Here is a 281,159-nt window from a genome sequence, read left to right as displayed (position 1 = left end):
CAAGCATCGTCCAAATAATCTGCAACATTTTATGACGGCAATTAATTTGATAAAAATTATTTTAGGACGGCGCTTAATGCGCCAAGCCATATTTCCGAAAATTTCACTCAGCCTAGAGTAGATTGTATGCTATAAAACAAATTTACAGTTCCCTCGACTTTATTATTAAATTCTTTACATTCTGGTTTTTAGCTCTTCTAACATTAAAATGCTATTTCTATTTCTCTCAACTTAAAAGTTAATTTCCAGCCTAATTCTATGCTTGGTTTACGTCAAACATATTTATAAGCATCTCTATTTATTTGGCAATTAGAAATATCCTGCATTAAAATAAATTTATGAGCTGGGAGTTTAAATTTTTTATTATTCTAGCCTGGAAATAAATTTATTTGTCATTGGGAGAGCAATCAAAATAAAAATTCAATAAATAGAATTTCAGAGGTCATATATTTTTTATTTGCAGGCCCTAAATTTAATTTCTTGTGTGTTTTAAGATCAAAAGGATTTTGAGAATGGACGTACTTGTAAATTAGATGCGTGTCTAATAACAGTTTGAAGTTCAACACAACCCTATAATCATTAGCATGCAGCAATCTGTGGCCTTGGATAGGAGCACTATAAGAAATAGTATATAATACAGTAAAGACGCTTCAATTGGAAGATTACCTCTTGGCGTAGGTTTTTATGATTTCAATTTTACGATCACAAGGTTTTCCATTTGCAGAAAAGGCTGTTCGTCTTTATTCTGCCAACCACCTTACTTGCCAGTATAAGTGAGCCATATATTTGAATATTAGGAAAATTACATCTTGAAAGTCCCCATTACCAGAATAGATGTTGTGCGAAAAGATTCAGGCGTGGCGATGACAGCATATAACGAGAAATGGCATGCGCGCGAGCTAGAGGAAATATTAAGCGTCGCAATTTTCCATCTCGTTTTATGATGATAAGTCGCTGCATTCATAGGTGAAAGAAAAAAATGCACAAATTGCCCCACAATTCACCAAATAGGCGCAGAGCATTTTAAATTTTCTCTCCTCGATATATACTCTCCCACAATTATTGAATGAGCGTATGTTGGGCGTTTTCAGGAATTCCTCTGCCGCCAGATCTGTGAAAGTGAAAAGCAGATTCACACAGGCTGAGTGAGAGATGAATCACTGTGGGAACAAAGCAAAAATCTCAAGCTGCGGTTTGGTCACACACAAACTGCAGCAGCCTCCCTCACGTATGCTTAAACCAGAAGTTGCTAATTATATGACATTGCACCTGGTGACAAAAATGCCAAACTTCCCTAAATGAGGAAGTGGAACCGCGTCTCTATCGTAACCGCAACGCAGAAAGGTATGCTTTCTTTAGTGTCATTAAAGACGCGTTATATAATTTTCCAGCAAATATTATAATACCGCGTGCGTGTGAGCGAATATGCAGAGTGAAGATGCTCCATACCGCTTTCTTTTGTTCGTGGTAGGATGTGTATCTTGCCGAGGTGCATGCGCCTTGACCTATATCTTGCATGCCAATTCAATAAAACGCGAAGCCATAAATCACTCGCCGCTCACATCAGACCGTAATTGAAAATAATTTCTTGGTGCGGGGCATGAGCAAATAAAGATGCAATCACATTCCAAGTGAGATTTTTCGTGAAATTTTTATTTCGACGCTTTTATGAAAAAACGCTGGTTAGGCTAAAAGTACAAAATATTCGCTTCAAACAATTCACTAAACATGGACTTCTCGCTGTTCCCAACATTTTAGTTAACCATATAGAGCACGCCACGAGAAACTCAAAATACAGATAGCATTTAAATGTCAAACAAGGACAGGTAAATCGGGTGGGATTGTGGTCTGAATAAATAAAATACTAAATTATTTCAGAGGTTGAGAGATGAAACTGTGGTGCAAAAACTTCTTTCAAATATCAGCGGTATAATCTATTTCTTCTTCTTGCGGCCTCCTTCCTGTGAATTAAAATATCGACTTTTATGTCGCGTTCAATTTAAAAATATAGAAACAACCTTAGCTTTCTTCTTTTCTGGGGTAGGTGTGGATTGTTTGTTGGTTTTCTCAGGAGCAGGCTTATCAACAACAGCTTCAGGCACAGGGTCGTTCAAAGTTGAGGCACTTGCAGAGCCGTTTGTGCTAACAGTGACTTCGTCAATACTGTTTTTTCTGCAAAATTGGGCCATAATGATTAATTAAATTGTTAGTGATGTGCTATCTGATAATGGAACTAACGGGAATTTTTCTAAAAACATTTTAGGCAAGTATTTCCCTAAAAAAATGTTTTTTCTAATCGGTTTATCTCTTTCCAAATGGACTAGTGGGAAAAACATGTTGAGCGAATAACATGTGTCCACAAGCCTCAATGGAGGAAACCCAGTCGAGAAAAGAACCAGCTTTTGTAACTGCCTCCTACTGGGGGACACTTTGGTTTCTTATAAGCTTGGTTTCTTATAATAAACTTAAATTCAGAGCGATTTAAACGGATAGAGCATCACTTATTTAGATATGTCATTACGTACTTTTCAGTCTGTTCACTGTCTACAGTTACAGTGTCAATCGCTGCAGCTGTTTCGTTGGAACTATTTTCCGCAGGAGGATCAAAGTTAATTTCTCCATCATCATCAATGATAGGAACTGGATCAATCACAGGCAATGGCATTGGGGCTTTGGGCTGCCTCTCCAGCAAGGCGTCAATTTCCTCCTTCTTCATGATAGCAGGCTGAGATTTACCAGCATCTTCATCATCTGCAAAATAAAAAACAGCATAATTTTGTGTAAAATTTTCAATATGAAACAGACAAATTTGAACAAACAGCATTACTTGTTTTAGGATGAAAATTTATAATAAAATAAAGCCCTTTTCAAAAGATAAATGTGTTATTTGTTGTGATCACTTGTAATTGAGGCAAAGCGCGATAATGCAGCTTAAGAACTCTTCCCACGGGGGCAAGATGCTTGCCAATTTTGCTATTGCCTCAATTACAAGTGATTGTAACATCTTCATTAAAAACAATTATTTCGTTATGCAATAAATTTAGTATGAAAAAGCAAAGAATGTGAGTAAGAAAATTAGAGTTATTATAGTTTCAGTAATTTTGTTGGTTTTAGTACTGTTTCTTTTATCCTGAAATTTGTAAACCATAAAAATAGTTCATATAAAATCACCTGATAGATTGAAACTGTGTTTAACATAAAATAAAATGTTTTGCTTTCAAACAAAATAAATGGATTTCTCAAAATGAAACAAAAATCGATTTGACTGGTAAACCAAGTTTTGTCGAAGAATTATTCCAGCAAGAAACTGGGGAAAGTTGAGAAAACGTTTTTATCAGTACATTGCATTTAATAAAAATTGTTTTTTGCAACCCTGTGAATCGCACATGACTTGATCTTCAATTATAGACCAATTATGTTGATCAATCAACTTACATTCTCTCAATTTGGAGATATGCTTGCTCCGCTCCTCTTGCAAAGTACGGCAGAGTCGCTGCAGCTGAGACACCTGTTTACCAGCAAGCACCAGCTCCTCGTCCCTCTGCTGTTTGTCTGCAATCATGTCGATCAAGGCATTGTGGCTCTTCTCCCAACGCAGCTTCCAAGATGACGTCTCCTTCTCCAGCTTAATTATTTTCTTTGACATCTGAAAGTCCCATCAGTCAGCTTTTATTAAGATTTTTAAAATTAAGTCTTACTTTGTCCATTTCTGCCTTGAAGTTGACGAACACTTCATTACTTTTGGCCAGCGCCTGTTGGAACTCCTCATACTTGTCTGAGTACATTCTGATCTGACCCCGAAGCACGTCTTCATTCTCAGCGGTTTGCTTCAACTGTTGTTGATAGTTGCTAAGCTCCTAAATAAAAATTTATACTTTTAACTTTGATAGGGAGTTTTAAGTTTTGCAGACGTTTGATTGTTTACTTTTATTAATTTTTGCTTACCCTCAAAAGCAGTTCCTTTTCCTGCATCAGTTCAACCTGGACTTTGGCCAATTTGGTTTCTGATAGTTTGGTCTCTAGCTGATTTTGCTTCATCAACTTCTCAACTTGCTAAATTTTCATAAAGCATTACTTTTATTAACAACAACAAAAACATCCATGTGAATATTACCAATTCCCTCATTTCATATTGCTCGCAGATGATTTTAAACTTGTCTGTCAAAGCTTTGTTCTCCTCTCTGAGCTGGTTGTTTTTCTCAGCGTTTGTTTGCATCAAGGAATTGATTTCGTTGAGAGTCACATTGAAACGGGTGGACAGTTCCTTGCGTTTCTCCTCTTCTTCCCGGATGCGAGCCAAACTCTCTTCCTGTAATGATTTTTTTAATTAGAGAGTACTCACAAAACTGAACGCCCTACTTTAATGGTCTTGTTCTGTCTCTGTAGCTCTCTGCAAAGATTCTCCAGGCGGCCTTTGGTCAAAATCACTTTGGAACTTTCATTCTGCGCTTGCTCCTTCTCGGCTTGCAAAACAAGAGCTCTTTTCTCACTTTGCTTCAGTGCTAACTAAAATTAAAAATTGACTTAAATAAATTATTCTAACTAAAATTGTGACTGTACGCACGGCAAGTTTTCTGTTGTCTTCAAGTAGATCTGCGTATTTCTCACAGAGGAGGGTGATTTTCTCCTCTGCTGAAGTCACAGAATTTAACGACCTTTTCAACTCCTCAAGACTTTTATTTTCATCTTCAGGCTTGGCTTTTGACTGCTTCTTGGACACGGATTCCTTGCCATTTCGGTATTTTCCACACTTGCTACGACTGTCCTAGAGACATTGAAACAACTTTGTTCAACATTGAACCCATTTCCATGGCAACCAGCAAAAAGAACACAGCGAATTAAAAGAAAAAATTCGTAAAATAATTTTGGAGTCTCTTACTTTCTTAGCTGCATCTTCTCCGTTTTTCAAGTCACCGTTGACGCCTGCTTCTTCAACATTTTCCATCTCAAAAACGGATCAAAAGCGCTAAATTCTCGGACAGCTGCAATCCCTCAAGCGTGTAGGTTGAGTTTAATCTGCAAAATCGTGAAGGAATTCCAAGATTTATTTTTTACTCCGTGTTTTTAACGATTTAGCTTGCCAGAAATACACTCGAAAACAAAATCCTTACCTAACTTCTGCTTAGAAATTAAAAATATGAACAAAACATTCGAAGCTGCACACCCAGTTGCCTATATTTGTTTACTTTTGAAGCGGGCAGCTGTGCTGAGCGCTGGTTGGTCGACGCAGAATCGTGCCTCCAATCAAACACTCCAGCCCGCGAAACTAATTCCATTCAATGAAGAATTCACCTTGACGTTAAAAATTGTTAGGATACGGTTTCCGTTTACTCATTGTTCGCATGGCAAAATTTAAAATAAATCTAACAAGATCCCCTTAAACACTGATTAAATGAAGTTTTTAGTGAAAAAAATGAGAAATCTTAAAAATACTAAATTTGGCAAAATAATTGAACCGCATTTATTTAATCTTATTTATACCTGCGTCCGTCATAAACGAATGATAGATCATCATCATAATCACGCGTAGCAGGTAAAAAGAAGAGGCCGCCATTACTCTAGTTTGCTCTCACGTGGGACTAATTTTCCCCGTGAGTATACTCCCTCAATGTTTAAACGGACAGTTAATACGCTCAAATTTTAGTTTCCGATATTCCATCATGGATTTCCTCACCTTGGAGCAGGAAACGTCAGAAGATTTGTGGCCAAAAAAGCAAAACGAGACAGATAGTCACAGGAACCAAATGTTGCCGTCGGCTGAACGCACTGCAATGCTTAGAGGCTATTTTAAGTTAACTCTCGTCAGTAAATACGGACGTATATTTTTAGATAGAAAGTGAGCCCCCACGGGCTTTGCACACATGTGAGATAGAGCCTATCCCCTTTGCGACAAAAAACGTCTGACCACCGCAGTCGCGTGGACACTAAAATTTAAAAAGCACTTTTTTACCGTTTAAAAAATGGGTATCGTTCTGATTGTGAATTAGGCGCGTTGCCTCGACTGTTACCTTAAATTTATTGAAAAGTTGAGGCCTGGTTAAGCTAATTCGCACTCACCCAATACTACGACTCAAAATAACGAATGATTCTAACGATGCTTTGGGAATTTAACATTCGAACACAAAATTGTCAAAAATGTATTTAACTGTTGTTAAAGCAAAGGCAAGCTTTGAAATTAATTTAAATTTGTATCACACGATTGGATTAAAAACATTCTTTAATATTTTATAGGACGCCCAATAAATTTTTCATAATTTTCAAGCATCTATTTTTCAGCACAAGATATTCATAAATCACCAAATCACATTGAATCGAGGAAATAAATTTCATTTTAGACAAGTGATTGAAGCTAGGCAACCTGCTTTCCATTCACGTTGTGCTCGTTGCATACATCATGTAAAAAGATTGAATTTTAAAACCTAATTAAATAAAAAAAATGCTTGCAGTTATTTTTGGGAGTTATTAGGAATTATTTGGACCGTATAAACACTTGATTATTCCAAATAATTATTACCTGATCATTTTCCCCATTAAAAACCAAACGTGACTAATTTTAGTGCGTTTTTCACAACCGCACTTACAGCAGCTTATACAACCGGAAAGACAAACGTGTGTCGCTGGTTGCATAGATTCTAGACACTTAATTGCGAAGTTAAAAAAAGCTGGCTTGGATAAGCCAAATTAACATTTTTTTTGAAAAATCATGCTGTGAAATTTTTAAAATAATAATAATCATTCTGTGTTTGATAGTTTCTTTATATTTATTTATTATTTTTTGATCGGTTCTAATAACTTCGCAATGGAGATCTAGAACAATATAAGTGAGAGTGAAATGTATGCGTTGTGTTTAATTTAAATTAAATATTCAAATTTCATATTTTTATTTTATTTATTTATTTTTATTTTTTTATTTTTTGTCCACATATCTGAATTCTTCAACATTTAATCACATAATCATACAATATCAATATTATAGAGATGAATTGAATTTACTGAAAGTTTTCTTGAAACTAACAAACTCTTCATGCTATAGTTTTGGTTTCTGCCCAAAGCTCTTCATGAACAATCAAATTTTTGCTTGCAGTTTACATAATGATGTGATATTTCGAATCATGAAAATTTTAATGTACATGAAATAGGGCTTCAGGCAGAAACCGGAACTAGCAATTCAAGGAAGGTGACATTTTTAGCTTGGAGGAAAATGTCCGGATTCAATTCATCATGTAAAAACGACTTCGTTAGGGTTCAATACCTAAATTCGCCACAAACTAGAACATAAATATTTATTTTTCCGCGGTTAGAAATTACTAATAGGGATCACTACCCAACAATTTGTGTCAATTATAATGCACTTCAGTCATTCCAGGAGATACTAAATGAAATGCTGTGTCTCTTGAGCTATGCAGGTGAAATGAAAACAAGAGAGAAAAGTTTCGAGTATACAGGCGAATTTGTGGAACCTTTGATTAAAGGTTTTGCGTGCCAAATATCAGATAATGAGAAAAGAGGGTCGGCGCACTTTGCCGATCTTGGTCATTATCGATTAGCTGACTGATCACCCGTGAAAGTGTTTTCTGTTTTGCTGAATATGAAATGTGAAAGTACTCGTCGTTGCTCTCGGCGCGCGCGGAGATGCAAATACCCATAATAAACACACGCAGCACAACACACAGTCGGCGTGTATAATAAATACGCGCGGTGAAAGGCGGCACGGAATGATATTTTTATTGCGATGAGCACCGAGACTTTTTGAAAAATTGTGCAGCTAGTTCACAAATTGATTATATAAGCTGCCCTGCATAGAGGCCAGCGTTTGCCTGTAAACACAGATTAGCGGCTCGAAAACTAATTGCAGATGATTTGCAGATTCGCTGCGGCAAGGTCGTTCCAAATTTTCGTGTCCGAGTGCGAGAAGCTTGTAAACAGTTGCACACACACACACGTGGTGGGGAGATTTTTGTAGTCCGCTGCCCACGCAAATTTCTCGAGGATGGTAGCAGCTCGTGCCAAGAAGTGCTGTCTGTGTGTGTGTCCTACAATCCTGTGGGTGCACGAGCAGCAACATTCAGCACATTCCTTTGCTACCCTTGAGAACAATCACTGATAATATTACAACCAGTTCGTTAAGGCATTTCACTTGAGATATTTAGTTTGCCTTGAAATTAAGGTTCCTGGTGCTTGACGCAATCATTAAAAAATATTTGATTCAATATATAAGGTGGAAATTTAAGAACTCGTTTCGACTGATAGAATTTACTCACGTTTCTGTTACTAATCAGAGTGCGACATGAGGACAAATTTAGATTTCAGGAGGAACGCCGTTAATTCTTTTTAATTTCAAAGATCTCAAATGCAAGGATGAATTTTAGGAAACCTTGACCATCCTAAATATTTTAAATAAGACAGTTCCATCTCCTAATTTTACAAGGACTCAGCTCGTTCAATGCGTTTCACCTCTCGAGACAAAAAAAAACGACAACTTACTAAACGGTTGGGCACATAAAAAGATGAAGGAAAAGGCAGCTTGAAATTCCTCTAAAAAACGAAGTTTATTTACATTTATACACGCACAGAGCACACATATCCATTTGCTTAAAAGTATTTATGAAAATGTATTTACACCACTAAAAAGAAGGAGCAGTGTGTGTAATTTTAGTGATACGCCGATGGGGATAAAGGTAAACTTCATTAGCTTCAGAACCGTTACAAGTGAGCTCGATCGCGTGTGTGCGTAGTGTGTCGAAACCGAGTCATCTCTGGTCCTGTGTTGTGAACAGCAGAAAGGAGAGAATAAATAATCGTATTATAAAATTATCAACGTTCTCGTGTATAAAAAATAATATTTTGATGCAAGCTTCTCTTCGTCGTGTCTCCACTTGAGCTTGATTTGGTTTTTGTCAAATTTCAGCAGCCTCGTGAGAATTTTCTGGACAAAAAACACCGCTGCTGTCTGCAAAATATCGTTTTCTAGCCGCATATTCGTTCTCATTATTAATTAAAGTAAAAATCAGTGCATCGTGGGTGCTTCTTCTGACAATGGGACAAAAGTGAGACGAAAAAAAACACAATAATTTTTGGCACTGGGGCTAACGACACCCACGAGATGAACAGGGGCGGGTCAGGGGGCATGGCAGTCGTGGTCCTTAGATGAAACCGGCCTGCTTGAGGATCGAGAAGACCTTCTGGCGGGGGATCTTCTCAGCCTCCCTCTGGTACACCATCTCCTCGCCGTTCAGCTTCCAGCTCTCCTTGGCCAGCGCCTGCGCGATCCTGGGGTTCTTGTAGAACGGGTTCTTGTACTGCTCGGGCAGGAAGGATTCCTCCTCGGCGGCGCTCACCACGGAGTGGTGCGGCGTGCGCTGCACCTCAGGGGCGCGAGCGAACTGGATGGGCCGCGACACGGGGAAGCCGCCGATGGATCTCGACGCCGGGATCGGAGGGGGCACCAGGGCGCCGGGGAAGTAGTAGGTCTGTGCGTGAGCGGCGGCCAAAGCGCCCAGCACCAGCAGCACTGTCGTTTGTTTCATTTTTCTGTCGACAACGAACATTTTTGGATTAGAAATGGTTGAATTGTAATACAAATATTTATAAAAATGTATCAAAATGCCGATATGTGAGGGCTATTTAAATAGAAAATACTCGGCAAACAAATTTTTATACCATCCCGTTGGTCCGCATTGTCCAGGCATTCCTTGGTGTGTCATGACAAGAGATATTTGAGTATTTTGGGGATATATTATATACACTGTCCGAGATGGTAAAAAGGTGGTTAATCAAGTGATTGAAATGCTCAAACAGCTCAACGGGCTGGGAGGCGCACCGGTGCCGACTCGCCACTTGCTTTCAATCAAAGACCTCCGTGCGGGGAGGCGAAAAGAAAGCCACATTGGGCCCAAGCTCCTCTGCGGCCACTCGGGCCGTATTTTATCTGCTCGGCGGTGTTATTGGCACCCGGTGTGCTCATGTGAAGTGCTGAGCAGAGGTTAAAAAATGACTTGAATTATATGGGCTTTCTAATTTCTTAAAAAAATAAAATGTAAAAAAATGAGGAGTATTACAGCATACAAAAAGCAAATGAAATCTGCGGTTGATCCATGATATTCAATGTGTTATTAATTCAATACCGCATTGATTGCGATTCCTTCTCAAATCATGTAACAGTTTTGGTGCTCTAAATGCAAGCACTGGAGACATCAAAGTTAAAAAATTATCAAATTTAATTTTCCCAGTTATCTCAATGCGAAGGTAAGAGTTTCAGGCTTATAGAAATCGACAGCAGATCAAATCTTTTGTACTAGGAATGTTCACATTTCAATCCAGAGTTTCCCGCAATCAATATTCTTGTGGAAAATTATCAAGTTTGCTTGATGCTGATTGTAAATTAATTTCCTTATTTTTAATGAAGTTCGACTTGCTCATTAAAATAAAGAAATGATTTTACTCTTAACGGATTCAACTAACAATGCGAGCTATTTGTAAGATCAAAACAAATCCATCGTAAAATTTACTCCATAAAAACAAAAAAAAAGCACAAAAGCGACACTGGCGCTGCTTTCTTAAAATATAAAAGGTGTTCAGCCTTTAGAATAAGGATATGACTCTCTCATTGATAATTGCGGTCGTAAATTTTCTTAAACAACTATGCATCCTTGCAAATATCGATAATTGCACTATTACTATTAAATCCATCTCCTGCTTTTCGACCTGAAGCAAGGGAAACCCTGAGGGCAACGAAAGTGAAAGGCCGTCTCCGGTGTCCTTTAAGGGTGAATTGAACCCGGAATCGCGTCCATTGACGGATGAGATGGTGCCCTTGAAAGAGAAGGCAGATTGAGTGCCCTGAGGGGAGCGGACCACTCGGCGGCGGCAGCCTTGCCACCGCCCAAGGTCGTGAACGTGACCCAATTCGCATTTACGTGTTTGCGAGCAGATCGATCCGCTTGCACTGGATTTTCCTGCGCGCCGTCATCCGACCTTCTGCATTTTTGACGAAACCGCGGCAGTTCCGTCTACCGGCTTTTTGCCGCGCGCGTGCGACTCCGCGGCGCAGTTATGTCATCGGCTCGTTAAGTCGCGACGCCAGCCGTGATGACGAGCCGCGAGAGATTTTAGGCAACTCTTCTGGCGCTGGGAATGCGTTTATTAAATCGTTACGCTGCAAAAACGCGGGTAATGACGAGACTTGCTGCTACCATTACACACAAAACGTGAAAGGGATCGACTAATTTGAGGATTTCAATTACACCGCTCGTCGAAATCTCCCCAAAATTGATGGTTTGGCACTCGCGTGATTGTACGTTACGTTTGCAATTTCTCTTGTGAATTTGCGTGCTTGTTTCAATTAGTAATTATGAATAAATTTGCAAAAACCACTTAGTTAATTTCTGTTTCAATGCTGCAATGTTATCATTCTAAGGAATGCTGAAGATGTCAAAGAAACCGTAATTTAGCCGAGATGCTAACCTAATTTCCACCTCTAGATTGAATGGCATTGCATAAGTCGCGGATTTTTCGAGCCAAGTTATTCTGCGTAGCGAGGAAGCGGTGCAATATTCATTTTTTTTCTCATTCCGGCCGAGAGAGAATAAAACGTGCAAGTCACGGAGAGCATTATAGCTGCTTTTCTTTCTCCAATTACCACACAATAGGCGGCGCAGGCGAGCTACTTCCTCGCTAATTGAACCGCTTCGCAGCTTCAGCAAATGCTGCACGAAGGGAGCAAACAAACAAACAAATAATAAACAAGCCGAAAAGCGGAAAGTAGAGTGCACACGGCCGATAAAGCAGCAAATTGAAATTGAAAGTGGTATTAAAAGTCCACTCACATACACCCGAAGGTGACGCAAGGCGCGTTTATCAATAGGCGCAATATTAATGAGCCGACACTTTCTTTTTCGCTCCAAACCAGGGTGACAAATAGAGTGTAGTACAAATGTGTGGTCGGCCAACTCTTGCGAATTTGAAGCTGAGCTAATCCAACTGGCATCCGTCCCGCCGCCGACGAGTGACCTTACTCCGAACCTTTTCATAATAATCGATTACTACAAACAGTGGAACACTTTACTTATGCGCGCCGCGCACACGCGTACACGTACCAAGCAACACACTCGCTCGCTCACTCGCCGGGAGAATGTGTGTTAACAATTATTATTACTTGCCCTGCTCTTATCCCATTCAGAGGCGAGCGTCCGCCGTTTTTCGTTCCACTCGGACGAGCTCGAATTTCCCAACTGCAGCAGCTAATAACACACGCCCTGCCTGCCCGACTTGAATATAATATACGGCCCGCTCGAGATTTATCGACGCCGATAACAGCAATTAATATTGCGCAAAAATACGGCACGGTTTTTGATGAGCATGCCCGGTGCTTCAGTTATTACCGAAAAAGGTTTCCCGCGTGCAATGATTTAGTCTCAATTCTCTCTAATAAATCAAATGCTTGGATGAAAGCTTCAAGTGAAATCATTATTAATAATTAAATTCACGATTGTTAAGCTGCCAGGAAATTGACAGTTCTAGATTTATGCAAACAACAAAAAACAATAATAGCTTCCATTGTTTTAAATTTAAAAAAATGTTCAAGTTAAAAAATGTTGTACTTACAGGTTCGAAGGAAAATCAATTAATAGAATGGCAAAACACACGCGAGAGTGAGTGAGAGAGCGAGACTAGACCACCAGAGCACGGCACGAGCGCAGCAACACTGACCAACAAGCAAAGGTATGTATGAATGCTTCGAGGAGCTTGCACCTACCAAGAGGGTTAGGTCCGCGAGTTGCACCTGCAATAAAGGTGATGCCTGCACGAACCTGACTTTATACGCGGGCAGAGGGAGTCCAAGTCGCGGGGCCTTGGAAAACACGGTCATTGCCAGAACAAAAGCCGCGCGCGCCGACCAATTGGCTCGCAATTTGCCTCACTAGTTTTCTGAGAGGACCATCCAGCACAGAGGTCACCCGATCGGCATCCTGACTCACTCGTCGCTTCCACTTCCTCGTCGCTCGCGCCGATTTTGGAGCGCGCCGTTCACCCGCGCGGAGACGCGTTTTTTGTGCGACACCACTTTCGAGAATCTGCGTGGAAGCGAATTTGGAGCTTATGCTTTCTTTCCACTGGCCTTTTCTTAGAAATTAGAGAATATGATTTTGTTTTTACTTTCCTCCTGGAAATCTTATCCATGGCATAACTATTTCAAAACAAATGATGACTAGCTTCTTTGTGGATGATATCTCCGTGCTAAATTATTCTCTTGTACAGAGTATTCCATCTTTTACAATTGTCCCAAATAGATCCTGAATTTTTGTCAAGCCATGCAATCACCTTTTTCACTAAAAGACGCCTGCCATACCTTCCACTTTATTATTTGTAAAAACAATCAGTATCAAACAGGGGAACTTTGACAATCGGCTGGAATTGCATGCCTATGCCTATTGCATTTTAACATTTTTTGAACTTTGATGAACAAAACTAATATTATACGAAGTATTCAATATGAAGTTGTGAACGCCTGTATTTATTATTTATTTTTGGGTAAAATTAATAATTCACGAGTTTAAAGCAAATAATCATGAACAATTAAATTAAATAAGAAAATAACAGCAATTAAAATAGTTTACATAATCCAGTTATTATTTACATGTACATCCTTCTAATGTGCTGTACTTTTTGTTAAAAGTTAAATACAAACTAATAGTATTAGCAGCAAAAAATGTTTTAACATTAAGTAGATTGTAATTGGTAAAAAATTCAAATGTTTTATTTATTTAAATTATATATACAAATTGATATTTTTATAAACATTTTAAAAGCATTAATTTTTATGTAAACGTATTTATTTTGTACATATCATACGTTATTTAATTATGTTGTTTGCTTTTTATTTAAATTTTAGTGACAATATTCCGTTCTTCAAGGAACGTTTAACTAAATGCTTTTCATTGAACATATGTACATTGCTAAATTTTTATCAATCTGCTATAGATACATAGTGGCCGACTATCATTTCGATTAAATTGATAATTATAGTACTATCAAAGGTTGATCATAATCACATGAACATTTTTAGTAATTATATTTTAGCATTGAGTTAGGACCTATCTAATTGATATCTTAAATAACTGCAGCACTTAACTGGTAGATTATGTATGAATCTACTTAGATAGGAATGTTTTCATTCCCTATTAAAGCCCTTGCATTTATAACAAATATTTGAAAAAGCTAAAACGTAAAAATGGATCAACCCACTCAATCAAACCTCTGCTGCTTATAATGCGCAGGACGCACATTCACTTTTCATCAACAAATTGCTGAAATTAAACCTGGCGAGCCGAGTATAAACAAAGAACAATTCACAGCATTATTTATTGCACGGGAGGGCCATTAAAGCAATCGCCATAATGCACCAATTGAAATACAAATAATAATCCGCGAGTTATTGCTTCGGGTAACTGAATCGCGGTGTGGTGCTTGCTTTTATGACTGAATAAGCGTCTGCAGCCGAAATGCAGTGCACACACAATATTATGCACGCGGCAATAAAGAGAGGCGTGTGTGGGAGAAGTCTTTGAATGAGCACTTATCTGCCTCTCGCATCGCGCAGAGCAAAGTACGTGCTGCGGTTCAGGACCGACAGTTGTCAGGCTGGAGGTCGAAAAAATATTAAAACGTAATGATATAATCATCTCCTTGACAGGCAAGTGCACGCATTCCGTCGGCCGTGTGTGCAGACAAAAGGATTATGCCCTGCTAAATGCGGCGAACGCCGTGAGACTCTCAAGAGCTCTGCAAACTGATGCCATGTAATATTGCAGTGTGATTTCGTGACGCGACGCAATGCAAAAAAAGGTGCAGCAGTTGATTCCATTTTTGTTTTTTTAACAGCGGTGCCGTTGACATTGAAAGGCGAGAGTCACTCAACTCAGGGTTGTTTCCTTCCGAGCAGCAAGAGCCGAGCTGGCAGCCGATATTATTTCGTTCGGGAAAGTGTGCGGTCACCTTCAAGATCTGTATCGCTAATATAGATTCGAAACTGGCTTGTATATTTAAACTGACTTGAGGCAACACAAAATAATTGTTCAGTTTGGTATCAATTTTTTATGCGGTTTTACTCGCTCGGATTCAATTTACATTTTCGCTGCATTTTTAACTAATTTAATAAACGTACATAATTAATTTATTTTAATAGCTCCAATAAATGCATGTCTCGTTGCTTTTTATTAGTCAAAACCACTTATAAAAATAATTGTTTTTTTGTTCTTAACCTAATTTTCGGAAAAAGGATTAAATTTTTATCCTTACTGATCATATATACTATTTTAAACATTATTTTTTAAACTCCAGGTGAATGAAAATGTTTGATTAATGTCCCTGCTACTGTAAATTTAATGTTGTATGTAATTTGTATAAATTATAAATATTGGGGTATTTTTATAGTGAAATTTGTTACCTTAATTATTACAGCCACATAGTCACATGTGTTTACATATCACTAAAACAACTTAAAAGAATGAGAATGGGAAATACACGGTAGTTTGGTTACTTCCAGTTAGTCCTTTGTGATATAATAATTGTGGTTTGAAAGGAAAGGTATCGCGCTGATGCTTATTTTATGCCTCGCAGACTTACGTATCATATGAAAATGAATTCGAAATTCAACACTTTTACTCGTAATGAGATCGAGAGGCCAATAAATTAGAAGACAAATGCCTGTTTTTACTCTGCCGGGCTAGTGTGTGTGTGATCTGAAGCGTGTCAAGGAGGCCGCGGGGATTGCGTCACTCGAGATCGAAAATGTAAATCAAAAGCCTCTTAACGTGATCCATTAGAGGAAAGCCTAACAACGAGAATGGACCGCAAGAGGATTAGAGCTAGGTGGCCGCAGAGAATCGCTTGCGGCCACCTTTAAATATATTGTCCCGTTTTTCTGATGCAATAATAGCGGACACCGTTTGTAAACAAAGAAAGATTAGACGTTGGTAATTAATTATGCGTGCGACGTTGCAGTTATAATGTGTTTGCCGGCCACTAGTCAACGTGCGATTATTGTATCAAAACACAAACAAAAACAATGGCTAGGCGTGTTTTTAATCATAGTGCATGTCTCAATCTCTACAAAGCAACTAAATTTATGGAAATTTTGTAGAATATACAGATGTTCATATTTGTAACATTAAAATTACGTTTAGATTTCCAATCTTACAAATATTTACCTTTTCCCTTTCTCTCACAATCAAACTTAATAAGGAGAAGCCGTTTAAAGCAGTGTAATCTTTGATCTCTAACTTAATAAGAAGCAAGTCTGAAGGAATTCCATTTATTTACGGGGCGAATGACAACTCAAGGCAACAGTGGGCAAAATTGAATCGTTAAGCGAGCCTAAAAAGTGTTTCATTATGCTGTGGCGAGCAGATAATAACTTTCCGTTCATACTCGATAATAATCAAGTGCTGAAAAAAGCAATTTTCCTGCTCCCCCACTTGCGTGAAATATTTGCGTTTTCAACTCGCGACGTGCCATTCAAGGCAAAATCCGACGCGCGGTCTGCGGATCAAATTAACTTCGTGATTAGCACCCGTTTTTATCTGGATCAAGAACGCATACAACGCAGCCAACAATGAGAAATTATACATATATTCAACGGTAATTGCGGCGTATATTTCAATATGGTTATCACGTGCGCGCCGCTTGCCAATTATTATTAATTCCCTCTCTGCTGCTGCTGCTCTGTGCGCAGGTGGTCGCCCAAGGGTCGAATTCGCTCAAAGTTATTAGCCGAGCAAAGGAGAGCGGAAAAATTCAGCATTGGACTTTTATTCTTGTGCGTATAGTCGGTTGGTCACCCTCAATTTCACGGACGTCCGTCTGCTCTCGTCTCGTTCGTGGTTGCACACAAAATCTCTCACTCATCCAGTTGTAATTAATCACGTGAGCGGCCTCCAATTTTACAGCAATTGAGTGATTATCGCTATTCATCCTTGCATCTAGTTCAAAGGCTTGTTTGTATTCGAGCTTATTTCCACGATGTTGTGTCGAAATCCATAATTATACTAGTTTGCAAATGACGTGGTTCTAGATAGCAAGGCAATAATCAACATATTTAATTGTAATATGTTTGAATTTCAATTTTAATTCGTAACAAAATGTTCCACAAACATTAACACTCCTTTCATATGAAATATAATTCTCCTAGTAAGACCTTTAATAGGTTTATCTGTGGTTTTTCTTGTTAAAAATAGTTATTTTGAGAGATTAAAATTTTTTTAAATTTATCGTCACTTCTGAGGGAAAGATTCAGCTAACAAAGAATGTTATAAATTTTGTACCGACATTTTTTTCATGCATTGCATATTCTTGCTTTTCAATACATAAATTCATTTTAAGGAGAAAAAAGGAAAATATTCAGCAATATAAAACGTTTTTCAACAATTTTTTAGACTTTCGTGTCAAAATAGAGCGAAAATAACTCTGCGCATTAAGAATTCATTGCATTTTGACTGTTTAATTTGCTAACAACAATATTCGAGTAGAACAAAAATAAGGCTTTTGTTTCCAGTCTGCTTAGCGTGTGTACAATTTATATTTGCAATTCAGCCTAAAAGAGTGTTTGGCACAGTTAAGATGAAAAAAAGGATATCGTTATATATATTAGCACTTTTTGTAGCATTCAGCAGATACAATCTTTTCCCTCTTCCTGCTTGGTGCCCCCGGGTAAATAATTAGCCGAGGTGCCGACCGTGAGCACAGCCCGCAACCGAACTTGACCGAAATTCCGTGCAACACTCTGCAAAGGCGATGAACGACTTTGGCCTTTCACTCGCTCGCGTTCACCCGCTGATCGGCTCAACGATCGCGCACATCCATATCTGCTCGGTATGGCGGAAGAAATTCGCGAGACCCAATATTGTCTGAGTTACGATGCCAATTACGACGCGCTCCCAGCGTCTCGTAGAGAGATGAAACACAGTTTGTTGTTCAAATTTTAACATTTTTTAAAGCAAATCACTAAAATTTTTTTTCATAATTTAGAGAAACAAAATAAGTAATTTATTTGTGATTGTAAAAATTATTTCAAATGAATATTGTTATTAATTTAAAATTACACAAATTTGATTTTAATACTTTCACACATATATCAGGAGCTACTAATATAAAAAGATTATTAACTTTTTTTTCTGTTAATTTTATTTTTATAAATTATTTTAGTGCAGAATATTTTGAAAAAGTTTAGGCCGAAGAGGCTATTGATAGAGGCTGATAAAAAGATTTATTTTAAATTAGCTTATCAAAGTCTTCTGTTAAATTTTGTAATAGCCATCAGACATTATTTAGTGTTAAAATAATGACGACACAAGACGAAAGAAAGGGAACGTTCCTTCCACTGACTGTGTTTCACGTCCCCGCCGCTCGCTTTTAATGAGCAAAAAGGGTATAATCCTAATTGACATTTCGCGCAGCAGGTTTTAAAGCCGGCACTTACGCTAGATTGGATTTTCGCACAGCTCTTCTGTGTACACGGGGTTCATGCAGGAGCATATTGTGCATTGTTGGTTGCTCTTACTGTTAGCTTTTGACTGGAGGATGACGCTCATCTTCGTGGGAAATTTCTATCTCTCGTGATGAGGCATGGTGCTTATTGTTCGTGCCTCTTGCGCAACATCTTTGGCAAACAGTGATAAAAAAAGTGGTTTTGTGCAACTTTGTGATTGAAGTTTGTATTTGCACCCACCAAGCAACATAATTGAATTTCATTCAACGCACGTTTCAATAGAGGAGAAAAATATTTAGAAACTCACAATCAGCCAAATAGTTTCACCCGGGTTTGGGAAGGAATTCAAATTTTGCTATCCGGTGGCCTAGAATTTTTGCACTAGAAAGGAGGTCTACCATAAAACTGATAAGACCAAATCTTTCAATCCAACGTGAAATATGCAGTTCAAGAAATTTAAACTTGTTCTATTTGGCCGGATACTTTATTGGAGAGAAGCACCGCTGAGGGGAATTTTTAATATGCAATGATGGCAGGTGTAGAAATTCAAAGTGTTGAATAATTCCACATTGCACGCGGCGCAAAACGCTAAAGTATGCGTCGCGAGTAGACTTTTTTCACAAAGCTCTACATTATTCTGTTTGCGGTCGGTGTGTCACATACACACGCAGTGTTTCCTTAAGTCATTATTCACACCAGCGGCGACAGACACACGTGCTTATTGGTATGTATTTGTGAAAACGTCGTGGAAAGCGTGGATGCACACACAACCCTGCTCTCGACACACTCAAAAATCAATCGCGCCACAACAGAGCTCTTTCTTTCCTCTCGCAATAAAAACAAAACTTATGGCGAGGAGAGAAGTCAATGCAGCAAAACGACGAGCTGCTGCTGCTGCTGCTGCTTTCTCTCTCAATAAAACAAAACTCATTAGCGTGCTTCTCGGCTTCAACCTGTCTGACGTGTGTGAGAGAGAGAAAGAGCAGACGCGCGAGTGCATTTTATTTTCCTTCCCTGCAGCTGCAGCCGGGGATGCACACACAAGACACACTCATATGAGACAGAAGCGCGAGTCTTCTTCTCGGGGCAGGCGAAGAAATGCCGTCGCCGCCGCCGCCGAGTGGACACGCGGCCGACGGACGGACCTGCTGCACGGGGAGAAAGCAGAGAAAGTAAAATGGCTGCTTTCTCTGCTCATTGCAGCAATGAGATTCGCACCGAGTGCATACACTTTTGTCCAAGTTCAGCCGGACCTTGACTCCGCGCCGAGCTGCGTGTGGCCCCAGGGGCTGCTGCTGCCGAACCTATAAATAATCCGCCGCCGAGCAGCATTGAAAATGCACTAGCTAACCTACTTCGGCCAATAACAAATGCATTTGGTGCAAGGTTTTTCAGATGCATTTGATTGCACCACTCACCGGTGCACGCTAAATCTCCGCTTTGATTGTGATCGGATTTTTTTTCATCAATTTTCTAGATCAAGAGCAAATAGTAACTATCTAATATGGTGTATTTTCTATTATAGATGAAGCCGTTTTGATCTGATTGCGTGCCACTCAAAAGTTGATTAATTGCTAGATATCCATGCTTCGTGGATTTATAGGGGCACTAGGGAAATTTTTGCTTATAGACATTATCATGAAATGCAATCTTTAGAGTGCGTTGCATTTTAATTTCTCGTATCTCATTAAGAACGTCTGCAGGATGCCCGGTGAATCTGAGCAAGTTATAATTGATTGAAAGAAAAAAGGTGCTCTATATAGAGGGCTGTATTCTTTTACCACCCAAAATTCTGGGTTATTTTCCATTCTGCTGAATTGTTATCATTTTCATAGGTATTACATTTATTTTGGATTTTTTTACACGACAAGTTTCACCCACATTTTTCTTAACGTCAAATCTTTAAAAATTAAATGAATTTGGGAAAAGACGAAAAACACTAAAACTTGTGTGGTGGTTATTTTGCTTCAATATCGCGAAAAACTATTGCTTCTGAAAAGATGTAAATAAGCAAATGAAACGACAGTCACATCACGCAAAGCACTTGTCCAATCATTCCGATCCCTGCTCCCTCATTTGTCAAACTCATAAGTGGCGAAATGGTAGATAACTTTCTACTTGTTCCCATCTCACTACTGCAGAACGCGTCTCTGCGGTTTCCGTAATTGATTCAATCCTGATTGATTTTTGCGTCAGAAGACGCGAGAGGTTCAATCAAAATCCCCTTTCGTCTTTCGGTTTCTCCCGGACAATCGTTTTGACCGAAAAAGGAGCGAATCAACAACAGTGTGTCAACAAACACGAGGAGTGCGAAACCGGTGGCTGTTTGATTTTTATAATCGCGATCGCAGCCGAGTCTCGAGAGAGGAACGAGCACGGTTGGTGTCAAACAAAACACACATCCGCCTCGGGCGTGGAAATGATACAATATCTGGGCACGTCAAAATTGTTTACGATCACTATGCGAGAGTGCGGACAGTCATTAGTGTCGCTCAAATGAGATGCATGCACGTATATATATAATAATCATCATCATTTCCCGGCAGAGATTGCATTTCGCAGCGCTAAAGTGTGCACATCTAATAGCTGATCTCGATGCACTCTTCTGAGAAACGAGAATGTGTCTACTTTCTATGCGGCCGAATGGAAATTTCCTCGCTAAGGAATGATGTGCATTTCAACCGGAGACGCTAATTTATTGACCGCGCGTGTGTGCTTGTGTAAATAATTAATTTTACACGTACGCATTTGAAAATAAATTGAGTTTTGTTGGAGCGCAGAGAAATCTATCGTCCTCCGCAGGCGTTTCAAAATTTCAATGTGCGCAATAAAAAGCGAGAACATCTGCCTACCGAAGGCAATCCGGCCGATTCGATGCATCGCACAGATCCACTTTGAATGCATGTGCTGCGCTCGCCTCATTTCACTCAAGGCCGAATGAAGATTTTCAGTTTGGTTAATTTTCTCTATAGGGTAATATAAAGACGCGTTTTTTTATTTTTAGAGATCTTGGCTTCAAAGGTTGCATTGCAGCCTCAAATTATAAAGAACAAATTTTGATATTATTGTTTATTTAAACAAAAGATATAACTGTTCAATCATAAATAAAAAGGGATTGGTCGTCCTAATAATTGTTTAATTTTTCTTGCAAAACAAAGATTCACTTATACGTGTAGACCTGACAACAACTATTTACATACCGATGCTAAATAATACGTATTATGGCCACAAAATGTAAAAAATTTGGAAAAACATGAAGTTTCCTAGAAAAAGTCTCTTCCTGCTTGAAATTTTAGTTGAAATTTAGTAACTAAATATCTAATAACCCTTTCAAAATAATTTTGCGTTCCAAAGAGGATACAATAAATAAATAAATAAATAAATAATTTTCCGTTTGTAGGTAACTTTTTTACACACAAAATATCCTTACAGTCTAACTATTTATTTTTAAAAACGATTGTTTTCGTTCAAAACATAAATTAAATGATTTTTCTAGAAATCAAACTAATGTTTCAATACAATGAAGGAAAAGGACGACCGACCTTTTAATTTTTACCCGTAAATGTGCCAACGAGAGGAGAATGTGCATTGTTGCACCAGTTACAAAACCGACGTGCGTGCGGCGTATGCGAGGTGTGTAAGTGTGAGTGTGGGTGCTGCTCCACATATTGCAGAAAACAGACACATTATATAATAGCATGCAATTGCAATATATCCACATGAAAGTGAAGACGATCCGCATCTGACTCGCAACTCACGCAGACAATAAAACAGATGCACTATATTTTTTTATTATTCACCAGACACGCTAGTGCTGCAGAAAATCGAGCCGCTGCCAAGAAGTATGAAATGACACACTTGGAACGTTGAGGTAGGCTCGTTACAAAAATAAAAATACATCCTGAATTAATAACGGTGTTTTCTTTTGATTATTGTGACCATCGTCGAGCGAGAGTGAAATCCACATTCGAGTTAAGTATACACGTTGAGGGCGAACGTGCGTTTCTTTCTTGGAGCGAAAAGCAAAACATTTTTTAATTTAACTCGTCGGCTCGACTAGACTCACAAGAGACGCGTAGAGCGCGCGCGTTCCGCTCTGAATGCCGCGCCGGAGCTGCAGATGTTGCCTATGATGTAATTAATATTTAAGCGTGCATATCGCTCGATTTCATCGTCGAGCACACGGAGCACGCACCGTGATTAATCCTCTCTGTCTGCGTTGTTGTTGTTACTCTTTCCTGAACACGCGGAGGCAGAGAGGTCCGTGCATGTTGCGAAATTCACTGTGCTGCTTCATTGAAAGGCCGGATCATAAATTTTCAGCTCTGTTGTAATTAAAACGTTATTGGCACAAATTGTAAAGAGGAACCTTGATTTGTTGGTTTCATTGGTGAACTTAATTCGAGTTTCATTCGGTGTTCAACAATGAGGGAAATTATCAAAGGCCTTGAGAGAAGTGCATAAATGCAGGGCACATTATTTGCACATCAGCAGGATTGCGCTGCGAGTGATTGTAAATGTATTATTTATGTATACAATCCACACATGATCATTTTTTACTTGTACTTGATCGAAGAAGACTTTCAAGAAAGAATTAAATTTTTTAACTGCAAAAAAATGTTTCAGCTATTGTTGAAAGAAGTACCCTGGCTTGTTGCCCGCGTTTTCCATAAAAATTACGCAAAAAAATCGGCGTGTGCTGCTTGATGGTGCAGTAATGACGATGATCATTGCTTTTTTATTGTGGATTTTCATAATGTTGCGGCAAACAAGCGCCTTTTATGGCCCCCGTGCTCTCCGCGAGCCGTGTTAAATAAGAAAAAGGGGCTTTCATGTTTTTTGTGTGAGTGAGCGAAAGACGCGTTTATGTAAATATTGGCCATTTTTCAGCAAGGCTCACTCTTGTAGAGAGCGTGTGTGTGTGTGAGTGAGTATATTCCTAAATCAGCTGCCGAGATGCTTCGAACAAAAACAAACAAGAAAGCAAGGTACCGTGTTATTACTTCTTATTTAATAAGACACACTTTACACTTGTGCCTTTCTTTTTTCTTCTCGCCGAGCATTTAGTTTGCTAATACTCTTACTCGTCCAAGCAAACCGCCAGCTTGTCTCCGACGCTTCCTCAAAGAACAAATAGATTTACATGCTTTTGTTACGCTCTTGAAATTAATTGCATTACAGCTTGCAAAACGCAAACACACACTCTTGGAATTTTTCATATTTCACTCTTAGCACGTTATAAAAAAGCGACGCAGTGCATATTATTCTCGAAAATAACCCACTACTTTCTTTGCATAAAACACGTTACAAAATCCCAGCGGCCTCTCACGCACCTGCTGTTTTCGGAGGAGTTAATAGTTGGATGACTCCGGCTCTATAATCACAATGGCGCGCGCACTATTTAATAGTTAGTTGATTAAAACGTGGATTTTGGCACAGCTGCTGCATGGTCCGTGGATAATTTGGCGAAATTGTGACCTCTGCCATACCTACGGCCGCCGCTGCTTCGGCGGGTTGGCCAACCGGCACCAACAGCGTGCATTCAAGTCTCCGTTCATTTCTATATGTATTCGTCACACGCAAATTTCCAAATTAATCTGGTTTCGCCAATTTCTCTGCTCTTCCGACTCAAATTCCTCGCTTCTTTCACTTCTGGTGACAAAAAACGCGTCTTTTCAAAGTGGTTTCTGGGTCAGTGAGTATAAATAATATTTATTTCCGACTCTACCGGTCAATCTCCGCGCAACAGCTAGTTTGTGTCAAACTTTGAGAGCAGCCGGAGAATCGAATTCCATCTCCTGGAGATTACGATTAGTGGCGACGGCGCGGTGACAACTTCATCAACGCCTTGGAAAGAGTTAAATGGTGGGTATCGTGACTTCTCTCAGAGAAAATTTCTATAAGAGGAGATTGAGCAACTGGTGCATTAATATTTTTTTTTAGAAAACCGTAACAAGCGAGGAAAGTCGCTGTTGTGATTTAGAAAATCAGAAAATTGAGTTTTTTCTAGGATATTGAACTCCTTGATTAAAATATTGTAATGGAGAGGTCCAACGATTAATTCTCTTCAAACGACAGTAATGTAAAAGGTTTATCACTTAAATTTGCAATAATTAATTCAGGACCAATTAAAAGTTGAATTCTAGATTTTGACCGATTACTCGAAAAAGACAAACAGTTTGTTGAAGATTTTTTCTCTTAAACTCGATTCCTCTGTTCGCAGTCTATCCGACGGTGAGTCAATTTTGAGTTTAATTCCCTTCTGCTGAAAAAAATCCTGATTTTTGAATAAGGAGACAAGAGCTCACTGATTGATTTAGCATGTCAACTTTGGAGTCGATTCTCTCACACATTTAAACGGCAATCTTGGAAAATTTTAAGTCTTTATCAGTTTTTTAGATTCTTATAAAGTAAAGGTAAATAGGATTTTCACAATTTTTCTGAGCAGCGTTACTTTAAAACGTTTAATCCATTCATATTAGTTCAATAATGTTGTAATTTTCGTAACTTTTATCAATTGTTCGTTTTATGAATCGGGTGAGTTGCTTTAAATAAAGCAAAGGTGTCAAACAACGTGCGTGCGACACGCTGACTCGATTGCCTGGACATCAATTTTGACACCGCAACGCGATTAAAAAATTTGAATACAAAGCCAAGAATGGAATGGAAGCGAGTGATTGGGCAACCGCTTGTCAATTTCGGACTGCTTTGTCGTCACACAATCGACTTTCATTTACATCAACACACAATGCGAAAGGCAGCAGAATGCGTCAGAAAGCAGAAATCATAACGGCGTTGATTGCCATCTCTGAAAGGTAATCAATTAACAGGCACCCAATATAATAATAATAATTATGAGCATGATCTGCGAGCCCGCGGCGGTCCCTCCAGTCGATTTGAATACCGCCGAGGTACGCTGATTCGCGCGCAATTCTAGTTTCCAAGCGGACTCGGTCGAAAAGAAAGCTGACCCTGTTGCCTATTTTTATGAGATTATAAAACAAAATAAAAAAACGTGCACGTTGTCCTTTTCTTTCTTTCCTTTATTTTCCTCCGCTTGTTCTGAACCCTTTCTCCGGTTTCTATTAGCCAAATGCCCGTAATTCACCGATAGATTCGTATGCGCGCGCTCAGCCTTGAACTTTGAGGTCAGCATCTTCGGCATTCCGCGAGCAGCTACCTGAATTTTATGGCGTTACTTTTTTTTACATTCGGCGCCGCGGGCGGCTCACATTCAGCTCTTTAAACGGCCTAGAATTAATTTTATCCGCCCGATTTACGACTCGTTTAACGCTTCGGCGATAATTGAAGATCTCTCGAGGAAAAAGATAAAATCATCAAGATGATGTCTAACAGTGCGCATAAATTGTCTGCCTCCTGCTGATAGCGCCAGCACCGCGGTCTGATTGCCATTTGATGGCACTTTTTGCGACTGTTTTATTCAGCTGAGGAATCATTTTTGCACGTTTGATGAATATTAATTTTATGTTTGGTGCTAATTTTGTTGGCAGGCTATAAGGCAAAATTGTTTCCATTTATCAGCGCGTAATTATTTGACACTTTTAATGCTACAATTCTTGTCTTTTGCAGCAATTTATTTACACGAATTAATTTTTTGAATACATTTATAATCAAGGCAGACATTCTATCAAATGGGTTTAATTTTTTATATACATTTGTGGAAGAGAATGTTTATTTTTATTAAACGAGATAATTTTAAAATTAGGCAGTTGCGCAATAATTAGAATGATTTTCTCATCACATGTCACAGCCCCGAGGATTGAGGATGTGTGCATGACATAATAAGGAAGAGTTTTGTTGATGCTCCTGCGGCTGCCTTCTCATCAGCCCACTTTTCAATATAACTCTACCGCTGATAGACTTTTACAACCGAGATTCAATAAAATATAACGTGTATTTTATATTTTGTCTTTTTAAATAAGGCAAATGAAATGGTGAATGGATAAAACATTTTGCAAAAAAAAATATTAAAATAAGAGCCGAAGAACTAAAAATAAATCAAAATCTTAAAAGAACATATTAAATTAATTTGCAAATTTACTACGACAACAGCAAGGTGTTGTGACTCTTTCGTGGATTCACTCTCTTCTAAAGATAATGACTGCAATTAGCCCGAAATCTCTTCTCGCGATCGTTTTGCATAATACATATGCATTATTAAAATATTAAAACGAGAAAACGATATATTAGCGACAGGGGTAAAATTTCGAGTCAAGGGGTGGGGACGTCGTCCGTTCGGATACTTCGAATACTCACGTGCTTCGAGTGGGTTGATGGACGCAGGTCGTCCCTGGCCGTGGAGATGTGCACTGCTGAGCTGGATGGCTCGGTAGGACGCGCTGCTCGGCGGACTCCCTTCCTTCGTTCACCTGCTCCTCCCTCCCTCGTTGAGTCGTCCCTGGCGAGGACCGCCGCAGACAAGTGTAATTCTTCGAGTGTGGCGCCAGCTGCGAAATGCAACACTCTCACGTGCCCCGCCGAAATCCTCCTGTCTTTTTTTTTACCGCCGTGCACGACCATTGTGCGCGCATCACAAACACACTTAGCTTAATGCGTCCCGCTGAGTGAGCTTTAATAACCTGCCAGAACGATTTTCGCAATCGTCGCCAACGCAGACACGTTTAATTGTGCTCGCATGCCCCAAACAGCCTCTGATGGTGTTGAATTTCACGATTTCTTTTGTTTACTTTACCTGAGGAAAAAGGTCACTCTTTTCAACTGACCAAATTCAACTTTCCAATCTGACCAGCCAACACTAGTTTTAAATTTTAAGATTGTTAGTTTAAATTTATAAATGAATGGTTTTTCTAATAAATATTGTCATCCGTTGCCTTAATTTCCAAGTTGGGGATTTTTTTTTAAATTTATCCCTTTGAAAACATTATGTTGTCAGCTTCTGTAGAATGGAGCGAACATTGTTAGACTTTTGGACAATTTATTTCTATAATAAAAAAATCAAGTAATTAAAAATCAAATTCAAATTTTAAATATGATCAATAAATTGTAAATTTAAAAGTGCAATATGCCTAATTGCCTATATAGCACAATAATTTTGCTGACCTATTTCTTTCTTTGCAAAATATGAATCAACTTGTGAAACTTACAGACACTAAACTATTTTTATTTCTTTCCCAAACCGGAAGGGTGGCTTTTAGTTTTGCAAAGAATAAACGGGAATCCCATTTTTGTCGTTGGCCCCCGCCCGACCATAAATCAGGAAAACCGTCGCGAACGTCCTTGCGAGAGAAATTTCTGCGTGAAAATATTTCCTCGACAAAGCTTTAGAATCGAAGAATGGCCTGCTCCCGGTGTTGTCGCAACACGACTGCCACGACGACGCTCAAAATGTGACACCCTGATTCGCTATGCAACTAGCTACCTTTCTCAGAAAACGAGAATGGCGAATTCAATAACTCAGGTGTCAAAAGTGATGACGTCGACTTTAATTGTTAGCTGCAACATTATATGTGACGGTTGTTTTCCTGTAACTTTCTACGAAGCTTTTAGTAAAAATTTCTTTGCAATTTCAAATTGCACAAGAAATCCATTATCGCGGCATTTCACTTCCGAACTCATTTCACCTCAAATGTGTCGCTAAGAAAAGAAAAGTTAATAACGAACATGGTATGCCTCAACAGTATTCGTTTGCGGAATTTTTAATTTTTATTAAATAAGATTTCCATTCCTCAAAATTTATTATTACAAAATAAAGATATTTTTCAATCGTTGGTTGAATTTTAAATTTTTAAAATGCCAAGAGTTCAGCAACTTTATGGTAGAACATAACCAATTAGTGTCTTCCAAAGATTCAGCCAACACTATTTGTACAAATTTAGCACGTAATAAAGATTGGAAACTGAACAAAGGCTGAGAATAATTAGTCTTGTTGGAATTCCATCGATGAACATTATGATTGATGGGAGGTAATGAAAATTAACGATAATGGCAAAGGTGCACCAGCTCTCACGCGGAAAAGGCAATAAAAGCGGCGTCGTTGGAGGAGCTCGCGTAAACATCGTACCATTAATCGCGAAATGTGCTCTCTCCACTCGCGAATAAGTTGCAACTTCACGAGAAAGGACATGCTGCTAATTTTTTTCCTTCCGCAATAAAGGAGCGGCGCCGCTTGATGGAAAATGTATCAAACAGCAACAGCATGTGGCGCCTTCACCGCGAGAGAAAGAGAGAGAGAGAGAGATCCTCTCTTGACTCCTATTATGTTGTAAAGTTAGCAGACTTATTTGCTTGACTAAGTTGTGTTTTCTTAGCTAATTTGTAGCGACATTTTTTTTTTTTATAGAGTTGCAAGTTTTAAAGGTATAAACTGAAATAAAATGCAGACACATTGAGTTTCTTTGACAAATAAATTATAATAAGATCATTTTATTTTATTTTGAGTAAAGATGGATTCTGCACTCATTCTCTATTTGAACGAAAAAATTCTCTCTTAGCGATCAAATCAAGTTTGACTCCAGTACGGGCCCAAATGTTCAGTTCGAGCGTCGGAGGCATTGAACGGCGCGGTATATCCATTCTGTCGCTTTGGGCGGTGTTTTGATTACCGCGGCAGTAACGCGAACGAGTCTCGAGTGCGCGAACAGGCAAATTTGCTTAACGATCAAGCCGCTCTTTCCGCGCGAACGGCACGCACGACTTTTACGGTTTGCATTTGTATATCCATGTCATTCCTGTTCTTTAAATCAAATTAGAGATGCGAGGTCTGGACGGGTGATGGTTGCCATTTGGCTGTTCCAGCTGGCAGACAAGATTAATCAGACTGTTATTAAAAGAAAAATGGATTTCAAATTTTTGCCTTAATACCTGATTTATTGGTACAAATTATCGAGTCAGATTTCTCTCTAACTATTTAGAAAAAACTGCTTCTTTTAATGAAGATTAGGAGGCTGGCAACCATAGGAGCTATGCTGTCATTCTCGTAAAAGTAAAGAAATTAATGTTGGACAGGCATGAATTTTGCAGCATGTAAGAGAATCGCGCGCGCCGGTGCTGAAGCGTTTGTGGAATAATTCTATTTCAGCGGCGGCGGCGGCGTTATTGTTACGTTTCCTTGTCGTGCAGCTCTCTTGAGGCTTTTAAACCTTTTTCCATAATCACGCTCAGCAAGCTGTCGTGACAGTAGATGATTTCATTAGATTCCTCTCAAAGCCACTTCCCTGGCAGAGGTCGCTTGTTTTCACCGGGGCATTTATCTCAGGCAAAAGTTCAAATACGAGAACAGGCGTCTTCCATTTAGTGAACGTCTCTATAAATGATAACGCTTACTCAAAACCTTTCTCACTGAAAGTTGAATTCGGCTTACAAGAGAGGAGAAACGAGATAACTTCAATTATGTTATGAAAATCAACAATCAATCCATCCGGCGATTTAGAAAAGCCTTTCCATTCATTAATCATGAATTGAGAGAGCATGGACAGTTTAACAACTAAATCTGAACGGAGCAATTCCATTCCAAGTGAGCATACGAACAATGCAATGATCTAATTAAAACTCTTCTTTTCCCCCTTCAATAATATATGAATTGAATTGATAATGCGATGTCGAGCTAGTGAACGCGCTTGACACCATTGTCGCTAGCGCACGCGAACGAGATTTCGCATGCTGCTCGAGAGCTTTTGCAGAAATTCCTTGATTGTATGCAACCACTGACAGCGCGTCAGACGAGCGGGTTGCATAGCTTCAAGATTAAATGATATCCATTCTCAAGCTCATATGTGTTGCTTTTGTGATTTGTTGAGATTGATTTATGAAGCTTATTAATTTCTGCCCTTGATTTGAACATTTATTTTGTATTTTAAAGAGTAAAACAAAACTGATTCATCCAAAAGTGTTATTCACAAATTTGCAGTCCATAGATGACCTTTTATCAACTCAGAATGTAGAGGACAATAATATGGTTCACCTGATCTTTGTGTAACAAATTTTTGGAAAACGTGGTGTATAATAACAAAATATCCCAATTTTTACAGCACGCTTGAAGCAATGACAAATAAGAACTGGGGGCTTCCTAATTGTAAAGATCGCTGTTTTCACTAGACACTCCTTCTATGGTTATCATTTCCTTATGTGTAAAGACAATCGTAATGTTCCTGTGCCAACTGCGTAAATGCCAATTTTTGTGATGACGAATGTATTGATATTATCATTTGCTCTATTGTAAAAATAGTAGTACTACACACGTTATTCCAAGCTGCTAAATATAAAGAGTGTTCTCCAACTCAATCAACTCTGTAATAATATGGTAAATTTTATGTTGTTGTACACTGTAGGTGTCTAATAAGTATTCTAATCTAATGACATTGATCTTGTTGAGCCAAAGAGATGGTAATGCATCTTAATTCCTTTTGTTAGTCGTTTATTGATGAGCATATAGCAATTGGACCCGTGTTCTTGGGTATTAGTTATTACAATACATCCAATACATCAACATTAGCTCTCAGTTAGAATATACGCACTTCTTAATCTCCCGTTTGGAGAACGAGTATAGGCGATACTTTGGTCATGACCAATGCGTGCGGAAGTAAATCGGTCAGTGAAAGGTTGAGAAGTGCTTATCATACATCAGCAAAAGCGACATCTATAAGGGCGAAATTGAAACAAATTTGATTTACGCCAATATTAAAATTCAAACCTATGACTCTCTCCAAGGCCGCCGCATAAAAAAGTTGTAATTCTTTCTTTCTTTCTTTTCATATTATATAGTTGTACGACGTTGGCGTTTAATAAATCAATCAATCATGTTCAATTTACTTTTTACGGCTGCTATATGTAGGCAAATAGTGCATGATGCTAACTGGTATCATGAAGGTATACCTTCTCTTTCGTATTAGTTTCATGGAAATTCAGTTACATTTGTTAGGGTTTGCCTCTTATTACAACATTTTATTCTTAATCCTTATACAAACAAACCAAAATTATCTATTTAATGGCTCTATATATCACAAATTTGGTATTTACTTGTTATTAAGTACACCGTTTGAATAACGTTAAAAAAAGCTTTTTAAGCTATATGCATGCAAAACTACGGAAGATCAATAATGGTGCACAATTTTTGGGATTCTCAATTGATGTAAATGTTTTTATTAATCCAAATAGAAGACTAATGTTTAGCTTAAAACCTACTAAAACTAAGACAACAATTCAGCTCAAAAATATCTGGATGCTGTCCTCGAATTGATGATAGTTTAAGCGTTTGCTCAATCGTTGATGGTCATCGTGTATTATACAGAGCGAATAACATATCAAGGAAATGTAAACTATGCTCTGATATAACAGACGAAAGTTTGGGTTAAAATATCCTGAAGGCGTTCGATCCTTATTAAAATCAAAACAGTTATTTCTATTCGAATAGTTAGAAGCAGTCTTATTTAAATTATTTAAAAACACGTCAATTTTCTATTTTATTAGATCAATCAAAATAAAAGTAACAAACAGGTCAAGATCAAGCGAATGAGTTGATTTTCAAGTGTGGGCAAATCTGCTTACGAAATCCAAATAACTTGAAAGGAGCAGGAAATTTATGATGAATATAGATCGACACTGTCGGCATGGGGTTCAAGAGAAACTCCACGGCGGCGTCCGCAGCATCCAAAAATAGCAAAAATCCAATAAAATGAAAGGCCGCACTTCATCAACTAGGCGTGAGGCCCGCAACTGTGAAATGCACCGTATCCAATAATTTACGATACTTTTGATGGACGTGTGCGGTATAAATTTATAAACCTCGCGAGCGGGCGAGGTTGTGCAACTGGTCGAGATGTTTGTGATGAATGAATATGCCATTTGGCAGGCACTTTGGTGATCGAGACACTTTTGCCTTTAGTCCTCTCACTTTCGGTTGCGTAAGTTGGCCACTGGTACATTGAGCAGATTATATATCGCACCGGCCACTCCCTGAGCGAGTTTATATGTATCATGGTTTTCCCATTCCAGAGCGTACACACACGCGGCCAGATTGTGCGTTAAGCAACGCTTAAGACGCAGAGAAGGAATGAAAGGCCAGTGAGTGAAAAAATTGGATTTAGGGCAGAGGTGGAGCGCCTTGAGAGCGAAAATCAAACGAGCTAGCCAGCACTTTAATGTAAAGGTGATAATTTATTCTCACAAGGAAAAGTCTGTACATGTACAAAGTTGTGGCAAGAACACTTCAGTGGAAAGGAGGATGATAACGAAGAGTTGAAAGGAGACAGGACAGAGACGCATAATTAAAAGGACAATGGTGTAGTGACATGTTTCTCTTGGCCATCGGTGTAAAATTTGGCAACTTTTTAAAACAAAAAGTGGCCAAATTTTAATCTAGACCAGGCGATGAGCATATAATATATACAGTATTATATTCGATCGTGCTGATTAAATCAGCCAAAGGTTGCGTAATTTTATGAGCACGATCTGTTACTTTGCAGCAAGTCTTCGTGAACTGGCGACAAAAGTAAAAACAAACGATCTTGGCGGCGTTCAGGAAGACTTGGCTGCCGCTGCTGAGTTGCTACAAAAAAGGAACTAACAGTTCAAATAATATTAAAAACATTCAGGTGCTGACGAACCGATTGTGGTACTAATTAACTGCGTATAAAAATAAAAAATAGCCAGAATCATAAATAAGCACGATTTGATATCTAGTGATTATTAAAAAATACCAGAATCGGTCGTTGCGGTACGCTTCGATTAAAATTACGTCAAGTTGGTTGCCAGTCGACACATTAAGCATCTAAAAATGTATAAGCAGCACCCTAGGCAGGGGCGCTGCGGTTACTTATTACAAAAGCTTGGGTGAAGCCTTAGTAGTAAGCGATGGGGTGAGCCTGCAGGGACTTGGTGTACACGGGCACGGAGGTGGCGACCCTGGCGACGCCAAGACGGGCGGTCTTGATGTAGGTGGGCTGCTGGTAGGTGACGCGTTGGATCTTGGTGGCGGGCTCGACGACCTCGATCTCCTGCACAGTCTCGATGGGGCGGGAAACGACGATGCGGCGGGTGTTGGTGCGTTCGCCGGTGGAGCGGGCGTTCTCGGGGGCGGGGGTGACGGAGAGGACGCGGGCGCGTACGCTTCCGGCGTCACCGACGGCACCGTTGGTGCGGCCGAAAGCCTCGCCGTAGCCGTGAACCTCGGCGACTCCGTTGCGGGCGGTCAGCAGCTCGATCAGGCGCTGCTGGTTGGCCTGGTTGATCTCAGGGTTGAGGCGGACGGAGGGCACCACGGAGCGGGCCTCGGGCTGCACCTGCTCGCGCAGAAGGGACTCGGTCTGCTGGATCTGGGCCTCCTGAGTGCCGAGGAAGTTGTTGCGAGCCTCGACGGGGAAATTGTTGCGGGCTTCGACGGGGAAGTTGCTGCGGGACTGCACGGCGGGCTCCTCGTTGGAGGGAGCGGCCTCGGTGCTGGCGGGAGCGGCCTCGGTGGCGGCTTCGGTGGTCACGGGGGCGTCAGTTGCGGCAGGGGTGGGCTCGGTGGCGGCGGGGGCGGCGGCCTCGGTGGTGGAGGAGACGGGAGCGTCGGTGATCAGCTGGGAGCGGGCCTGCAGCTGAGCCTGTTCGTACTGCTGGCGCTGAAGGGTGTTCTGCTGCTGCTCAAGGAAGGCGCGCTGCATGGCCTCGGCGTGCTGCTCGGCCTCGAACTGGGCGCGACGGGCTTCGAACATGGAGCGGATCTGGGCCTCGTACAGGTTGCGGTTGTTGTCGCTCTCGGCAGGGGCGGGGGCTGCGGTCGTTGAGGTCACTGGGGTGGACTCGGGGTTGGCGGGCTCGGGGACGGCGGCGGAACGGGCTCCGAACTCAGGGTTCTCGATGGAGATGGATTCGCGGTCCTGCTGGGGAGCGAAGCTGGAGATGCCCTGCTGCTGTTGCGAGAAGCTGTTGGAGCCGTCCTCAACGGGGGCCTCGGGGGCGGAAGGCTGCTGCTGCTCGGCGCTGGGGTAGGTAGGCTGCTGTTGCTCGGCGCTGGGGTATTCAGGCTGTTGCTGCTCGGCGTTGGGGTAGGAAGGCTGCTGCTGCTCGGCGTTGGGGTAGGCAGGCTGCTGCTGCTCGGCGCTGGGGTAGGCAGGGTAAGCGGGGGAGGCGACGGGGGTGTAGGTGGGGTAGCCAGCGACGGGGTAGTGGGCGTAGGTGGGGACGGTGTGCACGGGCACGGTGGCCAGAGGGGAGATCACGGCAGCTCCCTTCTGGGTCTTGGAGATGGGCTCGTCAAGCTCAACAAGGGCGGATCCGGCAGGGCGGACGATGACGCGCTCTTCGATGTCGTAGAACTGCTTCTGGATGGCAGGGCGACGCAACTGCAAAAATCACCGCAAAACTCAGTCGTCTCGCATTTCGTATTTAACACGTTTGATCGGTTTTACCTCGAATTTACGGGTCTGCACGGCGGGCCTGGCGACATCCACGGTCTTTTGGAGCAAGGCGGGGGTGTGGTGGTAAGTCTTGATGGGCACGTTGGTGACAGCGGGCACGTGGTGCACGTGTTGCACGGCCTTAACTGCAAGCAGAAAATAGAAAATTAAATTTCTCGCTTCCTGATCCTATTTCCCTGCAACACTTACGGTACGAAGGAGTGTATTGAGCCACAGGAGCGGCGTATGTTGCGGGAGCTGCGAAGGTGGCATGTGCAGCGTATGCGGCAGGGGCGGCGTAGGCACTAGGGCTGTAGGTGTAGGTAGCGGGGCCGGCGCGCAGGCCAATGGGTGCAGGGCCTGACAGATAGGTGACGGAGGCAGGGCTCACGTGGCTGGTGAGACCAGCAAAGGCCGCCTGTGCGGCGCACACCAAAACTACCAACCGCAACATCGCACGTTCCTGAAAATTAAAAATCCGATTTTTAAAAAAATACCATCACAATTTTTAAAAATAAACGATTCCAAGTTACACAAAAAATAAAATAAAATAATAGACTAATATCCCGTCGCGAAAATCGAAGCAAGAGATCGGCACTCAAGTCGAAAAATCAGGATCGGGCGTCGGCGGCCGAAGCAAGGTAATCCAATTTTAAATATCCACACGCGCACACACACATTGGCTGACCCGCTTACCTAGGTGAGGAGTCAGTTAAAGTGCACAAAAGAGTGAACTGAACGTCTGTTGAAGGCGTAGCCACGCTTTATATAGCGGCCGGGGCTCCAACCTTAGGACCGCTCCCCACCCTGGCGGGCCCTGCGCTCTCTTCCACACCACAACCCTAGCTGAATGCCGATCCAGCTGAATTATTATTTGCTTCTCTCGACACACGACACCCTACGATTGTTCCTTTCTGCGGTGAAAAATGCGATATCACGCGGATGCTGCTTTTCAGCGGAGATGCCCGCAATGTCATTGATCATGAACTTTGTAGCTTTTTTCACTCTCATCGTCGCTGAAGATCTTGCGGTGCAAATTCACTCTCGCGCCAAGTCGTGATGTCGGAGAAATTTCTAGACGAGCGAATTTCATCTCGAGCAAAATTGTAGTGTTTATTGCCGCAGTATAAATTGGGATTGATCGGCACTCAAGCAGAATTGCGACATTTTATCTCACTTTTCTGACGGCGAGGGATAACCTCAGGTCGTGGTACGAAATTCTTGATTTAGTCAAAAGTGTTGCCTTTTCTTGCATCATTTCTAAATAGTCTAACGTCAACTGATGCTCACTCAGTTAATAAAAATACAATAAATTTATAGATGTGCGAGGCGCCAGTTCAAAACCATCTGGAAACGTTCCCATCTGATAAACCAGGTGAATAAAATATCAAAATCTAGAGATTCGTAACTTCAGAGTAACAGATTATTTTCTTTAATATTGAATATCATGATAAAATATCAAATTTTTGTGTTTTTTCGCTATTTCGAAATATCCACAAAACAACAAAGACACTTGATGAATAATAAGCTACTTTCAATAAAACAAAGAAATGTGCAACACCAATGTATAGCAGAAAATCATAACAGGTTTAATTGCGAGGTTACTCGCGAAACACTTTCATGTGCGCGATATATGGCATATTCGAAGAGGAAAACCCCGCCTTGATAAATCCAGTTTGAGGTGATCCCGACGCCCCTAGTTTGCGTTTACTTTCTTCGAGGAAGACTGTTCGGCGACTGCTTCTTTCCAATGCAGGAGGTCCCTTTGCAGAACCCTGCTTGCGCTGAGCAGTCATCTAAATCATATTGAGATTATTAGGTAATCGCGGTGGCGGAGGCTGCAGATGCAGAGCGTGCGTGCGGCAGCGGCTCTCGCAATGATTTCACTTTTGTTCGCGGACTAACTATTTATTTTAACCGCCAAGTATGGTATGAGCTGTTGTTTATTGTAGTTATATGTTGATAAGGTTTCAGTTGTCAAATATATTATCTTAACGGCGTTCCCTTTACATCATACAACGCACTCCGGAAATGTGTTTATTCTAAAACATAAAATGGATGGGTAGAAATAGCGTTCGTAAAAGCTCGATCAACGGGACATTATAAAATAGAAACAAAGTTCCATGCATTTTTTTGCAAATCTCATTACCTAATGTACTTTTAAAATTAGCAACGGAAGGATTATGAGTTGCTAGTTGTTAAATAAATTAAAAGTGAAGTTTATATTTGGTTTGGAATTTGTATAGATGACGCAGCATACAACAGAGAATTGTTTTTTAAATTTAAAGCTCATCGTTTCCAACGCCTAAAACATAAAAACTGCGAATTTTGTCCAATGTGCCTACAGTGAGCAACTTTAATTCCTAAAGCAGAAGTAAAAGTCGTTGAAAGTCAAATGATTCTTTAAAATGTTGAAAATTTGACGCTGCCTGATTGTCTGCTGTGGAAAAAACAATTTATCGCTGGCAATAAAGTGCACGGTAGTGTTTGGCAATACACGCAAGTATGTAGTTTATTTTTGTGTCATGTCTGGTTTTCGCCCGATTTTTACTTTCCATCGCTGACAGCTCGTGCGGTCGCTCCAGAAAGCCAATCGAGCTTTTCATTGGGCCGCGGTGCAGACGAGCTGCCGACTCGAAAAACCCGCTTGCGGACAATGGATGCAATTTTTTATCATTTCGCTGCCTCGTTAATCAACTTCAGCGTAATCAGTTGCAGTGCAGGGGCCGTGCTAGATCACACCTACGAAACGCGCGGCGCTAATTAATGCGCATTCTTTCCAATGCTAAATTGGCGAGCGAGAGGCCTTGGCAGTTGTTGAACCAAAAGCAGCGGACACCCACCCATTCAGTAACGGACTGCGGCACTAATAGCTCTTTCTCAATATTGCACGCAGAGAGCAAAATCTCCGATCTCTGACACATTAATCACCAACCGGCCGATTTGTAGATCGTGACCGGCCACGCGGATCCATTGCATTCGCCGCGCGCCGATAAAACGACGCGTGTGCAGCGCGATGACGCGAGAACTTCACTTTTCTGTGATTTACTCGTTTCGGGGGAACTTTCCGTCGAGAAAAATCAATTGACGAGCACTTGCAAAATCTTCGCGTTTTCCATTGGATAATCACTTGCTGCTAATAATTACTGTTTACAAATCATGCTTAATTTGTATAATTAGTGCGCTTGCGTCAGAAGTTTTTGTTTCGAACAGTATGGGGGAACTTGAAGAACTTTTGGCATTGATAATAAAATTAAGGAAAGCTGTTGAAATGCGTCTAGGATAATAGTAAATTGAATAGTTTTTCGTAATTGTTAATTTTAAGGAACAACTGATTTAAATAAGGGACACTTCAAAGCACGTTTATTAAACATAAATTCATCACAATGAGAAAGGCAACACAGTTAAAAATAAATTATCTTCAGCTAACTGTGGCATGAATTTTGTTTTGGAGGTAAATATTGTTGATGAAGCCTGCGGGGCCGAAACAGTGCCACTGTGTGAAACTTTAATTTTTCCACCAGTAATTTTACTAATAGCTTTCCATCCTCAGTAATTCCGCAATTTCATAAATTGAAATTCACAATTAAAACAATTTAGCTTCTTTTGTTAATTAAAAATAAACACACTTTTAGAGTTATTACAATTTTATTTCGACGTTGAACTGTTGGGAAATTTCTCTGCATTCTCTTGAAAATCCTAATAACCATATTTTTCTTCCATAAACATCCAATTGTTTATTCATTAGTGATTTATATAACACTGACTTTGAAGGGAAAAGCGGGAGGCGAGATACAAATCGATCGGACATTTCAAACAATAGCAAAATGCAAATTACCAGTTCTCTTCAACTCAAACATGCATGATAAAATAAACGGAGTCAAAAATCTCGAGTATCGTTCAATCCAATTAGGATTGTCGTCGTTTCTGGCGTGAATTGCACAAATTCCATCCGCTGCACGCTTCCTGCATGATGAGAAAGTGTTTTGTGACATCACCTGAAATTGTTCGTATTATAAGCCCCAACTCGGCGTTGGATCGGCACGCGAGCTTCTAAGTGATTACAAACGGACAAAGATGCAGTCCGTTTCCTCATTTGCATAGTGCGGAGCGTTTCATTAGGCTCTTTGGAAAGCGTCCAAAGATGAGAACAAAACAAGTGACTCACGCAAACATTGGCTGAACAACGCCGATGAATGCAAAACACAGGTAATAATAATGAGATCTAATAAAATATCTGTTTATCGATCGATTGTCTGGCCGCCGCGCGAACAGCTGCGCCGACAACTCAATTTGAATAATCGGAGAAAGAATGTGTCGCAAGCAATAAAATAAAAGTAACCCTGCTTTGAAGTGGAGCGAAGGACGGCTTCAATTGCTAGATTCGCGGATATTGTGTGTTCTTCGTCCGCCTTTGTCTCATATGGATGCAAGCCGAGCATTGCACTTTCACTGATATGGTAACACACGCCGCGCGGCGAGCGGCCGAGAGGCGATAAAAATTGAAGACCGTGAGTATCACGGTATTGAAACCAAAAGACACTCGTGTGCACTCCTCTAGGATTAGTATGTGTGTGTGCGAGTGCCGTTCAAATGCAAGACTATAGCCAAATGCATCGGCAATTGTACACCAACGAGAATGGCGTGTTACGCTTGTAAATAAATTATATGTGTGCATGCGCTTCGTGGTGAATGCACGAATGCGGGCGTTCAAAGAACTCTTATGGGGCAAGCGTGCTCTTTCTGCTCTTTATCTTACTGCCAGTGAACCACAGATCTGAGTTAAATTTTTTGTTACTTAAAACGGACCAGCTGAGAGAAAGTTGATCTGAGTTTTACCTAAGTGAAAATTTATTTATTAAAGTGTTTAATATTTTTTTAAAAAATAAGACATCAATTTGAAAGATCTTTAATGTTAACAAACTTTCAAAGTACGCAAAACTTAACATAACTTTTTTTGTTTACATCTCTATTTGAAATTTCCCGTGGCCAACCTATCTAATATTTTAAATAAATTTCTGCAAATTTATAAATTATTTTATCGACAAATTTAATTAAATTGTTCACAGCAAATTTCTGGAATAATTTTTTATTGACTTGTTAAGTTGTTTGTGTAATTACCCATAGTTAATTTGATTTTAACAACCTATATATTTAATGAATCTTGAGTCGTAAATCATCCAGCTTATTTTTGTCCGGGAGCAATGGTCTGTATAAATTTAATTGCAGAGACGAAAGTATGGTGTGAACGGTGTGCCGAACAAGGCGGAGTCGTTTTCAATTCTCAGCCAGACGATCAAACGTAGGTGCATGATTGTGATACGTTGACGCGTTCAAATTAGTTTTTTTTCAGCTCGCGGTAGCAGTCAGAAAAAGACAAAGCCACTAACCCCAATTAACCTTTCTTGCTGTTTGTGAGGTGAAGTTGATCTATCCTTGTAATTTGGTGACAGACTAAATGAGTCAAAACGATCCGATTCAGAAAGGAAACGTATTATTTCCAAGTAAAAGTGCTGGACTTTCTGCTGATTTACAGCGCTATTGTTGTTGCTTTTTTAATTCTAAAATTCCGCTCTCAATAGTGCGGGAACAAGTTCCAAACAAGTCAATAAAATTATATCGCCGATTGCGTAGCATTTTATATTCTTAAATTCGTCCGATAGAAGGTCGTTTGTTGATAACATAAAGCAACGTTATGTTAGTTATTAAAACATGCCATAATTTTCCGACTTTCGATTTTTTTTAAGGTTGCTAAACAGCATTTCCAACAGATAATGGACAAAAAACCACGTACTCTGCTCCAGATTTAATTGCACAATAATGCATGCACTACTGTCGAGCGTAAGGCGACAAATATTGACAAAAGCACGACATTTGCATTGAAAATTTCCTCATGTCCGCACGCCTGTGTGCACAGTGACCCAGATTTGGGTCCACGGAGGTGATCCTCGTCGCTCACACGCTCGCGGCGAACGAACACACTCACTCACACATACGTGCCAACAACAGCTTCAGACCGCGTCTGCTGTGGAATTAAATCTCCAGCGTGGTCAGAAGGAGAACTGGACCATCTCTCAATGACAAAATTGCAGCCACGCACTCTCTCCAGAAAAATGACAGCCAACCAAATTTTGAAGATGTTATTGCGAAATATTACTACTACAATTGGACTTGCAAATGCTCTAATAATTTGTAATGAGCAAGCAGAAATTATTTGCTCAATTAGCTCAATTGAATATAGTACTGAGTAATGAATAATGCAAAGAGCCGAAAAATTAACATGTCCAATTGGCACTGCATCCTTGAGCGTGCACAACAAACCATTCTCCGCTGCTCCAGATTTAACCTCTACTTTTTTTAATTCAGCCAGCTATCTCTCGTGGGTGTTCCCCTCTGAAAAATGTCCATTCCGCTGCGCTCGCTGCGATACAAACAATTTATACATACCTTGGGAGCGAATAAAAATGCGTATCCAACTATAAGAACTGGCTCACATACATGTACTTATTGACATCGTAAAATCAAAGCGCTTACACAATCAGACGCGAATTTTTTGCGATCGGTGGTCCGAAAGGCTCCAAGTTGTATAAGGAGACATGAATGAACGAACACAATAAAAGTGTCGCGCGTACCTCGGTGGCCTTTTTACGAGTATAGCAACTGACGTTGACACCTCGCAATACAAGCAAATCGTAACGTTGAAACCGGAATTGATGTGCGTGAAAGGGGTTTGTTATCTTATTGAAATAACAATACTGTCTGGGTTTTCCCTGACGAGATTACGATCGCATTTATAATTGTTGTATACCGATATGTAACGACGTAAATTTTCGGGCGCCCACAAGGGAGAACGTAAGGAGAAACTCTCGGGTAAACCCCTGACAAATAACACAAAATCATACAGTGATCTAAAAAAGTATGAAAATGGGCAACAATTGGACCATGTTGTATCGTTTCTAAAGGTATCCTGATAGTGCTTCTATGTTAAATTATTTCCCGAAATCATTATTAATTTGATATTTTCATCTCTAAACTCTAATGAATAATTAGCTATACAACACTTGACAAAATTTTAAATTAAAAAAATGACAAGCTACATTTTTAGCCTTGTATCTTTGGATAATCGCATAGACATCGAATTCCTTGACATTTTAAAACAATTTATTGAATTGTAAAATATGTCTGTGATGTATTCCCCAACTAAGTTTTGTGTGACTATGGGAATGATCATAGTCATAAAACGACTAGTCTGATCAACCAAGCGTGTATTATTTTTTGGCATTTGGCGCATTAAGAAAAGTGGTAAAGTTTGGGACTCCAATAAGCAGTGAAAAATTCTAGCATATTAATTTAGCACAGAGCATTCGTTGGACACTGAAATAGCTGTAAACTAGTGCAAATTAATTAAACGGCAGTCATTAAGAAGGTTGATTTTTACGAAATTGCTCCTCGTGGCTCCTCACCTGTCAGTTCGTAGACGCAGAGATTGCTGAGCAAACAGATGATATTTTGGCAGAAAATTATGCTTCTCCTAACTTTCCGCGGGCATTTCTATAAATTAATTTGGAAAACAACGCCTCTCTCGTTATGTGGGAGGCAGAGAAGTCGTCAGCAGCAGTTAACGCCTGCGAATTTGGCAACGCACGCGTGAGATAATGGAAGATGCGTGAAAAAGTGAAATCAAAAAGGAACAGAGGCCATTTGAGAAACAACCGAGTTGGCGGCTGATCTCTTGTAGAGAAAATAGCAACGTATATTTCGCCTAGTTAGAAAGTTCAGCGGCCATTAAATTATATCAAATTACCGAATCCACGGACAAAAGTCTAGGATGAAAATTCCGCTCGAACCGGTTTCATAGCGCTGACAAGACACGAATTAGATGACAAACTGTCATTTTTAGAGTGCATTTCGGCTCTCATTCTAGAGATAAATATTTTTAGTTACATCGCAAACCTTGAAATTGACCTCTTTACACACACGCCCAAGGAATACTGCGTGCTTGCGTGAGATGCCACACGAATTTAAGGTACAAAGTTAGCTCATAGAGTGCTTCTCGTCAAACCTGCTGCATCACGGTGGACCGCTTTTGCAGCACTTCCGAAATTACCTAGTCCCATCTGAGTGGTAATTGGAGCAACCTTTGCGGCCACCATATTCATAAAGGAGACAGGTCCGTGGTACATTTTTCAATAGTTTAAGGGAAACCTGTTGCAAGGATAGCAACAAAATGGTCCAATTAATGGGCGTCAATATTCAGCTGCAAAAGGGCGTATAAGGTTCTAACTATTTTAAAGAAATAAATATCGGCGCTACCTTGTTGATAGATCCCGAAGAAGAAGTAGATGATCTTGACTTGTAAAAAATGCGGATTGAAACGATGAAAACAAAAATCTAGAAGTCCTTAACACCCACAAGGGGGCGATTAGTCAATGTTATACATAAATTAAGGTCCATTAGCATTCATTTATGCATAGATTCAATCTAAAATTAGATATCAAATTATGCGACTAATAAAAATGTGCATAAACAATGATGAAAATAAAATTCAGATACGATTTAGGGGTTTAATCTTAGGATTACAAAGCTTGCTCTACAAAAATATTACTTTTTCAATAGGAAAATAGGAATGCGATAAACTGTATTAAATTACTTCGGACATTTCTGTGTTATGAGACTGGGTGACATTGAAACATTGAAGAGAAAATCTGAATCACGTATACTGGATAGCGCCTGAAAACGATTGATTACCCTGAGAAATATCTAGAAGATATATTGACTAAGTCTTTTTCGTTGGCTCTCACCTTCTTGCTCCCTGCGACAATACTCTCTTATAAAAATTCACAAGACCAAAAACAGCTTTTTTATCTTCTCATTTTAGCAGTGCTATATCTGCTCATGCAGCAGAAGTATTGTCAAATTTTAAATTACAGGAAAAGACAACTTAATATTTTTGAATAAAAGCCGACGGTATTATAACCTATAAATTTAGTCAAAACCGTCACTTTGGAAAGTTATATTGAACCTATAAATCAGTGTGATTTTGAGATTCATGAATTCATTAAATTGGCGTAAGAGAGTTCTCACGCTTTCAAAGGTCCAGTAATAAGTTATGCGTCTTGGCGCCGCACATATATGTACATTATAATATGTAGTAATTCCTGCATCTGCAACTAAAGCGTCGGCTTGATTACACGTCAAGTTGCATTGGTTAGCGCCGTCTCTCAAGTACGAGCAGATCACGAGCTTGGGAATTTCGTTCAATGGCGATGAGAAACAAATACATGAAAACCAGTTCACAATATCGCATTTCATTCGAGCACCGACTCGATTAATTCGTCGTCGGCATTTCTGCATAAATGGGAGATGAAATATATGAGCATGATCAGCGTCAGTCGACTTAAAAATTCGCCGTCGGGTACAAATTGAGACTTTGGAAATCGAGACCGCGATAGTTAATCGCGCATATTATTACAAATTGTGAGCACTATACCAGCTGATAGTACATGCATATATGCAGGCAGAGAGAGCAGCTATTTTGATCTTGATGTGTAATAAAATGAGCAAGGACTATGCGTTTCCTTATTACGCAAATTGTGAATTAACATGTGTGAGTGTGCATTTAAGTGCTCTCATTCGAAACTTGTCCAAATGCTTGAGAGGGAGGAGTGGAGCTGCTCCTTTAATTTCCACTTGTTTTCTAACTGAAGACGCAGTCATGCGTGATTCGACTGACACACAACGATCCCTCTCGCCTGATAAATTAGCGTGCATTGTACATTTCAGGTCCAATGCAACACATATAATGCTGCCTTACATAGATCTCTGCAGAGAGAAATACATTTAATTTTCTTTTCTATGACATGACGTCTACTTTTATGAAGGACAGGTATAAATTTAGTTCAGGATATATGCTTGTACGGCTCCTATAGTTTATACTTTAATGCCATTTTAAATTAAGAATGGAAATGAAAATTGCTGGAAAGTTAAAAGTATTTTAATTTTTAGTAGGCTTTTAATATCAGGTTGATATAATTAAATAGAAATCCCAAGGATGAATTGCTGCATGAAAAATATTTTTTTCCTCGCGGTGTGGGACGCCATCAAGATTTTACACTCGGGTGAGCCAACAAATAATACGGCACGGAATAAATCTGATGCATATGACAGGCCAAGTAGGAAATGCAAATAAATCTGATACACTCCTTCGTGGTGCTCTGTGGTTTAGTCCAGTCTCGTTTTCACGCTGGGGGTGCTCTCCTCAAAGCAAATCAAAGAAGTGTTTTCAAACTTTTCTGCTGTGTTTAGACCTGCTTTTTAGGATATCTGATATATAAATTTATAACACGGTACAAGTCTGCGGTTGATGAATTATGCAACCGTGGATCAAATTTGACCTAATGCTTGTTTTCCCCATAAAATGCAAAGGGAAGAGGACGTTGGAAATTAAATTTATGGCATTTGTCTGAAGTACATTTATTTATTTATTTTTACAAAAGTCGCAGTTTAATAGTTTTCTTGGTATTCCAAATATTTTTATTCTTCTTTTGCTATAAAACCTAAGAAATTAATATAATAAGGAGAGGCAAAGAGAAATATCAGAGCTCTACAAACAAGACACTGCAAAATTATTATCTCCCCTTCCAGGCAAGCGATCAATGACACAACTTCGCTTTCTTCTCAGGGCTAAATATTCGGCCTCGCATAATTTTCCCACAACATACACATTTCAATTAATCCCACAGGGCAAAAAAACTTTATCGACCGACTAAATTAGATGACAACGAGCTTGAATTACGTAAAATAATTTACGGCCTATAAAAGTAGTAAAAATAAAGCCACACTGAAGACAAAATTTACTCACTCAGCCGTTTAAATGTGCGTACGCACCGTTCATATTCATGAGATACGCTATAAATAGCTTATTCCCACGTCAAGTTTGCTCGATACTGCCGCCTTGGGGACGATCTATAGAAACCAATTTTAGCGAAGTGAAAACGAACTTCCCTCTTGATGACGGGTGCCCGAATTTTTAGTATCTGAAGCAACATGAGCAATTAGGCAAGCCGTTGCTAAATCCCCATTTCATCTCCAAGTCGATTGGCTGAGATGGTGGTGCTAAGAGAGTATAGACCTGCAATTAGCCGGCGTTGCTACTTTTAATTTATTTAATTACAAGCATGTTGGAAGTGCAAATAAATTATGTTTACGTCCAGCGTGCGCTGCTTAGCACGAGGAGCACGTCAGCGTGAAATTTTTATCCAGTGATTGCACGCACGAAAAATTGATCGTTCTAGATAATTCACATGGTGCATAAAATATGTATTTTTATGGACAGGACTGTAATTTTTTGGTCAGACCAAAACGATGTCTCGTCGTTCGTCTGTATCTTTTTGGCAGAGCAGAGAAGGAAACTTAATTTTTTATGTTATATGTATGCCAAAAATTTAACGTGAATTATTTGATTAATTTAAAAGCAATCCTCCTCTGACAGCTGGTACTGCCATGGTCATTGATTTTTATTCTCATTGTTGGTAAGTGAAATTTTATCGGGAAGCAGCCAATCGGAAGGGTTGTCCATTAAAAAAAGGTTGAGCTAGAATTTTGCTCTTTGCAACCTTAGTGCTTAAACGAAGATTATCACAAATATTTTATGCATCGTATTGATCTTTACACTTTTTTCCCAATCGAAATTTTATATATTTATAGAATTTCTATTCTGGATGCCATGATGTATGGGGCATAGTTGCTCTGCTGATTTGCAATAAAATCACTTTGAATCTTAACATTCGAACATTTAATCTAGAGACGTAAACAGGAAAATTCCCGAACAGAACCGTCTAACTTTACGATTTTATCATCTCGAAAGGAAAATGAAATCTGCATAGTCGCCTGCCTTCAGCAACTTACTCCATTGTGATGCAGACAATAAAATTCATTTCACTCTCCTTCACTTTGCATTGAGAAGTGCTTTTAATGCTCATTTCGCGCTTATTGAATTGCAAATCTGGCGCATTAATGCGTTGTGAAATAATCGCAAACATTTGGCCAAACACAATACGCAAAACAGAGCGGACCGTCACTTGCCGCCTAATTACCCTGGAGGCGCCTTTTACATACACACTCTAATTACACCGTCGCTGCTCTGCGTGCTGAATTTGCTTTTTGCTGCTGGCCCGCCGCGCGCACCTTCCAATTTCAGGTCAGGGTTAGGTCCGAAATTGAGTGTCGAACGCGCCCTCCACGCCCAAAGGAGCGACCAGAAGGCTCTCTCTCTGGTTTTTGCACTGCAGGCCAGTATTGAATTTACTAGTGGACGATGCAGAATGACGATTTCAAGTTTCAGCTCCTTCGTGTCCCTCTGCACGTATGGCTAAAAATTAATACCTGCCTGTTTTCTTTAATTGGACCGAGTAATTGGTCCTCTCATTACGTGGGTCAATGTTGTAGGTAAAGCTGTATCCCACAAATTTTGACATTTTAATACCGGTTCTGAATAAATATACGCTTTTGTCTTGTAATGCTTTTGTTTTGCAAGTGTTTTAAACGAGTGATTTGTTTTTTACATTCTCGTCGATTTTATTTCAACTGTGTTTGCCTTCATTTATAATTTTAACCATTAATGTCTATCAGGCTTTTCATATTTTAGATACTTAAATGAATTTGCAGAAGAATACAGTCATCATTCTGACATTTGTAAAATAATAATCTAAACACCTCACTCACTGTAGTAAGCTCCTATTTTGTTAATTTTTTCTTATAATTGTTTATTGCCAGCAAATTTAGGAATTAACTCACGCATGACATCATTTGAGAGAAAAAGTCTAGAACGAAAGCATGTTTCTCATCAAAATTTCACTCTCATTGCCACCTTTTATTAATCAATCCACGTAGAGTAGTTTTTCTTTCTTTCAATGTGATAAAAACTTTTGAATCGTCAGTTAATGACTTCAATAAAATTTACTCTCCCAATTGTGTACTTGCAAGTCATGTGGGTGTTCCTTGAAATTTAATGGAGCTCTCATTAGAGAGAGTATGCAAATGACTCGTTGAACTATGCGCACCTGGAAGTCGTTAAAATGGTATTAAAACGCCTACCGCCGCGGTTTCACTTGCGCGCTGGGCATCTCTGCTGGGTTACCTTCAAAGAATAATCAGCACAATGCACAATTCGCACCAGCATTCAAACGTCCCTCCGAGATCAATCTTATGTAACAAAGACTGTTATCCTTTTTTTGACATTTAAATGGAGTCATTAAAACCTTCATAAATTATTCAATCAAACTTAATGAGAGTTCTGCAATAATTATGAATGCGTGTCTCCTGCCAAAAAGGTGGCGCATTTATACCCAAGTGTAAATAACAGGCGCTGCAAATTAATTCACCTGGTGTGCCGCAGGTGTAAATTTGCATCGCATGCTACGTGTCAAATTTTGTGATCGATTTCGCTCTGGGGCTGCTATAAACTAGAGCTGCGGCCAGCTGGGAGATCTCGTTTTGCATTCTCACGCAGATGTGAAATGAAAATTCGGCCAAAAGCTGTCCTACGAGACAGCTTTGACCTCCACAGTGCCTTCATTTTAAAATTATTGTGTGCTTTGAGAACAAATTAGATTAATCGGAACCAATTTTAACATTTGATTTTTTATCATCTGCTTCTTTAAAGAATATGAAATTTATAGATTTATTAAACTAAAATGGCGATGGTGCGATTATTTAAATGCATTTTATTCCGTTAATGTTCAGGAGCTGCACTTGTCAATGTCAAATCAATCGTTGGGAATATATAGTTGGTTTAAAATTTTTGGAATTTATTTGAAAACAACAAAGTTGGATGATATTTATACGTATTTTTTCTTGCAAGGAAACTACATAAAATCAAAAGAAAACAATTCAAGGATAAGCAAATAGGTAGCAAAATATTGCAAAAACAATTAATTGCATGTAGAGACGTGCAAACTCTTTTGGAGCAGTTGTTCCAATCCATCAACCTATACAAAAATCATCAGTAGTTAAAAAACCGACTTAAAAATTTGATTTATTAGGTTTCCCCAGCCATAAGGATTTTATAATATTTGGATCATCATCACTCATCGAATAAAAAAATTTCCCTTTTGATCTTACTTAATTTATACAGTATTGTTCAATATTGCTTTAATCCAATAAATTCATCACTGATAAGCAACAATGCAAACACTACCTTACTCCCAGTGATCATAATGGAAAACTGTGGCAGCGACCAATCCCAGCATCTTTTCGGATTGTAACAAAATTTGCGTTTTACAAAAATCGCTCAACAATTTATGCAAAAATCGAAAATCATCCCTTTTGTAAGGGATACTGGGAATGGGCTCTGCCACAAATAATGCTTTCCATAATTCTTACTCCTTGCTGGTTAAAAAAATTACAGCACTATCACAACACAGGGGAAAAGGAATTTATCGCAATTAAAATACGCGGTTGCGAGCAGCCAAAAATAGTGCAATTATGGTTTAAATTTAGACTTCGAGCTATTTACAGTAAAAGGAATCGATTGTGCGTCAAACCACAAGACCACTCGCGGACCATTAAACGCCCTTTGACGTGAAACCGGAAAGAAATCGAGCGCGGCCAAAGAGCACCACGAGCGCGCACCCAACAATGACACAATAAAGAACAGACAATGTGTACGAGCATTATTAGACTATAGAAACGCGCCTCGCGGCAAGTGAGGAGGAGGTTCGGGATGCCAATCCTTTCGAAGAAAGCACGTGTGCCGTCCAAATAGCACCGCTCATTGGAGAGATCGGATTCGAAGATAGAAAATGGTCAGTAACTACGCTATCTCAAATGCACATCATTAAAAATTAATAATCGTAGATGTGTGTGGCTAGCCTCCAGATTAGAAACATAAACTAGCTTTTAATCATGAAGCATTGTTTTGATAAGAATGATATAATGGCCATTTTAAACACATTTTTTCCGAATTTGAGGTTACATTTTTGTGATATATATGAGTTAAAATGTAATGAAGTATAAACTATCCTTCTAAATATAATAGTTGAGCGATAAAATATGATTCACGTACTGTAAGCGATTCATTTCAAATCTAGAGTATTAAAGAAAGCAAATATTTGCTGAACTAAATAAATTGAGTTAAATTCAGTCATAAATCTGCTGAGCTAACATTGCTTTTTCAGATTATGATGTACAAATATTTCAAGTATTGGCTTTCAAGCAGATTAACCAGCTTGACTTTTATGAACAAGAATCTATGCACGACTTTTTACTCGAAAGTGCGATCGTTTCAATTTATAACTTTGATTGGAATTCAAGTTTTGAATGGGATATTTCATTAGAGGTATATAGAAGCTGACCCACCCACAAGGTATATGAACTGCCATAGATGCATGCAATATTTTTCAGTTTTGACACATGCCGCCGGACCTGTTCTACAACTTTCACACGCCGAAATCGATTATCACACAGCAGACGGCGCGCATAATGTGATATGTGAATGTAATTACTGAGCTGTACACAAATACAATCATGATTTGAATGATAACAGATTGGAACTTAGAAGGAAATTTCAGACGAGAGGAGGTTTAAATTCGGCTTTGAGGCTCTGTGATTCGAGCGTTCAACGACGCCAATTTCGGTGGTTAACCGCAAACGAATCCGATTTTCCTATTCAATCTGCTTAAAGGCGGCTGCCGTTCAGTGTTCACTTTATCTGCTGGATCACCAAGTGATCCCATTATGTGCTTGTGAAATAAATTACAACCTGATTGATGCAAGTGTGCGTTTGTCCGAACAGGCAGACATTTAAGCCAGGGCCCAGCATGTGTATAACGCATTCGCGCGCTTATATCACATTAAGTGGCCCGAGGGGCGATTTTTTCACGTGCACCCAGCAATTTACAGTTTTGCGCGTTGGATCTTATGCCGAGATAAAAGCCTGTGAAACGCCATAATATGAGGTAATGTGTATAGAAGAGCTCTCAGTATTGTGAACAACTTTTAGTTTGTTATTTACTAAAATTGCACTGACCTTACGCAAGCGCGTTTGCTTCTAAATTAGGAGGTCTAAAAAGCAGATAACCTAGTTACTTGGTCAATTTAGTCAAGGCCTAGTGATTTCTCCATCATCAAATTGCAATTGAGAAAGGTGTCAAGTTCGATTAAATTCTCATTGATTTGAAAAAATAAATGTATTTTTTTCTATTCATTTTTAACAATTTACCAGGTTTTGGAATAAACAATATAATGTATACATTTTGAGACTGAACTATACATACTGTTAGGAATTTCATCGATCGAATTTTTTAATGTTTGAGCGCTGTTGAAGGAAACTGAAAATAAATTATGAAGTCAAATAAAAAAAATAATAAATCATTTTAATATCGACCTAAATCAACTTTTGCTTTTTAAAACCGACTAAACGCAAAAATGCGGAGATCAAGCATATTATGATTATCTTTTGCTGTAAACAAAAATAATATTTTTTTCGAATCTATCAATTAATAGGTCTGGAATAAATCGATTTAGACACTGAATATACATTCTGACCATTTTAATGGTGCCATTTTCTCACTGTGAACACGAGCATATGGAAAAATTTTCTCACAGCAAAATGCCTTTTTGTCATATTAATGAAATATACAGGTTTTACCATGAATAAAGAAGCCACATAAAATAAAAATAAAAGTTCGCTTTTTGATTCTGAAAAAAAAACTAATATAAGCCGCAAAAATTGACTTAAAACTGGCTAATTGTGTTTGTTAAACCAACTAAAAAGGAGTGTGTTTATGAAGAAAAAACTCCAAGCCAATAAATTTTTAGGTTTATTAAATAATCTCTATAATTTTGGAATCATAGTTCAATTTAAACATATGGTATCCCAATCCATAAACACGCATAAGTTTCTATTCTTTTTCTTGGTCTGTTCAAAACAATTTGAAAATTTTCCTGTTGCGTGATTTCAATATGTCTTCAGCGTCCACGGAATATTTACAAACGTGTAATATTGCTTTATTTATAAGCTTATAATACGATTGCAGACAAATGAGTCGACGTTCATAAAATAAACGAGAGCGAGAGTGATTAGTTTCGGCCTTGGATCCTCATCCCAAGTGGATTAGTTGTAATTTGATCCGAATAAAAACAACTGCAGTGATTGTGCCTGCCGGTGTTGAAGCTTGCACTTAGAGGTCCGAGTGCACTTGAATAGTGATGTGTGAGCGGAAAACGTGTCAGGGCATTCTACAAAGCAATAATAGCAGCTTCAATAAGATCGAATTGCTACAGTCGCGGAATGCAGCTGGAAGAAAAGTCGCCGCTCGTCAAAGAACGGTTATGAAACAAAGCGTAATTTGAGGAGCGATTCCATCTTTTGATTCCGAGGGCTATACATGTATGAGACGTTTGAGGTAAGAGGAAATTCGGCTGATCTGGCGTAGTATTGCCGTGAGGTTTCGGAGATATGCGGAAATAGTTGTTACTGTGCAATTTACACAGTACTTTCTTGTTCACAACTGTTTCATTGTTCCTCGGATATTTGTCTTGCACTCTAGGCAATTGCGTAAAATAATGAAAACATTTTCAAATTTTTGCCTCGTTATTGCAGCTGCAAAGTCTACAGGAAATTGGAGCAGCATTCTATGTAGATAGCAAATTGTTGAATCAAACATTCCGGAAGGCTTTAGTGTGGTATATAGGTGGTGTGAAATGATTGATCAAAATGTATTTTTCTTGAAGCTTTTCAAAGGCTTAAGCCTGTATGTTTGACTGAATAAACTTTCATAAGCAAATAAATGCAAGATATTTTTAAAATAAAATAATTTAACTACGACTGTTGTCTAGCTTGTAATTTTTTGGATACTTCCATGTGCCTGTTAGTTAGCATAGGTTCAAGTGTTCAAGAAAAAGAAGATGCCGAAAATTGGGTTAAAAAAGTGAGATATTTTATATATATGCTCTGTCAAGGTTGCACCTGACAATTCTTAATTAAATATTAGTCATCGTTGACGGATTTTTAACAGCTTTTATATTTGGCGTATTGCGAAAAGTAAATATTTGCTATGAACTGCACGAGCCTATAGATAATTAATTCTGGGAAAATGCACGCAGTATGTTTATGTCTAAATTAATAAGCTGACGAAAACGTGTTGAATTCCACCGAGAGAGAAGATTGGGGCTCTTTTAATTAGGCCACATGGTCAGCCAGAGCGATTAGAGCAGCAACCAAGCGTGACGCATACGAATCTCTCAAGACAATTTGCAGCCAATGCTGAAATTATACGTCTATGCTTTTCATTACGCAGGCGAAACAATTTTACAACGCGGCCCGGCAATATTATTTATCAATGCTTTATACATATACGATTTTGATCTAGAACGCAGCAGGTATGTGTGTTATTTTCATTTTCGCCTGCCAATCTCTATGCCAAGGTGAATGGCCAGGGCGTAGTCGGCGCCGGGCAATATCAACCGTTAAAATGTGTAACGTAATCTAGATCGGTTATGCCGCCAAATTATAAAATCTATTGTTTAGTCGCGTGTGTGTTTCAGCAGTATCAAATCTACGCCAGGCCGCCGACAAGACGAATCAATTATTATTCGAGGCTGCGCGCGATATGCTTTTCAAACGGACATGCAAGAAAGGGGTGGAGTAGATTGGAAACACAGTCTAATTGTTCCATCACAATATTTGTCCGCGTATGAAAGGGAAACTGCCTTGGCAAGGCTGCCGATTTCATTTGATCTCTCACCTCTCGCGAGACCTTGAGCCGCTCCGTCCGATCAACTTTTGTACTGAACCGACACAAAGCCCAGGGCTCCTCCTACAAACCGCGTTGCGTCGACAATTATACCATTAAAATGCATAGTGCGGACAATGCCGATAAATTACTTTGAACTCGCTGCTCGCAGGTCGTGTGGTCTCGAACGTGGGCCGTGCATTAATTTAAGGCTTATTGGAGCGCGTTTTACTGCCAGATCAGTAATTGTTTTTTTTTATCAAGAAAAAGGAATGTTTGAGCCGTTTGAGCCTTTCAATTGGCAAAGTGCTGAACCTTTCAAATGAGAGTCCACTGCTGACTCTCTGTTCCGTGATGACTGCGACACCGCGCTCACGACTCTCACAAACGAACGACAGTATATGCAGCCGGGCGCACACGCGTGTGTCTCGAGTTGCATAGACATTGTTACACAGGCGCTGGGTTGCTTTGACGACACACACTTTCCTCCCATTCTCCCATTGATTGTGATTGATTTGATTTTTTCCCTGGGATTTATTTCTCAGATATAAATATGTATTGGGGCAGGTTGATTTCAATGAAATATGCCAGTTTATAAAAGTTTTGCTCATTTATCTATTCTATCTTACAACAACTAACAAACGCGTCTTCTCTTATTTGTCTTTACATTCGGAGACTCCATGGTTGCACAAGCTCTGTCACATAATGATGTATGGCAAAAAATGTTTTTGATTTCGTCATTTACACGTCATCATCACTTAATCTCAAAATGCAACTCTTTTTTAATATTTTACATTATAAAATACATGCATAAATATTCAATTTGGTTCCTCTCTGCAACTCAATTTAGTCAAAGTGCTTGCAGAAGTCGACTGTTTTGGCATCTTCACTCTTCTGCAACTTCATCTTGCACAGCTCTATCATCACGTGCTCTCCTAGAGTTTGGTTTCTGCGACTGAAATTGCAAAACAAAATGAGTCGAAAGTATTTTATTGCTTTAAGTTAGATATTGAACTCATCAATGTTATTTTTTAATCCAAGAAAAATATTATTTACCCTGTAATGAGCTTGTCTTTCGAGGAATTCAGCCTGCCTCAGGTACTGCTGCTTAATAGGATCAGCATTTTTGGCGGTCGGCTCCTCATCAATGGGAGAAATGTCGTATCCAGCGGCAATAAGAGCCTGCAGTTCCTCCTGCGTGATTTGTTTCGTCTTTGGGATGCGGACCACCTCCACCTTGGGACGTTCAGGTTCGGCTTGCGCCTTCTTCAGCTGCTCAGCAGCCTGCTGCTGCTCTCGCTTGCCCTGCTCAATGAGAGCTTTGATGAGTTCGTCTTCCGAAATTGGGCCAACATCGTCCTTCTGCTTCCTGGCGAGGGCCTCGGCGGCCTGGTACAGAGACCGCAAAAGGTTCAAGTCCAAATTGACGAGTTTTCCGTCGACAGTCTCTGATGTGGGAAGGCCAGCAGGACTCGCAGGGTATTGGACCGGAGCGGCGGGGACCTGCACAGGGGCTGCGGGAATTCGGACGGGGGCAGCCTGTGCTTGGGCGGCGTAGGCTTGAGGAATCTGGACCGGGGCCGGAGCCGCCTGAACGGGGGCGGCGACTCTCGTGGGGGCGGTAGCGACTCTCGTGGGGGCGGCAGCGACAGGCTGAGGAGCGCGAGCAGGTGCAGGCACGCGAGCGGGAGCGGCGACCCTGGTGACCGGGGGTGTGGGAGTTGGTAGGAATGCAGACTTGGTGGGGGCGGCGGGGGTGCGGACGGGCTGCCGAACAGGAGCCACCGGCGCGCTAGGAACAACTTGGACGGGCTGGTAAGTGGGGAAGGCAGCAGGCTCCTGCGTGGTCTGCGGCTGGTACTGCTGAAGGATTTCGTACGGCACCTGGTTGGGCGATTCGTACTGGGCGGGAGCGACCGTGGCGGGTTCAGTCGGGTACACGGTCGGGTTTTCGGCCTGGTAGGTCTGAGTGGTGACAGGCCGGCTCCTAACTGACGAGGGGCGGCGGGGCTTGATCTCCACGGTCAGCTCCTGCTGTGCGGGCTGCTGCTGTTGGAACTTCTTCTGGCCGCGTTGACGGGCGGGCTCGTAATTTGCCGGTCCGTCTCCAATGTTGTAGCCCAGTGAAGGCTCCTCGTATTGCTGGGTCTGCTGGACCTGTTGGACGGTTGGGACGGTGGGGGCAACAGGTCTGGCCTCCTGATCGTGAGAGCGGATATTCTCGGCGGCCTGGCGCTGTTGCTCCTCGATCTGTTGGTAAGCCTGCTGGACGGCAGCCAGATTGTACTGCTCGGAAGTCTGCTCGGGAACAGTGAACGAGTGCTGCTGCTCCAGGATGTACTGCGAGTTTTGAAGGCGCGGCCTCTTCTGGCGACTGCTTCTCTGCTGCAGGGCCTCCTGGAAGGCTTTGGCAGCCTCCTCGGCTAGCTGAGCGTGCGCTTGGTAGCTCTGCGTGTTGGCTGGCAGTCTCTGGACGGCCGGCGAGTTTTGGTACACGGCTTGAAGAGAGGGCTGATAATTCTGCTCCTGAGGCGCAGCCGGAGTGGGGGCGTAGGCCACGTACTGTTGCTGCTGCTGTTGTTGCTGCTGCTGTTGCTGTTGCTGCTGTTGCTGTTGCTGCTGTTGCTGTTGCTGCTGTTGTTGCTGCTGTTGCTGCTGCTGCTGCTGATAATGACGATGCTGCTGCACCTGCTGAACCTGCTGGGCGGGCTCCTGAGTGGCGTATGGATATTGCTGATTCTGGACTCTATTGCGATAGGACTGCTTGAAAGACTCGGCCGCGCTCTTTGCATTGCTGATGGCATCACGCCTCAGCTCTTCATCGAGTTGAGCCTGGACAGCACTGTCTTGCTCTTCACTTTGCGCCAAAGAAGCGGTTAGACGACTTTGGTGCAACTGATAAGCGTCGCCAGACAGGTAACGATTCGCCTGAGGTGAACCAAGATACGTTTGTCTTTTCTGTTGGCTGTCCGATTCCTTGGCAGCCACAAGGCAACCTGAAAAATGAGGTTAATTAGTAGCTTGCAAAAATAGAAAACTTTCATCCTGATTCTAATTTTAAGACTGTAAATGATTTAAATTATTGCTTTTAACTCTCAAGAATGAATTCAACAAGTGCTTCGTTTCATTTCACTGCATCCAAATTTCCTTTTTTTTATTGAGCACGCATTTAAAAAGCGTTAAAGTTTTAATTGACAGCTCATATACGATTTTATATCCGCCGGCGGCATCACGCATATTTTTTATTGATCAATCTCCGCCAGCACTCACATCTATTAGCTGCAACAGGTGCACAGTGAAATTTGAGGTTTTGCGTGTGCAATATGGAGAAACCAAACAAAAAGAAATCCCCTGTGTCATCCGCAAATTATATTTGTTCGCTTATGAACTAACACAGAGCCTATTATATAATAATTATATAGGGACCGGAGCGTGCTGATAAATCGGCTGCGAAAGCGCCAGAGGCGGTGGTACAGATTAACTGCACTTTCCTCTATCGCACTTTCTCTGTGTTACTCTCACTGCTTCATCGGCCGGCTGGTCGGTCGCCTTGACTCTGATTTCGGTAAACGGACGGATGAGCCGTGTGTGCGTCCGAGGGCATTCTTCGAATTATGTATTGGAAGACGGAGAAAGATTCACTTTCACTAGAAAACGGCTAGCTGTCATACGAGTTAGAAGAAGACTCCTCTGTATTACACGCGCTCTAGACGTTTCATCACAATTCTATTCGCGTTATGTAGAGTGAGATTAATGAACCGTTGCCGGGAACGTCATGCATATACACGTAGACCGGAAAGACCTGTCCCTTAATTGAAGACTTGAATTTCCGCGTCTGCTTTTACTGCAGTCTCTTGATCGTGATCGAGATCGCATTGTCACGTCAACAGTGACCAGCCTTTTTAAAAAGGCAGATTAAATTTTGCAAGGGAACTTTCGCTAGGCGTTGCATGGAAATCATCCGCCCCCCTCCCTCCAAATTTAATCCCAAAGAAAATATAATCTGTACTAATGTTGGTTTAATTTTATAAGCTATTGTGGTACGTTGGGTCACTTACCTATCGTAGGTAATTTAGATTGCGTGACAGTCATTTGAACTCCGTGCAAATTAGAAACGGAATTAACTAAGAAGACAAAAATGACGCATTGCTCATAAGGTAGAACCTATTTATGGCGCAATTTACTAAGAGTGAGCGTGAACAGGTCTTGCTATGTCAAAACTCCAAAATAAGGAACCAGTCTAAATTTGCAGCAGTATTTATTTTTAACTTGTTTCTGTTGCAATACGTGCTGCATGTAGGTCAATCAATGCAAAATTCGATTCATTGGCAATCACAAAACGCCGCGCAACCGATCCCTGAGAAAATCACCGTTTCTTCTGGCATCCTTTCCACGGCTCCTTTCGCAAAATAAACTTATTCTCTCATTAGAAGTACATCACGCCAAGGTCTAGCCCTGCCACAAAAGTATCTCCGTTCATATGCAATAAAATCCGCGGCTGCCCCACTTAAAATGCACTCTCGCGTGTGCATCAAATAGAAGCCAGAACATATAAATTCCTCCTTTCTCGTGGCCGGCTGCAAAATTCGCGAATGGAGCTGTCGGTGTTGATTGCAAATCGTCGTGACACGTGACGCTCTCTTATTTGTAAGGTGCAACGTTAAATACGAAAGCTCATGCTTTTGATGGAAAATTGGCAGCGCTATTTGGATTAAAAGTCGTGAGGTGCGCATGCAAAGCAAACAAAGCACTGTTTACCGGCAGCCACCATACAAAGTGTTGAATAATAGGTGAAGTGTGAGCTGCGAGTAGTGCTGGGTAATACTTTCACTGGCTCGCGTCGATTTACTTTACATTTTTCTTGGCGACTCCACCCACTTTTGCACGAAATTTATATTAATATGCGAACGTGCACGCAACACCCACAACAATGGGGGCACTCTAGCCGACTTGTGGAAATTAGATCCAGCTGCTGCTGGGCAAGAAACCGGTGACTTACTTTTTCCCTCATTATGTATTATTTACAGCTGCGTCAAGCGAGATTTATCACGTTACAGCGTGCAGTGCGTTTTGATCTGATTGTGCAATTTTAGCCAGTTGTAGTGACGACGGTTTCCGACAACTTTTGCACTTTCTATTCCATCAGAGTATTCAGGATTCACGACCTTTGGCATCCCAACATAATAGATCTTTGTATGTTTACAAACGCTGTCGGATATATTGATCTTAGCGTATAATTCGTGATCTGCGATCCATTGTGAATACAATCACCCTTTTAATGAATACCGCCAATTATGTGAAGTAATACAGGTTTAAGGTTTCTTGAAGCTTAATTTTGTTTCAAAACCAATTGGCAGGAAAACAAACTCTACAGACCAATTAAAAGCTATAATTGTGAATTTAAAAACTGATGCTTTGACGTTTCTGTGTCAATAGAAATTTTCCAATTTTTACTCCAGGAAATTGCACCATTGATATGAATCTGCAACAATATTGGCAAAGAGGTTTGCCCCAAATGCTATACAAAATAAAACCAAGCAGGCAATTCATTAGAGCGAACTACGCCTTAATATTTCTTTTAAATAAAAGCTGCGCCGCGAATAGAACCAGAACACTTGAAAGTTTCTTAAAGATTAATGCAAATTGTCTACTATAAGTAAATGAGGTCCACGCAGAAGATAAAAAAGAAAGTAGCAAAAAACTTTATAAGTCTAATCATCCCACGATTACTTTCATTGCTGGTTAGTTGGCAAAATTAAAAATCTGGGCAAAAAATCACAAGATCGAAAGTACTAGAGCTGCGTGCCAAAAGAAATTCACTTTTACAAGACAACGCCTCGTCTACCGATAATTTAAACTCGGGCAGTATTTTTAATGGCTGTGCGTCTAGCCAGCTAATTTGCACTCGTGAACCAGTCCAGAGAGTATAATATACCGTGTCAAGCTTACCACAGAGAAGCACGAGTGAGGCAATCTTGAGCACCATCGTGTGAATGTCAGCAGCCCGATTGAGCCGGCTCCGCGATCACCACTTTACTGAAACGCTGCGCTCCACGCCTCGTCTTTTTAAAGGAGAGAGTTTTTAGACTTATCTCTCTCTCGCGTGCACGGCACCCTGAGTAGGGATGGCGGTTGGAGCAGTGGCGGTGAGAGGACCCCGCAATGCAAAATGCCCTAGACGCAAAACCGCATTCAGTCGTAAATACGATCGATTTGCAGAGGTCAGTAATGTTGGAATATTAAAAGGGTCGGCGATTATTATTTCAGTATAGCCTCCATAAAAAGATACTCCCGATTATTCGCATGTCTGAAATGCAGACGTCACTTGCAGATTTTACAGTGCTTCTTAAATAAAATGTCAGTTGAATGATTAGCCATGTTATAGCACTATCACGAAACATATGATTATGAAATTAAATGGCTTTTAAACATCTTTGACTGGTTTTTATTTCACTCAAACGCTTTTACTAATGACTTTTTTCAAAATATGGTGTAAAATTTGAAGAAATTATTTTAGATTAATACACATTCTTATCATATTCAAACACGAAAGCTCTCAATTCTTGAGAAATTTGTTTCGCATGAGCTTTCAAGATAAAAATTGCTTTTCCCGAACCTAGCAAAATTCAGATATTATATTTTTCTACCAGCGCTGAGAAAAAACTAAAGCTTTCTTGTAAGAATGCATAAGAGCAACGCACAATGCGCTAGATTGTCAAATAACCTATGACTTAGAGAGGAAAAAACTATTAAAAAATTCATGGTTCCCATTGCGAGCTTAAGTTTACGAGCCGCGATAATACTGTTATGATTCACATTTTGAAAGTAGGAGGAACTCACATAAACCGCGCGTCTCCTGTTAGAATGTACATACGTAATTGAACGTGGGACGAATTTCTCTAGTTTTATTGGGTGCCGAGTGATTTTGCCTAAAATATTCAGCCGTCGTTCCCACGTAGCTGAATTAGTGCAGAGTTTGCTTGCCTTCTTGTTGCTCGCATTTCCCCTTTCACTAATTGTCTCTGCGTACGAACACTCATCACACACTTATACATGCCGGCTTGTCGACTTTCGCACATCATGGAAACAAACACCGCATTCCACCTCACAGCAACACGCAAATTTCAACTTATTTTAATTTTCTTCGCTTCACCGAGTGCAAAGTTGTGCTCGCCACTTGCCACGGAACTTGCACCTCGCTCTCAAGTGCGCTGAGCAGCCGTTTCACCGCATTTGTAGCATTTTAGATGACGTTAATTCCAGCATGATGAAGCAGTGAGCCTGACACAGCCTGCTGAGATAATGATTGATTAACTATATAAAAGTGAAAATTGATTTGGATGATAGAAGTGTGCTCGAGAAGTTGCACGTTTCAGATGTGCGGGCATGTAGCCGTGCTTCTAGTAATTTAGAAAGTGCAAAGGACTTAAAAATCAGCTTTAAGGAAAAACAACGATCACAACGCATGAGAGCTAAATAAAGTAAGAAATTCCCCTAACACAGCTCCCGCTGACATCCTCTCAAAGTGTAGGTTGTCAACTTGCACAGTTGATCTCTCTGAGTTTGGTTAATTTGTGCTGGACAAAAATAATCTATTCAGGTGTGTTCTTTTTCATTAAATTAGCAAATTATCAACCTTAGAAATTGTAACTATACTCCTAGTGTATAAACATTTGTTTCTCAATTTTCAAAGTCATTAAAATAAAGAGAATTAAAAAATAGATAAATATTGCTCAATATTCTCTCCTTTTTTATTCATGAATTTCGTTTTAAGATCAAAATTTATTTCAACTGTGACATTAATTTTTTTTAAATTATTTTTAGATGTCGAATAGGAAAATAAAATCTCAAGATGGATTTTTAATATTTTCGAAGATTGTATACGGCCATAGTTTATTCAAATAAATTCCAAAAATTAAATGAAAGTGAGAGAGACTATAATAACAAAATTTATACAGCACACTGTTTAGTATTGCAATTTCGGCCAATCCCAGAATTTAGAATCTTCACTGCTTTATTTACCATAACCATAAAAAAACAATTACTTCGTTGAAAGACTTATTCAATTGAACGTGCAATAAAGCAATAGTTGTGTTTGATCCGCCGGGCACAGTCGCGCGCCGACGTGATACCAGATATACCAGGTGTAATGAGCGTGCCCATGGACATACTTTTACCCAGTTTGGACGCTCGATCTCGACTCTCACACCGCAACGCGTGGTCAATCGCGACCCAGCCCTTGTTATCTAACCGCTTCACAACTCAGTGACACGGGTTATTGTTGCAGTAATGCACACGCCCTCACCTCAAAAGCCAAAGGTTGCAGTGATATAAAAAAAACTATGTACTGTACACTGAGAGTATGGCCTTGCTTTTCTTTACGCTCTATTGTCGAGAGATTTGCAGTGTGACCTGTCTTGAAAGTTTAAATTATTCTTGAAGTTAATTTTCGGGGACAAGTGGACGAGACTCAAATGTCAATGACTTCATTTTTCCCGTTGGAAAGTTTAGTTCTGTGCGTGATACCAATCGATATGAAGTACAATGTATTAATTTTCACTCTCGCCGTGATTTATATGACATAATTATACAATAGCTTGTATTGTTGTCACACTGGGAAAGAGAGGAGGAAGCGGAATTTTCCCACGTTAGTTAAATGCATCAATATACACACATAATACACGTTGTGTATGCGAGCTGGATTGATTTGATCACGACCTTTCCATTTAATAAGAAAGAGGAAGTCCCTGCTCAATGGCTGTTGTGGAGCACTTCTTTTGTTGTCCCATCTATATATGGAACTTTAAAGAGTAACGTTCCTTTCTTATATATAAAGAGATTAAAATTTGCAGGTATCGTGCGTGTCTGCATAGACATTTAAAAATTCTAATGATGGAGAAAAATCGGTCTTATCCTCATTGGTAGAGGTTATAGAGATTTTTATTATGCTCGACATGTTTCGGCTCCAACTGACGCCCTTGTCATGAGCCTAACACAAATTTGTACCTGAGAGCCTACGTGTTAGGATCCCCTCATGACTAGGGTGCTAGATGGAGCCGAAAAATGCTGAGAATAATAAAAATCTCAACTTCAGCCAATGAGGACACGTACGTTTTTTCTCCGTCATTAAGAAATGTTTTTCTCTAGTGATAATTTAAAGTCAGTATCTAATTTTTGTTAAAACAATTGAATTTATTGAAATATCACAACTAATATGATCATAAAAAATTTATTTATTTTCGAGGGGAATGTCCTAATCATGGAAAAAATTTGAAGTACATCAGTTACCATGCGAAAATGCATAAATTTTTAGTTATTTCGTCTCTCTAATAAAATTGGACACTAAAAATTAATTCCTTGAGCACCCCGCGGCATGCGAACATTCGCTTGTTTTATAAGTATTTTTGCCTCTTGCACCGCAAAATGTAGATAACAGAAACCACTTTGCGCATATGATACTCACCATCAAGATAATAATATTGGAGAAAATATGCTAGTTTCTTTCCATGGGTCACATGGAGTAAAAAAATGATAAATTCTTGTGTGTGCAGTGAACGGTGGAACTGCGAAGGTGCCTTTTCCTTATGAAAATCAAACATGCGACTGTAGATACACACCCACGTGTGAACTGTCGCACTCAAACACTGAAGATGATTAGTATTATAATAAGATCTTTTTAGCTTGCCCTTTTATACGCAATCAATCTTTATGGTGATTATAAATTTACATATACTTTTTTGGGGATATTGGCGTGCGAAATTAATATAACCTTAATTATTTAAGTGTACAAGTTCCACGACTATACTAAAAATATAGAGCACTATCTATTATTTGTTAATTTTCACCATAAAAATATCACATTTAAATTAAAGTTTTTCATAAAAAAATTAATTTTTTGTAGTTAAGTTTTGCATGTTTGTTTTTAAAATAATTTCTCATTTTTAAGCGTCTTTAAAATATGCAATAATTAAGTCAGCTCTCTTTGAGAGGAAAATTGCAATGTAACAGTTTATTATTTGTTAGCTTAAATGAAACTGGGCAAAAATTTTGTGATGTGCAATATATAAATTCCGTTTGTTTATTTGGACGTGGATGACCATTTAATTTAAATCTGAACGTTCACAAAAGGATCCCTTTACCGAAGTTCGAGTAAAGGGGCGGTGTGCATTGAGCTCCCGTCTGTACTCTCTTTATCTACCATATGACGTGGTGTTGAAGGAAAACAGAAAACACAACGAGCCAAGCACCGAGCAGTAATGTTTTGCTTACAAACTCTTGTTAGTCTTTATCGCAGGAAATGAGGAGTCGGCGTGCTCTGACGATAAAAGTGAGTCCCTCTGGTTAGAACTCAGAACTCACCTGGTCAGTGTGCCTTTTGCGACAAAGTGGACACGACAACACGAGTAACTAGCATGGAAGGCTACTTGGAAAACTTGGCTGCAGACGTGAGTTTTTATTTTGATTAAAATATCCTCCTTTTACTGAATTAATTCAACTAACAGAATGCCGCCTTGAAGAGGAAACTTCAAAGTAAGACGGAGGCGTTGTTTATCTTGACCAAAGAGTTGGACGACAGTCGAAAGCAGAGAGACCAGTTCAAGTTGATGGCTGAGCAACTTCAGCAGAGGTATTCTGCTCTGAAAAAGAAGCCCTACTCGCATCTAGGGCAGGTAATGTGGTGCAACGTAGATAATGTTTTGAATATTTTTAGTTTATATTTGTGATAGAAAAAGCATTAATTTCTCCCATACACATTTCAAATGGAAATAATGAAAACCTATACAAAGCGCAATGACATTTTATCATTTAAAAATGCGGATAGTATGGTATAATTGTGGCATTCTTACTGCTATCTCGCTACAGTTTCTTGGTTTCTTTGTAACCTAGTACCTGTTCAAAGTGTCTCTTGAAATGAAATCATGCATATAAGAATGTACTCAAAACAAGGAATATTATCAAATTTGGAACATTGATTGATTTATATAGTGCTTTAAAATATTGCAAAAAATATATGGATATCTTTTTTAATTTAAAAATTTAATCTCTGGTACAAAATTGTGAAACATAAAAATTTCAGGCCATGCTTTTACTTCCCTCCGGTGATGTTCAAGAGGAGAAAAATAAAAGTTTAAAATTGGAGAATGAAGAGTTAAAGCAACAACTTAGAGATGCTTATGGAGATATGAAGGTGTGTTGATATTTTTTTCACAACATTCATTAAGAATTAACAATAAACAGGCTCTACGAGCACAAATCAGCATTCTAAAAAGCGCGCCTTTGAACAACAAACAAAGTGGAGTGTTTCCTGCCCACCAAAAGGAAGAAATGGTTCAACAAATGGAAGCCATGCATATCAAGGTAATTGTTTAATGTTGCATTTTACCGTGTTGTTTGAAAATTATTAATTCTGATATGGCTAACAGTTTCCATTTATAGTAGGGAAATTTTAGCCAAGAAAAAATTAATCCCACTTTCCTGTATTTAACTAAACTCTTGAAATTTTGATCAACTGATTGTGAGACAACACATAACTCTTTGGTGTGATTCATTTGAAATACTTTCAGAGTGTTCAACTACGTCAAGACCTTCAATCAATGTTAGATGAGAAAGAGGAACTTATTGTCCAACGAGACACACTTCGTGGAAAGGTATGCATGACTTTAAAATTACATTTTTTAACATAATTTTCAACTTCATGTTAATTCAGGTACACAGGCTTAATTACGAATTAAAGCAAGCTTTGCTTAGAAAAGGAAGCAGTAGCAGTTCGAACAATATCATCGACATTGATTCACTGGTTGCTGAAAATTCGTTTTTGCATGACAGACTCCAGCAAATGGAGCAGGAAAAACAGATGGCTGAACATAACTTGAATAAATATAAGGTAAATTACTAAAAAATTTTAAATCCAAAATAATCAGTTCATTTATTTTGTAAAGAGTGTTGTCGAGAAATCTAGAACCAAAGGAGCCATAAAATTAGGAACTGGTGGAAATGGAGGTTTAGTTGTATCTCAAAAGCAAGGTATAAAGCCTGCAGATGAAAAGTAAAAACATAAATAATTTTGTAACTTGCAGTCCAGCAACTCTTTCTCCAAAATGGTGACTTTCCTCAAACGCCAGCAGCCCAGTCTGACCTTCATAGTTTGTATTTAGCTTTGCTTGAGGCCTTAAATGACAAGAATGTAGCTCTTGCCCATCAAAAGAAAACAAACCGGTAATATGATTGCGCCAATCACAATTTGTCTACCAAAAAGGGCTCATTTTGATGGTTGGTCTAGTTTATATCCAGATAGTAACAATGTTTAAATTTATTCAGGATTTTGGCAAAACGAATAGCTGAACTGGAACGCAGACTAGGAGCTCTTGGCGATGATGCATATCCATCCAAGGCCCTGCTAAATGGGTATTCCATTTCTGACATTGACAAAGAGGTGGACCAAATTTTGGCCCAAGCCGAGGAAAAGAATACAAGAGCTGCAGATGGCTCTCCTAGCAACATAAGTGAATCAAGTGAAGGTCAGTGTCCCAACTTAATTTAAACATGAAAACTTGTACTCATCACAAAATTATTTTAGCTTCAAAAATCGCTGAGGTTGACAGCGACGACACTCTGCCACCTAATCTGCAGCAGATGGTTTTGCAAGCGTTAGAGGATATTAGGAAGGAATCAGCAGAAGCATAACTGTTATAAATATAGTGATATATGATATATTTACAAAATTTACAAAGGTGTCGCTGTGGATTATCAGAGGTTTATAGTTAAGCCTGATACCAACTTCTGGTCATTTGAATGCATTTATATTTATGCATTAAGTCAGTTGCGTCGTTTGCAACATCACTTAAAAGAAAGGGAAGAGTAGAACTTTTTGCTAAAAAATCATTTCCTTAAGTCATTTTTATTTTAATTTTGCATTTAATTGTTCCTCCGTTTGTCTTTAAACGAATAATTTGCTACGTTAATGTTTACTTAATTTGTAATTTGTGAATTCAAATTAATTTTATTGTTTGTAACAATCAGGTGAGTTTTTGTTGTGTTTACAGTCAATGTTACATTAAAATAAACATTTGAGCATTAAAGTGAACAAATTAATCCGCATTTTGTATGTAATTATTTACTTATGAAAACTTCTAACATCCTGCCTTAACACGCCGATTTCACATCAGATTCTGTAATAGCTGTGTGTAATGAAATATTAGCTTATTTTGAAAACCATCACATATATGACTGTCTCTAGAAAAACGCAAGGGAAGGTCTTGTCCAATATATTTAAGTCTAGATACAAATAAAAATTGGCTATGATATCCAACTCAACCCAATGATCGAGGTATTTTGAGTCAGCAGGCGCTTATTGTTAGAAACATCAATTGATTAGAAAATAATACATATAATTTCTAATCAAGTTTCTTTAGTTTGAATTTGCAAATTAGTTAAGAATAATGCAAAGATTTTATTCATCCTTCAAAAGAAATGCACAAAATTTAATAATTTTAGAACTATCTTTTTAATTATTTTATAAGCTCTTTATTAATGATATGCTTTACATAATCTAAATCCAACAAATACATACATGGATTAAGTGCAATGAACTGAGAGAATAACAAATATTTCGTATTTTGTTACATAATATTCTTATTTTACATTTCCGTTTTATTTCTTAACAATATTTGAATTTTTTTAGTGATGCGTGTAATTTATTCATGTGATTTATTTAAATGATAACAAATAACAAGGAAAATTTTCAAACATATTTATGTAAATAAAATTGACTTAAGTTTATTAATCAATGATGACCAATTAATATTAAATACATCTATTTATGCTATTTATATACATAGAGCATTAAATATTGAATTGGACTTTAAATTTATCTGATTACGTGCGTACATGCATTAAAATTACAAATAATACATAAATATATTGTTGAAATTTTCGATTATTAAAATACAAGAGCATTGTAACATTTTGGGATTTAACTATGTATTTCATTTTGCCAAGGTTTTGAGATGAATAATTTTAAGTCGCACTCAGTGTGCGATTGATTGTCCAGCTAGTAGTAAAGTTGCAGAGGCAAAAGGGCGCGCACGCAATGCAGTGCAAGGCGATTTGGCGGGCTCGGAGGCAGCGAGATCGTCCGCTGCGCGGCGCGCGCTCTCACCCTGGGCGGGAGAAGAGACGGCTCCGCATGCTCGGTGGCCGCCAATGGGGAGGCATGGTTCCGGGCCGAGCACCACCGGGTGCTGCCACCTCGTGTGCCGGCTACGATCGGGCCAGAAAGAACAAGTCTCTGGACTGGGACGGACCGCCGGTGCACGCACGGTACTCTGCAAAATCGATTGTGCGTTGCGAAGAGAGAAACAGACGAGACGGGGAGTCGAACTCGGGCCACTCTTTGATGGGGGATTTCAAACTGAGTGCGGCGAGCACCAACGGCACCGGCACCACCACCTCCACCTCGTCCTGCAGCAGCTCGAGCGGCGGCGGAGGCGGATCGAACAACTGCCACACCACTCCGTCAGCTGGCGACCAGTTCTACACGTCCTACCTAGCCGGTATTAACGTCGGAGGCGGTTCCGGAGGTGGCATGCCGGCCGACGGCCTACTAATCGAGAAACCCTCCGTGTCCGCAGGTAGCAAAATGTCGCCCAACCCGCCGATGGCCGACGTGCAGCTAGAGAGCAAGGCGGCCAAGGAGGCGGCCGGTCTGCTGGCCGACGTCGACGAGGCGACCACCACCAACGGCGACTGCAAGTCAGACCCATCGGCCGGCGTGTCACAGTCAGCGGCCACGGCCTTCCACGTCGAGGGTCCGTCGGGACAACAGCAGACGCCCTGGTCTGACGACCTGCTGCTCAACATGCCCAACGGCCTGCCCCCGGCCGCCTATTTCGGTGGTCTCCAGCAGCAGCAGCAACCACAACAGCAGCAGCAGCAGCCCAGGCGGCCGATCACGGCCGCTTTCCCCATGTCGGCCCGTCACATGGCGCAGCCCAACATGTTCCTGGCTGCGGCGGCCGCTCAGACCAAGCAGAACTCGGTGTGGTCGGCGGCCAGCCCTCCGCAGGGCGCCACCCCGCCTCACCAGCCGCCCCCGCAGTCGGCCTGGAACACGGCCGGACAGATGGGCGTCAGTCCGTGGAACCCTCGCGGCCGCTCAGTGCCCAATCTGAACCCGATGGCCGCCGGCTCGATGGCCAACCGCAAGCCGAGCCCCACGTTCAACCACCAGCACCAGCATCAGCACCAGAACATGGTGATTTCGCCCTCAAAGTACCGACGCAGTACCTCCTATCCTGGCAAGAACACGCTCTACCCGCCAAACTTCGACATCGCAGCCCTTGACGACAACAGGGACACCTTCGCCTTCCAGGTAGGACTAAAAAGCCTTTATTCAAACTCGCATCCTTCTTTCATTCGTATGGTGGTGATTTGAGCGTATTTTAACTTTCGGTTTGGCGGGACTTTGTACAATTACTTTACAAACTGCATTTTTTGTACACTTAAAGGATTTCCAATTCCATTGCTTTCTTCGAAACTAGGACTTTGTTAACCTCTATCTATGGAATGTAAAATCGGTTTAACAATAATTCCCTTTTCCCGGAAGAAATCATTTTCGTATGTATTTGGTGGTGATCAACAATCCCGTACAATTAGTTTTGCGAAAGTCTAGGTAGGGGCGGTCGCACTCTTCCCCCCTCCACTGACTACATCTGCGTTGGTTTTTGCTATTGCTTTTGGTCACCGCGAAATACATTACACGCAAATACACATGCAGCGGCGGCCGCTGAGCGCCGAGAATTCCCTCCACTTCTGCCAACCGTCCGCCGTGGTTCGGTTTTCCGAGAAATCGGCGCTGCGCTTGAATTCGCGCTAGAATCATTCGCCCGCGTCGGCGGTGTTTGTTTTGCTCGAGCCGCAAATCAATGGCCGCACGCCTGGTCTCGGGCAGCGCGACCCATCCGCGGAGAACGGCCCGAGAGCGCTCACGTTGGCAGGCCTACTTGGACTTGTATTGATAATTTTTCTTTCACGCCGATTTTCGAGCGGCTGGCTGGCCTGCCTGCCTGCCTGCTGCCTGCTCGCTCGCCAGCACGGCGTACACACCACACTAAACTTCTCGGCAGCGGATCGATTTCGAGGCCACAGCCGTTCCAACTAACTCGGCCTGTTTTTGCTGCCAGCCGGCTTGGCTGCGAACGCTGAAAAAATTCGCAGAGGTTGGCACCGCTCTGCGCAAAATGTGCTGAAATTTCAGCGTGGTTTCGTTCGCGGTTCACCCAATTTTTTATGTTAAAATAATCAAAGTTAAAAACAAAGTTTCAAACGTGTATGCAGCTTACATTCGCAAGTAGTGCAACATTTTTGATGGGGAAATTTTGTTTCCAAGTGGACCGGAAAACGGGAAATTTTACTGGAAGTAATAAAACCTCATTGGAACCAAATAGAGTTAAAAAATTGCGCTCTCGCTATTGAGAATATAAGATTTAGAGGATTTCGTCATTATGGTAACATGATTTAAACGAATTAGTTTAGTGGTCACTGTTTTCTGATAAAAATTTATAGTTTTGCTTGCATTTCGGCGAATTTTTATGTTTACAACTAGTAATAATTAGTATTAATTGCGGCAGTATGCTATTGAGTAGTTCGATCTTATCCGCAAACAACCCTTTTTAGTGGAAACCTGCTGGTTCTTTGGGGAAAGGCGGTCAAATTAATGGCTCGAGAAGTAATAAAAATTCGTCATCAGATGAAATCTAAAATTCCGTCATGGAACGGTTTGGTGGTGCGCGAACAACAAAAAGGCAGCAGAATGAAAAATCGTCCACGACGCGTTTGCATGTTCCTGTCGCCGGCCGGAAGAAAAAAATCGTGATTGCGACCGCAACAATGTGTTTCGGGCACATAAACGGCTCTGGGATAAAAGAATAATAGCGAAAGGGGTGCGTTCGTTTGTGTACCTTAATAACGGTCTCGCCGGAGTAAAAATGAGATTTGAGTGGCTCCGTCGACGACAGCACACACGAGAGCGAACGCGAGCAGCCGTAGCTGCTGTGTGTGAATTTATTTATAGCCGGTGGACGCTGGCACGCATAATGATATACATCACTTTAAATTTAGCCCCATTGAGCAGCCAAAGCGACGTAAGCGCGGCTAGCGGGCGGACGGTCGGTCGGTCGGTCGGACGGACATGCCAGCACCGCCAGCAGGCAGCAAAATGAATTTGTCGATTCGATATATAACCCTTTAAGAACACAGCCGAACGAACGAACGAACCGAACCCACCGATCGATTCGCGCGCGGCCTCCTTTTTTGCCTCGGTCGTGCATGCATGCCTATTGATTTTCGCGACACACACCAGCAAGACACAAAATGCGGTCGTCGATCTATTTATATTAAAAATATCGGTGCAGTTGTTTTCCTTCCCCCGGCCCGATGGCTCCAATTTTTATGTGTTTACGGGGTTTAGAATTTTAAACGACTGAAACGGCTGCGTTTGAACTATGACATCAAAGAACCGGCAACACAATGAAAAAAGGGAAACATGATTTAGCCAAATTAGATTTTCCCTCGTAACTCCAGATTTATTTTTCGTCATTTGCAGCGTACGCTAGCCGACAGGAACAACTCGTATAAAATTCACTACCCTTGATCAAATTCATTTTTCCTCTCCACTGCCGCTCTGCTGTTTTTATTTTATTTCGGCCCATCAAATGTGCTAGCCGTGTCGTTTTTGCGCCTATATTGGATTTCGGGCAGGGACTGCCGGCTTGTATTTGCACGCTTTCATCAGAAATACATTTCGGGTGCGGAAGCAGAGGGGTCGCAATGATACAAGCAGCCACACGCCTTATTTGGCACTGCCAGAAGTGCGTTCACTCGCACGCTGATGTCGGACATATAAATGATGTGTCGAGGAAAGGATGATGAATGTGCCGCTCTGATTTGCAATTTTTCGACCCCCATTCGGTTGACGTTTGTAGAACTATGGCCGGTGAACAGCTTGATGGGAAAATTATTTCTCCATCCAAGAGATATGTCAGCCAAGGGGTTGTGAGAGGGTGTATTGGAATTCGCTGAGACATGTGACCTAAATCTGCACAATGAAACACGAGATAAAGATAGATTTTCCAATATGTGGTGAAATATTTGCTAGAAAATATGTTTTGCCTTTTACAACTTAAAAAACAACTATCGCAAGAATCCAGGAAATCAAATGGAGTTACGAATGTCACAGGCTCATTGCGATTTTGTTTGATTTTCATCGGCGAGTAAATCGATGCATTGATTTGCGTGGTCATTTTTTTAAATTTTCTCCCGTTTGATCGGAAAATTAGTTTCCCTTTTATTTTTTCGTCATTCAACATAGGTCACCATACCCGGTTTATCGAACGAATTTTTATTAATGGGAAACGGATCTGCATGTGCGTGACTGTCGTCAATTTGCTTTCACGTAATTTCAGTTTGACGTGGTGTTGGTTGCCGAAAATGAAAGGCCTTTCCTCCTTCTCTCCCACTCAGTATATACAGAGTGCATTTCTAGGTACTTGAGACTTGAGTCTTTCCACAAACTTTACCTCTCTTTTCTGCTGTGCTATGCTGCTCGTTTCCACTAAAAGTAATCGCTATTTATTTGGTCGTTAAGGTGGCGGATTGTGTTTTTCCATTGTGTTGTGTTATTTTTGTTAATTTGTGTCACATATTTTTGCAGGACACTACTTGCTGAACTTGTTTCGGAATTTCTGCGCACTGCGGCTTTTTAAGCTTTTAGCCATGCTAAAATTGCTGTAGGGAAAATGTGATCATGTTTTGTTCTGTGATATTTTTTTCCCAATCTAATGTGAATGTTAAAGAAATTTATATTGAGATGCCCTGCGTGGCTCGCTTGGAAGCTCTCACCTACCATTATTATTTTAGTCTTCTGCACTATTCATAATTTATTCCCAAGACGGCTTGTTCTTATTCTTATTGTCATATTTTTGCCCAGTCTGATTCCAAATGACGAACACGCTCGACTGCACTGCTTATGCATTTTGAAAATTCCCTCGGCAGTGTGCCAGTAATCTTTCCAGTCAGCATTCGCGTGTTTTAACTGCCTAACGCTTTATTATCTTCACGAGCTAGCAAGCAAATCGGTCCGAATGAGGCTATTATTGAATGTCAGCAGCCTTTTTATTAGCAAACGGAAAAATGGTTTAATAACAAGCGCTGGCTTCACCGTGATTGATCTCGTTTGTGCCGCTGACCTCTGGCCTCTGTTACGAGCTTGTTTTACTATTTTTCCGTTTTTTACAGCTGCACTTGAGCGTTTGTGTGTGTTGTTATTTTGGCCAGGGTGCAGCAGCATTTTGTTTTACGGCCCCTGTGGTTGCACAGCGACTGCAGCTGACGTGTGTGTGTGTGTATGTAACTCACTTGCAGAAGAGCAGCATTTATGGGCCGCATGCTTTATATCACATTAGCGCCCTCTCGTCCCCTGCGCTCTTATCTCGGCAACCCGGCCAGAGGCCAAATTAACCCCCCTGGAATCTCAGCGTTGAGTAAGAATTCCGTTAGCTCTGATGGACTGAGTGCTCGCTGACTCTCGTGTTGCAGATTAGAATCTGCTGAAGTGGAAAGATGCTTTGTTTGTCTTAACATTTGTGGTCAGTAGCCGGGGGGAAATAGAGTCTTGTCTGACCGTAATTGAAACAACCAGAATCGGAATGCGATGCAATTTTACATTGCGAGCAAGAATTTTAATTGTTGAGCAAACATCTCTTTAAACTGTCAAACGTTGGATTGCTTGCATTATTAAACTCAAATTTCCTCAGAAAGAAACAATAAAAATATTTTATTTCATCTTATTATATATGTCCATTTTTTCTAGTTATTTATCATGACGTGACGTTTCTAAATATCGATAAGGCTAAGCATGTGTTAGACGTGTGACGGACCAGTGTAAAGGCCCAGTCAGTCAAATGTGCCACCTTTTTGCAATCTCGATCAACATTTCCATGGACACAAAAAGCCATTCATTTAGGTGGCAATCGGCATTCCGAGCTTCAAGTTAACTTTGACACCACCCCTGCTCTACTCTTTGTATGTGTGTGTGTTTGTGTTGTGTGTCACCGTTCCGTTCCGTGCTGTTTTGTGTTGGCGCTGCCTCATCCGCACGCTGATAGTGTATGTGCTTGGTTGTGTTTTGTCCTCGGCCGCCGCTTTTGTGTTGTCCCTTTCGCCTTTTAACATAATAAATTCCCGTGATGACCAAAAGCGAGCGACCATCAGAAGAGCCTCCACTCGACGCGTTTCATCTTTTTCAGTCTGGCACACATTTTGACGCGCCGCCAGCCTTTGTCCGCCCTTTTTGCATTTCTCGGTTGTGTTTGCTTTGCACTTTGCAGATTATTAGACTGACCCTCGGGGAGAGTGAGCGAGGGCCCTTACTGGGCAAAAAGTGACAGCGTCGCTAAATCTAATCACAACAACTGACTGATCTCCGCACAAAAAAGAACCTAAATCAAGATTTAGGGACGGATTAGGAGATGATTTATGCATAAGGATTTTCTGGATAGGAAAGGGTCCGCCCTTAAATATTTCGGTTGAGTGGACATCAAACTTTATGCTCGAGTTTACAGCCGATTTTGCCATAGTTTGTGTGTGAATGTGGAAAATAAAATAAGACTGGAGAATTTAAATTTTTTTATTAATATAAGTAACAAACACTGCGTTTAAAAGGACAGGATTATTTGCCAATCAATCACAGAGGGAATAAAACTTAATTATGAGCTCAATGTGTATATATTTGACCCAAATAACCGTCAATGTTACTTTCTAAATTTTGATTTGTGATGAGATGCTAAATCCTCTTCTGCTCTCACTTCTATTGATACGACCCCTCGACCATCTTTGGTTTCAATTCAACGAGTGGCTCAAGAAATAAACATTTTATATGTCCTCTCATCCATCTTAATTTAAACGAGTCATAAATAATAGTCAATGACTGATGGACGTGCAGGCCCAGATTCATTGCGGCCGCTAATTAAATGCGGATACGGCTCCCCTCGGATCACAAGTGCACATGCAGCAATTTGCCACCTCTGACGTCACGGCACACTTGCTGCGGTTCGGTAGCATCTGCACGCGCGGCGATAAAAATGCATTCTAACAATTGCACTGGCTAGTCGGGGCTAATTCCTGCAGTGCGCGGCTCTCGTCCCGGCCATTAAGAGAGAGATGTCGTCGTTGTATTAAATTGGACGGATGTGACGTTTATGCGGAGAAACGGCGCTCGTATCTCACGCCCTTCATTGTACCGCCGCTGCTGGTAATTATTTTTATGTCCCCACACAAGCCGAGAGCAGCTTTTTATCTGTGTGCATGAATGAGGATGCAGCAGTATAGCAGTACATGACACAAAAGTTGGGGACGGAATCCAATGAAATCAAGCACCTTCGGGAGTGCGATGGAGGTTGTTGCACTTATATTATGCTTTCTCCCTGTTCCGCGGGCGTGAACGAACAGCGTCGAGCTGAAAATAACCTGCACAGTTGGGGAGATAGCATAGGTGCATCTTGGGACGCGAGTGCAGCTTTCAAGATGGGGTTAAAATATATGAGGCAACGCGCACGTTTGATTTAACGCACCCGTTGCGTCTTGTAATTGTGGGAACCCGCGGTAGTACGATAAACTGATGTCGGGATATTTTTCACTCCCGGAGAAACGCTATCTAAGCTGACTTAACTTATAAGGAATTGAAAACTTATCGGTTTTGGTTTCCTTTTTGATAAAAGGCTTCGTGCTATTTTAATAAAGCTGCAGTATTGGCTTTTTTGTGCTTCCTATTGACCAGGCAGTGTTCTCGTAATTTAATTGAAACGTAACATATGTTCGAGTTAAGAGATTAAATGTTCAATTTAAAAGCGCTGAAAGGCCCTAAAAATCTCACTATTTTGTTGAATCAAATGCAAAAAGTAACGTGGAGTTATCAAATAGTACTAATTATTAAAAAATGCTAGGAATATGATTTTTAAAACAGGCTCATCCAATTAAATACACGCATTCTATTTATAAAAAAAACCTAATCAACAAACCAATCAATTATAGTATATCAACACTTCACCGGACCACTTATGCGATCTACATCACTGCTTATACAGATTATATTGGCCTCTTGCCTGAATATTCAGTTTATAGTTTTCAATAGAATTTTAGAACGGACCATATAAATCATGAGGCAGTGCTATCTTTGCGTGGGCGGCGAAATTGTCTAGTCAGCGCGTCTGTCTCCTCACTCTCTCGCCTGCTGATAATTAATTGGCGTACCGGTTTCGTCATTTCTGTTGGGCTCACGCGATAAAAAAGTCGCGCATCAATGTTTGGCCACAAACTCCGTCAGGACTGGGTTAATTGCCCAAAGTCTGATAAAAAGCCCGCCGCGTACATACACGTATTTTTATCTTATCACGCGCACTGTCGACCGGCCGGCGTTCACGCTGCGTTTACAAATGGAAATCAGGCGCAGCGGCCCGATTACACAGCACTCGTTTTATTCCTTCCAAATTCTGCAATTTTGTTTGTTAACAGAGCACGAGGCAATATTTTTTATCGCGGTTCGCGTCGCTCGCCGAAGCAGCAGACACTGAAACTCAATTAGAATATATGCAGTGTTTGTTCTTTAATTTGGTTTGCGGTGATAAATATTATGCAAAGCTCCCCGCTTCGTAAAAATAGAGCACCGCCTGCAGGAGGCGTTATTCGGATTATACACCGCTTTGAATACGCATATTTATGGGTGTGTGGATGAATTTACAGCCCGATAAAAGGCCCTTGCGCTTCTGTGTAACACCACTTTGCTTTGCTCGTGTCACGAGGTTAGCTCCCTTTTCAGCTCAGAACTATTTACTAGCTCCTTCAATCGTAAAACCAATAATTTTCCAGAACCTGCTTCAACGGTTTCAGCGAAACTCTTAACTTTACAAGAAGCTTTGAGCGTAAAAATAAATTAACCGAATGCTTTTTAAAATCTCATTAAACTTCCGACCAATTCGTGATTTTTTTTTTCAACATTTCCCTATAGAATCAGGGAACCATGCATTCTGGCTATAAAATCAAGAATGCACCCCTCCACACGTACCGCACGCCATTAACAGCAATAAAAGTGGGCAGAAAGCAAAATTAAAAGTTTGCTAATTAGCAGGCAGCGGGTATAAAATAATTTTTCGTCAGCTCGCGCTCCGGAGCGTATGTGTATTTGGCCCGACGCTAACGACGCGCCGAATTCATAAAGGCCACCCTGCGTAGCCGTGCTTGCGCACGCGGGGTTGTTTAATTTAAATGTTAATTACTGGAGGTCACAAAGAGTGAAGAAACTGCGACGACGCTAATGACCCGGCGAGCACGCGCATACAAATTATTATCCATCCGAGAAGGAGAAAAACAAAGGGTCTTTTGTTGCGGATAGGGGGCGGGTCGGTCGCCTTTTGTGTCTGCGGGGGTGACACCTGCACCATAAGCAAAATGATGATTACTCGCGCACCCCGTTGCCACCCCACGCCATTCACCACTCGCACACAGGACCTTGCCGAAAAGTATAATGTTTAATTTAGGTGAAAGCCGGGGTGGCGGTGTTGCGGGGGCTTAATTACAAAACGAGCGAGTGCGAGAGATAGAGAGGCGCAGCGACATTGTGCCCAGCAGCCGCCAGTTCCGGGCCCAAAGGCTGATTACACCTTGAATATTTTATCGCCACCGCCAACACTGGTGGCGCCGCGGATTATAGACATGCGCTGCCAAGACCACCTCAAGTATGTGGACCACGTCACCGAGGGAAGGTTGCTCTGTTTGCTTTATACCTCACTAAAACGAAACCTCAAATTCGTAGCACCGATGTGCAAGAAGGTGTTTCTGGAAAATTAGATTCAAATGTCATCTTAAAATTCAAGTTTCCGGCCTCAACACTTTACCGGTCTTTGCCTAAATTGCCGCAACCAATTATTGGTCTTTGTTTAGCAACAATTAATTTATTTGCATTCTGAGCAGTCCTCTTCTTGGTTGAAGCGGTGTACTACTAGACTGACCTATGTTCCCAATACAATGTAAAAATGCCAAGAAGTAATCTAATTATTTTATAGAAAGGTCATGGAAGACTACCAAGTTATGAAACTGCTTCACGACATTTGCCTTCAAGCTCTTATCGATTTTGAACCTCTCTTGGACGTTAAGTCACTTGACATTATGTTTCTTCTCTTAAATCCACCTTCTAATTTTATTTGTAATCAGCATTAAGTTTGGGAATAATATTCGGCAAACAAAGCAATTGTATTTTATTGAAACTCAAAGCTAAATCCACGACGCAAAATTTTATGGTTTGAAGGCTCTACTTATATTCGAAAGGCCCGCATTCCAGATGGTCTTGGTGGTACAGTGGCCGCTTTCTGCCAGGGGTTGAATGGTCCAGAGGCTGTGTGTGGGCGGGTCGGACGGCTTCTCCAAAGGATTTTGCGACACGAACAATAGGCCTTACACACTCTCTCAGATTTCAGCCGTGTGTTTGGCAGTACGTGTGCCAAAGAGTTTGTATGTATGCGAACTCGCCTCTCTCCCGTGCGTGTGCTATATACGCACATATTCATGGGAGAATTACCTTTCTTGAGTGCCTGCTCGCTCTCTCGCGCTGAAAATGTAATTGAAATTTCGCGAGGCAATTCGATAATGCCCTCCCTGGCTGCTGCTCTCTTTGTACAGCCCGTCGCTCGCAAGTTGTTTCAGTCGGCGCGAATCTCGTTAGCAATGCAAGCAATTATGCATATGGCTGCTGGATGTGTGTCGGGCGAGATAATGCAGGCAGAAACACGCGCCACTGCTGTAGCTGCGACTTTTGTAGGGCACTAACGCGCTGCGGAATGTTGAGAGGGAAAAGCTCGCTTTTTCCGCAAATTAAACACGGGAGTGTGTTTTTAATCCGATTGTCTAAATAAGGGTCTAATTTAAGGGTTGAAATTGTAGAATCAACCATCCATAAAGTCAAGTGTTTGGTTAACATTATCGGATTTTGTTTGAAAAGGAACTTATTTGAAAAAGGAGTAGTGTGAGTATTCATAAAACATAACGAAAGAAACATTTCACTGGGATGAACCCGGGAAAACGCCTCTCATTGCCTTGGCAAAAGCCTCCGCTGTTTCGTTCTGCCATTATTTCGTTGCCATCTTCGCGACAAACTTTCCTCCGAAAACAAACTTTATCTCCTACGCATTCGTTCATATATATCTGCTTCCCAGCGTATTTTCTCAAAGCGTCGCTCGCAGCCAGCCTGCTGATAATGACTGCCGCTTTATTATCTTGATAGTTTTCTGCGGTACAGGAGCCGGCTCTTCTTATTATTATAAATCGACTGAAGAAAGGGTTGCCGCGGAGAAAGTGCTCGCGAGCAAAAAGCCTCGCAGGCGTGTTGTGTGTGCGCAAAAATGCTAATGGCTGCTGAGAATTGAACCAAAATTTATACATGGCGCTTGCTAGCGCGCCCTTACAGCTGGAGCAGCGCCAAGCAAAATACATTATGGGAATTATTATTATTTTTTGCGCACGCAATCCTCCACGCGTGAGAGCAGTAGTGGATTTATGCATCGTGCTGTCGGAATTTATGAATGGAGTACGCGTGCGATTTGCATTTGTGGAATAAAACGAATGGAACGAATGTGTGTGCGTACTCGTTGTGCAATTTATCTTCCGGGCCAGCAATGCTTTTTTGCGAACAAGGGATGGGCATTTTAGTTAAAAAAAGATTCTCTTATTATTTTGGGGCGTTGAAACATTGAATTAATGAGGTGAAATCGAATGTTAACTTTTATTGAAAAACGAAACTTCTGTGATAATTTTCCTTGTCTCTTTGTACAAAACATCTGCCAAAAGCGAGAAAGTATTCACTGCCAATCAAATTTAAAAATAAAACTGATCACAAAACTATAATATTTAGAGCTGAAGATATTTTTCATTGTCTTAGCCTTCCGTTTGGGACTAAAATTCCGAACCCTAAGTATATGCAAGCGGGACGGAGCCCAAAATTGAAATTCCTGCTCTTGAGCCGTCCCTCTTGGCGCCCCTTTTGCTGTCACCCCGTCTGCCCGTGATAATAAAACATCATTCGCTTTGCCCGGCTCGCTTTTGCATATGGGATATATTGGTCCAGCCGCTCTTACACAGAAAGGGACATTCAATACACATTATATGGGGGCCTGCCTAAGTGGCCCTTCTTAAAATATGCACCGCAGATTCATCACTCGGCGGACCGCTATTGAAGTGCGAGCGCCCGTATTATGACCACCATCGAATCAAATGAAAAGAGCCTACACACGCACCTCCTTTAATATATATTAAACTGAAGCGTATACATATATAGGCTTCTTTTGCTCTCGTCAGTGTAATAAATCCGGCGGCAAGTGGACATTCGAATGAGGGTGCTACTGTGTGTGCTGCTATAGGTGTTTGCTTTTGGAAGGGCGTTTTTGTGTCCGCAGCAGCCTTTATTTGATGGAAACGACGGAATTCTTTCATCTCACTCACGTCTCTTGCTTTCTCGCTCAAGTGTAATTGATCGTAAAAGCCGATTTTTGGCTCTTGTATTTTACAGCTCGATTCAATATATTAATTATTTATTATGAAGTTAAATTTAACTATTTTAAACATTAAAGTTTATTTGGTAATAGCCAGAAAGTACGTTTCATTGAGTTTTATGTTCATTATTATTTGTTCTAAACAAATGCGTTACATGATGAGAAAACTTTGCGCTTAACCAGTTGCGTCCATCAACATGCCATTCCCAACACCTCGGTGCATAAAGAATGGAAGCTGCACCATACCTCCGCCAACGAAACCCGACGTCTGCATGTTTTTGTCCCGCTTGTGCAAAATAAACGCGGTCCAACCCAAACAAATCAAGAGCGCCCGCTGGCTGACGTGCGATTTTTCGCCGGTCTAGACGAACATGCATGTATATGTAAAAGTACATGGAGCGCTGAGAGACGACGGACGACGAGCTGCTGGCAGAAAACCGCCGCTTCCCTCCTCCGCTTGCCAGCCAGCAGTTGAAAAACCAATTTTCCGCCGCTTCCCAGTCATTATTCTCGTCGTCGGAGATTATTTCGTTCGCTCATCGCGTCTCGCAAAAAGTGCAGAGGCAGAGGCGAGAGAGAGAGAGAGAGAGTGTACGTAATGTACGTCGTCGTGTTTGTTGGTGTAGCCCAGCAGCTAGAAGCTGGAAGGGCCGGCGCCAGTGCACTTTTCGCTATTCACACACCACCACCCACCACGTCAGACGCCAGCCGTTGCGTTTTATTAAGGATCGTCCTGGCCAATATTGAATTTCCTTCTGCTGATGGCTTGCGTTGCCCGAGCGAAGGAGGTTGCGAGTGCGAGACAGACGAGCCAGCACCGGAACTCGGCGATTTTGCCGCAAAATGTGACCGAATGCTTTCTGATAAAGCAGAAAATTCGAGCTGCTGGTTTTTCTGGCTTTAAAAGGAAGGGTGTTGCATTTCCCAGCAAACGTAGCTGAAGCATTTATTTGTGAATTTAATCAAACACGGCGTCCGAAATGGTTTCAGATTTGTTCAGTGTTGGGAATAAAATATCAAGGAGACTTTAGTGCCACGATGAAATTTATTAGTTGATTAGATAAAGGAGCTCGATTAAATAGTTATATATTCCAGAATTAAGTTCTACTGATATTTATGATTCTGTTGACTTGACTCTCATTTATGAATAAATACATAGGCATGAGCTGGGAAGATTCAAATTCATTTCAATAATTTAGACTTTCAATTTCAATCGCTCAATTTGCAGCTCATTCAGCAAGGACGTATATCGCGTCTCAATAAATCTGTACGCATCGTATCACTTTGCGTTCAAAACAATTTCCCCACTCCACATGTAAACTATCGTACGCATATTCTTTTCAAACATATATAGGCACCACCCTCGACCATTCTTCCTCCCACCAGCTTCCTTATCCGTGAGCAGTGGAGCTTTTTTGCATAATTTGACATATAACTTTCATCTACCATCATGTACGTCCTTTTTGCGAATATTTTAATAAATTTCCTCTCCGTCGGCGTGACACATCCAGAGCTGACAAAAAAGGCAGGCAGGCAGGCAAGCAGCTTCTTCGGGGGAGGAACAAAAATTGAACGTGCATTAATACTGGCAGCCGAGTGAGTGACGGTGATGGATCGCGTTCGCTGCACCAGATATATTCGCACAAAGCGAGCAACGGCGGCGGTATTTGCGTGAAAATGCCGGCCAGGATCAATATCCTCATCTATCTTGTATATTTTTGCGACCAACCAACGAAGCGTTCGGCACTCATCTATAATTCATTTCCAATTCGTATATACATGCCTGAAAATATGCCCCGAATGGGAGTTATTTTACCGTCGCTGGCCAACAACAATAATGATTTGAATGAATAAATAAATAAATAACAAAGAGCCGGTGAAATGGCTAATTTATATGCCTCGGCGTTGTTTGTTGCGCACAAAAGCCGGGGTGAAATTAATTAATGCTCCGCCACAAATTGTTAACTATTTTATTTCCAGCTCGAAAGCAGGGTGTCTCCGGCGTGTTTTTCAGGCACTCTGCGGCACACACCGGATTAGTTGCAAAGCGATTTGTGGAAATTTCCTCAGTGTGTGCCTGATTTTAATTACACCGCCTTCTGTAATCCGGATCATGTCTGTCGGAGAATTAATTGACCGGCGATGGTGAATTTCGCGTTGAATAGCACGACCATTAAATATAATAATGGCCGGCGCATACAATAGGAAGTGAGCGCCGGATTAACTTTTAATGAATTAATTTCGGATGCCGAGTTCCTGTGGATTTTGAAATTTCATCTACATCGCATTCACTATTCAATTTCCTCAATTTAGAGTTGGCGCAATGGAAATAGCCATTGAAACAGTTTGTCGGAAATTTAAATTTTCTGTACTACGTCTTTTCCGCCGTGTTGTTTTTTCATTACCTTAAATATTCCAATTCCGTCCGTGAATACCCACCAGAAAGGTAAATATTGTTTTTGCGTTACACCTGATAGCAAAACGATCCCTTTGTAAACAAGATTCGCTTTCATTCTAGCCCATTTTGGAAGAGCACTAATTGCTGGGTGTAAAGGCAGGAGAGGAGAGATCTCTTTCATCTCATGACAGGGTTGATATCGGCAACGCAGCATCCTCGAGTTACAAATTTCCCCAGATAATAATAAGCGACACTCTCCTTTTCCGTGAGAAAATACAAGTTGCATCATCATCTCCTTTTAGTTTGGGAGAAATGCTTTATTATCAGACGGTGTCAGATTTTGCTCTCGGCGTTGTAAAGAAGGCGTTTCGACTACTTTTGTGTTTGTGTCCCACGTGCGTGCGGCACAGAGATACAAATTGGTGCGCCTGTTGGGTGGGTGGGTGGGTGGGTGGGTGGGTAGGTGGATGTTTACATTGAGCAAGGAAGAGTGGAAAAGTTTATCAGCGAACTGCTGTGTGCCACCGCCTTCTCTCGCTAATATCAAATTTCGTCATATCGCACTACTGCCGCCTGAATTCCGCTTTTGCCTGTTCTTCATTACAATTGCCAGCTGGAGGAGCTCAGATTTCCCTGTTGTCTAGTCTGCAGACACCACACCAGTGATTATTAATATGTGGTAGTACTTTCAAACTTTTACTAACTCGCAGCAAATTTAAACAATCCAAAAAAAAAGGAATAATTTTAAATGTCATATTGAGTAATGTCGCAATTTTGAAGACCACTGAAACTAAAACGCTAAAGAATAATTGGTTGAATTTTTTACTAGATCTGATTAAATTGTTTTGGCCACTAAAAATTGTAAATTTTAAAGCTGTTTTGCATGCAACCGGTGCACGTTGCGCAAGCAGCCGAAACGAACCGAGGGGCCGAGATAGTGAAATCCACCGCTTGCATTTACTTCGCTGGTTGGCACTCTGCAGTATTTTTGCTTTGCTTGCTCGCATGTTACGTACACGGCACGCGGTCGGTCGTGGCCGAGAGCGCTCGGGCGAACTCGAAGGAGTGATTCTGAAAATAGCCCTAGGCTGCTGGCCGGCACTAGAAAACGCCTCTCGCCCGCCAGTGTCCCATTGTGGCCCCGGGGCGGACCGGCCACGGACCCCCGCTTTCCCGCACTTGATGTCTCCAAAAAGTACTGCTTGTTTTTACGACCACCCCACAGAGACTTGGGGGGAAACAAAAGTATGTGCGGTGGAGTTCGGAACCGCCGCCGGATCTTATCTCTGGAACGCGTTCTCCATGCCGAAACCACGGAATTTTCATGGGCGCCGGGCAAGTTATAATCTCGGGTGGAAGTTTTTTATGCGCTCTCTGCTGACGTTTGTGTCCAACAAGCTAGGGAACATCAAAAAGCGGCAAAAGCGTCCGACTGGCTATCTACTTGCATTACCTTCTGCAGTTGTTGCAGGAATGGTCGCAAATTTACTCAAAATACCGATTAAAATGCAGAACAATATATTGTAATTAAATTAATTTTCTAGTTCCGGCATTTATTTGTTTACAATAAAACCCATATCGCAGGAATGGCTATTTTTAATTTACTGAAATACAATAATGACCCTCTCGGCTGCGATTACAACCTTCTTTGAAATGAGGACACGAGGCTTGCCCTTGGAATTGTTCGACAGTGGAGCTGCCGCTATTTAATAGTTATTACGAGCACCGCCGCAATGACATTCCATGAGGCCACCGATGATGATGTGTCGTCATGCAGCGACAACTTCCTCTTCAGCCGGCGGTCCATCCGCCCAACGAAGCGTGGCCAATGGTGCAAAACATGCCGCCCAGAGCATGCGGGACGCGCGACATGCACAAAATCGCACCTCTTGTTCTCAACTTGCTCGTTACACACTTGAACGTACGTGTGTGTGCAAAACACACGCTGGCTCACTAAACACGCTTGTGTGCAGATAAAATTCGCAACGCGAGAGTGTGTGAGCGAGACACCGACGCGCTGGCAAATGATGATAAATTCAACTTTGGTTCACTGCACGCCTAGACCGCAATTTCGTTGGGAGTGTTATGGGTGCTGTTTTTGACAGGCGGGATTTCGCTCTATGGCCTTCCCGATTCCTATAAGTTTGCGCTATTTTAGGAAAGGGAGCGGTTGAGTTATGAATATTTACACTCGCAGTGAGTTAAATAAATTAACGTACAGGCTTGATTATGCTGATACAATTGATATTTTTAACTCTAAATTTGTTAGTTTTCTCCCATTATTTTTGGGTTTTAATCTAATTGTATAAACTCAGAAGTTTAATAATTTTGGCATGCATGGCATTGGACAAAGCGTGTCGAGAGGCTCTGAGGCCCACAACGGTCAATTTCAGCTGCCAAACGTGTCAATTCGCGTTTGAAACGTCGACCTGACGTTGCCCCTCGGCCTAAAATGTGGCATGACGGCCGAAACCGACGCGTATGCATGCAGACAGCGAGGCGAAATCGGCAGCCATAAAATCACAGCCGGCGCAGCAACCCGCCCCACAGGCTAGAGAAAAGCAGGATGGAAAATAGATGCGAGCGCAACGGAGGCAGCTAGCGGCACCGAGACCATTATTTTATAGCTGCCGGTGACCTTTCTGCGACACATAGAAAAGCGTAAAAGTAAACTTTGTGTGTGTCCGTATTGGTTGGGTGGCTGGTTGCTTGGGCTGGCTGCAGAAAGAGCGAAGGGCCCATTTAAAATTTAAATCCCGCTCTCTGTAAATCACGACGGCGGCGCGCGGAATTAAGGAAGCGGGCCGAAAGGGTTGCTTGCACGCTCGGTCGGTCGGTCGGTTGGTTGCAGAAAGTACCCCGACGGCGGTTTTTGGATTAGCTTTATTGCTGCGGCTGGAAGGCGGCTGGGTGGTACAGGCGGCGAGAGTTGTAATAAGTATTGCCACCGGCACCCTGGTGGCGAAAAGTTATCTCCAAGGTGCGAGAGCCTGCTAAGGGCATTGCCACACCACGATCAGCTTGATTGATCGGGAAAGGGCGACGTGCTGTTATTTGCGAGAAATGGAACTGAATTCCCATGTGCCTCTCGCCAAAGTGGGACTGGAAAATGGATTCGATTCGTTCGAAGAGCTTTGAAGTTGCTTATTATGTTATTAGTATAATAAGAATCCAGTTCAAATCTAAGCAATGTAGTATAATTGAAAACTGGAAGCGAAATTACTTCATGAAAGAGCAAATCGCCATCATAAAGGGAATTGATTGAAAATTTCTAATTTATATAAATGTCTGATTGCAGGCAAGTACATCTTTTGCTATACACACTGTCCAAACGGAAAATCTTGTAACGGTAAGATTTATTGCCTACTCTGTAAGCAACGTTTCTCGATTCAACGTACAAATCCTCAAAAATACAGATTAATAAGTATTTGCTTTAAGGCGTTTGAAAATAAATATCTGCAAATCCGTGACTGCAGCGTAGAGCCGCTTGCGATTTGAGGCGCAATAAAAGTAGGCGTCGGCGGTGGAAAGTCTTTGGGTCGAATGTTTGTTCGTTCACCAGCCCAAGCAACAGACTCCAGCGCGCGCTTTCGGCGCAGTCGCCGGCGCAGACCGTGTTATACGGCGGACGTATTTTGCGTCGGCCTGCTGCCGCTGCTGCTGGAAAGCGGAGCGGCAGGTGCAAATAAATAAGTCGGAATCGAAATGAAGAGCAGAAGAAACTGAATGGAAATGAGGCGCAGAGTGATGGATGCCGGACGGTCCGCGGGTCACGTGACGCGGCCGCTCACGTGTGTCGCTGCTATGTATGTGCTACTGTTTAGCGGGGCTTCTCGAAGCGCAAGGCAAACACGGCGTGACACACGATAAACAAGAAGACCGCCGTGGCGCTAATTCCTTCGATTCAAGCAACCCTTTGCTTTCGCGCCCACGGTAGCCGCGCTGTGCCGATCAATGGGCGCGCCGAAATAGGCCGCGGCCCGCGCATTCCTTCAGCACGCGACCTCGTTGAGCTTGGGCATGCTAAACTTTTGAATTTCTCATTCAAGAAAAATGAAATTTACATTTCCAGACTTATTTTTAACTTGCGCAGCAAATGAATTCCAATTTTAGATTCTTGAGAACATATAATCCCCGTTGTAAGACAATTGAGGCCCAGTTTTTAGCTTCCAGCCCAGTTTCACTTGGTGTAAGAATTTCGCTTTCACACCCCTCACTTTCTTCTTCGATCGAGCGTGTTTATTCGTCCGGAGTTGATGATTTCGCGTGCAAATATAAGTCGGAGCGAGCTAGCAGGGAAGCTTTGCTCAGAGAAAATATGGAGGCGTGGGCGTCTGGCCGGGCTCGACTGCTGCAAAATGTTGCTTGCTGCCGGCCTGGCGCTCTTTTGCCGCGCGAGTGTGAGCAAAGAGATAAAATCTCACAGGGAAATAAACGGTGTTTATTCGGCTGAAAATAAAAAGGAGCGAGCAAATGTGTTGGAATTTCGTTTTGCGATCATACAAATAGCAACCTGCTTCGCGCCTCTGAGCACAACAGGATGATGAGGAGTGGATTTATTTTTATTTATAGGTGATCTGGCACGTCAATATAATTTTCTAATGCAAACTCGTGTTTTTTTTGTATATTTGGTTTTGCGGAGATAGCATGAAGATAAGTTATTAAACAAGCCATCTAATTTTATTTTCTGCCGACTTTCCATCTCTGAACCTGTAGAAAATCTCAAGTAAATCTTTCCCTCTGGCGTAGGTGGGCAAAAACGTTCGGAATATTAGATGCAGCAGTTAAGCTGCTTTTGCGCTCTGCATACTGTAGCAGCTCGGGAGTTTCTTGCGGCGAAGAATTACTACGTTATGCAAATCGCATGCACCAAAGTTGCTTGGCACGTTTTCAGGTGCAAATGTATAAACACACAAAGTCAACCGAGCGTCGACAGTAGCTCGTCGCTCATATTCAAACTTCAACTTTTTACTTAAGCCTCGCATATAAAAGCATAGGACCTATCAGAATGTTACTCGCAGAATAGGTACTATAGTTAATTAGCATTGTTTCAAACGACTGATGGCGTCTCGAAAGGTGTGCGATCGTAAAATTTTATCGCTGCTCTCGGGCTTTACGACCGTCGACGTTGGGTCGATTTTCGGTAAAAAAGCCGGGGCAAAAGAGTACTTATTTTGCAAACAGATGATTTTTCATGCCCCTCTCTTTTTAGAGAGTGTTTCGAAACATCATAATTACGTAAAGAAAAAAAACTGCCCATTACGTGGTTGCCATAAGCAGGAAAGCTGCTTAAAAAAGGAGTACCGTGCATGCGCGAGTAACCCTTTTGAACCCCACCAAAAAGGTCAACAGTACCATAAATCATCTCCCTTTTGAACTGCAGCTGTCGATTTTCAAACGTGTCGCTTACACGTATGAATAATGAAAAAATAACGGCAGGAAGGGGGCGACGATCGGCAGCAAGCAGGCATCCTTTCTCTTATTCTTCGCGCGCAGATAAATTCGAACCCTGACCTGAGACAATGTCGAGTTCGCAACACACATTGGCGAAAAGTCGCAAACGCGATTCGGGTCACGTCCCACGTGAGAGAAAGGATGAGCCGACTCGGGGCAGGGGTGTTTCGTTCATCTCTCTCTATATCAGGAGACGCCGGCTGCAGATCGATGGACTGCTAGCCTATTCGTCACCAATTAATGCCGCGCCAAACGCCTGCAGTCGAGACATATGAAGTGATTCTATGGGTGATTCCACTATTCAGCCAGCAGCAGCAGCGGCACCGAGTTTAACCGCCGATGGCTCTCAATATCGCGGTTGCAACTGTGCCGGAGCGGATGCCAACCGCTCGGGCCAATTGGGGCGCATTTTCCACAACTGTTCGAAACGGAATGGAAGCTGAGAGAGCCTGCTTTTCCAAATCCACTGCTACCTGGCTCAAAGCTACTCCGTCTGCATAAACCTTTATCGGTCTGAAGTAAGACATGCAGATATCTATACTATCCTTTCTCTAAAGTAACTTGAGTTCAAGCGTTTAAATATTATGTACGAACTAACTTTTTCAGAAATTATCTTAAGTAACTGAAGTAGCTAAACAGTAAGGTGATTTTATCATGTGATAAGAGATACCCATCTCATAGAATTGATTTGTTTCACGTTGACAATGTAATTTAAAGGACTAGTGGGATAACGTATAAACTTTTAATATAAATATTTTTCTTAATTACTTTTATAAATTAAATTACTATAATTGCATGCATGATATTTCTGACGCGCATTAAAGTTAGAAATAAGAACCAAGAGTTAGGCAACAACTTGGCCTTTTATGTCGCGATGGTTGCATAACTTTCTCTTTGCCAGTTTACTATGATGCAGTGGTAATGCTGTAGGCTTGATAGGCTTCGTTGGCTACTTTCAGTATATTTATCTTTTAGAGCGCCGTCAAAGGCCGATTAAGAACAAAAGCCCAATGAAAAGAGCGAGACCATCCTCAGAGAGCCGTCTCCGTTTTTGCTGATTATTATTATTGCTACATGTGAACAACTCAGCAACTAGGAATTTTTATGTCATTTGTCTGGAGCTGGGTCGCGATGTAGGAATCTACTTGACCCGCGCTCGTTCGCTCGCGCCGGCGGAACAGTCAAGTTGGCTCGTGTCTGTATGTGCATGACACTGAGAATGTGGCACACACTCATTTATATTATTTGTCAGCAGCAGCAGACATCGGTTTGGCCAGCGAAAGGCACTAATTTCCTTACTGTGTGCCTGCGAGGCTAAAATTCGTTGCGCCATTAAGCGATTCGCAATTAAAAGCACGCCCGCTAATTTCCACGCTGCTTTTTGTCGGATGAACAAAATACACGGGGTGGAAATACGCAGGCAGAGAGGGCCCATTACCAAAAAACAAAGCCGGCTGCTCGTCGATCCGCGAGTCAGCTCGCTATTGCAGCAAACAAGCCGAGAGACTCGTCCGCCAGCCCGGTTTTTGATGCGAAAGTGATGGCTTTTTGATGAACAGCGGCCATTGTTGGTGCGGAAAAGCTGGAAAGTGCTGATTAAAGCTTTTATTTATTTACTGGTGCGTTAAAACAAACAAACGTGATTGGGGATGAAAATGCCGTGTGCGGATTGCGGCCGCTAATTGCGTGGAAGGGAGATTTTAGCAAAAATGCATTTTGGTTCGTGCTTGCCAACAGATTTTCGGTCTGGCGTGTTTATAGAAATTCGATTTTGGTTTGGTATGCGTGTTAAATGGGAGAAGCATTTCAATGGTGGTGATTTCAAAACGTTCGAGTGTGTTGATTTTATTAAAGTTGTTTGTTTTCAAGTCATCCCTACAGTTCGTGTTTGGCATGAACATAAAGTACTTCCGAAGAGTGTGTTCTATTGATTGATTCCAATAACAACATAATAAATAATTATTTGAATAAAAATTTAGTGAGTTTTACAAAGTTTTATCTGAAAAAGTACCGGGGGCGGGGGGGGGGGGGAATGCGCGTTGAATGTGGGCACTTGGCGCTCTCTTTTTTCTGTACGAGTTTCGCAAATGTGTGTTTCTGATCCGACCGGCTAAATTTATTCATGTAATGCAAATTTAGTTTCAAAATTTATATCCTAATTTTGTATAAATCTCGCTACTTAAACTACATTTTTATCTACCCGTTTGTAATGACATTCAACGATCTGACCTCTACCATTATTTGTATAATATTTGTTCCAATTTAATTTACGGAGGTAAATTTATTTAATTATTGTGTACAAAATAAAAAAGTTTAAACAATCAGAGTTAATCACAATGCAAAGCGCATGCAGGTTCTTCGTGTATATATTAGAATCTGAAAGACCCTCTTTGCTTTCGTGCCACCAGCACAAGACGTACGGTTCCTTTGTTGCTCTCACCCGATTCCGTCTGGCATTGAGGAGACCTGATTTGTCCAGTTGCTCGTCAGCCGCGGCCATCAATTTGGCCCGGCCACCTCTTTCCATCCTCCATCCTGTAACAAAATCGGTCAGCCCTTCTTGTGTACTCAGAGTTACTCTTGAACCCATTTACCCCTAGACGTTGCGTTCACATTTCAAAGCGTTGTACCCCAACTAAAACCATGCCTGCGCGTCGCGAAAATATAGCCCGCGTTGCAAAAAAAAGAGCATTGTATTTAAAAATCCCACCTATTACAAATCTCGACGGAAAGACCCTAATGCTAACTTAAATATTATAATATTCATGAAAAAATTAGTTCAGCAATTAGCGAGGCGGCAGTTTTGCCAGTAGGTCCGCTTTGAAAAAAAATACTACGCCTGGCGGCCATTTGCGGGCGTTGGAGAACAAATTTTCACCAGCTAGCACGGGTTGTTTATCAAATAAACAGCAGGACGATATAGGAAGGGCACCGCTTTTTCGATTTACCTGCCGCCAGCAGTTTGTTTCGGGTGCAGGTTGTTTGCGGTGTTTACCTTTGCGAGCAGCAGCTGCTGATGGTGGTAAAAAAGAGAAAAGTCGCAGTCAGGAAAGGAGCTTTAGCATCCCGGTTTGGTAATCAAGAGCACACACTCGCATAGCTATGTACCACGTGTATGTACGCGCTGAGAGCAGACTGGTTGGTTGGCTCATACCTGCGGGCCACGCTAAAACGCATCACATGCCTCATCGAGCGCAAATCCCTCTCTCTCGCCCGCCACCAAATTCTAGCCGGCTGGCGTGCATGCGTTTAATTTACTTTCGGCGAGTGCACTTGATTTTTTTTTTCACACAGCACACGGATTTCTTTGAAAGCGGTGACTGATGGACTGGTACTAATTTGCCTCGGCGCGGAAATGGAAATCGCGCGGGCCAATTTTCCCCTAGTTGCATACTGGAATGGGGGACGCCCCCCCGAATTCCATTATTGCGCCTGTCGACTTTAATATGCTTTATTGAAAAAAAGCGTAATGACGAAAAAACAGTCGTAAAAAACTAGCTCTGCTGAAACACAGTTGGCAAAATTCGTCGCGAAGAAAGTTTAGACTGGCACATGACGTGATTCATGGAGTTTTTATTGGATGTTAAAAAGAAACGCGCTCTCGCAACTTTTTCTTTTTGATCTCGGCCAGAAGCAATTCAACTCTGTTGAGTATAGGGAGGCATTACTTCATAAAGACCAGGCAATCATTATTTCATTTGTGGTCGTGCCAGCTGCGAAAAAGAACTGAAAATTGTATATTTTGCCGCTGAATAAAAGCAATTTACTTTGCTTGCTGAACGGAGGGAGGAATTAATTTGTATTATTAAATCATTAATAGTTCTTTTGAATTTGAGCTTGTCGATCATTAAATTTCAATTTTTGTTTTCTAAGCACAAAAGAATTCACTCTGAATTTTAGAAGGCGTAATGCGAAGCAAAAGCTAATTCTGTTCCTAGTGAACACTTCGTTTCTGCAGAGGAGATTTTGCAGCAAAATATATGGATTGCACACGCCAGTACCAACGGGTAGCGAAACTCAATCGACGAACCCTTCTTTAGAGAGGAAGGAAGTTTGAGCCAAAACTCGCTTTTCGACACAAAAAGCGTCAGTGGAGCGAGCGAGAGCACAAAACACAAATAATATATATTTTGGTTGGGGCGACGGGTGCTCCGCCACGGACGTGACGGTGCTCTCTCTCTCTCTCTCTCTCTCTCTCTCGTTCTCCCTCCCCCTCTCTCTCTCTCTCAGTGGTGGCGCGAGAACAAGTAAAAGTATCAAAGCGCCGTCGCTGCAGTATTTATTGTAATAAGTCTGCGAGTCTCGGCATCTCATAAACATACAACAAACACATGCTTTGGAAATTCCAAGAAGAAAAAAAATCACAAAGAGACGAAATAAAGGAAAGTCTCAGCAGCTAGCTCCCTCAGCCCGCGTACTTTCAAAGCAAGCTCACTCACACATAGACTCTTTTGACTGCAGAGCCTTTGACATTTCACCAAGCAAAATGGTGAACACGCGGCGCGCGGAGAGACGCCCTTTCCCCTGGGGAACCCCACTCGCCTCTCATTTGGTTAATAACGATTTGGACTTTTTGATCTTTTGTATGAGCGGCGTGGAGCTGCCGCACACCTAGAAATTTGTTTGGCAACTCTCGAGAAAGTGAATATTGTGATGCGACAAAGGAAATTCCACACAATGGCTAAATGCACTTCTGAGCTGCGGATATTTGACTGCATGCACGCGTCCTGAAGGAATTGGGATCAAAGCATAGTGCAGAGTTTTGTTTGCCATGGTATTTCTTAATGCCTGAGATACTTCGCCAAGGGAATTCATACACATTTTCCCATGCTAGTGATCATGTCTGGATGGAGGCCATTAATTTTGTACATCACTGCATTCAAAATCTTTTCTATCTTTTATTCCGAATTTAGATTTGAGAATCTTTGGAAATTGATTTTTGGAAGTGTCATACACCAAAGGCGATGTTTGCCCTATGCATTTGAAATTAATCCGCAAAGCAAACATCTCTAAAATAATTTCAATTGCCGCCTTGCCAAACAAAAGGACCACGTGGGGTTCCCCCTCGGCGCTCAAAAGCAAGCAAAGGGACCGGTCGGAAAAGAAGCAAGCGAGCAAGTAGCAGTGGAACACACACACATACACACGAATGGCACGAGGAGTACATGGCAGCGGGGCAGAGACAGTAGAGTAATGCGCCCTAATAGAGTGCTCCTCCCTAGTCTGTCCGCCGTTGTAGTGTAAGGTCGGGTGGTGCAGTTGGGCGTGCTGCATTGCAGTTCGATATAAAATATTCCGACGCTGCCAAAACGCTAATTCGCTCCACTTTGAGCACCAAAATTGTTTCAAAGCCCTCCAGGCAGCCGCAGCTCGAACTCACGTAGCAATTCTAATGTAACGCACCGAGGAAAGTTTCAAAGAGGCAAATTTTTGACAACACACGCTAACGCTCGCACAATTACTTTTGACATCAGCTAATTTTGATGTGAGTAGGCTAAGCTAGTTGAACATTTGTTTGTTTGTTTGTTTATTCTCACCGTAAAAAAATTACATACATGTTAAAAAACAGTTTGTCAAAAAATTAAAAAAAGCACAATTTCTCAATAGATACTACGCCTCGACTCGAGTTTCAAGCGGCTGTTGAGTACAGTGGTTGTTTAGAATTTGTAAATTAATATAATGTTGTAAGTTTAACTAACTTTGAAAATTGTTACTAAATTTGACGCAGATAGAAGGAGAAGGCATCACACACGTACCTATTTCACGATTTTCTGAAAAGCTCAATTTCGAAAATAAATGTCTAAGCACTTTTAATTCATGGATGTTCTCCCAAGCACTTACCAAACTTTCCAATTTGCCAATAAAATGGTTTTGTTTTTCACTTGACTGCGGCACTAATTTTCACGCACTCGAGTAATATTCCCAAAAGCGCGCAATCCGCCTTACTACGGCCTGCGCGCATACACGTTCATAAGGTGGTGCGAAAATTAATTGATGGGGCAAACGCAATTCGGCGCGGAAAAACGAAAGAAAAAGTGCTGGTTAATAATTCACGCCAAACATTATTTCAGCGCCACAAACACGACCGCACGCGGCGTCGGTGGCGGGTCGCTGCCTCACGCAGCGAAACTTTAATTTCAACTTTCATTATCCGCAATTTCCTATTGGCTGCGAGCGTAGAGGCTCTCTTCGTTGAGGGCGAGATAAATTACATAGCCCCGAACAGCGTTTGTTACTTTTGCACATTATGTGCAGTGCACAAACACATATCGCCCTGGAGAAATGTGTGTATAAATATTCCCCGTCGCGAGGACGGCTTTGAAGGCGCGCAAAACTGTGTGCGCACACAAACTTGTTAATTTTAATTAAAAACCTTTTTAACGCCAGCTCGCGAAGCACTTATTATTAAACTCATTTATTATGGATTGTGTCGCAGTGGAGTGTTTACGAGTTAGAGTAAAATGCCAGGCACACATTACACAAAGAAACACATCAAACGGAGGATATGTACGCCGCCTTACCGGATATGCAACACGCGCGTCCTCCGTGTGCCGCGGCACAGCATTATCATGTTACTACCGAGAAGTGAAACCTGGCTTGAACGTATTACACAATTGTGGCTGCTACGTGGAATGAGAATATTAAACTTAAACTCGCGGAAAATTTTGCAAATATGACCTTGTTCTCTTTCAGCCTCTAATATTTACTGTTGACAAAACTTTCCCTTGAGAAAGACACATTGGGATGAGATAGTTTGACAAACTTTTCCTCGTTTTTGGCGTTTAGATTTATTCATTCTCGACCAGGTTCCAGCCACTACTGCAGCCGTAATCATGTGAATGAATAATAGGGACCATTTTAACTTTTAATAGCTCATTTTCATCGAGACAAAGGCTGCAGGAGTGGCCGAAACCTGGTCGAGAATGAAATAATTCAACTTCTTGCTTACATGGAAAAGTCCGTTTGATTCTCACTTAACGTTTGGAGTTTCTTTATTTTTGATATTATAAAGACAGATTTCAACTACGGGAAATAATCACGTTCATGAATTTCAGTGCCAAGGTTTACTGATTGTTGTGACAGATTTCAATTATTTCTTTTTATCACTACAAATTTGTAAATATCTGTGCTGATGTAAATATCGCTTGTTGTGTGTAACGCTCTGCACACAATCATGCGCGCGTGTCAATTAATATTACACCTCTCAATGCGTACAACCCCTGGAGCTAGGATTGTGCGTACTTCCGAATTTATATTCGAATTTTATGCTTGGTTGTTAAGAATTTACAGCCTTAGGAGTTTGAGAAGTATACGCTTCGCTTTTGGAGAAATTTTACTGCATTAATTTTGAGAGGAGCTGTGCGGTGGCGAGTAAACTAAACTTTGCGGCTGTTTGTTTAATTTCCTTTCTGCGCTTTTCCAGGGAGGTTTGCATTTCTTATGAGGCATGCGGCCCCGACGTGCCTGCTTCTAAATTTACGCGGATTAGTTTATTAATCCACCCATCAAGATAGCAAGCGGTCGGAGGGGAATTTATAATATACACGCACTTCAATCAAAAAGTTCGACGCAATCCTTTTTCTTATTATTGCCGACGTTTTGGATAACACTGCTGCTTTAATTAAATGTGTCTGAATGCTTTCATTGAGCCTCTGAGTCAATATTAAAATGTTGCTCTCTTTGCAATTTTATGTGCAGCTTTGTTCGGCCTAACAGTTAAGTAAATTTATGTATGCAAACACAGTGCAAGAAAGCAATTAATATCCTTTTTTAAAAATAAGTTTTGCCAACTCTCTTTTATCTCTGTTATTTTTTCTGGGGGAAATTCAACTGTACATCTTTTCTCACGGTTAAAAACAAAATTAATAAGGCGTTTAGCTTTGTCTGTCGTCAAAATGGGGAAATTTTGATATTCAATCGAACAACAAGCAAGCCAGAGGCGAAACACAAACATTTTTCAGCTGCTAGGTCTGTGCAATGAAGCGCACCACTTATTCAGTGGCGGAAAACTAACTCATCGATCCGTCTGGCTACGCCATTAACAATTGGCTCTCTCATTTTAAAACACACCGGGCCAAATAAATAACGAGCCAGCCAGTCAGAGAGCGACCGAGTTGGACGGAAAAACAGAGCTTTAACAGCTAGCACAGAGAGGAATTTTGTTATTACTGCTGATAATTTCAAATCGACCGCAAAAACACTGCCTGTCAGAGCAAAATGAGTGAGCTGAGCGGGTTTTAATCATAAACAAGGCCGGCATGTCGATTTTGCAACGCGCCTGCTGATAATGATGCATGAAAAATGTCAGCAAATGAAAATATGGCTGTTTAGGGTGTTTTCTGTGCATTTGAACAGCGGGCGAAATGGATATTTCACTTTTCATATTCGTTAGGCCGCTTGAATTTGTTATGTTTTGTCGGCGTCATGTTCGCTTGGTCGACATATATATGCACGCAGAATGTGTGCTCAGTCTATCTAGCCTGGTGCATGAAGGGTGCCAATATTGATTATCATACATCGGAAATTTGTCCATCAATACGTCAAATATTTGCTGAGGCCACATCATGCGTTGGTGAAACTTGAAAGCGGATGCCAAGTTGAACATTTAATAATTACTGCATTATAAATTAAAATATTAACTATCAATGGAAATATTTTCTCGCAAATTTAAGTTTTTCAAGAACAAATTATTTTATTTGTTTAAAGCTCACATTTAATCGAAATTATCAGGACTGTTCCATCGTAACCAAGCAAAATATGTATGACGTAGTTCACACTCGCTAGATAATTTCAAGTTTCGAGTATGCCCTCATACTGCGTAAATTATTCCTGGCAAAATTCAAACTCTTTTGTAGTAGCTGTATTAAAAGCAAAAGCTCCATTTCCAAATCCATCAGAGGAGCTCGGTCAGGCCAGGACTAAAGCCGAAAATGCAAATCCATTATTCCGCAGCAGCACGCTCCAATCTGCAGCAAGCGTGGTACAAAACAAAGCGTGGAAAAACACGAGAACACCGCAGCCATGGGTGTCAGGCAAGTCAGCCGTGTGTGCGAAAACACCCTCTCTAGTCGTGTTGGTTCGTTCGTTGTTGGCCCGCACAAAAGCGGCAGATATGTGTAATTATAAATGCAGAGGCTGACTGACTGGCAGACACTGCAAACACGGTAATGCCATTAAACTCGGCACAATGAAAGTGAATTACACAATGCGAGCGAGCGAACTGCGGCGGCCGACGAGCCAAATTAAAAATAGGCGGCGGCCGCTTGCGTTTTGTTATTTTATTACATCAGCCTCTCTCTCGCGCGCGACTTTTTGCCCGCCGCCCTTTGTTGTGCTAGAAATGGTTAATTATCAAGTTGCCAGAGACCTGCAATCAACGCTCGCTGCGTCAGATTATTTTTTGCTGCCTAAAATAAATAAGTAAATAAATAAAAACGACCGTCAGAGCTCCTTTCGTGGAGGCACGTTCCGCAGCTACCGTCTGTTTGCTTCTGTTTTGTGGATCTTTAATTAAAAGTTGTTGCGAGCTCCATGGTGCGGGCTTGTGAAGTGGGAAAGGTGGGAAATAGCAGCACGAGATTGATTAGTTTTCATCTCGGGGGGAAACTAGGCTTGATCGCGTCGTTTTTGTCTGAGATACGTTTCTCAAGATGAAAGAAATTTTCCCTTGGTAATTTCGAGTTGACCGAATCCGCGATTAAAAACCATAAAAAAGTCTTGCAAAATGAATTTTCCACATACGAGTCAACAGCAGAAGAGTTTGTTGTAGGCTCCAAGTTGAAACTGAACACATTCTTCCCGGTTCCAGTGCTGCTGCATCTTGGAGATAAAAGAATTACAAAAATTCTTCCATCCCGCAGACAAAAATAACGCGCTTTTAATAACAACAACGCGTCGGCAAGCTTTCGCCGGGGGTGTAATCCAATTAAACGGCTGCAGCATCCATTGAAACGACCGCAAATTGCTTTGTGCTGTTTAGTTAAACAATTTGTACGGCTGCATAAACAGCGGCTAGGCTGGCCGTGAGCAATTAAATCCTCTGCTCCACATTCGGCCTCGCTCCACGACGGCGAAAAATAATAAAGGAGCATGTTCGGACATGCATGCACGTCATATTTCACATGCTTGCCTTCTGTACTATTATTATTATTTTTAGCTAGTGTACATAACTACGGGCAGGGGTCATCGCACCCGGGGCCGACTTGTTAGAGAGCGTAATTGCATTTTTATCAACCCCCGAATCGCCTGGCGTCCGGCCGAACTGGCTCATATTTCACTCCCTCATCTCGGTCGCTCCCCTCCGCCCCCGAAATTCGCTCTCATAGGGGTCAAATTAATAAATTCTGTGTGAATTTATGCACGATTTGTTATTTTTATGCGCCGCCTTTGCTCATTGTTCGCGGAAAAAGTGCATTCGCATGAAAAATATTGGCCGGAAAACCCGGTTCTGGTAGCTGGGGGATCAAAGATTTACGGCCGTGGAGATAAAAAGGCGTTGCCGTTTTCATTTTCGCTGTGGAATGTAGTTTTGCCGACAGTCCTACTAATGTGGCGACTTACTTAAATGTTGAACGAAAGAGAATATCTCCGCGCCATTTTAGCAAATTTAAAGTAAGTACCATTTTCGCCATGGAATGAAAATTAAATCAATATTAATTGAAGTATGAGCTCTAAGCTTGAAGTAATGTGAATCATTAATTTGCAGAATAAGTTTTCCTCGGATTCAACCAATAATCACGATGTTGCATTCTATCAGAATGTGTGATACGAGAGCAACTCGCTGCGCGAAACAATTTTCAACTTGAACCTCGCGCTTAATGAGAGATCGTGACGTGACATGAAATAGCAATTTAAACTGCGGAATTGATTGAGCAGTTTCAAATGTGTTGCGATGCAGTATTTAAGCGTCATTCCACTAGGCACCGCGAGCGGCAAACAGCAATTACGCAGTCATTAAAATGCACCTCGCAACAAAACAGCAAGTTGAACTCGTCGCGTGTTTGACAGAAATTCGCATTGGCCGAACCGAAATGTTGCCAGAGCGCGCGGACTTCTATTATTCTGCGAGGGCATTGTCGGCCGCGGCTGAAAAGTGGCCGTAAATTACTCGGCTACTAGTGTTTGCCCGCGGAGCGAAAGCCGCGCGGTCGCCATGCAAAATTAAATCGTTTTGTTTTATTAAACAATAATTTGGCGCGAAAGGCCAGGCCGCAGAGCGATGTGTGTTTGTAATTAAATTGCAAACAAAGCACTCGCCCGCGTACCCACCCCGTGCTGTGTTGGCATTCTCGGAGAACAGAATGGGCGTTTTTTCATGCGCTGCACTTTTTCGGCTCGTAAATTATTTCGGCCCTTGCCGAGCGAGCTCGCGGGTGAAGCTCTCGCATCACGCGATATGCCTGCACATGGTGCACTCGCTGGGGGCGGATCTGTTTCCACCCCCTGATGGATGGACGGACGTCGGACGGAAAACTCCCACTTTTGACTTGCTCTCGCGGTCGAAGCACAGAGAAATATGAGGTGGATCTCGTGATTATGCGCTGCGCGGTTAATATTTCATGCGAAATGATGTAAATTCTCTCTCTGTTTGTTCTGTCTCTTCAAAAAGCTAGGGGAGAGCACGCGTTTTGTGCGCTAATTACTAGCTCTTTTGTTTCAAGGGCTGACTTGGTCGAGAGCTAGGGTGCATTCTGTACGCACGCAACGCACTGCATCTGTGCAGGTGTTCTGTCGCGGTGTTGTTTGGATTATAATAATATGTGTTGCTGGGAAGTTGTACAAAGTGTTGTTTTGAAATAACAGCATATATGTGGAAGGTTTTTACTGATATGAATTTCATTTTAGTTGTTTCTGTGGTTCAATACCCGCCGTCAGCTTCCAGCATTATTTAACATTGCCATCATTTGCAGCGAAACAAATGAGCAAGCACGCCACTTTTTAACCGCAACCACCACACACACATTTTCATAAATCCGGTCTGCGCCTGACCCCTTTCGCATTTGCATATTATATGACGCTGGCGCGCGTTAGTTAGTTTTACGAGAGAGTTGGTTGGTTGCTTGTTGTTTGCAGGCAGAGAAATGCATCATCACGAGAGTGCGAGAGAGAGAGAGAGAGAGAGAGAGAGTCTGTTCGCCGCAGTAGTTGTCGCTCTCCTCGGAAGGGGTGTGTCCAGGCACGATGTACCTACGAGCATAATATCGTATGCACAGGCCATTATCGCCGGTGGGTCGGCCGACACACGCGGTGCTTCGTGTCGGGCGCAGATAGCAGTAAAGGAAAGAGACCGCAGCCGCGCAGTTTCAATCGAATGAAACACAGGGCAGAGAACACGCGCGTATAACAAGCAAAAGCTCTCCGTGGTGGTCCAGCTTGCTCTCTGCGGGTGTCTACGTTTGATGTGGCCGGGCGGAAATTGTGAAAAAGCAGTAGAAGCAGCTTGCTTTTTCATCCGCGAAACGCGCAAAATCAGTGCGAGTGACAAGAAAGTATGCAGGGTGCACCAAAGAACGCGCTTCGTTAATGGCTGCTCTTTTGTAACGGCTTCAAAGAGTTGAGGGCCTTTTTTGAAATCTCAACTGGTTTTTTGGTTTTTGCTTTGTAAAACACTGACATTGTGGAGCCATGTTTCACTCTGAAAAATTGGTCAAAATGAAAAAAAAAATAAAACTGAGAAATGTACATCTCTGCTGACACAGTATGGAAGACAAAGGAAAGAGTATTGATGCAAAAGCCTTATGATTTTAAAGAAACCTACATCCACTTATATATTTACTTTGTGATCTGTGCCTACGCACCTCTCTCACAAAGCTACCTTTCATTGTATACATACTGTAATTAAAAACAACTCGCGACGCACTTCCATGCGGCTACTGGTATAATTGGCAATTTTTTGCGCGTGCCGGCGCTCTGCTCGTGTCGCGCATTTTAATTGCCCTATAGTCATCGGGCGTACATTCAGCGTCCACTCGAAATTAAAAACGTATCAATTCTGCATTAGCCGGCTGATGTTGCTCGCACTGTGTCGTTGTTGTGTTGATGACACTGAGCATTGTTATGCAAAACGCATAAAAATGCCATTTGCATGGGGAGAGACACCCTCAGCGCGGCAAAAGAGAGATTATCCGCTGCGAAGAGCTCCTTAAAAAATGTGTTGCCAGGCGACCGTCCAACTTTTTCCCTTTTTATCTCTTATTTTTGGGTTGGAAATGTACAGATATTCTGCTGCAGCTAATCTGCGCGTCGGTTGGAGCCGCTTTTATTCGGTTTTTAATGCCCGTCCAGATCTCTTCATTTGGGAGTAATAATAATTCAGGAGAGTTGTCATGGGATTTGGCTGGTCAGCCGAGTTTTTCGCCAAATGGCTGCTGCTGCTGCTTTTTAATGAATGAAATATTAATATGGAAAGGGACGCTAGCGAGAGCCGAATTTGATATTGCCTTTCCCCTCTTTTATTTTTGCCATCCGTTGGTAAATAATGAGTTCTGATGTTCTGCTTGTGTTTAATAACACGGCTGCTAATGATGAAAGATCGGAAATTGTGTATTTTTTTAGTTTTAAATATTTTTCGCCACTGATTTGTAGGAGGTTTGTTTTTGAAATTGGCAGTGAAGTGGAAAGTTCGGCTCTGTAGCTCTCCACTTAGAATTGAGTTAACTGATTGTCAATTATCCGTGCACTTATGAGGAGTATACATGACATCAAACACGTTTCAATCAAGCTAATCCTGAAAACAGAGATGAACTAACAAAAATGCTTCGCGATATACACAAAATACTTGTCCAATCCCGACGTATCGGGTCAGATTCAACCACAGCATAGCAGCATGTTCTAATGATTTTCTTCTTTTGTGATTTCAGGTAAGCCCAGTTACTTCCTTCTCTCTACCGCGGTACTACACTAGTACGTGGAAACCGTAAGTACTCATTACAAAAGCCGAGAGATGTTGCAAGAGCTAGTTCTGTGAGATGGGGGTTTTCCACTTCCATGCGGTGCGGGGACGGCCAGAAAAATGAACTTTGCGCCGCAACCGCACTTTATTATTTCGCGCAAAGGTAATAATTTCACTGTTTTTTGCGGCCGCGCTTATCTGCGCAGTCTTTTTGAAGTTTTTGTCTCCGAGCCTGCGCGAGCGAGTACGCTTTCTGTATGAAATATCGTACTTGGCCGTATGAATAAGTTTTTACTGCGACTGCTGCGGGAAAATAATTCCACACACAGGCAGTTGGACGGAGAGAGGCTGCTTTTTCTTCTTTTTGCTCGTCCGCTCATTCCAGACCTATAAAGAGCGAGAGAGCGGGCGAGCAGTGGCCTGTATCTTTATTTATGGCCACTACTTAATGTGTATTAACATTTGTGGTGCGCGCTCTTAGAATGCTGATTTAACTCCATAAAACGTTTTTCCTTCGTCTTTATGATACTCCCCGCCTTTATTATATTAAACGAAAGGACCGACCGAAAAATAAAACCGACACTCGGCTTGAGGACAATATTCTTGAAACGACAGACTTTTCTTTCCCAAGTACGTGTCTGAACTTAACTTTACTATTCTTAACTTCACTTTCCAAAAGGCAGCACGAAATCCAGAGACATTTGTTGAAAGCGGCAACAGGATTGAGACAATCTTTCAATTTCTACTTGACCTTTTTCTCTGGTTTTTGTAAATAGTTCCAACCCTTCAAGTATTTCTATAGATGTACTGTTTTTCCCCGACTGCCACTTACATTGACTATTTTCCGCGACCCAAGCTGATACTGCTCTTCCTCCCTTCTTTCTAGCCACGCGCGCAACAAACGAATCGTGTTTGTGTATATACGTGTTGGACGGGACGCAGAAACGATGCTGCAGCAGATTTACGTCATCCGGAACCGAAGGAAAGTACTAGAGTACTGCAAATCCACTCGGTTATGCTGAATGCGTGCGTTTATTTTTGCACACACGCGATAAGTCTTGCGCGCTGGGCTTTTATTTTTGCACTAAATTGCGCTTGCTGTTTATTATTGGGACATGTTTATGTGCGCGCATGCAACAGTGTTTTAGAGCGCAGCCAGCGATAATCCCTTACGCGCGCTCCGGGAAGACGCTGGCTGCTACGCGAATTTACTGTTGCAAACACTACATTTTTATTTGCGACTGCTCTTTGAAAAAAGATGCTCGAGATTCAGACATCAAATATCAACTGTTACGTTCAGAGGAAAATTCAATATTTTACTAACTCTAAACCTACAGATTTTGCAAACGTGATAATAGCTGCTGTTATCATGGAGTACCCCTGGGTTAAATAGGGCAGAACCTTTTTTCTGTTCTAAAGAGCGTGGTGCCTTCGACTCCTGAATTTAAACCGTACTTTTTCGTCTTGTGCTATACCGGAACCGGTCAATACAGGTAGAAGCATCAAAGGGATCTCATCAGTCTTAACGCCGATTGAGCTAATTTTCAGCGCGAGCACCTGATTGCGAATTCTGATCAAACCTTTGCGCACATCCGTATTCGCTCACTCTGCTGCGCACACACTCATTAATCTACCCTTTGGCTGCTACGAGAACACCCGAGAGAGAATTCAGTCCAGTGACGAGACGCTCGGCGCACAAACAAAGCAGGCAATCGCACTCGATCAACCGAGTTTGCCTTAATTGCATCTTAACCCGGCCTGTTGGCGATAAATTGCGAAGTGCACCGCACACGCGGCCAACTTTACCTCTCTCCTCGGATGCAATTAGGAACCTGCTGCTGCTGCGGTAATGCAAACTCGTGCACTCAGCGTGATATATAAATTTGCTGAAGCGTTTAGTTCGTTTTTTGCCGCCGCCGACAAACAACTAGAGGCAGCAACCAGTGCGGAGAGTCATCGTTATTGCACTCGATGCCGCGTTCTGCTCGCCTCAGGGACGTGAAAAAGTGATTACCTTAGCTAGTTTACTCCTGCAGACATTTATATGCCGGCTTAAATCGGCATATCTGGCTACATTTATGAAATTTATATATTTTATGAGATATTTTCATTTAAAAATGATTGTCTTAATATGGCAAAATTTTGCACTTTATTCCCCTTTTTGCGGTATCAAACCTCTTAGTGACAAACATTCAAATAATGTTTATTATATCCAATCCTTATGGCTTGTGTTTACTTAGTTAGACAACTCAGTTTCAAACCTTGTATAAACCAGATTTCACTTGCAAGTTCATCATCTGTCTGATGGGTTTGGGGAATTAATTTTGTCATGTATTTTACACGCCCCCAGACGTCAGTGATGAATTGCATCTACTCTCTACACACACTCCTTGAGGAGGACGCAGGTTGTGTATGTGCATTTGTTGCTAACTGCAAATGGAGAGAAGTTTGCCTGCATGTAGTACCAGGAGAGAAGGATAATGCGAAAAGTGTTTGTTTGTGTTCACGTAGATGCAGTCTCATGCAAGTTTGTTTATATTTTCCCCTTAATGGTTCTTTGCCGGCAAAGTGACACTAAACTTCTGAAGACACAAAGCACTTTCTAGTGCACAATAAATCGAACTTTGGCAAGAGAGCTTGTTTACGGACCTTTGATTTAAATTTAAATCAATTAGGATAAAAATAGTTTAGTTTAATTAGAAGGAGGATAGCCAGGACAAATAAATACATAAAAATTAACACACTCACAAAACCGTTTAAACCAGGATTATTCACTACATTGGTTATTATTTATGATTCCCTTCATGTCAAACGCAAAACCACAGCTAAACTATAACTGTAACTGCAACACATCAAATTATGAAACCATAAAAATAAAATGAAATTGTGCATTCTCCCCTAATTTCAGAATGCGTCTTGGCCATCCAGAAAATCCAATTTCCCATTTTCAATTTTACGGCTTTATAAGTAGGCCCAGTAATAACAGTCAATTCGGCACAACGACTTTTTCATCTCTCCATTTAGCGCGGCCGGCACATAAAATCGCAACTGAAGTACTCGAAAACGGCAATTTTCGCACTGCAGCCAGCCAACTAGCTGCGCTTGGAGTAATAATAACGATGATGATCACTCCCCTCGGCAACAAAAACACATAAATCCGGGAGCGGTGCTAGCGCATCCCCCGGTGATGATGAAGGGAGCTGGCTCGCGGAAATTAAAGATAAATAATGACCAAAGTTTGGCTGTAAAGGCGAACTGAATGTAAAAATTATTGCACCCGGGGAAACGCCCGACTGGAAGTAATACGCTGGGAAGAGGAAAAAAGAGACCCAAATCGAAGAAAAATAATAAAAGATGTATCGACTGGAGACGCACTAGAGACCTTGAAAGGAGATATGCAAAGTTAAAAAAAATATTAAGGAAAAATGAGATAAGGTTATTATAATTATAGCTTTAAATAATTTTTTTCTGTCATAGTTATGTCTCTTTTTTATGTTTCTAACATGAAAACCTCGAGCTGGGTTAATCTTTGTGTTCTTTTGAGTTTGTGAATTTAAAGTATGGGGAACAGGTTTGATTGCAACACCGGTACTCAGATTGTATCAACTGTTCTTAGAGTAAATTGTAGTTTCATCTCTCTTGATAACAAAGAAAAGATTCACGGACCCTTGGGGAGGCGCATCTCCATTGGAGGTGTGCGGTTCGGACGGGAAGAAGGGCCGATTGCGGCGGAGTTGCCGCAGACGCTGATGTATTTCAAATTCAATTGGGCGAATATAAAATATATCAACAAGCAGCCGCGTGCTGGAGATAGAGAGGGCAAAAAAGGAGAGAGAGAAAGCACAAAAGAAAACCGCACACGCCGTTCTGCGGGCGGATCGGATCTCCACTTACTCTGTTCCACCCCGCCAAAGGCTCTATGCTCGGTGGTTGAATATAACGTCCTTATTGATTTATAATAAGAAGCAGAAAAGTAGACTTCTCTCTTTCTGCCGCCGCTGCCGCCGCCACCGCCGTTCGTATAAAGACCTTTTAAACAACACGCCGCTCTAGCTCTTTGAAAACGGCTGCTTGCTTTTTATCAAAGTTGACGAGCGAGACTCCTCAAATACCATGATGCCTTTTCGTCTAAGTCGTCTCGTCGGTTGCGGCGGTGCGTGCTGAGCGGTGAGCGACTCTCGTTATCTCATTTTTCCCTCGGCTTTTCCTTTTTTGTTGCTCCACACACACTATTTTTCGATAGAGGCCGAAAATTTGAAAGAGCTGGATTGAAAGGAAAATATGCACGCGAGGGAGTCTTTGCCAATAGACTTCTCAAAAGGATGGCATTTCCTAAGGGCAAATTGCCTAATACACAAAAATCTGGAATATTGCGCCGTAAAAATCTCGAGACCAAAAGTGACATTCAGACATCAAATTATAATTGGGTTTAACAGACAGATCTGCCAAGAATCGAGGTAAAAAATCAGCTTTTTCATTCTTGGATTGCTAATAGTCAGAAATAAAAAAATTCTCCGCTTGGCATCAATATCCGATGCATACAATCGATTTAAAACGCAAATTGGGATGCCAGATTAGTTGCCTTTTACCATTTCGTATTGCGAAGCTTTTCACTCATGGAATTTTCTTGCAAAATTCTTCCGCCAAATGCTCCTCCGGGCCTCTAGAAAACGCGCTATTTCTGCGAACACTGTAAGGCTCAGTATCTTTGAAAAGCAGTTTCGTTCGCGAAGCAACGCTTCATGGTCCGTGGCTGATAGGGTTAGAAGGAGGAGCATTGCGGAGAATGAATGTGTGCAGGTATATCATTTTCCTTAATACCGCTCCGTGCGAATCGCACACAATCAGACTAGGAAATTAGCAGTGAGAGTAGTGCATTATCTGGGAACGAAAGAGCACTCCTCCGTCGGTAATGGTGGGCCGACGTCGACGCAAAGCCAATCCTCAAAAGCTTAAATAAGAATTACAAAATGTAAGCAGCTTTGGCAGCAGAGAGACAGCAAAGCGAGCAGAGGCTGCTGTTGGCATTTATTTTTCATACGCCCACTGGTAAAAGCGGAGGAAAGAAAGGCAAACGACACATACACGTGAAATTTATAAATCTCTTTGCGCCAAGCAAATTTATAATCGCATCTAGAGAGAAATAATGCGCCCTTTGTGCGTGTATGTGGCGTTAAATTAAAAGTTGCTTGCCGCCACGACTTGTGGCAGGAAAAGGGAGGAGTTGGGCGCCGAGCTAGCAATTACGTTCAAGAGCTGAAAGTAGATACGCGTGGAATCTAATTTAAATTATGAAATAACACGTAAAATAAAGTAGATGCAAATTTTTTGATTGAGCTTTTCATTTTTCACTGTGCCAACAAATTTAATAGGATTTTTCAACCTTAATTAAATATTTAGATTTTTCAAACTCTCACTGATCCGTCAAAGCAGTTTTCAGTGTTTCTCCTCGCGGATACTGTCGCATCAAATGAAATCCAGCAATGCACAGTCGCATCACGCCAGCAGTGATGTTGGCAAAACATGCAAAAAAAATGCTGAAAGTGGCGGCTGTGGCGTTAAAATGGCACGCAGCAGCAGGAACGCGCGCTGCATTTTTCGTGCGTCCATCCGGACGCGTTTTGAAATTAAATTGTTAACACGCGCGCTCGTGCATGGGAACACACTGTTCGTCTGGCAATAGGAGATAAAAATTGGAATTTATACGGCGCATGGAAATTTCGGTCCATCCAGAAAAAGCAGTCTGGCGTTTTTCACCTATGCGTGAATTAAAACAGCACTCTGCTCAGCAGCGGATAATATTTTCGGGCGCAATTGACGCGCGTGAACTCTTGATTTGAGAGCAGCGCGGCCTCAAAGCGAGAGTGCAAGCCCGGAAAATTGGACCAAATAACCGCGGGCCGTTTTTTCCCTCTATTCGCCCTCTTCCACTCTCGCTTTGCCTGCTCTGCCTCTCTCACGGTGCACACGCGAAATGCTGCGGGAATTCTAAGCAGTGCTGTGTTGTGGGTGTGTGCACATGATTTTGTTCCGTGTTTAATTCGGAACCGCCCCAGGGCCACGAGATCCGGCTGATTTTGAATGGGACGCAAGGCTTGCTCGCTCAATTTGTGAGGCGTTATGCGTGGCAAGGGAGAAAGTTTTGCGGAGACTTGTTGGTCACCAGAGAAAAACCTAATGTAGAGACCAAATATCCGATTATGTTTTGGGCGTTAAAAAATATCAGCCCTAAATGAACCGCAAAGATTTTTTATAGTTATATTTTTTCGGCCACAAACGAATATAATATATTTTATTTTGCTTTCATCTCCTACTTTTACTTAAGATACAAAAGCTCTCACTCTCAACAAGTATACACTTATTTTTCTGGTTGGCAAAAAATAGGAGAAAACATATATATTCTAGAAAAAAAGAAACGGGCGTGAACTCGTTGCCTCCTCCACTGTATACAACACAAATTCATGCTCGCTGTGCTCAATATTGCCATCTGGCTGGGGCCACTACACTTTCTCCTGCTTTTGGCAATAACTTACCGCCGGCCAGGCCATAAAAATAAAAATTTTTCTCTCTCTCTCTCTCTCTCTTGCGTGGCAGCAATTTTTGTGCCACTAAATCCCCGAAAAACTTTTTGTCTATCCTGCACGAAGAGCTCTTTGCGGCGTAGTTTTTGGCTCGCTGCTGCTCTGTGACCTTTTCGAGCCGTTTTCACCCCACAAAGTAGTTGATAATCGATGTTGGATTCGCCTGGAAAGGTGAAAAATCTCGATTCAATAGAGGTACAGCACATTCGAATGCAAATTTGACGACCTCGGTTGAAACGTCGAAATGTAATTAACGTTAATTAAGCAGCTTGCGGAATTCCGAAAGATGCGTCGCTATTCCTCATATACAGCAATGGCCTTTTGCCCGTGCAGATTTTTCGAATTCTCTTTATGTCCGTGTCTGCTCTCTCGCCATTCTAATTGCTCTGCGCCGGGATGAAATGGAAAAGTGGAGGAGCGGTTAACGAAATATCATTTTCTGCTCGTGTTCATTTTAATCAGCGCGCCGCGGCTAACGAGAGAGCGAGAGCAAGGGAGCTGGCTGGGCTGGCGAAAAGCAGCTGGAATGGAGCCGGCCGGGGCATAATCAAAACGACCGCATTGGTTTCATACTACAATAACGCCGAGCAATATTAATCAAGCGAGGCCGGCCTCAGACCCGACCGGAGAACCGTTTTCGCACGACCGTGTTAATTAAAGAGCTGTAGGGAAAATTTTGAACACCACGGTAAAAACTGAAAAATTAGTATTGACGTTTCGACGAACCGGAGTGAAGGGACGTTGAGAATTCGGGCCTACTCCAATCGTAGCCTGAGAGATTTGTTGTCCCGAAATTTCCCAATCACGTTTCATCGGCTGGTATACACGGCTTCACCAATCAGTGGCAATTGAATGATATTCCCCCTTCTTATTCCACACCATATGTGGCAGGCACACTGGGTGTTGTTTGCTTGAAGTGACAAATGACAATTATTCTGTTTTTTTTGTACCAGTAGAGCAAAGCCGGGCAAAAGTCGAGGAGGGAAAGGCTTTTGTAAGGATTCCCCGCAGGTTCGCAGCCCTGTGTGGCCACGATTACAACGCATGTACATATGCTCGGTTCGTTTGCTTGCTCGTGGCGAAAAATGAAGAAAAAAAAATCAGCAAGCCGCAGCAGTCGGTTTAATCGACTCGGAGCGATAAGAGCGGTTGGCCAACCTGTGAAAAGAGCTGGCTGGCGAGATTTGATCTGGGCCATTTTCCGACACTGCACCGTTGGCATTTTATTATAAGCTTAATAACGGACGGCGCTATGGCTTCTTTTGCACTCGCCGCCGCAGATAATGCCGGCCTTATTACGCGCACCGCCCAGTTTCCGTCCTCCTGCTGCCTCATCATCGTCGTCGTTTCGTGATCACCCACCAGAAATACTGATATAGACGACGACTTGTTTTCAACCTCGAGTAACGAGAGGAGAAACTCTCTTCGTCATTCTTGCTGCTTGGAAATATCCAACCGCCGGGAAAAGTTATCATTGAAATGGATCGATTTTTATTGGGGCACTTAAGAGAAAAACGAGGAGTGGAAAGGACGTAAAAATTTGAATGAAAATGCCTGGATATTCGAAGGCAGGCAACCTGCGTGCCACACACGCTGCGAGCGTTGCATACCTTTTCATTTTAAACAGCCAGCTGCGTGCAATCAATGAAATGGCCTAAAGAGACAATAAAAATTGGTAGTCAGGGGAGGAAAGGAATGCGGCGTATCGTTTTTATGGTCTTGAATTTTGATAAACAAATTGTTACATAAAGACTCGAAGGTAAAAAGATCGACAAAAAATTAAATATCATGTCAATAAAGATGCGAAAAAGAAAACATCGTTAGTATTTTACATAATCACATTATGAACACATCCTACGATTTAATCAGGAAGTAAATATATTATTTTTATTACTCTTACTATTATAGGTAAAAATTAAGAGAAGTTGTCTAGCATGCTTTTCTAGGGAAACACATGTTTTAAAATTCTGGAAAGATCTCGATCGCAACTCACAAAAAATTGGCTTAAATTATTCTGGCGTGGCAAAACGAGAGCTACGCAACTGTCTGAAAAGTGTGGCGTGCTGCTAGTTGCTGGCTGTTGCGAGGCAGATTGCATGTTCAAGTAGAAGGTGTACGTATACATATTTGGTGAAGAGCCGCTCTCGTTGGCTCGTCGGCTGGCGGGTGAGCCAGACAGACAGCTCGGCGCCAGCAGGCGTCGCTGGCAAATATTTACACGCGGATGCAAAAGAGGCGCTGCAAAATCTCGGCAATTTTCTATCCGCGCGCCGTTAAGGGAGCAGAACGGGGGTTGCAGCCACCGGCCTGCATGTATGCCCACCTGCATATTACATTATGTACAGCTCTATGTGCAGTGCACAAGTAGTGAATATCCTCCTTTGAGCTTGACGCCCACCAGCAGTCTCGTCAGCAGCAGCCGCCGACGCCGCCCTTCGGGACTTTGCTGTCGGGCGCAGGGTTGCCAGGTGTCTGACGTGGAAAATTTAATTTAAGTTTGCCAAGAACTTGGGCCATAAGGTGGAGGACATGATTTTAACGCCTTAGCTGCTCATCAGCCATTCGGATGATATATTCGAGTTATAATTAGTTAAACATTGCTTACCTTCTAGAGATGCAATACCTTTTTATGATTAAATTTGCCGGCTCGTGGTTTTTCGGGGCTTACAACATTCCGTAGTTTCCATCAAATGGTGATTTCCCAAGTATCACAGGAATCTGGAGTTTTTGCCTCGACTTGTGCATTATTCAGATATTGAAATTATTCCATTTGATGAAAGCGTCTCGCTGCCTTTGGCAACCCTGCCGTAAAGTCATCCCCCCATTTTCCGCCGCGATTATCTTGGCCAGATTCGAGGATAAAATCGAAAGCCCAGCCAGCCCTGGCTTTTGATATCATATCGCATCCGTTTGATCTGCGGCGGCCGAAATTGCATTCGGATCGGCGTACAAACTCTCACACAGGTAGACTTACGCTCCATCTCCTGATTAAACGCGCACAGAGTCGAGAAGCAGGCAGAGTTATTCCTTCCTCCTGCCCTTTTCATGATTTAATGCCGACCAAGTATGAATTTATCGCCGGCATCTGGACAATTTTTTGCCGCGGGAAACAGATGGACGAGGAATTCAGGCCCGCTGGCCACGGAGGAAGTGGTGCCTGCGTGTGCGAGAGGGAATTCAGCTGCGGTTTCTCAACCGACGAGTTTTTATTCGCATTTTTCCGCTGCGGCTTGGCCGTGAAAAGTATCCCAATGGTATTTCAGCCTAAAATATGGAAAAATATATTTTAATATTGCATAATCTCTGTCAAAAATATTATTTTTAATAATTGCCTGCAAATGAGTTAAATTATTGATACTGGCTTTGGGCGACGAGTGATCTTCCTGTTAGTATGAGAAGTATGAAATTATTGCTAATTTTTCCCAATTTGCATATATGTTGAAGTTGGGGTTTTCCTATTAAAAAAAATAATTGCATTTCGGGAGGCCGCAAATTGCGGTTGCAAATTGAACGCGCTTCTCTCGTTTTCCTCTTGAACGAAGCCGACTGCGATATTTCACGTCAGCGGCGTCGCGAAGAGCAGTGCCAAGCTCCTGGAGCGGCTGCTGCGGTCGCGGGCAACTTTGGAAATTTATTGAACGCGCGCGCGTCTCAGGCCCAAAGGTGGAATTACGCGGCAAAAGTGATTCGGTTTTATGGCTGCGGGGATAGCAGAGAGCAGCCTCCGCGCGTCATTACGTAGTCATGGGAATAGTTTTCGATCTGCCGAATCACTCTCTCTGTCTCTCGGTGATTTTGACTCCGATATGCGGGACACGATTGAATCGGCGGTGCGAATTCCTGATCGATCGCCGCTGGCCCGGTCGCCGGGTTAATTGAAACCCGATTACGTTGTGCAGCAGGGAGAGCGTCGTCCGCCGATCGATTTTCTTCCTCTTTCCCATTACGAAAGCATCTTTTTGATGTCTGCTCGTCTCGTCGCCTGGCAGTGGTCAACTCGCCAGTCAAGAGGGCCGGACGGCGACACTCTTGTGACCGGCGAACGCCTCGTGAGCCCTCAAGAGAGCCGTTCCGAAAGGAACTGCTGCAGGCTTTTGACTGATTGTGAGAGAAGTTTTTAAGTGGCAAAAATGGAAAAAAGTAACTCTTGCCTCCAATAAAATGTGCATTAAAATACATCCAGTAAAAACGTCATTTTCCATTTATGAGTTGACTCCAATAGTAATGAGAGTTACGGGTTAAATTTCTGAATAAATCATTGTCTAAGAAGTAAGAAATTTGCTTCTCGAATTATATTTTTAGTTTTGAAAATGAGACTGTTAGACATAGTAACATTGATTGATAGAAGTCTATCATGTGTGCCGTATGCGACATTTCATATTTATCTAAAAATGTCTAGAACACTTTGCTCACGTCTCAAAGCCATATTTTACTAACAAAAGTGATTTTGGTGGCACTGATGCGAGAAATCGAAATAATGCAGTTTGTTTTTGCGTACCACAGAGTCCATAAATCAAATTCTTGCTGCTAAAACCCGTGACGGTCAACATTTCATACACAATCTCGATCAAAACAAGTCCAGGGAGAAAAAATATGAAAAGTGCGGCCGGATGCACATATAAAGCCCTTTCCTTTCATGCGCCAGCGGATTCGAGTCTGCAAAAAATCAGCATTTCGGTTTTGAAGCCTGTGGGTCGGCTGAAGAAGATATCTTTCAGGCCAAATGAAGCGAGCGAAAGGCAACACAGGCATCCATCACCCCCAGTATATTTATCCAGCCAGTTAATTCAACCCTTTAAACGTGTGGTCAGCGTCTGGTTGGCCGTTGGGCCGAAAAAGATTCGATCGTGCGTGCGATTGGCGAGATATCGGTAAACCGATCAAAAGCCGCCGCCTTTGTACCGAGCTGCCTGCCTGCACACACTCGCTCGGTCGCTCACCCTCTCAAATTCGTCCTTATCTACGTACACTGTCTGGAAATGCGAGACCAATAAGTCGTCCAAAAGCCACAAACAAACATTGCGTTAGCCCTCCTCCGCGTGCTTGAAGCGCGTCTAATTTTTCGCTTTGAAGTTCGCCTTACGACACGACTAATTGACCAAGTTGCCGCTCGGTTGGACCTGAAATCAGTTTGCGGAAATTAATCTGGACTAATTTCGTTCGCCGGCACAGATGAAATTATCTTGCACCAGGAAGAGCTTTGATTTTGCGGTTTTAAATTAGGGGGCGAGCGCCGAGAATTCTGGTGTACCATTGACGGTTTCTAAAGAGCTCTGTGCACGGTGCAACGTAAAAACGAAGTGAAAAATTGCAGTGGCCGGCAGAAATATTGAAATGGGAGAACTGGGCCGTGTCGCTCTCAAATCAGCAGAAAAACAGGCAGTGAGTGATTCTTGTCTCAAGTTGATCTGACTGAGTGGCGGGCGCTAGCCAAGTGGGCGCACTAGTTGAATTATTACTGAAGCGTTCCTAATCATTCGCCGCCGCCGCCGCCGTTGTGAATGAGCACTACAAGAGGCAGGTTCGTTATTGAAGGCGTCGTCGCGGATAAATTAAACCATTAGCTCGTATCCACGGCGTGGTAGCGATGGTCGAGATGAGGAAAAACGACGGCACCCGATAATAATTATTATGTGCATGCACACAACTGCTGTCGCGGTTAATTAAAAAGTTTGTTTGCCGCGCGCCTGGCAACGCCGCGCTTGTTATGAATTCGTAATGAAAATGGCTGCTCTGTTTTTCTTATCGGCCTGATCGCCGCCGTCGCCGCCGTTTTCCCGACTTGCAGGAAATTGGAAAAGAGGCGCCGGCGATTAATTAAAACGCGTGGCTCGGCATTGAACACTGCGAAAAACTTTGGGCCCTGCCTACAGAATCATTCCATTGGAGCGCTCTGATGTTCGCATTGCTGTAGGGAATTGTGAATTGTATAAAATCATTGCGGAATTCGCCCTGCGGCTGCCGATGCAAAGTTTATAACAATTTTTGGCATAATATCAAAGCCGATCAGATTTTTTCTGTACGCCAAATATGAAGAGCGCACAAAATCAACTCGATTTTCCATTTTCCACTCCATTGGAAACTCAATGTGTCCGAATCCTATTTCTCTCAGCAGCCAATATTAAAAATTCTCGCCTGTGGAAATTGCATTCCGGCAATGGAAGCGAACGCGGCAGCGGGCAAATTCCCCGCCGACACCTCCAGTAATGGCGAAATTGGTTTCGCGACGTGCGACATATAAAAATGCCTGGCGTGTGTGTTAAGTGAAACTACTGGAGCATATGCACGCCTTGGTGCTGAGTAAACCGAGCGCCGGTGGTTTCTTTTAAGCTAGAAAAAGAGGAGCGACAGCGCACGCCGCACAGTCGGGCCTTTGAAGATGCTCGCAGAGAGAGACAGAGAGGAAAGTAATTCCGACGAGCTGCACAAAAAGTTGTAGTTTTAGTTTCACTGAAGCCGAGCGCTGAGCTCTCGAGGGCCGCTCTTACCACTTGCACTTTACTATTTTCCCGCCAGAATCAAAGCGCGTTTTTCACTGTGAAACATGCTCAAGGAAATTAAAAGAAGCGATCTTATCTGCGCAAACCGAGCCGCTGGCTTTATTCAGATTAATGGGATGAGATTAGAAAACAGCCGTCTCTGACGGTGAGAATTTTCTTAAAAGTCATTACCTGCAACTGAAAGCGCCTATTTAAATTGCAATCTTGGGCAAAATAACGTATGGGAGTATCTTTTGTGGCACTTTTACTGCCTGCCGGTGTTCATTAAGTTTAAAATGTTGGCTGTTGCAAACGTACAAGTTGCGCTTTGCAATTAAAAATATTGATTAGATGTGATTGAGCGTGTAAAGATCGAAAATTTAAAATTTGTAAATGACATGATTATTATTATTATTATTTTAAAGATATATTTTACATCATCAATGGGATATATTAAATATGCCATTTTCAGCCTTCCAAGGAATTTAAAATTTCCACCAACCTAAAATTATTGCGTGTGAAATGAGAATGACTTTTTTAGCTGTGTCATGAGTCAATTATCAGATGTTATTAATTTGTTTTCATTTACACCTTGTTAACCTTTTTAAATATTTTGGAGGGAGTTTGACTTTTCAGCTTTGCAAGTAAGAAATTAGGCCACCTCTCGCACTGGCTTTGGGTTGGTATCGGATTGCCGCAGTGAACTGATCGTAAAAAGCGACTGTTTGCTTTGCGCCCCTCGCTCGCGCTCGACGCGTCTCCACTTTCATTTTTCGCCGTCCGGGTCGTATAAAGAGCGCACACACTGCATCGAATAGATTGGCACGGTCTAGAAAAAGCGCCTCCTCGGCTCGGTGCAAATATGATTTATCCGTCCATCCTGGTTTTGGGCTGTTTTGCCGGCTCTGGATGCGTGCCAGGATCGATAAATAATGCTCAAATGACGTCACCCGCAAAGCCAACACACACCCCCAGAGTTAGTTAGCGGCTGTGTCGCGCGCGTACGTGTCTCACCGCTGCTACATGGCGTGGGACGGGCTGCGAGCGCCCAAAAAGTGGAAACCGAACGCTTTTTGTCCGAACGGCCGTCACTGCTCGCCCGCCCTCAAGGCTGTTCCTGCCGTTCAGGCAAAAAAGCATGGGACCCAGCAAAAGAAAGTGAAAAATGATCGGGTCGCTTCTGGCAGTTTCGAACTTGAGGATTTGCGACGTTTCCAATGCTGAATGTTGTAAAAACGGAATGCCTTGCAGGGTTCTTGCTTGGCAAAGTATATTGTGATGAAACAGGGGAAGGAATCCGACTTTGACATTATCTAAAACACGCCCCGAGAGATGCTCTGCAATCTGATTACTTTTTGAATACCATTGGATATAAACTAACCAAAAGCTATTTATTGACCTGTTTATGTTATTAAAATCAAGTTTATTATTTGTGGTCTTCAACCTTTGGACCAAGGACTTAATCTTTCTGAAACATTAGATTCTTCAAAAGGTTCAAAAGAATTTTTTTTAACTGAATATACGCACTTGTATGTATTTTGCAATCCGGCCCTTTCTTGACATGATCGACGTAGGTTTTTAGGTCGCTATAGAAGCAGGCCAAATTTCGATTTTACCCCTCAATAGACGAATGCGCTCACCCGATACCACCAAAGATTGTTCCGTTTCAAAATACCAACTTCTTCCGCCGATTTCCTTTTCCTCAGCGTCTGATCTAAACTAGAATCAGTGGACCCATCCTAAAAGGTGCAGTGATAAATTCCTCCTCCCCTGCATCCCCAGAAAGTACAGCATAATGAATTCTCGGCAACATCCGAAGACAAGGGCGCAAACACGTCGCACTAGGCCCTTTCTCCTGGCTCTAATCCCAAAGTCGCAATTAATCATTCGCCCGCAGGATGTGGGCGTTTTTTCCCAGCCCGCAAGTGCACGCGCGGGATTGACGCGCCTCCGCCGCCGCCGCCGCCAAGTGAGAGTTAAACATATATTGTAGCTAGCATAGAAGTGGCATTAGCAGGTGAGCGGATTATACACATAGTGCAGATCAAGCCGGCTCGCTTGCACGCACTTTGTGTCTGTCAAGCTGTCATCCTTACGTGTGTCTGCGAGCGTTCGTTCTCCTAGGGCGCGTTCATCCTTGTGCAGATTTGATGGTACACACGCACATACGAGAATGGCAAAGCCAGCTAGAGAGGCTGTGCAAACAGAGGGCACACACGCGCGCGCCAATGATGCTTGCTCGCTAAATTTGGCCCGATGGATGTTTGGCGTGTGAGATTCGCCTGCTCGCGTAATTGCACGCGTACCTACCTCTTCTAGATTTGTTTGTTGCTCCGATCGATCGGCTTTGCTCCTCGGGGGTGGTGGGTAGCTGCTGAAATTAGTCGTTGCCCTTAGCTGCTTGCAGATACAGGATTTGCAGCACTACGCTCGCATTGGGGGGGGGGGGGCGGAAAAAAGGATTTAATTATTTTGGAATTCGGAATAAAAAATTGAAAAGGTATGGGAAAATACTACTAGTAGAAATATTTTAAAAAGGTGAAAATTATTCTCGATTCAACGATTTCAGCGTTTTAACAAGTCGCTTTACAACTCTGTTTACAGGTAAGCGCTCACTCACCTGTCAACAATCTTATTTGAGCCTCACGATAAACGATAAAACCTCCATATTAAATTCTGACTTGAATTTTAAATTTTACCGCTGAAAGCTAAATAAAAATGTTCCATTTGAGCCAAATACTTGGGCATATAGAATCTTGTTTGTTCTTAAAGAAATTCCGCTCCCGTGGTTTCTTTTCCCGCAGAATATGATTTTATTCCGCACAGTTGAATTGAATCGAGAAAGTGATCAAAGTCGAAGCTTTTTATGAGAGCAGCATTTGGGAATATCAGAAAATCCGCCTTCAGAACGAAAAACCCGACTCGCAGGGAAAGAATACGAGGCGAACCAGAAGAGCGAAACTTGTGGAGTAAGTGAGTTGTCTTTCCTTTTAGGCGCCCGACGTGCACCGACATGCTGGATCGGAAACACATTCTGTCCCTATTCCATTCCCTCAGGGCCAGTTGGCCGAACGAGAACGTGGGCGGCCAATCAATTTGGGCCGAAATCTTTCCGAGGGCGCAACAGCAGCAGCAGCAGCAATTATTATTCCACGCCTCGCTTTTCGGGAACTTTCAGATTTTGAAGGGAGCTTGCTCGAATTCCGGCTCGAATGCCCTCGTGCGGAAAAGCGAGAGAAAGTTTGGCACGATTCAGGCCGCTTTCAGCCAAAAGGCAGATAAAAACGCACGCACGCATAACGCATGGCGAAATGTGTAACGGCTCTATGTGCATGCGTGTATATTTCTGTTGGCGTGGAAAAACGAGCAGCCCTTTTTAAAAGGGTGGCCGCTTCTCTCGCTCTCTCTTTCGGTGGCCGCGCGTGCAGGAAATTATGACGTGTGAAACGTGTTTACCATGAGAATCGTTTCGAATGTGTTTTTCTGCCTGTCTGGCTGATACGCCGAGGAAAAAGCGTTGGGATGAACGGGAGGAAATTTCCTTCTTTTGTGTGGGGAAATGTGGCGGGGATGCTCTCTCTCTCTTTCTGTGGCTGCTGGGCCGTGTTTTCCACTAACCGACACGCAGATTCAAGCTTGCGTTGCCACATGCACGCCTTTTTAATTAAATTCCTGACAATGCCCCCGCGGGGCATGATTTCCAAAGTGCGACTGAAGAGATTTTGCTCCTTCTCAGTGGGGGACCTCGCTTCCTATTAGAAATGTGATTCCTTGGTCACAACAGGCAATTTTTCCAAGCCTGCAAATTGATAAAAAATTCTTTCAGAGATATAGTATTTTCTATAACTTTTGGGAACGACTGAATTGATTGGAACGAGTTAATTAGCAAATTTTGTTTATCAGAAAGTGGTGCGCAAAGAGTAAAATTGTTGAAGATCGCACCCGCAGTTGATTTTTCCAAGTTCACCTCGATAGTGGAACGAAAGCAAAATTCCCTTTTAACATCAAACAAGCAGAACTACTTATTCAACATTTAATTAAATTGCCAAATCCAATCGTTCCCTCTAGCCGGAAAGTAATAACGTACCGCCGGCAGGTGACAAAAGCAAAAGGAAGAAATCAGCGGGGCAGATTAAAAAGAATTGGATCTGCCGTTTTAAAAGCAGACGGGGCGTGCACGTTTTTTTTTTATTTTGATAAAGCGACGGCACCTGTGCCAGCCAGCCAGCCACCCGACAAAAGAGTCCAATTGACAAAAGCAGCGCCGGGCCAAATAAAGGCGTAGAGTGTAGTAGTGGAGGTGTTGCATTGATCCCGCTGCAGAGTTTATTTTTGCAAAGGTAGAACGTGGAACTACGGTGGCGAGGGAAACAAAGAAATTCACTCGGTGCCTAATTCATTTCTGGGTCACGCTCGCCGACAAAGTGCGAGAGAGAGGAAGAGAAGCCATTGTACGCGGCGTGGGGCGCAAAAAATATACATACATATAAAAATTGATGTTGGCGCTCCCGAGGGGGTTTTCAAGAACGGCGAGCTAGTCGATTTTCGCGCGCCGCTAACACCAGCTAACACCATTTTCATCAACATAACACTCGTCGGCCGGTAATTGATTTTTTATTATTCAAACACATGCATAGAAAGACGCACACAACAGCCCGTTTTCGCTGAAGTTGCGTGTTTTTACTTATTATGTCCTTTGAAGGTGGACAAAGGAGACGCCGGTGAGCGCTCGAAAATTGATGTTTTGCGTGCGGAGTTCAAATTTAAAATAGAAGAAAGGTGTATTGTTTTTAATTGAGCCGTCTAGGTTAATGATTGAAAAAAACACATACATAATTCAAAAATCTTAGGACGTGTGTAATGAACAAGAGCAGATGGCATGGAAAATGTAAAATTTGGTCACAAGATTATTTCAATTAAATGTCTCACAGAGCAGAACCAGATCGATTGAAGAAAGGATGACGATGCGACGGAGGAAAGGAAACGCTGCTGCATTTCCTTTTTTTGTCCTTTTGCTCTGCTGCTCCAGATTTCCGAGTGTCGAGAAGAGGAGCAAGCAAGCAGGATTTCGTTCCGCCACTTGACCTCTGTGCGTTGCTGGCAGCGAGTACGCAAATTTTGCGCCGACGTGACAGACACTTGTCACGACACACGTCACCTTGCCGTTCCCCGCTCCACTCGGCGGATATATCAAAGAAAAGATTGCAAACGCACGAAACGCACAAAATACATAACAAGGCCCAAAGAGCCCTTCTTCGGTCGACACCGTAGCTGCTAAACTTCGGAAAAGAAGCAAAGCCGGCCAATGGCACAGAGAGAGAAGAATAATTTGGTGTCAGCAGCTTTTTGCCTGCTCGTCTTTTAATGACGCTTGTACGAGATAAGGCCATGCGGCTACAAAAATGGGAAAATGGTTTCTCGCCGCTTGCAAAGTATATCTTTTTGCATTTGAGACACAAGGAAGAAATTTAGCAGCTTTTGCGGCACTATTTTGGCGCAGCGCGACTTTCAAAGGCTCGATTACAAAACTTTGGCCGACAGATCAAACAGGCAATTTTACCTGAAAAAGCTCTTTACAACTAATATCAAACTAGAAAGCCGCTTTCCCAATATTTATTTTCTGCGCGCGTGGAGCCACCGGAGGAATCAATTCGTGTGTGTTCCCCAAATTAAATACGACGCAGCGGAGAAAAATACGATTCGGTGCGTGCGCCACATTTGAATATCAAACAAACAGCACATGTGCCGCCGCCGAGGCAAATTCAATCTTGGCAGCAACAAATAGCAGGAAAAAGAGAGGCTTTATTCGCTGCCGTTCGGCTATGTATCTCTCTCTTTCCATCTATCCGGTGCCCGCCCGACGGCGCGGTATTATTTACTTTGCGCGCGAATCGATCAATTTCGTGGAGGGATTTGTAATTGACATTCAAACACACAAAACGCGCGAGAGCCACGCTTATTTCAGGGCCGGGGATTTGAGATTGATTCGAGTTCTGCTTATTGTTTAGTTCCCCTTTAGCTTGCTTGAGAAGATTTCCGTAAAAAAAGCTGAAGGAAGCTTCCTAATTCCCAGGGTTTCATGATCAACTATGAAGAAGAGGAATTATTATAAGTGTCATATCCCAATCAAGATTATAGTGTCTAAATCGGACACTATCCTCACTGCAGTCGAAAATTTAAATTAAATCCCTATTATTCTAGTTATTCTACATGTTTTGGCGATCACAGATGCCCTAATTCGAAAAAGCATGAATTATATAGAAGGAAAATTTTAGAAAACGTGTTTTTTTGTCAAAAAAAGGAGGGGAAATTAAAATGTCCTCTGTAATTTTTGCCCTCATAAACTGCCAAAACATTTACAATTAGAGCAATCAAGAGGAAATTGATTTTTTCGGCTTCAACTCGCAAATGAAGATAGATTTTTATTTAATACGGTGAAACCAACATGAGTGTGCTTTTTTCTCTGGATATGACAAATAATAAATTTCATTTTCCCTGCTCAACATATATATGTTTTGAACGCTGCATTACCATTTCGCGCAGCAAAAGTAGTCCAGTCCCCGCACTCAATCTCACCAGCCCCCTTTTCATCGGTCGTGTCCATCAAATTCGAAAGACTTCTTTGTTTCCCCGACGCGTCTCTAGTGTCCGTCACTGTTTCTCTTGGCACCCTTCGTTTCGATTCCGCCGGTTCAAAATCGACGGCAGCCCCGGGGCCAACGACTTGAATTGCCTACTGGGATAAGGATAATAAAGATCTGCGAGTGAATTACGCGCCCTGACGACGAGGCCTCAAGTAGAAAGGGCCCGCCGAAATAAGCGTCGTGCTCCCCCTCGCTTCGTTGAATTTTAATTCGGCGGCGCCTCCAATTTCGAACTCGTCGCTTTTTGTTTTGCAGCCGCCAACGCGAGGCAGTAGCAAGTTTTGTGAAATGAAATTAGTTATCGATCCGCCGGTGGGCCGGATTTAATCGGAAAGCGGGGTAATATCGAGAAATTGATGGGTTTGACAACTCGTTTGTGAGACGAGTATTACTTTTTCTGAAATAGAAACACGCGCCCGCCAGTGGTTTTCCCCTTTTATGCGCGTCGCTTTTTACTTCGTTTACCTCGTTAAACGCAAGTGCCCTTTTTGTGGCTTTCAAACTCAATTCAGTTTGAAATTTCTCGCAACCTGATTATGTGATGGAAAGTAATTTTGTTCGTACTTTCTCAGCTCAATGCAGAAAGTTAAGCTCGTTCGATTTTCAAACTGAAATATTCGGATCGTGGTAGCACAGAGGGAAATCGCAGCACTCAAGCAATAAAATTTAGTGTTTTGCCACACCCTTGCATTTTGCTTGCGAAGCAAATAAATTCTGCTCGCGTGCAACTGTGCCAGACGCTTTCTTTTCCAAGAAAAAGAAAGAGATAATTTCCAGAAAGGCAGAGTGCGAAGTTGCATCCCACACAAAAAGCTGATAAATAATTCAGAAAAATTTGTTCCCGTCTGCGAAATTCGTGCCTCGAGGGGCCCAGCGGCGCTCAGAAAAGAGTGCATCAGCTTTAAGTACGGGAGTCAGACATTCTTTTCTCAGTCTAGGTGCGGCGCACGATTGCGTTTATTGTACCGAGCAGGTAACACAATTTGAGCTTAGCAGACCATTTTCCCTCGGATGGAATTCGCTCTCTTTCGCTCGGTAACAGCGGAATTGCAGCTATGCCGGCAGCCGCAGGCGCTCGGAGGGGGAGCGCGAGCCCCCTGCTTTTTCTAGCGGCAGGCAACGCGGACGACGCGGATGCCCACCGGGTTGCATACTCGGCTGCAGAGCTAAGGAGGGAACAAACGCACACGACACGACCATAAACGCGCGGCGGACACACATACGCGAACAAACACACGCACACGTGGATGCTTCTTTGAAACGATATCTGCGTCTGGCATTGCGGCCGAAAATGTATGCGCTCAGAATTTTCCTCTGGCGCTTTTCTGAATGGAAAAAATTCACTTATGTTAGCGGCGTGTTTCGCTTAACAATTGTGTGCTTTGGGACGACCTGCCGTACGCTGTTAGCGATAAACGGGAAAGTAGATTCGGTTTCAGCCTAATTGTGATTGTGTTGGACAGCTGTATATCATTTTTGTAAATCTTTCCACGGGTCGTAGGATGGTTTTGAATCATGCCAAGCAAAATCCACGAAATACACGCCAGTTCTATTTCTGCTATATCAGAATCTGTTAAAAAAGTGTAATTCTGTTTATTTAATAGTTGCAATGGAACATTTTTGGAGCATACATTTGGTTTTTTGGTTTTCCACCTGGCTAAAAACTTGTCTGTTAGACTCGTCTTGACCTGTTTTTTTAAGTGCCAGAAAATTGTGTTTTTGTTTTACAACAACTAGCAAGTTCTGTCTTCCATCTGGAGTCCTTAGTGAGTCAGTTTTAGTGATCCAGATTTCTCTTTTTGAACTGACAAAACCTGTGTCGTCACTAATTGCACGTTGCGGACGTGTACATTGTCAACTGCAAGTGCAAGTGTGGTATCTGCTTACTTAGCAAAAACATGAATCGCCCGCAGTCAGTGGCAGCAACATTGACAAGCAAATTTTCCGCTCCGTTTGTCATCAAAATGTGCCCATCCCATTTGCTGGCAAGCTCGCAAATGCATCGTTTTTATGCAAATTACAAACGGAACTTTCGTGTCGTCTCCTTCGGCGGCGACAACAACTTTTAAACAGCAACAAAAAATCTTCAACTTTTAATGAAACGGAATCCTGCTCGGAGCTCGGTGAGAGATTTAATTTGCCAGTCTAGCGCAGAAAGTTGTTGGCTGCTCTGCGGCGGGCGGAAAAGTAATAATAGAAGAACGAGTAAAAGATAAATGATTCCAACGCCCGTTACTTTTGCGCGTAAACAAACAAGTTTTTAAATGAGAAACGAGCAAAATGTATTTACAAGCTAAACACAATTATTCAGAGCGAGCGTCAGACCCACCGACAAGCGCCACGGAAAGAATGGGACTAAACGAGAACAAACATAATTTTGAAATTTACTTTGCGGGATTGGTTGTTTGCGTTTGCGGCTTCGAAAAACAGCTTGGCGAGCGGTGAAAAACCGCGTGCAATGTGCAAACAGAGAAAAGGGAGCTGGCAGAGGAAATTAAAAACGGGAGTAGTATCAACATCCTTGACGCGCTTTTTTAATTTAAACGATAACTATTTATCTTTACGTTAGAGCTGCAAAGCCGTTTCTCGACTTATAGACGACTTTAAGAAACTTTGAGAGATTGAAGGTCTTACATTGTAAATATTTTTTCGTCTCAATTTAGGTTTAACTGGAGATTAATATATTAATAAAAAATATTTAAATGCCATGAAATTTTATTTGACCTGGCTTATGCTCTAGGAACTTGAATTTTTCATAAAAATGATAATATTGTAAAGTTTGCAGCCTGATCAAATTTATTTTATATCTTTTGTTCTATAAAAGGTATGTGTATAGCCAACCTCTCTCCTTGATGCAAATTTAATTTCTAAACATTAATCCAAATCGGATGCAAAATGGGACCTGGTGTCCAGTTCACGTGCGCAGAGTTTTGACAAATAATGCGTCGTGACGAATCGCATATCCAATTTCCATGGCAAATACTGTCGAGTCGCGTCCCATGTAATGGGCAATTTTTGCATCCGGCGCCCGGCTCTCTCACAATCAAAATCAAGAGCCATTGAAACGGCGAGACTGCTAGCGTTTTATTTAATCCGCAGTGCGTGTCTCGCATTCCGAGCGCGTGTCTTTTTGTCCACTGGCCAGCAGCTACGGTCCGGCGGCAATAATCTCGGCTTGTTGCCCGCCTGCTTGATTTATTCGGCGGTGATCCGATCCGTTTACAAAAACCGCACGTCCTCCTCCAGTCCGCTCGTTCGTGTTGACACTCGAAACGCAAAGCCTGATTTGCATAAGAATGAGCTGGGCGGCCGAATCGAGGCCAGAAATAATGCAGCTCGGCACAACGCACCGAAAGGGATAGGCTTTTTGTATTGAAAAACGATTTGGGTAATGCGCGCCCCTCTCGGAGGCGAGTGAGTGAGCGGAAAATAAAGTGAGGCCCTAATTCGCGCGCCGGCTTTTAATTTTTAATCCGGCTCGGCTTTTTTAGTATGGATGAGGGTGCGCTAATGGATAAATTGGCTACACCTGACTCAAATTGGATTACACACACTAACATCGCAAGCTGGGAGCTGCTGTTTTGATAAATTTTTCACCAACTCCCAGCACCAGCGGAGAAAAATGCCGGCTGGGAATTGGCTCTTTCAAACTTTAAACACGTGCCTGCTGATCAACTTTGCTATGCTTTTAAAAGCGTCCCTAAAAGTTCGATTGAGGATTAAACTGGCACGCAAATTGAAGTTCCCTGTATACAAAAGGGTGAGAGTAGAGGAGGACCGACTTTTGAACCGGCTAACGCGAGCAATTTTCCCTAAAGCTGACTTCTGTACTTTTTTAATAAATCGGATCAACATCAATTGAATTGCGATTGGGAAGAAAATAAATTAAGTGCAGCCTTATGGCGATGGGAAAAATTAGTTTTAGATAAAGCTGACGTGTTTTAATTAAGTACCATTTAAATGGCAATCAACCAGTATGAAATCGTATTTTCCCATTTTTAATTATATATTGTATAGTGAATGAATTTAATTCAATTGATAAAAGCTACAACTCAATATCCACAAATCTAATGGGGCATTTCGCACCAAAAATTCTCGTGGAAAACAAAATAAGCCCCATTGCAATTACACGGCCAAATTCACGATTGTCTTGCACATCGATCGCGTCCCTATTTTCGGCAACAGGGTCAATTATCGAAATTGCCGCCTATTGTTTCCGAAATAAGAACTGCTCGCGTCCAACGGTGCTATTTTGCTCTTCAGCTTAAGCAGTCATCTGCGGCAGGGGTCAAATGGTTGCAGCCCTCTCATTCACCGCTGCTCCTTTGTGCGGGTGTAATTACAAGGTATTTACCGCGCGGCGACGAAGATCCATAAAGTGAAATACGTGAGCTGTCGTCACTTGTAATTTCGTCGCGCGCGCAAATTATACATAATGACCGAGGAGACCACGGCTCCTGGAACTAGGGGGCGGCGGCCCTTTATTGTGCGCACCATTTTCCACCGCCTCGCTAATTGCAGTTCATCCTTTGTTTGTTGGAAAACAAAAAGAAGATGTGAGAGATGTTCAAAACACTAGTTTCTTTTCACGTGAAATTGTATTCTTCAAATATCTCTTGAAAAATGCCGAGACCAACAAAACATGTTTGTTTCCCAGTCCAAGGTAGTACAAGGTACAAGACCGTGAAAATAATTTCAGCAAATAAAAAACGCGAAGTATGAAACTAAAAACTACTTGATAATTTAGCCAGTCAAACTTTAAACACATCTAGAAAATTGCTGATATTAAATGTTTTAAATATGTATTAGCAACAACTTTGTTTATTACAATTGGCCTGCAGAGCAACTGCTCAAATAAAAAATAAAATAAAATTTAAATACAATCAAAGCAGTGTTCTGTAGTGGTTTCGTTTTTTCCGTAAAAAGCAATAGTATGACATTTAAAAGTTTTGTACAAAATATTATGGGTTTGAACCGCGTGAAGTTTTCTTCTGTCGATAATGTTTTAAATACGCACCAATGACAGAGTTGCCCGCATTTAACGTCAAATATGTATCTCATAAAAGGTATATTATGCAATTAGAATTTCTCCCAAATAGTGCGATTGATCTCAAATACAGGGCGGTTCGACCCAACTCGGGAACGAAACTCTCACTATCTCTCTCTAATTGCTACACAATTAGAGTTAATTGAAACGGTGGGAGCAATTTGGACAAAAGTTGGCTGGTGGGTTTGCCGACTGCATTTTGATTATTACAAAGCACACTCTGCGTCTGGCGTCTGACGAGCTTAAGTTTTTTCTCTAGTACGACGGCGCGTAATTACACTTTAAAACTACATTAATTTGCACTGGCTTGAATTCCCAGACGCAAGTTAGCAACCAACTAATCCTCTTTCTCTTTGTGTGTGTTTCAGGTGAGTTTTTCCGTCTTTTTCTTCGCACTACTATGATGAATGAAACGACGACAACGACGAGCGAGAGAATTTTATTTCCGCTCTGAAAAGGTAATTCCGTTCTTTTACTTTCTGTCAAAGAGGCCTTTCCGTCCTAAATTAATGGATACAGCATGCGCGTACGACCGTTTGGCGCATCTGAATAATTGCGTCGACTTGAAAGGGTTATCTCCTGCGGAAATCTAATCTCTCGCGCCCCCTAGGGCAGACGCAATTCCTGTGGGAGAACGGCTGGTCGTTTTGCTAAATTAAAAATTCCGTGGAATTTTGGCATTTTTAGTTGATTAAAAAGGTCGCGTGTTTAGGGGAAAGAAAGCAGCTAAATTGGATATTCGCACGTGGGCGGTAATCCGTTGTTTCTCTTTTTGTCAATCTCGTTTTTAGCGTCGCCCGTAGGAATAAAATAAAAACTGTTCCAATTTCCAATTCGAGTGGACATATCGCTTTTGCACATCGAGCGAAAGCCTATCAATTTTATTTTCATTGACGCCAACCAAGCCTTCAGGGACATTTTCCTGATAGTCGCAAAAAGCTGCACCACTTGCCGCTTTTTCGGTGCAAATTTAATAAAACAAATGAACCGAGACCGTCCGCCAGTGGAGCAGTAACAACGGCCATAAAAGAGCAGAGCCACTCGTTCAATAAAAAGTGTCTGCAAATTTTGTTTGTCGCCCACGAAGCGTTTCACTCAATTTCGGACCGCAACACGGCTCGACGCAACGCGTGCTCATCTATCAGCGCGGCGCAAAGAGATCAAATTTGAGGAGAACAAACAGAAGCATAGCCGCAAAATTGACATCTGACATGCTGCAAATTCGCCGTTGCTGCGCCCGGATGAATAATGCTCACTCACCCGGCCATTTTTACAGCACTGTATTTTTATTCCTACGTCGGGGTTGCTTACGCGGCGGTGGGTGCATCATCAATCACCCGAGGCCTGTTCTTGTCGTGTTTCAATCACTTTCATGCAGCCCTGGAAAACGCCAACCCCTTTCCTTCTTTTTGGTCGTTAGGGGTGTGAAAAAGGTGCGTTTTTCTGGTCAATTTTTAGCTGATAAAAGATGTTATCCTCTTGGGTCCAGTCCCATCTTCCCCTATTTTGCAAGCTATAGTTACACTAAATTTATATCAGTTATTGTTGTTTCAAAATTTGCTTTAAATAAGAGCCGTTTGCGATTTTAAAAATTTTTACTGGTCGTGTTACACTCCCCCGCATTTGTGTTTCCGTGAATTTTGCTCGTTACAAAGGTGCACCTTCAAAGTACTTACTAATTGCGTGGCGATAAGAAGCTAGGGGACATGCACAAAACCCATCTGGCTGTGGAGAAAAAAAGGCATGTTCTGACCTCAATTCCAACCCTATTCGCATCGAGCTAGGCTCAATTCATCATTCTGCCTTCTGAAACTGCAAACTTTGAGAGGAAAAAGGCGAGTCAACCCCCGGGGGTTGTTCCGAGCGGCAGGAAACATTGATTCTGCCGGTTAATGTATGGCGACTAGCGTGCCCTTTGGTTCGTAGACGAATTTCTCGAGGATCATCTCATTAAGGACGTCCGAGAGGGGCGCATCCCCCCCCCCCCCCCCCGCGAGGCATCTTGCCAGCTCAACCCCCGGGTTTAAAGTTTTGAATAAGAAGCTCCAAGGATATGGTAATTAGCGGGCGACGCTGTTTACGCAAAGTGGGTGCATTCATCATTTTGATTGAAATGCAAATTTAGCCGGTCAATTTGCTGAACTGGAAATAGATGCTGTTTTGCTTTCATTACGCACATGCTAGTCACCCTAGCGGCTCATCCGCCAGTCGAAATTGAAACATGTGTAATTTATGCTAATCACCCGGCACAAATGGGACAAGACGTTAATGAGAACCAAAGTCTGTTCGGCGGCAGAATGCAGCCTCGACTTGCAACTTTCGAGATGATTATTCATGGCTGCTAGGACGCCACTTTCCCTTCTCTGATGTAATTATGCAACTCCTAAATATATTATTCGATTTCAATAAAGCCTGCTCACCGGTTTCCTGGTCTGCAATCTGCATGTTCGCACTTTCAGCGTCAAGGGCTTTAAATTAAAATATGAAAAGGGTTTATGACCCTTGCATTTTTAAAATCTTACATTATATTGACATTATACCATAAGCATTATTTATCTTTTCTTTTTTGAAGTAAACGTTTACTAAAGGTACTCATCATTTCAGATATATAAAATATATTCAGCTCTTGGGCGGTAGAGGTCAAACTCGTTAGAAAGAACTACCTAGTGGGCTGAACATCTGCGTGTGACTTGGCTGAAAGACAAATTTAATCTCGCTCGAAACAGCCAATGTGAGCCACGCCCTAAAATTTCATATTTTTTTTTTGAATGCAGAAATATTCCGGCTTTAAATTCTAGAAATATTCGTGCGTTTTCACACCGGTTCGATATCAATGAAATGACGTATTCCATCCCCCTTTGCGCCGTGCGCGTGTCAAGGTTCCTTTTCTTAATCACCGAGTCAGTGTGCAAATTGAAAAATGGGTCTGAGCAAAAAGTACTCATCGTCGTCGCCGGGCCAAGCACTTTTTGCCCAAATTAATGGGTGTGCCCATTTGGCGGAGAAAGTAATGGTTCGCGCCGCCGCCGTAAATAAATTTGGCGTGCATTACTTTCCATCGTTACTCACTCTCGATACGACGGCTGCGGATTACGTCAGCGGAGACGTTGAATTTTAAATAAACGTACATACCCAGAGAGCAGCGACGCATCCATAACAGCGAAAGTGGGAGCAGGCAATTTATCATGACTCGTCCGGCGGCGCACAAAAGAAATAAAAGCAAACGTGCACATGCGGCCCCGGCAGGCCTTCTTTTTGTGTCAATCGAGAAGATGAAATTCTCATAGTTCATCATCGCAGCATTCATTGCAGACTAATATCACCACATCGGCGAGGCTATTTTCTGATTCGTCAAAAACAATTTAAACCTTTATTCAAAGAGAACTAAAAATTGTAACCCAATCAATCGCCGCCAGAACCAGCAGACCGGATTTAAAAAGAAAAGGGCGAGAAAACTAATTTGGCGAAATCAGATGAGAGGTCTTGCTCGCGAATTCATTAGGCCCGGAAAGGCGAGCTCTCAATTTCCCAGCTCAAAGGAGAAACTTGCTCATCGCGTCGTTGTCGCCAGGCGACGGGAATTAGTTTTATTAGTCCGAGACTGCTGCTTCTCGGTCAATATTTTCGCTGCGATTCTAATTAAAAACTTTGAAACGCCCCGGAGAGCCGTGCTTTCGTAATTAGTTGCTAATTTGTCGCCAAGAGATCGGGAATCGCGCTTGAATTCAATGGCGCTGATTAAGTAAGTTCCTCCTTCGTCTACTAAAGGCTTTTTGATGGAAAAAGTTATCTCGCAAAGTTGATTTCATGCGGAAATTGCACAAAAGCCTCGCTTTTTGACATACCAAAATTATATTTTTCTGTGCTTGAAATTTAGGGGTAGTTTGTTAATGGCTGTCAGTTGCGGTTTTTTCGCTTCGTTGTTTGCGGTGTCAAAAAAGTTTTCGACACGCTAATACGTTTCTCTAGAGTATTTTCCCGACTGCTTACGTAAGCGAGCACTTGCGTACGTACCTGTGTGTGTACGCGAGCTGCGTGTTTAATTTATCGGATCTAATGAAGTGCAGCCGAGGATGCTGGGTGCGAGAGGAGCGTGCGCTCTGCGGAAATCACTAACACGCCGCTGTTCGCATACATTACGTAATTAAACCAACTTATTTCTTGCGCCCCGCTCGGCTCGGCGCCAAGCGCGCTGCCATAAAACACGACGACGACGACGCTTCCTTTGGTTATTATTTTAACGAATTGAGTATAAAAAATTATGCTTCGGAGGGGAAATTAAAACACGCGGAAAATGGGAAATTCCGCGCCAGAGTAATGGGGGCGAGGCCGCGTTTTGACGGTATTTTCGCCCCGCGACATCTTGCTCGCGCTACAGTGTGCGCAGGATGAGTTAATTAGGATGTTTTTGGTGCGTATTATGAATGCGCTCCGCTTTTTATTGCCTCTTGTTTTCATAAAAAGCAGGGGTTGCTTGTTTTGCTTTCAGATTTATAACATATAAACATGGGGCGCAATCCTCGGATTGTGCTTGCTTAAATAATGAGTGGTTTACAAGTGCAGTAGGAATTATTTCATATTCATGAGTTAAAGTAACCAAGTAATGCCGCCCTAAACGTCAATCAAGAGAGGATTTATGACTTTTACACGCAAATCGAGGAAACCCGCAAACCAGGCCAAACAGAGCTATATCTGAGCCTAGTTTTTGCGACACTGACGAGATCCGACATTGTTCAAGCGCATTCCAGTTGGTTAAAATTCAAATAGAACGATCAAATCGTTCTCCTCCAGAGCACCGCTGGCACACACGCACATTTGCGTCAAGCGGAATTAACCCTCCGCCAGAGCAGTCGGCGTTTTCTTGCATCCACGAGCCGGCACACGAACGAGCCACACACACACACACACACACACACACATATGCATACATATATATTTTAAACCACGCAGCGTGCGGTTCGCCCACAGCCAGAGACGCACAATTAAAATTACCGCTTGAGCGCGCTTGTTATTCGAACGTGCACGCAATCAGCAAAAGAGCAGACTCGTCGCACTCGGTCTAGCTCGCAATTCCATATTTTCCTCTGCGAAACTCTTTGAGAAGGAAGTAATGCTCAGAGACAATCTCTCTGAACGCATATGGACGCTTTTGTGAATAGTGGCGGTTTGAAGGATGTATTACTTAAAGGCAGGAAGACAACTGCATAATCAATTCCAAACGCTTCACTCACTGGTGCGTGCCAATAAAATGTAGCACACAAGCTAGTTTTGCGAACTTAAACTTCGGTTTACACAGCTCTTGTAAGAGATGATTTACACGCACATTTGAACTTATTTTTACAAAATTGTGTTTGTTTACACATTTTGATCATGCTGTTCAAAAAGTGCGGTCAGCCTCCAAGAGGCAGAGCATTTTATTTTACAAGAGGCTCCAGCTTTGTGCTACACAAATATCGCTGGCCAACTTTCATCCATCAAAAGATTCAACTGCGTGTAAAAACGCCCACCACAACGGACCTGCAGCAGCCTGCCTCTCCGGCCCACTATGTAGAGAATATTTTGAATGAAAAGTGGCCCTGCTAAGTACGCTACAAGCTCGTCTGACATGCATTTCTGAATTTATCTCCCTCGCGCACACACTCACTCGTTCTCGCGCGTATGTAAATTCGCTTCGGACGCCTACTCGTAGAGTGCTGCTTACACAATGGAATAGAAGCTCTCCGTCGCTCAGCTGGTCGCCGTCTAAAACGTACAACAGCTTGTCGCGCTGATTTATTCTCAGGCAAATCTGTTTTGCGGCCAGAAAGCTTTTATTGCGAGCCAGATGATTAAAAAGTTCTTACCAAAGGGGAAGGCCCGGAATTCCGAGCGAGATGTGGATATTCAAATCAGCAGGCAGCTCGGGCTTTGCTCCGGGAGACCTCTGTTGCCGCTGCACATGGGGTCGGGGGCAGGCACAAATTCCTGCTTTAAGTTTAATTTATTCGTTTTGGAACTGCAAGTTGCGGTTTCTAGCGTTGAGAGGGACTGTTCTTTTAATTGTGAATTCCAGCTAAACCGGATTTAGACAGAAAAAAGGCGAGTTCGTCAACTGAACTGATTTTACCATCAGTATGAATACGAACTGTGTTTATTTCTTTGCTCTAAACCTCTGTTGCATTTGAAATGTTTTTTTTTCATTTTAAAATTTTATCCAAAAAATCTTTTATGGATTGGGGATCCTACGTAAGTTATTTATTTATACCATTTGCGTCATATTCCACTGTGTGTGACTGAAAATAGTTGCCAAAAAACCTATAAAAGTAGTGAAAGGGCATATTTACACAATTCGCTCGCGGGTTTTAATGACAGTTTTAGCAAAGGATACCGCGAGCGAAGTGAAACACTCTGGTAAACTGAAATGTAACGAGTAACCACAATATAAATAGTCAGCTGGTTTTGTCACAAACTCACATGCACACATTTTTTTCAATAGCTGCAATTGTGCTCTAACCAAAGATATCCGTTGCCGTGTGCTCTATATCTGCCACAATCCAGTTCACATGTCCTGCTCGTTCGCTTTGGACGAACACACACGGATTCGCCGACGAGTTATTTCATTCCTTGGACTCTCGCGTGTTAAATGCGATAAGCTGGCGCGCTCGAGGCGCAGCCAACAGTTTTCCCTTCGTGTCGACCCGCTCGATTGCATTTCCAACCAGAGTCTGAGCCAGCCAGCCAGCCAGCAGTTTTATACAAATTGAGCTTTTTGAAATGAGGCAGAAAAGCAGTGGCTTTCGGGGCCACCGCGCCTTTCCTCGGAAATCGCGTTGTTACCATCAAACGAAGGAATTTGTACGACCAGCCCCTGGAAATATCCGTTCATTTGCATAAATTAGCTACTGCTCTCGCACCGGAAAATTGTTTTTTCGGCAATTTGTGTCGCTCTTAATTAGGTTTAATTTACTGAAATTAGCATTTAATCTTTTATTTTTTCCCTGCAATTCACGGTGATATTTTTTCATAAATGCCAGGCTCTCTCTGCCGTAATTTAGACATTTATGTTGAGTGAAGTTAGATTCAAATTAGGCAACCAAATTTCCTCTCTCCGCGTTCCCTGCAGACTTTCTCATTAGGCGCGTGCAAACTGGTTCCAAGTTTAGTGCTAATTTTCGCACCGACACACCTGAGCGACCCCTTCTTTAGCCCGGAGAATGCAAAACGCGGCTATTTTGGTGTGCTGCGGGGTGCGTCTTGCAAATAAGGGTTGATGGGGCGGTGGCGTTGATTTTTTATTCATGCTGAGAGGCACGCTGCGCGCTCAAGTAGGTAGGTACGTGTACGTGTGTGTGTGCGTGTACTCGCGAAGGAGCCACTCGTTCTCTCCTCGTATAATGCTGATATGGATTTTTTCCTTCATCATCGTCATCATCACCATCTCGCTTTTCGCCAGTCCACAGGCGCACAATGATATGCATAGTCGACAACAAGCAGTGCTGGGGGTGGCCGAGGGTGTTAAGACAATAGCTGGCGAGCAGGAGAGGCTGGCAGGCAGAGGCGGGAGGGCAGGCGACTTTTCAAAATGCTAGCAGACTGGAGTGGCCTGTGCCTCGCTGCTTTTACTCTCTCCTCCGCCTTCTCCTTCTTCTTCTTTTATATTCTTACGTGCTCTTAAGGCGACATGCCCCGTGTACCAACTCTTTCTCTGTCTCACGGCAGCAGTCATTCGAAACCGCGACACCCTCGCCAGCTCGCGCGGATCGTAATCTATGTGCCACCTCGCCGTTGCCAGAGAGCGAGATCCTTTTGAAAATGAGATCTCTAAAGCAGCACTGATTATTGATCGGCTACTTTGTTGGTCGACGTCTGACATAGAAACCCGTTGTTTCACCTGTACTTCTAAATGGAACAGTTAGCATTGGATTTTTTTTCGAATCAACGTAGTACAACGCAGGCTGTCGACTATCGCAAACTTGTTCAAAGTTTAGATGATTCTAGATAATTTAACTATTTTTCAGTTTTGCGGCAGGAGTTTAAAAGTTTTAACCCCCTAATTTTTTGCAAATAAAGTTTGTCAATTTTTTCACCTGAGCACCCACCACGCAAAATTCCCAAGCAAGAATACTTGCTAAAAAAATCAGAGGTAAAAAAAATATTGGAAAACGTGGGCAAAAGGAGTCGACGAGTTCAACGGCCCGACGATCAGTGCCGCAAACCCGTGAATACACGGCGGCGTTCATGCCAGCGAGTGGGATTTCATACAAACGAGCACTCCTTTGCATTTTCATGGGCATGAGCGGCGCGCAGGAACATACAAGAAAAGGAAGCGAGAAGGAGCAACAAAGAAATATGGACGATGATGATAATAATAACTAGTGAGCCGCATTAAATCCGCCGCGGAAAAATAGATCACGAGAGAGAAACAGAATCGCGCGCGCACTAGCAGACTATTTGAATGCAAATTGTGTGCCGATGGAGGGCAAAAAGAGGCTTATTTCCCGGCGTCTGTATGGCGTGTGTGTTGTCGGAAAAAGATACGGAGAGAGCATTTTTCCGTTATGCACTCCAGTGGCAGCGAGACTAATGCCGAAGTGTCACGGGAATGCACAAAAGTGCAATCAATCAGCTTTGCTAGCTAGTCAGACGGATTTCGCAATATAATGGCTGTTCGTGTAACCGACAGCGGCGCACAAACTGGGATTTTCTGCAAGGCGAACGCGCTAAAAATGCCGCTCACGCTGCAGTATTAGACCAATGGCATGACGTTTGCTGGTGGAAAATGAGCAAAATCGCACATCTAGCAAAGAGTGAAATATTCCATTTGCCATCGACGCTTGATATTTAAATGAAAGGCGAATTCAAACTGAGGCTATATTTTTTCACTGGAAAAGAAGCAATATTCCTGGAGGGCTCCAAAAATATCCTTTCCCGTCTTCCAAGAAAAGCCACTTTCGCAGCGCGAGGCTTATTTTTGAGTGAAAGCACAAACTGGACGAGCAATTTTTCCCAAGAGTGGTCGATGAAAACAAACGGCTTCATGTTTTCTCAGACGAAGCAGCACTTTTAAAAATTAATTTCGTCTGGCAGTTAGAAAAACAAGACGTCTGAGAGGGCAAGACTTCTCTTCACAAAACGTGAGCGATTTCATTTCTGCGTGTGCAGACAAAACAAAATCGCCAGAAGATTGGCGGCCGGCTGCTGTTTGCTCAGCGTCCGTCCGTCTGCCGCGAATGGCACAAAGAAACTCAAGAGTATCAAGCTGTCTGCCCCATTGTGCCGTATCCTACATGCACATCGTGTGTAGTGAGTGTACTGTTTGAATACGCTTCGCTAGTCTACTTGTGTGAGTTTCGAGAATCGATCCCTTCAGAAAACCAAACAGCCCAACCACCTAAGCACCGGAGAAGTTGTTAGGCTTCTATCCCAGATATTCCCCTACAAATTTTAGTGGCTAACTCATAATTAAAAGTTTTTATTTTTTAAATATATACTGATCTATAATTTTCCGGGAGCTAGTTTCCGACGCTATTTTGATTCTCTCAGAAGCCTAGCAAATTTCCAGGCTATATTTTTGGAAAAGTGGCAACTAGTTTCCCTGCTGGGGTGGAGTGCGCGTGTATTGATCGGGAGAAGGGCAACTTTACTCTTCTAGGCGAAGGCGCGAGGGCCAAACTTGAGCCACAAGCACACTCGGTTATTATTTATCGTCGGAAATTATTGGAGAAAATAAGTGAGCCAAGGCAGCCGGCGGGGCTTAAAAGATGCTTAGCAAAATAATATAACGGTGGCGGGCGCCGCCGGGGATTCGCTCCATCTCTCGCTCGGATCTGCAGCCGTGTGCCTGCTCATTGATATTTCATGCGCTGCGCTTTTCCTGACTGATCCAGTTACTGCCACTTCTTGTCACTTAATGGTGTGTGAGAAGAAGAAAAGGAAGAGGCGAGATGCGGGCATAAGTAATTTTCCAAATGGACTCGATCTTCCAAATTAGGCAGCTGGAGTACTAACCTCAAATCAAAGTAAACAGACAAAAAAAAGGGAAATCTTTAAAGAGTGCTATGGAAAGAAGACAAAATTTTTGAAAACTGCTGCATTGCTGTAGTTAGAACCCACAATAATAATATCATTCAACTGTTTGACTCAAACATGAAAGGTATACTAATTGCATTCGAAGCTTAAACTATATAAATATATTAGATTAAAAATTCAGAAATGTAATTTCAGGCACTTACTTAAATTTAGAAGGTATTTTGTTGCAAAGCTGAAGCAGGGACAAATCATAGTATAACACTCAAAATTCATAATTTAGCCCGAACACGAAATATTGTTAGATGCAAGAAGAAAATGCCGAACACACCTGCAACGGTTCCCTTCGTATCGAGCTTGGTTCGTAAGCTTTTCCATTGTGGCGAGTGCACCCCTGTGGCAAAAATCTCATTCTTCACATCAAAACATGATGGCACCAAGCGCCTTGAAATAACAATCCAACGTTTGAATTATTTACCATTCTAGCACGCGCCATCGCAGTAATTTCCTCCGTTTCTCATTCTCTCCTTTCCGTTTTGTCGCCTGAGGCGTCTTCCCACTGCTCTGTAAGTGTCCGCGAGAGAGACTATTTGTTTCGCAGCATATTTTTTGTTTTTCCACATTATTTGTACACACATTTCGCCAGCGAGAGTGGCGTGTGTATTTGCTTTTTCTCTCTGCGCCACCAGAGCCGGCGGGAAGCGAAAACACCTTTCACTTTTTGTCGTATTGATCGCGTTTTTCGCGTGCTCGCACACGCTGGCAAAGGCGGAGAAGAAAAATGAGCGAGGAAATAATAACATGCAGCACGTCTTGCAAATGAGAGCGTGCATTTTTCATGATCGTAAATACCCTAGCGCATGCTGAGCAACAGCCGCGGTCGCTTTTTAATGAGGCTCCAAAAACGGAGGCTTCTTGCCTGCGGCCACTTTTGTTTTTGCTCACACAGGCGCGCACTCACTTTTTCTCCTCGCTCACTCGGTGATTACTATTTAACAAAGTTGGCTGCTGTACGCGAAATGGCGCCCTTTCGACGCCGATGAGAGTTCCTTCGAGGGCCGAAATTGCTTTCCTTTCATAAGAACCAGAGCGGACGTCGGCCTTGTGGTTAATTTTCCGCTTTATGATGCGGCTAGGCTTGAAACGTAGCGAATTTATGCTCTTTGCCGCTTTAGCACTGGTTTTGTTTGGAATTTTTGGCTGGGAAAAGATAAGTAGAGTGCTCTTCCCAACGGAAGACTATTAGCAAGTTAGCTTAGCCATCAACCTTTTCTGAAAATCTGGCTCGCGAAATGGAAATTTTCTAGAAGATTTCTTGTGAAAAGCGATTACGCAAATTATGACATGAATTTCATGTTTTCATTCTGAATTAATGTAACAATTTGAAGTGGCATGTTCTCAAATCATCTTTTACGGAAAAGAGGTTTTTGTGCTAATATCAGGGCAGATTGCTCAGCGTATATTAACCTCAAAGGACGTGGACGGGCACTCGTGTCAAATTTCGTACCGAATTCCCATTTTTCCCTCTCTCAACCTGCACGCTAGTTTGAGGGCCTCTCGAAAAATGGGAAAGAGCGCACTACGCCCATTTCTGACGTCGGCGTCGCCAATCACGCCTGCCGGCACAATTGACCGCCGCCGACAGTGTCTGTGTGCGCCAACGCATAAGAAAGGAAAACAAGAGGGGCGAACACGAAATATCGAGAGCCACTTTGCATGACGAGCCGGCATATTGGGGCCGTAAAAGAAGCGGCGACATAAAATCATATCTGTGACGTGTCCGAAGTGCACACACGTCAGCAGTGCCCGCGGCCAACGGCAAAAAGCTGTTCCTCCACCGCCCACTTACTGTTGCGAAGCAATTTTAACTTTTTTATGTTGGTCTGACATTTTTATCATCCTTTTGTGTCCAGGAGCAAAAATCCTTATTTGATGTATTCACGTCGGGCGGAGAGAAAGAACGCGCCGGGCCAAATCCTCTTTTTCCAGCGGCGCGTAATAAAAGAAACGTTTTCTTTGCGCCGCGGCGGCGAAATAAGCGGCGTTCTTACATGTATGTGTGTGCAGCGCGGAATAACGTACACACACGCGCGTGTATAAATAAAGAATATTGTCAGGCCCGGGCGGAGTCCCTCAAGTCATCTCTATTGATAAAAAGGTCGACCAGACTGCAGGAAAGCAAGCAAGCGGCGGCGGCGGCGGTCCCTCTATGTACATTTTTCCTCTAATTCTCAAAGGAGCGATGCGTTTTAACTGTTGTGAGTGTGCGGAGAAGGCGGACTGCCGAGACAGGCCATTGTCGCGAAACGTGCTCTAAAATTTCTTATGAGAAATAGCTGACTCGTAGAGAGAGAGAGCAGAGCAAGTTTTTTCTTCAGTGTTGCAAGTAGATTTTGTGTAGAAACTTTTCTCTTTTCAACCAAATTCCACTGCAAAGGAAAATACAATTTTTTTTTCAAATGCCTCGTTAGCGAGATTGATTTTTTTGCCACGCACGCAATATGCCAAAGTTCACAGAATACTCATTCTCTAATAAAATATCCAAGATCGATTTTGCGTGCAACAGACGAACAGAATCCCTCTCGTGTTTTTACAGCTGAAAATTTAATTTCGTGCGGATTGCAAACAAAAATTTCCCCCTCGGCTTGTCAACTTCCAGTTTCTTGCCCAGGTACAATGGTTGAACGAGACGAATGCCCTGGCGGCGCAATCCTCTAGCTTCAAGTACACCCGAAATTCTTTTGTTTTTTGGCAGTAATGACGCCGGCGATGAGAGCAGAGAGAACTTTTGCCTCCACACAGCAACGGTGCGTAATGTTTTGTTAATGCCGCCTTAATAAAGCAGACGGAAGAGAGAGGAAAAAATGAAAACGACGAGGATCCTCCTTTGTTTGTTTGCCAGCGCGGAGAAAGAGAAGAGGAAAAAACTCCGGTAAATAAGAAAAATGTAATGTAAAACGCTCTTGTTCTCTCGTTTGTTGTCTTTCTTTTGAAGAACCAAATTTCATGTATTCATACCTGCTGCTCGCGCAAGAGAGTCGGAAAAATTAAAAAAAAACTTTAGTTCGCTAGCTGTGCCGCACGACAGCCAGGCTCGCCAAGTTGCATAACTCCTTCAGCTCGAGCCGTCGTGTGGATTTTAATTATTACGATTATGGAAATGCCGGCGAGCAGACTGCCGAGCGTGTAGCCGAGCAAATATGAATTTAAATGCTTTACCCGTGCACGTTCTTCGAGACTGGTGCGTCTGCGGCAGGATTCGGCAGCACCGCCGGCGAAACTTCTTGCGTGAAATTAGCTTTTGAGAGGGAAAAACGCACACACTCCTCTCTCGGTAGTTCGTCTAGTTGCGAAATTCAGAATATGGAGTGATGCAAATTGCGACTTACATTTTTTGGTCTGGGACTATTTGCATCTAAATGGAATTTACTGCCTGATTTAGAAATGTGTTTAGGCCGTGAATTTGCATTTGAAAATGGTGAAATTAGCACCAAACAAACCGGGGCAAAGTTTTGCGAGCCTCAAGAAGGATCCTTCCTCGTTATCGAACTTGACATTTTTCGATACTGATGGCGAAATTCGTAAGTACATCAGCGAGTAACGCCTTAATTCGAGCAGCAGCTCAGCGTGTGCCAGCGTTCACTGATTGGCCGTCAACCAATTTAGAAGCGGCGAACGACGCTGCTCATCCATCTAGCTATCCGGCGGTGCAAAAACGCGTCTCAATTTCATCCTCAGGAGGCTCGCGACGTCGACGTTAGCGGCTCTTTTTTCCAGCAGCGGCGTCATTCTCACAAGAACGCGAGCAAAAAGCCAGGAGACTGCTCGCGTCATAAATTAAATAAAAAACTGCTCTCGCTCGCTTCTATTACGCCCCGCCTGTATGTAGGCATAAATAAAAAGTTAAATCAAACTGTTATTACAACAAGAAGAGCTGCCGCGCTAGTGTAAAACTCGAGATTTCACATCGAGCAAGGTACACACGCCGGGTGTTGGTTGCCATGGCGACCGGCCAACGCCTCTTGCATCCGCCGCTGCTGAACGCGACCGCAAAACTCAAGTGGATTTCGGCAAAAGTCATATTTTTCCCTGCTGAGCCAGCGAAAGCTTTGAATTCCGCCGCTGCATTCTTATCGGACGAGATGCACATGAACATTTGCGGAATTACATATTCAGGCGCGCCTTTTTGTCCACTGACACACGACTGACAGACATTCCGTGCATTTTAATGGACTTTTATCCATTCCATGTCGACCACTTGACTGCCGTAAAAAAGTTTTTATTAAACATTCTCTGGACGTTCTGTAATCTTGGTAAGAATTCCAATTACATTAAATATATTGTTTCTTTCATATCCTTTTGTTAAATACAAAAGATCTTTTGAAAATATTGTAAGCTTTAGTTTTTAACTGATTTTACAAAGGAATATATGCATTTAAAGAAATGCTTTTTCGTTCTTATTTTTGAGTGTTTTTTGTATGGTATGAATGGAAGAAAAATTTCGCCACTTCTAATCGGATCCACAAATTCCAGGCTTAGTATTAGTAACTCTGCGCACCAATGTGGTCTCTGGTCAAGTTATTTACATCGGCAATAAAGCCATTCACAGCCTCACAGGGCCCTTAATTTTCACTTTCCGCCCGCAAAGCCTTTCCCTCCAAGCCATTGTCCGGGAAAAGGTGTTTCCGATGCGCCGTTGATCAAAGCCGCACATCGAAACTCCCCGCCGCGGCGTGTCCGACGCAGGCGTCCACCTTTTTACCGCAAACACGATTCGCCCCGATCATGGGAAGCAATCAAAGTGCGCGCCGGGAGACGCAAAGTGGACAAGAGCAGTAAATCGTCCGAATAGAGATCAAACGCAGCAGCAGCTCCGTAATCCTAGCTCCGGGAAGTGTAATCTTAATCTTGGAGCAGCGCCGTCGTGGCGTGATTTTTAATTAAGCCGGCTCGGACACGGCCTCCTCTTGGACGGTGCATCTGGCGCTTAATCGCTTTAATTACTCGGGCCGCGTGTAATGGTATTAGCACGCGATGCACATTAATTTCTGCGCCGATTCCATTAGCCTGGCTCGCAGTGGAGGAATTGAATTTCAGCCAAAAGCGCGCACCGCTTTCTCTTCTCTATCTCCCGCCGACCCTCCTCTGAAGATGCTGTTCGGCGGTCCAATTGCATCTTAATGCAACTGACTCGCAGTGAAGGAGGATCAGAGGACGTTTCTACTTGAATCTTGGAAATCTATAGGGCGGAAAGTTTATTGCTGCGCTGAATTTCAGCCCCATTAAAAGCAACGAGCCTTTGGGGTCAAGGAGACTCTCGGCTTGCTCTCTCTCTCTCTCTCTCTCTCTCTCTCTCTCTCTCTCTCTCTCTCTCTCTCTCTCTCTCTCTCTCTCTCTCTCTCTCTCTCTCTCTCTCGCTGCTTTAGAATGATGACGGATCAAAGGGCTTTGTAGTGTAAGCCGGTGTGTTCTTCGTTTGTACTTGCGGCCGTGCACCAGAATCGGGAAAATGCCGTTGCGCCAGCGTGCGGCCAATCTGCAAATTGAAATGCGCCGAGTTTGCAGGCCTGAAAGCCAAACAGATCGTAATTTGCTCCTTATAAGTCGTGAAGCCGACTTGCAGGATTGTTGGATCCGCGTTTCTTGTGAGATTAATTTGTCTAAGATGCTTGAGTGCGTCCCACAATCAGTCGCATTGATTTAATTTTATCCTCGGCCACGAGGCAAACATCGACTGTAGTCTCACGCCAAGGATTTAACTTCAAAGAGGGACTCAATGGGTCCTCTCAAACCTGATGATAATTACTTACATAATAATTCAGAATAAAATAGAGTCATCGCCTTGGAGACCAGTGCTAACAAGGCAATGAATGCAGATTCTTTTCAAATATTAAAATTAGCACTAAACATGAACTTTGAACAGATTTGGCAATCTCCTTTTTCCGATCTGATTGATGAGGTTGCCCAAAAAGACTTTGTGCACGTCAGTCATGCCGGCCGATCAGATGCACGTGCATGTTAGTTACACATCGGAGCTGTCTGTTCCCGGCGCTCAGATCGATTCGGCGGCAGATTATAGTTTGATTAATAGACTGCCGGCCGTGCTCTTAAACATGGCTTTAATTACAGTGCACTTAGAAATTAATGAAACTTTCATCGTGCCAGCTGCACGAGAGACGGCGCCTGCACTGATTACAATGGACACGTACAGAATGGAAATAATGATTCGTTTTGCCTGCACACACACACGCCATAGATACGAATCTGCGCATGGAGACGCACGCGAATCGGCGATTCTTCACAAAGCGGCCCGGGATAATTCGAAATAAATCAAGTGTGAGAGTCAGTGGAGAAGAGAGTCGCATAAAATTTGTATTCGGCTCGCTTTTTATGGGCGCAGCCGTTAACTTTTCAATGCCTCCGAATGGCGGAGGGAAAGGCAAGGGTAGTGCAATCCATGCAGCCGATTTACGAGCACGCATCTCCATGTCGCGAAATTCTGCATGCCCCAGTAGGCACGCCGGCACAGCAACTTCTTCTCATCTCGTGTATGCGCGCCTGTTTTTTTTATTTTTATATACGTACATGCGCGTCTTTTGCTGTCGTTTTTTCCTGCTCTCACAGTCGGCAATCTGACTGCTCTCCGTGATTGGCAGGCAAACAAACTTGTTCGAAAAGGGCTGATGGAGCGTGCCAAATTTCCTGTCGGAATTCGACGAAATGTTTGATATCGCACTGACTTTTTTATTTCGTGCCGAAGCCGGATTTTTATTTATGTTGCGTGCTGGAATTGCTCAACGAGGCCGAGATATTGACGAAAAGTGTAGCGTGTAGCAGGTTCTTGCTAATGAACGTATGTGCCTACACATCACATTCTTTGAGCTCTTAAATTATTGTTTCAATTTTCATTAATTTGAAGACTCTCGACGCATTTCACAAAAAAGAGGAGCTTCCCTCGTTCCACGCAGGCAAAGAAGGAAGGAAAACTTTGTTACGAGGGCTCAGAGCTGTTTCAGTGGCTCTTGACGGACTGAATAGAGGCTTTCCTCGTATAATTTTACTACTAGACGAGCCACTAGAGCCGTGGATTACGCGCCGAAAACCAAAATCAAAAAGTGGATCCCCTGCTGACAAAGGCCGCCGCGAGGTTCGCCGAGATTCGATTTTCGAACGATTTAAGACCCATAAAAGGCTAATAAAAGTTGTCGTGAAGGGGCGGCGCTGAAAGAAAGTTGGATTTCACAGAGAGGAATAATTCAATTTCGGCTGCGCTTTAACGCCATTTCCATGAAATTAATTTATCGCGGCTGGGATACCGTTCGCTCCCCCGCAGCAGCAAAACCGCCCCCCGCAATTTGCTTCAACTTCTGGTGCTCGTAAGAAATGCCGACGGCCGTAAACACTTAATAAATTCGGTCAGCGTCGACTGCGAGGCGACATAAGCCAAACAAATAAAGAGGCGAAAGCGGCCATTCACCGTTAATTCTTCACCGTCTTTATATCCGCAGTGAGGGGCGTGCGAAGGCGGCCAGCTTCATTCAAACTCCATTCATGTCTGGCCGTAAAAATTAATGGGGATAAATGCTACGTGCGGCAAAGTTACATTTCTCGCTCATCGCACCCCCGACCGTGAAGAAAAAGCAGCTCATCCCGCCGGTGGATCGGGTGCACCCCGTGCGAGGAGCATTGCGCAAGAGCAGCCAGTTCAACGACCCGGGCTGCATCGTCTGATGCATTTTATTTCCCCCGCTGCAAATGCAGCCGCTGCTGCCGCCGCCGCGCCTACACCCGCAGGCCGGCCAGACCGGGGGGCTTTCCGTCGCCGCCGCCGCATTGCACCCCCCGAATGCTAGACACTAGCAATGATTCCCGCTCCACCGGCTCCCGATATTGGCACAAAACTAAGTTTTTCTTTTGAAATTCTCGGTGTGCAGTGCACCCTTTCTTGGGATTGGATTTTGTATTGAGCGCGCGTCAGAGAAAGTTTTTCAAGATCGGGGGAGGCGGTGCGATTCCGCTCTCGCAGCACGATGTGTATGGATATTCATGCAAATACACAGGGGATGATGACATCCGCGGGTAAACAGCTCAATTTTGTCGCAAATCTCGTTTGATGGAATTGATACTGGGAGAAAAGTCGCTTCTTTTGCGTTTTACACGCACTTTTCCCCGCGCTGAGCTGCTTACGTTGCAATTTATATGCGAATTTGAATGATTCCTGTCTAGAAATGCAGTTTCTGCCCTCCTGAATAACGCTCGACTGATTGGTAAAGTCTGGAAAAGTATCGTAAATTCGTGGCGAGTAAATGTAGCGTAAAGTAAGCGAAAGACAGGGTGAATGAAATGCCGTATATTTGCTGTTAAATTTGAACAGTTCGTCGGCATTATTTGCTTTAAAATAATAGACCAATGGCATTGAGCTGCCTCTATCTAAAGTACATTGTAAAGGAAGGCGACGCCGTCAGTTTACCGTCAGAGGAGCTCAAACTTTAGGAAATATAAAAAATCTGATTTTTTAAACAGTTGCATTGCGGGGAGGTTTTTGAGTTTGATTTTGCTCTAAGCTTATAGATCGAGAAATGTTAAACAATTAATCTTAATTTAGAGAGGTTTATGATGTTTTTCCCTCAAAAAATTATATGAACTCCTTTATTGTCATTTTCAACAGTTTTCCTTATACGCTTTGACATTTTACATATTTATAGTGACATTAAATAGGAAAGTATTACTAAAATTCATGCACCGCATCAAAGCATAAGCACATAAGCAGCACAGAGCGCAAATTGATGGCAGTTTATGACAAAACCGCTAATAATACAGTTTAAAGTGGTGGCACGTAACAAAAGCGTCTGATCGCCCAACTGCTGCGAACGCGATATGATATTGCAGCAGGAGAAGTCACGGTCGGGTGCAGCACACATTCGCAGTCTCATTGTCAGATGTGTCTTGAAAAGAGCAAAAACAAACGCATCGCCTGGCAACAAATGCAATCGGCGATAAATCCGCGGGATAAGCCCCGTGTTTGCACCCTACATATCTCTCTCATTGCGACGATTTACTATTGTTTTCGCCCTCATCCTCCCCTATAGCTCATCAACTTGTTTTTCTTCCTTGAACAGTTTCCCAATCGAAATCAGCCCCTAGCTCGCATGATATTTTCGGTGCACCAGCCGGCGGCCATGTTTCACGGATTTTTTTACTCGACGGCAATAATAACATAAAATATACAGGCACATATTATTTTGACGAATGGCTTCATAATTTTTAATATGTATACATACGCGCACACGGGATATAAATATGGAGCGTCGGAAAGTTTTGTGCATTTGCTAATAAAAATTGATATTGATGGTGGTCGGTGCTAGGTCCGGCCGGCTTTTGCCCGGCTGGCATTTTTATGCGCACCGGACGAGCCAGCCGAGCAGCAGACGCTGCAAAAAATCGAGACTAATAAATGCCGTTCGCATCGAACATCCTCCGATCGCGCGCGCGGAATTATTATATTTTTTATTAGACTGCGCGCAGCAGCATGGAAAATTTACAATCGACTGTAATGACTTTTATGACGGGCAGAATTTTTTTCCAACGTGTTGCTATGCAATTTTAGATAAAATTGTACGCGCCGCACACTCATATTGCCGATATATATAAATGCGAAATAGGTTTTTATTCTAAATGCCTTTTCGTGTCTGGATATTGGATTTGCGATTCTGTTCAAGCTTTACTTTCCATCCAAACGTGCATGAATCAAAAATAAATAAATTGTGCGAATGAATAAATTCAGGCCGCGAATTCAAATCGTTTTAATTTCCATTTCTGCTGTTGTAGCATCAAAATTAACCAAGTTACGTGTGTCTTTTGAGGCGCGTGGCTCCGTTCCTTTCCCCTTGTTCAATTGAATTTGTAATGTCTCCCCACTGATGAAAACTGCGCAAGAGGCATATGCGTTTCATTAAAATTTGAAAGAAACGAGAGCTTCCCTTTCTTCGCGTGTATGATTGACAGCAATCCGCTGTGGTAATGAAATTTCCTCCCCCTAAGAGAGCGAATCATAAAGAATTTACACAAATTTCTCTGGCAATAAGAAGCTTAAACATCACAATCCTCAAACAAGCTAGCCGGCGGAATGCAATTCAGAAATTTCAAAGACAATGACACTTTTCAGAACACACACACATGTACGAAGAAGGAAAAGAAAAAAATGGGGAGGGCCCTGCGCCGCTGCTGCCGCTGCCAGCACTGCAAATCCTTGAGGGGTTGATGAAAAGAAGCGAGCAAAGCCACCGATAAAACACACCAGCACCCCGCGTGTGCACAAAAAGCAGTGTGCATATTGGACTGCGGGATTGTGTGTCAAAGAGAGAGTAAAAAAGAAGGATAAAAAGATGCATCCGTGAGCGGGGCCCTTTGAAGGCTGAGGGCACCAGCCGAGTCTCGAAGCGCTGATGAATAATATCGTGCAAATATAACAGTCAAATGAATCGGGTGGCGTGATTCTCACGAGCAAAGGGGTGACAAAGATTGCATAGGTGGAAAGTAGGGCGAATGCCTCGCCAAAGCGCACACAGAAAAATATCAAATGTCACGCCCCTGAAGCGAAAACATCTTCCAACTTGGTTGCAAAGTTCTGCACTCCCGTATGCCAGCTGTTCCTGCATGTGTCCCGAGGCATTTCGAGTTGCTTATCAAACAATTTCAGAAAGTTGTCAACTCGTTTCAAGCGTGCAGGAACGATTCCGCTTTTGGGTGTCAACAAAAATTAAAGAATGAGCCGCTAGCGGGCAGGTTGACGCGGCGGATCGATGTATTGCTGTCGTGCCTGTTTTCTGCCTGCCTGCAGCGCTTTCTCGCTGCATTTAATGCAATAAATGTAATCGAGGCCGTCGGGGCAAAAAATTGGAAGAATTGTTTCCTGTAGGAGAGTGAAATGCACTCACTCAGTGCTGCCGTCATCTTCCGCCGCCGCCGGACTAATTGCCCCTCGCAATCTGGGGCATGATGCAGCAGCACCGGCAAAGAGAGAAGAGGCGGGGATGAAATTGCAATTAGCTGCCTAGCTGGCAGCCCGAATCGCGGTGCAGCAGTTAATTGCAGAGGCTGCACTGCATCGCTTTTTCATCTTCACTGGAGCACTAATCAAAACTGCTGCAAATTGAAACGAGTGCCATACACGTGTTACTCGGCTCGCTGCTGATGGAAATGAGTAGTGATTGAACTATATTGGTAAGCCTCGCAGATGAGATTTTAATTGAACGTGCACATGGCAGTCCCATCTCGTGGTGGCCGCATTCCACTCCGAAGGCGATTCCCTAGAATCTGTCTAAAAGGACTCTAGGGTCTGTAAAAAATGGGGGTGGGTCATAAAGTACTCTTTGTCAACCTCTCCCGCATAAAAAAATATCACCTGAGAATGTTCTAAGAATATACCGATTTCGCCCAGGATTAATCTAAAAAATTAATTATATATGAACTTATGATACGGTTTTTCGTGATACTGGATTAATCTGTAGATTAATTTAAGAGAATATCCTTAGAATGTTCCAGGATTATTCTGCCGGGGTTTGTTTCAAAAAGCTCTAAAGAATGATCCTAGAACATTCTCATAATATACTTATGGATTAATCTTTGGATTGATCTGGGATTAATATTTAGCGTATCAAATCTTTATATAGGATTATTCTTTTTTGATCATCCTGGAACATTCTTTGGTTAATCTAATATTATTTTAAGGTCAATATTAAGTGTGACAAATATTATCCCTAAGTTATTTTTAAAATTACTTCAGATTGTTCCTAGAATATTTCAAAATATGTTATAACTGCGATTTAATTGGGAATTACTTAAATAATTACAAACTTATTTAGTTAAATTTTTAAAATTTATTGGTTTTTCATCATATCAGGTACAAAATTTTCTCTCATTCGATGCCAGCACCGCCAATCTTGAAGCCCAAACTGCAGAACTTAAACGATTGTATCTTTTCCCGTCGTGCAAAACATCTGCGGACGGCTTGAAGCTAAAAAAAGGGAGCGACTCGTAGAAAAAAATAAATAAAAGCTTTTTTCAATCAGCTTTGCTTGGAAAATGGAAGGTAGAAGTATGTCAAGTTCATGCAAAATATTTTTCCATTTTCCATGCGAAGCCAATTGAATCAGAATGTGTAATACAAATTCTCGTAAGCGTACAAAAAAAGCGACCGCGATTTACATGGAAAAATTATATTTTTCATCACCGATTTACAGTTTCCGCCACCCAAACTTATTTATGAGGTTCTAATTAAGAACATTTGGGACTGGAGAGGATCCCATATCAAAATATTGGTGGCGAAAACCGTACAAGTAGCAGCGAAAAGTGTAATTTTACCATAAATCCGTTGGATTTCAAAGTTGCGCGATCTGTTCTAATTTCTTTGGACGCTAATCTATAAAATGAGACTTACCCTGTTAACCGTAAGATCCCAGGCCATCCGTCCGAGTCCGCGGGACGTCCGTGATGTCCCTTATTGACGGCGTCCGGCGTCCTGCGTCCGTTAATAACTTCGATTTGAACGGCGGTTGACCGTTGACGCGTTAGACAAAGAGAGCGAAGCAGGATTTTGTAAGTCTCTTGCTGCTGCCACCGCCCGTCGCCCCTCCCCCGCTCCACAACAGAGGCAGGCAGCAGCAGCAGGCATTCCATGCAAGTGCGTGCATGCATGTGCAGCCGCCGCTACCACGCGCACACTAAAATCGCCCTTTTAACCCTTTTTTGTCCTTCTGATTTTTTATTCAAATTGGCCCGTTTGTCGGTAGCATTAATTAAGACTCCTTGTGTTAAGAAATTAATTTATTCAATCGCATTTATGATTTTTACCCTTTTTAATCTGGGCAGATACTTTGAAAAATAAAGGCATCATAATTTTGTGTTAAGATAATGAAAAATTTGTTAGGTTTTAATATAAAAATTGAATCCATCGCATTAATTAAAAAATATTTGCGAGAAAAAATAATTTTTGTGATAATAACGATTTCAAAATATTTAACAGTATGGCAGTTCATTTTCTTGATTAAATTATGTTTCATACTTATTTTTATATTTTTAATTGTAAGAAAAATATCTAAGTTCTTCTCTTTTAGGGGTTTTTTAAAGAATATTCTAGGAACATTAAAAAAATATTGAGAATTCATCTCAGAATGATCCATAGAATAATCTGGGGATATTCTATTAACTATATTCAAATTTCCCCTTTGGGATTATTCTAGGGATATTCTTGTAATTTAATCTCTAGATTAACTTTAAAACATTTTAAGGTTAATCTAGATTCATTCTAAGAAAATTCCAAAAATTATTTTTTTGGATTAATCTCAGAATGATCCAAAGAATAATCTGAGGATATATTTTTAGATTAATCTCTAGATTGATCTTAAACCTTCATAGATTAATCTCGATTAATACAGTATTCATCCTGGATCATTTTTTTGGATTAATTTTTTCGGGTAAATTTTGATTAATCTAAGATTATTCCGGATATTCCTGGGTTATATTTTTTTATGCGGGCTCTTTCAGCGTTATCCTGCTTGTTTTTCGGCTCTCTTTTGGCCGCTCCTCTGCGAATCCATTCTTCAGGACCCTCGCGCAGATAATTCTTAATGAACACTCTTTGTCGCCGAAGCGAACCGACCTCTCTCTTTCTCTCTTTCTTCCTTTTTTCCCGTTCGGCTGAGAGCACCCTTTCTGCCAAATAAAAATATTTTTGGCAGGGGAGCGCACCCGCAGCTTTTACTTGCAGCCAAATATTAAAAAGAGAACGCGTGACATTTTAATTTCGCGCCGATATTATCCCTGTCGAAGGAAAGTGGGACGGAAATTGAGACTGGAATGAGAAACGCTGTGCTGGAAGAAGAATTTTCCCATTTCCCCGTTGTCGCGCATCGACGACTGACGAGAAAGAAGTAGCGATATTTTGCCACCTTTTTTGCCTATACTTTCTCGCCGTGGCGACACGAAACGCCAGCCAGAAATCCAGCCATATTGGTTTCTGCGAGATTTATTAATGCCTCAATAAGAGCAGAGAATTTCGCTGCGAGCACATACGTGGTATATTCCGACGATATTATTGCTCCTCTACGTATTACATATTATACGCTCGTACGTATATGGTGCAAAAAACGTGTGCGCGGAGAAATTGCTCTGCGTGAGACTTGATGTGGATTATTTGCCGAGGAGCAGCCGAGTTATTGATGAAATTGCTAGTGGCTGCCTTGTAACGCGCGCGGATTGTTCATTATTCGATCGTTTCCTCTGCTTTTGGCTTTCGCTAGATTGAACGTCGAGTCTGACTTCAAGAAGTCAATTTGTGACACGCAGTGCGATTTTACTTTCCTCGACCGAGAAAACCGAGGAGGGTCGGAAAAACGAATTCTGTTTGAGGTATAATTTGTAAAAATTACTCGTTACTAGCTTTTATGGGACCACACGAAACCAAAGCGTGTTTAAGTTGATGCTATCCTCCAAATTCGAAACAGGCACCTTTCCTGGAACCTTTCCTACAATTTTTTACACTTGGATTAGATTTCCGAAAATACCCTGTAAAAACATTTTAAGAATGCACTCAGAGCTGAAGCTTTCAATCGAGTCTAAAACCAGCAACGCTGAGGCTGCACACATGGCATTCGGTGGGTCAATATTCGCTGCAATCGCTGGCTGGCATCAGCCCAAGATTTCGGCTGTTTGCATCGAAATACGGTCGTTGCAGATGGTCCGCCATAGCACGGACGAGAGGGGAAGCCGAGCACACCTTAGCCGCTCGTTACGGCTGATTGGAAGCTATAATTTCATTATTTACAATCAAGCGGCGCAGCAGATTAAACGGCCGCCGCAATTGCAGCCCGCCGACAATGTGCGCGCGATTATGATTAGCTATTTATTAACTGCTGTTGGGGCCGACGGCGCTGGTTTGCATTTTGCGGAGCGAGCCGCCTGCGGCCACTGCAAGACTAATTTGCGTCTGCTTCGCGGGAAATTAATTGGATGACGATATTTTTTGCTCACTGCTCACTCAATTTTAAATAATTATTCCTGCTGGGGAAATTTAAAATTCAAAACATAATGATGGGCTGGTGTTCAAAGAGAAAATGCTAATTATTGACTTTTTAGAGTAAAAATACCATGAGTAATTATTAATTAATGATTTATTAAACGCAATATTGCGTGCAGTACTAAATCCATGAGTATTATTATTGATATTTTACAGCTCTTTGTGTGCCTCTTAAAATGCACTGATTCTCTTTCATGTTCTCTAATGCAATATGAAACAATTATAATGACCATTGAGATGTTCTAATAATGTCGTAAAAAAATGGAGCTCTACAATATTCTTATAAGTTTCATGTTGAGAAAAGCGCTTCACGCGTTCTCATTAAACAGTTCCAGTCTAGTGCCGCGCATTTCACGACTCAGCAGAATCGCAAGGCTGCAAATGGCTGCTGCTCCTCTTTTTCTTTCCAATCACCAGCCCACCTGCCAATAGGCGCAAAAGTCGAGGCGGAAATTTCTGAACGAAAAACATAAGCAGCACAAAGACGACGGTGTAGTCGAGGGCCGTCGAAATTAGCTTCTTATCAGCGAGTTCTCTGAAAATAATAATAATAATAAGGGAGACTGACAGCACAAGGAATGGGATGGAGGAGAGAGAACGGCGAGCAGTGAGGCGGATGAAAAAGAAGGGAGAAGCCTGTCAATTTCTTTTCAATACTCGCTCGCAGATATTGAAATTTTATCGAAAATATGTTAAATAAGCAAAAAGACGGATGAAAAGAACGCACGAGAGAGATCCCGCCTCTCTCTCTCTCTCTGGGAGCGGCTTTTGTCGTAAAATTTTTATGCTCGCCTCATTCCGCTGGTAATGAGAAATCTAAATATGGCACACGCGTGCATAACAAAAAGTTTTTACGCGTACCTGTCAGCGGGGAGCTACGTGTATGTGCCGATCTTAATAAGACATGTAAGGGCGGGCCTCTCTCAGCTTTTTATTTCGAATTCCAATCGCGTCTGCTGGAGATGAAGGGCTTGCACGATGCCGCGTTCGACAGCGGGCTGAAGGTGGAATCAAATTAATGAAAAAGAAGTTGAATAAGGAAGGTTTGGTAGTTTTTTTCTGCTGTAAGAACAGAAATTGGAGTTGCAGTTGGACGGGGGTTTTTAATTAAAGGGCGTTAAATTAATCAACCTGCCTGAAGGCTTTATAAAGTAGCTTCGAACAACTTGTTGTTTGCAAATTAACTTCTGAACGTGTATTGAAATTGCTTCTTTTGTTATATGTAGATTTAAAACATTATTTGTAGTTTTACCCGTGGGGCGCTTCCTGCAAAATGCTTAAAGTTTTTTCTGTTTACCAGCATCTTGATGCAAATAAAGCGGTCAATGTGGTAAAAGCCTCCCTGAGCAGACAAGACTTAAGCCACTTATTGTGATGCAAAAATCGTGCCACCAGCGATCGCCTTTTTTCCCTTCTTCCACCGTCTGGCGTTTTATGCGTTTCGTCTGCGTGCTTGTCTCGTCGAGCGCACAGTCTGCTTACTTATTATTTGATGCGAATCCAATTTCGTGCATTATTTTGCCTGCGTTTGATACATTAAATTAACTCCCAACGTCAGTTCAGTTACAACTCGGGGCGAGGAGCAAGAGAAGCGGAGAGAAGATATTTAAATTCCGAACACAGCGGCACCAGACGACTGTCTGGCTCTTTTGCACACAAATACATATTATACATTATTCATAAAATGAACCGTGTGTATGTGTACAACCCAAACACACAAATATTTAAATAATATATATTCGCTCTTGTGCAAAAACGCGGCGCGCCGACGTCACCCCCGCCTGTTCCTTCGGGGGCTGTTTTCAACGTGAGAGCGGAGGCTTTAAATATCATGCATGTTAATTACGACTTTGCAAATATTTAAAATGAGCCGTCTGAATAAAGCATGAGTCGCTTTCAAACGGCAAGAAAAGCAACGGCGTTTAGTCACTTCAGAGCCGAGGGCCGCTCTGCCTTTCAAGCGCAAAAGGAACACACGTAAATGTTGAGAGAGTAATGAATGCTTCCCGGCTAGCCAGGTGAAAAGCTGCGGGGATCTCTCTTTCACAAATACCACCACCACCACAATATTATAAATTAATGTGCCACCAAGAAGCCAGTTGGCGTATAACTTTCAAGCTTAAGTCTAGACTTTTTTTATTGTTATTCATCCCTTTATTTACTTTTACAGGGTTAAATGATCATCAGGCCAATTTATTCAACTTATCGTCAGAGTTAAATGTTCAATTTTCGATCCTGTGGTTCCTAATAATCCTCTGAAATATTACATCTCTACATTATTCCCATTAAATGCAATGTATATGAACAACCTTTTGAGGATATTAAACAAAAATTAATCATTGTAGCTTAAATAATGCAACCCTTATGCGAAGCAAGGAAATTTATCAATTGCACGTTACTCGGAAAGCTGTGCATTTTCATGTTAATTAGAACATGTTTGAACAATCCTTTTGTGAGTGAGCAATGCTCCCATTTTGCGGGTGCACACGGAACATAGTACACGCTACGTTTGCGGTCCAACACCCCAAAACGCGCACTTTAGCCCAATTAAGCTGCCGAGTGCTGGAGTCATTCATCGAAATAAATCCCAACGCGCCGAGCAGGTGGAAATCGAGTCAACGCGGGCGAAAAAGAATTTTCAGCCCTCTCTGCCTGGAGCCAAAGTGGCGGCGGAGGGCTCTCGAAATCTCCGCCGCCGAGAGTAATTTATGCCGCGTGCTCCAATTATTATTCGCCGCCGACGAACCGACTCGGCTAATTTATTGCTAATCGGCATGTGCCAATTGCGGGCGGCCTTTCCAAATCGAGCCCGCCATCCGAATCCAGAGCCATTTTATTTCGCAAGCAGCTCCGCCGAATTTCATTTCGTGCAGATTTGGCCGCCAGCATTTTATTTCTTTCGCCGGGCAGTAAAACTGCTGCCGAATTACGTGGGTAATGAAGAAGGAGTAATTATGTGCTCGCTGGCTTTTAAGACTCGCCGGCTGGAAATTCGGTCCCGCCGACACACTTGCTGCCGACAATTATCAAGCTCCGGCGAGAAAGGATTTTTACGGCGTGCTGCTTTTTACTGTTGCCACTTCACAAGACAATCCGCCAAGTTAGGATTCGGCCAAGTGAAATTTTGGGGCATTTTAGGGGGGCCAGATCTGACGAAATTAAATTCTGCCATCGTAAACTCTTTCCCACCCCCTAGCCGTCTAAAAATATCGCAATCAACCGTCTAAATGAGTTTGAATTTTATTTCCATTCGTGTTAAAATTAAGAAACACTAACTTACTAATTAAATTGTATAAATGTGCATTGCACTGATTAGTGGCACGGATTTTTTTAAAGATCGCCCGCTATTTTTCTGCTTAGTTAGTTACAAATTGCAGTAAAAATTGTCTCCGGGGAAATCTCGGAAGTGCTTCCTAACAAGATTTTGTCGCCAAGCATATAGCTCATCCAGTCCGTACTTTATTTAATCTAAATTAATTCTCGTCTCTCTCTCAGCGAACGAACACAATTGCGATAAAGTGAGTCTCTCTGCCTCCGTCGTCTCGTCGCTCTTTTCCCAGTTAGAGTCTATTATGAAAGCGCGTGTAATTAACAAGTAATTATCCATCTTGCTCTCTGCTGCGAGATAAGTTTTGCATCTCCGCCTTGGCGGGGGGCGTCTCGTCGTCTTCAGGGAACAGCAGACTCATCCTAAGTGATTATTTGCACCGGTTAATTGCGTCACATTGATGTTTGCAGGACCGCCTGCCGACTACTAATGGAGCCAGCCCCCTGGACAACATGCGCAGCCTCGAGCACTACCTCAACGATCTGATGCGCAGCCAGGGCACCAGCAACGGTGAACCTCCAGAACTCAAAGGTAGGAACGAAAACTTTTTACTTATGCTACTCTATTGAGGGTAAAAACCCCGAAAGAAATTTTTTATATCTGGAGAATCATTTATTGAACTCAGACTCTTCAAAAAGCCGAAGAGAACAAGCAACTGCAAAGCCTCGGGCATTAATTTCCAGACTGCAAACAAGGACAAAAAGCTTTTAGTTTCGGAAATGAAAGCTCCGCCAACCCGTAAAATTGCACAAAAGACGAACCGAAATTGCCGAGACATTTTGCACCACAGAAGCAATTCCAGTTTTGCTCGCTCATTTTAATTCGTCTCCGCCTGTTAGCACGAGCAAAAAAATGCAATTTTCATCATTTCGCGGTGGCTCCAAGTCGTAAAAATAAGCGGCGACGATCCACGCTCTGAAATAATGAAAGCGTCGCGCATTCTGATAATGATAATTCGTCCAGTCGGCGCTGTCTGCGTTTTTATTTCGTAAAGAGCCACTCTCATTTTCCAATTAAAAGCCAAGGGCGTTCTGAGCTTCTTTTCCAATTTTCCCAAGTGATTCTTGCTGGCCTCATTCGTTGCGAGCGAAATATAAAAAAGTGAATAAGAAAAACCTTCGAAAATCTGCCAACAAGTATAAAGCGTTTAATTACAAGTCATTAGCGTAAAAGCTCCGGGGCAGAAACTTTTTAACACCACCAGCTACCCGCACTCACTGATTTCGCGCGGGATGTTTACGGCTGGGGAAAAACGCAAACTTACTCTTTTCTCATAAATGGCGAAGAGCGAAATTTATGTACACAAAGCGTGCCCGTGCTTTTTACTTATGTTTTTGCACTCGAGCCGTTAAATTGGAGGCGGAGCTGCGAGTATGTGAATTTTGCATTAGCGAAAGATTGCTGCGAGCGACGTTGGCGCAGATGAGGAGCTGCAACTTTTATATTCGCTCGTGCGAGTCGACGAGTGTGCAAACAACCCTCTCGCGCTGAAGAAAGAGAGAAAAATAAAGAAAGAAAGGGCTGGTATTTAAAGGACGCGTAAAACGTGTCCTATTTAGTGGGGCAAGAAAGGAGGAAGGTGTCGGTGCAAAATATATGGATAAAAGCACGCCGCCGCTGTTGGCGAGCCTCGATGCTGCATGAGTGAAAGAAGGCTGCCGCACACGTTTTGCTCGCGAAGAAATTGCATTTTCCCTCGCACTGAATACCTCGTCTTGCGTGCGTGCGGACAATGGATGGATGATGGCGAGTGTGAGTGGAAGCACTCCAGGAAGCAGATGAATTTTTTTAATGAATCCCTTTTCATCCGCTGTGAGATGATTTCGCAAATGACAGCCATACTTGCCTCTATCCGACTCACTTGACCGACATAGTCATTTTGAATTGCTCTGCGATAAAGTAAGTTTTTTTTGTCACCCCGCTAACAAAAGTTGGCGGCGCTGTCCCACAGAATTTTTCTCGAACTTTGCCCGTGGCTTGAAACATTTTGACGTCCGCAACCGCGCTACTTTTCGATTGTTTTTCCGAGGCAGTCGGTCAAAAATCGCGTGTCAACTTGCCGCCGAGGCCAGTGGGTCGGGATCAATGCTGGCCACTGCAACTTTGTCCCCGGCAGCGGCGACCAAAACAAAAGAGCCGCTCCAAAGTGAGTGAGTGAGCCGGCCCATCGCCCTTTTCCTCTTTTTATTGTGCGTCGACGTGTGTACACGACGATTTTATTGTTGTTGTGCTGGCTGCAGCTGGGCGCACGTTCCCGCCAGCCAACAATTCGACGAAGCGAGCGCTTACTCCAGGGATGTATCGCAGGGAATGAATGAAGAAGTAAGGGTTTATTATTTCCTCGAAAACGGACAGTCCGTCATGACTTCTTTATGTATTATTCAGCTGCCTAAAGTAGCTAACGTTGAAATGGAAAATTGATTAAACAGCATCGTCACCCAGCTTTTTATGGGGATGCGTGTTTTTAACTGGGATGTTGTTGTTGTTGATGACACTATTTTTATCGCAAACGCTTAAGGTTTTATCGATTTAGAATTGTATTACACGTCTGCTAATAAAATCGATTTTTTGTGCCGACAAATTCTGTAAATATAATAAATAATAACAAAAAACTACAAACAGTAAAACTCATAAATTTCTTGTGCAATCAATGCAACAAACAAACAAATGATGAGCAGTTTATTTTTATTTCATGAAATTGGTTCAGGTGAACGGGACAAATAAGACGTTAAGTGAAGAGGTCCATTAAGTTGATCTTTTTCTGTTGGTTCAGTATCAGTTTGTCTGCTATTTGAAATTCAGCAGGATAGATGTACACACAGTCTGGTTGGCTCTCGACACTGCAAATCCTCGTGCGCGGACACACACACACACACACATCTCTCTGGTGGCAGTAACAAGTTGGCTTCTCTGCGAGCATTTTTTTGCGTCGCAGCAGCACCGAGCGGCGAAAGAACGCCTGCTCGGGACGAAATCTAATTTCCAAGTTAGCGCCGAGCAGCCAGTCTTGCTCGTACTTGCGGCCCCTTGCGATTCGGCCCCGCCGAGAGGACAGATTGTACCTGATGCTGTCCGCGCGACGAGCATCGGCAAAAAGCGAGCGAGCGGCGAAGTTCGCGCCGAGACCAATAATAAGTTCACTTGTAGTAATTGTACTCGGCGACAAAAAGATGCTGTCGACTTCCATTTATAAAAGCGGCGCAGGACGAATGGAGACTTCTTCCTATTTTATACTTGGAACGTGCCGAATCAAACTTGTACGTCTGGCGCAAAGAGTAAAAAGCCGCCGAGTTTTGCTAACTTTTTGCTACAAAGCCCCGAGCAGATTGCCGCAGGGCGACGCTGACGCACTAAATGCTTTAATGTGCCGAGCGAAATCTAATCCCGACACGGTTTTCCGCACGCTGCACCACTTGCGCAATCAGATTCTATGGTACGCTACCGTTTTTGCAGTGGCGACGCGCAGGTTGCATACCACCCACAGGCCAGGGGCTAAGAGCAGAGCCGTAATCAAAGTTTCGCAGCCAGTCCTATTTTGTTCTGTTTTCCTGTCTTCAATTCTGCTGTGGTTAGTGGAAAAAACGAAGGAATTTTCATACTGAGTGAGAACAGCATTAAGAAAAAATAATTTCCTAATTTACTATCCTAACTTTAACTGAGTAATTTTATTTATGAATTTCAATGATGTACGTCAGACTCAAACTTACAACAAATAATAAAAATGCTAATACTTATGAATTTATACAGCTTATAAATTACACAAATTTGCATTGCTGCTGTTGCTGTGAAAAATAAATATCTAGGGATTATCTTATTTTTGTTCTGGTGAGCATTTTGGCCGAATTTCCATTTTTGGAGAACATTCGAGAGGTCTGAGGATTTTCTCGCCGGATTTGATAGAGATGTTAAATCCTCAACCGGGTCAAGTGGAGGCAAATTTATGCAAGCACAAGGGCCGAAACGGATGCAAAATAATGAAAAATAGTTGTGTCCTGCATGCGTGCCGCGGGAGAGAGGGTTGATATTCGCCAGCGTGTGGCACTTTATAATCACTTTGGATAATGCGATGCGCGCGCGCGATGTTCTTTTAATGAGGCTGCCTCTTGTGCCATGCGCTCCATACATATTTATTTATCAGCCGCTGCTCTCACGCGAATTTGCATAAAACGGGCACGAAAATTGGATAATATTTTAATGCAATCGCGCGTAATTCGAGACGCTAATTTGCATACTAACGAGCCGGCACTTTGGCAAATTTAATCAGCACACTATACACAAAGAGGCTCTTCAACTGGCGCGTGTATTTTCACAAACTCGGGAGCACAGACGGGAAATTCACCTGGACTGCACATGCGAGGGAGCTAATCGGGTTATTCGTCGCTGCGCTGCACTGCAAATCAAATTCGCACCCTTCGGTGTAACAAAGCATCTGCAAGGGAGTCTGCCCGCTGGAGTATACGACCAGATGCTGCCAGATGGACTCTTCAATCGTCAATTTGGGGAAAATCATAAGCGGAAAAACCAATCGAGAATAAAAATGTTTTATGAGACGGCTGATATTTTTCTGGGAATTGTAACATTGCAAAGAAATGCTTGAAACGCACTTTTTTTATAAAGAGCTTTCACAATAAATTGACTCATGTGCCAAATTCAAATCAGAAAGATTGTCACAGAGAATTTAGGTTTCACGGTGAATCTAAAAAACCTTCAGCATTTCTAAAAGATTTGGAGAGTTGGTGCCTTTAAAAATGCAGCTGTCCGTGCGTTCCGCTTGATCCCTCAGCCATGTTGCTCACCCCTACTTATCATCCAAAGGCGCGTCCGGTTTCTTTGTGCGTGCGTGTCCTGGCGGGGGCGGATTTCTCCAACCCCCTAAGGCCCTGCCGGCGCTTTTTTGAATTCGCGAATGCATGCACCCTGCTGGCTGCACGTGCGAAAGACCGCCTTTGTACACTCGACGGCTGCGAATGAGCTGGTTCTCTCGCTTTGACCTCGACGTGATTAATAAGGCTCTCAAAGGACAGGAAAAAGGCGGAAAAAGGGTTGGCAGGGGGTTAGCGCCGCGGCCTGGGATTTGCCGGCTGCTCCAAGAGAAGTGCTAATTTTACCTGGGTGCCTTTGTGACTTGCACTTTTGTATATCTACGTGTGTGTGAATATATCCCCCGTGGATTTTTCTGTCACGCCTGCGGATCTCTTTCTTCAAGTGATATATATTAAGACTGTGCTAGTTTTCTCGCCATCTGGCCACACCAAAAGCTAGCAAGATTCATGTAACACCCAAAAAAATACCAGACATTGCTTAACAATATTTCGGAAATATATGTATTAATGCATCAGAATCTATTCTCTAGGATATCAGCGAACCTATTATTTTTCCCCAGACTGTTTTGGAAAAGTGCAGGAGAAGCCTCAGGACGAATGGCTGGCGCGTTTTTGCCGGTGCCAGTTATTTATTGCCGCTTATTCCAGCAATTTTGCATTGCGAAAGAAAAAGGCGCAATATTTCTCCCTCGGCTCGCGTGTGTGATTTCATTGTGCGCGTTTTTATGAAGCGCCTGCGGCGATAAATCGCACAACAATTGGGCACAAATCATTAGTCTGCCTCGCCGTCTCGCAAGCAAGTCAGGCAAAAAGGACAAAGCGAAATAGCGATTGCTGCTGCATCCCCGGAGAGTGCTTTTATTAAAAAACTTGGCGCGAACTCGCAATTATGTAGATTCACGCTACGCGCGAGGTGAAGAATGGATGAGCAGCCCGGATTCTTCTTTTTCATCTGTAGAAATGATTAATCTGTGCGTGGAGCTTGGAAAGTTTGCCATTTGCGCGTCGACGAGTGAGTGTGTGCGCGCGCTTCGGAAAAGTTTTGAAAAGTATTGTGCACCGTGTGCAGATCGGATTGTAAGGGATTTAAACTGTTTGGCTGCTAGAAAACAGATCAATCATGCATACGGTGAGTTGGCAAATCTATGAATAGATCTGACAACATGATATCATAAAGTGAGAAGTAAAAATAGAATCTGGAAGATTGAAATTTTAAAGTTAGTAAGATTCAGATATGAATCGTCACAAAAATCCTTTGTTACAACAATTATTGCCATTTAAATTGTGGACCTTACTTAACATACAAACAAAAATTGGGTGAAAAAACCTAAAATATAAAATTTTTTGTATCTAATTCAAATTCAACATTTCTTGGGTTTGTGGCCATCGTTAAATGTTATAAATTTTTGTTCCAAAAATTATGAATCTGCTGAGTTTGAATCGATTTTTCTTGACCTACATGAGCCACAATGTACTATGTTAGTTAAGTTTCAAGATTGGAACAGTATACTGTATTTAAATTTCATCATGGCTGTGTCAACCTTTTTGCTAATCCCGAGATTCTAACAAATGATGACAACGAGTTGAGACCTAGTAAAAAACTCTCGATCCATCAATAACAGGGTTTTGCACTCAACAAATCCTCTGCTTTCGCATCCGGTGATCAGAGGAGAAGAATTATTGCTTTATAAGGGCAGGCAGGCTTTGTCTTTGGAACCGGCAGCTAAATTGGAGAGGCGTGTCGAACGCAATTTGGACCCCGTTCGGCCCGGCGAGTGACTTTGATCGAGCAGCCAGCTCGAGCCCGACACCAACACTCGGCGTGATTAGCACCGTGGAAAAAATGTCGCAAATCCAATTTCCTGTGGCCGAGAGTTGGCCCAGGGCGGGTGGACGCGCGGTGGCTGTCTGCCCGGCTTGGCTGGGCTGCCTCCAGGCTCTCTCGCTCGCTCTGCCTGCCATCAATACAGCCCAAAACACGATTGCCGCCTCCGCAGCCGCGAAATTAAACCGGCCGCTCCCGCCTCTGCGCACCGATATATTTATTGCCATTATCGTGCGCCTCTAATTGAAAACACGCATGATTTACTTTCGTCGGGGTGCGCACAGAAATGTCGTTTTTCTTGCCATAGGTGACTGCACTTGAAATATGTCCGGCAGCTCATGGCAAATATATATTTCATACTTGATTCGCTCGTCGCACCATATAGCTAGCAACAATCAATAATGTTCTAAGGTTACTTACTACATCCATTTTTATTTATCGCTTTCATAGTATTATTTAGAGAGTAAAATTGTTTATTTGAATTTATGGAAAATTGGCTGGAACGTTATTGTTTAAAATATTCCAAATATTTAAAGAAATTCCTAACGAGTTCCATTTTTCATGGTAAACTGAAGAGCCGGACATTTTCTTCGAAGCGATTCTATAGTTTTGGCTTCTATCCGACCTCCTATTTGATGAGCATACAGAAACATTTCAGAACGTTAATATATTCAAATTTAAAATTTTCACATAAAAGTTAAAAATACAGTTTAATTGAATAAAAGCAAAATTAATTTCTGCCCATGTCATTACAGAGCAGTTCTTGAACCCCCTTTTTTATCTTTCCTATTTTATGATATATGTCTAAATTTAAATAGGTTCAAAAAATACTCCATCTGCTTGCTTGAATTTAAAATGCTTAAAATCTTTCAGTGAAAGAAAAGTAACATTCTAATTTAAATTGCAATTTAGATGTGAAGGGGAAAATCAAGCTTACCATTGTCCAAATTCTGATAAATTAATTTGGTAGGGCTAGAAACAATCCACATTTTGCGAGGATAACGTTATCACGGTACGATTTACGCCATTTATACTAAAGTTAATAATGGTCTGAACCTGAGAGAGCGGCTACGTGGCCTGAAAGCCACTCAGGGTCGTAAAGAAGCGGGCCGGATCGCAGGCCCGGCTGAGTGCCGCGAGCCACCGCAACGTCTCCGCTAATATTGCACGTTCCATATCCATCCAACAAGCGGCTTTGAGCCGTGCACAATCGCGTACGCGGGGCTAGCCGAAATTAAATTTCTGTGTGCGCGCACAAAGCGGCACACAATTGATTCAGAGAGTGTCCAATAACTGTGAAAGAGCCGCCGCTGCCGCCGCCGCCGCAGTCGAAAAGGCGGCCTTCGCTGGGGAAGACGCTGCTGCCATTGTCGGCATTGTGTCTGCGGCGTCAAATTATCCAGTCGCAGTCGAGCAGAGCGAAATTGTGTCTGTCGACTGAAATCTGCTCTGTCTGGCCCGAAAACTATTACAACGTAGCGAGCGAGCGAACGTGGCTCTGGCAGAAACACATGCATCAGCCAGCGAGTCATTCGGCGGCGAATTTACAACCTGTCGTCCGCCTGGCCAGAGCAATCATCGTCTCGCTCGCTCACTCGCTCTCTCCAAGCGAACACAAAGACACACACACGAAATGACGGAATGGATGCTGCAATGGAATCCGTCGCCTATCCCTGCCTGCTCTTATTATCCCCTCAGTCGTCGCCTGCTGATTATCATTGTTGTTTTGCACGAGCGCGTCTTCCTCGTCGAATATCTCCTTATTCCAAGTCCCAACATTTGTCTGAAATGGGGTTAGTCAAAATATTAGACAAGAAAGGTTAACAGCAGAAATTGTTATATATTTTAAATCAAAGTCTCCCTTTTTTCAAAACTTTCCCGCTTTTGTATAAATTTGTAACGCACACATGACCTCTTCCCCTTGATGGCAAATCCCAATAAAGTTTTCGTTAAAAATTCTGAGACACGAATTAGGCTCAACATGCAACCTCATTTAACCCAAATTTAAATTCAGCCTGTGCCCCCATTCGAAATAAAAAACGGCCTAGCCGCAAAAAAGCCGCTCAAATTCACACATGCAAGCCAATTTCCGCTTCCATTTTCGCATGACTGCCTCTCTCGTTTGCGAATGCGAAAAAATCCGACGGCAGAAGCAGCATAAAAGCAGCAGCAAAAGGGTGACGCAGACAACAATTTCCAAATGATGGTCGTGCGTAATGCATAAACTGCTGTCATCTCTAGCCACATTTTAGCTGTCTGCACGGTGTCCGCCCGAAAAAAAGCGATGACGGCGATCATCCTGCTGAGCAGCTTAAATTATGATGATGTTTGTCCTCTCTGGCGGCGACGCCATCATCCCGTCTCTCGTGTAATATGCAGCCGGCTTTTTGCGGCGGATAATTTAGGAGGAAAAATCGCGTGAGCCGCTGAAATGAGCGCCATTAGGAGCGCAGATTAATCAAAAGCGGACCGTTTATTTACTCTTCCAAGTTTGCGGAATAACGCGCACAACAATAATCATGCAGCTGCTATGTATGCTATTTGGTGCAATTTTCGATAATTGCTGAAAATTATTTATCGATTCCGAATACAATTAAATTTGAAATGTTTTTAATGGCAACTGGTGTATTATCTCTAAAAACTCGTGTTACCCTGGAGTTGGCAGTTTGTTTCAATGATGTTTCGAAAATTTTGAAGCTGTTAACAGAATTTCGACTCATGACAACGTACGGGAATTTCATCCCCATCTCTTTTTATCAAGACGGATAGCTAATTTTCCCCGGGGTGTCGTCCCTTAATTTAGGCCCAACGTCACGCGCGCTGGAAAAAATATATTAGCACGTAACAAAAAGCGGCAGCATCTCACGCCGTTTTGCCGGTGAAAAATGGGCTCCGCGGCTGCAGCGCATTTTCATTTGCGCAAAACGACAAGTCCCGGTCGTTTTGTATGGAGTTTGTGTGTATAAATAAGCAACGCACTATGAAGAGCGAGTGTATTATTTTTTGTGACAGCCTCTTTTATGTCGGGCCACGATAAAGCTGTATCAGTCATTTTAATGGCGGTCGCAATTTATGTGTAATAAAGAAAAATAGCCCATAATGGCAGCCGACAATGAGCCCAGCGTGATGGCCGTCCAGCCAACGACAGGAAAAAAATATACGTAGTGCGTCTCTGGAAAAAAAAGACTGCCGCAGACGCGCCCTTACTTTTTGCTCTGCATTAATTTGCAATTGATTGGCGGACGTGCATTTTTTCGCCGCCGGAGATAATTACTCTGTTGACCTCGACTTTTATGGGCTGCGACACACATGCACACACACACACACGATGTCGTCGTCGTCGTCGTTGGCGACGACTAGTTTATTGCGCTGGAAGTAAATTGAGCGTGGTCGCCGAAGCGCTCTTTCTCGTCGGGGCAGAGGTGAAAACCCGATGAAAAGTTAATTTTTGGTGTAGTTGCTCCGCTTCTATCATAAAATATCAAGCCCGTGCTTTTGCCAATGCAAATAATTATGGTGGCTAAATATGCCTAGGATATGGCTGAAAATTGTTTCGTGTATTTCTTCTATTGCTCGAATAAAATGAAGGTCGGTAATGTGGACAAAGTTTTGCTCACCCAGCTTTAAATTTTCCAGTTTGAACAGCATACTTTTTGTAAGCGCACACGTATGTAGCTTTTCAAAAGTGCAGCAAATCAGATTTACCAGTCAATTTGGCTTAGCGTCCTAATAGAGAGGAAAACACTGGCGCGCGGCACAAAGCACTAGTCGTCAAAAGAAAACAGCACTGGCCGGCTGCTCGAGAGGCACATACACACAATAAGGGTATTTAATTTTACGACGCTGTAAAAAGGGATTGGCAAGCGGCGAGCGGAAAAAATGCAGCCCATTTGCATGGACTGCCGGCTAAATGTGTATTCTATGGGCAGCGGCAGATTACGGCCCAGCAGGCAATGTATGTGCCTAGATTTGCATGCACACGATGCAAAAGCACTTTTTTATGCACACACATACACTGTCGTCGTCTTGTTATGCGATTTCTATCGTGCTCCAATAATTTTCGAGCGTGTTCTGCGAAAGACGCAAAAGCCAGCAGTTTGTCTCTCGGCGCGGAGTAAGAAAGGAAAAAGAATAGAGTCGCAAAAGAGGGAAGAATAAAAGAAAACGCGCTGGGAATTAGGATTTAATGCCACTCGCTGGAAATAATTTCGGCTCCGGGACTGAATATATGGCTCTCGAGGAGCAAATATATTGCGTTTTCGCCTTGCAGCTGGCAAAATAATCGAAATGAAAAGTGCCGGGCGCTTTAGCAACTTGCTGCATTGACTTGTTTCGCCCTCTCTTCCCCCTATTTGTCTGAGTAGCTCAAAACCTTGTTTTATATATAAATTTTAGACTTTAATTTAACGCTGTAGCTCATTCTTTAAAATTATATTAATTAGTACGAGCTTGTTGCTTGCAGAAACTAATTCCCTTCCAAATTATATTTAGAAAATATGAAAACTATAACTGTTAAAACTAATGAAGAGAATTTTAGAATTGGTTGGAGGTTTAACTGAATGTTGCTTCGCTCATCCCAAGATTATAAAATCTTTTGCTCTTTTGCAAGTATGCATAGTCGGCTATGCTAATTTCGGTCGGCGTATAGTGCGTGTCTGGCTGGCGTCGTCGTCGACGGGCAGTCGGTCGGCTGGTCGATCCAGCCAGCCACACTGTCTGCCCGCCTGGGTGGGCAAAGTGCCCAATCCGACGTCATTATTTCCGCCCAAACCCACCGAGCAACACACACGGCGGTTGTTTTTCTTTCATCTGGCTTGGTGCAAAAAGGGCATGATCTGTTTGATACCCACCCACCATACCGACCCGGCCAACCCGTCGACGCAACAAGGAGAAAAAATCCTCGTAAAAATTGGAAGGGGTGAGGGCTGTGAAAAATAGCGAATAGACGAGTTTGAAGCAAACTGCAGCGTTGGGAAAACGAGAGGGCACTGTACGATTATATGTTATATTCGCAAGGTTCCATAAAACGCTGCTGGCTTATTTATGTTTTTGGGTATTCAGTATTTATTTACTTGCCAACCGCCACCACAATTTCATTAGATGTAGTTGAATAAGGCCATTCACGAGGAAATGTTGTGAGCAACATCTTGCACATCCCTAATAACAAATAATAGCGCTCCAGTAGAGTTACTGGGCTCTGGCTGCCTTTGTTGCAAGTTCATTTCGCATTGTTTTATTCTACTGTACTTTTAATTCGCACTTTTTCGCTGTGACGCTCTTTCTCTTTCCCTTTGCCGCTGAAATCCGAAGCTTTGTCTAGCAGCCGCCGCCTTTTTTCCCTCGGCTCCAAATGAATGCGTCTCTCTCTGTCTGCTGCTAGCTCTGCTGAATTTTCAAAGCGCCCGCACCATTATTTAGGTGTATGCGCGCACAAAGGACGCGAAAGAGTTAGTTTTCCGTGTACACATACAAAGTACACACACGTGCACACTCGCGTTCGCGGACGAGTTGCGCCTGAATCAGCGTTTTTGGCATCTTTTTTGCCTCATTTTTGTTCGTAGAGTTGCCGAATTTTCCGCATTGCCGGCATTGCGCAGTTGTAGTTGCACACGCTAGCGTTTAGCTGCTACACATCACAAGCAAACTTTTGCGAAATGTAAAATATTGCCTGTTTTTAATCGATCGAGTACGATGTCGGATAGTATTTTAAATTTTTATTTTAAAGCCGGGGACTACGCAAAATATTTTCCCCAAACCGACCATTATAAAGCCGTTCGTCCGTACAGCTAGCTTTTAAAATAATTAACCAAAATCCAGGGAGCTGATAAAAATCGTCAGCGGCGTGGATTAGAGTTTGACGCAAATCCAGCTTGGCCGCGATAAAGCAGCGGATGGCAGGCGCGAGAGAGGGAAAAAGCAGAGTGTCGGACACAAAGACAGTAAATTCCAAGCGGACGATAAGGGCCGAGACTGGCAATCAAGCAGAGAGTAGCCGAGTCAATCGGGCATTTTGCGCGCGCGTCCAATTGGGCGGAGGCTCTCTCGCATTAATTTCTATCAGACAGCTCGCTCGGCATGCAGAGCATTATCGGTCGGCAAGATAAATGGCGGATCATGTGAGCCGGCCGATATTTCACCAGGCAGACTATCCTATCCGGCGGCAGCAGCCCACCACCCGCCCGCCCGCGCCGCCGTCGGGCTAATTTACATGAAATGAACAATAACCTTGCCATGTCCTTACATAACATTAGCCGTCGACGCCGCAATTCAATAAAGCGCGCTCCGCCGCCCGCAAGGTGACCTTATTGTAATTTTTTCCACGAGATTTTCGGCCCATAATGTATTCGGTCGGCGTTTTTTGCCAGTCATCCATCTCGGGGCTGTTTGTCTGCCGCGCGCGCCAGAGAGGGAAAGCGAGAAAAAACTGGGATCACGCCGTCGAGATGGGAATTTCTCTCTTGCAATTTCTGTCGGTGAAAGCGGCAGCCGCCCGGATTTTTTACCTCGTTCCGCCTGATGTGCTGCCAATTTTTCATCGGAATGTGATTTCTTTCCATCCTCTAGCTGCTCGATCGTTCACCGTGCGTCTACGTGACGCTGAAAGCGAGTGTTAATTTTGTTACTGACGTTGAAATGTTGGGCAGAAGAGCGACGACTGTGTAGCTGCCGACCGACTCTTTCACGCGGAATTTAGACACTCTCCTGTCGAATCAAACTTATTGCTGCCTATTCATGCCAAAAGCGTTTGGTGTCTAGCACGGAGCTTTTTTAATTGGCGCTTCTAGGGGGAAATTCGTCCCTTCCGTCTGGATCAGGAGGCTTAACGATGTGCGAGGCCCTGTTTTTCCTCAATCGATTGTTTGGGCAGTGTGTACCCTTAATCAGGTGAAACTCCACACCCGAGCCCGGCTCCACCCACCATCCGTCGACCGCAAAACAAAAAACAGCATGACTGGGTCAAATTTCAGCGGTTCTCGGTGCGCCAATGGACCGACACCGTTGTGATTAATGGCCGTTGCGAGCTGCGCAGCGGCGGAATAAAATTGTATAAAAATACGTCGGCCAGCGCTCTGCTCCTGCATCTGACCGGTGGAACCAATTATTTCGCCGGCGTCTCTGCTTTTTCGCGCCTCTCTTTCTTCCTCTCGAGTGGGCTTTGCTCTCGGCGTCTAGCTCAGAAAGAGCAGAAAGTAAAAACGCCATGTGGAGCGCCGAAAACCACGTGCACGAACAACATACATACCGGCAAAAAGTAGAATTCCGTCGTCAAGGGGAAAACTCCAGGGCGGACGGCAGAAGGAGGTCGTCAGTCGACGCTGCTTTCTCAACTGCATGACGTCCGCAACCAAACAACATCCTAGACGTGACAACCAAATGATATGAAAAGGGACCTTTGTAGTGCTTTGTCACTATTGAATGGGTTCAAAAATTGGATTCGATCCATGGTGATTGGGTTGCGACAAAGCTGATTTTATATTTGAAGCTATTACCTTTAAAAAAAACATTAGTTAAGGGGCATTTCTCTCGCGGAAAAAATTTAATGGATTAACTAGATTTTTCAAATCGGAACTAACATTTTTAGGTTAGAATAACTTAAGTGGGTGATTATAATTTTGGTGCCCATTTTTATCAATTTTCCATGATTTATCATTACAGCAAGTGTGATTTAAACAACTTGATCGCAAGCACTGTTTGAACTTCTAATATGAGAATCCGAGCGATGTTTGGGGCTGATTTGCGCCGGCATTTGACTCGCTTGGTTTGCAATGATGAGCCATTCGGATTTAGGAGGATTGCGAAAGCTTTCCGAATCGCTACTTGCTGGTTTGAACCTCTCCAGCACGTGTGAATTAATATCACGGGAAAAATGTCTTGCATTTTAATTAAAGACCCCGGTGCGGATCTTTTTGTGGGCTGGGTTTCCTCCAGTGAGGCCCATGTTATTTGTTCGCGAGTTGCTCGTTATCAGGGGGTCACCCATCTCAAAAAAGTTAAACCTATCAAAAATATCTATTTGACACAGCATGTTCCATTCTCTCTACAATTGTATGTTACTAGTCTCCTTTTGGATTCTAATAAAACATTAGAAATCGATGTTGTACAACACTAGAAGTCGAGAAGTGCGCTCGGATAAAGGCAATTTTCAGTGTGTTAAACCATTTAAAAATAGACCATCCAAACATAGGTAGTGGTAGACTTGAATAAAGTAGACGCTTCGTGCTCCAATTTCCGTACAACAAGTCGTTGGTGTCGGTTGGATCTGTCGGTTGTAGTGTTGGTAGCGGTGGCAGCAGCAGTAGCAGATGTGCTTACTTGCGCAAGTGGTGTGTGTGTACTCTAGCAATTAGGCGCGTTAAAAATTTATTGCTGGGGTTGTGTTTTTTTTTTTTTTTTTTTTTGCTGGTCTGAGTTAGCACTTGTCGGCAATCAAGCAGCTTCTCGAATGAGCAGCGCAAACACGCCGCATGCAGTAATTGGCGCCGGTTCGAGTGGCTTCTAGTTTGCCCTATTGCTAATTTAGGTGCAAAGAGCAGTCGCAAAAGTGCCGACGACGCGTCTGGCCGACACTTAATGGCCGATGCACACGCACGCACAAAAGCGCCAGCCACGACGACACAAAGGGCGCGACACAAAGCGACAGGGCGGACTGCTGCTGGCTGCCTCGTGACGTCACCTGCGACCGACACTGCTGTTCCCGCGGCGATCACGATTTTTACCTATGGTTAATCCAATTTCTCTTTGCTGGCCTTGAAATACTTTTTGCGCAACATTTGATCTGCATGTGCGCAGTGATCTCTGAGGCTGGCTCGACCAGAATTTAAATTGCATATTCTGCGCCACGTACCGCTGCTCCCGACCGGTGGTAAGCAAAGTTTTTAGCCACAAACCACGCACCCAGCCGGTCAAAGCATTCTTCCAGAACACGAAACACGCTCGTCAGAGCAAATGGTGCAGCCGGCCGGACGTTTGCGTGGCGGAAATTTAATTCCGAGTAATTTACCCAGCGGGGAATTTTTTCGGATTGTCCGCAAATGATGTGGGAGAGAACCGTGCCAGCGCCCCTCGCCACTTTGTTTGCGTACGAAACTCCGCGACTTTCCAGATTGCTTTGAAGTACAAATGTGCGGCCCCGCGAGCAATCTGCGTAATTTGCTCCCGCGCTGATGGATGCTGATGCTTTTTAAATCGAGTTATGTGGCTCGATTTATATAATTCCAAGCGTCATTAACCACCGTTGATGCGAGTTTAAAGCACGTTTGATGCGATAGAACGCGGAGTTGAGGTGAAAGTCGTAAGGTTTGTGGCCAAGTCCGATCCGATTACCAAGGAATTCCAATGCACTTAACAAGTCTTGGCGCACACTCCTGAATCGATCGGCATATTTCTTAGCGGAATTGCAAAAAACTTAGCTAACTGCAACTTTTCTAGAACTTGAGCTCTCTTTTAAGTATTCCTGGCACGTAAAAATAGAGATTTTACTTCCAAAACCAGCATAATATAATGAACCAAATTTTAAAAGGAATCAAGGCGACGCTCTGTTCTCTTCCTAATAACACTTACAACGAAAAGAAGAATAAATAAGCCGGAAAATTCAAGAGCAAACAAAAGCGGTGTAATTGCACAAAGAAGGCTGAACTGTATATAACTCTCTTTGTTACGATTCCGCAGCAGCACGAAAAAAGTAAAAAGAAAAATGGAGCTCACTTTGTTTTCCCGAGAAAGTAATTTCCATTGCATTGTCTCCTCCTAATTTCTCGCGCGCGCTCTTAAATATCCGGCGCGTCTCAAATCGAGGGGAGTCGGATAGCAAATACGAACTGTGCATACAGGAAGATGAAGCGCGCCTGCTGGCATGATGAATTCCGCTCACTTTCACTTTCGCAGCCAACTTTCGCCACCGAAACCGGCGAACGCGGCCAACTTTAATTAGTTGGGAAACAACGGAGCAGTCTCAAGTTTTTCATTCGTAGCGGTGCGTAGGCAACCGGGCCAGCAAGGAAGCGATCACAGCCGGTTGCCTATATATGCCCTAAAATTCCATTGACTAAAAATCTATATGCTGGCAGGAAAAGGATAGAGATTTCATTATACAATGTTTTTGTTTAGTTTCTGCGATTAAATTCTGAAAATTTAGATTCCAGTTCTGAAAGTGCTCCGTTTCAACGGGAATGGAGTCATTTCATTTAATTTACAGAAAGGTACCTTTAATTGTCACATGAAAACATTTTCCAGTGGTTCAAACCACAGTATTTGAATCACACTATAAGTTCACATGTTTTGACGAAGCGATGCTCTTTGCATGTCATTTTGGAGATGCTCTAAAAGCATCTTCCGTGCTGCCACATCAGTGATTTGCCGTTTTCGGTGGTGCGTTCTCATTAATCTCTGCGTGTGCAGCGTCTTGCTTCATTGTTGCGCGTCGTGATTAATTTCACAAACATACGCACGCAGGCGTTAGAGCGAGCCGTTTATTTGGCACGCACAATGCCGCCGGGGAAGATGTGCCACCGCATGTGTATGAATCCAGGACAAACCACACCCTCGCCTTGCTGCTGATTCTCACTCATCAATCAATCAAATGGCGAGGGTCGCCGTGCAGGGAAAAAATGAATGAACCACCGAGCGTAGTTTCCACGACTGAAGTGGAAAAATGGGCTTTTATATTGAATCCCTCCGTCTTTTCATGTGGTAAATGAGAGGGATCATTTAGTAGGGACCACCCTATTCGCAATACGATGCGTTTTTTCCTTTTTCGTGTTTTTTTTTTAAAGAAATTTTGGAAAAATCTAGTCTTTGAAACTCACAATTATGAAGAGTATGTATAACCCTAACTCTGGATACGGACTTTTTATTTAAATTTTCCGATTTTGTTATCGGGTTGATTTTTTTCATAGATTCTGAAACAATCATTCAACTTAATACTGAATCCAACATTAACATATCAGGTCTCTGCTTGTTCGAATTGAAGTAATAAGAATGTGGTTAATATTATGTTCAAGATTTTTAATCGACTTTTCTAATTCTGTTCCAGGTAAGCTCCAAATCTTTCTACGCTGTTTGCCAATTTCTCTTCGGTGTTTGGTGAGTACCGCGCAAACTCAGCATATTTGATTTGAACCGAAACAAAAGGTTGGCTCAGTCATTAAAAGCCTTTTCTCGCAAGGACTGCATTTTGAAAACCCGGCTGCATCAGAATTCTTATTTCCTGCGCGAAATGAATCCAGCTCCGCCACTACGCGTGCGTTGTTATTGTTTTGCTGCGCGCTGCTCGCGTTGTCGGCACGGATGAGCGGCGCTGCAATATTAATTGCTTTTTGTCTGGGGGCAGGTTCGTTGGATGGCAGGCTGCCTGGCGCAATTTTCGTTCGCCGCCTGCCTGCATTTTACTCGCAGAGAGCAGCGTACACGAATAATGATCTCGCATTTAGCAACGTCTTGCGCCGGGTAATGAGAACAAAGACTCGACGAGTGAACATGAACACGCCCGCCGACTTGTAGCTAACAAGCAGCTTTTTGCATTCATCACCATGTGAGAACAACCGACGCAAGCACTGCGTCTCACAGATCTAGAATGGATAATTATCCGCGTTCTCTCAATGATTAAAGACGCGAACCCTGTGCGTCGGCCTGTCAGTCGATGTTAAATGGGAATAGTCTCTACTCCGGTCTTGCAATAATTAAATTTGCGAGGATACCAATTTTCTCGTAAGTGGATATCTTTCAACTTGCATTGCTCGGCCAATCGAGGACTGATGTTTGAGTCTAGAATGCGCGCTGCTCTTTCTCTTTGAGTGTTCAATTACGGTTCGAGCGAGATTGCAGCGCGAAACGGAAATGACAAAAAGGAGAAATGCACCTTTTCAGCCGACACACACGGTGTATTCCTCTCTCATAAATTAGCTCCAGGCAATTCCCCCGATTGAGTTCTCCACGTCTCTAAATACATATAAATTCTCTTTGCACTCGCATTTATTTTCTCGTCGCGACTCGCTTTTTCTCTTTCGTGCACGTGTGTAATTTATTTACGCTGCAATATGCACTTTGCCGAGCTTTGCTGATTAAATTTTCATTTTTGCTGCCGTGAACAACTAAGCAAACTAATCTGATCTCTGACAGTGCAGTGTTCTTGCCCGCTGTTCACGTTGTCCCCCAATGGAAGGTAATTAACTTTAGACGCCCTACAGTTTCACATTGGAAGCCTTAAAACTAAACTAGCAATGATAAGATCCAATTCCAAAGTGTCCGAAGTGGACCAAATTCAGGAATCAAGTCGCAGCGTCCCGCATGAAGCCTAATTATAATTAAATTTGCGCCGCGGTGGTCGGCCACCCCACCGACTCTCCGTGGTTTTTAATTAAAAAAGTTGGCGGGGGCGGCTTGGGGGGTGTAAATTATACACACAGGCTCTGTCGTCGGGTGGTTCGGGGGTGTCCGGACGATAATGAGGCACGGCAGGAGCCTTTGTGCGAGACAACCTCAAATTGAAGCGAATCTCAGACAAGCAGCAGTGAGTCGGCGGTAATTGGAGAAGAGTAGCAATTAGGAGTGACACCCGCTCATCAGCAGCAAGCAAGCGTCTTGGCAGCTGCCGAACGGCGCGAACAAATCATTAGCGAAATGGAGGCGCGCAAAAAGTGCAATTTGTGAGAGTAGTGCATTTTCTCCAGCGTTGACTCTAGCCATTTATTAGCACTGTTGGTACTTATCTGTAAATTATATCGCATTAGGGGATTCCAAAGCTACAAATTCCGTTCAAATGTATCATCGAAAACGTGAAATGCCTTTTTTATCAATACAGTGCCAGTGATAAATTAAACAGAATGTTCAAACATCTGTTTTGTAAAATTTAGTATACTTCTTTTTTTTATAGAATTTCCAGAACCTCATTTAAGTCAGGTTTAAGCTGATTCATTTTACCAATTTATTCCACGCCATTGGTTTCCACGCAGCAGAATTATCCATTTCGTCAATTTCTAAATAAGCATCCCTTGCCAAGGCCTATGGTGGCTTCCGCGTAGGCGGCGGAGCACTGCTTGAATGCAATTTCCAAATCAAACCCGCTTCTGGCTGCAACGGCCGCCTTATCTTGCCGAACATTTAAGGCCTTAAAATTTATAAAAGACCCGAGACGCTATCTAAAAAAGGCAGCCGGCTCTCGAATCAAACTAATGACCCATAAAATGAAAATAATGCCTGCTCTAAATTACGCTCGAACAACCCTTAAAATAAAAGATAGAGCTGGCGGCCGCACCCCCGAGGAAAACCTGCGAAATCCGGCGCACTAATTTTGGCCTGCCAACCCCCATCCTCACCCCCCCGCCGCCCCCCGTGCGTCTTTTCAGCAGACAAACACACATCACCCTCCGTCTAATCCGTCTTTTTCTCGAAAGCCAACAGCTTTTAATTAATCTGCGGCGCTCGACAGCCGCAATCCCGACGTCAAGCGCTCTCTCTCGTATGTGCTGCGTGTTCGCAGCACCCGCCTCATTATGTTGGCGAATAATCACGCGGCGCCTTTCGCAACGCGGATTTGCTTTTTCGGAAAAGACGCTTTACCGCTCTTTGACGACCTCGTAAAATTCGTAATGAACGCGCGAATAAAAATTAAGGGCGCTGCTCGCACGCCATTCGATATGCTCTCTTGAATAACTTGACTCGCCCCGGCAATGTGTGTGTGTGTTTATTAATATGCATGCACTCGCTGTTGAGTTTTATTAACGCTTTAATTAAGTTGCCCGTCGGCTCTGTGCCGAGCACCTGAACCAGTTTTATTATTGCACTCGCTATTTTCTACATCATGCATTTTGACTTGGAGAATTTATGCGTTATTTATTATTAATTTCGTTTAGCGTGCCGAAGAGCGAACAACTGGTGGAACGACTGCGACTTTTAAAGTGCTTTAAGGCGGAATGAGTGATTAAAGAGTTTTACCCCTCTCTCGCTCTCATTCTGCGAAATGAAAATGTGATGTTTCTAATGAGAAACTCTCTCCTGAGTTAACGAGAACTGCGAAGTAACTAGCTGCACATAAAATGCAGACGCTATATGCTGTGTCGTTAAACTGGATAGCTGCTTCACCTGCTATTCGTCACTATGACATCTTCTTGTCTCCTCTTGCCTCAAAAATTTTAATTGCGAAGAGGGATAGAGTCGTTCGTACTCTCATACTAAATGTATGGATGATTCAGTGATACGACACCATTCATTTTTCTCTGAGCAGAATGAAAATTTAATCTTAATAAAGAGGTGAAATAACAGGGCATATTTATAAGCATAAAATTTTGCCGATTCGAAAACAGTATATTTCTGAAATGTCAGTAATTTGTTTTTTAATTCTGTTAATTATGAACATTTTGATATTATCTTAAAATACTGGGATGTACGCAGTTTGGCAAAAACAATCAAATTAATTACGCAAACTGACTTTTCATCGCGATGATTGGAATCACGTGAATGCTATTTTGCGCGTCTGTCTCTCACTGCAACAATTGTTAAGGGCCAGTTGATAAGGTCCAGCAGTTACTTCCACTCGAGAGGTGAGTGAATCACTCGTCGTTTTGGAAAAGTGCTGATTCACATCGCGATTGCCACTCGAAATCGGCGGCTTAACAGACACACACAAGTGGCACGTTATCTAAAGCGACTCACGCGGCGGCGATGGCGGCGCCGAGAAGAGCGAGTAAAAGAGAAAATCTGAAATTAAAATGTGCGCGAGTCCGAAGAAGGAATATATATTTATGTGTGCGGCGAGGCCTTTTGCCATCGCAAGCCGAAATTTATTCTAATAAAATTCCGTCGTCGCCTGTGGCCGCCTTGCGAAAATAAATAAATATCAGTCTGAGTCGATAAAGAGGGCTGGCGAGCGTGCAGACGGAAAATAGTCGTTACGTGTGTGCGAAAGTGCTCCATAAAGACACGCTTATTGGGCCGTTTGTGCACTTTCCGAGGTAGAAAGTGGCGCTCAAATTCATTGATACCAAATAGAAAATCGCATGTGTTCGCGAAGAAAGGTCTTATTCTGCATTTTTTCCTTATTCGTGGTTCGCATTGTGATATTGGTGCACCATAAAGGGGTTAAATGGACCTTTATATTTATTCAATATCGAACTCGGAAATTGCGAAATACCAGCAAGAAAATCCAAACTTACTTCTTGGTACACAGAAATAATATCGCATTAATTTTTATTTCCACACACATCTTTTAATTAACGTTTGACGCGTATGCGAAGCTCAGAAGGTTAGACCTTCAGCAGCGCGTGTAATTTATTCGAGTCATTATTCCTGGTTCAAAGTGCAGCCGAGTCGGCTGAATTAAAGAGGCAAATTAGCGGAAACATCATTCGAAATTTAAAAGCAACACACACACACACTCTGCTCTGGTAGCTCACGTAGAAAGGGAGACGTGCGTGTGGAACAAAAAGGACATCAAAAAGAGATAGAGAGAGAGAGAGCACGCGCAAATAATTTGTGCTCCCCATTGCAGTGCACACGGACGAATGTATGATTCGCGCCAAGGAGGAAAGGGTGACGAGCGCGCGCGCGGGGGACGAAATATTTGGTCTCGCCAGCAAGCAATCAACTTGTTAAAATGAAGAGCACGAACCCTCAGCCGCCAATTTGCATATTTAAATTGATAAAGCGCTCAAAACAAACGAAATTTCTCTCTGACCGGCCGCCGCGCGGGAAGAGCGGACGGAATTCGCACACCCTCGTTCGGCTCGCTGCTGGAATGCGCGTGTTGCGTGTCGCTGGGCGAGTGTTTTGGACGGCTGGTGTTTTCTTGTGTCGCTCGTCGCCGAAATGTTTGAACGCGCGTGCGGAATCTGATTTGCATAAAGCACAAGCGGCAGACAAATCTGTTGACGCTGAAAACACTGCGCAGGAATGCAATTGGCGCCTGCAAAATAATTACTCGGCGTGCACTGTGCTTTGGATTGAAGACAAACAAACCATTTGGTTGGTTTTAGCAATTAAATGGCTTTTTATTTTTTCAAACAGTTAAAAACGAATGATAGTGAAATCCCTGGAAAATCCTTTATTATTCCAATGCGTTAATTGGTTTTGGAGGTTGAATTAAATCCAAAATTGACCAAGGTAGAAGCGAACATTTATAGAAAGTTATCTGCAATGTTTTCATGCTTTTCATATGGCGAGCACCATCTGTATTTTCCGAAATTCCGATAGTTTTGTTTATTGAAGGAGGAGCTGTCAAGACACGGTTGACTGCAGCCAGGTCTTCTAATCCGACGTAAATCGAAATTGGTAAAACACGTAAGCTCACACTCAGCGCGCATCATCAACCGGGTGCATTTGCTCAATTTACTTTTGTGTAGCGACTTGAAAGACTACATGTCTCGTCACTTTGCCAAACAAAGAGAAAATGAGTATCCGCACGGCGTCTTCCTCGGTGCTTTTGTGTTTAGCGTGCGCGACTTCCATACATATTGCATCCCGACCGACGTCTTCATTCCATCTAGAGATCCATTCCCAAGTTTATGCACACGTCGTCGTCGTCGTTGACGTTGTGCAGCGCGGATCAGTATTCGTCTGGGTGCACTTTCTTACTCAGTGCATTATGCATGCGCCTAGCTTTTAATCCGCTTGATAAAATTCATTCATTTCCTCCAGGATAGATTCTGTCTTTCTCGCTCAGTCGTTCCCGAGGCGGTCTTTCAGAATTATTCATCCGCGGATATACATAAATTGCAACTCCTGGTGGAAATTAATTTTTTTACCTCTCGCTCCGATGCATTTCATACCTCGTCTGCGTTGGAAAGTGCTCTAGGTTAGCCTCGCGCGTGCGAGTTCGTGTCGATTTATGACTCTTTTTACGCTCGGCGCGCAAAATCGAATGGATTTTGCATCTTCCGCAGCTCGAGTTATTATCCTCGCGGCTGCAGCTCCGCAGTCTAGCTAGGTGATGTGCTCGTGCATCTCGTTGTCGCGTGGAAATGGATTTATTCTCTCATATTACGTTGTAATTGGAAAGAATTCCATTATTTCGAGAGGTCGAGCAGAAGAGATGTATTGCCATCAAAGCGGCTTAATGCGAAACTAGAGCGTGGTAATAGTAAAAAAGAGAACGGATTTTTTATGGCAGAAAAATGAAACATTTTCCTTTTACATTTAACTCCGGTTTCCGTCTGCGTGAATTTATTGCTTTGTCAAGCGGTGTGAATGTAATGAAAAGGAAACTTTTCCACTTAAATTTTTTTAATTCAATTTATATAACTTGTATTATTACTTAATGAAAAACTTGATAAATATGTATAATTCATTATTTCATCTAGAAATTTAAATAACCAATATCAAACTCATTGAGAATCTCCACTTTAAATGCAATTGCTGTGTGCAAATTTTGTTCTAAATTGTTTCATTTCAACAAGATGGTGCCAACTTATAAATTAACATTTTATTCGTTTTTGCATTGAGCACCAGCACAAAGTTTGTCAAGAGCATTGAATTTGCCTGGGAAGATGATTTCTTCAAACCTAATCCTTAAATATTTGTACAGTGTCTGCTTTGAAGAACCCTTGTGCGGATTCTTGTGTCACCAATACCTCCTGCTACGAAGTTTCAAGAAGGATCACTGGCTTTTCCCTTAATTACAAGAAATCTCATTACTCACGATCTTGTATATTTTGATGAAAACATTAGATTATCACTCACACCGGGATAATTGGAGCGAAAATCCCAGCGGCGACAAATCACAATTAAAAGTTGGCTCGGAGGAAATGCGGCCGCACAATAATACACCGTCTGCAAATATCCATAAAGCACACGGAGCGCATTTTCCACCTCTCTAATCGTGTATGTACTTGGCACAATGCATAGACGAGAGCAGTGCATACACGGACCGAGTGAGGACGGAAATCGAGGCCAGTGCTGCTGTTGCTATGGATGCAGCCAGGTTGGCTAGCGGGTTGCATATAGCACCGGCGCAGCTGCCGCCTTTGCAAACCAGGTATTTTCTATTTGGGTCAGCAGCCAGCTCAACAGCTCGTGCATGCACGCTGCAAATTAAATTCCATCCCGGCGACGACGTGCCATAAAATCCACGTGTTGAGCCTCCGCGGCTGCGACAGACAAAGCGTTCTTTTACGAGCGCAGACCGGCCAGATTGCTGCGGATTTTGCACTTTTTCCGCGGACGCCCAAATCTAATTTGGCAGCCGGGCGAACTTTGTTTCCTGCCGCCTTTCAGCCTCGCCGCTATCATATTATCGGAGCAGTCGCAAAATCGGCTAAATCGAATGATGCAGAATCTGTGTGTGCTGGCCACGGCGGAATCGGAAGAGGGCGAATCCTCCCTCCGACTAGTGTTGTGTCGATTTTTGTATTTTTGCTGCTGCCGCCGCCAGCCCGCCCAGCCACCCACCCGACGAGCAATAGAGAAACCTGCAGACTGGAAAATTGTCAAGTGTTATTAAACATTCTTCCTTTTCTGCCAGCGTTTCAGCGTTTGACAAAGGTACTAAAGAGTTCTTTTCTGCCTCCGCCACCACTACTGCTGCTGCCTCCTTTTATTCGCAGTAAATGTTTTTTCTACGCCGGCGTACTTTTCAAACAAATGCGAAAGAGACACACACGGCTGCGCCCTGTGCACGCCTGACAAACTTGTCTGGCTTGATGGAATTTGACTTCTTTCCTCCTTTTCGTGAAAAAAGGCGTATGAATGAATAATGAGCTGTGCTGCCTTTTGGAAAGTTTCTGCCAAAAAGATTGGCAGTGGAGTAAGTTGAGTGAGAAATTGCACAGCAGGATTTGTTTCCCCTTCTCTAACTTCGCCTACCTGAGTGGTGCTTCACTCTATAAACAATTTGACGTAATTTTACCTGAGTGAACGCGGCAGACTCGTTAAAATGGTGCTTTTGACAGAACCTGGTACATTTAATGGCATCCTCAATTCAAGAGTCACTGAAATGAGTGATATTTTTTGATCAGGAGGAAAAAATTCCTTCTTTTTCTGGGGGAAAAAAAATATTTGAAAACCTGCGACAAGCTCCTTATTCGCCCATGCTGTTATTGTGTGTTCGTGTCATGTTTCGTTGAAGAACAGCTTCCTTCCAAATGAATTCATTTGCCGACAGCACGAACGTCGCTTCTTTCCGAGCAGATCTCGAGGAAAGTGCGCAAATTTCTCAAATTAGCCGAAGGCGTGCTCGGGCAAAGGCAATAATTCTAATGCGAGCTGCAATTAGAAGTGAGGAGCCACTTGAAAGCGCGCCGCACACAGACACCGATTTATTTCGCCAAGCGGCAAAGATGGTAATTTGGCCTCTCCTGCTCGCCTTCCTCTACACACAAACAGGCCCGCCGACACTGAAATGAAAATAAATCACGCGCCGGAATAAGAAAAGGCAGCCCGCCGAGCGCGGTGAAACGCGGGGAACAAAAGCGGCCGAGAGAGAATTATTAATCCCTCTTATTTGCTGCTTTTCGCATTTGAATTTACGACTCCCAGAAGGGCTCGAGCAGCCAAGTTTCTCTTGAAATTCGTCACATTCGAAGGTGGTCGCGTGCGATGTGACTGCAATTTCAAGCTCCGCCAATCGCTTTTTGATAAAAGCCGCTGGGAGAGTGACTTGCTTCAAAGACTCGTCCGCGAGAGGGTTGAAATTATGAATATAAGGGATGATTTCGACATATGCATGTCGTGGAAAGTTTAGCCTAGGGGCGAAGTTTTCAGGAGGAAAAGCAAAAGTTCTCTGGGGAAACCCTGCTGGATTTGTTGAATTTTGATTTGGCGTAATTTAATTGTAGATTGCCGTCGCTGAGGAGGAATAACAATTTAACGCTTTTTGGGTTCTCGTGTGTCGTACAAACGCAGATGTTTTGATCTTGAGGAAAGCGTTAGATCGGAATGAGTATTTTCTCTCAGAAATAGCTATGTTTGTTTATTGACGAGCTGTGAAAACATGCAACTTCAGACTTCAGTCAAGGGAGCCTGCGGAAGGATTCTTGAAAAATATTATATTTTTTCTCTCTTATTTAAAAGATTTAATTTGAACGAAAAATGTCTGGAAGCTCCTGAGATTTGCAGCAGCAGATTTCTCTGAAAAATAATGATCCGTCACTTGTCATCAGGGCCTGCTCCCTCTTCACAAAATCCTAATTAGAGGGTTGACTCGTTAAAGTCGTCGCCTCCTCAACGAATGCCAGGAAAAATAAGGCATATTTTATTCTTCCGTTCGCACCCCTTCATCGGCTCCAAATTGGAGCGAGTTTAACTTTTCTCGCCTGTTTTCGCAGCTTTCCTAAAGTGACACCTCCAAATTTACGTCTTCATAATAATTATTCCCCACTTCACCCCTTTCGCCGGCACCCCCGAAATACGGTGCCATTCAAAAGAAGAAACCCCCCAGAATAAATATCGCTGCCGCAACCCCTTTAAACGGAAGTCGGACAAAGAAACGCACTTTGTTCCCGTTGCCGCAAGCTGCCTGCCGATGCTTATTATACGCTTTTATGCAACCGGCAGCGCGCTTATGCTGCGAGCGTTGCATACCCCCTCGTCTTTGCAGGCGCTTCCCGAAAACACTCTGCGAGCAACCCTTGCACACGCATAAACACGCTCTAAAGTGAGGAATTCGCGCCGCCGCTACCGCCGAAAACTTGCAAAAACGCAGCGGGCGTTAATTTTTGCGTCACGAGAGCGAAAATAACCGGGAGCAATTTTCCATTTCGGCTGGCAGCCGCTTTTATTACCCCCGACTGGCTGCTTCCATCTTAATTAAAATAATTTTTACTCCGATGAGTGCCACGCGCGCGTATAATAACAAAGTCGTAACTCCTGACCCGTCTGCAGACTGACACACACACACATATACAACCGCACTGTGTGGCGAAAAATTTTCCAGACGCAGCCAACAGGATTTAAAATTTCCGTCAGCACGATATTTTCTGCTTTATTCCGCAAAAAAGTAACACGCGTACTTTCAACTTTGACATTAAAAGTAACAAAGTCGGGTGGGTCAGGATTTTAATTTGATAGCAAGCATTTTATGTAACCACATTTAAGTCTCTTGCTTTTTAACTAACAACAACGTCCCTTTGCTACCCTCCTCTTGTTTTGATCAACACGAAGAGTGACACTCCTCTTTAATTTTACGGAGCATGATTTCCTTTGCCTCGCATCTTCTAAATAATTTTCCCATTGGCCAAATATCGTAGGAAATCCGAAAATAGTATATGATGAATAAATGAAATAAACAAAAGGGTTCTACTCACAAGTTCTTTTAAAAAAATTAAGCCAATTTGATGGAAATGGAAAACCTCTGTAACAGTTGGTTAAAACCAAAACAGGCCCGACAATGCAAACAAACTTGAGTGAAATTTGAGCCGGCGGCTGGACCAACTAAGTAGCCATTTTCACACATGATTCCGCATCGAAAATCCAATTAAAATCGGCGCTGCCAAAATCCCAGCACAGACATTTTCGCAAATCGAACGCGCCAAAGGGCACAGGAAGCGTGGGGGCTGAAATTTCATCCCCCGTCGGCTGGTCACACCGGTCGATGCCGATAATTGCGACGATTCGTGCCAGGCAGACGCACCGTCTGATTTTTCGCGCGCACGCGGCTTTAATTGGAATGCGATACCGGCGGCGTTCGCAGAACCAAGATTAATTCAGATTGAATATCCAGCGTTGTGAATAATGACGGACGGGAAATTTTGTGCCCACGCTGCCACCGCAATAAAAGTCAACAAATTCGACAGAACAAACAGCCATTAAATTCGGCTATGGCGGTGGAAGGCCCAAAGCCAATTTAATGAAAAAGCGCCGGATCGGACCGATTTTTATCTTTAAGGCCGTGTCGGTGGTCGATCGCGGCCGATTTCGGATTTCTGTCGTTTAATGGGCCTGTTAATTAAATTTTATCGCAGCGGAATCAGCACAAAGCGCGCTCGACTCGTTTGCACAGCACAGTACATGCAGACGGGGCGGCTGGTAATAGATCAAATAATATTATCATTTCGACAACACGTACGAGGCACCCTCATGCCGTTGCATCGCTTTATCTGCAGAGGAGCCGGTCTGGCGGACGGGCGGTCGGCCGGCCGGCATAATGGGCGTTGTGTAACTGATAGCCGCTGATACCGACCTTTGACCTTACCCACCACTAATTTGAATTTCCATCCGCAGCCTACGTGCGCCGTTAAATAATAGGCGGAAAACTATGCATGCGCTGGGAGGCGGGCGCTCGCAAAACCGACGCACTTGTGATTTGCGACGAGGGAAACTCGATATTTCCTTCTGCCGAGGCCAGCAGGTGCGAAGTCTGTTTGGAATCTGTTAATTGAGTTTGGGCCGATGCGAGGAAGATTGAGTGGAAAGCGCATTTTTAATCTGGACGCTCTACTGCTGTGGAGTGATGAGCAAAAGGCACGAAGGCGAGTGCAGCAGCTCAATAATTGAATTGCGTGGCTACTGGATCCATGAATAATTCCAGCCAGCTAGCCAGCCTCCGCTGCAGTGGCGCAAAATGCAATAAAGCACAATTAACCCGGCTGGCGCTTTTCGCGTCTACAGCTAGCTGTTGATGTGGAAACAGTGTGGAGCAAAAAAGCGCCCGGCACAGAGACAGCCGCGTGTTTTATTTGCATGCTGCCGGTACAACAAACGCGTTGCCTTTGAGAGCGGCTGGGGATGTGAAAAATAGAAGCGGAATAATTTGCTTGCTCGACTGAATCAAAGGCCAGAGGAACTTCTCTCGCTGGCGTGAATAAGCACATCAAATTAATAGGGTAGTCTTTTAATGGAAAGTGCATTATCATAGTTATTTCACGCTTGCGAAGGGTCTATGACTTGAAAAGAAATAAGGTTTGCTAGCCTTTTGATTGAATCACAATTGTTGCCATTAATTATGTTCATCCTCATCAAGGTATATTTAGAAATAAATGAGAACGCAAATTGTAAATTAATTATTACAATTCAGCTTCCCGCTATCACCGCTCTGCTTCTTTTAAAAGCTTAACATGTTGATTTTCTTACTTGGTGCAGAAAACCACCAACCGTCAGTTAGAAATGTATGTTGATTTATCGAAGAAAAAATTGATTTTACACAACCCCTATGCTTTGTATGCGTGTCAACGCTTTTGCGATACTTTTTGCTTGTGTTGCAAGTGCGGGCGAGGCAGACGCGTAGTCCGGTGCAATTAATTGCATCGGAATTATTCGCGAGCCTTTGTTTGTCGCAGTGTCAGCACGTCGGTTATTGATGTTCCCGCTGCCATTAATTACAACGCGCACGATTCCTGCTGGCCGTTTCAATCGTGTTCAAACTGCGCGCGCGGCTGTGTTTTATGCACACGTCCGGCCCTTTTTGCGGATCACATAAATAAATGCACATATCAATTAAAGGCTTGGACACACTTGCTGGCATCAAGCGTAAATAAATAATCGACTGGGTGCAGCCAGCAAATAATTGCAAACGCTGCGCGTATGAATATTGAATGCTTCTTTATATTGAGAGTGCTGTGGATACCGCTGATATTTCATTTGTGTACGGACACACGCTGCATTTGTAATCAACGCGGTGCACATTTGCACGACGTGTGCTGATTGAAACCTGTGTGTTTTGCTCACTAGTTGAGTTTTGGTATTGGCATGGGAAACTCTCTGAAATGGAACTTGGCAATTTGTGGCTTTAAACTTGATTTTACATGCAAATACTCTTCATTCTCAACTGTTCTTGCTCTCAATTCTTAAAGATAAAGTAATAGGTATCGATTACAAAAAATCATATCACTTATTAAGTCACAAATTAATTAAATTTTCCATTTTAAAGATCACATTAGCCAAGTATACATCAGCCGCATTAGTGAATTAAACTGATTCGAATATTTTACCATGAATGTACTTTGACTTAGATGAGAGTAAAAAATAAATAAAGTGCGGTGTGAAATTATGGACTTTCCAATTTCTCCACTGTTATGCAAATGTGAAAACATAAGTGCTATGTTTTGGTGCAATATGGTAGGCGCATACATAACATTAATATATTCGCTTAATTTGCATTCAAATTTAACCTGGTGCAAAGGTAATTACAGCTCGCGGTTGCTTTTGTCGGTGACCGGTCTGCAAACGTCTCTTTGACGTTGGAACCTGCATCTGCTGCAGCCACGTGTCAACCCACAATACCCGGAATCATAAACCGCTTGAACTTTCTAGCGTAATTTATTTGAGAAAGCGGCTGGCTCTTGTCGTCGTTGTTCCCGGGGCCGAAGGACAACAGACGGCTAGCCGAGAAGTCGGACGGGCAGTTGCAAATGACAGGGCAAATAAAGGCGTGTCAACTTTTGGCGCCGGAGAGAGAGATGGAGAGAGTAATTTGATTACTCGCTGTGCAGTCAGTGTATGTAGGTTTGCGCGGCGCAAAAGTTGTCGCCGGGGCAGCAGTCCGAGCAGAGATGTTTAGCCCTCATTGTTGGCAGCCCTTGACCGTGGGCAAATGGAATTCGGCTTTGTTTCCTCGTTACCGCCGGCGAAAAATGTCGGATCGTAATGGGTTGGCCGCCTTTGTTTCTCGGCGGTTCAGAGTGCCCGCTGACCCCTGGCCGGCCGAAACGGCGTGTGGCAATTTAATCCGGAGACAATTGGGAGCGGCGTCTTTGTTGCTTGCGTCCCCTCGGCCGCTGGAAGAAAGCGGCTGTGTAATTCAGCGGGCGAGATTTTACGGCCCCGGCTACTCACTTATTTCCATATCTTGCGGTCGCATCTCGTGTTTACTCGACAGCCGGTCTATAAGGGAGGATTCGAGAGCCACCCCAATTGCACCGAAAAGAACAAAACTGAAACCTGAGAAGCCATAACCAGTCAATTTTGGAAAACTAATTATTGATTTGAGTGAACAGAACGCTTCTTTTGGAATTTCAGGTAATGAATGTTTGAGTTATAGATTTTTTCCAAATTTCAAAACACGATTCGATTTGTGATGTTGACGGATATTCAAACGTACTTTATCTCGTTGCTAAATAGTCATTTCGAAATTTTGTGCCAGATATGTATCCATATCTCTATATCTATATTTCGAACTTCAACTCTCGAACGATTCGGACCGTTCAAGGATTCCGGCTTAAAATGCGGGATCGCTCTTAACTTAATCGAATAGAGGGAGGCGGATGCCCTTCCCCGCTGTTTGCTCAAGAAGCCAGGATGCTCCTTTCCAAGTTTGTTTGTGTTGCCTTTCAGCCGGGCTGCTGGGACAGTGGTGGATTCCTTGTAAAACTGGTCGCGGTTAAAACCATCAAGTGGCAGCCGCACGCATTAACTCCGATCCACCGCTTTTGTTTTTGTTTCTCAGAAGAAATCGGACGCTCGTGGCTGAGTAAACACGAAAAGTCAGCAGGCTGCGGTATCTATTTTCGAGACTAATGGTTGTGCATGTGGGAGGGCCCCGAGTGGAGTGCACCATGCATCTGGTGGTCATTGAAATGAGAACGCGCGTGTTTGCTCTCTTGTTTCAAGGCGGGGGAAGACGCGTTCTGCAAGCAGCCGATCCATTCATTTGTGATAGATGGCTGGTCAGATAGTTATTACGAGAGGGGCACGACTCCAATAAAACGGACGAGTAATCGAACTTTAAATGTGTGCGACCGTCCGCCTAGTAACAGCAAACAACGGCCGAGATTTACAATGCCTCGCGGCGGTGACGGAAGTGACTCTTCTTCAGAGCAAACAAATCTGCCTTGCTTGGCTGTTTAAGCAGAAAATGGAAAACTGTTTGCCAGACCGAGTGTATTTGAATTTTATGGTGTATTCCTGCGATACAGAATAAAATTGTTACAACAATTCTCTGGTGAAAGCAATTTTAAAGCATAATGGATTCAAAAGTTTGATCGCGTGCTCACTGATAAAGATTTCCCAGCAAGCTCGACGGATTTCGCTCGTTTCCTCCCGAGGAAGAGAAGAGAATTTGTGCTTTTTCAAACGCACCAGACTGGAAGGAGTCACTGCTTGGCAAGAGAGACTCGCGTATAACAAGACGCGTAAGACCCTTTTAAGGGATTCGAGAGAAAAATATTTCCGCGCCAAAAGCAAAATCCATCTTTTGATTTACATGACGTCGGGAGGCGTGTACACGCACGCATTCCCGCACAAACACGGAGCGCAAAATGGGTGCAAGCGCGAGAGAGTGCTTATTCGGAGATTTGCTCGGCGGGATTGATGCCGGCTGCCGCTTTTTCGCGCTCCGATGCTCTGAACGGTGCAAATTTATGCTTTTCGCGCCGGGCACTCTCTGAAAGAGCAGGCAAACACACTCAGGAGGAACGGGCTCGTCTCCTTTACAAATTCGGTAATAAATCGCAGGCATTTCGCACACGGATTGTGCGAAAGCTCACGCAACGCGTGTTGCCCCGTCATCAGCCGCCCCTTCGCCCGCATTAAATTTGTGCGTGTTGCTGTATAAATTCCAACCGATTCCGATTGTGAAGGGAGAACATTTCGGCAACAAGGCTTGCGAGATGATAATTTCGGTAGAACACGGCTTTATGAAGAAGGGCCCAGTCACGCAATTCCCAGCGCAGTATTATTTGAATGTTTCTGGCTTCGAAAATCGCGACGTAGCAGAGCGAGGGGTGTTTTGGAATTTCTCGCATTATTCTGACGGATAAGATAATCGCCAGCTATTTTGGGAAATGCCTTTATCAAGAGGGAATGACATTTCTCATTTTATCAACATTGGATTTTCCACCGCATAGATTGTTATCGTGGTTGCCAGGGAGCATTGTTGACTGCTAATAAAGGGAGTCAAACCCAGAAATTCAAATCAAGTGTTATCATCGCTGTGTAGATGATACCTTTAGTCGGTAAGCTAACGATTTCTATTTTCAGAGTCCACCCTTAACTAGTTCTACAAAAATAAACATTTGTTTAAACTGTTATTCGTATAATATACATATATACTTTTTCTGGCTCTTTAATAGTTATCTTTAATTTTAAAAGGTTAGGAAGTCTTCATTATATGATATATTTTTTTAAAACTCTGTTAACAGAAACAGATCTATTTCTGCATCTGAAGTAAACTAACAATAAGGAGCCAAGACAGATTGCTTGATAAAATTTGAGGAGAGGAAGGAGATCCTTGCATGCCAAATGAGGATAAAACAGAACTGCCAAGCATTCCCTCCTTTATTTCTTCCTCATTCTGCAGTGAATATTGGAAATCGGCTCTTTTCGCAAAAACTGATTTCACCACCCATGGAGGAAGAAACCGTTTCACCCCTCTCTCTCCACTGTATTTTGCTCAATCCCGCAGACGCATACACACACAGACGGTTTGGTTGATGCGCGCGTGCGAGTCGACATTTTTAGTGCCGAATTCGTTTTACTGCCGGCCCGCTGGAGACAAACTATTTCGCTCGGGCAAATATTTCGCAATATACACGCCGGGGCATCCATGGCAGTCTCACTTTACTGCTGCACAACGAAAATTAGACTTAGCTGTGCGTCGCTCACTCAGAACTAGGGAGGAAAATAATGCGTCTTTTCCGAAGCGCTGCACACGCAGAGACGGCGGTTCTGCAGCTGAACCTAATTTTACGACCCTTGTCGCAAACCGGCCGAACATAATGCAGCAGCAGAAAGAAGAAAGCTAGCTCGCTCGCCCTCCGAACCGTGCTGTCTGTCGCTCTATTAATAACGCGCGGCATTATAGTCGAAACGTCTGCAGTTAAATTTTAATTTTGCTGCCAGCTAGGGGGGCCGCATTTCAGAAAGTGCTTAAAAGGCTCTCGAAAGTGATTACGCAACGGGAGAAAATTCGGGAACTTTTTACAGTTTAAGAAGCAATTTTGGAACAGCACTCAAGCACAACTTTTCAGCTCGCAAACCTAATTCTTGCCGAGCATGAAGGTACAAAGTTAGTCCTAGAGGCTGCAGCGCCATCCACTGCTTTCCTAAATGAAAAATTTTGTTTGATCGGCCTTTGGCGACCGCGCGTGCACGCACGCACAACCTGCATTTCATGTTTTATGTATGCAACCTGCTTCGCTACTCTTTGCTGCGTGTTGCCTATCAATGCTCGAATTATGATTGGGTGAACCCCATCCAGAGTTTTTTCGTTATTGCGTTGGCTTAAATCACGGAAATTACTGGAATTCTCAATGGGGGAAAAGGAATCGTTGTAAATTTCGTCTTTCATATCTTCTTAATTAACAAACGCTTCAACAAAAGCACTGATTTGAATGTTTAAATTATTGAAAATGTTGAAATAACGTCACCCAAATCTAGGTGTTACAATGTGAAGAATTACAAAGACATAAAATGTTGTAAAATTAAAAAAGTTAACTTTTAAATACTGATAAATATTCCATTGTTTTGTCCTCGCCAACGTATGGGGTAGGGTTTGGAGACCCGAATGCATACGGCCAAATGGAAAAAATTGAGACATCCCCAACATATAAATGTGCAGCAACCCCTCTCAACCCTCTCCTGTGATAATTCTTAAACTTGAATTTCCTCTACGTCCCCAGCCGTGCACCAGTTGAAAATCAGCTGCTTTAATGCGCATTAATCTTGCTAGCACCTACGGGAACACACCTCGGCTCCGCCGCAAATCTCCTTACGTCTCCATTTTTTTGGCCATTGAGCTCGCTAGGAGGAATCTAGTGGGGGTTCCCGAATTTCTAATCCTATTAAGGAGCTCAGTTAGCTATTCAATTAGACGGAGTAAAAAGTAGGAGGCGGAGAGAGAGTGAGAGAGAATCCCCTTGTGCTGGCCTGCTCTCTCGAGAAGCCAAGGAAAGTAAAGCTTCTCGGAGACGCCGAAAATTTGCTGAATAGATTAAAGCCACACACGGAACTAGCATAATTCAAGTTCGGAGGCAGCAGCCCTTTCGCCGGGTCCGCTTTCAGCCCACACTCACACACGTATCGACGCTTTTCGCGCGTAGCCATGGCGACGGCCCGTGCTATTTGTTGTGCCGCGCAACGTGAGCCTCGCGAACGTGGACCTACCGAAACACAAGACGCGAGATTTGCATGCCTCGAGTGACGTGATCAAAGATTAATGCTCACGTACACACGCATAATGGCGTCTCTCCCTCTCGGTGTGTGCATGTATGTTCGTTCACCTGCCTCGGTCCGGCCGGGCATGCTCTCGGTGCGTGACTCCCAAAGCTGATGGATCGGTCCGCAAATTGCGGCTGCCTTTCGCACGATTCGCTCGAGCCGAAAGAGACGCACAAACGAGACGGGCTTACTCCGATATCAATTAGTGTTTGCCCGAGTTGTGTGTCGCGCGTGTTTCGTTTGCTGAAGTTTGCAATTCGCTCCAACAAGTTCATGCCGGCAGCTATTTTGGTGATAAGGAAAACGTGCGCTGGTTTTGTGGCTGCTCAACGAGGAAAATTCCACCAGAGCTTTTGATTCAAATTGTCGTGTTTGTTATTCGCTTTGGAATATTGGTCTGGTGAAAAATACAAAGTTTATAGAGGGAGGGTTTCACATTGTTTTTGCTTGAAAATTCAATTTTTTTCACTATTGGAAAATCTACAAAAAATAACTGAGTGAGGTTGATCGTGACGTAAAGATTATCTAAATGTGTTTTTCATCAGTCTAAAACCAATTATAATGATAAAATTAATTTTTAACGTTTTCTCCAATCCAAACAAAAATATTGTTCTTGCAATGAGCCATTACAGATCCTATTTTTTAAAAAGAAAAAACGTATTTTATTATTATTGTTCTATTTAACTTATTTTCCTAAAAATTTAACTCAAAGTTTATAAGGGAATTCATAAAAAAAATCATTGTCTTTTCATGTGATCTAAAATCCTTATTCCATTTTTCGTTTCGCTGAGGCATATCATTATACTCGAAGCAAATAATGGTACCTTTTAAAGGGTTCGAATCAATACCTCTCTCGTCATTTCTTTCACTCTCCTTGTTTCATTTGCCAAATGTACTCGTGAAGCTTTTCTCCTTTGGCTTGAGTGCGTAGCTGAAAAGTCGCGCGAAAAACCGTATCCTTCAGCAAGGCTGACGAGTGATGGAGTGAGTGCGGCTGCGGCGTCATTCTCGCCGAGCGAAATAAGCGATCGCAAGCCACACACAATAATAAATCACACACGCTCACATCCCAAGATCAGCGTCGAGGCAAAAGAAGTAAGCCTGAGCACAAAAATGAGGAGAAAAGTCTCCCACGCAATCATATTGATTGAAAAACGATCGCGCCTCGCGCGCACACACACAAAAGTACTCTCGTATATATAATAATAAATGACTCTGCTCGAGCACCGCAGACAATCATCTCGAGGCAGAGAGCTAGAGATGGATGTGCAAAAACCAACATGCCGTCGCTCTCTTGCAGAAAAGCAGCAACTCGGCACTTGGATCGAGGATTTTAATCTCCTTCCATTCTCTCCTGCCAATTTTATTGAACTAAAGGTTTTTATTTTAAATACGAGTTGGACATGAAATGAAAAATATGTTGGCTGAGGTTGTAAAAATTGAATAGTAAATGTGAAAGTTCTTGACACTTCACTGTTAATGTTTTGGCCCCTGATCTAATTATGGGTGGATATTAGCTATATTTTTACTGGTCATAACCAAGAGTTCTTATCCAGAAAGACTGTGTTTAGATAAAGTGTGAAGGGAATGATGAAATTCATTAATGAAAATGACATACTATAATATTATGCATTTTTCGTGAATTAAATCGGAGCTGATTGGTAATTGGGCACAACACACTCGATTGATTATAATCCACGACTGGAATGAGATTAAAGTGCCAGGAATAACACGCGCGTTTATGTAAGAGAAAAGATTCGTGTTTTCAGTGAGAGCAAGAAATTCTTTCCCTCTCTCTCTTATCGCGATAGCTATTTGCGATTTAAATGGGCCGCTTGCCTGCTCGCACACACGTACAGACACGAATTGTTGTAATACGCGAAAGGTCAGCTCATCTTCGGTTATTAATCACCAGGCTGGTTGCTGCTGCAGCAGCTCCGAGTTCGCAGGTCGTGATCCCCCCGGGAGCTCTTTCTTTCTTTCCACTCCGATGGCGGAGCAGCAAGCAACCAACTCTTTTTTCTCTCTCTGCTGCTCTCGCACACTCACCCACATGATCGTTTTTGCCCCAGATCGAGAGGGTAATGCAGTGAGTGTGCGTGATTCTCGTTAGACCAGCGAAACACCAAGAGCGAAAATTGCGGGTTTCAGTTAATTAGATTTCAAATCGGCGCCGCTCTTTCCTCGGTGGATTGACTCACAATCAGATTGCCGGCTGCTAAAGTGCTGTTGTCATTATTGTTATTTACAGAAAGGTTAAAACCACAGAGAGGTCACCGCAGTGCAGAAACTTTAGCATGCAATCTTGAAGGACTTGCAATGTTTGTTTATTTTTTCTATTTAATTTTTCATACGCAGTATTTTGGTTGAACATTAACTGACCGAAATTCTCAAGTTTGTATGCATTTAATCGCACAGACAATGTCCGTACTTTTTAAAACTAAAATGAAAATGTACATTAATCTTGCTCGTCTTTTAGCTCATATATTTGCATTTTAATTGAAAATTTAACCACGAACATTCGCCCGTCAACTCGCTTTTAGGGTTAATCCCAGACGAGACAGCTTTCGCAGACATAAATTTGCAATGAGCGCAGAAAAATTGGAGCTGGCGAAATGAAGTAATCCGAAAAGCATGTCGGAAACAAAGCCAGCCGAAAAAAGTGTGGCGATTTGCATAAAGTGCGGGTGTTGCCTTCGCTTACCAGCGCGCCGCAAAAAAAACGTGCTGAGAGCGGGTTACGTCACACTTTTGAGCAGTGAAAGCCGCTCGAAAACAGCTGATCTTGAAGAAAGACACGGTGTGCGCATTGTTTATTAAATTATATTATACCGAGTCGCTGTCGGATCGAGAGAGAGAGAGAGAGAGAGAGAGAAATCTCTTTTCTTACTCGGCATCTTCGTTGCGGTGCAGCCGATCTTCTATATTTACTTATCATCCGGCTGATTTAATCAAAGCGAAGCACAATGGGCAATACCCACGACGGCTATTTATCTCTGTGTAGTCGATGTTTTTGCTAAACAACCGCGAGACGACTTGATTTATCTTTTCTTCAATTAGATCACGGCTGGTGTTTTCTCCTCGTTCGGATTTTTCTTTCTTACCGAGAATGACAATGATCAATTTTCAAGCTCGCACTCGATCAATTGAATGAAGTTTCTTTAATTTACGGATAATTGAATGGTTTAACTTTTAACAACAGCTGCTTTGCTTCGTGAAGCTGTAGTAACCACATCTCAGTTTTATTTTAAGATAGATATAGTTGTGATGAAATTATTTCAAGCGCTGACTATTGCATCTGAAACTAACCTTGTTTTGTCGATTTGTTTCAGGTAAGAGAAGCGATTTAAACGTTATTTACGCCATTACCCTTCGGCGTACTGAATTGGTAAGTGTTGAGTTTTGTACGATCTAAACCTCAGTCAGCGGGAAAGTGGGATGGGAGCTGAAAATGCAGTTGGAGATTGCCAACTCTTTTTACATGCAAATGAATGCATTCCGACTTATAACATGAAATGCAGATTATAAAAAAAATGAACAGGATTTCTGCAGTTCGCAGTTGCAAATTATAAATATATGTGTGTGTTTCTTTTCATGGCACATTGTGTTAACGTTGTGTCGCACATTCTGAAAGCTGTGCAATAATTGCACTCGGTCCGTTTTCAAAAGATAATGTGCAGCGAGAGAGTGCATTCATTGCTAACTGGATTCTTTTAAGCTCCTGCGATGGGAGCCGCTCGGGGTTGCTTTTAACGATTTAAAACTCTTTTCAAGCTGCGAAACGCACTGGAAATTGCAGTTTTATTCGCACAGCTTCTATTCAAATTTCATTTAATTGGATACGCATTTCATTACCCGCTGGAGACACTTCACAGGTCACACAAGTTGAGTAATTCTTGCCTGCGGTTAAAATTTAACTCCCTGTTGCCAAGCTGCGGTATTCCAACAGTCTCCACGAGCTTTATACACCTCTAATTGCACACGTTTTAAAATCTTAACAGATATCGACATATTATCTATATTTAAAAACTCGACCTCGATTTGATATCATAAAATCATTACTTTAAGTCGGTTTAGTTGTAATTAGCAAGGACGAAAAAACTTTCTTTTGAGTATTGGACATCTTTGCGGTCTGTTGAGTCTAAAAGAAGAGCTTTTTGTTATTTCCAATTCATGTTGATCTCTTTTCGGCAACAAAATCCGTTTGACTTTGTCGGACTTTGAAGCGAATTAATCCCGTTTTCGGTTGACGAGACATTTTAATCAGACGCCAGGCGGTCTAGGAAAATAAAGAGCGCGCCGAGCAAAGAGTACGCCATTCATCATCATGGGGATCAGATGAAGCTTATTTGAGGTTAATTTCGTGGCGTTCGGCCGCTTTTTTTCGCCCAGCGGCCGCAGGAAATTGAGTTTCCTCCTTTTTCTGTCTCTGCAGCCGCTGCCTGTGTGCTTAAGCTCTTTTGGGCCTCTGAGCTGGCGAAACGAACCAACGAGCTGACTGGCGGTCTGCACTGCTGACATTTTTGAGATTTCCCCTGATGACGCGCGACCGACCGAAATCTCTGTCACACAGAGTGCCACGCTAAAAAAATCACGTGCGGCTTGAAAACGCAAAATAAATGGAAAGTGAGATTTGATGGACATGGAGAAAGAGAGGATGGTTGCAACAGGAGGACTCCTTTTCAGACTGTAGGCGTACTATGCACAGCCCCTAAAGGGCTTTTGATCTATTGGAACTGGTGTGAATCAGTTTCGATAGTAAATTTGGAAATATTGATAAAGTTAAGTGAATAATTCTAAGCATTTTCATACTAGCAAGTAAAATTCTATCGAACTTTATTTTTATGAGACATGGATTATGGATTCGTGCTTGTCTTGCTGAAATCTAAAAAGGCTTGCTGTTCATATACAGAAAGTCTTTAACCCTTCAAAATTAATTGAGTTGTTAAGCAAGTCTAAAGACTAATGACTTTAAACAGGAAATTTGCACGCCGAAAGCGAGAAACAAAAAGCGCGCGTTCATTTTCTTTCATCCGATAAGCGAAAACCAATTCGCCTTTGTCACTCCAACAACCTCTTATGCAAATTCTTGGTGAGGCCTGTTGCACCCTTTTTGAAAATCCAATTCTTCCATGCAGATTAAAGCCAAAATTCATTAACGGCGCTAAAGAGGCAAAGTTAACCCTTTCAAAACTCTCTCTCTCTCTCTCTCTCTCGCTCTGCCCCTGATGCACATCAATCTCGCTGTTTTCTGCCTCGAAAAATAATTGATATACGCAGAGCAGAGCGCGTGTTTTCGGCTCCATTAGCGAGAAATAGGCGGCCGACTTTTGCTCCGTTGTGCTTCATTACGCAACTGCGCTGCATTTCAGTTGAGAGAGTTGAGTGCAATTTACATAATTCGGCGCGGGCGGACGCGCTGCTACGTGAAATAATAACATTGCATTGCACGCTTCGGCGCCCTTTCGATCTGTGCCGTTTAATATTATGCAACACACATTCGAGCAGCAGATTTTCCGTTTTTACATATTTCACGCGAGAGACAATCTCCCGCATGCAAATTAAAATTGACCTTAACTTGCGTTATAATATCAGACAAATCCTATTACGGTGTCTAGACGTAAGCGATTGTGTTAAATCTATTCATACTGCTTTGCAACTTGCCAGTCTTACCAATCTATTAATTTCGCAGAACAAATAAACTGTCAATCAAAGTTGTCCTTTTGACTGTATAACGTCATTTGAAGGAGTAATGACTGTCTATTGTTACACTATATTTCTCCAAACATTTCATAGTGGTTTTACTAAAAGTCGCAACTTCTAAATTTTCATTATCATTATTTGCATTTTGTTTTTCCCCATGGACACTGCTGTGTATTTTAGATTTCCAATTCCCTAATGACTTAACCAGCGCTACTGATCCCCCAGTCCCCCGACTTGGTCTATGTGCGTTGATTATAAGTTGAAAGGAGTTGGGCCTGTGTTTCGGATCAATATGCACAAGTTTACTCTGGTGCGTTGCTTTTCCAAGCATCTTCTGGCTTCGCCGAGCAGTCTGTTGGGCGCGCGCGTGATTAATTAGCGCTGCTTATTGGTTTTCGGCCGCAACAGACCCCTGAGACGATCGAGACTCGCAAATCGGGACAACGTGTAGCGGCGGCAGCTGCGTTGGCCTCATCGAATTAATTAACCCCGCTTGTTTCGATTAGTCCCGATGACTCTATGCGGTGGATGATTGAATGTACCAAATCAAACACACAGTTGCTGCAAATTTGACTAACGAACTTTGTGTACTCGTCTGGTCACACCGGTTATTATTAATTGAAAATTTTTTACCCGTACCTAAAGGTCAATGTTGCTCAAATCAGTATTTGCCTCCTTATACTTACAGCAATTTTTACACATGTGGCACAAACAGTAAGAAAGATCTTACTTTCTTATAAAAATGATTTCACAATAGATACTCCCACAAGTAAACAAATAGGCAAACATGCCTATATTTTAGCCATTAAAAAATCACCACGCGCATGTTTGATTTATTTTTCTCTAAATTAAAAGAAGGAAAGCTTTTTTAATATGTAGTCATTACAACCGTATCTGAAAATTCCTCAATGTCTTTCAACTCTTAGAATGTTTGGAAAAGACGAAAAATGAAAAATTACTTTTCAAGTCCAATTTTCCACACAAAGGCATTGTTTCGCGCAGGGCTCCAGCTCTCTGCCGATTAATTAAAAGTGGACGGGCGTGATTAATCATTTGCTGCGAGGGTTTCTTGCAGAAGCAGGCACGCCCTTGTTCGATCCGTGTACCGTACCAGCTGCGATGTTGTGCACGCTGGCCGGCTCGCCGCGACTGATTCGATTTGAGCAACAATGTGCACGCCGGATTCATTCATGTTTCCGGCCGGCCCGTCGAATTAATTAATTCAGGCCGAGCACGTGTGTGTATGTTGGCGAAAGACTGACTCTCGCGGTGTATTGCGTGCTGCCTAACTACATTGTTACGCTGGCTGCTCCATTGTGCTGCGGTTTGCGGCGGCCGCTCGTGTATGTATGCTGCCCCCTCGCCCCTCGTGGCGCCATCATTGCAAGCATAATGGCAAAGAAATGCGTGTTCTCGCTCCGACCGAGTGAATGCGCATGCAAATTCAAATTAATACACTAGCTGAGCGCTCTTTTGTATCTCATGTGGTGCGTGCAAAAAGAGGTATGGCCACGTTCAAAATTTAGCTTCTCCGTTACGTTTTGCTGATTTCAAGACATGGGTTTTTTGCTTTCAAAAGAATCTGGTCCAAGCTTAAATTCTCCCAGGTTGGGGTGGATCACGGCACCGTTTTTAGCTCGACCTTGAAACGCTGTACAATGCTTACCTTATGCCCAGCGTTGCCATTTTTTCTCAAGGTTGCGTTGCCGTGATCCGCCCCGTTGTCTTTTAAATCGGCTGCCTAGCGAAAATCGTGATTGATATTGTTTAAACGAGAATTTCCAGACAAGTCAAGAATTGCAAACTTTTGGACAGATCGCGGCACGAATATCCCAAATCGACAAGGAAACAAATTTTTAAAATCTTGCTGATCCTAGTTTTCCATGTTAAAAGGACAAACTGACTCAATCGCTAATTTTATACCATCAATACACAATGCGGTTGTTTAATCGACGTGTAAATTTCGTCCTTGTTATTGCTGTTATCCTGTTAATTCGTTATTTCTGCAACCATGGTTACAAAATCTACCCTTTGCAATTTAAAAATCCTTTTTAACGATCTCAACCTAGTCTTTAAGGTCAACTTCTTGTAATTTATTCAGATTAACACTTGGCGATTCACAAAATAGACCAAATTCAGTCGCCGACGCTGGCCATTAGGTCCCACATTTAAATTGTAAAATCGGACGAGGGTGGACCAGGCTGGAATTGTGCTCGCGTGCTTGCTGACAGCTTCACCTCGATTTATTCGCAGCCACATTAATGCGGCCAAACATTTCGACAGCAAGTAGTGTGCATACGTTCCTTCCCTCATTGTCAGCACTCGGTTTCCTACGTGAATAATAGAATTCCGCGCGACCACACATTGTTCGAATCCAAACTCACCCCCGCCAGCGGTACGTGTGTGTGTTGCGGCGTGCTGGTTGCCTACACACAGCGAGCGAACCAGTCTGAAGTATGCGTGCACGACGACGTTCCTTGTGCATAACTATTTCCCGGCGGCGCGCCCTTTGCTTTATTGTCGAGCTCGCTGCTCTTTTCATTTCCGAGCACATAAATCACGCTCATTTGTTTGTCGCTGATGCCACTACTCGCGACGGCAAAAAGGGTTAAACTGCGCGTTGCAGTGGGTCGCTTCTTTTGCAGGCTAATTTATACTCGCATGAAATGCTAATTATCGCTCTCGCGCACGGCGACGCGCTGTCTACTGCAGGATTTGCTCAAACTCGCTCGCGAACACTTTTTGCCCCTTGCAGATCCCTGCTCCAGTTCTTCTCACTTGCAGATGTAATTTTTCCAGACTGAATCCACATAAACTCGATACATATGTACAAAAAGGCAAAAGTTCTGTCACGTAATATACTGTTTTAGCTATGTATTTTTACTGAGGCTGGTAATTTTGACGATGTTTTTTCTGTTAGTCGAAAGTAAACAATTTTTATATAGTTTTTGGAGCAAAATAGTAGCTTCCAAACAGTTTCTAACGTTCATTTAGGCAGTTTTAGACGGATTTCAGTGCATCTTTAAATTTCTTTTTTTCATTTGTGTTTATAGGAAAACCAGATCTAGGTAAACACAACCAGACCTCTTCAGTTTGGAAAACAGATTAAAAAACAATTTTAGGTAGATAAATCTATCTCAATTTTTTAATTTTCTTGCGCGAGACATTTTTTATACTATTTTGACGTTGTTTTAGGTGGTTTTAAGTTAAAAAAAACTGCTAAAAATCGCATGATTTTAACTCCTTGGATGGTCCCTTATTAACGATAGGAAGCTCACAAAAAGAATAGTCAACCGTCTGAAATTCACAGTCTAAAAATTAAACCAGAATCACGAAAAGATCCTCCACACTTATGTAGTCCAAACATCTGGTTTTAATCGAAATTTTGAACTCCGTTTGGGTGAAATTTTACGCACGGATATCGCTGGTCTATTTAACACGGTTGAAACTTTTGGTAGTTTCAATTCAAGAGCTGTAATTAGAGTAATTTGTCAGCGCAGAATATTCCGTGGCTGCTGACACTTTTGCGCAGTGACAGCGTCAGTTAGTTGAACTGCAGCGTTTCACTTTTGGTCGACCCGTCGCCCAACCCGACCAACGCGTATTTGTATCTTCTGTGTAGTGTATACACAAACCAACAGGCGAGCAAGCAAGCGAGATATCCGTTTTCATTTTGCGAGCAGCAGTCAGCGAGGTGAAATTAGAATTTATTTCGCATTCAAAGGCAATAAATCCTCGCTCCGAGCTGCACCAACCATTTAAGCGGATACACACACACAGCACAAACGTGTGTGCATTAAACGTCGCGTATACGCACACACAGAAGAGAGGGAGCGTCCCTTTTGAAACCATACCAAGCAGCCCAACGCACCCAAATATAAATGCTAATCCGGCGTGCACTCTCCCTCGCATGGAGTATATGAATTCGCGCCGAGCAAGAAGAGGTTACGCACGCCCTGGAGGGTAGCGGGGGAGTGTGATGAAAGCTGCTGCAATAAGAACAATCACCAGACAGAAATGACGCTCAAAGTGGAGTCAGATGTTCTTGATGTTACCCGAAGTGGAGCACTTTTTGTCGACACGCTTGCTGGTTTTTCTTTTCATTTTATTCAACGGTGATAATCAAATGCCAAAAAAATGTATGATCTTATAATGAGGCACTCGCATATTTTATATCAACGAACTGTAAAAATAGAGATTTTTGTTTTAAATTTATAAGTTATTTTTTACTTGTATGTCTTTCCAAGTGTCAAGATGCAAAATGAGCAAAACCGTTGAGACTCCACCATTATCTGTTTATAATCCGGCGGCAAAACGCAATTCATTCCCGCCGACTACACTAAATTTCTGCGTCCTTCATTTCTAGCAAAATTAAACCGAGACGCAAGTTAATACAGACGACAGCGGAGAGAGAGATATATGTATACAAACACAGACGCCCATCTCGCAACTTCCCTCTCCGGCTCGGGTGGCACATCCACCTAATATGTTTGTTGGGAGGCAGCGAGTGTGTGTGCCGCAATATAATAATCAGCACCCGCCTCAAATATGTTTTGCTCTGCTGATTTATGCAATAATGCGGCGCAGTCGTCGTTTATTCCATCCCCCGCAGGCCCATTATTTAACGTGCGCCCCTGGATACTAGATTTTGCGATGCCGGGCCTAAATCTCTCCTCATCCGGCGGTGCAGTCAGCACACCGAGCATGTGTATGTAAATATTTCATTAGCCATGAGGCAGGTCCATCTTTGTTTGCGTCAGTGACAGGCCGAGGAAGCAGGAAACTACCCGCCGGACCAGCAGCAGCGGTAAACAAGCCTGCGATTTATCGCAACCCACCCCCTTTCGCCCGAGCGACCGCCCGCTCTGCTGGATTCGCGCAATTTGCTCCCTCAGCTGCGAAAGGTCGCGTCCAACCAAGGTAGAGGTGCTTGTCTGCAAACACTCGAGCTAATGACCGGGAAAATAAATCACGTCTGCGCTGGCGTGTACCTAACGTACATTGCGGGGAAACGCTCGAGTGCGTTTTTTGCGAGTTATGGCTCTGCTTGTGATTGATCGTGCCGCAGCTTTGGCGGAAAAAAGTGCGCTAGAGTTTTGCTCTTTTGCGGCGAGCAAATGTCATCATTAGATTGGCCAGTGCAAAACCTATTCCCTGATCGAGAGCGGTTTTCTGCGCTCAAATGGCAATGGTCTTTCTAAAGACCATTATATAAAATCATACATTCTTCGACTCTAATGCCTTGTGGGTACGATCGTTGTGAAAATGACAAATCAGATTCTTGAGAAACAAAAATCGAAGGTGTAACTAACTAGGGGTCACGTGCTAGAGTTGTCACATTGAAATGAATAAATTTCCCGAGGTTTTTTCACTCGCCACCTTGCCAGGACAGTCAAGTTAATTGAAAAATTCCATATTTCCGCCAGCACTCCTGGAACTTGAATACAGCCACTGCAGGCAGAGTTAATTAAAATCGCAGCAGTTCGTTGGTTGCGCGCGTCCGCAGCAGTCGTCGTCAGGCCTGCGTTTAATAATTATTACTGCGGCGGTCGGCGAGTTCGCTGCTGGACAAGACAAGCAGGAGACACACGGATAGAGAGAGAGAGAGCGAGACAAAGGACACCAACGGACAGACGTACATATATATACATGTACGTACGGCTGCGTCGTAATCCTTATCAGAGAGTGGCAGCAGACGGCACAATTGCCCGACCAGCCAGCGTCGGCCGATAAAAATGTAATGTTGAGTGCTTTGCAGAATAAGCCCGAGCTTGACACCTTATCGAGGCCTAGACAAGTAAGCAAGCAAGCACGGATATTCCGGCCTGGCCATTCCCCATTATTGGGCGCAAAGCGAATGGCGTTTCGAGCTGTCAAACTTCTCGCTCCAGCGGATAAAAACTAGAGGAAAATACACTTCATTGCAAGGAAGCTGAGTGAAAGGTTAAAAAACGTGCCATTGCTTTTTTTCTGTGACAGAAGAAAGACAATCATTCATTATATCTGGTGCACAAGTAGTGCTATTTTAGTATAATCCTTTAGCTAACATATATGATATTCAGTAAATAAAAACTTGACATGCAACCAATAATGTTCACTTTGAAGACTTATTTAGTAAGGTCATTTAAAAAGATAAAGTAATTGGCAATAAAAATACAATCAGAAGCTTGAAAAATTCTTTAAATTCACCTTCGCTTTGAAGAATAGCTCTCTAATTGTTAAAATACATTTTAAAAGATTGCGGTAAATTTTACGCAAGAGACGTATAGGTTAAGACGTTTAAAGTCGTGTTATTATCTGTTTGTAGAAATTTAATACCAAAACATATATTATGCCAGTCACACGAGCTCAGAGAGTATGCACGCAGACAAATTGCTCCAACGAGGAAGCAATGACTGCAATTACAGTAAAACCCGAACCCTAAGTGCTCGCGAAAGCATAAATCTTCATTTGCCTACACCCTTTCGCAGTAGCAGCACCTATTCGCGGAGAGCGTGGCTCCATGCATTCAGTATACTTGCGTTTTCTACTCACTATACGTGTATTTTCGTAATTGAATCGGAGAAGAGATGCAGCACGTTTCGACAATTACACTCGCATTAAGCGGCCAAATGGAGTTTTAATTCGGAAACCTGGCGCTGCGGGCCCTTTCGACTGCTCTTCTTATTATAATTATTGCTCTCCTCCGCTCACGAGAGTAATGCTCGCGCTTCTCGGTTTTAATTAAGTTGCTCATCGAGTGTGGTGAAATCGGCAAAGGGGATTTTGGCGCCGCGCACGCTAAAATGTTTCGCAATTGCTGACAATTTTAGTAATGAACATATTTTCCAGCGGCGAAGAAAGAGCCTGCTCGAAATTTCAACGCTTAATTATTACAAAGTGCACGCGCGAAATCGTCTGACATGCAAATTACGTTTAAAACGCCTCTAAGCACATCGCAGTCAAGTGCTTCGGGGAGGAATTAAGTGTCTGTCTCTCATACCCGTGGCTTTTAAACCACCGGCTGAGGCATAATTTTGTGAATTATCGTTTTTGCGTCCTAAAGCGTCGCTATGTGCTCGCGCCGCCTTACTTTACTTCAGGTAACGATCTCGCACCTTTTACCCCGGGCGCATGTGTGTGTGCTTCCATTATTCTATTGAAACGTTGAATAAATATTCACCTTGTTACGAAATTAACTGATGGGCATATATTCCTTATGGAGAAACTATATTCCTCAGCATTTTTGCTATCACAATTGTCGAAATTGATCCCACTTCAAATATATTTCAAGAATTTTTCATAAATTTCACCTTAGAGGAAAGCCATTATTTCCGTCACCGGCACACAGTCGTCGTGTCCTCGGCACTTTTTTTACGACGCAATAAAAAGTAATAGGGAACGACCGGCACATATAACAAGTGCGATCCAGACTGATTGAATAAACTGGCCGTATTTCTAGAGCAGTCTTCGGTGACATTTCCCGCGAAAAGGGGGAGCCCGGGCGTATAGAAAATGCAGCACGCGATTTCGCAGCTGAGGCCCGGTTTATATATACGGAGCTCACACATCCATCAAGTCCACACCTAGCGTCTCTTTTATTTCTCTTGGACGTGTCCATCAAGTGTGCATCGCAAATTGCATTTTGTGAGTGCACCCCTGTGCGGCCGGCTGACGGCGAGCAGTCCTTTTATGTCGGCACCCCCGCCAAAATAATATCACATCATTACCAGCGGCGAGCTCATCATCCCGCTTGTCCATACACGGTGACAGCGCGCGCGCCTCTCCTGATTGAGCCGAGTACGTTTCCTCGTCGCACTCGATCGACTCTGCAAGAGGAGGAAATGAAACAAAACGCGATTTTCACACTGTTATTGCTCCATTGTCGGCGGAGCGGTAAAGCAGCTTTCTTCCGACGATTTCTGCCATCCGGGGGTGTCGCTAAAATAACGAGTGATTACTTAATCCCAATAAATGTTTGCCGAACTTCCCATGAATCACAGCCGTTTGAATAACTTTGGCTCGGATTGATCGCGGATTCTGCGTAAAAACGACCTGACTGTGAAGCGTTTCTCGTGCGCAATAAAATAATGAAGGAAGACACGTCGAAGGAAGGCTGAATTGACGGGCCAGAAGAACACTTCACGGGGCTAAAAATGCTCGGCTCGCTCTTAATTCCGGCCGTTATCTGCTCGCATGCAAAGTGAGCGAGCGCGGATATTGGACAGGCTCACTCTTGCAAGAGCTCCTTAATTTCCTCCTCGCCGGCGCAGACGAGCGAGAGAGAGAGAGAGAGAGAGAATGGATGACGCAGAGTCGGTAGCACGAGCCAAATCTGACTGTCTGTCTGTCTGCTAGCTGGATTATAATAAATTAATTTTGGACTGATTTTTCCGCGGCCGTCAGGAACAAAGAGGAAAGTTGGTCGCCAGCCTTTGTCTGGGTAATGAGGGCGGCGCGCCTTATGCACGTAATTGATCGGGTCGGCTACTTGAGTCGCGTTTAAGGCTCTAATAATGCTGTCGCGACAAACTTGACCAGTTAATTTCCCTCTCAAAAGAACAGCTCTGAATCGGGATTAAGTTTTTACTAATTGATGTCATTTGTTTCCATCTGAGGAAGAGAAAACTTGTCTTGTGACTAAAATTCCCATTCCTGATAATTGCCTTTCTGAATCGGAGAGCCGCCTTGTCAGCGCCAGCAGCAGCTGTACATATAATATACTTACTTACATACAGGGTGTGTGTTGCAAAAAGCAGAGCCGAGTAATTGATGGTGCGCGTGAAAGCTCTGGCTGCCTGTTTTAAGAAGAAGCGGCCCTTTTTTGTCCTCTCGGCGGTGTCGTCGGCAGCCAAAAACTCACGGACGCCCATTATTAGACGGCGGGCCCGCGGATTCTGCAGCTTTTCCAGACGGACGCACAATTCACTGTTTCGCTCTATTGTTCGGCGGGCGAACGTTGAAAGGACGAGAGGCAAAAGAAAGAAAGAAAAAATAAATGAGGAGCAGAAAAATGTGGCGAAATGCGTGAAATATGATTCGAGAGCCTCGTTTTTGTTTTGCAACAATGGAATCTGCGTCTTCCGCATGCCTGGCGAATTTGTGCTGATGCAATATTCGCCTCCGATCAGTTTGAACGCATGCGGTCTAAATTTTGCAACTATTTGCTCACGCGCTCGCAAGTGAAACAAACGAAAATAAAAAAAACCGGCATAATCACGCGGTGATCGAGACGACTTTCGAGCTCTAGCTCAGCTGCCTTTCCTCTCTGCTCGATCAATCAATCAGACAGAGCGGCTGCCCGCTAATAATATTGTGTATATAATCAGCGCGGCGAACACTGCACCGGCCGATCTACTTTCATTTGTGCGCGGCGATTACAAGAGCCAGGCAGCGAGCGAGCGAGTTGTTTTTACTTTTTCGCGACACTCCGCCGAGGAGACAAATCCGCCGCGGCGCTTTCTTTCCTGCACTCGGCGGCAAGTGGCAAAATGCTAAATGAATCGTGCTGTCGAGAGTTGGATTCGCTGATTGTACACGAACTAGCGGAGACGGTGTTGTGCAATCGGGTTCGGAATAATTAGAGAGCGGACGAGGATGTTCGCGAATTAATTGCGCTGGTGCGAGTCGTGACTTGAGAATAATAGCTATTTGCAAGCGAATCAGAGTCTATTTAGTTTATTTTTAGGAGCAGTCTATTTTTTAAATTATAAATGCAAAGCTATAGTAAGATAAGTGTTTATTAAGTAAGTTGTTTCATCACCTTGGCGAAATTTTTGTCATAGTTCCTTTTTCCTCTTTCCTCCCTTGAGTGTCGGTTTCGTCCCGCAACTGCTAGCAGTTGGGCATTAAACATTCTTAAGTTTATTAACGTTATTGAAAACAGTAGTCTGCTCTGAAAAACAAGAAAAACGAGTTGCCAGCATCAGCTTACAAACTAAACTTTGATCGAGATAAAATACATAAAATATGCTACATACAGCTTTCACGTATAATAACGCACCCACTTACAATAGAGTAAATAATCCTCAAGCCAGCTTTCCATTTCATTAGTTGCGGCAATAATTGTTCATCACACTAACGCATTCTATCCTCGAACCATTGTATTTCGCCACACTTTATTATCGTACTTGGAATTGTAAAAATTGTAAAAACGTCGAATGCGCACAAGAACCGATTTACGACTCTGCTCGCGCAATCGTCGGAGATAAATGAGGTAATTTCTAATTGGACCAGATTCAATCGCGAGCCATTGATTAACAACAAGCTTGAGTCGTCTTTTCATTAGCAATAAAACAATTTGAGCTCCCAGAGCCAATAAAAGGGAGCATCATCTGCGAAGAGCACAAGAAACGGATAAATAGGCTGCTATTTTCGCAGCACCATACTTGCCAAGAGCAGTCGTCGGTTTATATATATTAGAATCCGTCCGTTCGTTCGTTGGGCGCAGTGGCAATAATTTAATTAAACACATTATTTCCTGTCAGACCAAACAAAACGCCATAAAGCACGCGCACGCTATAGCTACACTGTCTAGCAGCTCTTTCAATTACGCCGATCCGCTAATTGGAACGAATCGTTTGAGCTCTCGTTTTAATTAGCGAACGATGACAACTTTAATTATGCGACACGCACTCGACATTGTTGTGCCGACGTGTCAAATGACAAATTTCAATTCGCCCGGCGTGACCATTTTAAAATTTACGTGCTGCATTTGCAATATAATTGATGTGATGTGTCACCGCTACTTTGTCCAATGAAAACTGCTGCATTAATGAGAATTATATATTTAACTATGCTCCGATTATGGAGGTGCACTTTATTTTCGTTTTGAATGTAATAATTTCATCGAGGGGTTGGCTGATATGCTGCTCATACGCCGACTGTGACGTTGCAAGCTTTTTAACTTAAAAATATTTGCATTCGTCCATAAATAATGATTTAACTGCAAATTTAAAAAATGGGATTTCCCGCGTGCGACCTATTTTTTCCGTCTCTTATCGCTAATTGGTTTCGAGGGTCAAATGTTGATAAATCTGAGACGCTATATGCGACTCGATTTTAAGCAGAGCGCAATCAGCAATTATTCAATCAAATCGGCTTTGACGTCATTGATCAGAAAAATCCGCTCAAAATCCTCGTAGGCTGTTTGAAAGCGGGACCATATCAAGTTCAAAGACGCCGATAGTTTTATTAATAATAGATCTCTCGCACACGCAACCTTGCTGGCAAAAAGGGCTGCGATCAATGCCGAAAACATAATGAAATCAATCGCAGCTGATTGAGCAGCGGCAAACAATGGGAAAACGGCTCATTGGCCTGCCCTGCCAGCATCGAGTAATCATTAAAAAATAAAGGCAGCGCGGTAGCAGCTCGCTCGGTTGACATTCAATTCGGCCTTTATCTGCGCACCAGATCGAAAGTTGTCCCCGCTCTGTTTAACCCTTCATGCTCAAACACTCTTTTTCACACTCGCTTCCATTCCGATTCATTAATCAACACGGAGAAACGACACGGCAGACATGCTGGTGCTATAAAAAAGTACAATGAATCGATTCGTCCCACTCACAATCAGCGGGTGCCGAATTTCGAATTTCACTCTTTACGCTGTGGTCAGTGTGTCGATATTTAAAAATAAACGAGTCTTTCGCCAGGGCGTGGCCGCTCTGCTCACGTGTGTGCGTCACACTTGCACTCTTTAGTCTGTAGTACGCGCGCGGCTACACACATAAATATGTGTGCTTTTTATCAATACATACGCGAGCAGGAGAAAGACCAGCGGTAAATATGCTGTGCGCCGTTATGAGGGGCAAACTTGTCCCGCTGCGAGCTGCTGGACGATTTTTTCGCTCTCGCTGCCGATAAAGTAAAAGTCCAATAACTCATTGTGTATGTGCACCATTAAGGGCAATATTATAGTAACAAGTTGGCCCTTTTTCATGCTGGCGCAGCGCCTGACTTGACTTTTATTTATTCCCCCTGCGAACCGCATACTCCAAGCATTGTTGAGGAAAATTGCTTGTTATCTCCGTTCTAAAGAACAAAATTGGGGTTACTAATTTTTATTTTTTAAACAAATGCTTGAAATAAATTTAATTAAAATTATAAATGGACTCATTTTTAAAATTGCTAGAAATAATTCTCCGCTCAAAAAGCAGGATAAAATATTTAAATTTCATTTTGTGTTAATAAAATTCATAAAATTATAGTTCTCATCACTTTTATATTTGAATGAACAATATTTAGATGCCTAAATAAAAAATTGACAATGTTAACCATTTGATCTATAGAGTTTAACTACGCTTTTTACCCATTATTCCAACTTGCTCAAAGACGTCCTGCATATTTCTGCGGATATCCCATTGCAAACATTTTACAAACGTCCCTATCAGAGTTGTTGGTTAATCCACCAGCAGATCTTGTTACCAAACAAGCCTTGGATGCCCTCCACCTCCCTGGAATGAACATCAATGACTCGTGAAGGTTGCAAATCGCGAACACGCGTCAAAGCAAAAGCTGGCGGCGCGTTCAGCGTAGTACGCGCACGAAACTCGCATGCATGTACGTATACGTACACACGTTTTTCGGCACTGCTGGCTGACTCTCTCTATCTCTCCGCTCCACTCCGTCCGCTTTTCGGGGCGAAAAGTTGGCCACGATAAATTTGCATGCGATTAAGTGAGCTGTGCTCCTCGTTTCGGCCGGTTGGCTGCTCCAACTGACAGCTAGACACGAGCACAGCTCCTCCCGATTGAGTGGAGCCACTGTTACAACCCTTTGGCGCGCGTACCAGAGTACAAAGAGAGAGTGAAAGTGGTGTAGAGTGTGTGTGTTCGCTTTCGGTTTCACTCGGCCGCGAAAATCCATCGAATTCGACGATATTTATTCTTCTATTTGCCCTCTCTCCCTGCTCGTGTGTTTATTTGTTTGCGCTGCCGCGCTCGCGGGAATCGAATAAAGTATGTTTGGCTGATCAATAAATTTCCAGAGAGAAAGAGCGTGTTGTATGTGTGCGTGAAAAAATTGGACGCGCGCACGGACGTCGGCGGCCGTAAATATATAGACGAGTAATAAATGGGGCGGATAATCTGCAAAGAATTGGGACGAATCTGAAAATAAACCCGCTCTCGTAAAATGGATGGGATTCCGCTGCATTGCAGAGTGAATAAATAAATATGAAAAATGGACTCGATGTGGCGGTTCTCTGGCGTGCGATGTTCATCGAGATTGATTAAATGAAATGGGAGCCGTATTTGCTTGTAAACCCGATCCTTTTTTAACTGAAAAGCGTATTCAGCGTATTATACTCAATAAAAAATTCAATAATATGGTGGAATTTAAATAACAGTAATAGGGATAAATTTTATTTTAATACACATTAAAAACAGAAAATTATTCTACCACTACCTCCATTTAATTTCACCGAATAAATTTTGCAGGTGCGTGCCAATTATCACCGCAAAATTCAACCTCGCGAAACAGCAAAGAAAAACCCTCGTGTTTGCCAAGAACTGACACACTCGGCAATGACCCTATTCATTGTATTAATTGGCAAAATAAAAGGTGGCAATGGGAGATCAAAAGGGCGACACGCTGCTGATCAAGGGACAGCGTGATAAATTACATATAAATAAAGGAGGCTGAGTGATGAGTGAAGATCTCTCAGAAGCCTTTCTCACCTCTCGCGCCAAAGGTGTCGGTTGGCTCGACTAATTAGGCGTTCGCTGCTGACAACAGCTAGTTGCCGTGCATCACAATCAGGCAGCGCGCTTATATTCATAGCAGCACAAAAGGCGCCGACCACTGTTACACACTCACTCTCAAAGTGTATGCGACACGTAACAGGAATCAACACAACTTACAAATATATAAAGCCGGCCGGTTCGCGAGAGAGAGTTGTGTTTTGCCGCATTCACAATCAGACTCACTTTTTATTATTCATTATATTCCGACGAGACGCTGTGCTGCTTGCGCACATGCAGAGTAAGCGCGTGCGGATCATTACTTTTAAAAGTGCAAAAGATATAGGCGCGCATAAATTGAACGCCGTGATCTCCGCGTTTCTCCCATTTGTTAGTCTTTTGGGTTTATGGGCTCTGCGCCTAAGTGGAGTTAATTCCAGGTGAAATTTGCAAAAGTATTTTTGTCTTTCTCCGCGGACGGCCGGCGATAAATTTAGCTTGAATATCTACGTTGAAAGTGAATTTATCGTTATTGGGATAGCACGATTTGTTCAGAGAAGAGTTAATTTTACCAATTACTCATGTGTTTCATTGAAACACATGGCATGCTAAATCAGGGTTTCTTCAATTTAAAATGATATTAAAGTGCTGTTAAATGATAAATTTAATCGCTTTTAACTATAATTTCATTGCTAATAACCCTCTAATTTCCTATCATTTTGTTCTAGGTAAGGCCCATGTTCTATTATCTACACTTAACTCGTGGTATAACCATGAAGTTTTGGGTAAGTGCAATGAATCCTATTTATTTTTAAATCTTCGGCATTTTTTCTCTTCAAAACTTACGGCTTTGATTTATGGATAGGTGGTCAGCAGTTTTTAAATAACGGGTTTCCCATCCAAGGTCGTCGTCCTCGGGAGGAAATACATAAAGCAAACGTGCTCGCGCCCCTCTTTCAAAATATGTATTACTCACACACCGCACTCTCCCCTAATCAGCGCTGATGCGATTCAAGATTAGAAAAATTAAATAGGAAGTCGCGTGAGTGCGGAAATTTTGAATAAAAAATGCAAGTCGGCCGATTTTTGAAGGCCAGCAAGGAAAGCAGCGAGCGCTGATTCTTTATCTGCTGGTGCTGCTAGTTTAGTCAGTGCAAGCGAAGCGCGGCCTCTACCTGGCGTTAGAGAGTGCAAGTCCCCCTCTCTACTGTGCACAGCTGACTGAATGAGAGAGAGATAGATTACAATATTGTCTCAAGGGGGCCAGCGTGGGAGGGGGAGGGGCACGCAGAGCCGGGAGAGAAATAATTGTGACTCACGTACTCGGCGGCTCGGCACTTATTTAGTTTTAGTCCAAACTCGGCGCGCAGCCCGTCAAAACGTACGTCTCGCGTGCTCCACCAAACCCTCAGACCCGGCGCCCAGTGTTGGATTCATTCACTCAGTAACCCGTTCTCACAAACATTTGGAATTATGTTTCGTGCGTTTGGAAATGTTCCTTCGCAAGAGCCGACAGTCAACGAGGTGTTCGCACCCTGGGACTTGAACCTCCTGATCAAAGGGAAGGGCTACAACTGCGACTCGTCGTATGGTATGTTTGCATTTTTTCTTGTGTGACGTGCAAATTATTTCAGTCGGATGGATTTTTAGTGCAAAACGCTGTATTTTTCTTTTGACTTCTCTAAACTCACCCCTCGTCATAGACACATGCGCAAGAACGTTCAACTTTGCGCCATGTTGTTGCAAAGTACAGAGGGGATGATTCACAAAGCTTGTAAAACTTTTAGTCTATCTGCACTTTCAATCATCAGATACATTGAAGTTTTGATGAAAATGTCCAGATTTTTATAAGAACACTCATTGTATAAACAATACCATAAAACTGTCCCAGTTGAATGGAGAAAAATTGTTTTTAAATTTCGTTATCGTTTATTTTAACAAATGGGACTGCTATATATACCGGAACTTTACTTCTACGTCATGAAAGAAAACAACAACAGGAAATTTGTTAAATATGTTTGAGCTCAAATTGAAATATAAGAAGCAACACATAATAAGTGAGTGTAATGATTGGCGTATCATTAATCAAGAGCATTGTTATCATTTGGACGATGTTGTGACGTGCCCAGCCAGCAGCAGACTCTTCCTCCCCGCGTGACGTTGCTGCGCGAACTCATCAGCTCGTCACTTTTCCGGATTTCGACGTGTCAGCGTCAATTAATTAAAGCACGATCGCGCGTCGTGTGCGCGTATGTGTGCCTGCTTATAATTAATATTAATCTTGCCAGGGGTGCGAGGCCCTCTCGCCAGCCAGCCAAAATATAATTTCTTGCTGCCGTTTGACGCTGATAATTTCGAGTTTAGCCGCCGCGTTTGTTTGAACATACAAGCACGGTGCATACACGCACACGTGAACGGGTATTACGCGTAGAGGCTGGGTGCCAACGCAAATGGAGCATGTGATTAATGGCTCCCCGGCCGCACGCTTTGATTTCTGACTCAATTTCGGGCGTGGGTGGCTTTGGGGGGGCTGCAAGTGTGTTTGCCCAATGAAGCGCTCGCCGCGCATTTCATCAGCGTAATTATATGCAAACATATTGAAATTTTGCACCGGGTTGGATGTGGAAATGGAAATCTCGTGCATACACTGCCGAAATTAATTAAGTGAAATTGAACTGACGTGCGGTGCGCGCGCGGGACATTTTCGATCGCTTCGAGAGTTTGTCTTTGAATCTGGAGAGCGTCTCGTCGCATGTCATCTTTGGTGCGATTCCTCATGAGAGGTCTGTCAATACAGAGATGGTTTCTGAAGATTAAATGGCACAGCTGGAGGCAATGTTTGGACGGACATAAATTTAAAAATAAAAAATTCAAACCTTCAAATTAGTCCAAACCAATTTCGCAAATGCACGACATCTTCATAAATCAAAGTTTTTGCTGCGACGTTTCATATTCCCATAAATCAACTCCAGATTTTTGACACTTCTTATTATGGCAGTGATTGTAAATCAAAGCTTTCCACACCGATTCTTACTAAACGCATTGTTTAATCCCTGCTAATTAGCGAGCCTCTAATTTCCCTCTCACGATTCTGAACTTTTCAAAGTCCCAATCCGCCAAAGCTCTTCCTCATTCAAACTTTCATCTGCGCGCGGGAGAAAGATCGCGCGCGCACATACACACACGCTGCCATGATTTATTGCTGCAAAAGTAATGTGTACTTCGGTAATGGGGCATACTATCCACATAAATATTTGCGAAGGGACTTTCATTGTTGCGAACTTTGCATAAACCTGTCCAACGAGTCGCGCACTTTGGCGAAAAACTAGCATCATACGCAGATATAATGTAAGGAGTACATCGAGTTACGCGCGCGACTCTCCGCCGCTGTGACGACACGATGTATACGTATGCAAAAGCAGGAAAGGAGTTTAGTTTCGAGAGAGCTAGAATAAGACAGCCTGATATTGTGTCTGAGGAAATACAAAGCACGCGGTAAGATAATCACCGTCGGATTAATTTCAACAGCCTGCCTGCCATCCTGTCGATATGGAAGAATTATTATTATTATTAATAAAAAGGCGGCGCGCGCGAGTGAGAGAGAAAGAGAGACGAGCTCTCTTCACTCGTCCGTCCGCATAGTAATCAGGTTTGCAGAGGGGCAGGTTGTGGTTGCTGAATCTCACCTTGGAGTAACCTTCCTCGACGCGAATGTACATACTTTTATTTTTAATCGCGCAAACTCACACACAACACACTCACTCAATAAATAGCGACGAATTATTTCACATACGCGTGTCGAAGCTGCACTCTCTCGGAGACAATGCGTGCGCAATTATTCACTTTGAACGGAATTTGTGAGTGCGGCATTTTCCGTTTGCTCAATGTATCGCCTCTCGACGTATTGAGATTTCCTTCGTGCGGACACCAGCAGGAAGTTTGCCAACATGACTTTTTCTTGTTTGCTCATTTTCATATCTCTTCATCTTCCGCAAGCGGCTGAATTTCCTGATGCAATTGCAATAGCTCGGATCGATAAATTTATATACTACTTGCGTCTCATACACACTCGTTGCGCAATGTCTGCGATGAATAAAAAAGTATACTTGAGACTAATCGAATTTATATTTAAAAAGACCTTATCTGTTGCTGCTTATAAATTGCGAAGAAACATGATAAGCTCTGCAAAAAAAACAATTCGGCCGACGAACAGCGCGATTTTTTTATAAAATTTATCATCTTCTATTTTACACCGGCTTTATACGTTTGCATTTCTGTTAAGCAATTACAACTGCGCAGGCAGTGACATTTCCAAAAGCTAATCCTCGTAATGGACCATTTATAGTTGAAAACCTTCATATATTTAGGCTGCTCAGCGCTAAGGGAAAAAATTCCGGCAGGACTGTCATTCTGATGGAAACGTTTTCAAATTAATGTGCCTGGACTGGCAGAGAGTTGAGCCCGCCACTTTCGTGAGCATTTCCCACTTTTTCAGCAACGCTTGCTGCTTTTTGTCATCAGCGAGACAAAAAGGGAAAAGTGGGCATCGCAGAATCGAAAAGGGCAAAGCCAGCGTCCGCTCTCGCCATTGTTATTCAAATTGAAAAACACGCGCCCAGATAGAGGAAACCAGCGCTTTTTTATTGTAAGCAGGCGGTTGGCGTGAAAATGCGCTGCGTACGACAGAGATGGTAACAAAAGTGCCCGTTTTTGCGTTCACGCGGCGTACAATCGCGCAGGCGGCTTGTCAAGATGTGTTTAAAATGACGGCGGAATGAAATTTTATTCATAACCTGCCTGTCAATAACCTTCATTGTGCGCCGGCACTTCGATAATCCGTTTAGCAGCCCAGATTCGTTCCGCTTGCTGCAAAAAGAGATAGAGCTGGCCGCTCTATGCTCAAAGGCTGCGGATCATCCCCTTGCCCTCGCCGTGAGCAACGCAAGTGCGATTCAGACTTCCGACAGCACCGACACAGACGTGCCAATTACCTGGTAAAAGAATTAAAGCGCCATTTCGCTAGCACTTTTTACCAGTCTGGCCCAAATTGAATTTATGTCAAGAGACTGCGATCATTTCTACTCACTCTGAAAGCCTGAAAGCTTTCTACTTATTTGAAAATTCACCAACATGATCAGTCAAGGAAATGAATCACTGTAATTTTAAAAGTTTTAAAAGCTTTCTGGCTTTCTTGCCATCACAGCATGTGCTTTTAAAAGTGAATGATTGTGGCCAGACCGAAATATCATTGATACCAAATAATGTTGTTTTTCAGCGTCCAAGCAATCTGCTGCCAAATCCAAAATGAAACCTTGTATTTGTCAACTTCTGTTGACGATTTCCACACATTAGCCACATACCATGCAGCTAATCTTCATGCATTTTGCTCATTATCTCAGCGAAACTGGAATGAAAAATGTACGGCGATACGATAACACACTAGTCGGCTCGTGTTTCTGGAAAAACGAGAGTGTGAATACATTTTCCAGGCCACTATCGGCGTGCACAGCAGTGCAAAGTAGCGCATCAGGAGGGAATTATCAGCAGTTAAGGCGCGCGCGGCGCTGGCAACGCTTCCTTTTTCGCCCTGTTTTGATAACAGCGCTGCATTGTACTGTGCACATTCAGATCCCGCTGCGACACTCAGATAAAACCGGCTGAACAACTTCTTAATTCATTATCGTCAACCCTAAGCACCCCCTGCCAGCATTCGCAAATCGAATTTGTCTGAGGAACTTTGTGTTTATCTGTCCGCTTTACGCCGCGTTGCTCAATTCTGCTCAGCACGGCGCTTGCACTTTGGAAAGTTGTTTTCCAACTTGCCTCCAAACTAGCATATTATACTCAAGTGTATGCATGTTTTTTATTATTTGTCAGTTTCCCGCTGGCCAACCTTGATGGTCCTGACCGCGATTACTTGTCGCGTGACACGAAAACACGCCCGTTTCAATTTCGGAACACGTTCAAAGACGGAAAAAACAAAATCAGGAAACGGAAGCTTTTTCTTCGAGTTGCAAATCGCGGGGAAGTAATGCGGAAACAAAACATTACATAGATAAACGCGTCATTGCTTAAAAATGAAGACTTACACATATTAAATGTCAGACTTATCTAACAACAAACAAAGCAATAGCGTTAAAATGTCAAATTTTAACCGCTGATATTTCCAACGAGTGTCGCAAATTCTGCGACAGAGTGAAAAATAAGCAATTCCAGGTTGGCCGGTCCAATATTTACCCGGGAAGCGAACACACCTGGCTGCTGACGACGGCACAATCGAATTTGCGTAACACCCAGCGCAAACATCGTGCGGCGGACGACACGTGCTCACGTCGGCACTAAACCGAATTTAATTTGAAATAACACTGCCCCGGCAGCAAGATTTATTTCATGCAGCAGCAGTTGCACGCGCACGAAAATCCGAAATAATAAATAAAAACAAATAAACACGAAAGAGAGCCGGCGGCCGTGGTTGGCGGGCGTTTTAATTAAAAATTTGTGCCTGTGCTCTCGTCACATTGCTGCTGTGTTTTATCATTTATGCGCCGCGATTTCGTCTCGTTTACGATTATTACAAAAGCGAAAACAAGCCAACGAATGGTCGGCCTCCTCGGATTACTCGGCGGTGGCGACGACGAGAGGTGGACGCGTGCACAAAAGTCATAATCGCGTGTTTACGGCCGGCTGCACCATACATTCGTGTGTGTTATCCGCAATACGCGAATGCGACAATCGCTTTGAAAAGTGTCCAAACTAATAAGCTAACTTGTTGATATTTCCCAGTTTGCTTTGCTATTTGCTGAAATCTGTCAAGATTAGCTCTAATGAAAATTTAAAAGGCTTTTCTGCTAGCACGTAACTGTATTATCAAATTGTGGCATTTTATAATATTGCGGAACGGAGCAAAGAAACCGTACAGAATCTAATAAGATTTAATCATTATTATTTTGCTTCTCTGGTGCCTTCTTTCGCTTACGGACCTCAACATTCATGCATTTTCCAATAACAAAACGGGAGACAAATAAAGGGTTGCCGTACATGTCTGGCTAATTTTTATGTTCAGCAAGCCAGCGTTCAGATATTATTCACGGTCATGCTTTCTGTATTTAGCACGGTAGCGCGCGGAATTGAATAAACAAATAATTATTCCACCGTTGGCAGCGTGTAAATATTACCAGCTGATATTTCGGCTCTATGTGTGTGTGTGTGTGTGTTTTATAATCAGAGTGGCAGGAGAACGCTAACGCGAGCTAGCATGCAGACGCGATCATAAATACGGACGTCGCTTCGAATTTCGCCACTATGATAATGAAATTCGCCTTTCCTCTCTCCCTCTGGCTACGAAATTATATTCTGACGCACACAACGAACGTGTTCATTACTTTGATGAACGCCAGAGAAAATCAGCGTGGATTTTGCGTGACGCGCGGTACTTTTAGACCGCAGCCCCGCCCACTTTAAATGAAGGCAATTTGTTGTTCCAAGATCCGAAATGTGTATAATTTCTGGCGTGTTCACGGAACTTGTGCAATGATAGTTATTTTTCTATGTGTGTGTGTGTGTGTGTGTGTGTGTGTGTGGGGAAGTGTAACTGCCTGAGTTTGAGTAAGAAATCATTCAAGTCTGCAGCGGCAAAAAGTTTTACACGGAACTAAATCCAGTCGCTGAGTGCAAAGCGTTGAATAATCGCGCAAAACGGTCATAACTTGCAAAGCCGAGGATGACTGTAGTCTGGATGTCCCGGCGTAATTCAACTGCTAGAATATTAGATACTGCAGTAGAGCTGTGGCGCAATGTACACACGAATAGAGCACATTTTGTAGCTAGTATGGCGTTATTACGCGCATACACACTGCCGAGTCTCGGTGGCGAATGCAGTGCATGAATATTCGTCTGCGTAATTGAATGGCTAATCTGCGAGAAGGCCCCGAATAAGGACTTAATGGGGATTAGCAATTGCGCCAACGCAACGCGCATCCAACTCTACTTGCACTCTCCGGGCCCAGACGCACTAAAACTTGAATAAATTGTCGTCGGTCTGAGCCAGTGTAATGACCACTAGCCGTCACCGTCACTATGCTAATTCAATTACGCAACGTGTTCCGTAATTATCAGCGCGTACGCAGACGATGCTCTTTGTCGTCAATGAGGCCATATTAGGACCACAATAAAAGTGCATGTTTGTTTATTTGTACCGCACCGCAGCTGGACGACGACAGCCACGTTGTACTAATGAGCTCTTCAGTATGGGCAAGCAGCACTCAAACTTCTTCAATATAATATCAACAAGAGATTTTTTTAGCAATATACTAGTCATTTTGAGCGCCATCGATCGCCCGAAGTATCTAACCCGCTGCTATTCCACACGAGGACTTACGATATTATTTGTACTCGATTAAAAAAAATATTTCTGACCGTTGAGACTGTCGATAGATAATGAGTTGGTGGATTTTAAGGAATTTCGCCTCCACCAGTGCAATGGATAAAATTAAATTAGTCAAATCAAAACTATCGTGAAGTATCTTATTATAACCGTGCAGATGAGTGGGCTTTAATTTTATTATTTCCAAGTCAAAGAAAGTTAGCTCTCAATTTCTAATATTGCATTCAAGGAAGCAGTCGAGCCCGAAAACAGAAGAAGATATATAGGAGAGTTTCAGTGGCATGCACAACTAAAACTGTCAGTCGCATCAGCAAGCACTTAAGGAAGCCTCTCTGAATAACAAGCCGGTGATTTATAACTCGAGGAGAAAAACAAATTTAATTAATGCAACCTTTCAACGGCAGTGATCACGCGCATTTCCCCAATTACGAAAAATTGGAGAACTCATGCTGAGCGCGAGAAACTTATTTTATTCTTCCAAGAAGACAAAGTGCATAGCGGAGTATTCGCTCTCGCGCGGCACGAACGTGCCGAAATGTCACGAGGTACAAATATATATAAGGTGTTGGTTCTCCAAGGCCGCGGTTGCGTTTTCTTTCTCCGCGCGCTCGGCACTCTCTCCTGCGGTGCGGTGTGTGTGTATGTGTGTGTGTGTGTGTGTGTGTGTGTGTGTGTGTGCGAGCATACACCGTTGTAATATATACCGTGCATGTATCATTCAGCATTAACTTTTACAAATACGGGCTCAGAGCGAACAGGCGGTGCAATCATATTGTTAATCGTTCTTGCGGCGCTCATCGAACTTGATGCTGCATGCACACATGTGGCACTCTAGAACAATGGGTGCTTTTCTTCAGTTCTAATGGCGTGGTTCGTGGTGCAAGGGCAGTGCACAATTTTGAATGTTGCAAATGGTTTTCAGAGCACCAATGACTCGTTTTTTAAATTAATTTTATAATTATAAAATTTAGTTTGATCCGTTTGGTGAGTAAATTAGTAAAATGCATTTACCGATGATTTCAATTAATCTATTTCGAAAAACCTGTCCTTCAAATTATGCATAATGGCACACTGCCCTGAAACGTCAACCACGACCAAGTGATGTCTGAGTGCGCTAAGTGTTCGCCCGCCCGCTTTTTCGCTTGGCATAGACGACGGGTATACGCAGACATATTTACTCGCAAGCAATTGCACTCATTGTAGTCATCGCAGCTCTCGGCGGTCGTGAAAATAGTCGCACGCCAACGAGCAACCCAGTTATTTTCTTTCTTTGCCGGGAAATTGCATGCACACGCCGGATAGAAAAGCGCATGCAGCACCGGCAATCAGCACTGCACTAATGTAATGTGTCCGCTAGACAGCATAAGAAATGGAAAACTCGGTGCCATTACAACAACTCGCAAACCACGCGGCAGTGCAGGAAACACTTCCGCGAAACCCCATGTTGAGTGCAATTAGCATTCAAATCTGGTGCAGTACCTGGACGAGCGCGGCTGCCTTTCCCTCCAAGAATACTTTGCTGCGGCCAGTTGCAAATCAGGAATTTTTTGTTGATGAACTCTATTTTTACAACATTGTATTGCATTCTGAATTAATTAACTTGCAAAAGTGCTGTGGATAATTTAAATATCAGGTCATTTTTTTTAATTTCTTGCCGTTTAATTTATTGAAAGTTGCTCTCCGCGAAATACACCAGCTGTTGCATCCAGTTGGGTGTCACGATTTTGGCCCGTCCACGCGGCACCTATTGAAACAAACAGAAGCAGGTCTCGTCTGCAATAGTTGTTGCACACTGTTGTCGCGTTGAATTTGTATCGCATGACAAAGCGGCGTGTGTGCGTCCCGGCATTCGAAATTGAACTACCTGTGCGGATCGAATTCCAATTAGACAAAACAAAAGGGCCTTCGCATGCCGTTCCACTCCATTTGCAGCCGGACAAAACGTAATTAGATGTCCTTTCGTAGTGCTGCAGCGTGCGCATCGATAACGCTGCGAAACCCCACGCAACGCTCGTTGGTTTGCAACAAATTAATTCGACCGTCGCCACAGAGAATAAATGTCTCATAAAGCGAACCTTCGTCCGTCTCGAGACTCTGATTGAGTAATTAGTGGATGCAAAGTACGTGCGCCGTGAGTCGTAAATAAATCGCATTAGCGACTCTCGCGCAAGTAAGGCTTGCTTGGAATAGAAACTGTGTGCTCACGCATTTCCTACATGAACATTCACGCCGGTGAATAAAGTAGATTGAAACTCTGGAATGGCGCTCTTGCACGTTATCAGGCTTGCGTTTGAGTAACCTATAAAGTTAATAGCGATCCAAGATATATGGAGGGCCCGACCGTCGAGCTCATCGCATGAAACTTTGAAATATTATGTATGATAATGTGAAATTTGTGCTGATCCTGTAAAAATGAATGAAGTAATAAGAAAAATTGACAGTTTGAGTAAATGCCAATCTCTCCTGAACTCAAATAAACACGAAACTATTTTATTTGCATCAATTTGTGGCACCAGTTCGTCTAAAGCAGAAATCATGAACGGCAGGTGTTACAATCAACTTAAGTCCCATATGTTTGGATCCGTTTACAGCTTTAGAACTTCCTTCCACAACTGCAAACGTGAGCATTCGAGGCAGTAAAGACCGGCATAATATAGCATGAATTAAATATTTCATTAAGTAGTGCAGACTGGATGCGACGCCGTCGACGAAACTTTGTTGTTGCTGTTTACCCTCTTAATAAAAGAGCCGTAGTGTGTGCATATGCACAAGCACAATGGCATGATAAATGGCCAAAGTCGGGCATAAAGCCCCCGAGTGTGCACACGGTGCATGAAACAAAGTGCACTATACTTTGCGTTTGCCATTAATTTGCGGTCGCGGTGCTAAACGCCGGGCCTGATGAATTGCGGACGTTTTTCATTCCGTTGCCACCTGAATGGGACGTTATTTATGTCGTTGCGGCATTGTGTGACGTGCGGGTTTTAAGGCTCTCATACCACGGCAATTTGCAAATTCTAATGAAAAATTGAGCATAGCGACGTCACAATGGACTCGGATTTTGCAACATACATACGGCTAGCAATTTGAACCGTGTTCTGCCATTTTCCTGAACTTGAGACGTGTTGTTTTTTAACTTCCCTGCTTTCTTTATTTCCACTAATTTGCGCAATGTCAACGCAGATTAAAAGCAAGGCTGTGTTTGCTTATTTAAACGAGTTACTCAACACGACACACACACACACACACACGAAATAGTTCCCCGTCAGCGCATGATGGCAATTTGAAGCCCGGCAGCAAGGCCGCGGAATCCAATTTACGGCAGTTATCCGTGTAAAAAGCGGCTCTCAGCGGTCAATTATCCGAGAGGCGCGAAAAACGGCTGAGCTGGCCAAGGAAGAGGCAAGCGGCAAAAAATTAACATGTGCCGTGACCCAGTAAGGAGTATGAAAAGCCCAAACAAAAGTGAACTTGAGATCTCTTTTCAGAGAGGCAAAGAGCAGAGTTGTTTTAACCTAGAATTTAGCCAGGCTGCTTTTAATGCGGAGCAGAATGAAACAAACTGTCTGCTCACTCGGCGCAAGCACGCCACCCACCCACCCACATTAAGCATCGCTCCTTTATCTTTTGTACACACTCGCTCTAGCTGCGCTCTTGGTGGAACTTGGAGTTCTCTCTCTCTCTCTCTCTCTCTCTCTCCGCCGCCCCAAATTGTTTTACTGCAGAGCAAATAATAGTGCTGTGCGCGCAGAGTGCAAAATAAAAAGCTGCAAAACTCGCCGCTCATTAGCTTTTATGTACACTTACTTACGTTACGCAGCGCAAGAAGCCTTCGCAAACAGTGCAAAAATATTTGACTTTAGTGCACGCGAGGCGTAATGAAACCCGTGTTTTGATTGTGATAAAAAATCACAACAGTGTAATTAGCCTGAGCGCTAGACGTGCTTTCTTGTTAGCCAATCCTGAATGTTTGCACATTTAGTCAAGTCCAACAAAAGACAAATCAGCAAAAACCATCCAAGTTTACAATTCTCATCGAGCAAAAACATTCTTGAACTTGTCTTTGGTCAAGGTTGAATTGACTTTTAGTAAACATAGCAAGGCAGGTCATCAAACCAGAAAAATATCCTATTTTCAATTTAAGTCCATTCAGTATAATCACAAATAATATTACAGAGGATAATCTTTGTGTTATTTTCTCGCTGGCCTTATCTATTTTTCACGCTACTTAGTGGCCATAATTAAAAGGACGTTGTACAAACTAGTCGTTTTTACTACAAAAATTAAGCGTGCCGTCTTCCAAAAAAGCAAGAAATTAACCAAACTAATATGCCAATTTAGCAAAACAGCAAGTCAAAATTGGCAAACGCTCAGAAGCGCAGCATTCTTCGCGCGCCATAAAGAAATGCAGCGCTTTCACGCACTCTCGTGGAAGCGGCTCGGAAATTTAATAACCGCAATGAAGCATCATTTTGGTTGCCGCACGGCCTTAAATAATAATTATGCCCACACTCTGGCAAAAATTGAGCAAAGCCCCTTGCGTAGACTGCACACGTTCCCGGAACCACCTCGCGAGCCGCAGTAATGGAGCATTATGCAAATGCGCCTAATAACAATCATCATGACGGCAGAACATTATGAAATTATGCGCAGAGGCGTCGTGCTGCCGCAGCTCGCTGCTCGAAAACAAACAAACCGCCTTTCTCACGCGGGACCCGCGATCGTTGAACGAGTGCCCGATTACGCACGTTACACAGCAAATAATGCAGCACTATGACTTTATAGTAGGCATAAATTTTGTCACGTTGCATTTTGAGGATGAATTTTATTTTTCTTGCCACTTCTAAGCACTTTACCCTCGAGTAAAAACAAAAATATGTTATTGTGAACTCACAAATAAAAATAAACAACATTAATTTCAAAATAAAACGTTGGCTCATATGCCTATAATTATTTTTAGTGTTTTTAGTACCGATTGTAAGCAAAATTTGCATCGAGTATTTTTTACCTTGGCATATTTTAATGGATATTAGCATTTTTAAAATCCGAAGGCTCCCACTCGCCGTGTATAAATGCAGCTGTTTGCCTGAACGGTTACCATAATTCTGCACTAATGAGAAGTGTTCACTCACGCGATGCGAGGGGTTTTAGCGGCTCAGCATAGAGGATGAGAAGTCGCTAATTTTTTGTGCAGGTGAAAATTGTCCGCTCAACAAACGAGCCTCGCACGCGTGTACCCACAATTATCGACCTAATTGGAATCGGCAAAAGTGCCGCTTTCTCCCACTCGTCACTCACACACTCGAGAGATCGAGCACTGATTGAAATTGAAATTTCTCATCTGGAGCTTCTAGGCCCGTTTATATTAATTGAAAATTATTAAGGCCGGATACTTTCGAAAGGTTGAACGTAAAACATTATTGAATTCTTAATTGAGAAAAACAAAATTGTTTTCTTTAACTTTGATAAAAAACATTTCATTGCGAAAGAAATTTTAAAAAAATATGAAAAATAACAATACTGAATAACTAATTAAAAACTACAAAAGAATGTACGCTGCTTGGATTAATTAAAGCCTGCGCAATTGATAAAATAATCCCTCAATACCTTCCGGTTTACTGTTTGATTAAATTCTTAAACACGATCTTTGGTGAACATACTGTGAAGCTCATGCAGAGCTAAAGACGCTTTTTGTTACTTGTAAAGTTAACTTGGCTATCATAAATTTTGATAATTTTCACTTCTGGAGACAGCATACAATGATGCTGCAGAGGGTAAAACGGCAGTTGGCTCTCATAACTGGCCTTGGCGAAAACTTGGCTCGCAATTGCACAACTTGGAGTGGTACACAAAGTTGCTGCAAACGGTCCAAATCGCAATTACGCGTTCTTCGGACCGAGGGGCTGGTTGATTGGCCGGCTTCTAATTGAACAACCCTTTGCCCGGCTGCAAATTTGCGGCGGCGCGTCGTAAATTTGTGCGAGTCATAAAGCGCCCTGGCACAAAATATATAATCTGGCCGGCTCTCTCCGCCACGATAGCATCTTCCGCGCACTCGCTCGTGTGTGTGTGTGTGTTGTGCCGCTAAGGAGGTTTTCATTGAAATTCTGCCGACTTACAGAGATATTAGCGCGGAATTAGTAGCAACTATAAAGTCGTTACACCGTCTGCGAGAGCGTTTGCTCGCTCATCCCTTGAATATATATTTGCCGAGCGAAAGAGCAACTTTGATGATATCTTTCTCTCCGCTCGCTCGCTCTCTTCGGACCCAAAGTTAGTTGTTTTTTACGTGACGAGAGACGGCTTAATTTATTTTGATGTACTTTACACGCCCAACTTTTTGCTCCTAGCTCATTTGCATGCACCGCTTTAAACGACGCTTGACGACGCTGCCGCAGATTATTATTTTATGTAATTTTATGAAAGTGTTGAAAATGCCACGCCGCCGGTGACACTCTTTACGCAGATGACAAAAGTTTCCATCTTGCCTTTTTTACGGTCTGATGGTGTTCATCAAACATCCAGGTAGTTGACCTCGAAATCGCGATTTTCTTTTGATTTTCATACGAGTTAAGAAACGTGTGCAAACGTGAAAATACTTACTCTGTGCGACAAAAAAGCTCGCGTTTCGGAGTGAGTGAATTTTCGACGCGCTATTCTTTATTCGCAAAGCTCTAGTCAGCCAGAGATCAAGCGTTTGATTACATAAAAATTCAAATTTCTCATCTTTTCAATTGGTGTGCGCAGACAGACGAACGCCATCTTTTTTTCTTTATGCTCCCTTTCTCTGCGAAGGCGGCCAAATTGCGAGAATTATTTGCGAATGCGGGCGTGATGGAGCAAGAGGCAGCGCGGATGATGAAAATATTCAGAGCATTTGGCGGTGTCTGCAGAGAAAAGATTTGGACCGGCGCTATGCCTGGATTTTATCTGATTGAGCAGCGAAAAAACGTTAAAAGATGAACAGAGTGAATGCAAATTACATCAAAAATCAGTTTTTTCTGCACTTTATGAACTATAGTAAAATCAATATATTATTTTTCTTCTCTGTTTTATTCAGGTCATTTGTTGTTCATACATCTGAAGTTTTGCATGGGCTAGGCTGTCTGGAAAATAAGCTGTAAAATTAACTGCTTTTACTATTTGCAGCCTATAGCAGCTCGATTTGCATCCAGATCACGCGGAAAGGAGATTTCGCATCTAGTCTGTGCACGCGGTGTCTCGCAGGCATAAGCGTAGACTGCAATTTGCTTTCTAATTGCAGCCGCATCCCCGTCATAATTTAACTTAATCATGTTCTATCTCGGCCAAGAGCGGCCGGCAGTCACGACTTCGCAAATGAAAATGTCAAGAAGGTGTTTGTTTTATCAACAACATATATATATACAGTACGCCGAAAGCACGTGCGAGCTCTGCTCTGGCTTACAGGGAGCAAAACTTACTCGCCGGTTGCAATGGGTTTTTGCCAATTGCGGACGAGGGCTTAAGTGAAATGTTTTTATATCCTCAAAAGAACAGTCCCGCTTCTAATCTGTACAAAAACAATGACCTGTAGAAGAGTAACAAAACCCTAACGTTCATTCAGGCTACAAACTGTAGGAGGATATTTTTAATACAAAACTCTGTGAGAAAAATTCAATCGATATGTAATCGTGAAATGGAAGTGGGAATTATTACGTGGATAGCGGGCGATAATTAAAAGCGGTGTTGGGAAAGCTGGCCTTTCAGCGCGAATTTGCTCGGTGGGCGTGAATGGCGCTGATTCGCGAGTGGAGCTTTTCCCTCTAGGCAGCCGCGATGTATAAAGTGCGCCGGTTCAATTTATTTGCAATGCATCAACGCCTTCGGATAAAATCGCTCTTAATGGGCGAACTTCTGGAATTGGTGAGTTATCGAGGGACAACTTCTGGGCTAACATTTTCGATCGAGCAAATAAATGCTTTTTCGTCCAATTTACATGGAATGTTTTGTTACCCATTTCTTAGATTAGATTATGACGAATTTCCGAATTAATCAAGCTAAGTGAACAGCGTTGTTTCGAATTCGGAAGACCTCTTACGATAAGACAAATTCGTAATTCAAATTAGCACACAGCGGAGAAATTTGAAACGAAAATTTCTCCGCTGTGTGCTAATTTGAAACGAAGGTTGTGTTTTCCTTGTTTGGCTTTTAAAAGCACGGAGTGCCAGCAACATTTCTCTCATTGTCAGAGTCACTTTCGCAAATAAGACTTTCAAAAGGCAAGTCCCAATTTCGCAACACTTTGTAGATTTTTCACTGAGAAGAACTGCGAGCGTGCGCTGCTGACGGAAGAAAAACGGAAGCGAAAGTGCTTTTCTCTCGTGTTTTGTGTGCGAAATTGCGCGCTGCTGAATATGCAATTCGCCATTAGTAGGATGAGGGATGTTTCTTGCTGGTCGCTGCGTGCGGGGTACAGCAAGAATGTACAATGTTGCCTGCGAGGCAGAAAAGATGAATGATGCCGCCTCATGTGCCCCGTGTTTAGCATCTATTTTATTCATTTTATTTATGCGTCCAAAATGATGATGAGCCCCGAATATTTAGTGCCTAGTTTACAAATCATGTATTGTGAGAATACGGAAATGAAAAAGCTGGTTCCAAATTTATTTGTATATAAAAAATGGACGAATATAATAAATTATGAAATGTTTCATCGATTTATTTCAAGGAAATGTGCTTAAATTTAATGGAAATTCCTTACTCAGCTGAATTCGCAGGGATAATTGAAATTCTCAAAGTGCTTAAGTAGGCGAAAAATGCGAAACACGCTCCCTCTTGTGATCTCGCCGAAATTGCGGTGTACACACACACGCGCGCGCGCGCGCGTGGATTGCTTAATTAAAGCCAGGCAGGCCAAACACCCTGTAATAATAATTGCCGCGTGTTTGAGAGCGGCGAAAATGAACCCCCGCCTCTGCCAGTGATGCTTGTGTACGCGCCAGCAAAGAAGAAAATTAATAAACAACCCTTGTTGCAGGCTTCATCAACTGCGGTACAGCAACCTTACAAAGTCTCGCCCAGCTGCACGGTGAGTACCAAGACCAAAACAAACTTTTCAAAGGAGCACTCCTCAAAATATTGAGAGGCTATTTTCGCATGATAATATTTTGCCGAGATAAATCCACTTTGGTTCGTTGCTCAACGCCAATTTGCAGCATTAAAAAGAAAACCGCGCGCGTCGCCCTCGCCGCTTTGTATTCGCGCCTCCCCCGGGGGATATTTTAATAATTTCTATGCTAATAGTTCTCGCTCCCTAGCCCTCTTCTTACTTTATTTTCCCTCTGATACACCCTCCGTCTTTGTGTGAAGAGCGGGACGTATATTATTTGGCAAAAATTATTTCTCTCGGCAGTGCTACTCTCGTAATGGAACTTTGGCAGGAGATTCTCTCTCTCTCCTCTCTTTCACGTTACTACTTTGTTCCCTCCGCGAGTGAGAATTGAGACGAGTAGAGAACTACTTTATTCACTTTTGAATTGCAGATTTATGACGTGGACTGATTTGATGGAGCATTTTCTGAACCGTATAATCCGTGAGCACACGGGTGATACTTGCTGAAATTGGATCAGGGTTATTGCCTGTAGACTCGCTGCACTTGCAAATAAGTGGGTTTTTAAATTCGGTAACTGCTTTCAACGATGAATGCGGATACAATTTGTAAACAGAGAGCCGCAGGGGGGTATTTACGCACTAATTTCTTTTCTAATGGAATTTATTTTGCCGCACTAACGAAAAGGGAGCTTGGAGAGGTTTGGCGTTTCACTTATAAATCCTCAGAGAGAATGCAAAAGGAGCATTATATTCTCCAGTGAAGCTGAAAAACTGAATTCTTGGGAGAATCGGCATCTGCTGGCATATTGAAAGTCTAGTCTAGCGGGGGAAAGACGAAAATATTTGGGTACATTGGACAAATGCAATCTTGCGAGCCGGCTGAGAACTTTTAAGAACGCGGCGTCACTCTCTTCTTCTTCTTCTCCCCCTTTGTTATATTCGCGTCATCTCGACAGAATGAACACAAACTCTGTTCTCGTAGCCAAATTTTCTTCTAAACGCGGCGGCAGTGGCGGCGAGCTAGCATTTGGAGCAAAAAATCCCGGTCTTTTCCTCCAGCACGCGCGGCAATCCACTTATTTCCTCTCTTCCCCCGCTGTTTGCTTGCGAGAATGAAGCAGCAAACTGCTCGATGCCGCACGTCTTGGCAAGAAAATTGCAATTTGTCGCCAGCTCTGGCGGAGTGAATTAAATTTTGCAATTTTAATAAAGCGTCCGGCTGGGTTTTTGTCCCGGCAGCAGCCAAAACTCTAATAATTGTTTTAAAAGTGGAATTGTGCGTTATTATTTTATTACAACAGCCAAGCCAAAGGCAGATATGAAAATAAAAAGGCAAGAGCGCGGCGAGGATATGAAAATAAAATCCTGCGCAGCACAAATAGTTGGTCGGCCCGGCTGCGAAATATTTGCGTGTTTTTTTGCCCAGAGGCGACAGCTGAGCTGGGCATAAACGCCGCACATTAAACCGAATAGCGCTTTTCTTGCAGTGCAATATCGCTCGCGATACACACAAGAGCCGCTCGCTCGCTCTTATTGAGATGCTGCCGGTGATTACCTTTTATCTCCAATTCCGCTGAAACACACGCAGACACGTTCGTTCAAAAGCAAGACGAGCCGAGTTCCTGCGTCCGCTGTCGCACTCTCAGTCGCTTTTAATTTTGCACCCGAAATGTTTGCTGTCATTCAGTCAGGCGAAAGGTCCTTTTGATGTCTGTGCGAATCACACTGGCACAGAGCTGGCGCTTTTTGCATCAATCAGAGCAAAATGAGTTTAGAAATGGCGGTCGTCATCACGTTGGTTTGCACGACAAGACTTTTGCTTAAAGTGCACTTCCACAAGTTAATTAGTTCGAGTGAAGGTTCGTTCTAGTCAAAGAAGTGCGGCGTCCGTTTTTATTTAAATGATAATAAAAAACCCACAGAGTTTTTATTTCTTTTCTGGATGAGAATTGAGACCAAGCCAATTTTTCAAACGACCCTCAAATCGGTGTTATCCGGTGGTCCATTCCCGCACGGTTCGTTGGCAGTTCGATTTGCGAAGGCAGCTCAGGTGCAGCCAATATATTAAAACCGCAGATTAAAACGGAACACCTGCCAACAACAAAGGATAAGAAGTGCGATTTATTCGCCCATCGAGGGGACGGAAACAAGCCACAAATTTCAATTCAACTCGCGCACCCCCAGAGGGAGAGCTGACCGACCATTCATTGCCCTTTGCCTCTCGTCGGAAAATGGAGACGTGACCGACCCGACTCCCGACACCAGATTTTTGCACGTTACATCCTCTCTTTTCCAATCATTTCAGCGGGTTAGCGGCGGTGAACGTGCATTTAATTCCGCGGCTCCCCCTCGCCAGCTCTCGGTCCGATGGCAATTAGATCAATTTATGGCCTCATTAGAATACACGCGTCCCTGGTGGCGGCGCCGGATTTGCTTCGAGCGGTGATTATGGCTCGGCTCTTCGGATAATTTCATTAGCGCCGGCTGAAAATAGGAATTATTCAATTATGCAGAAGAGATGTCTGCTGGAAAAGAAACAGTGCACGCACAAAAAGTAAATGGGTCGGAGAGGTTAAAGTGGCTATTTGTTTTCATTACGCGCGTGTGATTCGACTAATGCTCCTTCTTCCAGTCGATGATTCAGATTTGTGAGCGTCTATGGGCGAGAAAAAACGGGAGTCACCCGGCAGGAAGCTACTTTGGCTCGAAATTAAATTAACCCAAATCTTCTTGCATTCTTTTTTTAAAAGGACTGGGGATGTTTTCATCTTTTCTTCAACTTTTCATCTCAACTCATGCGCATTTATAATTTGTGCGAATCTGGAAAAATCCGCACTGTCGGCAGCTGAGAGGCACATCTTGCATGCCAGCAAGCAAACGAACTTTCTAGTGCATGCCCCAGAAATCAATCGTCAACCCAGATCCGAGCGCTGAAGTGCACCCTGGAAAATCTCTGCACGTGTGCCCGAGTTAAAATTTTAATGAGCCGCAGAGAGGCTGCAGCTGAAAACAAACATGGCCTCATTCAAATCAAAGCCTGCTCATTAGTCAAAAGAAAAGCAGAAGAATCGCCCGGCAACATGCACAAATGGAAAAAGCTCTCGAGCGCGCGAGCTTACTTCTCTCTCTCTCTCTCTCTCTCTCTCACTCACTCATTCATTTTGCAAGAGAGAAAAAAGCGGCGGCGCCAAGTGGATATGGAGTCGTCAAGTGCTGTGTGCTCGCCCCTGGTTGTTGCCGGGTGCATAATAATTTGGTGCAGCGCGCTGCAGCTGGAAAATCAATGCAGCCTACCAGGCCTAACACGACGGAGCAGCGCGCGGTGGGTCGCGGGTTCGATCCTCGGCTGACCTACTTGCAGCAACGCTCATTATTCACATTGAATGCGCCACCACCACCGCTGCCGCCGCCGCCATCATCTGACTAGCTGGCTGCAGCCGTGTTTGTTGGTTAATATTTATACTCGTCCATTATTTGCGGCGCGACACTGCACCGACCGAGTTTGTATCTGTGCCCGCGCCGTTAAAAATGCAGGCGCACTGCATTATGCACCTTTCCTCCGTTCCATTCCGTCTTTTTGCACCGGCTGCGCTATCTCCAGCCCCGTCGCGGTTTTACGGCCGGCTTGATGTGCCACCGACACGCCGGGAGTTTAATTTTCCATTATCTCATTGAGGTGCGCACATGCACGTGCCTCTCTCAGTTTTGTGCAGTTTTATGCTTGCATTGCATCATTTCTGCTGATGGGTCGATACACGTGTAAGCCAGCCACCGAGGAACACTGTCTGCAGGTGCAAAAAGTGCAAGGAGGACGACTGGCTCACTCTGCTGCAAAAGTGCACACGTGTTTGTCCCACTTTTGCATTGCAGTTGTGAGGGGTAGGAATTTATGAGCTTGTTTTCTTGCAATCAGCACGGGCTAGAATGATTCAAGGCCTCTGCCAGAAGGGCAAAATCAGTTTGCAAATTTCTTTATATTGTAATGAAACCTTTAATAATGCAAATCTTTTCATTTTTTCATTTTCTAATCAATTTTGTATTATTAATTGTTTCTGTTGATATGAATCGGATACTGTGATGATGGCTAAAAATATTTCATTTAGTGTTTTAAATTGAATAAAAGTCAAAGTAACTCCCTTAAACAAGGTGCAACTATTTTTCTCTCTACCAACACGTCTTTATTTAGTTCATACTTTCCACTAGTGCCATAATAGCAGGCCATCTTTTAGAAATTTCACCTCGCATTTAATCTAAAAAAAAAAATGGTGGCAAGTAATCTCTGTGGAAAAAGAGTGAGGAGCGCGCTGTGCAATATTTTTAATCACGCCACCTCACATAACACTGGAGCGCTCGCTCGGCTGCTTCGTCATTCTTTTCCAAGTCGCATTTTCCATGCCAAGCCGCGTGCCAAATTTGAGGACGGAGCCACCACCGCGAGTGCAATTAATTTAAAAATTTCACACTCGTCTGACCGCGCACTCGCACAGGCGCGAAAAGAACAAAAGCCCGACGCAGTGGTGTTCCTGGCCAAAATAATACAAAAAAACGCCTCCGAGCAGCACGCGCGCGTATTAATCAAGTTAAAAAATACCACGAGAAAGATTGATGGGCGAAAAAAGTTTCGCTCGTAATAATAAATTCGACCGCACCGTCGGGAAACGGATAAAATGAATACATACTAAAGCGGCGCGCGGAATAAAAAATACACAAAAAAAGGCTGCTGGTTCAAATTCATGAGGCATATCGTGAATTTTTGAGCTGCCTGGAAATGCTAAAAAAGCGGGTGTGTTTCTTGTGTGCCGAGCGGCGCCCCTGAGAGCGAGACTTGTACAAATATAAAAATATTTCAACGCTGCTAGCGCTGGCCGATTTCCATTTTAAAAACGCGCAGCCCCTCCTGCAACAAAGGCTTTTTAATGTACATTACCAACGCCTGCTATGAAACACCCCACCGAAGTGTGAGGGAGATATTTAAACAGCTAATGCAACCCTTTTTCACTCCTGCCTTCTATCCCGATCAAAATTAAAGCTGTGTGTCATGAATAATTATTGCTACATTTACCGAAATTAATTGGTCAATATTTGGCTAAAAATAAAAATGCCAAAAGCCAGGATGGATGGCTGCGAAAAATGAACTAAATAAAAACGTCCTTCCCGCTTTTAGCGGTAGCGCTGCGGGTGATTTCCATTTTTTTAAGATCCTCTCTGCAACAATGGCATTTTAATGTGCATTACGCGCGCGAGTTTCGAAACACCCCGCCGAGGTGTGAGTGAGATGTTTTAAAAAAGGCAGACTATGAGACTAGCAACCCCTTTTTTGCCTGCATATTATTCCGTCCTGGCTGCGAGCGGAAACTTTCTTCTTTCCTAGCGCCGGGGAGTAATTTTTAAGATCAAGTTTCTTTTCTCCATAGACGAAAGGGCGTATTATAAAGTGGAAGCCGGCGACGCAGACGAGGTGTTAAAAGCTGCAGCGACGCGGCAGGTGCTGCCGGGGATTATATTTTTTTCGCCTTTTTCGGGCGTGCTTTTGTAATATCAAGTGAGTTAGTGGGTGAGTGCTCTTGCGAGGAATAAAAAGGAGCGCTTTTCGCGCAGAGACCGAATTCTGTGAAGGTGTGGGCGCCGGCGAACGTGGTGCTCATCCCGGTCGTCGTTAAAATTTGCATCGGCCGTCACGGAAGACGTGAAAAATTTACCATCCGTGTGCAGTTTAACACGGTTTGACGCAATGGAGAGGATTCTTAGTTAAGTCCCCTTGGAAATCGGCATCTGGCGCTCCAGAGAGTCTGGATTGTTCTAATTCGACTGAGTGATACGCTTTTCATTAAGAAAAGTGACTCTGTTGAGTTGGTTATGTACTCAAAGCTTACTAAAAGAGAAGAATGCGGAAAGCAAAAGAAGCTTGCTTTTCCTTGAATGGTATTTTTTTCTAGCCTCTGGTGATATTAATTCATGATGTTTATTTTTCTTTATTAAACAAAACATATTTTTATCACAACAAGCTAAATATACAAACATAAGCTTTTTTATTAATTTTTTCATCATTGTCATGAAAATCTCCAGGAAAACATTATGAATTATTAAATTTTTACGTTGCTCATTCATCTCGAAAATTCCTTTAATCAGAATTATCATATTATTCGTTTCATATTTTTTTCTAATTTTCCGCTGTGGATGTTTGGATTTTGAGAAACATCTTTTTAATCTCTATTTGATAACGTTGGCTGCTCAACAATTAACCATGCTGCTAAATTTGACGAAAAAGAACCCTTTGATACCGTTACTCATCAAAACTTTCAAAAGTGAAAATGGTTAAGTTTCATTAATGGAAATTTCCTTTCTTCTCCTCTTGCGCAGGTGTGTAAGGTGAGCACAAAAGCGAGCTGCTGCACTTTGGTGTCAATTTCTTTGTCTGAATGAAAGCGGTGGTGGCGACGGTGGCTGAGCAGGAGGAGTGGCTCCAGACTCACAAGAGAGTAAAAGAGCAAATGGCAAAAACCGCGGAGAACTCGAATCTCATCTTGCCACGAAGACAAGTTGCTGTGTGCTGCCGCAAGAGCAAACTAGAAAGGCGTGGGTTCGTCCTCGTCGGCGACAGAAAGCGCATTTTGCACTCTCTGGATAAAAGCCGACAATCGAATGTATCCGCCGCCGCTGCCGTTTGCACTAGTGGGTGCTGTAATCAGATTATTCGCTCAGTGTTGTATTTGCGAATGTGGAGCAGAACACCCGCAGAGGAAATTAACTCCGTCGCCCACCCCGCCGTCGCTTGGCTCGCGACGCTTTTTAACGCTGCACCACCGCGCGACAACGGGCTCGAGAGAACAGGAATTTTAATTCAATTGCCCGCTCGCGCTCGTTGTTTGCTCGGAATTAATTTGATAAGGGACGCACGCCACTTGCTTCTCGCCCGCACGATGCATTTAGCCAAATTCAATTTCGGCCGGATGCGTGTTTGCACCCGACATTTATTTTTTTGTAATTTTTGCCTCGTTGCAAACATGACGCTCCAGTCGATTCTGCTGATGCCTACTGCCGTGCGCGTGGGATTAAAATTGGAGAAAAAAGACCGTCGCAGCCAGAAAACACAATCCACTTAAGAGGGCCGAGCGCAAACAAAAAAAAATGGCGTGGTGAGCGTGGATAAAGGTGAAATGGGGTCCGAAAATAAGTTGAGCCGAAAGCAAATCTCACCAATCAAATTGGAAATTTAGCCAAGCTTAAATTACACAAAGCTTGATCTGAAATTCACGATTGAATGATTCGGCATTAGAGCAATTTCCATCCCTGTAGTCAATTTATTTTGAAGCAAATATTAAATTTTTTCCCGCAAGTGCAGCTACTGAAAAAAATCAGCAATATTTCACCGCAAATAAGGGGGAGCGGCGGCTGTGGCGTTGCACAAGATTAATCAAGTGAAAACGCTCGCGCCAAGAAGGAATCTTCAGCCCGCGACCCCTTTTTCCAAACAAAAGTAGTCATTTTCGGAGCCAAAAGCAAAAATAGATGAAAAAGTGGCGCATAGTCGTAAAAACCGCAGGCAATTCGGAAAATGAAATTCCGCCCAAGGAGCAGCAAGCAAAAGAAGTCTAAATTTTCGGGAGCCGATCGATTTGTAGCTAGCTGCATCAGCGGCAGAAAAAATAATACGCCTGCGGCTGGTGTGCGCGGGGAAATAATAAAAATTGATGGTGAAAGCACACACACACACACACAATGGCGTGGCGGCGAGGGAGAGCCGGATTATTATGATTATCGTGTTTTCCTGTTTGCATGATGGTGTGCAAATAGCTTAATGGGCCGCGACATCAAAAGAATTACGCGCGTAATTCTCGCCGCGCCCCATTACACTGCTGCTCAGAGTTTACCCTGTGCCGCTCGCATGTTATTGTTATCATTTCGCAAAGGGTTAATTGATTTTTGCGGCCGCTTTTGCGCCATCACGGAATTTATTTCCGAATTTAATTATCTCCGCAGACGCAAGTTCGACGCTCGTATGTTCATCGCGAGCAAAAGCCTTGACAGTGCACACATACACACATGCAGGACTAATTCGATTGCGCGACTTTAGTGGGTGAATTTTGAAATTAATTTACAGCACGACGCAGACGGCTTAATCGCGTTTGCTGCCTCTGTCTGATTGTTTAATTATGCATAACGTGTGTGTCTGATGGATTCTGGCGGCTGCTAACCGCTGCAATTTGGTCGAATTCGCTTAATTCGACTCCAATATTTGCAATAATGGAGAGGATGAATGATTCATGAACTCGACGCCGTGCTATTTGCAGCAGTTTGTTTTTCTTTCGATCCGAAACACCGGTCACCTGTCCACTGCAGTGAAATTTCAGCAGCTGATCCTTTGAGCCCGCTGTAATTATCGCCATTATTTAAAAGGCCGCGCTCGTCCTAATCAAATTTTAAAGCCCGCATTGGGGCATTGGCTACCGCTGGCGAATATTTGAGGGCGATAATTGCAGCTGCAAACTAACGCCGAGTTCTAGATCAATATTGCCTGTGCTTTTATTGCAAATTGTTTTTGCCAAAACTTTGCAAATGTCCAGCCGGCAAAGCAAACAGCCAACGTTTGCTTTTGAGAGTAGCGGCAACCGGACCGCATAATTTAATTAATCGCTACCTGCAATAATGGTGGCCGACCCGCCGATCGAGTGTGTTTAGACCTGGCTAGCTAGTTTATCTGCCAAATAAACCCCACCAACTATGAGCGTCGAGTTTTGCCTATCGACGATGTTACTATGAGCCTGCTTGTTTATTCGGTGGCTCTTGGAATTCCGTTCCGCGCGAATTGATCAAGCGTTGAATTATCGCACCTCTTGAAACGTTGCATTTGCTGCAGAGAGCTACATCAATATTTGCACGCCTAGGCTGGCGGAAAACAAATAAAATTAAAAGTAAAGCCTATTGTCCTGCACGAAACTTTGAATTCGAATCTCAGTTATAACCGCAACACAACAGTGCTGTTATTTATTTTTATTCCAACGCATTGTGCACTAAAATTTATTATTTTCTTTTCTTTTCTTTACGAAAATGAAGAACTGTACTCACTTTTCCAATCGGAATTAATATTTCATGCATATAAAAAGTTATTACCGCCCTAAAAAAACGTGATTCCAAACAGATGTGTGATGGGCTTTGACGTTGAGCATTGTTCACATGATTTGATTAATTAACAGGCACAAACCCTCAGTAATCCTTTAAAATGATTAATCAAACACAATCCAAAATTCAGAGTAATAAATTATCGAATCGAAACAGAGGTACTGTTGAATTCCGATGTGAAAGAGTACTAATTCAATTAGCACGGCCTGCAGGCTCGAATGGAACTGACTGGTTACATTGGAAAATCGGGCACTTCAGCTGCAGAGAGCCATCATGCGAAATTTAAGAGAGGACGACCACGAGCAGCAAGCAGTTGCGATAAAACACATTTGGCGTCGACGTTCGTGCAGAGAGCACGATTACACGCGCACTGCCAAAGCAAGTGTGCGATTGCGAAAGCTGTGATGCGGTTTTCGATCCGATTTCGGGTCGAGCGGGCTGCTTTTGTGCCTGTCCGTCACTCGGCAACAGTCTCGTGACAGCCGCAGAATTGATGATGTGCATACACTCGAATAAAAATGAATGAAAACCCCACTCGCTCTCTGGTTTGGGTAGTGAGAGTGCTGCTGAAAAATCGATGGCTCTCGAATCTAGCCGGCTGCGCGTATCGCGTTTCGCTCTCGCACCCCTTTTTATGAATTCCGCCACTCATAATTGACACTTTTTTGATACCCGATACCAAAGTGCGTGGTGGAGGCCCTTTGCAGGGGATTTTTTATTTCACTCGCTGCGGGAAAACGGTTTTAGCGTGCTGATTGATTCACTCGGCAGAGGAGTTTCGGTGCTGCCTACAGTGGGATTTATTTTAATTAAATCTGATATGAGAATTCAATCAGAGATGCGCTTCCGGCGCGGAGAGCGGAACTTAGAGGGTGGGATCGGAGGCCGTTTTCGAAACAAACTTTTGCATTTGGATAATTTGGGAGGGAATCTCAAACTTCGTCTCATTTCCTGTATTTCCTCGAAAGACAAAATCAGATATGCCAATTACCTCGTCAAAATTAAAAAATAAAAATCAATATGCTCATTTATTGCATTTTATTACCGAAATTTCCTGCAGAGGATCGATGCAATCAATTTCGCTGACGCTTTACCACCGACAGCGAGTTAAAACACCGAGTTTTCCGCAACCCCAGTTTTCCTACACTTCTGCACTTGTCCCCCATTGAGCAGGCTGTGAAAAAACAGTCTGCAGCGTATTGTGCCGAATCAATTGTCGTGTTCTGCAAACAGGCAAACAAGCCGCGCGGGGGCTGATTTTGATTGAGAAGGCGAATTATTCGCGCGCGTGGAACGCACCCCCGAGATGAAACAAAAGCGTGCACCCTCTCACCCTCGGTGCACACGAGACCGACGTGCACTGCTGCGTGTATGTGTTCAGACAACCCCCACGTGACTCGGGCATTTGCATGAAAATTGCGAGAGCGGTCGAGCCGCTTTGTGCAGCAGCGACGGCTCCCCCGGGCACTCGCATAGCCATTTAGCACGGGGGCTGCCAACGAGCGGGGGGTGCAACATTGTTGGGCCGCTAAGTGCACTAATGATGCCGTCGTGAAGCGAGCTGGTTCACGACCACCCCCGTTATGAAAAGCCTTTGAGCCGGTCACCTGAAGGGGTTGAACCAGGGGGTGAACACGAGGGATGCATCACTGGGTATTGGCGGCCGTCAATCATGCAGCGCTGCACCCTCGTTTGCTGTTTGCCAAATAAACAAGCAAACGTACGTGTGTGTGTGTATGTGTGCGTAGGCTGCACTTTGAAAATCGATGCGAAATTTCCACTCTCGTCGACGGCCGGCAAATTAAGTGTTGTTGGGGATGATTTTCGCCCCCCGCGAGGGTGATGGTAAAGGGTGGTGAGGGGCGAAGTTGAACCACCAGGCAGAGTGGAATTTGGGTTGGCATGAATGTCAGAGTCCATTTTTAAACAAAATTTTAGGGATTTTAATTAATTTTTCTTCGCAGTTCAACTTGTGGCTCCTTTCGTGTGGACATGGAAATTCGTGCAAACCAAAAACTCAAATCGCTTTATCAGATTACACTGTGAAACAAGATGGAATTAGTTAATCTCTTTCAAGCGCTCAGTTTGCGCAAACTTTGGAATATCAAGTGTAACCCCTTGAAACGCCGCCCTTTGGCAAACCCGATTTAGTTTTTTCAAAGGAGGCCCGCCTGTCTCTCGAAATTAAGCTGGATTTTGGCAGCGCAGGCCGACGCAAACCGGTATAGCAGCCGCAAAGCCCATATTCCGAAATTTCGGGGTGAAACGGTATCTGCTGAAAAGGTCCCCTGCACACTTTGCATACTTTATTCAAGAGGCGCGCAGCAGCCAGCGAAAAAAATTCATCTCCCATCTTTCCACAAATTTTTATCTCTCATCTCCCAGCGCGTCTCATTTTCATCATTTTTTAAAAATCCATCCATCCATCGTGGCATAAAAAATGCTCCCCGACGCACTCGCTTAGCCAGCCGAGCAGCAGCGGCAGCAGACGACGCGAAACTGTTTGCCTTTTCTGCTCATTGTTCTCGCCGCTCCCTTGGCTCTAGTTCATTTCGCTCCTTTTGCCACTGCATATCTCCGTCGTGTGCACTCGAGAACGCGTTCGAGCATAGCCTGGCGCAGCGCAGAGACGCTTTTGCCTCTGTTTCCCCAGCACACACATGCACACTCGACCGAGTATTTTACCAGCGCGAGCTTTATTATTTTTTACTCACGCGGCACAATGAGAATATTTTTGCGTGAATCCGCGGCGTTGTGCCTTAAAAATGGACATGCTTCCTCCCTTTTTAATTCGTGCAAAATGCTGTCGGATGGTGACATTTGCATCAACTCATGCGTATTGCATTTTTGCCGGCCGTGTTTTCTGCCCTGCGAATTTTATTTATTCGCACGCACGTATCGCGGGAGTGAGTGACAAATCGTTGCGCGCCAGCAGCCGACGGATGAGTCGTTGTCATTTTTCTCTGCCACCCAGAAGGGAATGCACGCTCGCTTTTGTGTTGACGCGAAAATATAATACAAAAACACAAAAGTCGCTCTCGCGGATCGAGCGTCGCGCCACTTAAATGGTGCGGAAAATACGCCGCTGGATTTGAAATCTGAACGGAAAGGGTGCTCTCTGTCGGAACGCTACTGAATATGAATGAACGCGCGTCGATTGAGTCGTTTAATAGAAAAAGCGGTATTTGCAGACTCTCAACTAGACGCAATGCTGACGAGACTGTCGGATTTTTTATTCAAGTCCACAAATAGTTGAGGATTGCTCGTAAACACCGGGGTGTATTGAATTCTCGGGAAATCGTAATCGGTGTCGAGATTTGCCTCCCCCTCCTACCTAAGTCAAAAGACCAAAAAGCGGTGCGTGTACACGCAAACAAACATTTTCCTCCCATTTGGCGCGAGCAAAAATAAAAGTTTTGCGTCTCGTCGTCATCGTTGTCGGGGAAAAAAAGCTAAAAGCGTCATTTTCGCTTAAGCGTCCGCAGAGGAGCACTCAAGAAGTTCGCCAAGAGTTTGGTGCTTTTCCGTGTTTTTCCGCCCCCACGAACACCCCCGTGCGAGCGAGCGATGGATGGATGCTTTACGACAAAACACGATGCAAAACAGTCAAAATTTCCATCACGGAAAATGACGAGAAACGCTCCCCCATATTCCTTCATCATCTCCGCGAGTAGTTGTCGAAGACGATGCAGCCGTAACGTGTTCATGCAAAGTTAGTCGTCGTGTCTTTATTTCAAATCTCGCGTGTGTGTATGTGCATTCGAAATGAAACAAGAGATGCACTCGCGCGTGAGGGGTGCGGATCGAGAGAATGACGACCAAATGAGTGGCGCGGTCTGGAGATTGCAGCTTTTACGACGCTGCAACTCTCTCACTCGTGAATATTTCATGCAAACGCTGCTCGATTGAGCAGCACAAATATGTGTACGACTGGCTCATCTGAATTCCAGCCGGCTCCTTCTGATCAAAAAGCGCTGACGAAGTGTGTACTGTATACTTCTTCTCTCTCTTTCTTCCTTCTTTGTCCGCGGGCGAGACGCGCCCCGACTGCAGCACAGGGGATGAAAGAATCGCGGATGTGCCGTGCCAGTTATTAATTATGCATTTTCGGGGTTAACGAACGCGTCCTTTGATGAGATGACATCCGCCGCTTTTGTTCCGAATCACAACGCCATCAATTTGAGTGCAATCTGTGTTGCTTACGGCGCGGAAAATTTATCTCCCCCGCCTACAAAGATTTGCTGCTTTCGTTCAGAATATAATGACGCGGGTAGGAATGAAGTTTTGAATTAACATCTCAATTCAGTTCTGCTTGGAAGACTTAATCTAAAATTAGAAAATGCTAATATTTGAAGACACATCTTTACAGTCCCTATAGTTTATTTGCAAGGATTCAAAGAGCAAATATTTTGAATTTCCTTTCGCTCCTTGCCATTGTGTTAAAAGTGGCTGCACAAACTTGACTGGAAGCATAACGCAATAAAAGCCCCGGCGCCATCCGGACGTGTCCCGGCCTCTTTTGAAAAGTTTCGCGTCGCGCATACACAGTCCCGAAATTGCGAAATTACACTTACACACCCGCAGCGCGAGGGCGTCAAAAGTTTGCCGAAACTCTCGCGTCTCGCGTTTCAGACAATGCGTCGCTCTAAACTTGTCTGCTGTATTTGTTTTTATTTCTCTAACTGCCGCACGAAATTTGCTTCTTGCTCATGACGCGCTCATTTATAGCGCGAGTTTGGCAGCTGAAAGGTGTGCTGATGAATAATTCACGCCAAGTTGAAGCGAGTGAGTGAGTGAGTGGCAGCGTTATTGTTTATCAGTCTCCAACTTCAAAAAGGAGAATGCTGGTTGCGTTGAAATTTTGTCCTTGTCCAATAATTTTATACAATTTCTCCCGTGAATACTAAATCTGCTGTTTTCAATTAACTCTGCTTACCAAGAAATACAAAATCCAAGCACAAGTCTTCAAAACCGTATCTGTTTCAGTCGAGAAGTACTATCAGAACAGGTTGTACGAGTCTCAAATTTAATTTAATTAGATGTCTTTGCATTTTTCGCTATCAAAACAAATTAATCCTAGCTTTTTATACCTTCCTGATTAATTTACTGTCCGATAAACATCTAAATTAACTCGACATAATGAAATTAAATATTAAGTCTTCTCATACCCGTTTAATTAAATGGTACTTAAAATAACTCTACTAGTTTAGGCGTGTCTAGTGCACACCATTTTTTTATTGTTGTTTATTCTCACATTTTGTCAAATACATTCATGTTATAGCATGTCATTGAAAAGGTTTCATGAGACAAAATACAATATAAAGCATATTTTCTTATTATTTGTTATTTTGGAACCGACCTTGGCATACACATGATTCAAGTGCGTGGAGTTTATTTATATTCTTAATTTTTCATAGCAATAATTGTTTTAATTGGTCAAAATTCATTGTTTGTTACATGCGTTTCATAAAGTAGGACGCACTGAATACGGTGATACCATTTGAGTTACTAAAATATATAATCTTCAAATCAACGAGGATGAAGTCGTGTTATTTTTTTCCTATCAAGAATGCAACAAACCTCGAGGATGTTTGAATGGTTGTCAACCATGAGTCCACAGCCAGAATGAGAAGGAAAACTCATTCTATAAGATATTCTTTCCGCTCTTTGGCTCTCATGCTGCAAAACAGCTCTTTTATTTCGAGAAATTAATCCACCATGGTGAAGTGGAAAACGCGCGGCTTCTCTACCGCGAAACCATTCATCGTTCTGTGCGTCTGGCTGCTTTTCTGCTGAGCAGAACTTACTCTCCATGGAGCAGAAAGCAGCCCCATCCATCACAGTAGCGCGCCAGACGCGGTTGGTGGTTTTTCGGCATCCAGAGAATTCGGTGGAGTGCGTGCGTGTCGCCGCCGCCGCCGCCGACTTTGTTGACGCGGGCACACATGCAAAAGTGAATTATCAAGTCGGCCGGGTGGGCGGGCGGGCGAGCGAGCGAGCAAGCCGAGCAAGCGCTGGCAGCGCCGGCGTAATCAGCTCTCTATTTACTTGGTAGTGCGCCTAAATTACGGCGTAATTGTCGGCGCGAACATAACGTAGTATTTGCACGCGGCTGCCGGCTTGTTATTCCCGTGATTAATGCCCTGCCGAGTTTGCGTCGCGAATAATTTATGCGCCCCTTCCCGACCGACAGCCTTTTGCACAACTTTGTTTGTTTAAATTTCGCTGCCGCCTCAGCCGTCGTTGAGACCAAAATGCCGGCGTTTGTTTGTTTTTCAATGCTCATCCACTTTCTGGGCGTCGCAAAGTTTGCGGAATAAACGAACATACGTCTAATGGATTTTGCCGCAAAAATGAAAGAAAATTTCCCAGAAGACGCAAAAATGACAAAAGCTTTCGTGCAATTTTTGCTGCAAAGTGAAATGAATGTTTTTCGCGGGGGTGAGGCTGTCGTGACAAAATTTGATGAATGATGATGTTTATGGCGTCTGTTTACCCGTAATTTAGAATGATCACCTTTTTGGAAAATTGTTTCGTTACAACTGTTAAAATTGCACCGAACGTAATTAATATTTAGGCAGACTAAAAATAAAATGACTATAATGTTTCTTCCTCGCTCTGATTTCAGGTAAGAACCATTTCCATATCATGCCAAGAAAAAATAGTAAACGAACTCACGGTAAGACCTGCTAGACAATATTCAAAATTTAGCTTCTCAAAGCATTTATATTGAGTTATAGAATCCTGGTTATTATTATTTAAAAATTACCATTAAATTGGGCTAAAAGTTGACGAAAAGCAGCAATCAGCTTGCGACTGAAATACACGGATACGAATAAATTGATTGACTGGTGTGACACGACACACACTAATATGCATGACCCAGATACGTTTGCGTTCATGAGATTTGTCAAGCGCTCTCTGCTTCTCTAAAAAAGCAAGGGCGTTCACATTTTAAATAAAAACACAAATCACTGCGGACCATTCAGCGTGAAAAACCGGATTCCAACGACGCATAATAGCGCATGTGTGGCACATAATGAAATGATCGAAACGCAAAGAGCAGGATTCAACGGCGTAAGAATGTGCAACTCACAGGTGGCTGGATTTTATGCTCGACTAGCTGGATCGTGAAATATTAAGTCGACCGTCGTATGCATACGATTTGATTGAACGCCCAGCAGATAAGCCTAATGTAGAGCAAAGTGTCAGTTTCAACGACACCAACAACACGGTTGCGTCACCCGAAACCAAGCGTCGGTCGATGACTGGGAGTCAGCCAGTCCCGCCGACTATATACAATCAATAAACGTGTGCAGGTACAACAAACCACACCGAAGAAACCTGCTGCTCCTTTTTTCCACTTTCATCTAATTTCAAACTAGTTCTCCGCGGTAAAATTTTAAATCTTGTTCTTGCAGGCCACACCAGGAGAATGGTTGGTTTTAAATTAAGTTTCATTACTTTGCGTGCGCTGAATATAGAGGGAATGTGTTAAGTAATAATTTTTGGCTTCGGATCAATTGGGAATCAGGTCAAATTTTATTAAGTTGAACCAATTTTTTACTTAAATATAAGCCAAATCTCGTAACTCGAGCATGAGAATTCACAAAACACTTCTTTCGATGGAAAGCAATTGGCTTAAAGATGAGTTGGGAAAAATTAGGAAGCAACGTTGCCTTTGCAGCCCATAGGCGTTGTATGTAATTTTGGCGGAGTCACGTGTGTGTAAAAAGTTTCACGCTGGTTGATTTACAAATCACGCCCGCACCGTTGATTTCATTAACAAATGAGGCCCAGATAAAGCGTTTAGTTAATTACACATTGGTCGCTGCGAGCGTTGCGAGTCTCATTGCGCTCGTTTGCCGGCCGAAAACAACTTTCTAAGAAGTGCGTCCGCTTGTCTGATTAGAGCAAGTCACGTTCAGATCTGCTGACCGTTGTTTTATTTGAACGGGCTCGAAAGTGAACGCGCATTTGCACCGAACGCGCGATCGAGAGTAAATTACCATTTTATTATATTACAAGGAGGCGCTATCCCTTTACTCGCGGGCTCGTTTAGTGTTTTATATTCTGCCGCTCTGCTTTTTAAATTGCCGTCGACACTAGTCTAGAAACCTGCCGACCGACAGAGAGCAGCGTGAATCATTTTTACAGCGCCCAACAGCACTTTTTATGGCGAGAAGAGAAATTGTTGCAGCAGATGTGGACTGCAGTTTTATCGGCACTGAAACTGCAAAATCTAGAGCACTCACATGCAATTTGATCGATTTTTTACGCCAAAGAGGGATCATGTTTTTACTCGAGAATGTGCACAGCTGCTTCAAGCTGCGGATAAAAATGCACTCGTTGTCGCGATTGTTCAGAGCTAGATGCATAAAACGAATCACCGTACGTAGGAATAACATCCAATTTGAATTCAGTGCATTCGTTATGAGAGCAATGAATATCCATCTCTCGTAATAGAAAAACTGTCTCTGAGTTAACAGAATTGGAACGACATTCATGCGATCCTCATTTGCATTTTCAATCCTGTCAGCGTAATTACCGGAAATAATGAATGCGATTAGAATGACAAAACAAATCCAATTTTAATTGCCAGAAACAACTCGGGGCTTCGAACAAAATCCGTCCAAACAAAACGTGGCTGCTTATTGCAGTGCCAGTTCAAACAAAATTCAGCATAATTCCTGCACACACATGCAAATTCAGCGCAGAGGGTTGCGGGAACAATGGGTGCATCAGCGGCATCCGCCCGCCACCAGCACACAAAACCCAATCAGCGCGGTAGAGAGAAACTTCAAACGAATCATCATATCAAACAAAAGTAGTCGCCGAATCTGCTCATTGAGAAGCTTGAGGCCAAAAAACTTGGCCACGGAATTTCTCAAACGAATTAAAATGAGTACTCGCTGATTGTCCGATCAATTAATGGGAGAAAATAAAAATATGTGGTAATTTTAAAGACTCTTGAAGAGCCTCAAGTGTTTAAGGATTTCAATGGTCATGAATCCGTTCTGCTGTAATTTAATTAAAAAAAACACTGGTTCAATTATTATTTTCATATAAAAACGGCAACGATCAAGCTCTTCATTGAAAAATGTTTGATATTAAAATCGAATAGTTGAATCCGTCTTTAAATTTGTCACCTTGAAAAGCTTTTCGAATATTCGACATTGCAACAAATGAGTTTTGATATTGCCAAAATGAATAATGCACGAAAATTATCGAAATTATCAAGAATGAAAAATCATGAGGTATCCTTAGATAAATTATTTCAAGTTAAAAATAAAAAGAAAAAAATTTCGAACACTTCCACAAAGATTTGTGCCCGCGTCCAAGAGCAATCAAACCACGCAAAACCAACCCACCCTGCTGCGAGACCACCCCCGCGGCGGGGGTGGCGTTCGGCTCGGGGTCGGCGGCCTCGGAAATATTTTCGCCATTCATTTGAATGTCCATTGCGGGCGCTATTAGCCGGAATGCGACCGAAACGGGGGTGGCCGCCCTGTGCGCGCGAGGGGGCGAGTGGGGTGGGGGTGCAAGTGTACGTATAGTAAAACTACGCGCGGCGGCGGGCGCAATCCGTCCGCCGGCGTGTGTACTCTGCCGCCGTGTGTTTGCGGCCCCAGATTTCATTCATGGATTTGACGACGGGAGGGAAGGGTGAATGCCCTTCCCCCACCACCGCCTCCCCGCCCGTCTAGCACTCGCGCGCGCGTGGGGTGTGTGCCCCAGCTTTGTCGCAGCGGCGAGGGAAAACGCGCACCCCTCCAGCTTCGGGGGTCGATGTGGACGGAATGAGGCCGCACGCTGATCATCTTGCATTGTTTTATCACCGCTTTTTGCCGGCCCGTCCCGCCTCGTAATTCACCCCCGTAACAGTGACACTGCGATTTTTTTTTTTTGCCTCCGGCCTTTGTGCTTCCCGTGCATCTTTCATGATGATGATTTAGGTAACAGTGAAGCAGAGTGCTGATGGAAATTTATCGAGAGTGGACGAAAAGAAGCGGTTCTTTTTTCCTCCCGAAATATGGCCAAAGTTGCGCCTGCGAAATGAAAAGATATGAGCCCCCATGCGGAAAGGGTTGTGGTTTGCCCGGGACTGCAGTGCAAGGAAGGAAGACAAGATCTACGGGGAAACTTTTGAAAACGGTCCAAAATTATTGTCATTGAAATTCGAGCCCACCGCACAAGGGAACGTGCCAGCTCTTAGAGCGGGTCTAGTATAAAATTCCTCTGAGCTCGAGACTTGGGCTTTGGTTCCCTTTTTTGCATTTATTTTTAAAAGAGAAGCGTGCTCTCTCCCTGAAAAATCTGGTTGAAGCATAATCAAAATTTACAGCCCACTGTCTACGTCCCTCTGAATAAATTGCAAGTTGCGAAGCCAGCCGCCCTAAAGCGGGCAGTGAGCAACTTTCTGGAAAGCCACAGAAAACTTTGCACGAAGCTGCTAAAGTCAACGGCCGGCCAACGGAAAGGGCTTTAAAGCAAAAATCACCAATCAAATCGCGATCAAAACTAAATCCCGTCGGCTCAACCACACTCGTCGCGCCGAATGGCTGCGCCACCGCGCGCGCTATCGATTTTATAATTACAGTGGGAAAAGTGACGGGATGACGCACGCAGAGGCAGCGAGAGTGAGTACTCTTCTTGTTTGTCGCTCTGTTTGTTTGCTCCGGCCTTGTTTTGTCACTGCTGGCCTGTTCTCGCCCGCCCGCCCGCCGCCGATCCAATGAATTATTCGCATGGCGTCTCTGCTGAATTTCTGCTGACCGGTGGAACTGATGGTCGAGTGGAATTTGATTATTTTGCACTTAATTGACGTTCTGTTGATGATGCGGTGCTAATTGGACCGAGCACGCGGCCAAAGGGGCGGAAAGCGGCACTTTTTGGCTCGTCTCGTGCGTGTAATTGGACAGATCAGACGCATACACCATGGGATATATATTTATGCGAATCAGACCAACCGGCTGGAAACTCAAATCACACAACAACTATAAACCCATGCATGTAGAGGAGGCTAAAACCCCGTTTTTGCCACGTATTTTCTTGGAAAAGACGCTCCTCTTTGACAAGCTGGAAGCAAGTACACATTGAAAGCATATCATATCTCAATATACCAAATAGCCACTTTATTTTTATATGCATTCCACTTTTTCCAATAACAATTCGTCCGGCGGCACAGCAACCAATCAATAATACACGAAACGGGAAAGGGACTGAAAACTGTTTGCATCCCCGACGACGAGTTCTCATATTATTCTTTCTTCCTCTGGTCGTTCAACTTTTCACGACTCATTTTCCCCGCATGTATGTATATTTTATTGATTGAAAAAGTTTCGCGTCAGTCAAGAAGAGAGGCGATTGCATGACTGTGTGTGCGAACGACTGCTGCTGTCGTTGAATCGCGGCAGGGGCCGAATGCAACTGTGCAAGCAGCCGTGTCGTGACGGCTGCATAAGAGCGATTCCATGCAGGCGCTTTAACATACCCAGCCATAGCCAATTTAGGCTTAGAATGCATTATTTATAACTGGGTAATAAGTAACGTTAATTAATCGACAACTCATTGGAGCCATTTTTTGATTTGATTTTAATTTTTTCTCTTCTAATAAAGAGCATTTATTTCCAGTAGAGTTTTATCGACTGATAGTGATACTTTGAATGAAATACAGACCTGTCTTCCACTCGATTCGGTTCGGAAATATCGAGCGTTTCCGAATAAAATTTAATATTTTTCACATCTCCAGCAGGCGTTGCAGGCCTGTGCCGCATCGCGTGCTGGCAGAGCGATAAAAGAAAAGGGCAAGTCTATAATTTCCAACTGCAGAGGGTGCATAAATGAGGATCGCACCTCCGTGCACCAGTTTCCAAACAGGTTCGGATCGTGGGGAAGTTCTACCGTCGGAAACGCGGCGGAAGAAAGGCCGGGTGTCAATTAATCCGCACAACCTGGCCTGCAGGCGCGCAGATTGAAAAACTTTGCATCAAATTTTGAATCGCAATCACATCTCTTCGCTATCTCTTGGGAAGAACAAATCCAGCAGCAGCCATCAAAACGCCGGCAGCGCGCGCTCAGTTATTCATTTTTAATTGGAAGAGAAGCGATGGGAAATTTCACCCCGATGCCGTTCGTTGTTAAAATTTCAAAAGGTCGTTGGATGAACGCGCGAGCTGCTCTGGCAGCATCATTAAAATTTGCTTGGCTTTTATGCGTCTTTCGTGGAAATTCAATCCGCACGGGAGAAGAAGAGCACAGGAAACGTGGCTTGATGATGATTGAACACGTCCGAAAGGTCAGAGCTGGCGAAATGATTCCCCTGCCGGTCTAAATGAGTCGCATATTAAATTATTCACGGCACAGCGATAGGAAGTTTTTGTCGGTTGCTCTCTCAAAATACCCTTTGATTCTAAAATCAATACTAATTCAAAGTTAGACAAGACCCGCGACGTGAGGCTAGGCAAATTATAGAGACCACATTTCCCAAAAGCAGAGTAGCTTACTCATTGAAATAGGTTTCAGTGGAAATGTCGATGCCAATTTAGCTTCGCATTTCGTAGAAATACCGAAGTACGTGCGCACGTATTCATGCGTTATCTCGCAGGGACACAAAACCCCTCCTAACAATCCGATTTTCTTGAGTTTATTGTTTTTCTGGCTTGCAGACTTGGCAAACAAACAGGCCGTAAACAAGTTGTAAGCCAATAATAATAATTATCCCTTAGGAAAAAAATTCCGTCCCGAGGGTGCGGCTTTTGTGGTCATCCTCGAGAAACGACCAGCCGAGATTGCGCCTAATGGGAAGAATGCGTCGGGGACAACCGTAACTCGGGATTAGAGCGGCCGGCTTAGTCAGCGTGTCCAGCAAAATGCATTCTGTCGGGTGCAGTGGCATTGCCGGCCGGGTCGATACTCCCTCGGTGGTGCGACCACGTGTCGGCGCAGAGGCACGTTCCGGGTGGTGACGTCACCGGCCGGCTCGTGCCAACCGACCGACTTGCATCGATCGGCCGGCTCCAGCAAATCGAGGCGAATTCTTTTTTTATTTTTTCTACCACCGTCGGTCGCGGGAGATGGATTGACGGCGCTTGTCGACACGCCGGGGATTTTTATATAAAAACTGCCTCACTGACGCAAAATCGATCAGGCGGACGCCGATTGTTGACTTTTTCCAATGGAAAATATTTGCTACCGCTGACAAAGGAGCCCTTCTTGCGGAAATTCGCTGTCTTTTTTTGTTTTAGAACGAATAACAAACAGATTGGGTGGCGGCTGGCAAAGGCACGAAATGATAACCAAATTATCACCGGAGGGGCACGAAATAAATATCATCGAGATAGACTTTATGTGCAAAGCGCGCTTTTCCTCTAATTGATACATGTTTTCGTGGTCCACGCGGTTGTGCGTTAAATTTTGGAGTTGTCCGCCGGTTCTTTTCTCTTTGTGCTGCACGTCAAAGTGAATAATTCCCTCGTTCTGCAGTCTCCACTCTCAGTCTAAGTAGCGCCGTCGCCATTTCGCAAAAGCGTTTCCAGCTCACAGGGCGAGGATGGAAACTGCCGAAATTACGCATTCATCGCTGAATATTGGCATGAAAGCAGCTGTCGTCTGCGTGCGAAAAAGACTTTTCCTGCACAGAAAGGAGCACCTCTGCGCGAAATTTTGCAATATCCCCGGCAGGGGCAAGCGCGGCGGATTCGCTCGCTCGCTGCGTGTCTCTTTGTACGACAGCAGAAAGGAATATTTTCTTTTCCGCAAAGCATTTTCCTGTCAATATTCATCGTTCTGCAGAGATGAAGCAAAGTCTGCCAAACAGCGTGCAGCGTTTTCCCTCCGACAAAAGCGGTGCAGAAGATGAATAAAAAAAACCGCACACAAAAAGATTCTGGACGCGCTAAGGGTCTTTGCACCATTGTGTCCTTTCGCACAATAAATTTTATTTAATATAGCCAAAATTCTATAGCTGTGGACCCAACACTTTATCGAAGGAGGGAAAACTCATTGTGTGCAGCAGAAGGAATCTTAAGCCAATGAAACCGTGTGTGTAAACGTTGTACTCCGAACGCGTTCGAAATTTTGTTATCCATGGTTATTTTTCTATGGAAGAATTATACGCGAGGAAATTAATGACCTAGACATTTCATTCATTCAATCTACAGTCTATATTCCTTTAATTTCAGCTTTAAAACATCAATTCGGGAATTCTGGCCTGCCCCCCATGTGCGCGTTAGGATCGTAACAAACGCCCTCTCGGCCGGTTATTGTTGCAGAAGCGGCCTTGGTGATATTTTCCGACAATGAACGTGCGCCAAAAGTTTTTATTGGCCGGCTAGAGCAAAAGCTAGCTAGCACTCTGCTCTGGCGAGGGAAAAATTTCGCCCACGGCTTCTCGACTTGACGGACCGAAAAGTAAAGCACACATTTCCTGCTCCTTCTGCAATAACAAAGAGGACCGATATGAAAATATTTTCACTGCGCTCGCGCTGCCTAACGAAATCCATCATTCGGCCTGCGAGCCAATTTTTCCGTCTTGCATGCAAACGAGCCCGCCCGGATCTATTTCTATTCGACCCTTTTTGCCGTCGGACCGGCTGCCGGCGCCCTCTCATTAAATGACCTATTCATGCGCCATTTGGCTGTGCGCTCGCACACAGCAGCAGCATTTTCGGTGCACGGACTTGTCGTAATGAGGGGTTTGTTGATGCTCTTCGACGTCGTTATCAAAACGGCTTTTCCACGGCTTAATGAGTGCCTTTGAACTCCGTCAAGTTATGTTTGCCTCTTGAAATTGAACTCGTCAACAGGCTTATTGTCGCTCCGTCCCTCTAAAGGTGAAAAAACTGTCGTTTTGAGAAAGTACAAAATATTCTGCTGCGCTCTCTCTAAAGTGAAGGAAACCAGATTCGCTCTTAAAGCCGGCAAACTTTACAAATTGGATTTGCGCGGTGCATTTATATGCATCAAAAGATGATTTCCCGTCGAAAGTTTCCCAAAGAGATTTACTAGAAACGTGAGCGGCGTGCAGAATTTCAATCGTGGAAAGCGCTAGTAATTTTTCACTAGCAAAATCTCTGCGATCACAGCTGTGTGACTGCGAAGTTGAATGAGCACGCCGCGATCGAGGTCACCCCCCCCCCCCCACCCAGCCCCAAAACACACCCTTTGGCGATCAAACGGCGCCGAATTTGATTAAATTCGAGGCCCGCAGGCGGCCGCTCCATCTATGAATCGAGCCGGCAGCGTTTGGAAGGCGCCGGCGCCCCAGCGGCCCTGGGAAAAATCTTGGCCGGGTGTGTGAGTGTGTTGGCGCGTGGTGGTGCAAACCTCCCTATTGATCAAGCAGCCGGCGTGCACTCACTACACAACTCCCGTGAGTACGGAGAGAGAGAGAGGGTGGCGAGCGCATGCCTTTTTCCTCCGTGCCACTGTGCGCAGCAGTCCACTGATGCAAATTTAATCGGCCATTAAATCACCTGTTCGAGCCGCCCGAGGAAAAAGAGGAAGGGTGGCTTTGGACTGTGCAAATGGGGGCTGCTCGCTGATCGCCGGCCGGAAGCTCACTTTGCAACACACTCTTTTTGGTTCGACAATCACAAGCTGGCTAATTACTGGTGACGGCACAGGGGTGCAAAAACGCGCCGTCTTTTATCTCCCGCGTTTTGCAGCCCTTTGAACTCGCCGGGTCAGTTTTTGTGCCGAGGGTGGAACTTTTAATCAGATTAATTGAATTCCAGATACATGGGAAATTTATTGCATTTTAAAAAACTCTTTAGTCACGCTTAGGGCCTATCGTGCTCCCTTTTGATGGTGCGAGGTTTAATTATACTAGAAAATAATAATAAATTGCTGGATATCTATAATGAATTAAATTTCATCTTGCTCCTTTTCATTAAAATCCAGGGAAATGGAAACGAATGGCTTGAAAGTCCGAACGACTAATTAAAAAAGGGGGAAATAATCCTTTTCTTGCCCGAGGGAGGCTCCGAATTTTCCAAAAACAAGTAATTACCCCTTAAATAACGAGTCCCCCAGCGTCTGACGAAGGAAGAAAGCAGGTGGCGAACAACAAAAATCGGAAAACAAAGGGGGCCTCTTGCCGAGTTGTTACGAATTTAATTAATCCTTCTGAAGAAGCAAAAGGAAGCGCGAAATAAAAAAACAACACAACTGCTGCGAGCGGCACACGGGCCTATTTTTCCACTGACGTAAAGGATTTGGGCCGTAATTCCGCAGCAGCGAGTGATGCATTGTGCGCGCGCGTTTTTCTTGTGCATCATTTCGCTCGGGCCGTTTCATTGTGCGCGCTAATTATTAATTATAATCCCGCACACGGCAGCCAGAGATAGGCTGCTGCTGCTTAAATATATAATTTGCCTGCTCGCCGTTTTCTCCCTTCGCTCGCCATTGTTTGTTGCCTCAGTTTTTCTCCTTTGTGTTAAATATGAAAGGGGGTGTAAAAAACGCAACCCTTACTCCTCTTTGTTTCGTAACAATTTTTCCTCGTCGCGCACTCGGAAATTTTCGGCGACCGCACACATCTGGAGTGAGAGAGAGTGAGCATAGGGTTTGCGGTTCGCATGCGAAAAACACGGTAATTAATGTGTCCATTCCATTTACAACGCCAAGCAGCGCAGTTTATTAATTTACTCCGCGTGGGGTGGCCATATCTTCCCCGGCAAAAATTGCCAAATTACGTATTTATCTGCAAGGAGAAACCAGCTTTTCCACGAAATGAGCATAAATATTACTTAACTGTAGGAGCGCCCCATTGCATTTAATTTAATTTACAATTTCGTCTATAAATTTAAATTTTTTATAACGGGAGTTCAGAAAGCAAAATATTATTTTAAGAAAATAGAAGCACTCCTGAGCGTTCCAAAAATTTCCCCTTGAATAAAATTCAGAAGAAAATTCACCAAGCACCACAACATTAATTTTGAGGAAACGCAGCCGTTTCTCTCGCCGCAGAATTCATCATGGAGTCATAATTAATTAACGCAAGTGTCCACTCTGGCTGGCAAGAATCTGTTCCGGCGGCGCATAACTGCGTCATAAAATTTAATCCCCAAGAGCGAAAGGGGAGTGCATGTGTGTGTCCGGCGTCATTTAAAAAATTCATCAGCTCGAATTTTGACATGCGTCGCACGCTCATCATCGCTGGACACAGCCGTAGTTTCGCAAGCATACCCTCTTTGGCAATTACCAAATTGCGGCCGACGGTCCGCGGCGCTTAATACGGCCAGAAGGGGTTGATAAAAGATAATTGTATCAATTTAGTGGGCAAACTGTGCCCCTCGGGGGATGTCTCATAACCGAGCTGCTGGAAAAAAAATCCAATTTGCGCCGGCGTGGGCTTTAATGTGGTTTCCGCTCTCTGTACGAGCGTTTTCTCGTCATATTTCTCTTCGGCCGCAACTTTACGATTAGCCTGGTGTGTTTTGCTTGGCTGTAATTACATTTCGAGAGCTGGGGACTCGCATGCAAGTAGCCAAGCGAGGCAAAAAGTTTGCCCGCTCTCTGCCTCTGCTAGAGGAGAGAGAGAGAGATATGGCACGAGGTGCCCGGTGACGCGTATATTAATATTCACAACAAAGAGCTGCGCGCGGCCGGCCAGCTGGAGAGGGCTTTAGGGAGAGTGACAAGTTTATAATTAATGCCGGACGCACGCCAGGTGAATCTCGCCTAGGCTAGGAATTTGCGGACAGGCGTAATTGCTTACTTTCCCTCTCTGCGAAGAATGCGCGCGCCTGAGTTTGGTATTAAAATTAGCAAAGTTTCGCTTTGCGCGCCCGAGATTGCCCGGCGAAAAATGCGGAGCTGCGGTCGAGACGGCTCCATTATTCACGGCTTCATCAAAAGTGGGAATGCCAGAGGGGTGACTTTTGACTGACCGCGCGAAATTAGATCTTGGCGACGAAAGGGAAAGTGGTGGCAGCAACATTCCAAGCGCAGTGACGGTGACCAAACAACTAGAAAATAAAGCCCTATGTATTTTGGAATAAGAATTTCGTCCTATTAAAAAAAAAGAAAAAAACACTAAAGAAAGAGGCGTAGACATTGATTTGAATCTAATTTGTGATTATTATGTACAAGAGAAATCCATATCCATCCGTATATCGGCCTAGTCAATGCAAATACACAACCACATTTCCGGTTCAGCAAATGGCTTGCCAAACACTTCGTCAAGAGCGGGCGTTAACGCGACAAAACAACCATCGCGGAGGCGTCTTAATTCTTCGTCACGAGAGAGTGCTCGGTTCGCGTGCGTCGCTGCACCCCGTTGCTCGCAATTGATCGCTAACAAGCCAAATTAATGACGATCATCCTTTGTTTCCACCTATCGCAACAGCGTCTTCGCAGCAATAAATTATCCGGGCTAATGCTTGCTGCCGGGGTGCTAATCACCATGACAAATCCGCCACTCACGCCAGCCGCGCGAGAGGGCGCGAGAAACAAGTGCACGCACACGGCCGGGACGGGGACAGACAGACGTCTCCGCGAGCGGCAATCTGTCTTCCTTCCCCGCGGACTGCAGCAATAGCACCGCGCCGTGGAATGGTGATGATGATTACGCTGCATGCACAGAGAAGAACCCTTTAGCTCGCTGCAAAAGCACGGGGGTGTAAGTGATAATGACGGGTGGGGGGTGCGGTGTCGCGGCACGTAACATACCTAAGCACCTGAAGTTGAGTGGCAGAAAACAGACTAGGCATTGCACGGTAGACATGTGTTCTCCGAGCCAGTGGCGTGTTTTCCATTGTTTCCAAGCGTTTAGTGTGCCGTTGCTCAAATAATTGCAAAGACGAGTCAAACATTTGAAAATTTCTCCGCGATATTTTGATTCCTTCAAAGTTAATGGCGTATTGAATTCTCATTTTCATCAATTCGATCAATTCTTATTTTTGATATGAAATATTTATTATTTTCTGGTCCCCCCACGTTTTATATGAAAAAAAATGATGTCTGCCCGATTTGGCTTTAATTGTTTTGAAAAGAACAAAACAAGATTATGAAAGAAACATTCAGGAAATTTATTACTTCTTATTGGAATGCACTCGCTTGCACGTTGCTAATGTTTTGTGATATGGCTCCACTAGGCACGAATTTTATGGTAGGCTTCCTGTTGCTGTCCTTATCGCTCATGTTTTATTGCTTGCAACTGGCTGGGACTCTTGAGTATTAGCATACAATTGTTAATAGCTTTACGTGATTTTCAAGCACGCGAATAGGACTTACTTAGCATAAGCATTGTTAACGATCATCTCCTTGAAAACTGCCTCTTATCAGGTACTAATCTCATAATTATTGCAGTTGGAAGAGTATTTGTACTAAATTAAAAAATCGAATGAAATGGAAATGTTGTTTATCAGAAGTATTCAATGGTTTAGAAATACATACGAAGTCGAAGGTACGCCACTGATGAACGGCCCCTTTGATAATTCACATGTGAGTGGATCTCTCTCTCTCTCTCTCTCGTCGCGTCTCTCGCGTCTCTCCTGCACTAGATTATGCAATTAACTTGACAAGTGAATGAGGAGGATCGCGTGCGCATAATCTAGCTGCGTCGCCATCTCATCTTGCCAGTGGCAAGAACTCTAGGGAGAGCCCCGAGAGCACCAGCCTTTTAGGCCTTGAGGGACCAAAGTGGCACATGCACGAGCGCGGAATTGCGAGAGAAACGCTGGGCGGGCTCCATGGGATTTCCGGACTTTGGGGCTCAAGCCGACGAGAGCGCAGGAGAAATGAAATATTAGGCCCAGGTGCGTGATCCCGGTGCGAAATTAATACCGGCCGGGCGCAAAATTGAGATTTCTACCTGCGGCAGTCAAAATTCGATGATATATAGCAGTGGCCGCCGCGTATACCATTTAGAAAGCCGGTGCGGAATTCTCTTTCCTAAAAAATGTGTTTTTAAACGGATTTGTGGCTGTCCTCGCCGACAGATGAGAGTGAGCTCCTGGACGTTGTGTTGTCTCTTTGTAGCACTGCGAAACGGCTTACCGGAGAGCTACATGTAACGAACCGCTGGATTAAATAAGTATGCAATCCTCTCGGCAGACGTGCTTCACGGGTTGTCTAGTACGAATAATTTCAAGCATATCTGGATTTGAGAGAGTTCTACGTATTCTTTACTAGTCTTCAATGCAAGTCAAATTTCCATATCCATATTAACTGGAGTAAAAAATTTCTGGCAAAACCCACGAGGAGACTTTACTCAGGAGAACAAAGCCTAACTGGGCCCAAGTTACTATTTTTTTGGTAAATGATGAAAACCCGCCTCCATTTTGAAATGTCAAATTAAACTCGACTCGTATTTAAAGTGAATAACAGTATTTTTCATTCTTTCTGATTCCAGGTAAGCATAACTACCGTAACCAACAACATTTCATACCGAAAGAGCCGAAAACATACGGTAAGAATGAAATCGTGTTTTGCGGATAAAAACTTTCAACGACCGTGTCTTCCGTGTATAATATACAGCCCGCATTCAGTGGCTATTTTCATTGCCAGTTTTTCGAAGAAATTCGTAAATAGACAGGTCATTTGGTACTGTTCGCCTATAGATATCTTTGTGATCGGAATGGATCAAGAAGGCGTCTATTGTTCCTGTCGGCTGGAAAGATGACGAGGCACAGGCAGCGCAGACTTTTTCTCATGGCAAAGAAACGCGTATAAATAAACTGTCATTTTGCAAAGAGACGAAACTTGGTCTGCTCTTGGTGGCGCTCGCCTCCGCAACGACTTAATTGCCCTGTCTGTCAAAGCGCCGGCAGCAGTGTCTCCTTGCTTTTTGCTCCACCCTGGACATATTTACTCCTCCATATTCTCTTGCGCGTCCCGCCGCAATAAAACGGCCTTTGTAGTCAATAAAAATAAGACGGGGTAAGAAGCTCTCTTGAGCCGGCGAGGTCGCCGTGGTGGGCGGATGATCAGCGGCATGATAAATGAATAAAAGAAGACGCCGGGATTTGCGAGCACATTAAACCCCAAACCGCAAAGCTGCGCGCCGCCGCTGTGTGTGACATTAAATCCGGAACGAAGGAAATAAAAATATAATGAAAACGCCGAGTCTCGTGCGGAAACGATCGGAATAAAGTTTGTGTTATTGCGTTTCGGCGCGTACGTGACAACGCATAAATTACGCCATGGCACCAGAGCAGTACAAAGATGCTTTTGCGGTTATAAACAGCTGCACGAGTAAATGTTTCTTCTTTCGTTTCCTCTATTTTTATTTTTTCGCCGCTCGCTCACACCGCGCCTGCCAACTTTCCTTGAAATTGTTGAATTTAATTATTCATTTGTTGTGCTTTTCGGAGAGAAGCAAAGAGGGTGGAAATATATATGACGCAGAGTTGGGTCTGAAAGGACAAGTTTCGCAGCGTCTCGAGTCCTCGACAAGGCAACTCCGCCCTCGCTTATTTCAAAGAACAAAGACTGAAGGCGAAAGTTCAGCACGGCCAAAATACAGAGCGAGGCAGAAAATATGAAGTCTCGGGGTCAATATTGCTGATTTCCGCTACCAGCCAGAAATAACTTATACACTGCCGCCCTCAAAGGGCACTTGTAGATAGTAGAAGGGTTCAGCTAAAACCTTACATGAAATAAATTAAGAATCAGATAATTTCCAGCAAAGAAATATCGGCTAGAAGTAATAAAAGCATTGCGTTTTAAAACTACACACTTCTTTAACAGTAATAATTTCGACCCTGTCGTCACATCCCCCGTGTGAAACTTATCCGTCGTGAAAAGTGTCAACCGTTCATGCAAAAGAGCCGAGACTGAAATTTAATAAAGCTAGGCGCCGTGGGCGCGATAATTCACCGCGCAGCGCGAGTCGGAAAATGTATGTACGTACCGGACTAATCCCGGCAAGCTCACATTACGCAATTAAAATAAAAAGACAATGCACGGTGGACGGCACTTGATCAAAATATAATCCGTGCATGCGTCGGCAAAAGCGGTCAGCGGGGGGCATTTTGCAATCAATTATGCAAGAACGGAGCAGCGCCGCGGGAGAGAGAATTGTCCTATCTATGCAGATAAAACGGGCATAACGGCCGCTATTAACAATATCTCATCCGCACAGAACAGCCGGATAACACATACAATAACGGAGAGTTTGCCGCGCTGCATCGACGTACTGCAGGCGCAGGCGGACAAGAGGGGCTTAATTGCCGAGCTAGGTGCATTCTGCAATTTATTCCTTTCGGCCCTCGCTGCAATTACACACGTAGCCAGGGGATTTATTTGTTTGGACACGGGCTGTTTGCGTCGCAAAGTCGCCGGCCGAGCGAATTTCCCGCTGACTCGCACGGTAATTGATTTTAATTTATGCACACGGCAGCAGGCAGTGCATCGGAAGCTGCGAAGCCGGCTGCTTTAAAAAGGAATTAGTGCCGGAAACTGCCATTGATTCGAATTGCATCGCGCTCCGGCTCCTGCTGATGCTTGTGTGATCTCAGTTTAATTCAATGATAGGGAAAATGCGCTGGCGAATCGAACCGCCAGCCCGTTTGGCGCACGCTTTACGATTATGGACCGACGCGAATTTGCCGTTATTGACGATACTGCTAGTAATTGGCGTTTTATTGCTTTTGAATAACTGTTCATTGCGAGTTTTGCATAATACTAATCTGCAAGTGCGATTTGTAGTGCACTTCCGCCGCCAGTGCTAAATGAGTGAATCATATATAATCGTATTAATTACCGCAGCCTGTGACCTCGGATCACATTCTATGGTGATTAGCTGTGGCCTAGAGACAAGGCGCCAAGAGAAGCTCGGCAAACCGCCATTTATCTTGAAAGACCCCCTTATCAGACAATAGTCCCCGGCGACAAAAAGTGCCCACTCGAAAGCTTCATTTCCCCCGCCGGCACGCGGAAGCCCCTTTCGCCGCGTGCAGCATAAGTAAGGCAATTGAGAAGAGAGCCGATCGATTCCGCCGCGCGCGCGGTGACAAACTTCGCGACGATGCGAATAGATTCGCCAGTGCGTGTGTCTTGATTCCTTCTGCGGTTTGCGAATGAGAAATGAGCCTTTGAGGAGGGGACGTGAAAAACGGCGCTAAATCGGTCTATTTCAAATGGAACTCCTGCTAATGACACTCCATATCTTCAGGAACGGAAATTAATTTTCTCTCGCCAACAACAGATTCAACGGAGAGGGCTTTTAATCAAAGATTAAATACTGTAATCCGGTTTAATATAAAAAATTTAACTATCAAACAAGTTTTTTTTACTTTAAGGACGCAAGGACATTGAAAAAACATTCTGTATTTGCAGTTCTGGAAAAAGAGAGTCGTCAGTAAAGACACAACACGGCCGTTGCTCTGGATGTTCTGTTTGAATATTTTTTTTATTTGCTTGGATATTAAAAATTAGCTATGGCGATAGGAAAAAATCCAAAAATCAGTCCAACAATCACGGCAAGAGTTAGCGCATCTTGATCTTTGCTACTGATGCAGGGGTGACGTCATAATGTACAGGCCGCTTTCTTTGTCCAGAATACATTTTCAACGCTGTTGCCGATTACGAAAATACCAACGGTGCTCTAGCTTTCAGATTTGTTTGTAGAAAATATTTATTTTATGCTCATTATTTATTCAAAAATAAATTAAACTCTTCGCAAAGTTTATTATTCTTTTGTCAATCTGCTGTCAAGTTTAAATTGACTCGACACTGTCTAAATTTACCATGACAACAGGCTGGGGTTAATGAAATTTCAGCTCGCCCCCACGTGGCGTCGGGAGCGTGCGAATTCGGCGAATTTGCATATCGAGCGCGTTGGATCATAGTGTAGACGACGAGTAGGCGTGCGCTGCTGACAGCAACATAGGTGTCGATGGTGTGTGTATGTGTTATCGATTGCGGCGTCTCCGGAGGAGCGAGCGAACGCGGCGGCCGACGGGGCTGGCGTCTTTTGCATACAACTCGGCTCGCATGGTGTGTAATTAAACGCGGCCCTCGAGCGGCGCTAATCTGGCTGATATCAATTAAGCATGATGGAGAGACGCGCACGAGCAGCCAGCCCGGCTGGTCTAAATAATTCAAGTCGTCGGCCTGCCTCGAGCTGCCTGCCCTGCATGCACATTAAGCTGTCTGCACGGCCGGAGCGATGGCGAGAATGTGAAGTTTGGCACCAAATTGATGACGCCGCCCTTGGAATTAATATTAATGCCTCCCAAAATGGCCGTTTAGCCCCGGCAGAGTGTCCCGAGGAGGCCCCCGCAGCGCCGGAAACGGGCGTCTTGCGGCCGTATTTGCATCGCACAGACCTTTGCCCTTTGCAGCCAAGATTAACGCGCGCCGCGCACTCTTTGCGTTGTTTGTCTGTCTGCCTGGCAACCCGCGTGACTGGCAGGCGCCTTTGCCTTGCCAAAACTCTTAACTTAACGCGCAAATTTGAACTAATTAAAGTTACGTCGTCTCCCAACGACCTTAAGAGCACTGTCTAAAAATGTTACAACCCAGAAAACAATATTTCTCGTCAATCTTTTAAACGAGCTTTTCATGTACCAGAATCTATTTATGTTTTCAGACTTGCGCAAAGAAGTCAAATTTATCAAAAAAAAATGTTAACTTACTAAACTTAAAAAAAACCTAGAATTTAGTAGTTGTTTGCAGTGCTTCGTGGTCAGCATGCTACAAATTATATTATGGTTCACTTTCCTTTAGCATCGAAGCATATAGTGCCCTATTTACATCGATAAAAGTAAACTGTTTTAACTTTGCCCACATTTGCGGCTTCTCTTTCACCCTTTTTGAACTGAAAAGTCACGTCAGAAGTTTAGTGGGCGTTCTTGCAAGAAAATAAAACAGCAAAACACACTTCTCCTGCTGGTATTATGTGTTCTGTACGAAAAACAAACCGTCGAGTTTACGCCGGGTATTTCTCTTTGAACTCTTTTTGTGCTGCAAAATTCCTCAAGCGTGTGGTTTCGCGGGCAATAAATTAATCAATGACGCCAACAGTTTCTTTCGTACACCGCTCGCTCGGCTTTCTCCTTTCCTGCCAACTTTTCCAATCAAGCCGGCCTCTTTCTTTTCGCCCGGCCGGCCACGTCCGCCGGCAACAGTTTTTAATTAATTAGCACGAGGGTCTGAAGGCACGTGCAGCAGAGGCGGATGCAAATCGCTGATAAAAAAGTTGCATCTTTCGTCACTTAACGAGCGTCTCAGCCCAGGGAAAAGGGTTAATGCGCCTCTCGCTATAATGTCGCGCGATCGTAAAAAGTTGCATCTCTGCGAGCGAGCGAGCGAGCGTCAAATGTGTTTCCTATACGCGGCGGCCGTAAAAGAGCTGCAGCACGCGCTCGGCGGGGGCTGGAGCCGCCCCCGCCGAATCACTCAAGTGCTCATATTGCGCTCGGCAATATTATCATAATAAAAATATGCAATAAAAGCATTAGCATATGCTGCGTATTTGCCGCCCTCTCTCGGCTAAAGAGCGCTATAAAATCGAGCGCGTTTTGCAAAAATGGAGGAAGTAAGCTCACTGCCTGCGTCCCCCGAACGTGTGTACCATCATGAATATTGATGCCTCACCCCAAGGGGTTGACACGCGTGGATTCGTGTTAGACTTTTTTCTCTCGCCCAAAGTCACGCGATTTCTTCGGCCGCGACAGAAATTAAAAAACTGCACCGTTCCGCCAGCCAGCGACGCTCTATGTTGGCGAGGCAGTAAAAAACTTTTTTACTGCTAATGACCGCAATTTTGTAATGGCTCGTGTATTGCTTATGATAATAAAAACGATTTTATTATGCAGCCGAGACGCGGAGGAGAGGGCGAAACTTTTAGTGCGCGAATTCCTACCGCCAGCTGATGCTACTGTGTAACTATAGTTTCCAGTTTTATCACTCAATCCAAATCCACCGCCACTCAGGAATGGAAGACACCCTCGAAATCCGCGTTTTGTGACGGAGAATACTTTTCAACTGTTTTAAAATGTGTGGAATAACGGCCCCTTTCCTTTTAATTTTCCAACCATTACATTATCCTCATAAAAGTCCGGGCCGGATTGCGTTTTGCAAGTTTTGGCTCATTTTTATGCAAGGGTGGATGTGCACGATAATATTTTAATTCTTTTACAAGATGTATTTTTTTAAGTACGCATCGTTGTAATATTGGAATAATCCCAAAATGTTAAGAAATTAATTAACATTTCTGGATGAGTGCACTGACTGTGAAGACGCTTGTCGTCAGCCGCACTATTCAAAGACCAACCCTCGAAGATCGCGTGTCGGGAGCGGAAATTTGGATTTGTTGTGTGCATGTGTGCGAAGTTGCACGCGCGACTGACTGAATTAAACATGAATTAGCCTGCTAATTAAAAGCTCGCGGCGGGATGGGGTACGAAAGCTCCATTAGTGCCTTCTTCGGCTGAATAAGTACCGAAGGCGCCGAGCAGAGCACCCACACACTCCATGCAAACGCACAATAATGCGCGCACGCGAGCAACTCGCTCACTTGGCAATTCGCACCGTCAAATATTTATTATTTCCATATTTTGCGGCAGCATTAACAGCGCCCTCCCCTCGCCGCCCTCCTTTTTGCCGCTCCGCATCCGATGTACCGGGTTGATTTATTCATAGAATCATCCGCCATTGTTCTGGATTAAGCATCTCTCGCTCGGATACATACGTACATACTCTCCTCTTTGCTTAATAATGAATCGCGTGTAATTACAGCAGCCGACCATAAATACATGCGCGTTCCCATGCCGTACATGCACAATGAGCGAGCGCACCAACTGTATATGATATAACTTGCATGTTCGCGGCTAGGCAAGGGTGTGTGTTGTGTTGCCTCGGAACGGGCGGAATTCGACGAGGCGCGCTTTTCGTCAGTGTCAGAGGCAGCTCGCGCAAAATGTTAAAGTTCGAGACGCGTTCCAATGAAAGCAAGACAGTTTTTCCCCCGGAAATCTCGATTTAGGCCGTGTAAACAAGGAAACTCGAGTGCAATTTCCGGTAATTGCATCACCCTCGGCGAAAATTGGAGAGTCAAGCTGGTTTAATGACAGCAATTTCGAGTCTGTTGTTGACCTTTTTACACCCGTCCAATCCAGGGTGCATTTTATCTTTCTTCTGTTTGTAGCAGGACGCCGGAAAATTTGCATAGCAGCTGTAAATAACTCAAGTCTCCGCAGCAATCTCTCATGCGAAGACGCGTCTGCACTAAAAACCGAAATCCGGAGCGCGCGCCCAAGCCATAAAACCGCCTCGCATGCTTTATGGCGCAGAAATGCGAAATCTTGATGTGCAAAAATCCGCTCAATTATCCGCACCCACCCAGGCCTCGAGAAGACGCTGCTCTGCTGGGAATTCCGCTCGCGGCTGCTGTTAATGATCCGCCGCTGATAAATTATTTGTTCATGCAAAACAACAGTGAGCGGCTGTCGTCGACGGCGGCGGCGGATATCATAATCATTTCGGCAACAACATCCCCTGCAGCCTCCGTGGAGGAGGGTGCAGGGGGCTCGGACGCGCACGCGGTGATATATCAAGAGGGACAGGTGCAGGAAAGTCTCGAGCACACTTTTTCCTCTCCGCACTAATGGGCTGGTGTTTTGTTTATTGATTCTCGGCCGGCTCCGCCAAGGGGCCAAATTAATGAAAATGTTGCTCGAGAGTGCGCAGCATAATTATTTCGGCTCGATAAGATAAGAGGAGCCAGCGGAGTGGTTGTTTTCGGACAAGGGAGGAGCCGGGCAAGGATTTCGTCGGCAAGACAGTGATTGATTTCGCAGAGAAGAAGTCTCGAGACGCGACCCTTGAGTGCGGTGCATTCCAACAAAAGGAGGAGCAGCTTTATTATTTTCGGTCGCTTCGCTGCTGCATCAATTCGTCATTTTCAGAGTACTCTCAAGCTCGAGACTTGAATTCGAGAAACACGCGCGCGGCCAGCTGCACAAAACACGTGTAAGGCCACTCAGGCGTTCATTATTCTTGCGGAAGACCTCCTTAGAAGATAATTCACTTGCTACCGAACTAATCTTATCAGTACTAAAGCCATTTCGGTCCTGGGGAGATTAATAGTTGTTTTTGTGCAAATATTTCTGTCCACAAGAAGGAAGCCTGGTTCGGTTGAAGACATGCTACTAATGAGGTGACTTGGCGGTCTTTAATAGGTCCGAATCAATTTTTCCCAAATTAATTAACTTTAAAATTCTGTTTGATCGAACGCTGGCAAAACAATAAAAATACTACTTGTTAAATTAAACAATGAATACCTCCATTCAAATGAACCCAACAGGTTTAGCAATAAATTGTCAGTTGGGAACCCAGCGGACAATTTGAATCGATTAATCCCGTGGCAGTGATCGATATTATTGCATATCTCGCTTGGATTAATTGCACCTGTGCGAGTAATGCCCGGCGAGGCCGTTAATAATGCACCCAGCAATTAGCCGCTGCGTGCGGTGCATTATGCGCCGGCTGCTCAATAAAAGCACGAGCACTCACGTGCGATCGCCGCTTCGTTAGTATGCAACCAGCAGAGCAAATTTATTGCGCCCCGCGGAGAGCGAGCGAGAGAGAAAAGATGCACCTGTCGCGGGTTCGACGCCCGTCTCTGCCTGGCAGGTAATTCGCCGTGCGGAATTAGAAATGCAAATTGATCGGAAATTGCGAATGTTTTCAGCGTGCAGGGAGAGAGCAGCGAGCATGCAGGCGGTAGGAAATTGATTGCACTTCCCGATGCGCATATCGAGCAACGGACGAGACGTCGCTTTTTGCAATTTGTTTTTCTAATTTTACGGCATTTGCAACAAAGGTTGTGATTGGAATTTTCATCCATCTGCGCTGCACCACGCCGACAGAGAAGGAAATTGCGAAGTCGAGTGCATTAATGCAGATTTATTTGCGGAAACCGAGTCGACTCGCGGTTAGTTAGAAATTATTTGCACGGTGTAGCGAAGCCGTGCAAACAAATCAAACTTTTTCATCACTGCAAAATTTTGTTTTCTCCGCTGGCACTTTTTGGATGAGTAAAAAATTTAAATAAATCGATACTGCTGGGTTTTACAGGCACAAAAACGAGCGATTATTTCTGCGGCTCATTGAAAGAGGCAGGCGGAACACAAACGCTAATGCGGCTTTTCAAGCTCGGCGCATTCGGAGGGTCTGTGCTCAATATTCAAAGTGCCGGGCGCCCAATCACAAACAACAACAACTACGACCGCAAATTCAAAGCTGCCTGCAAATGAGCTCCGAAAACACAAATAATGACCACGGGACCCGTGGCAAACCAGCAGGCCTTTGTGCTACCAATCACGCACACTGCAAAGAGTACCCGTCTGCGTGAACTTTGGCTGCCGTTTCCGAACGAAGCATGAGACCAAAACAGTGCAAAAGCTATTTGCCAAGTGGTCACATTGAACGGCGTTTGGTTTTTTGCCGGTTTAAATGACGAAATCGGCGAGAAATGATGGTCCATTATTCACACTCGAAACTCGAGCGCAGCTGAGGCTGAGTGGATAAGTTTTTGATAGATCGCAAGTAGCAAAAAAGACAAATCCGCGGAATAGAAAAAGAGCCGTGTTTCCTTTTCAGGCGCAGCGCCTGCGGAAAGTCGGTTTTTGCCGGCTCTCAATTGTTGTCGGGTCGACAGATTTGTGGCTTATTTTCGCAGCAGCAGTAGCGATAAGAAAGGGTTTATTGGTGTGTGTGCTCGAGCCGAGAGCGTGCTCACGGGGGGCTCTTTATTGAAATTTAAATGGAGTAGCGCGCTCGCGCGATTATTATGCTGCTAGCAACAAACTTGCTCCCGCGCGCGATAAAAACAGCGCGCCGCCACTTCTTCTTGCCACATCGATTTCGGCCCAGCGAGCAGTTATTTTCACTCGGCGGATTCTTTTCAACGGCCCGGCGAAAAATATTAGCTCTAGGTGCTTTTCTTTTCTGCACGTGCACATTCGCCTTGCGCCGGCCACTCACACTGATGAATTCCGTCACGTGGCAAGAATATTTCTGCTTGCCGGCGCTCCTGAAGCTCTCGACAGTCTCGACACTCGCTCTTGTTGCCATGCCATTGAGACATCGGCTGGAAAGGGTCCACTTGTGCACCTCTTTAAACTACTCAAAAGGATAATATTTTAGCGAAAAATAACAACAAATTCGTTCCAGAAGCATTTTAAGGCATACTATTTGGTGTTTAGGTGTTGGCTTTTTATGTATCACAAAAATCACAATTTGCTTGAAAGTGGTGTCCATTTAATTTCATGCTCATTGTTCAGTTGTTTGCTATATAACAATAAGAACACAGATAAAAAATAAAAACAAAACAATAGTAATTATGGTGTCCTGAGCATTTGATTTTATTTTATTTATTCGATTCATTTTAATTTAATTCTCGTCTTTGGATTTCTTGCTGACCAAACAGATAATACAATATATGATCTTAAATTTTATACCAAATTTATTTAAAACTGGCTTTAATTAAAAAAGAGAAATACTGCCAAAGACAGAAAAATCCTTGATGCCATCATTTAAATTGTCGATGCAAAATATAGCCATAAATATAGCACTGCAAAATATTAGGAAATTGGCTGCTATGTTTCAATGCTTTTTAAATTTATTTCGTAGCAAGGATTTGTCCAGTCTTAAAGCTTACGCTGTTGTAAAGTTCTCGTCGAGATGATCCGAAAATAGACATGAAGTCGAGCACTAAGTAAATTGGCAAAATTCGAATTTTAAACGTTTCTATGCTATCTCGTGATTATACTGTGCAAGAGTTTAGAATATTTTAGATGGTTAAACAAAAACTACTTTATCAACCACTTTCTAATGCAAAAAATCTCAATAATAACTCTTTTTGTCCCGTAATCTTTCACTTTAACGTTAGGAAAAAAATCTTAATACATGAGGACTGAATTCATTTAAGAAATGAAGCTACAGGCCGTCCAAAAAGTGAGACGGAAATAATAAAAGCCTAACTCTTATTTGATTTGGTGCCAACCAGCTTGGCAGACTCGTGCGAAGAGCAGAAAATTTTCGCATCCCCAGTTTGCAGATCTGAGGGGTGAAATGAGCAGCGAGCCCGACTAACGAACGCGAACGAACTAACTAAGAGCCGCACGCGGAGACCATTCGAAATCGCGTCCAGAGTTAATATTGGTCGGAGGCGGCGGGCGCACGTTCGTGAGCAATCGGTGATTAGTATGCAACCAGCAGGGCGGCCCTGGCGAAGTATAATGGGCAAAAAGCAATGCCGTGTATCACGCCACGTCGCGCTAACAAATGGAGAGTGCGAGGCTGGCAGCAGTGCAGCTGGCGGAAAAAACGACTTGTTCTACACGGGGCGAACGTTATTTACACTTTATCTGCAGCTGACATCGCCGAATGCAAAGGGTCGGGGTAAAAATTTCATAAATTAGAGCTCACGCCAGCCTTGCGCTGAGCTGGAAATCGTTCGCGGCTCCATTCGGAGACCGTTAATCCGGCATTACCGCGCGCGCGGCGAAGAATGTCGTGAACGCAGAGATTTTCCTTCTTTTATATTGTGTTTTATGTGTTTATCTGAAAGTGGTGCGGCCGAGTGTGTGAGAGCACGGCTTCATAAAAACTGTTGCTCTCAGCGGGAGTTGCGTGCTGGCCAAATTTTTGCTCCGGCAATAAAATTTGTGGAAAACCCAGAGGAAATTTATGCGTTGAAAATTTCCGTCCTCTTTCTCTCGCTCTCCGGTTGTTTACATTTTCCCAATCGGAGCGTCTTGGAAATTGATGTCCTGAGAACGGAATTTTCGTGCCAAACCGAAATAAAACCGCGAGTTTTCACGTGCCTCGCGTGTTGCACGGGCTTCGGCGTAGATCCTCTGTTCGGCGAAAGCTCCGTCAAGCAGCCTACGTCTTCCTTTCGCATTTAATTTAATCGTCGGTCATTCTCCCGTTGCTACGGGCCTCGGGGACCTTTTTCATTTTCTTTTTAATCTGTTGGATAAAGTTCCATTCTCCGAGTCGCTCGACGGGAAGAGCGAAAGAGAGAGAGAGCTTTTATACACCCTCTACCTACGCAATCATATTAACCGCACAGCAAGAAGTTTTAATTCGGAAAAAAGACAAGTTCGTTTGCTTTTGCGAGCAGGAAAAATGTGATTACAAAGACAAATGGAGGGTAATTTGTTTACCTTATTAAATTAAAAAGTAGGTACCTCACTGCGAACGTATCGAGGAGTGCGGGCGACGAGAGCATGATGGATGATGACTTTCGTGAGGGGGAAAATTCATTATTTCATAGAACCACCCCAGTCCCCGAGTGAAGGTGTAAATTTTATTTTCCGTTGACATTGCTATCTTATCAAAGTGGTGCGATTGCTAAAATTCACGAAAATCGTATTTTCGTAGGGAAAAGCACTCCGTGTATAATTCTCATAGCATTCGCAAAAACTATCTCATAATAAAATTAAATTACCGTACATTCTGTATTAAATATCATTAAAACAAGGGCAATAAAGCTTCACGAATTTATTCCATCTCCAAATGAGACGTTTAAAATTGTAAAAATTTCGAACTAAAATGGGATTGTTTCTAATTTAATTTTACAAATTGACCGAACATTCATTACAGTCCAGTGTACCACAATTCGCATATCCGTATCCGAGGTGCGTTGGCCGTTTTCAATAAATTCATCCGACCACGCGATTCGATAAATTTGATTGTTAAATTGGCCGCGAGCGCTTATTCGAGCAGAGTTGCAAATAAAATTTTATCGTTCACTCTCCGGCAGACGAGCAATAAACGCGCGAAATAAATTCGACTAGCGCGCACACTGGTTGACAATTTTGACGCGCTTTCGATTTTCGATGCGAATACCGCTTTTTGCGTCGGCTAACGTGCCACACGATACGGATAAACACAAGCACAACACACGCATTCGCAGCATTCTCCTTTTTTTATTTATGTATCTGCTCTCTCTCCCGATCTTGTGTCTGCTCGGGCCGCGTGGAAAAAAACGCACGCGGCCCGAAATAGGAACTGCTGGCAGATCCGCATCGCGCAGTATCATTTGCCTGCACGTCAAACGCAGAAATCGCGTTTAAAAAAGTGACGCGCTCCACTTTTTCCCAACAGCAGCAGCAGCAGTAATCTGACGAGCAGCGCAGTGGAAAATGTTCGGTTGGAACGAACATAAGTGCTGCATATGGTGTGGAATTCGAAGCGGAATTTTAAATCTAGGAGCACGAACATTTTGCTGTAACAAATGCGTGAAAGAGTAATTTTTTACTCAATAAGCATTCCTGTTGGTAAAAATGTTACAGTTAAAGCTGAATACTTGAATTTTTTGTTTTGCAGAGCTGTGAAGATGAAAATATAAATTATCTGGTTTGGTTTATTCAAAAAATTTAAAGTAACGACGTTAAATTAATGTATTTTTAATAAATTCTGAAAAATAAAAATACAAAAATCGCTCTCGCTTAAATTACAGATTGGGTTAGAAAAAAAAATCAGCGTGCACTGTGCTAGATATTTTTTCTGTCATTCTGATTTGAATTAGCAGGAGGTGAAAAGTGTCTGCACTCTATCACCTCTCCAGCCGTCGGCTTAAAACTTTTGCCGCTGCAATGATTCAATTAATTCGCCCGATCGAGCCGGCATTACACTGCGGAGAGTGTGTGCACAAAGTTGCCAGCGTCGCGAGGGAGACATTAATTAAATTCCAATCGGCGATATTGAATGCTGCAGACTGCCGGCTGAGAATAAAAAGCAGTTTACCTACATAAAAAGACTGGCTGAGTTGAAAATAATAGAAAAGTTTGGCGTCGGAGTCGAGAGAGCTGGCGGCGGGCAAATTGAATTTTACAGCTGGACGGAAAGTTGCATCGGGCGGCGGCGACGAGACGTGCGGTATATATGTAATTTCCGAAGTTGCTCGACTGCTGCTCATAATTTATTTTCGTGTTGCAAAGTATTTGTGTTCAGCAGTGCGACGACACGACGATAAATAGCAAAAGTTGGCCCGAACGGGCACGGTCAACTGCGAAATTCCGCGCGCAGGAAAAGCGTCGTCATTTCTCGAGGTGCTGCTCGAAAGTGTCGTAAATCGGCGAGACGCAATTGCTTCTCTGCGTCTGCCCTGGGAATGCAGCTGCGGCGGAAAATCGCAACTATTCCCATTTACGAGAGCGCTGTGCACTCGTGTGTTTGCTGCTCCTGCTGGGAGTTGACTGCAACAATTATTATTATCCACCAGGAGAACGAACGACACGAGCGGAAAGCAGAACTAATGTAGAATAAAACCAATCGGCTTTTCCTCTACCAATTAATTGGCTGCCCAAAGCTTCTCAGGCCAATTTCCAGTACTTAAGAGCGAGACCAGGCTAAAAATGAACGGTTATTATTTTAAATTAATATATCTGCCAGGGAACATTTGGTTTTAAACTTTGGCAAATGTAATTTTTGTTCATTTTACTACAAAGTTTTTTTCATATCGTGCAAGAGTGAAATGTGAGAGAAACTCGAAACTCGGCTTGTGATGCGCGAAAAGAGTAGCGCATAATTTGGAAGAGTGCCGTGCGAGGAGGAAACAATGCCCACTTGTCTCTGTGCCACTCAAGAGTGTGCGAAAGGCTCGAAAAATTTCAAGACGACTCATAATTTCCCTCCGAGCTTTTCTCTCGGCCAACTCGCAGAGACAAAGCGGCCGGGAATTTTATCGCGCGATGCGGGGCAAAGCGAATGCATTATGTGATATGAGGAAGAGAATCTCACATTTGTTTTCTCGAGTGTTTCCTGCGAACGCATAAATTATGGAAACTGCACGCGTCGCTCTGAAACAAGAGGCCAAAATCACTGAGCAGAGATAAATATATAATTTTGTCCGCGTACACAATGAGGTGGGCGCGTGTCATTCTTATTTTGACGAAAAATTTCCACCTCGGCTTTAATTGGCCCTTGAAATGGGTCCTCGCTAATTAGTTCGCTCCCCGTGCTTGTTTTTCCAGCCAGCATGGTAATTAGTTTAGGCTAGCTCCAACTCGTCGGCATCGGACAAAAACTCGGCTTCGGGACACAAAACACGGCGCCGTTAATTAATTTGTTCGGGCTACAAAAAGTTGATACCTGACCGGACCTAATTAGCTGTAAATAATTACGAAAATAGTGTATTCAGCGAGCCGACCTGCCGCGAGCTCTCAAGCTAGTTTAATTAGCCGGAAATTTCCAACCGAAAAAGTTGCTTAATTTCGTTTACTTTTTGTTTCACAGGCAAAAGCCCGTTCTTCACCGGCTTGGACGAGACCGGAGGCGCCCTGCTGGACGACGGAGGCCACGGCGGCCTCGGCGGTTTGGGCCTGGGCCCACACCCTGGTCTCGTAGGAGAAGCTGGCGGCCCCCAGGGCATGCCCAACTCTGCGCAGCCCCTCTCTTCACCGTCGCGCTCGTCGCCACACAGTCAGGGATCAGAGACCGGCGAGAGATTTTCGCGCAAGGTTTTCGTCGGTGGACTGCCACCTGATATTGATGAAGGTTAGTATCATGCTATATAATTTGAAATGCAGCTTTTTTTAAATATGACTGGATCTTGGACACCAGTTAATACAATATGCACATAATTTTCAATGACAACTTAAAAATTAAAAGAGAGCTTGACCTTTTTCCAACCCCAAAAGGAAAAATTATAGAAAAATTACAAAATTAGACTTTTTAGTTTTGGAACGTCATCCAAAATTATCTTTTGGCTCGCAATATAAAATTCTAGTCCCTGGACCATTATTAATAAAATTAATGAATTAATTTCAGACGAGATCACAGCCAGTTTCCGCCGATTCGGACCTCTGGTGGTCGATTGGCCGCACAAAGCTGAGTCCAAGAGTTACTTCCCACCAAAGGGATACGCTTTCCTGCTCTTCCAGGTAATCACTTAGTTTTTAGCAACGTCACGCGGAAAGTTTCTCGAGTTATGATGGCATTTTGCATAACTGAATCATTCAAACTTCGGAGAGGAAACTAATTTCCATTATTTGTTCTCTGAACGCAGGACGAAAGTTCAGTGCAGCAGCTGATCGACGCGTGCATCCAGGACGACGACAAACTGTACTTGTGCGTCTCGTCGCCCACTATCAAAGACAAGCCTGTGCAGATCAGACCGTGGCGTCTTTCGGACGCGGACTTTGTGCTGGACGCCTCAATGCCCCTGGACCCGAGGAAAACAGTGTTCGTCGGAGGAGTGCCTCGTCCCCTCAAAGCTGGTAATTAACTCTTGCTATTGCAATATTTCCGAATCGATTATTGATTTTCGCATTTCGTCTTCGCAGTGGAACTGGCCATGATCATGGACCGCCTCTACGGTGGCGTCTGCTACGCTGGAATTGACACAGATCCTGAGCTCAAGTATCCAAAAGGCGCGGGTCGAGTAGCATTTAGCAATCAGCAGAGCTATATAGCAGCCATCAGCGCTAGATTTGTCCAACTGCAGCACGGCGACATCGACAAGAGGGTGAGTTTACCAAACCACCAGCCAGCACAAACTGCCTCCTTTTTTTCTGCGCTACGACAGACCCCGGCGTCGGTTTTTATGCAGCCTGCTTGTTATTCATGCAAAGCCGGTTGCATATTCATGACTTGCAAGGGGGCTTAGTCGCAGTTAACCTTAAAACCACTTATTGGGATCATGTTTTTCTTCCCCCCGATTTGCATTTTAAATCCGATCTTGACTGGAATTGCACTTTACCCGCACTGACTGAGGAATTTCTTTTTTTTCAGGTGGAAGTGAAACCATACGTGCTTGACGACCAAATGTGCGACGAGTGCCAGGGCCAACGCTGTGGAGGAAAGTTTGCTCCGTTCTTCTGTGCTAATGTCACTTGCTTGCAGGTAAATAATCGGTTTCAAGCAATATAAGGATATATTAATTAATTGTGTGGTCTTCCATGATAATTTAAAACTTTGATTCTCTGAAACGAATTATTTGAAAAGAAGAAAATTATCATTTTCATAATGATGGCTATCTATTAAGTAATTTAGGGTCCAGTTTTATTTCCTCATTTCGTTTTTAATGTTAATAATATATTTTTTGTAAATTCAGTGCAACGTACATTTTTCTTGCAAAATTTAATGTCAGTGGAAATGTTGAAATCCCTCAGAATTTTTTCGCTTTTGATGATTTTTAACGTCACATGACGCTGACCAAAGCTTTATAATCCAGTGGGGTTTTCAGAATTTCCCCCTTGTCGTCGGATTTCATTTTCGCTAACAAGCTGTCTCATTTTTCAGTACTATTGCGAACACTGCTGGGCCACAATCCACTCAAGACCCGGCCGCGAGTTCCACAAGCCTCTAGTGAAGGAGGGCGCCGACCGACCCCGCGCTGTGCCCTTCCGCTGGTGTTAACCACGGCAACAATTAGGCACAGCTTAAATTTTGGGAATTGGGAGTAACTAAGCAAGAAATTTAGCGACACGAAATGTTAATCTATTGACTAAGTAGGTTTGAATTGGGGTGGCACTTTGCTCTTTTTACGTTGGTTCCTTAGTTCGGGGGCGGCGTGTCGGGGCGCCTCAAACACGTCGCAGTGTCCGCGCCCGCGCCGCCTGCAATTTTAACCTCTAATTGTCCTTCTCTTTTCGGTTATTTAGTCTTCTCTTTTGACAGGGCGGCGGCCAACGGGGCGACAGGGAAAAAGAGTACCTGCGCCCCCGGCGAACCCCCTCGAATTTTAGCAAAAGAGTCACCCCTCCCACACTCACACACTCGTACACACACGCGCCCTCTCACACGGACACACACACGATGGTTTTAATTGATGCTTATATCATGTATAGGCTAGTGGAAAAGAAATTAACCGTTTTTCAGTTTTATATAAAGCAACTGACCCTTACGAAACGGTAAAAGACACACACGCGTCTACCACGGCTGGCGGGGCAGGCTCGACCCAGCGTCAGCCCCCTCCCCCCGGCCCCCTCACACACTTGTCGGGGGTTTTGGTCAAAAAATTCTCTGCCAAAATTTTTGAATTACACACAAACAGACACACATAGACAGACACTCGTATGTACGCATGGCCACGCTCGGAATGTGTAAATAATCAACAGTTTTTCGGCCGAGAACGAAAACACACGCGCGCGAGAGGCGTCATCAGCAGTCGCTCTTTGTACAGCTTTTTCAATGTGATAGCTTTTTTCTCTCAGAAAAAATGACTGTTTTCTATTTGAATAATTAATTAATTAAAAAGAAGAAGCCATTTTTCACAGCTGTATATAATCTTAGGATGTAGTTTTTAACTAATGAGGAAATAATACAACACACACTCACACATACAGCGCGCAGGCCAAGCACGCGGGGCCGCCGCTCCGTGCGTTCGCCAGTCGGCGCGTCAGCGGCCACGCCCCGCCCGCGCCCCGCCGGTAGTTGCAAATTCTTTTTTACTAGTGATGAGATGAACAGAAAAACGCTGTTTTATGTGATTTAATAAGTGTAAGCCCCGAACAGAAGATATCACACACACACACATGTACACGCAAACACACAAACACACACTGAAAAGTATTATTTGAATGTACGAACACACGCATTGGCAGAGATTTTTTGGTTTCGATGGGACACTGAATGAGAATCTCCCGGCGTAGCGGCGGGGCCTCGATGCACACGGCCGCCGGGCGAAATTCAAGTTCGGCGGCTGTCGTCGGCCCCGCCAACTAGTTGTTTGTTGATGAAAATTGAATTTAAGTAAGAGTAGGTGAAAACACACACACACACATGTGAAACAAACGTACACTACCTTTGAAACAACTGGATCCCACAGATTTTTACTAGATTGCTCAGGCTGTTGAATTTCCGAGGCTAATGAACCGATACACAAATGAGAACGCGCGATACACACACACACACATACTCTCAAGCACTGGTTTTTGTTACGAGAATCAACAATAGCGAAAGACGATGATGAATAGGGAAATCGGTGCGCACACACGCAATTCGTTGTTGTAATTCGAATAAAGAGAAAAGAATCGTTTCCCACACTCGCAGACATGCAGACAGACAAACAGACAGAAAGTAGATAATTTTTTGATAACAAGAAGCAGAGTAAAAAGAAGGTGTTTGTCGGTTTTTATTTTTTATTTGAGAAAGTGGTACGTAGCAGTTGAAGCTATTTTCTGCGCATAACAAGACTGGTACTTTTTGTAGGGAATAAACAAAAGTTGAAACAAAAATAGCGAAAGAGAAAGAGAGAGAAGCAAGTCGGATTGATTGAGATGTAAATAGAAACGTGAAATTTCAATCATAACGAATCACAAAACAAAAGAAGAGAAAACTTTAGTCAAACACACGCGATCCTCTTTCGTTCTGTTCCCACCTTTTCACTTTCACGCGGGCCCCACTCGAACTTTGACCTTTGTAGACCGTCACGACTGAATTTTTTCAAACAACAAATTTGTACGCTGCTGCTGCTTTTGTAGTTGGAGAAGAAATTGTGATATGCGATGAGAGTCTTGTTAGTCACGTGGTCGGCCGGGCTGTTGCTCTCCTAGGACGCGACCCACCGGCCCGGTCGGCGCGCCTCATTGTTATTTAATTCCTAATTAAATTAATCGATTGAGTCTTTTTATCGTACGCGCGGACGGGTCTTACCTTTTTTGTAAATCAAAACGAGTTATTATTACTACTTTGTATTACTCTTATCCAGTCAGCAAATTGTCTTAACTACTATTATTGTATTTATTTTGCGCGAAAAGTAAACCAACTTTAGTTCCTATCGATTTTATCATATATACACCGCCAACCAATTAATAATTTGAATTTTCAGTCCTTGACGAGTATTTTTTTATTTGTACATAGGAGCGACGTAAAATTTTGTACATATACTTGTGTAATAACCGTTTTGGACCATCCGCCAACAAACACACACTTTGTTGTTGTTTTAGCTGTTAAGTTGAATATGTAAATACTTTTTTAATCGTTTGCGAACTACTCTTGAGGTCTACAAGCAATTTCGAGTGGGCGGCTGCATGGCTTCTCCTCGTTGCCACACGCAATATGATGATTACTACTCAGTTAATCGGTGTTTTCGTTCGATGCAGACGACAGTTAGTTACCTTTTTAATCAACTGCAATTATTACCAAACAAAGCCTTCTAATAATGTTAATATGTAATGTCGTAATCAGAATCACATACACACTCACTCACTCACTCACATGAACACACACACACGCAAAAGGAGTTAAAAAAAAAGAAAAAGAAATCGAAATTTCTCTGGAATCGGAATGAAGAAAGTCGCGAGATCTGGTCAGGCGGAACGGCAACTCGAAAAATAAACTGATGGAAAGAAAAATAACAAGTGGGGGATGAAACGGAACATTTCGGAGAATGAAAACGGAGCAAGAAGAAAAATTAACCAACAACCTATTAAATATTTTCAATGTATTTGTGTGATAATAACTTATTATTATATGAAAAACTACAACTCGTCATTACTTGAATGTCTTAACAACTACTATATTAGATGATAATATAATAATTAAAATGCACGATGCTAGTGTTTTTCAAAATACAATTTTGGATGTTGACGACGATGAAATGAAGAGAGTGCGGGAAAAACTGATTTTTTACACTCGTTGAGACAAGTTGTAAAAACGAAAACTAACTTTGAACTCCTTTGATTTAGAAGCTGCTGAGCGATAGAATGCCAAAAAGGAACATTCTGCTGTAATTTTTTATTCAGCCTCAAAGGTGAAAAATGAAAGAAACACGTGGAAGTAACTGTTATAAAAAAGCTAATTTTAATCTTGTATGACTTTTCACACTACTATTATAACTACGAGAATAGGAATATGTGATGAATGGTTGGTCATTTTTCAAAATCGTTCGGAAAGCAACACATTACTTCTACACTAAAACTACTTTCGGGTTTCAAAAACTCCCCAAGCCACACTCACACACGCAAACACACACACACTTGAATGAATCGATCGCCAAAATTGCCATTTTCACGTACGCTGAACACAAAAACTCACTCTACAAGATTCCCGCAAACAGAAGTCGCATATTACGGTTAGTGATTTCAAAAGTGATAGATAGGTGCGAAAGAAAGAAAGAAAGTTTTCCGTTTTTCACCCGACTCGCAGCTTTGGACGAAGATAAACGATCCTTTCCCAAAAATCAAAATTGTCACGCCTTTTTTTCGTTCCCCTGCTGTGTTCTTTTTATTTGTTCGTTCTGATTTTATATATTTTGAGATGTGAGATGATCGTTCTAAGTTATACTTTATTATATAGGTTACACACATACTTTTGTTGTTGCTTCTTGATATGAGAAAGAGAGATGAAAAAAGAAAATACAAAATACTTACTTACCTGTGAATGTGTTATGTTGTTGTAAAACTCGCTCGCCTTCTCTGTTTGTTTGCGCCGGAAAAGCCATCCGGCTCTACTTTTCTGTTGCTCTAAGTTTGACTGAGAAATCTCACTTCTGAAATCGGACAAGGCGGCGCAGTTGAACCGAGCTGAAGTAAAATTTGTTGTTATACACATATATATCCGGATACAATTGGTGTTCACATCACATTAGAGTTAATCAAAGGATAGCTGTGTTGTTTTTTGCGTAACCACTACCGATTTGATGATGAGATGACGGAAAATATTAATTGTATTCTAGTGGAACAGTAATACATACGTATATAATGTGCTTGTTTTTACCCTTCACGCGAAATTCAGTTAGCCCGAAAAACAAGACACTCACATTTGCAGTTTTATACGAAAGAAACGAAGTAAAAAGCAGTTGGTTGCCTTTAGCATGGAATAATCTTATAGAATTTCTCATCGCAAAGTTGATATTTCGTTTTTTATTACTATTATTTTTTCAGTTGATTTCATATATTTTTCTTTGTAGTTTTATAAAAAATAAAATTGATGATTTGAACTTGTTTTCGTTTTTATTTCTCATCGTTTGGCGTTTTCCTTTTGTTTGCACCAGTGCAGAGTTGGGAAAGGAACTGTGACACGTTTTTATGTTTCGCAGGCTAGTGGATCGGATCATCGGTTATTATTAACACACCGCCAGCAACAAAATTCCAACATCAAACAATTGAAAAACACAATATCAAACTGCCTATAAATTTAGTCTCTAGCCTCTCTGGTACAAAATAATTAAGAAGCACACGACACACACGCGCGCGCGTTTAATTTCTGATCTGAAGAAGCGTTTGTACATACATTGAGTAACAACTAATTAACTGACTAATTAAGGCAACCCACCCACAAAATCACTCACTTCAATTAAGTATCACAAAAACTATTGTATTGTAATCTCTAAAATACAAAGCAGGTTCCCTAGCAGAATGTGAGAAAAAAACTAACTAAGCATATATAAAGCAATATATAATCAGCGCAATTGGTACACACACACACACTCACGCAAAATGAGTCTCTCAAATTCCAAATTTCAGGCGACACCCCCTTACAACCCCCCTCATCTTTTCACACAATTTTTTCGAGCAATGAGAGCGTTCAAAACAGAGAGTGAAAGAAAAGTCGAAAATCAAGCTAACCCAACTGAAATAATGCTACTTTTCTTCTTCGCTCGTCACAAACAACGTTTAACAACCAAATGCGATGGCAAGTCCTAGGATAACAATATAATTGAGTCGATTAATTAGTTGAAATCCGCACACATACACACATGACACTGAACACACACACAAAGTAATTACTCAATCTTGGAATAATGGACACACACACACTAGCAAAAATAAGAATTAGCAAAGGAAAAAAAGGACACAAAACAAACAGGTGTTATTTTAACTCGGTGTTTATCAATGGTTAATTATTAATTGAGAAAAGAAACTAGAGCTGACTAACTAAAATATGTATAACCGTTCTCTATACACACACACACAATTACTTGAATAAAAAGGAAGTAAACGCTGTCTCGTTGTAAGAAATTCGCATTAGAGGATAACTGAGATCGCACGAGAAGAATAATTATTTTTTCATGTCCCCGCTACTGGAATAATGAGTGCATACAAAAATTAATCGCGATTTTTTGTGCCGCTTCTCGATTTTAACCACACACATACACATAAAAAGCCACAAGTGAATGAATTACAAACAATAACCTCCACGACGACATGTACATTAACTCTGAAGACCGCGAAAATAGCAGTTTGGCCAACCACAAAAAAGTGCAAACATGCATAATTAGCTGTTGCATATTGATTTCAATGTAGCTGTGAATTTTAATGGTTAATTAAGTAAGCATGTAGCTGATGTGAGCAGTTTTGTATCGAATCGACGCAGAGAGGGTGTGTACTTAAAATTAATTAATTAATTTAATTTCGCGCATGGATGCGACAACACACACACACGATGATGTTGATATGATAAAAAGTAATATCTAGCCATTTTTAAGATGACGAAGCCCACACCCGCGATACCAAAAGATAAAAATGGTTCTCTCTTGTAAAACAATACATGTTTAACCTCGGATGTAAGGCAAAAAATTACCATGATACTCGTATAACTGTATTAATGCGCTAAGCAACGTGCAAATCGATATCGTCACACAAACTTCATGTATTTAAAGGTTAAAGAATCATGGCTCCACTGCATCTGAACTTAAAATGAAACAGACAACATGGCTGAGTCTATATTCGAATTCGATTTTCGCTCGTTCGGCCAAAAACGCCGTTTTTTTCCGAAACGCATTTTTAGTAGCACCTCAAGGCATTTGAAAACTGAACCGACGAGAGCACAAAAAAGACAGAAGGCGTTTTTTTTTTGTTCTTCGGTTTTGGGTCGAATTCAGCCAACGCAGAGTGGAGTTTAACTTCAAATCAAGTGGCCTTATTCTTTAACTCAAGAATCAGTTGTTTCCTCGAAAATTGCTACCCTTTATACACTTTCCGCTTCCCGGATCGAAATTGCTATATATTCTACTTAAAGAAAGTTTCTCGTACGCATACTCTCTTCGATCAAAAGAAATTAATTATTATCACTGTACTCGATCAGCAATACACCGAGATTCGGAACGACTCATTCAAAAGGCATATTTCTGCACATTTCTACAGACAGTCCCGGTTTCTTCGCGCAGGCTAGTCCAATCAAGTTAAAAAAGAGTATAATAATTATAATCCAGTCATTGTGTTGTTGTTTCCGTTCCTTCTCAGAATTAGTGTGATAGGCGAGCGTTTTTAATCGCAGGGCTGATTCGGAGGTTTTTAATACGAGGCAAAAACGTGCGGTACACACACAACACACAAAACCAAGACCGAGATACGTATTAAAAGAGAAAGAGGCCCTTTACACAATAACGCACGGAATCGGTATGATGACAAACACACACACGCAAAAAAAGCGATCACCTTACTAGCAGGAGAGTATATAAATCCAGACGAGACCTTTTTACAATTTTTCAATCTAACGTTGTAATATGATAATAACAATATGGTATTTTGCATATCTTTTTGAGAAGCATTCCTCTTTGCATTGTACTATAACTAGTGAGTAACTCTCGTAATTCATTAAGGTACCACGCGCGCGTTGCTAATAACGAG

The 281,159-nt window shown here is 43.0% G+C and overlaps 6 protein-coding genes and 1 long non-coding RNA gene across 12 annotated transcripts; 2 read left to right on the top strand and 5 right to left on the bottom strand.

Moving 5' to 3' along the window:
- Positions 1-1,625: 1,625 nt before the first annotated feature.
- Positions 1,626-5,832, bottom strand: LOC135938162 (beta-taxilin). 2 transcript variants are annotated; one of them, XM_065481737.1, is made up of 11 exons: positions 5,675-5,832; positions 4,880-5,016; positions 4,565-4,765; positions 4,360-4,506; positions 4,115-4,309; positions 3,946-4,053; positions 3,699-3,857; positions 3,436-3,646; positions 2,526-2,751; positions 2,019-2,172; positions 1,626-1,961 (listed from the first exon to the last, which is right to left on the bottom strand). In XM_065481737.1, the coding sequence occupies exons 2-11, from the start codon at positions 4,943-4,945 to the stop codon at positions 1,935-1,937; spliced, it is 1,494 nt and encodes a 497-aa protein (XP_065337809.1). In that variant the 5' UTR covers positions 4,946-5,016; positions 5,675-5,832; the 3' UTR covers positions 1,626-1,934. The 2 variants fall into 2 exon arrangements, with proteins under 2 accessions (XP_065337809.1, XP_065337816.1); XM_065481744.1 differs by lacking the exon at positions 5,675-5,832 and adding an exon at positions 5,112-5,346.
- A 2,698-nt stretch (positions 5,833-8,530) lies between these two features.
- On the bottom strand, positions 8,531-26,913 carry LOC135938176 (uncharacterized). 3 transcript variants are annotated; one of them, XM_065481755.1, is made up of 2 exons: positions 26,762-26,913; positions 8,531-9,531 (listed from the first exon to the last, which is right to left on the bottom strand). In XM_065481755.1, exon 2 carries the CDS (start codon positions 9,525-9,527, stop codon positions 9,144-9,146), a length of 384 nt encoding a protein of 127 aa, XP_065337827.1. In that variant the 5' UTR covers positions 9,528-9,531; positions 26,762-26,913; the 3' UTR covers positions 8,531-9,143. The 3 variants fall into 3 exon arrangements, with proteins under 3 accessions (XP_065337827.1, XP_065337837.1, XP_065337845.1); XM_065481765.1 differs by lacking the exon at positions 26,762-26,913 and adding an exon at positions 12,755-12,851; XM_065481773.1 differs by lacking the exon at positions 26,762-26,913 and adding an exon at positions 12,604-12,737.
- Positions 26,914-32,597: 5,684 nt separating this feature from the next.
- Positions 32,598-35,671, bottom strand: LOC135946961 (LIM domain-binding protein 3). The gene is made up of 4 exons (XM_065495469.1): positions 35,539-35,671; positions 35,053-35,305; positions 34,855-34,988; positions 32,598-34,788 (listed from the first exon to the last, which is right to left on the bottom strand). The coding sequence occupies exons 2-4, from the start codon at positions 35,294-35,296 to the stop codon at positions 33,301-33,303; spliced, it is 1,866 nt and encodes a 621-aa protein (XP_065351541.1). The 5' UTR covers positions 35,297-35,305; positions 35,539-35,671; the 3' UTR covers positions 32,598-33,300.
- An 18,496-nt stretch (positions 35,672-54,167) lies between these two features.
- Positions 54,168-59,658, bottom strand: LOC135947755 (uncharacterized). The gene is made up of 3 exons (XM_065496690.1): positions 59,526-59,658; positions 54,633-56,572; positions 54,168-54,531 (listed from the first exon to the last, which is right to left on the bottom strand). Exons 1-3 carry the CDS (start codon positions 59,560-59,562, stop codon positions 54,463-54,465), a joined length of 2,046 nt encoding a protein of 681 aa, XP_065352762.1. The 5' UTR covers positions 59,563-59,658; the 3' UTR covers positions 54,168-54,462.
- A 4,125-nt stretch (positions 59,659-63,783) lies between these two features.
- LOC135948273 (coiled-coil domain-containing protein 149) lies at positions 63,784-66,674 on the top strand. The gene is made up of 10 exons (XM_065497482.1): positions 63,784-64,021; positions 64,079-64,246; positions 64,654-64,764; positions 64,815-64,934; positions 65,141-65,224; positions 65,284-65,460; positions 65,516-65,600; positions 65,654-65,792; positions 65,895-66,094; positions 66,154-66,674. Exons 1-10 carry the CDS (start codon positions 63,989-63,991, stop codon positions 66,258-66,260), a joined length of 1,224 nt encoding a protein of 407 aa, XP_065353554.1. The 5' UTR covers positions 63,784-63,988; the 3' UTR covers positions 66,261-66,674.
- A 1,099-nt stretch (positions 66,675-67,773) lies between these two features.
- On the top strand, positions 67,774-278,527 carry orb2. 3 transcript variants are annotated; one of them, XM_065475671.1, is made up of 11 exons: positions 67,774-68,128; positions 68,207-68,946; positions 155,481-155,601; positions 227,480-227,530; positions 257,033-257,089; positions 271,879-272,139; positions 272,413-272,525; positions 272,651-272,861; positions 272,928-273,109; positions 273,376-273,486; positions 273,886-278,527. In XM_065475671.1, the coding sequence occupies exons 1-11, from the start codon at positions 67,789-67,791 to the stop codon at positions 274,000-274,002; spliced, it is 2,304 nt and encodes a 767-aa protein (XP_065331743.1). In that variant the 5' UTR covers positions 67,774-67,788; the 3' UTR covers positions 274,003-278,527. The 3 variants fall into 3 exon arrangements, with proteins under 3 accessions (XP_065331743.1, XP_065331741.1, XP_065331742.1); XM_065475669.1 differs by having other exon boundaries at positions 67,774-68,946; XM_065475670.1 differs by lacking the exon at positions 257,033-257,089 and having other exon boundaries at positions 67,774-68,946.
- Positions 148,523-149,653, bottom strand: LOC135934138 (uncharacterized). The gene is made up of 2 exons (XR_010574073.1): positions 149,106-149,653; positions 148,523-148,682 (listed from the first exon to the last, which is right to left on the bottom strand). It is a non-coding gene; the product is annotated as an uncharacterized LOC135934138 (long non-coding RNA).
- Positions 278,528-281,159: the final 2,632 nt, after the last annotated feature.

The sequence above is a fragment of the Cloeon dipterum genome, chromosome 1 (genome assembly GCF_949628265.1).
Source record: "Cloeon dipterum chromosome 1, ieCloDipt1.1, whole genome shotgun sequence".
Classification (NCBI taxonomy): Eukaryota; Metazoa; Arthropoda; class Insecta; order Ephemeroptera; family Baetidae; genus Cloeon; species Cloeon dipterum.
The sequence above is the reverse complement of the archived record's forward strand: the minus strand, read 5'-3'. Positions and strand labels throughout refer to the sequence as shown.

Excerpts from the sequence above, each read along its gene's own strand:
- LOC135938162 (XM_065481737.1), bottom strand. The coding sequence starts at position 4,945 with ATGGAAAATGTTGAAGAAGCAGGCGTCAACGGTGACTTGAAAAACGGA. Across the intron at positions 3,858-3,945 it reads AAAAGGAACTGCTTTTGAGG|GAGCTTAGCAACTATCAACA; the intron begins GTAAGCAAAAAT and ends ATTTTTATTTAG. Across the intron at positions 1,962-2,018 it reads CAGAAAAGAAGAAAGCTAAG|GAAGGAGGCCGCAAGAAGAA; the intron begins GTTGTTTCTATA and ends TTTAATTCACAG.
- LOC135938176 (XM_065481755.1), bottom strand. The coding sequence starts at position 9,527 with ATGAAACAAACGACAGTGCTGCTGGTGCTGGGCGCTTTGGCCGCCGCT.
- LOC135946961 (XM_065495469.1), bottom strand. The coding sequence starts at position 35,296 with ATGTTGCGGTTGGTAGTTTTGGTGTGCGCCGCACAGGCGGCCTTTGCT. Across the intron at positions 34,989-35,052 it reads TCAATACACTCCTTCGTACC|TTAAGGCCGTGCAACACGTG; the intron begins GTAAGTGTTGCA and ends TTCTGCTTGCAG. Across the intron at positions 34,789-34,854 it reads TGCAGACCCGTAAATTCGAG|TTGCGTCGCCCTGCCATCCA; the intron begins GTAAAACCGATC and ends TGATTTTTGCAG.
- LOC135947755 (XM_065496690.1), bottom strand. The coding sequence starts at position 59,562 with ATGGTGCTCAAGATTGCCTCACTCGTGCTTCTCTGTG. Across the intron at positions 56,573-59,525 it reads CTCACTCGTGCTTCTCTGTG|GTTGCCTTGTGGCTGCCAAG; the intron begins GTAAGCTTGACA and ends CTCATTTTTCAG. Across the intron at positions 54,532-54,632 it reads AAAGACAAGCTCATTACAGG|TCGCAGAAACCAAACTCTAG; the intron begins GTAAATAATATT and ends TTGCAATTTCAG.
- LOC135948273 (XM_065497482.1), top strand. The coding sequence starts at position 63,989 with ATGGAAGGCTACTTGGAAAACTTGGCTGCAGAC. Across the intron at positions 64,765-64,814 it reads ATGCTTATGGAGATATGAAG|GCTCTACGAGCACAAATCAG; the intron begins GTGTGTTGATAT and ends AACAATAAACAG. Across the intron at positions 65,601-65,653 it reads AGTTGTATCTCAAAAGCAAG|TCCAGCAACTCTTTCTCCAA; the intron begins GTATAAAGCCTG and ends TGTAACTTGCAG.
- orb2 (XM_065475669.1), top strand. The coding sequence starts at position 67,789 with ATGGTTCCGGGCCGAGCACCACCGGGTGCTGCCACCTCGTGTGCCGGC. Across the intron at positions 155,602-227,479 it reads TGAACCTCCAGAACTCAAAG|GCTTCATCAACTGCGGTACA; the intron begins GTAGGAACGAAA and ends CCCTTGTTGCAG. Across the intron at positions 273,487-273,885 it reads CTAATGTCACTTGCTTGCAG|TACTATTGCGAACACTGCTG; the intron begins GTAAATAATCGG and ends CTCATTTTTCAG.